Source organism: Sus scrofa, chromosome 4, assembly GCF_000003025.6.
Source record: "Sus scrofa isolate TJ Tabasco breed Duroc chromosome 4, Sscrofa11.1, whole genome shotgun sequence".
Lineage (NCBI taxonomy): Eukaryota > Metazoa > Chordata > Mammalia > Artiodactyla > Suidae > Sus > Sus scrofa.
In genome coordinates, this window is record NC_010446.5 from 18,689,993 (window position 1) to 18,926,242 (window position 236,250).

Here is a 236,250-nt window from a genome sequence, read left to right on the forward strand (position 1 = left end):
CACTGAGCCATGATGGGAACTCCATCAATTGCTTTTTCTGTAAAGTATCCTACTACACTCAGAATGAATGAATGATGAATGAATGAAAATTTGAATGCCTGTCTAGAGGAAGGCAGCTGTTGATTTTCTGGTTAAACCTCAGCTAAGACTGCAAACGTTTAATGTGATATATAGAAATGGAATAAAATAAAAAGAATCCATATATGTTGTTTTAAAATTTTTATTTGCTTCTTCAAAAGATTGGAAATAGATTAGCCAAAACATATCTGAATATACAAAGTAATCCATGTGGTTAAGGAGGACAAGCCCTGGAACATACCGCTGGACAAACTGTTCATCAAAATCGGATCTCTTTACTTCAGAATCAGTGGAAAGTCACTATTTTACATTTCAAAAGCTACTGAGAAACTAGATCTCTTTTTACAATCACCAAATTCAGAAAGGTTATATTCTGACACATATTCTTGGCTACCAGTGAAGCTAGTTACTAAGTGATCTCAGAATTAGATCAATGAAGCAAGAGGTAGTTTCTCCAATCCTGTCCTTTTATTTTTCTTTTCAGCAAGGTCATTCCTAGCGGAGCTAAGGGATACACAGCATAGTCTTCAACCCTTTGAATTCCTGTTCTGCTGGGATCTCATTTCCTTCAAATACCATCATATCCATCTTGCTGCATTTTAGTACTTGAAATCATCTGACACAGAAAAGATGCCAGAGTTCAAACTTTTTGGCCGATTTTCCTTTCAGCATGCCGTTAGAACAATAAGGAGAAATCAACTCGATGGCGTCATGGATGAAGGGGATTTTTCTTAATTTCTGGTCGATAATAACAATACTATTACCAATATCCCAGGAGACGTAGGCTGATGAAACGAGCCCCCCCAAAGGTAGCATACAAACCACATAATGACATTCTTCTTGATTAAGTCGCTTTAAGAGCTTTTGCGGTTGGTCTTCCAAGTTCTCCCGAGACCATCAGATCCCAGAGCCCCACAGTTCCATGGCTTCCAGCTCATCTTGGACCGGGGTGAATTCTGGCTGATCAGGATGGGTAGCTAGAGAGGAAGAGTGGGGGTGGGGACTTGGTAGAACCCAGGAACCAAAAATTGATAACCTCCCCTCATATGGGTCCACGAAGACATAGATTTGGTCACTAAAGTACAGAGATATCCTGCTTGGGTAGAAAGTAAGTAGTAGCTACCTTTACCCACCACGCTGCTTGCACCTTCCCAGGAAGTTCCAGATGGTTAGTGAAGAAAGAAGGAAGGGACAGATACACTCCAGAAATGTTAGGAAATTCAAATCACAGCCAACGGCTTAAATATTAGAGAAAGAAACCCTGACATGCCAGCAGAATGATGAAAGAAAAATAAATTTTAAAAACCCATCTCTTGTTAGAAGTCCATCACCAGGGACTGTAGTGAGGGGAAGTGATCAGAGAAGAAACGGAAGGAGGGTAGTCAGGGAGAAAGATGCCCAGCAATTTGTGTGGGGACAGGAAAGAGAAGGCATGTTTTAAGTAACTCTGCCTGGACTCCACATCTGCCAGTTTGGGATAATTCCTAGCAGACCATCTTAAACCTACACCCAGGCTGATATGTAGCAGTCAGTTTCTATGACAATTGACACATGTGACTGGGTTAAGTTCCAGTCTCATGGTTGTATGTGTTTGGAGCAGGACGGCAAGAGATGTGACAGTGGACAGGTAGGGAAGCAGGTGAGGCAGGGAAGCAGAGTGCCCATTGTTAGGGGCAGGGGCTGGGCGATGATGCTCAACAGGACAGTTCTGTATCTGTAGCCCATTGGCCAGGCCAATGTAATCAGAGTGGAGGAGTTCCACTTCAGTGCTGGTAATCATTGTAAGGGATCAGATCTTAATGAGAGACCGGGAGATTAGAGAGAACAGGGAGGGAAGAGATGAACAGAGAAAAACACATCAGCAAAACATTGACCAGTCCTTCTGGCAAATAAGGTTAAATTCCTTCTAAAGCAGAAAATTTCAATTCACTGACTAATAAGTTCATGGCCCCCCAAGCAGTCTCTGAACCTCTCTCTTGATGTTTAGAAAATGTCCCATTACACAACCCTCCAGCATGCAGACTGCAGATGTTTTTAGGAAGCATAATCATTTCAGAATCTCAATCCAGTAGTTAGTAAGAGGCAAGGACAGCACGGTCACTTTTGTTTCTTAAAATGATCCTCGGCCACCTAAAATGCATGCGGTGGGCAGGATGTCACCCAACAGAATCTCCAGGACCCTCCTAATTATGGAGAAAGTTCAAAGTTTGAGGCTTCCCCAAAACAAGAGGAAAAAATTTTAGGATGTCACAGCCACACCATGGAAGTAACACAGAATGAGAGGCCCCCCAAAATGTTCACACATGCCCTCCAATGATCAAATATGAGGTCCGAGGCCAAATCTGTGAGGATGGCCCTTTGGAAGCAAGGAAGACTTAGCTATGGTCTTATTTTTGTCGCTGTTATCTTTTCATATTTACTTTATTTTTTAACTTTTTAAAAAATTATAGTTGATTTACAATGTTGGGCCAGTTTCTGCTGTACAGCGAAGTGACCCAGTCATACACTCATATACATTCTTTTTTTTCATACTATCCTCCATCACGTTCTATCCCAAAAGATTGGACACAGTTCCCTGCGCTGTACAGTAGGACCTCATTGCTTATAATAGTAATAGTTTGCATCTACCAAACCCATAATTCCCCATAGAAGTTGTCTTATTTTAAATTTCGTCCCGGGGATAACCTCTATATCAATTTGCACTTTATAGACGATGCCTCTGGACAATTTAAGGTAGTCAGCAGTTCAAGCTGTGCTTCCTGCCCGTAGCAGGTCTATTTTTCATAGCCCCCGCACCATGACAGCACTAAGCATAGTAAAACGTTGCTCAAAGCCCACCATAAGGCTGACACTTACCTCCCACGCCGTAGGCCGAACATGAAGAGGGGTCGCAGTATCCAGGCTGGCCAGAAGGACCTTGTGGTCCAGGCACTCCCAAGTGACCCGGTGGACCCCTTGGTCCAGGAGAGCCAGGGGGTCCAGGGCTTCCTGGCCGACTCTCCCCAGAAGGTCCTAAGAAGTACCCACAAATGAAAACAATCGGTCTTTTACCACTACTGGGTGAGTTTTGAGACTACCAAGAAGTAACCTAGTACAAGAAGCCACCTTACACATCTGGACAGTGGGGTGATCTACCTTTCTCTACTCACTGAGTTCTAGTCCTCAACTGGATTTCCTGGACAGAGGATCATATGGCAATCACACGTTCCCCTGGAGGTCAATGCTTTAATCAGCTCAGGAACCCGGAAAGTGAAATATATTCATTCCCATCACCTCTTGGAGAGTAAAGGGAAAGGAGCATAGCACTGCCAACCTTGCTTTCTTTATGGAACTTCTCTCTCCCAGTGCAGGCTCCTTCTGAATCCAATGTATGGGCATAAGCACATACATATACAGGATACACACATGACACACACACAATCCAATGTACGAACATGCGCACACACACGTGTGTGAGCACACTTATGAACATGTTTGATCTTACCCTCATAACCTATACTGGTTTATGGCCCCAGATAATTGAAAGAAATTAGTCTAAGTCTGAAAGTAATTCTCTTGGAGGAGAAAAATGAAAAGTCTGAAATGGGACCCAATAAACGCATCCAAAATTTCTTTAGGCTAGCTGACATGAATTAAGAACTCTGTGAAAATGACAAAGGAATTAAAATTCTTGTGAAATTAAGAAGAATGTCAGGCTGGGTTTCTTTCATTCTTTTTTTTTTTTTTTTTTTTTTTTGGTTTCTATGTTTTGTTTTGCTTTAGGCCTGGATTCCAACAGTGGCCAACTAGAACCAAAGTGAAAATTAGGAACAAGTTATCACCTTACATTTGAAAAGTGTTGTGGCTCTCGGATGCATCCAGTTCCACTCAAGCAACATTCATCAACCACTCATTCTGCATAAGGCGAGGTGCTAGATCAGTTCCTCATACAATCTCTAATGACAATAGCATTTATACTCATGAATCTCTTGCATTAGGAATCTCTCCTACAAAAGTACTTCCCATAATCATCATTAGGTTGGAAAGCCACACCAGGCTATTGGACGTATGCAGTTGGCACTCCACACATTTGATTCAATATGGCTAAGACTGGCGTTGTAAATACCCAAGAGGATTGCAAACTCCTAATTCTACTAAATGGGTATGATCATCTGGAGGCTATTCTAAAAGCACAGAGTAAAACATACACCTCAAAACTTACACAAAACTCATTCAGAAACTGATGGTGGCAGAAACTATCCATGGGGTCATCAACATACCATCAAATATCCATGTGTTGCTCTAGATTCTGAGCCACCCTTACAGTTCAGCTGGGGCTGTGTGACTCGTTCCAGCCAGGGAAATATGAGTAGAAATGACGTCTTTCATCCTGCATCCAGGAAGTTGATGTGCCTCCTTTATCTTTCTCCTCAAGGTCTTTAATTCCAAAGTGGGGGGAAAGTCACCTCCACACATCAAACTTTCACTAAGTGTTAATCCACTAAGCATTTGGGGTTGATTTGTGGCCACAGCTTACCCTGGCCCAGCATAACTCATGCAACCAATAAAATCCTAGAACATCCTGTAACTTTGGGGGCTTGTGTATTGGGAGGCTGGTTACCAACAAACTGGCCTCCCAATGAAACACATGGAAAACACAGACATCCAGCTGGACACAAGGATGTAATATGACTATTTCCTTCACCTGCAATGTCAGGTGATTATAAAGATTGAGGATCTCCATCTCGAAGTTTCCTATTAGGTAGGAAGAGTTACCTGCTGGCCCAGGGGGGCCTCTTGGACCTTGAGTTCCAATGCCTGGATTTCCTTTTTCTCCCTTCACACCAGTTAAACCTGTTTAAAGAAAAAAGAAACGGCACATCTAGGTAGTTTGTTTTTCTGGGTTTCAAAAGGACCGCTCGATGAAGACGATGATGAGGGTTGGTTTGGGCTGATGGTTACCACGGGACTTTTAAATTGAATCCTGACACCGGTGACTTATGCACAGCCACATACAGAAGGCTGGCTCTGTAACTGAGCATGTCGTCTGCATTTGTAATACTGCAAGTTTATCATCCTCCTTCCCACTGAAGTGCCTCAGCCTGCCAGGAGCTGGCCTGTGTCTTTGCACACACCAGGCTATTGGACGTATGCGGTTGGCACTCCACACGTAACACAATAGAGATCACAAGTGGACATGTCTAACATTTTCCTTTGGGTCCACCCTGTCGTGTATCTGCAAAAAGCATGAATTATAATTAGGCAGCAAAGTTCGAAAGAGCGCGAGTTTCCATTAAAAACTTGGAAGCTTCAAGGAAGCCTGTGTTTGATTTGGCTGATTCAGCCCCATAAAAATCTAAACCTATTCATGTTTCTTTTCCATTGAACGAACTTCTTATTCCAAATAATTTACGGTGCTATTTAACAAGCTATACATTTTCACAGGCAGAAAAACAAAGAAACATATATTTTGACACCTCGTCATCCAAACAGGTCCCATCACAAGATTGCTGGACAGATAAGAGCATGCTCTACGGAGACCCAACCAGTCAGTCTGAGAATTGCATCAGACTGGGGTCTGGGTGACCCTGGCTCACTACACAGAAAGTCTCAGGTATCTGGTTTTCATGTGCAACAATACTTTGGAATAACAGAAGGCAGAACTGCGTATCTTCGTAATTACAGAGGAATTATGTGTCAACTGGCAAAGGCTTCAAGGGAATATAAAGAAAGGAAAATAATCAACTTGATAGGCAGCAGGCATGCAAATGATCTAAAGTGTTTAAAATTACAAATGACTTTTCTCACCTTCTAAATGACACAATAAGCAGGGACTCCAGTCTAGAAAACAATTACTTTTAACATCTTGGTTTGTAACGTCCAGAAAAAAAGATGTTGATGTATTATTTGCTCTGGGAATAGTTTTTTCTACACTGCACGTAGAATGACTGTTCTTTGATTTGAAGTTTTGATGTCTGCCGTGTTCTTTGTGACCATCTCTTGAGGTCAAGGTATACCTGTTATCATTTAATTTTTATTTATTTATTTATTTATTTTATAGCTGCACCTGCGGCATATGGATGTTCTCAGGCCAAGGAGTGAATCCAAGCTGCGGCTATGGCAACACTGGGTCCTTTAACCTACTGTGCTGGCCTGGGGATTCACTGCAGTTGGATTCTTGACTTACTGTGCCACAGAGGGAACTCCAACCTGTTATCTTTTTAAAAAGCCCTTTTTCCTTGTTAGCAGTTCTCAAGACTGCTCCACCCACTGCTACGCATCTCTAACACCCATGCCTATTGCACGTGGCATTGGTGGTATTTTCTGAGCTCACAAAAGACCAGTGCTGCAGGGAGAGGGCAGAGCATCAACCACCCAGCCTTCGACCTCCTGTTCCAAGCCTGACTCTTCTCCTAGGAATAGATAGGAGGAGAGTGATTTCTCTAGAGTAAAAATACAATCATATCTGAGTCTAAAAAGCACATAATTTAGATGAGTCAGCATCCAGTGCTCAATTGATAAATCAAGTTGTTCAGACAGAAAATCAAATTGTTCAGACACACACACCCTGAGTGTGTCTACTGGGTGTTACCTAATTAATTACTAGTTTAGCTACTAGCTTAGCTAATTGAGTAATAAATGGAGTATTTTTTTTTTTTTTTTTGGGCCACATCTGGGGCATGCAGAAGTTCCCCAAGCCAGGGATCAAACCCAAGCCACAGCAGTGACCTGAGCCACACCAGTGACAACACTGGATCCTGAACTCACTAGGCCACCAGGGAACTCCAGAGTGAGTACTTTTTAAAATTGGAGGTAGATGTTCCCTCACTTGCAAAAGATCGTGCCCTAACATGAGTGTGTCTAGGAATTTAGCAGAAACCACCTCTTCTGTGAGAATTGGAGTCACTTTCCCCAAAGGGAACTGCTAATTTTTAAAGAATTAGAACACAAGAAAACACTCGAATGACTAATACCAGACTGCATGATTAACTGTTTGGTGACTCAGAGACCTCCTGTGACCCTACGGTACTCAAGGATCAGCATCAATAATGGCTTCTGGGAGTTCCCATTGTGGCTCAGTGGTTAAAGAACCTGACTAGCATCCATGAGGATGCAGGTCTGATCCTTGGTCTCACTCAGTGGGTTAAGGATCTGGCGTTGCCATGAGCTGTGGCATAGGTCACAGACGTGTCTCAGATCTGGTGTTGCTGTGGCTGTGGCGTAGGCTGGCATCTGTAGCTCTGATTTGACCCCTAGCCTGGGAACCTCCATATGCCATGGGTGCGGGCCTCCCCCGCCCCCCCAAAAAAAGAAAAACATGGTTTCTCAGGGATCCTCCATGAGAAGATGTAAATGAGGCTGAACAGGACATCCAGGAAAGTATTCTTGGGAATAACCCCCTGATAAGTGTCCCTTGCTCTATCCCTTGCTTATTCACAAAAAAAGCTAAAGGTGGGGAAGATGGGGGAGGAGAACATCTGGTTGTTTCAACTTTCTTGTTATGGAGAGAAAAACAAGTGGCATTTGATATTATCTGTAATACAGGTCAAGGTGAGAGAGGAAGATCTTTGCAATAATACTCCAACTCCTCAAGATGCCAAAAAAAAAGAAAGAAAGAAAAATCCAAGAATATAGTTTTATATCAACAGAGAATTTTAGATTTTATTGTCCTTGAAGTTTGAAATGTTCCAACTACATGTAGGCTAATATATTAATATATGTCTGTGTCTTCACTTAGGTTTCTCAGACTAAAGAAAGGAATACTTCTGTCCATGACAACTGAATTTGGTTAAAAATCTTTTTTGGAATGAAAAAATATATGTCAAAAATCAATATTTAAATACTTAAAATGAGGACAGAAATGGAAGACTAAGCTTAGAGAGCTTAGACCTCTAAAAATAGAACTGGATATACTTTTTTTGGGGTCATTCCCAGGCTAGGGGTTGAATTAGAGCTATAACTGCCAGCCTATACCACAGAGACAGCAACGTGGGGTCCAAGCCACATCTGCAACCTCTACCACAGCCCACGGCAATGCCAGATCCTTAACCCCCTGAGTGAGGCCAGGGATCGAATGCCCATCCTCATGGATACTAGTCAGGTTTGTTACTGCTAAGCCACTGCAGGAACTCTGGAAGATACTTTTGATAAACTCTGTAGGCCATAATTAAAAGGAGGGAAATCAAATGTCCTAAAATTTCAGCCTGTGACTGTTCATGAGATGACAGTAGAATCTAGGCATAGTCATTCTTTAAGGACACAATGTAGTCATTGCCCCAAAATAAGGGCTCCCTCATTTATCTCTTTTGTGGGGCCACCTAGTGCTGAGATGGGATCATCAGAGCTACGCGCTGGCATTCTTCCCATAAAGGCATGGGGACCCCTGAGTTCACAGGGCATCCCCTCCTGAAATAACCTTCTTACCTTGGCTCTCTCCATAAATACTCCTCATTCTTACAGACTCAACTCAAAGCTTCTCAACAACTATAGCATGCAAAAGCACAACAAATCCAAGGATTATCTATTTCAATTATGGCTATATCCCCAACATTTCTATGGTGCCTTCCACAGAGTATCTGACTAACAAATATTGATTAAATGGATGAATGAATGAATGATTTGCTTCCATATTATCTGTGCCTCCTTTGGTCTCACTGCATTGCTTGTGCTCCTATTTATCTGGCCTGGAACTATAAGCCTGTTGACTTCAAGGATCATGCCTATTTATTGCTCTAATGTCAGATCCAAGCATAGCCTCACACATAGTAGGTGGTCCAGTAAACACTGGAAGAGCAACTGAATGACTAGATGTCTACACCAACATGCAGCTGATGGTTAAAAGCAAGCATGACCTCTGAAGAATCAACAAACAAAATTCCTTAAGCTGGAGCTCTGCTTTTACTTTCACATGCCTGGCTTTCGTGAACACTGGCTTTTTCCCTAACAAGTTCCTTATGTGACATTATCAACTGCTAGTGCCTCTTGGAGATGAATATCATGCACTCCAATTAAACTGAAATTTCTTCTATTTTTAAAAATAGCTGATATAAATGAAGATCTAACTTACCAAAAATATAATTTAGCTAAGATTTAAGATGTCCTTAGTTTTCTGTAGAGTTACCAAAACTAGATAAAAGTCTTTTCTATTATTTATTCATTCTTTCTTTCTTTTTTTAAAAAAAAGGGAATATTTAAGATCTACTCTTTTAGATCTTGCTCTCATTAAAATTTTACTCATTTCTTTCTTATTAAAAGCTTTTAAAATAGGAGTTCCAGCTGTGGCTCAGTGGGCTAAGAATCCGACCAGTTTTGGTACCAGTACCACACTGTCTTGATTGCTATAGCTTTGTAATATTGTCTGAAGTCTGGGAGAGTTATGCCACTGGCTTGGTTTTTTCCCTCAGGATTTCTTTGGCAATTCTGGGTCTCTTATGGTTCCATATAAATTTTTGGATTGTTTGTTCTAGTTCTGTGAAAAATGTCATGGGTAATTGGATACAGATCGCATAAAATCTGTGGACTGCTTTGGGAAGTATGGCCATTTTAACCATATTAATTCCAATGGAACAGAATAGAGAGCCCAGAAATAAACTGAGACACCTACAGTCAATTAATCTTTGACAAAGGAGGCAAGAAGATAAAATGGGAAAAAGACAGTCTCTTCAGCAAGTAATGCTGGGAAAACTGGACAGCTGCATGTAAATCAATGAAACTAGAACATACCCTCACACAGTGCTCAAAAACAAACTCAAAATGGCTTAAAGACTTAAGCATAAGACAAGACACCATCAAACTCCTAGAGGAGCACACAGGCAAAACATTCTTTGACATCAGCTTTACAAAGGTTTTCTTAGGTCTGTTTCCCAAGGCAATAGAAATAAAAACAAAAATAAACCAACAGGATCTAATCAAACTTACAAGCTTTGGCACAGCAAAGGAAACAATTAAAAAAAAAAAGACAATCTAGGGAATGGGAGAAAATAGTTGCAAGTGATGCAACCGACAAGGGCTTAATCTCCAAAATACACAAATAACTCATACAACTTAACAGCAAGAAAACAAACAAACCAACTGAAAAATGGGTAGAAGAACTAAATAGACATTTCTACAAAGAAGACATACAGATGGCCAACAGGCACATGAAAAAAAACGCTCAACATCACTACTTATTGGAGAAATGCAAATCAAAACTACTGTGAGGTATCATCTCACACTGGTCAGAATGTCTATCATTAATAAGACTACAAATAACAAATGCTAGAGAGGAGGTGTGGAGAAAAGGGAACCCTCCTACAACTGTTGGTGGGAATGTAAACTAGTACAACCACTATGGACAACAGTATGAAGGTTTTTCAGAAAACTAAATATAGAACCATCATATGATCCAGCAACCTCACTCCTGGGCATACATTTGAACAAAACTTTCATTCAAAAAGACATAAACACCCCTATGTTCACTGTAGCACTATTCACAATAGCCAAGGTATGGAAAAAACCTAAATGTTCATTGACAGGTGAATGGATTAAGAAGATGTGTGGCATATACACAATGGAATACTACTGAGCCATAAAAAAGACCAAAATAATGCCATTTGCAGCTACATGGATGGAACTAGAGATTCTCATACTAAGTGAAGTAAGTTAGAAAGACAAATACCATATGCTATCGCATATATGTGGAATCTAAATTATGGCACAGATAGACCTATCTACAGAACAGAAACAGACTTCCAGACATGGAGAGCAGACTTGTGGTTGCCAAGGGGGAGGGGAAGGGAGTGGGATGGGCTGGGAGTTTGGGTTAGTAGATGCAAACTATTACATTTAGAATGGATAAGCAATGAGGTCCCGCTGTATAGCACAGGGAACTATATCCAATTATTGTGATAGAACATGATGGAAGATAATATGAGAAAGAGTATATATATATGACTGGGTCACTTTGCTGTACAGCAGAAATTGACAGAACATGGTAAATCAACTATAATGAAAAATTTAAAATAGAATCTGATTAGTATCCATGAGGATGTGGGTTTGATCCTTGGCCTCGATCTGTGGGTTAAGGATCCGGCGTTGCCATGAGCTGTGGTGTAGGCCACAGATGTGGCTTGGATCCTGCATTGCTGTGGTGTAGGCTGACAGCTGTAGCTCCAATTCGACCCCTAGCCTGGGAACCTCCATATGCTGCAGGTGCGGCCCTAAAAAGACAAAAATTTACATAAATAAAAGAGGGTTGTGGTACAGAGAGGTGAAGTCACTTGTCCTTAGCTAGTAAGTCACAGAGCCAAGATTTCAATACAGGCAGGGTGGTGACAAGGCCCTAACCAACACACTCTGCCTGCCTCTCCACCCCAAGCTGGACCTAGCAGCTGCCTGCTCTTGTTGGCTATAGCCATGGCTTCCTGAATTGCCTGCCCAATTCGTCTGCACATTTTCTCCAGCCCCACACTCAGGTATCAGCCCCTGTGGTTATCACATTTCCTCAGCTTACTTCCTTTGGTTTGCACACTTGCCCTCTACTCTAAGCAAGACTTAGGTTTGATTTTAGAGGATTTATCCTGTTCACACTGATGACTTGTCCAGGGTCTAGCCCTTGGTTATGGGCTTCCTATTTTCTTTGGCCTGTTGGCCTCTGAATAGGGAGATTTTACTCATTTCTATGGTCCCCTGACCACACAAAGCACTCAGGATGGAGTCTGATGCTACTCCTTTGGGCACAGTTACTCCCTCTTGATCCCAGACATTCTGAAGAAGTCCTAGGATTTATGCCCAGGCAGATATGCAAGGCCTGGGTAATGCTTTCATTGTAATTCTACCAAAAAGCCACAGAAAATGTGAGACAAGGCTTCAGCTGTGTTATTATATTGTCTGTTGCCTGGGAAATGCTGGCAAAGAATTCCAAGAATAGTCTGTTTTTCATTCAGCTTAAGTTTGAATGCCCGCTAGGTATAGGGTACTGGATTGGGTACCTCGCTACAAGACGTCAGATTAACTGGACTCAATCCACCAAGTATTGTTTGCCCTTTCCAGGCTCTGCTCTTTTTACATGTTTGGCCTGTAGGATTAATAACAGCATGTGGAACTCCCATGTTTTGTGTTATGGGGGCCAAGTTTGGAAAATATAGTGTATATATATATATTTTTTTTAAAACCGCCCTGCAGCATACGGAGTTCCCAGGCCAGGGATCAGATCCAAGCTGCAGCTATGACCTATGCCACAGCTACAGCACCACCAGATCCTTTTAACCTACTGTACCAGGCCAGGGATCAAACCTGCCTGTGTCCTACCACTGCAGAGACACTGCTGATCTTGTTGTGCCACAGCGGGAACTCCTAGTGTGGTTTTAAATGTAAAAATGTCGAAAAGAATTTGCCAATACTTGCTAAGAGATACTCTCTCTATTGCCTTTTTCATAAAACAACTGGCCATCTAGGATGCATCTACAATTTAGGGCTCAGCTGGGGAAAGATAAACCATGCTAGAAAGGTAAACCTAGGTGGAGAGAATTTAACACAGGGACTTGGTTACATGCTGGTGGAAGGACTGGGAAGCCAAATAGAGATGACAAAGCACCCCACACATTAGCAACAGTGGGAAGCAACTATCACCCCTAGGTGTGCAGGGACAAGGAGAAGAAATGGTGTGACTGGGGCCCAGTGCCAGACTTTTGTAGGATCTAGGACAAGAGGGACAGAGGGTCCAGTGCAAGCAGAAGCCACACTGGCACTCTAGCCACCGCTGGAGTCGCAGAGGAGGCAGGGGTGGGAGTTGAGAGGAGACACAGCCTGACTTTTCTCCTCTTCAAACCCTCTGCTCCTCAATGCCTCGCATTGGCTGAAGCTGTGCAGGAACAGAGGGAGCCTGGAAACACAGCAACATACAGCGAAAGTTATTGGTCCTTAGCTTGTCCTCGGTTTGCACAGAGCAAACCGAAAGCAACCCCCCTAGTCTAGAGCCAAGATCAAGTGCGAGAATTCAGTCCAAAGCATCCTTCCTGCCTGTTCAGGTCACCATGCAGTAGGGAAAACAGCCAAGTACACAAGTGGCTATAATGCAGTGTGAAATTAGCTACAACAAAATACGAGGGGGTAGAATTGAGGCATCCGTGGGGAATCTCAGGAGGCTTTCCAATAGAGCTGACCCTTGGAGATAAGTCTTGAAGAGCAGGCATTAGCCGAGAAAAGAAGAGGCAGATGGAAATGCACGTGAAAAGACGTGCTGATGAAAGCGAACAGCGCATGCCTCAGGAGCTAGACGTGGTTTGGAATGTCTCTGATAGCTATGGGCTGGGGGGAGGGAGAATAAGAGGCCATTTGGACCAGGTCAAGACAAACCTTGTGAATCAGACTGAGTTTAGATATGGGCCTTCACAGGCAAACAGTTGTTGTTGTTGTTTTTTGTTTTGTTTTGTTTTGTTTTTTGTTTTGTTTTTTCTTTTATTAAAAAGGGCTGTACCCAAGGCATATAGAGGTTCCCAGGTTCCCAGGCTAGGGGTTGAATCAGAGCTACAGCTGCCAGCCTATGCTACAGCCACAGCAACGCAGGATCTGAGCCGTGTCTTTGACCTACACCACAGCTCACAGCAACACCGGATGGTTAACCCGCTGAGCGAGGCCAGGGACTGAACCTGCAACCTCATGGTTCCTAGTTGGATTCATTTCCACTGGGCCATGACAGGAACTCCTATGTGCAAACAGTTCCAATCTACCTAGTTTTTTGCGTATAATGTCATAATCCTTTTCTTAAAGAGAAACTCAAACTGTTTAAGGTTCGGGATCCACAAAACCTGAATCTGCTTCTGCTGGGTGCTACAAAGTAATACGATTAGCTCAGGTGGACCAGAATCCTGTAGAGCTCAACTCCACCAATAAACACTGTGCTAGACCCACAGAAAAGTCAGAGGAAAACCCGTTGAATCATTAAGTGGGGCTACCCAGAAGCCAAAGAAACCCACTAGCCAGATCAAGAGCCACACAAGAAGATACTTTATACGTCAGGGTTTTCTATCACTGAGAGACAAGGTAATAGAGGCAGGAGGTCTTTGGTCTTTTGACCACAGACATTTAAACTAGACATGTGGAGTTCCCGTCGTGGCTCAGTGGTTAACGAATCCGACTAGGAACCATGAGGTTGTGGGTTCGATCCCTGGCCTCGCTCAGTGGGTTAAGGATCTGGTGTTGCTGTGGGCTGCCATGAAGATCGCAGACGTGGCTCGGATCTGGCGTTGCTGTGGCTGTGGTGTAGGCCAGCAGCTATAGCTCCGATTTGACCCCTAGCCTGGGAACTTCATGTGCTGCGGGTACAGCCCTAAAAAGCAAAAATAAATATATAAATACATTAGACACAATTACATCTGGATGGGTGGGGGCTGGGGAGGAAGTGCAGCAGGGAGGAGGGAGTAAAGGAGGGAGAACTGAAGTTGTAAAGGGAGAAGGGAGGAGAGAGGAAAGCAAATGATGAGAAATACAGCTCATCAATGCACACCAACCCCATCTCGTTGTTTGCAGTTGACTGTTCACAACTGTAGGCATGTGGCAAAAAAGGAACAGGGGTTAAATAGGGCACCACGAAGCCTGGTGTTTTTTTCTACCTGGTTTTGCCACTGATATTATGACCTTATGGGTACATAACAAGAATATCAGATCAAATGCCAGTCTATCACTTTCAACTCCAATAGTTTGATTGCTCCTCTTTAAACACCATTATGTTATTTCCTGCATTGACTGTTGGAAAAACTACAAATGATACAAAGTTAGCAGAAAAATGAGCCAATTGCTATAGCTTTAAAAATGAGCATTGTAGGTTCATCATGAATATTCAACCAGTCAATGATATTTAAATTAGAGCTTGGTCTGGTCTTCATTTTTTACAGAACTGCAAAGGGATGAAACGTTCTCCACTCTCAGGAAAGAAAAGAGCGGTGTGAAGGCATTGGGACAAGGCCAGGGTCTGCAGAGTTTAAAGCGAACTCTATGATGGGCAACAGCCCTTCGTAAAAAGCACGAAGAATCGCTATTAAGATAAATACATCTTATATCTAGGATCCTCTCCATGTTTTTCCAAGCTAGAGAAGAAGTTCAAAAAAGTCAAATTACTTTGCTATATTCATGTGGTACTTTAAGGTCAAAATTAAATCTAGAACCAATGAAAATATAAAAGTTTAATGAATTTATTTTTTTCTGTGTAAGTTTTCACCCAGCTACAGAAAGGCATTTTGGTATATTAATTTACTATAATGTATTTGTTGCTTTAAAAGCCATGTCAAAAAATTCACTGAAAATGGTTTATCATAGCTAATATAAACAGCATTAGTTTCTTTGTTGTTGTTGTTGTTGTTTCAGCACCCAGGGTTTCCTGCCAGGGATCGAACCCATGCCACAGCAGTGACCCAAATTGCAGCAGTAACACTGCTGGATCCTCAACCTGCTGAGCCACAGAGGAACTTCTAAACAGCTTTAGTTTTTTGGGGTTTTTTTGTTTGTTTGTTTTGCTTTGTTTTTCTGTCTTTTTGCCTTTTCTAGGGCTGCTCCCGTGGCATATGGAGGTTCCCAGGCTAGAGGTCTAATCGGAGCTGTAGCCACCAGCCTACCCCAGAGCCACAGTAATGCCAGATCCAAGCCATGCCTGCAACCTACACCACGGCTCACGGCAACGCTGGATCTTTAATCCACTGAGCAAGGCCAGGGATTGAATCTGAAACTTCATGGTTCCTAGTCGGACTCGTTAACCACTGTGCCATGATGGGAACTCCAGAAACAGCTTTAGTTTTATCATGTAAACAACTACATGTTATACTGCCATTTCACTTGTTTATATTCAAGGCTAGAAATTTGGAAAATGTTAGACATTTAAAAGAAAGGGAGTGGGGGAGGGGGAACTGGATGAAGGCGGTCAAAAGGTACAAACTTCCAGTTTTAAGATAAATGAGTACTAGGGATGGAATGTACAACATGATAAATATAATTAATATTGCTGTACATTATTATGAAGATTGTCAAGAATAAATCCTAAGAGAACAAAAAATTTTTTTCTGTTTCCTTCATTTTATATCTATTCACAATAATGGATGTTCACTAAATTTATGGTACTACAGACAATAAATGCTGGAGAGGATGTAGAGAAAAGGGAACCCTTCTACACTCTTGGTAGGAATGTAAATTTGTACAACCACTATGGAGGCCAGTATGGATGTTCCTTAAAAAACTAAATATAGAACTACCATATGATCTAGCAATCCTGCTCCAGGGCATATATCCAGAGAAATTCTAATTTGAAAAGACACATGCATCCTACTGCTCATTGCAGCACTGTTTATAAGACATGTGAAGCAACTTAAATGTCCATTGATGAATGAACAAAGAAGATGTGGTACATGTATGCAGTGGAACACTATTCAGCCATAAAAAGGGAATAATGCTATTTACTGCAACATGGATGGACCTAGAGATTATAATACTGAGTGAAGTAAGTCAGATAAAGACAAATATCATATCACTTTACATGTGGAATCTAATAAAAATGATACAAGATAACTTATTTAAACAATAGAAACAAACTCACAGATTTCAAAACCAGTCTTATAGCTACCACAGGTGGGAGGAGGGGAGAATGGCGAGGGTAGGAATAACATATACACACTACTGCATAAAATAGATGGTTAATGAGAACCTACAGTACAGTACAGAAAAATCTACTCAATAGTTTGTAACAACCTATATGGAAAAAAAATAGATATATTTAAATGTATGAATGATTCACTTTGTTGTATACCTGAAACTAATACATTGTAAATCAACTATGCTCCAATAAAATTAAATTAAGGGAGTTTCCACTATGACACAGTAGGTTAATAACCTGGCTTGTCTCTGTGGTGGTGCCTGTTTGATCCTTGGCCTGGCACAGTGGGTTGGTTAAAGGATCCAGTGTTGCCACAGCTGCAGTGTAGGTTGCAGCTGTGGCTTAGATTCAGTCCCTGGCCCAGGAACTTCCACATGCTGTGGGTACAGCAGGAAAAAAAATTAAATTAAAAAATAAGCTTATTGTGTCAATCATTTCATAAGTCAAATCATTATGCTGCACATCTTAAATTTATACAGAGCCATATGCCAATTATAGCTCAATAAAACTCAAGAAAGAAGAAGGAAAAATAGTTTTAAAAAAGGTATAAGAAAGGGAATCCCTCTCTTTCTCTCCATATTTACACATACAATATAGCCAGAAGGACATTTTATCTTTTGACCACAGACGTCTAAATTAGACCCACTTAAATCTGGGCACTGAAATGTTCAAGGCCTTTGCTATTTTTTAGGCATTTCCTACCCAGTATAACCAAAATTTCTATTTAAAAATTTCACCCTGCTTTTCTGGCTAAAATTACATGATGATGACTTGAAGAAAATGCTGACATTGTTGACTTGGCAGTAATTGGCTATTAACAGGATGTCTTTGGATTGATGTCCTATAACCACACAGGCTTCTGCTTTTATCATGGCTCTAGGGTTCAATGAGGAATAGCAGCCAAAAAGCTGGCCAAGTGGTAATTAAAGCCATAAATCACTTATGATTCATGAAATAACTATTGGATGTCAGGTATGATGAGGAAGAAAAGGAAAAGACCGATTTAATTTGGTTTGTAAGGGAGCATGTGACCTCATTGGTGAAATGGATTAACAAAAGTGAAATCGATAAAGGACAATTTGAGAAAGTATATTCTACCTGGGTGCTAAATGATATATCTCACACAGTAACGAGGTAGGGATCGGCCACCCATTCATTTGTCAAAGATTTGTTCAGGCTCCTTGTGGAGGGATGTAGAGAGGAAAGGAACTCACAGTCCAGCGGGAAGACAGTCAAGTGCTTCCACAATTACAAGATAATGGGAAACTGCTGTGATGGAGGCATGCACTTGGGGACAGAGGAGCACAAATGAGGGAGATCTTTATTCAGCCTAGTTCAGTTGGAACAATGCAGGGTAGCAACAACAAACACACTGACCAAACAGACAAACCGTGGTGAGGGATGAGTGGCCTCTGGCAGAGGTGCTTCGTGAGAAGAACTTCAAAATTTGAGTCTCAGTGAACCAGAGGAAGAAAGAGTGTTCTGGGTACTTGAAAGAACATGTGAAAATCTATGAAAAGCTGTAAGAACAAGGCATGACAGGAGTCGGCATTGAGTATGGAAAGGAAAAGGTGTGTAGGAAGGTGATAAAATAGTGGTCTGACTCCTTCACTACAGTACAACTGAAAGATGCATCCATTCTCTTGCTACGGGCTCATGTATCTCCTTACCCCTTGGATTTGGGGTTGGCCATGTGACTTGCTTTGATCAATGGGATGTCAGTGGCAATGACATGAACAGAGGCTTGAAACATGATTGGGCGGACAGGTTGCGCTGTTTTATTTCTGCCATTGTCACAGGGAGAACATATTCTAGGGGAGCTATTACCCCTCCAGCCAGGCCCCTGCAGAACAGAGCTGCCCCAGCCTCCCATAGACATATGGTGAGAAATAATAACTATTGTTGCATGCTACTGAGATTTTTGTAATTTTTTATGCAGCAAAAGCTGACTAATACAGAGAATCTTGAGCAGTTCACTTTAGCTAGAACAAAGCATACATACTTGAAATGAACTTGATTGGGAACTAGGAACCAGGACCACACAAAGATATCTTACTGAGATGGCATTAATGTTGAGCAGTATTTCTAATATATATATAATAGATTAATTATAATATAATATACAATTATATAATTATATTATGTTATATTATTATATAATATAATTATATTTATTATAATAAATACAATTATGTAATATTATATTAATATATTATATCTAATATCTTATATCTAATATAATATATTATATCTAATATAATATCCCTCACCCCAGACAAGGACTGAAATCCAATGCGAAGAATCTGCTACAATTTACTACACAGACCTCCAATTAAGGATTTAAAAAAAAAAATGTCAACTACAGAAACAACTATATCAGCTTTCACGGCAAAAAGAAAAAAAATATCAGTTACGGTTTTTGTTATAATAATCATATTACAACAGTGCAAAGAGTGGGGACATACTTTGATGATAATTTTAACTTGTCATCAACTTTTTCAAATGATTCCTTGTGTTTGTTTGGAAAATGACTACAATTAATTCCAGAAATAGGAACACCAAAAAAAGTCTACAAAAACTCTTTTTCAATAGGTGCTACTCTTTCAGGGTGCTTAAATCTACATCTTATATTTCCCTCTAAACAGCTACATCTGGCATTTGAATAATTTAAATGAGTAGGAGAGAAAAACACTCATTTAAGTGGCAAGAACAGGTAGACACAGCTAAGCCAACCCTTCACCAGTGTCCTAGAAGTCAGACTGCTTGGAAATCATTCTTACGGATGAAAACATCACCCTGGCTACATTGCAAGGGCAGAAAACCTTGATTTAATTTAGAGGACTGTGACTAAATACATATTCACAAATTCTGTGATACTCCTCCTTTGAAAATATACAGCTTAGTTCCCCTCTATTTGTACATAGATAGGGCTTAGTGACTCCCTTGTAATAGAGAGAATATGCTGGAAGCAAAAGCTTAACTTCTGGGACTAGTTACAAAAGGCACTGTGGACCCCTCCCTGCTCTTTCTGGGATCACTGGCTCTGAGGAAAGCAGCCACCATGTTGTTGTGTTAAATGTTCTGAAAACATTCAAGCACCCCAATGGAGAAATCCACCCCTCTCATGCAAACGTAAGCAGAACAGTCAGAGAAGGCATGAGATTCTGCCAATCTTTCTTGATTGGGAGTAAGCTGGCCATCTTGGAAGCAGATCTGCTGGCCCCAGTCAAGCTTTCAGATAAGTGTGGCCATGAGTGACATCTTGACTACAACCTCATGAGAGACCCTGAGCCGGAAGCACCCAGCTAAATCACTCCTGAATCCCAGACCCATAAAATCCATGATTATATGTGTTTTGTTGTTTTAAGCTCTAAGTTTTAGAGCAATTTGTTTATAGTAATAGAGCAACACTTAGAGCTTCTTTCTGCAGCCATGATGAATGCAAAGGGTGACTTTGTAACAGGGCAAAAAAACCCTACAAAATAAAAGAGGGTACAAAGAGAAAAAGAGAAGGCTCATTCATTGTCAGTGCCCTAAAGTCACTATATATTAGCAAAACACCACCCATCAAACTTTCAGAGAAAGTTTGCACAATGTCCTTGTTGCAAAGGACATTCCAATTGGACTTTACCAGATAATTAATGTGTGAGAAAAGAGAAAACGCTACCCTTATTTCTCTGGAGTTTATCTCTCAGAGATGGTAGACAGAGGAAGAAGGCGAACATGTATTTCAGCAGATTTTTTTATCAGCAATGAAAAGACAATGTCTCATGCCACTGTGTATCAACTACCATATATCACAGGGAAGACTTGTAAATATTTAAGGGGCAACCAGTAAATTCTTACAAGAGCTCTACCCTCCTTCATCAAGTTGATCTGTCCCATAAAGATAATTTTTCCAGGAATGAACCAGGAGACAGGGACATTAACAAGTTTCACAGGAGTTCCTGTCATGGCTAAGCGGAAACGAATCTGACTAGCATCCATGAAGATGCAGGTTCAATCCCTGGCCTCGCTCAGTGGGTTAAGGATATGGCATTGCTGTGAGCTGTGGCATAGGTCACAGACATGGCTTGGATCTGATGTTGCTGTGGCTGTGGTGTAGGGCAGCAGCTACAGCTCTGATTCGACCTCTAGCCTGGGAACCTCCATATGCCATGGGTGTGGCCCTAAAAAGACCAAAAAAAAAAAAAAAGTTTCACAGATGTTTACCACTGAGGCATTCCTGGCTTACAACTACTATGCTTCATTTCTGAATGTGTGACCAAAGTCTTTCTGCCAAATATATTTTCTGTGCCAAGAGCTCTTTTATTTCATTTTTATCTAAATTTGATTTTTTTAAATTAAAGTATAGTTGATTTATTTTAATTTAAAAAATTTTTTTAAATTAAAGTAATAGTTGATTTACCAAGAGCTCTTTTCAGCCACAGGACTATTGAACAAGAGAACCCAACTTCCCTCCCCCAGCTTTGAATCCCTCAGGGACCCAGCTTTCTCTCTGGACTTCTCAGCCCTGCGGATTCACAGTGAACTGTGACAAGGGCATGAGGGACTCAGTCTTGGCTTTAGTGTGTATGCAGCATCTCCCGCCCTGACTGTACCATTGACTGTGATAACCAGGTTTGCTTGGGGGAGTTCCATTCTGTTTCATCTTCTCATCCTTCTCCCCGCCCCCTTTTCTCATCTTTTGACACAAAATCTATCTTTTTCAAGTTAATGCCTAGAACCTTAGGACTAATTAAAATTGATCCTTAAATCTTATCTTTCTTTACATTCAATAATTAGAAATTCGGTCTTCTGCGGCAGAGAAAGCTCAAGGGGACACATGTTCTAACTTCAAAACTCACTCAGTGATTTTTATCCTCAATGAACAATAACAAATGAATCTGTGGGGCCAACAGAAGGGGGGAACTGCCCTAGCATCGAGCTCTTAAACAAAAATGTGAATTTTTCTCTTGATTAAAGATGACATTCCAATGTTATTCCAATATTAATATTTTTAATCCTCCACAATAACATTGGAGTGACTAGAGCTCTTCCATCCAAAAGATTTCATCCCACAGAATAGAGATAAAGCACTAATAAAATTTATAGAAACCAATGAATTCTAGCAGGGCAAGTCTTTGCAATGATACCTCCCAATCACTACCAGTAAGTTTTTTTCAGGTGCTGGAATAGGGAAAGACCTTGCCCCCATCTTGCAGGAACAAAGACATATAATTAAAAATCAAGAGATGTGTTGTCCAAGGAACATGTGCCAGAAAAAGTAGGAGAAGGTAATTTACATTTATTTGCATAATGCCAATGATGTATTTGCTGTCTTAGTAGAGCTTCACTGTGAACACCATAGAGGAAAATGCAGAGACAAGGAACTGGTAAAGCTCAACTCTATCAGCCTGAATTTGGAATTGTTGCATTTTAATAATTTTTAAATATAAATACATTCTGACCTCATTATGTTTTCAGCAGAGTTATGCCAAAAATTTACATATTGGAATAAATTACTTGAGTATAAATTACTCCCCATTTTCTTCTTTATATTACACAATAGATGATTCTAGTTTATTTTTTAAATTATGTGTGAAGGTAGGTTGTATTTTTTTCTTTTAAGTTCAGTTTAGAATAATAAAGAGATATTAAAAATTATTTGTTATAAAAAGGTGACAATATGTTTGATAGGGTTGAAAATCACAGCTTTAAAGGTTTCAAATCTTTTCCCACCTCAGGACCTTTGCACATGCTGTTGCTGTCTCTGCCAATGCTCTCTTTGACTCTCTTATTCATATGCCAACTTCAAAACTTTCAGTTCTCAGCTAAAACATCACTGACTCAACAAAGTCAGAGTCCCCTCTTCTATCCTCATAGAGCGTCCAGCATTTTTTCATAATATGTATAACAACTGACATTAAACATATTTTGTTTGTTTGTTTGTTTAACTCTGTCTCTATGGTAGGCACATAAAAGGCAAAAACTGTATCCCCTGTTTACTACTATGTTAACACCCAGCACCATGTCTGATGTGTTTTAAATGCTCGGGAAGTGCTGGTAGATGAATGAATGAAGATCCAGAAAGATTAAGTTGTAAGATCAAGCAGCCAAGATTACATAGCCAGTAAGTGGCAATGCCAGGATCCAAACCCATAAGTGATTGATGCTCCAAACGACATTCTTCCCAGCCCATCATGCTCCTTTCAGCTAAACAGCATTGCACAGTGAGGCGAAAATGGTTTCTCTTCTAAAATATCAGAAGTAGGGAGTTCCCTGATGGTACAATGGGTTAAAGACCTGGCATTGTCACTGCTGTGGCTCAGGTCATTGCTGTGGCGTGGGTTCAATCCCTGGCCTGAGAATTTCTGTGTGCTATGGTTGTGGCTAAGAAGAAAAAATATATATCAGAGGTAAAACAACATTGAATTACTTGGTTTCAGGTTTCTCCTCTAAGGCGAGATATGATAACTTCTATAGGTACATTCCAAATTGCCAGAGCCATAACCAATTTCCCAACAGGTAATTCTTCTACTGGACCCACGCTAAAATCTAGAACTGTCAAGTGCCAAAATGACCAACCGTAAAAAATATTTTTATCATGTTTATATTTACTCCAAACAGATGCCCTGACTTCACCTCAAAGCTCGTCACCTGCCAGATCACAGATACCCTAGGCCTATCCAAACACAACTGTACAGAGTGTGTAAGAAGCTTGCAAATGGTATAACTACGACCCACTAAGAACTGGTCAGTCTAGCAGATCACATGCTATGGACTGTGGATATTAGGGGAAATAATGAAACAGCCAGACCCTGCAAGGCCTCTCCTCTGTAAAACCCAAGCAATGGATTCAAAGGTGACAACAGGGCAGAAAGGAGGAAGCACAGCCATTCTGGAATCGTATACATCTGGGTTTGAATTCTGGCCCCCTGTTGTTCAGCTGCAATGGCCTTTGTGACAATTGACCATCTCACTGGGCTTCAGTCTCCTCACCTGAAAATGAGGCTAACACCGATCTCATAAATTCTTATGGGCATTAATAACGTACTAATCAAGTGATCGTTTTAAGTCACTGCATAATAAATGATAGCACCATTTCTTATCAAAGGCCACAGGGTTGTCTTCCTTTAAATTCTGACTGCATTTACTTTCTACATAACTTGCTTGGCATTTGCCATCTCGCAACCTGTACATTCAATAATGTGCCATACTGTTTCCTTATCCAAACCACATCTTCTATTTTATCCAAATGTGAGTGTGTGCATGGGACCCAGCACAATACTGGCAGATGCATTTGGTGCCTAACAAATGAAAGCCATAAATAGTCATATTATCTCACATGCTGCCCAGCCAAAAGCCTTACATCAACCTTGCATTTCATAAATGTTTGTTGATTTGTTGTACAGAATAAACCAGATATGAATTCCAGCTGTTATGGATACACAATCTAAACATGAAAATCTTTAGCTGGGTGGCTCCTCTTGATCCACTATTTTTTGCAGAATCATGGAAACTGAAGGAGTTTTATGAAGACTGAAATCAGGAAATTTCCTAAGTCTTTTCAGATAAATAAAAGAATTGAATTCTGTGAACTATACACCAAAGAACTGAGTGCTTGACTGGGTTCACATATGGTTCAAGATATCAGTGTAGGTAGTGAACATTTAAATACATGAAATAAGGAAGTAGACAGATTAGTCATCTGGAAATGATAGGTAGAAATCAGGATTAGAAATTGAGTTGTTATCAAGAAGATTTAATTAGAATCACACAAGGCTATGATTGGAGAGTGAGTTAAGGTCGGAATGGTCATGACTCAATCATCACAGTTCAGGGAAAAAAAGAGGAAACTCAGAGATAATCCAACCCATTTCCTGATTTTTTTTTGTTTTCTAATGGCCACACTCATGGCATATAGAATTTCCTGGGCTAGGGATTGAAACCAAGCAGTGGCTGCAACAACGTTGGGCCTGGGGTCGAACCCACACCTCTGCCCTGAACCAAGCCACTGGAGTCTGGTTCTTTTTTTTTTTTTCTTTTCAATTCTTTTTTTTTTTTTTTTTTTTTTTTGTTGTTGTTGTTGTTGCTATTTCTTGGGCCGCTCCCTCGGCATATGGAGGTTCCCAAGGCTAGGGGTCGAATCGGAGCTGCAGCCGCCAGCTTACGCCAGAGCCACAGCAACGCGGGATCCGAGCCGCGTCTGCAACCTACACCACAGCTCACGGCAACGCCGGATCGTTAACCCACTGAGCAAGGGCAGGGATCGAACCCGCAACCTCATGGTTCCTAGTCGGATTCGTTAACCACTGCGCCACGACGGGAACTCCTGGAGTCTGGTTCTTAACCCACAGTGCCAGAGCGGGAACTCCCATCTTCTGAATTTTGAAAGCCCATACTTAGAGCCACTTACTTGGAGATAGTGCGGAACAGAATAGGGAGAAGCAGCCAAACCGTAGCCCATGAAGGAGCAGCTGTTCTCTGACGCAAGTTAACAGGGAGGAGCAAAAGCAGGGGAGAAACTGGACGGCAAAACATTTTGCTTTAATTCTGGGTGCCAAGAATCAGCCAGGTTTCAGTGGGAGTTTAAGCTTTAGATGAACAATGTGAGCTGCAGAATCCCTTTGAAGCCTTAAATTCTGAGGATTCTTTATATTCTACAATCTGTGTGAGAAGACAGCTAAAAGATGGTCCCTCATGATCTATGAAACATACTTTATTTAAGTTAAAGGAGACAACAGGTTACTGAGAGTGAGGAAGACCATCAGGTGGAGTGAAGATGCAGTCTTCTCTTAGGTAACAAGGGAAGTCATGAACTGTCATCTACTTCCCCTAGTGAATGTGGACGGAATATCTGCAATATTTTTCTGTTCTTTAAAAATGCATAGTCTAGAGTTCCCATTGTGGCTTAGTGGCAATGAACCCAACTAGACCCTGGCCTCACTCAGGGGGATCCAGCATTGCTATGAGCTGTGGCGTAGGCTGGTGGCTGCAGCTCTGAGTTGACCCCTAGCCTGGGAACCTCCATAGGCTGCGAGTGGGGCCCTGAAATGAAAAAAAAAAATGCATGTTCTTTGGCTATTTCGATGATAAGGATGTGGTTAATCAGAGATCTTGAATTAGAACAGTGTAGCAAACAACAGCAAAGGTAAGTGTTATTTCTACTTGTCTCAGTTACCTAAGTTTGTACACAGGCACAGGCACTCTCTATCATGATGTAAAGTGTATTTCTTCTTGTGTATTATGTGTTAAGAAGTTTGAAAAAAATTTGAAAAATTATAATAGAGAAAATAGATGGAGCACTTCTGGAGAAACACCAACCAAAATCCATGGAGTCGTGAGCTTTTTATGAAGACTCAGCAGAAAATGAGATTGTACTTACATGCTCTGCCAGTCTCAACACCTGTATTTCTTTTCATCTTGCTTTTACAGCTTATTATTTGTCTAAGGACACTGCTGAGGAATAATACTTATTTTTACTCATTATAATAGGGTGTCCTTTTAAAATTGTATTCTAGGAGTTCCCACTGTGGCACAGCGGAAATGAACCTGACTGGTACCTATGAGGATGCGAGTTTGATCCCTGGCCTCACTCAGTGAGTTAAGGATCTGCCACTGTTGTGAGCTGTGGTGTAGGTTGCAGATGCGGCTCGGATCCCATGTTGCTGTGGCTATGGCACAGGCCAGTGGCTACAGCTCTGATGCAACTCCTAGCCTGGCAACTTCCATATGCCTTGGGTGCAGCCCTAGAAAGCAAAAAAAATAAATAAATAAAAATAAAATTGTATTCTAGAGCATAGTGACAATCATATTTTATACAAAAAATACCCCACCCAAACATGATCTCTGGTTTTTATTTCCAGCCCTGACATTGGCTGACTTCAAGCCTCTTTGGGCCTCCATATCTTCATATGCTTCTTTTTATATATACAGAAAATGAAAGGGTCAGGAGAAAAGATGGCTGAAATTTCTTCAATTTTAAAATGCTATTGTTTTGGAGTTCTCCCGTGGTACAATTGGTTAAGGATCTGGCATTGTCACTTCAGGGACAGAGGTTTGCTCCCTGGCCCAGGAACTTCCATGTGCTGCAGGTGCAGCCAAAAAAACAATTTTTTGAAGGCTATTGTTTTGATTTAATAGAAAGACAGACATTTTTTCTGTCTCAATCTTTCCTGGGTATTTGGACCACAAGGCTAAGATCAAAAGATGAATCACTTTGCTGTACACCTGAAACTAATACAACTTTGGAAGTCAACGATACTTCAGTTAAAAAAAAAAAAATTTTTTGTTTTTTTTGTCGGTCGCTCCTGCGGCATATATAAGTTCCCAGGCCAGGGATCAAAAGCCACAGCTGCAGCAATGCTGGGCCCTTAACCCATGTGCCGGGCTGGGAATCAAACTGGTGCCCCCCGCAGCGACAAGCTGGATCATTAACCCACTGTGCCACAGCAGGAACTCCCCCCACATTTTTACAAATTATTGTTCACCTTGCAACACACATCCCAGTGATAAGAGAATCGAAATATTTTTCTGGGAATGTAAAGTCCCCTGGATATTGGCCTATACACCCCAACCTTAAACACCAAAGCACACCCCCCAACTGATGATCAACCCAAATCACCTTTCCTCATACTCAAAGGGCACTTCTCCCTTTGTCTTACTGTCAGCCTCCCTGTGTTTGTAAAATATAGGCTTTTGCTTGTCTCCTATACTCCTTAGGGATAAATACATATATGTCAGAAAATTCTACCATGGAAATTCATATTTCAAGGGTTGTCTGGACAACTGTTTGAGAACCCCTGGCTGATTTACCTCTGATCTAAGCATTCAAGTGTTCTTTCAGAGCAGGAAAGACTTGGTCTGGCAAGAACAAGGACAGGACTTCCAAAAAGAACAGACAACTTGTGACTTGCCGAAAGTGACTCAGGCGTTGGCTCTGTGCTGCCTGAGTCACAGTTGATCCATCACCAACACCACTGGAGGGTGTCCTGCTGACAGAGGTGGCCACCTTTCTGGCTGCCAGATCGTTGGTACACTGTGGGGAAATTATGTCCTTCTCTACATGGGCTGACTTAGTGCCCTGGCACAGGAAAAATCTCCAGAAAGGAAAATCAGAACTGGGTTGCAAGCAAAGTGACAATTATTTAGTGAGGACCTTTTATGTGCAAAGCAATTCAGATCCGATGCCTGCTTTCTGCAGTCATGCTATTCATTAACACAGGATGATGCTAAATGGGCAGGAGAGACAGTCACTGCATCAGGTATTCAAGGAGTGAAGACACCTGTGGGTCTGGGACAATCAACAAAAACTTCATTCATGAGACAGGGGTTAAGATAAGCCTTGGACCAAGAGGAAGATACACATGCAATGGGGAAAAGGCAGGCCATTTCTAAAGGGGAAAGAACAAAGTGTCCAGAAGTGCAGAAGCAGAAATACACATGGCCTGTGGCGTGGATCAAGAAGGAACATGAAATATTATCTTTGTAATTTGCACTTTACATTCCAAGTTTGATCAAGGGAATATCTTACCCATCTCACCAAAGTAATATGACTCACAGAGCAGACAGGTAAGAGTTAGCTTTTCTCCTGATCTATATTCCATAAAATCATGTCCTAGAAAATACTTTTTATCTCTCAGTTATCTCTTTTCCTATCACCTTCTTTGAGGTTAATATGTAACCCCACGTTCCCACATCTGGAGTGGGAGATCTTGGCCAATTACAGAATTGGGTGAAATTTAATCAAAGGAATCCATTATTGTATTATACAATACTGCCAAGACCTATGAAGGATAGAAGAAAAGGCTAAGCAGGCTCTCTACTTGAAAGAAACTTTAGTAGGGAAGATAAAACCTTGGTCCATGGAACTATTAAATAAAATACTGCCTCATGTCAAAGGAAGATGAGCCACAACCAGTATTTCACAAAGTTTAGGGTTGCCATGGTCTATATAGGCATATGTGAATCATAAGTTGACATGACTCATGAATTATCTCAAAGCTGCAACAGGACTTGCCCAGTATGGGCACTGCACACAAAAAAAGCACCAGACCACAAAACTGTAATTCAGAAAGACACATGTACCCCTATGTTCATAGCAGCACTACTCACAATAGCCAAGACATAGAAGTAACCTAAATGTGCATTAACGGATGAACGGGTTAAGAAGATGTGGTACATATATACAATGGTACATTACTCAGCCATAAAAAAAGAAAAAACAATGCCACTTGTAGCAACATGGGTGCAACTAGAGATTCTCATACTAAGTGAGGCAATTCAGCAAGACAAATACCGTATGATATCACTTATATGTGGAATCTAAATTATGGCACAAATGAACCTATCTACAAAACAGAAACAGACTCAGACACATAAGACAGACTTGGGGTTGCCAAGGTAGGAGGAGGAAATGGAATGGACAGGGAGCTTGAGGTTAATAGATGCAAACTATTACACTATTACATTTAGAATGGATAAGCAATGAGGTCCTACTATATAGCAAAGGGAACTATGTCCAGTCTCTTGAGATAAACCATGATGGAAGATAATATAAGAAAGGGACTATATATATATTATATATATGTATGTATGCCTGACTCACTTTGCTGTACAGTAGAAATTGGCACAACATTGTAAATCAACTATACTTCAATAAATTTTTTTTCCTTTTTGTCTTTTTGCCTTTCCTTGGGCCATTCCCACGGCATGTGGAGGTTCCCAGGCTAGGGGTTGAATTGGAGCTATAGCCGCTGGCCTACACCACAGCTCATGGCAACACCGGATCCTTAATCCACTGAGCAAGGACAGAGATCGAACCCTCAACCTCATGGTTCCTAGTCGGATTCGTTAACCACTGTGCCATGACAGGAACTCAATAAAATTAAAAAAAAAAAAATTTTTTTAAAAACACCAGACCTAGGAAGTGAGCTCTCTACTTCCCATGACATATGTGGACAAAGAATGACAACCGCTGCCATATCAGCAAAGGATTTTGCAGCCAAAAAGCCGTCAGCCACTGGAGCTGTCCCCAAGAATATACCCTGAGGAGATTTAGTATGGGAAAGAACAGAATACCGGCCCTGTACATACCTATCAAAGGAATATTTCAACGAGCCAGGACTCTTGCATCTTCCCAAATACAGCAAAGTGCTAAATTCATTTAGTTGAGATGTCTGGGTTTCTTTAATTAACAGTAATCTTTTGATGTTCCAACGACCTGGTTTTGATGCAAAGCTCATATATATCCTGGTTTTTCCCTTGCCTATTCAGAGCAGTACTTCCGAGCTCCCTGAGAGTCTGTCTTCTAGGTTTAAGTCCCAACAAAACATAATTCTCAGCTTTTAGGTTGTGCATTTCTTTTCATTATGCACATATATGTGATGCTGCATCTGTCCAAAGGAGGGGTGTCACTTTCTAATTCTGCCTGGATGGGGCATATTTTCTTAATTCATCCATCTAGAGCAGATATCTCATTAGCTCAAAAGCCTCTTAGGGGTGCACTGGGGGTTCTGATCCTTCTTTAGCATGCAAGCAGACATGGCTCTTAATAAAAACTTTGTGGGTTACCCAATTTTCTCAATATTCAGGATAAATAAATTGGAAGCTGAATAGATGGGGTAGAATTAATTTAGGTCCATTGTTTGGAACTTTATCATTGTGTAAGCACCACCCTTACACTCTGCTTTGGTGCATTCAGTGAGAGGAGTGGTCCAACTTACCTCGTTCTCCTGGGGTCCCTGGCACACCTGCATTTCCTGGGAAGCCTGGGCTACCTGGTGGTCCTTGTTCACCAGGGGCTCCAGGCGAGCCCGGTCTCCCAGGCTCCCCAGGAGGCCCTTGGATGGTCCGGATTGATGAGGAGTGGCTGGGAATCTGGTTGAGGATGGCTGTGTACCTCGCCATGTGACCTGAGACATGAAAGGACAAAGCAGTCAATGAAGTGTTGCACTGAGAAGGGGAGGATTGGAGGTATTATTTGTCAAGGCTCTGAGCAATTATTTGAGACACTCACCAAGGGAAGAGGCACATCCCTCTGAAATAAGTTGATTTCCAACTTGAAAGATTTTTTTCTTTTCTTTTCTTTTTTTTTTTTTTTTTGCATTTTACTTTGGATGATATTAACAGCTGGGTTATAGTCAAGTTGCAACTCATGTGTTTGGAATTCCATAGCTCACGTCAGCATCTCAGTAAACATCACTGAGCAAAAGTCATAAATTTTTATCTTCACCCCCAACATTTATTTGACTCCGAAACCCTCACCCAGCTGCCCTCTTTCTCCAGTAATTTCCACCCAAGTGATTTGTCTTTTTTCCAACCCACAAAGCCTGCTCCACCCTCTTGCTCACAAATCCCCAGGCAAGTGCCCTGTTTCAACTCATCTCTTCATTGCCAAGCCTGTTTTTTTTTCCTGCAGAAACCTTTACTTGGGTCTCAACTGCAGAAACTCCCACTAGGTTTATTATTTTTTAAATCTGGCTCTCTCTTCCATAATCCCTTAACTCGATTGTGCCTGGAAGAATATATTTAAATAACTAGAAGTATAGACTGATAAAATATTTGATGCCATAATGCCCCATTTTCCCAGCATCCTCGAGATATTTTCCCAGTGAATTTTCTAGATGACTAGTATTTATTCCTTTTTAAACATTCAGACCTAAATAAAGAATAGTAACCATTTTAGAGGGATAATTTCTAAGATATATCCGATGCATTCCATTTTTTTTTTTAAATAGGTCTGCATCCATAGCATATGGAAGTTTCCAGGCCAGGGGTTGAATTGGAGCCGTAGCTGCCGGCCTACACCACAGCCACAGTGATGCCAGATCCAAGCTAGCTGTGTCTGCAACCTACACCACAGCTCATGGCAATGCAGGATCCTCAACCCACTGAGTAGGGCCAGGGATCAAACCCACGTCCTCATGGATACTAGTCAGATTCTTACTCTGCTGAGCCACAGTGGCAACTCCTATTCAGTGCATTCCTAAGCAGAGGACCATGACTGTCACTGGGAGTGGCTTCTTGATGACTCAAGAGCCATTGCCAGGCACGTTCATGAACGTTTGGGTGGGATAAGACATTTGCACATCTGCTTTTCCAACTTCCTCCTTGGATAGGGGGCCATCCTTTATCACTTTCTCTAGCTGTCATCGCTTGGGCTTCACACAGTTTCCCATACAATGGGGTAATGCGCCTGATCCGCTCAGAACGAAAAGCCAGATAAACAGAGCATGTGAGGAATTATATGCTAAATCATAAATCAGGTTCTGAGGTGCAGCCTAAGGAATGACCTCAGAAGCCCAGAGAAACGTGAAGTGGTGAGTGGCAAGCCAGACGAGGTGCCAGAAATCCAGCTTCCAGGTAGCTTGGGTTTAACTCATGAAGATACATGCCGTCTCTACTAGTTCTTTCTCTCATGATGCTATCGACATTGGCATTGGCAGGGCCTCTCCCTTTCACACACCTGTTTCAGCTCTTCTCTAACCCCTGCTGGTTTCCATTTCCTAGAAGCTGTTCACAAGAGTCTGGAGAATTCCTGACAGGAAAGACTGGGTTTTAAACTCTCAATTTTTAGGGCATGTTTCAAAGCATCACATATTTATATAAATTTTTTATTCTGCAATGGAATAAGACAGCAACAACTGTGAACTCTTCCTGAGATTATGGTCAGGGAGTCCTGCTAGGATTTAATTCTTAGGTTTTCTTAAAATAATTACCCAACCATTTACATGGGACACTTGAAAGGACAAAGCCACAAAATAATCCAAGACATAGGTTAGCTTTGGATGTCTTCTACTTCATGCTCAAGCTCCCTTTTATAATTAACCATGTTTTCAGAGATCCTATTTTGGGAAGAAACTTAAGTAGTTTCATTTAACTGGTAAATTCTCTCTTTCCCACACACTAGTCTGGGCAATATAATATAAAATGATATAAAGCGAAAATATAGGAAGGAATACTACTGCATCTGAAGAGAGTAGCTTTTGGAGTTCCCGTTGTGGCTCAGCGGTAGCGAACCCTACTAGTATCCATGAGGATGCTGGTTCAATCCCTGGCCCTGCTCAGCCCATTAAGGATCCCAGATGATGCTCAGATCCCGAGTTGCTATGGCTGTGGTGTAGGCCGGCAGCTACAGCTCAGATTCAATCCCTAGCCTATGAACTTCCATATGCCCCTGGTGTAGCCCTAAAAAAGACCAAAAAAAAAAAAAAAAAAGAAAGAAAAAAAAAACCCAAAAAACAAAAAACCCACGAAGCTAGTAGCTTTGTACTCAGTTTTGCCTAAGATTTCTGTCTTCATGAAAACTCTCCCAAGCCCTCTGAAGAGCGTCACTCCATGCTCTTCAGGGTGAGAGCTGGGCTTTTCTACTATAGACGGAATTTTGGACCCAGCCAATGAAGTCTTCTTAGACACTGAGAAGACTCCCAAACTTCTTGGGTTAAAAAAATGCATAACCTCAAAGTTGTTAAGGCAGCCACACAAGTAATGTCAGCCCTGGAGAGAGAGGATGCTCTGACAATGCAAGCTTGACAGCAGAGCTGGATTTGAGATAAATATTTCACCTCTACGTGGCCTCGGATCTTTACGGAACTAAACAGATTATTGGCAGAGAGAAGGGCCCACCATTGTAGCCCTCCGGTTAGATTACTGAGACAAAATATAAACTCAGTGGACAGGGAGAAACATACAAAATACATGAGTACGTAAGCAATGAGCATGAATCGGTAACTGCAATAACGGGCGGGGGGTAAATTCAAGTTAAAATGAAGAAATGGGACAGGCGTGATGTAAGGTGTGTGTGTTCCAGTGTAATTTGTGGAATGAAGCCCAAGTATCATATCAAAGGTCACAGAAAGCCTGTCCCTATGTATGCACGTGTGTTTGTGTGTCTGTATGTTTGGGTGTCAGTCTTAAATGGAAGGGCCCAAGGCTAACCGAAAGACATGGAGGAGAAAGAGGTATGGATTCAAACACAGTGATTTGAAAGTAGCTTCTGATGCCTTTGTTTGGCAGCTTTCAAGTGCTGAGGACTTGAAGCAAAAAAACAAAAAACAAAAAACAAACCAAAAAAAAAAACAACAAAAAAGGAAAAACATAAAAACCTATCTATTTGGAGAGATGAAGAAATGGAAGATTTGATCCTTGAGCAGTCAAGTTCAATCTCCATGGGCAAACAGAGAGGTTTAGGACAAACAACAGAGAGGAATTTGGCCTCTGTACCATGGATGAAGAACTCTAAGGTAATCTGTGATGATCTCTCAGGTAGTTAGTGATGGCCTCTTGTAGACCTTATGTGTCTGTACCAGGACAAAGCTTAGTCTTTACACTTATGCAAAAGGCAAATCCACAATTGGACAAGCAACAGAAAACACCTGTAACCATAATGCACTTACTTTGGATGAGCTGTTCGCACACCTGACGTGCCACCGCTCTCACCATGGCTTGAGACTGTAGGTCACCCTGGATGAGAAAAAAGCAGACTCCTGACTCTCAGCCACGAGCCCAGCCAATGGCAGGACTTCCAGCATGGCGGTCGAACTCTACTCATTGGTGGCACCTGGGCTTCTTGGCTCCCAGCAACAGGCAGGATCAACCACCATGGTGCATTAAGGAAAAGGTGTCAGCAACCTCACACTTAACAGTGCAAGGTTCCTGAGAGCCTTTTATTAAACTAAAAAGCTCAAGTAAGCATTTCCAGTCTCAAATTCTAAAAGATTTAAGTTTTGAAACAAATCCATATGTATTTAATGCCTTATTTATCCCTCTTTGGAGCTTATAAAATGCAGCACTTTCTCAGGCAGTGGTTCATTTAATGCTAATTACAACTCAGATGAAAGATGTTAAAGCCATTTCATAGATGAACACATTGGCCAAGATTTCACAGGGGTCACTGGATGAGCCCCAGATCAACGCTATATCTACTAGAGCCAATTGCAGAATGATATTAGCGGTGGTGCTGTTTTTCAACGAAGAGAGATGGCCCTTCAAATGAATTAAGTTGCATAGTCAGTTCTGTGATTCCATGCTGCCATTCTCTTCCTGGATGCCAATACTGGAAACGTGTGAGCCTCAATCTACCGCTTGGCCTTTTGCACAGAGCTTTTACTTTTCTGAAGCCTTTTCACATCCATTATATAATTTCTTCATCAAATCCACTTTGTGATTTAGATGAGTTTGATTCTCTCTCTTTTATCCTGAAAGCAATGGGCCTAAGGTCATCTAGCTGGATTGTAGCAGATCTGCAGCTAGAAGCCAGCCCTCCTGACTTCTAGCCTACGGGGTGGTTTCCACTTGAAAATGTACTCACAGTAAGTGAGGTGAGGAGTGGGGGAGGGAGGACTGGAATAGAGCAATGAGTAATTATGACAGTAAATGATCAACCGTCCAGAGAATACTTACTCTTTCTCCTCTCTCTCCCTTTGCTCCAGGGGCACCCTGTAAAATTTGAAATGGTCAAGTTACTTGTGACAGAGCACTCAGTCAACCATCCGGATAACCCATCTTAGCTTACTGCATTAAGATGCTTTTCTTAGCTTTCATAATTCTGCATCAAAAACAGATACGCAACAACAAGAATAAACAGAGAGCGGCCGGCAATCCCACCAGGCAGAGATAACTCTTAAATATTTCACTCCTCCGGACTTTGAATGCACAGACACAGTCAGGCTTGGAAACAAAATTGGGATCATGCAGCAACACTGCTGCCGCTGTAACACTGCTTTTGCAACACTGCTGCCCTGAATAAATCATGCCCATCTTTTCACACTAAACACCACTCTGAATTGTATTCTGCTGATGCCGCATGATTTATTTCACAAATCTCTGCGGGAGACATAAGTGGTTTTCATTTTTGAAAGAGAATCTTTCACAAGAAGGAAAAGCTCTTCCAACCTAAGAGTTCAAGTAAAAGATGAAATTTGTGAAACCCCACAGCCTCACCCTGTTCTCCAGCCAACATAATAGTATACGGTTCTTTCCCTGGATCCTCCTTGATAACCTGAGCTCATGTTAACATGGATTCTCAGCTAGATTATTTTGTTTTGTGGCTTAGCTACTCTTTGACCCAGAAGAAACTTTACCATAATGGTAAACACTTTTATTGAAAAAACAATGGCGTTCTTAGTGTTTCTGCAATGAAATTACATGTATAATGAAAAACATGTGTCTTTAGAAGAAAGTCATCTTTCTGTTTCAACTCCAAAACAGTGTAACAGGCTTATTAAACAATGCTTTTATAGTCTCTACCAAAGGGACAGTGAGTCCCATTTATAGATGGAATTTGCCATGTTGTCAGGCTGTTTCCAATTGTTACTATAATCTCACCCAAATTCAAAATTCTGGGTTCACCCCATGATGTGCAGGTAAACTGGCTTTCTGGAAAAATAAAATGCCCTGACCTGCAATGTTCACTGCTTTTAGTGGTGTAAATACTTGTACTATAGTCGATTGAAATGTGCTGTCACTGAAGATGAAGTTTCAAAGGGAAAAGAAATGTACTCTCTTGAGCAGTCAGAAGCCAGCCCACCAGTGATTCTGTCTTTTCTCCTTCCTTTTCTTGCCTCTTGCATGCCTGTTCAACACACACACACACACACACACACACACTTTTTGCATTGAAATTTTTCCTACGTCCATCCCTTCTATTCCATCATCCAGGTACTTATCCTAACCATCTCACAATCTCACACCAGGGCATGTGCAACTTGCTTCTAATGGCCTCTTTAACTAAAGACTCTCTTCCAGTTAATCGACACAACCACTAGTCTCATCTTCCTCACGCAGCACCAGCAAACAAGTAAGAAACCTCAGTGACTCTTGATTGATGGCAGCTCTTCCTCTATTCATAATCACACATTGATAGACACCCATGTGACAAAGCCCTCAAATTCAGTCTTGTTATTTAACCTCAATTTCCCTGTCTCCTGCTCATCAAAATTACAGCTTTTCATTCCCAGAGACCTGGTCTACTCAGTGTATACAAACACTGGAAATGTGAGAAAAGTAGCAAGCATGTATCTTTTTTTTTTCTCTCTCTTTTTTTTTTTTTTTTGTCTTTTTGCTATTTCTTTGGGCCGCTCCCGCGGCATATGGAGGTTCCCAGGCTAGGGGTCGAATCGGAGCTGTAGCCACCGGCCTACGCCAGAGCCACAGCTATGCGGGATCCGAGCCACGTCTGCAACCTACACCACAGCTCACGGCAACGCCGGATCGTTAACCCACTGAGCAGGGGCAGGGACCGAACCCGCAACCTCGTGGTTCCTAGTCGGATTCGTTAACCACTGCGCCATGATGGGAACTCCAACAAGCATGTATCTTAAACATTAAGTATCGACAGTAGGAATATTCTAATGCAGTACTTAGTTCAAGTATCAGCTATTTCACACCAAGTTTTTACTATCATGCATATTTAATGACAAGTCAATGCATGGATTTCTGGGTAGATGGTGAGATCTCCATTGAGGACCATAACTTACTTTACATTTCCAAAACTACTTCGCCTGTTTTTTGCATAAAAGAGTCATTCAAACATTCAACTTAAATCCAATATTTAAGTAAAATATTTACTCGCAATCTAGGACTAGTACCTATTTCCTCTGACCTAGAGTTTCTTTTTGTTTTACTAATAAAGAGAAGAAAATATTAACAGACTTCACCTAGACGTATAAATCCACTCTTTAGTGTGATGTAAGATAATTTTCCAATGTTGCGAAGGAGATTAATAATCAACAGTCAAGAGAACTTTATTTGAAAAAACACACACAAGGATAGGATCTGACTGTTAGGTATATGGGTGTTCAGTCTGAATTCTTTCAATTTTGTGGGCATTTGAAAACTTTCATACGAATATTTGGCGAAAAAAATATAAGGCACAGGATCTGCAAGCTACTTAAAGCCTCTGAGTTTCTTTCTTTTTTTTTTTTTTTGTCTTTTTTTTTTTGTCTTTTTTTTGTTGTTGTTGTTGCTGTTTCTTGGGCCGTTCCCGCGGCATATGGAGGTTCCCAGGCTAGGGGTTGAATCAGAGCTGTAGCCACCAGCCTACGCCAGAGCCACAGCAACTCGGGATCCGAGCCGCGTCTGCAACCTACACCACAGCTCACGGCAACGCCGGATCGTTAACCCACTGAGCAAGGGCAGGGATCGAACCCGCAACCTCATGGTTCCTAGTCGGATTCGTTAACCACTGCGCCACGACGGGAACTCCTGAGTTTCTTTTTAAGATGAGGCCATTGAAAAGTCCTTGGCGTCCCTTGCAATGTTAGCATCCCATGATATAGTCATTATTTGGAACGAGGTAGCACATAGGATAGAAACTGATGAAAAATACCAAAGCTGGGCTTGCAGGGAAGACTCTCAACCTCTACAAAGAAAGCAGAACCTCACCGTCTGAGAACTCTTGGCATAAGGGCTCCACAAAACAGTCTGTGTCCTGCCTGTGGACTGCTGTACCCCAGTTCCCAGGACTATGTTGGGACATGGCAGGTGCTCAATATATGTGTTAACTGAATGAATGAATGGCTGAATGACACTTCAAGTGTGGGTGACAAGCCAATTTGTGCTTTAACAACCTTGATTGGAAAAAAGAAAAAAAAATGCTTAGGACAGAACTCAGGCACTGGGTTTCAAGATTGTTAGAGTTGATTCTGTTAAAAGATACCCCATTTTCATTATAAAAACTTTTTGCAAAAGTAAGATATTCAAGGCATCCCTAACCCCCTAATTATTTGGGGAAATAAATGTACTAGCTGTGTCCTTTGCTCTCATTTCTTAAGCGCCCTGAATGGCCAAGTTCCTAAAGATGTAGTCATTTCGGCTGGTAGAATTAGTTGGAGAAAAGAGCTACTTACAGTATCACAAAATAAATCCTTAATGGAACCAGCTTTGCAAGTATTTGACACAAAACAAAAAACCAAAATCAGCAAAAATAAGTACTCCACATTTTTAATATATTAAGAAACTGTAAATATTAGTAGTTTCGTACTCAAACTGCTTTTACCATGTCCTCAGCACTGTGCTCAGTATATTATCTCATTTAATCCTCATAACGTTTAACTCATTTAACCCTTATCATACTTAACTCATTTTATCCTTGCAAGATAAACTCATTTATTCTTTATAACAACCTTATGAGATATTACTTCCATTTTACGTATAAGGAGTGATGCCTTAAGAGGATAAATAACTTGCTCAAGGGTTTACAATAAGAGAACAGAAAAGCTGGGATCAGAACCCAATCAGCTAGGCTCCAGAATGCATGTTTTCTCCCCAGGTCACTTCACTGCTGCCATGGAGGAGAGCATGCTTGACAAATTTTCTGGCCAGAATCTTCTATTGCAGGGAAGATAATCTTTTTCCAAATTAAATAATAATTTAAGAAGCAAACATCCATCTCTCCCTAACTCTAGTAATTCAGAATTAGATTTTAACTTGAGCCATTTCTTAAAATCCATTTTATCTTGAATTTTTTTTTTTTTTTTTTTTTTTTTTTTTTTTTTTTACTTTTTAGGGCCACACCTGAGGTATATGGAAGTTCCGAGGCTAGGGGTCAAATCAGAGCTGCAGCTGCCAGCCTACGCCATGGCCTCAGCAATATGGGATCTGAGCCCCATCTGTGACCTACACCACAACTCAAACCAACGCCGGATCCCTAACTCACTGAGCGAGGCCAGGGATTGAACCTGCATCCTCATGGATACTAGTCGGGTTCATATCCACTGAGCCACAATGGGAACTCCCATCTTGAATATTTTTATTTCTGAACCAACATCTTCTTTTCCATTTCCGTCGCTAGCTACCATTTATTAAGTTGGCTTGTTTGAAATGTTTGTAACTTAGAAAAAGAAATAGTATAAACCCAAGGGATAAGGTAAATAAATGGACAGAATCACCTATCAGCACCTGGCATATAGGAATAGATGTGTTTTTTCAGGGCTGAAATTCCTCAAACTTAAGCTCATGATGCTTGTTACTAAGCAGGCGCAGGACACAGCTGGGTGGTCTCAGAGAAAGATCCATTTAGCGAAATATCTGTATGGCAAAAGTTTTTATTCCAACTTCTCTGACATCCTTCCTTTGATTTTGCAAGGGATAACAAAAACAAACTAAAAATTCCTGAATGAGTGAAGGTCTATAACTCCACCAAAGTATGCTAGGAGGGAAAACACCCATTCCCTGTAGGCGTAGGCAAGAAAACCAGCACATTTTCCTTTAATTTCAGGAACACTTGAAATGAAAAGAAAAGAAAATACAGTAGCAACATTCATAGATTCACAGAATTTTAGCTCTGAAAGGAAGAAGCATGATCTCATGGTCCAAATCTCACACATGAAAGACGTCTGCCAACCAAAATCCAAACATCCCTAGTACAGCTCTAAACGTCTTCCATGTCTGACCCCCAATCTGTTAAGAATGATCTACTCATACTTACCGAATGCCTAATTAGAATGTAGTTATATCTTCGTTCTTTCTTCTTCTATCTTTTAAAATTTCTTTTTACTGCCACACCTGTGGCATACAGAAGTTCCCAGGCCAGGGGTTGAATCAGAGCTGCACCTGCCAGCCTACAGCACAGCCACAGCAACACCAGATCTGAGCCACATCTACCACCTACGCCACAGTTTTCAGCAACGCCAGATCCTTAACCTATGGAGTGAGGCCTGGGATTGAACCCACATCCTCATGGATACTGGTCAGGTTCTTCCCACCGAGTCACAACAGGAACTCCCACTCTTTCTTGTAACAAATACTTCTTATGTACCCTCTCTGAGACTGCGCTGGGGCCTAGGAATAAGTATGTAAGTCTGATAAAATATCTGCCCTCAAGAAACTTTCCTTTTCGTGGAGAGACGGACATGGACAGTTGAAATGCAACATCTCAGCCCAAGGAGGGGAGGGTGGCCTCAAAGGAAATGTGCAGTTTTAGAGAGAAGAGCCGGCATTTCTCTAGGTGGAGAAAGGCGGAAGTAACCCAGACAAATGGAAGAGCAGCCCCAAAGGCAAAAAAAAAAAAAAAGTGTGAAACAGTATGGCATATACAGGGAAGTTTAAATAATTTGGGGTGATTCATCTCCAAGCAAAGGGATTATGTGAGATGAAATCAGGGGCAAAGGAATGGCTCATCATGAAGAACCACGCATACCTGGATGAATATTGGGGACCTAAGTTCTGGTGACAAGAATCCAGTGAGGAGATTCAATTCAAGCCAGGAAATGACACAACAGAAAGATCTGTGCTAGAAAGATTTTCTGACACCTGGAGAATGGACCAAAGCTACAGCAGAGGCAAGGGGGCCAGTTAGAGCTTCTCATGACAATCTGGGTAAGAAATCAAGAGGCCTTGAAGTAAAACTGTGGCAGTGGTGATAAAGCAAGAGAGAGAGTTGAAAAATATTCAAATGTCCAACAGACCTGGTTGTCCTGTGTTTGTGTCATGTCTTATGACAGTCACATCTAAATGATGGCATCTTCCTGTCTTTGTGTGAGGAAATCACATCCATCTTTGAAAGATCCCATTAAAACACAGCCTCTTGGTGCAGAGAAAAGGGGACCCTTCTACACTGTTGGTGGAAATGTAAATTGGTGCAGCCACTAGGGAAAACAGAATGGCGGTTCCTCAAAAAACTAAAAATAGAGTTGCCATTTGATCCAGCATTCTCACTCCTGGGCATATATTCAGAAAAGACAAAAAGTCTAATTCAAAAAGATATATGCACCCTTATGTTCATAGTGGCACTATTTACAACAGCCAAGACATGGAAGCAACTTAAACATCCTTTGGCAGATGAATGAATAAAGAAGATGTGATACATATATACAATGGAATACTACGTAGTTATACAAATTTAAATCATGCCATTTGCAGCAACATGGATGGACCTAGAGGTTATCATATTAAGTGAAGTAAGTCAGACAGAAAAAGACAAATATCATATGATATCACTTATATGTGGAATCTAAAATGAACTTATCTATGAAACAGAAACAGACTCACAACATAGACAACAGACAAGTGGTTCCCAAGGAGGGGGTTGGGGAGGGATGGACTGGGAGTTTGGGATTAGCAGATGCAAACCATTATATATAGGATGGATAACCAACAAGGTCCTACTGTAGAGCACAGGGAAATCTAGTCGATATCCTGTGATAAAATATAATGGAAAAGAATATGAAAAAGAATGTGCATACACACACACACATACATGACTGAATTACTTTGCTGAACAGCAGAAATTAGCATAACATTGTAAATTGACTATAATATAGTAAATTTTAAAAAATCAACCACCTCTTTCAGAAACAGTTCCCCTCACAGGGTTTTCTGCCTCTGTCTCTCTGTCTCTCTCTGTCTGTCTCCTCAATGGAATTTTCATAGTAACTTACTTGTCTTTCCCCTAGGGCATTTCTCACTTTCTGCTTTGTATTTTATATATATATATATATATATATATATATATATATAAAATAAAATTATATTAAATAATATATATTATATACATAATCATCCCCTCTAGATTTATATAATATATAAAATCATTCCCTCTAGATTTTCCAGGATTGTGGAAAGGTATCTTGGTCACCTTTTGTACCCTTCAGGACCCCTTTCCTCATGTCTTTTGTACCTATTGTCACTACTCAGTAAATATTTTAAAATGAATTAATTAGGAAACTGACATTTTGAGAGGCAAAAAAAATCACTTGAGTGATGTGGCTCACACAGCCAGTTAAGGTCATGTGAGGGCCACATCTAGACCACATGTGATGTCTAACGCCACACTCTTTAAACGATGTAGCCCTGGCTCTATCTACCTACATGGATTTCAAGCCAGACGCACGGTCCCTTCTTCTATGTCCTTGATCACCATCTGCTCTCCTGCAGCGAAGGCACCATGTTTTAGCTTATGCTTAAGCTTCAGATGGGAATTATGACCACAAGAGCAGCAATGTACATTCTGCCCGGGGAAGTCGGCAGCCGAAGGCAGGGTGCATGAAAGCAAGCATTTTCCTGGCACCGACGATAGGAAACACACTGCTATTTTCAGTGGGGCAGTGTGTCTTTCTTGGTCTCCTTCCCTCCTGCTTTCCTAGACAGACATCCATGGGCAATCAATCAAGGCTGTAACACCGTGACACGGAGTCTGCTTTACAGTCACACCCATCTGGCAGTCAGCAGGCATATGGCTGCTCATGGCCCAAAATGCAGGGGAGAGTCTAGGCCAGACAGTTCAGAGAACAACTGGCTTTTGAGAGGATGCCCAGTGTCTGTAGACAAAATGGTTTCTGTCTCTGATATAAAATGCCACCATCCAGGGCCTTTTTCTGTTGATTTATAATAACTGAAGATACGCTTATCGACACGTGTTTTAGTTCCAGGAAAAAAAAAAAGATGTATTGCTCTTTCATACACCCCTTATATATATTTTTTTCTTTTTAGGGCTGCACCTGCAGCATAAAGAAATTCCCAGGCTAGGGGTCAAATCAGCACTGCAGCAGCCAGCCTGCACCACAGCCACAACGACTTGAGATGCAAGCCACCTCTGCGACCTAGCTTGCAACTCACAGCAACGCCAGATTCTTAACCCACTGCGTGAGGCCAGCAATCGAAATAGATCCTCATGGATACTAGTCGAGTTCTTAACCCACTGAGCCATAACAGCAACTCCTGTATGCCCCATATTTAAAGACTGTTCTAGAGCAACAAAAGGCCAGATGGATAAGCACAATGGGTCCTACTTACCCAACATATCTCATGTCTTGCCGTATCCCTCCCGAAGCCCCCTGTCCTTTCCTGAGCATCTGCTTGACCCTGTTCCTTTTCTTTCCTTTTTTTTTTTTTAATTTTTATTTTTTGTCTTTTTGCCTTTTCTAGGGCCGCACCCATGGCATATGGAGGTTCCCAGGCTAGGGGTCTAATTGGAGCTGTAGCCACTGGCCTACACCAGAGACACAGCAACTCGGGATCCAAGCCACATCTGTGACCTACACCACAGCTCACAGCAACGCCGGATGCTTAACCCACTGAGCAAGGCCAGGGATCGAACCCACAACCTCATGGTTCCTAGTCGGATTCGTTAACCACGCGCCATGATGGGAATTCCGACCCCTTTCTTCTTTCCTATCCCATTGCATCCTCCTAAGACTAGGATCAACCCAGCTTGGGTTACTGGAACCTGCGAAAATACATTTACGTATGACCAAAGGAAACCAATTTTTTGGTTTTTTTGTTTCACCTCAGGATGCCTCAAAGCCTTTGATGTCCTAAAATTTCTCACGACTTTCTAAGAAATAGTATACACTGTCTTTGAAACTTCTTTACCCAGAAGCCCTTGCTCTCTGAGCCCTGCTAACATATTCCAGAACTCTCGTTCCCTGGAACACATTTTGGGAAGCCGACGGAAGCCTGGTAGCAGAGTTAATGGAACAAGATGTGTGAGGATAAAACAATCACTTTTTTTTTTTTTTCTGTGACCCTCACTAGCTTGCTTTTTGAAAAGAGATCTAAAAGTGTTTCATCAGTGAGGATGTAACCACATTCCAGTTGGCATAAGTGTATGGCTTTGTACAATGACTACTAAGGAGAGCAACTATTTGGGTGTGCCAATTAGGATGTGTTTGCTAAAATATGGCGGCACTTTTTATGTTCATGTGTCATGTGTGGTTGTGTACCTGCATGTGTGTCATGTGACTCACAGCCTAGAATAGAACCCTGAGGACAAAATAATTTATTTGGTTTATTTTACTTTACTATTTTATTTTGTTTTATTTTATTTGCTTTTTAGGGTCACACCTGTGGCATATAGAAGTTCCCAAGGAGTCGAATCGGAGCTGTAGCTGCTGGCCTACACCACAGCCACAGCAACATGGGATCCAAGCCACGTCTTTGACCTACACCGCAGCTTATGGCAATGCCAAACCTTAACCTACTAAGTGAGGCCAGGGATTGAACCCGTGTTCTCATGAGTTAACGCTGAGCCACAATGGGAACTCCACAAAATAATTTTATTGAAATGAGTGTTAAGAATAAAGAGAAACATGACTATTTGGGAAGCCAGGGGGAGAGAGGTTTTTTTCTGCGTGAGAATCAACATTTCTCCTATATCTTGTTCACTCTGGTGGGCATAAAAAGGCCCCCAAAGGGTTCGTGCCCTAAACCCCAGAACATGTGACTGTATCATGTGGCAAAAGGACTTTGACAACATGGTTTAGTTAGGATCTTGAAGTTACCTAAGATGACCTGGGTGGCATAAATGTAATCATATGAGTCATTAAAAGCAAAGAACCTTTTCCTGGCAGTGTTCAGAGGGAGATATGATTATGGGAAAACTGTCAGAGATGCGACTTGGCTGACTTTGAAGATGGAAGTGGGCCATGAGCCAAGGACTATGGAAAGTCTTTAGAAGCCAGTTATCCCCTAGAACTTCCGGAAAGGAGGTGCTGACACCTTGATTTTTAACCCAGTGAGACTGTTAGATAATAAACGTTTGTTGTATTTAGCCACTGAAATTGTGGTAATTTGTTATAGCAGGGATAGAAATCAGATATATTAATCTCTCCTACCTACACCCTTCATATTTCACTGTCTCATAAATCCTTAGAAGTGCCTGCCATGCATATGTACTGATACATCTCAGTTGTTTGAGTTTATGGATACAGATTTAGAACATCACAAATAATATCAGAATGCTGACTAATACCCACACCCGAAAGGAACAACTTGCAAGGTGTCAAATGTGGTTCGGAGGCTGTCATGCAACTACTTTATTTTGCAGAGAGGAAATAGGCCCAAATAGGCTCATTTGTTTCTCCTCCATCCTACCCCCACCCCTTCCCCTGATCACATTTAAACACCAACCTATGAGATTAGAAGCACAAAAATGCTAGGTAACGAGTTTCATGTACTGGGCTTTCATTTACACCACTATTGGCTTCTGTGTGAGTATGTGCTTTAATAGGAAATTCTGTCTTTTTTTGTGTGTCTTTTTGCCTTTTTTGAGCTGCTCCCGTGGCACGTGGAGATTCCCAGGCTAGGGGTCTAATCAGAGCTATAGCCACCGGCCTACGCCAGAGCCACAGCAACGCAGGATCCGAGCCGCGTCTGCGACCCACACCACAGCTCACGGCAATGCCGGATCCTTAACCCACTGAGCAAGGGCAGGGACCGAACCCGCAACCTCATGGTTCCTAGTCGGATTCGTTAACCACTGAGCCACAACAGGAACTCCAGGGAATTCTTTCTTACAGAACTTGGAAAAGAAAAATCTATTCCTATTCTCACTAATCCTGAACTTTCTCAAGCCTTGTGTTTTTCTCCCAGGTGATGGGCTTAATTAACAGACAGTACTGTACCCAAGCCCTGATAACATGGCACTGACTTTGCCAAATGCAGAACAACAAACCATGTAAATAGATATGAGCTACAGATTATTCCCTGTTGGGACCACTGTCTTTAGCCAGGATATAGGCACAGTCTGATCTTAATCTTTATCCTGGGAGAGTCCCTATTTTCCTTATGGATTCCACAGAGTCCAATAGTGAAAAAAAAACTTGACCAAAAGAGATGTTGTAAATTTTAACATGTAAATGAACCAGAGGGATGACTGAGCAACCATTCTGACTGGCTGCTGCCACATACTCACAGGTGGCCCGAGGGCACCTTGGGGTCCCATGCTTCCTGTGATCCCTGGGACTCCGGGGGCACCTGGAATGCCCTAAAAGACAGGAAAATGGGGCAAAGGTGAGGACTCACACATTCTCACAGAGAACATCCAGCTCTCAAGGAGCAGCAAACACACACAGTTGACCCCTGCATCCCCCAGCACCAAGACTTCAGGACCCACTGCTCATTCCTGTGTCTAACTACCAAAAAAGTAAGGAAGGCATTTTAGGAAAAGTCTTCACTCAATTGATTAAATGAAGCTCTTTAAAGGTCAAGCCTAACCTGCGTCTAATAAAAACTACATCAGTGCAGGTGATCTTATGGCTCAGACAGAACGATCAAGCCCCATGGATGCATCATTCTTAAAGGATGTTTTAGGAACAGCTCTGTACCAAAGGATGAGTTCTTACACAACAGCTGAGGTGGATGCCAAGGAGAAAGATCTGGCAGAAGAAAAATCTCTCAAAGGAGATGAATTGCTTTGCAGCAGAGAGTACCCCAGTAGTTCCTGGAAATACTTACAATTGGCCCTGGTGGTCCTGGAGGGCCAGAGGATCCATCCTTTCCAGGAAAGCCCTGGGGGAAGAAAAACACAGTGTGTCAACTATGCAGTTGTTTTACATGGCTTTCAGAAAAGGTGCATCTAATCCCATTTAATATTTGGGGGCCGAGTCCTGTCATTTGCTCTGGACTTCCAAGGATTCACTGCTTTTAAACTCTTCATGGGAGTTGCTCTTGGCAAAGACTTTTGTATCTGTTGGCTCTACGAAATTGTCCAGGGCGAGAATTTTCGCCGTAAGAAATGCCACTTACCAACTTAAACAGGTACTTGTTTCCAGAAAATTTTTTTATGAAACTAAGCATAACAAATGAGAAGAGTGCTCAATTCTGATCATTAATGATCAGACAAAAAGATGAATTAGTGTCTCTTAGGACCCAAGAGAGTTTGGGATAGGGAATCCCTATCACAGGAACCTACATTACAAATTAGGAGTATGACAATATTGCCTATGCTGCAGTTCTTTAGGAGTTGCCCAGGGGAGAACCTGGGGGACTGCCTACTGCAATGATAGGGTTTTGACTATGGGGCAGGTTTGCTGAATGTGTGCCCTCATGAGTACATGTTTGCTTCCCATTCCATGTTGGAAAGGTTTAAGGCAGAAAGCAAATAATGTTCTTCATAAAAATATCTTCCTATAAACACAAAGGTCCTATGGTATAACACAGGGAACTATATTCAATATCCTGTGGTAAGCCATAATGGAGAAGAATATCAAAAAGATTAAGAAGGCGTGGTGTATATATGCACAATGGAATACTACTCAGTCATAAAAAAAGAACAAAATAATGCCATTTGCAGCAACATGGATGCAACTAGAGATTCTCATACAAAGTAAAGTAAGTCAGAAAGAGAAAAACAAATACCATTTGACATCACATATGTAGAATCTAAAATATGGCACAAATGAACCTATCTATAAAATAGAAACAGACTCACAGATAATAGAGAACAGACTTGTGATTGCCAAACAGGAGTGAAGAGGGAGTAGGATGGACTGGGAGTTTGGGGTTAGTAGATGCAAACTATTACATTTATAATGGATAAGAATGAGGTTCTGCTGTATATAGCACAGGGAACTATATCCAATCTCTTGGGATAGAATATGATGGAAGACAGTATGAGAAAAAGAATGTATATATATATGTAAGACTGGGTCACTATGCTGTACAGTAGAGATTGGCCCAATACTATAAATCAACCATACTTTTAAAAAGAATATAAAAAAGTATATACAGTATAACTGAATCACTTTGCTGTACAGCAGAAATCAACACGACATTGTAAATCAACTATAGTTCAATAAAAAACATGCATAAATTATTGAATACGTGTATGTGTGGTTATTTTATGTGAATGTTAAAAAACAGAACAGCTGGAATGACTTTCTCTCAAATGGCTACAGTTCTTAATAATGGGTGCTGGTCTTCCCAATGTAGTTAAAAATGTGAGAGAGGATCTTCCATCTGATTTTTATAATAAGTTCATTTTTATAATAAGTTCAAGACATCCCCTTCTACCACATGGAGAAATGGACTTTTCATCTCGGGATTTATCCCCTCCTAGAGGAATCCAGTCTCATCTTAAACCACTGCAAACCAACATCTCCCAGCTTCTTTTGCTGCCTCTCCCAATCCCCTTCCTGAAGTTCCTGCCCCGTTTCCACCGAGCTGTCTCTTCCAATTATCTTGCTCATGAAAATCCATCTTCTTGGAGAAACCCATCCCCACTCACATTATCTCTCCTTATCTCAAGGGAACAGATAAAAGAGTAAAGATGAGGTTGGCTGAAAAGAAATTGCATGAGTTGGGAGAAAAGGTATGAAATGAAAGGTGGAGTGACGAGGGGGTAGGGTAAGGGTGTAAGAAAAGCAATGGTGAGGGAGTTCCCGTCATGGCTCAGTGGTTAACAAGCCCGACTAGGAACCATGAGAACGCGAGTTCAATTCTCTGGCCTTGCTCAGTGCGTTAAGGATCCGGCATTGCCGTGAGCTGTGGTTAGGTCGGTGGCTCTGACTTGACCCCTAGCCTAGGAACCTCCATATGCCAAGGGTGCAGGCCTTAAAAAAGAAAAGCAAAGCAATGGTGAGCAAGGCCCTTTTATCAGGCTCTCAAGCTCAAATCCTAGCCAGTCTTAAAGCCAGAAAAGGCAGAGGGATTCTAGAACTCACCAATCTTCATGATTTTCCTTTTCGGCCTGGGCGCATGGAGAGGTTACATCTCCCAGCCTCCTGTTCCAGCAATTCTGTTGGAGCCACAGGGCTGAGTGCTGGCCAGGGGCAGGGGGCCAATTCCAGTTCTGAGTCACACACATTTCCCATGGGTAATCGTCCACTCTCTTTTCCCCTTCTGTGACAACTTTAGGGGCCACATGTTTGAGTATCAAAGTTTCCCAAGATGGAAAGACCTTGGGTTCCTAAATGACTATGTGGAACAGAGACCAGACCCCCTCGCCCCACTCCTCTCCCCATCCTGTTGACTGGATTGTGACCAAGCAACAGACTTTATTTCCACTTGATTTCATTTATTCTATTTTTATTGCTTACAACCACTGAGACTGTAGGATTTTTGCCATAACAGTTATCCTACACTAATATACGAGCTAGTGGGTTTTCTCACTACTACTTCTATTCATTCACTTCAGTTATTCAGTCCAAAATATATGAAGCCAGAAAGCTGCAGTGACAGGCCCAGATACAGATTGTGAGACACACACACACACACACACACACACACACACACACACACATACACACACACACTTCCTTGGATTTGCTACCTAAACAACAAAAATTGATACTGACCTAGGTTGAAAGAAATCATTTTGTGTGTAGTTTAAATGTAGCATATCCAGGAAGAGGGCATAAAAAAATAAGAATATATAAGAGAAAAACAGAAACTTAGAACTCCTCTATCCCAACTGCCTCATTATAAGTGGAAAGAGACCTTACAATTTTAAGAAAATGAATTTAAAAAAATCCACTATTATTTCCTGGATGAAGTTCACAAAAAAAGAAAATGGACCTTGAGCATATATTCAATCATTTAAACAGGTATTTTTTTCAAATACGTCTTTTGCTTCCCACCCTAAAACTCTTCCAGCACCAGATGGGAAGCAAACACATGCTCGTGTGTGAACTGACACGTGACACGTGAACAGCACCACTGTTCAGCAGTCAAAAGTGTAGCATCGCTGCAGGAAGCCTCCCCTGACTCTTTTCCAGGGTGCATCCAGAGAGAAAAAAAAAAAAAGTCTCAAAAACAAGCAAGGGAACTTTTATTCACAGAAAGATGCAAGCCATGGCATATTTTCTTAAAAGAAAACTGCATTATTCGAAGGAAGATGTGCAGGAAATAACACACTGACTCCCCTCTGCCCATCACGTGGAAGGGGTTTTAAAAGTAAGGCTGTGTCAGTGTTCTCTGTCATGGCACTGGAAGCATGCTCTTGAGAACAGTTTTGAATTCACCTGATTTACAGACACCATGTGCATCATCTGAAGGGAAGAGGAGGAAAGGCTGCTCTGATTTAGGAGCTCAATTTGGGGAGGAGGCTGTTGCTTCCAGTGTGTCAAGGGAACAGACTAGAAGAGGTGTTTGTTCACTCTGGATCCTTCTACCTAAAGAGCACCCTTGGAAGCTGAGATTTCTTTCCTTTTTTTCCTTCCTTCCTTCCTTCTCTCCTTCCTTCCTTCCTTCCTTCTTTTTTTAGGGCCCCACCTGCAGCATATGGAAATTTCCAGGCTAGGGGTCACATGGGAGCTGCAGCTGCCAGCCTATGCCACAGCCACAGAAACACCACATCGGAGCCACATCTACAACCTATGCTGCAGTTTGCAGCAACATTGGAACCTTAACCCACTGAGCGTGGCCAGGGATCAAACCTGCATTCTCACGTACACTGTTGAGTTCTTAACCTGCTGAGCCACAATGGGAACTCCTCTTTTTTTTTTTTTTTCTTTTTTTTTTCTGAGGGTAGGAATTACATTTTATTCACTTTTCCATTCCTAATACCTTCTTAGCACACAGCTGGCACAAAATAGGTACTAATAAAATGTTAAATTTAGGGAGTTTTTGTTGTGGCACAGGGCGTTAAGAATCCGACTGCAGTGGCTTGGGTTGCTGCAGATGTGCAGGTCTGATTGCTGGCCAGGAGCAGTGGGTTAAGGATCTGGCATTGCTGCACTTGTGGCATAGGTCACAGCTTCAGCTTGGTTCAGTCCCCGGCCTGGGAACTTCCATATGCAGTGGGTGCAGCCTTAAAAAAAAAAAAAAAAAGTAAAATTTGAATAAAATTGAGGTTCCTGGAAGAAACGCTCTAATGATCATGTTGAATAAATAACTATTAACCACAGGGAATGCACGGGAGGTGGTGATATCAGAGAATGCCAAGGTCATCCCTCCTAGCTCTTAAACCCTCCACAAGCTTGAAGGAAAGGCATTGGGAGTTATCTCCCCTCAGGAGCTGAAATTTCATTTCAGGGAATATCTTAAGTATGGTCTCCTAGAAGCAGACTGAGATATTCAAACTTCTATGCCTTCTTATAACTAAAAAGATATTAGGCTTAATATAATTTTAGAAACATAATCAAAGCCCCCCTTTTCCCAAATTTCTTCCTAATCCTAGAAAATTAAAAAGTTCACATCTTTCACCATTTAGTTTTACTTTTTTTTTTTTTTTCGTCTTTTTGCCATTTCTTGGGCCGATCCTGCAGCATATGGAAGTTCCCAGGCTCCGGGTCTAATCGGAGCTGAAGCCACTGGCCTACACCAGGGTCACAGCAACGCTGGATCCGAGCCGCGTCTGCAACCTACACTGCAGCTCACGGCAATGCCGGATCATTAACCCACTGAGCAAGGGCAGGGATTGAACCCGCAACCTCATGATTCCTAGTGGGATTCGTTAACCACTGCGCCACGACGGGAACTCCCAGTTTTACTTTTTAACACATACACACACACAGTGTCTTTTTAGGGCTACATCTACGGCATATGGAGGTTCCCGGCTAGAGGTCAAACCAGAGCTGTAGGAACTAGCCTACACCACAGCCACAGCAATGCTAGATCTGAGCCACATCTGCGACCTACACCACAGCTCATGGCAACGCTGGATCCTTAACCCACTGAGCGAGGCCAGGGATTAAACCTGAGTCATCATGGACACTAGCTAGATTTGTTCCACTGAGACACAATGGGAACTCCTAAAATATATTTTTATTAAAGTATAGTTGATTTATAATGCTGTGTCCATTTCTGCTGTACAGCATAGTAACCCAGTCATACCTATATATACATACTTCTTCTCATCCATCTTCCATCATGTTCTATCCCAAGAGATTGGATATACTTTTAAACTTTGAATAACACTTTAAATTTACCTTTGAAAGATTTTTTTTTTTTTTTTTTTTTTACTTGTAAGCCTCACATGTGTCACATTATTAAGAAATATTTGCAGAACTACTTTGTGCTGGGCATTTTTTTGGGGTCACAATGATTAACAAGGCAGTTTGTTTTCAAGGAGGTTATGGTTTTGAGAAAAGTTAACAATTGAGAGAAAATGGCAACAAGCTCTGATATGACCTAGAAGGTTCCACGGAACATGCAGGAAAAGCACCTAAGCCGGGGTAGGGTGGAGGGAGGCTTTCACAGGAGAGGTGGCATTTAAGTCAAGGGTCCCGGGATGGTTGGGATACTGCATCACTCTCCCTGCTAGGGTACCACTGCGGCATCCACATTACAGCCCATCCTTGCCCACTAGTCAACTCCTAGGCAGGGTTCTGGTCCCTTTTCTCACCTCTTCATCTCCAGGTGAGGTGCAATGGCAGCAGCTTTTTATATCAAAGCAATAAGCTTGGTGAAAAGAAAAACTGTGAAAAATGTCTTCATTTTAGAAGGAAAAAATAATTGGCAAATTCTAGCTTTGTGATTCAGCTTAACTTGAAGCAACGCTCACTGAATGGTCGTCAACCCTTCATAGCTGAAACTGTTTGCACTTCCCCAAACATTTCTGGATCTATAAATTTTCCATTTCATATCAGGAAGCCAATCTCAGTAGACTGTGTTTATGGGTTAAGCACTCTCATAAAAAGAAGAAACCCTTAATTAAGTAACGAAGAGTGAATATTGGGGGATAGAAGATTAAACGATAAGCATAATATGAGAATTCACTTAAACCGACACACAGATTTTTTAAAGGGCACAAAATCTGCCACCTACAAACAGGGATGTTTTATAACATGAGCAGCTCCAGGCATGTTTCCTTTTTGAGATTCCCACCTCAAAATATTAATATAAACCCACAACCCACATTAAAAATAATTTTTGCTATAAAAACTTGAAAAGGATTTTTATAATTTGTTTATGAAAACACTTGGCTCTGAGCAACTTATTAAGTTATGGTTGGCTAAGATTTATCAGCAAAAGAAAATCTATCCCAAAATATGTTTTCAAAGTCACTGATAGTTGAATAAATACTAAATTTAATGATGACTGAAATTAGCAAAGTGTAATATTTTACAGACTTTTAACCAATTCATAATTGTCAGTTTTCTATACTTTAGAGCAAACACATACGCATTCTTCAAGCATTTCTTATAGGCACTTAAAAAGTCTATAGTTTCAAGTGCATCATCTATGGCATGTAAAAACTGAAACGATGTGCCCACAAAGTGTGTTGTGACTAAAACTGAAGTCAGCACCTAGAATTTTTACATTTCTGTAGCTATTAGGAATAGCACTCAGAGCCAGTGACTCAGTTACAAAAATCATCATCCGGGCCTTCTTTGAAGCCTGCAACAGTGGACCACAGACACTAACCATAAGATTCTAGAACCTGCCAATTGGTAAACCCTTTGACCAATAGTACACTCTCAGGTACAGGGACATCTGTAAGCAGCTGGCATCTGATGAGTTTTTGAAAGGGAACAAACTCAAGCAATGAAGAATAAAGAAACACTTGAAACTCCTGCTGCACAATTTCAACTTGGAGAGCAACATGGCTATCAGCCACAAGAAATAAGGCTGCTACTTGCAGCAAAGGATTTAGACAAACCACCAGATTACGAGGCCAAGCAACAAATAGCCACAGACTCTGTAAACACTGGCCCAGGTCAGAGATCCAAGATTAGTCCTTATGTGTGATACCATGTTGAGTCACACTGGGGAATTTTCAGTCACACACACACCATATGTATGTATATATGTATGTATGTATGTATGTATGTATGTGTGTGTGTGTGTGTGTGTGTGTGTGTGTGTGTGTGTGTATAAACATATATGTGCATTCTTTTTTTCTTTTTAGGGCTATGCCTGCAGTATATGAGAGTTCCCAGGCTCAGGGTGCAACTGGAACCGAGATGCGCCTGTGACTTATGACGCAGTTTGCGGCAACACTGGATCCTTAACCCACTGAGCAATGCCAGGAACTGAACCTGAGTCGGTTTCCTAACCCACTGAGCCACAACAGGAACTCCAATGTATATTTTTACATGTGCACACAATAAACCATTTTTAAATGTAAAAGTTTATATACATATTACATGTATAATTTAAATGTGTATGTAGAGAGATATAAACATGTTTTAGTAACCTGCAATGGTGACTTCAGTGAGTGAAAACAATAGCAACGTTCTACCCAAGAAATTACTCTGACATATAAAGAGCTTCACATATATTCAATCACCCGGTGATTCCAAAACATAGTTGATTATTAGAATCATTAAGCTTTTTAAAGCTAGACATTCCTAAGTTATACCCAAGACCTTTTGTATCTGAATCTCTGAGGTTGAAACCCAGGAATCTGTGTATTTAAAAAACAAAGCAAAACACTGAATAATAACTTGATCACTTAGGTTGTGGAACTGCTGGTTTACAAATATAAAAATATCTGGTCTGAGCCTGAAGGACAGTGTTAGACCAATATCACTTGTACCCTGTGCCCCCACAGAAGTATCTTTAAAGCCAGTAACCACAGGAAGCTGGTTACCTAAGTAACGGCTCAACTCAGATGGGCTACTATCCAAGTAAAGGTAAAAAGTAATCAAAGAAACATAGTCTTATGTGTCAACTATCAGCTTCTGTTTCTACTGCAAAATCGAGGACCTTTTGGATGAGAACTCTTCAGTAATGGAGTTCTGCTCATGAATATCGTTTTTGGAAGAGTTGCTTACTTTTACAAAATCCCACTTTAACCTTTAATAAAATTTTGTGGAAAGAAAGAGGGCAATGTTGGAACCTGAGAGATGGATTATAATCCTGGCTCCAACACTCACTAGCTGGGTGGTGTTGTTTGAGTTACTTCGGCTTTCAGAGCTTCAGATTCTTGGTCTGCATAATGCGGTAACAGTGCCTAGCATTAGTGGTTATTCTGACGATTGGAGACCATATCATTTGCAAAGCACTGCACTTAATCCATAATCAATGAGAGTGGCTGTGGCTCTTTCTACTAAAATAATTGGACAGGTCTCGAGTGCATATACTCTCATTACTGTGGTTGACTGTGAGAAGGTTTTCCTGGGGTTTTATAAAGACCTGTCTAGACTCACACCAAAAAAAAATCAAATCAAATCATTCTCTCCACTAGCTTTGTGATGGTTTTTCACATTTCCTCTTCTGAAGGAGGAGGATACCCCAGGGGATCATTATCATGAATCTTAGTATTTAACAAAATATGCCTGAGATGAATCTCTCACCATTGCTTGACATTTATGATAGGAATTAAATCCAGATCGTTGACTCAAGTTCAATTTCTCAAGTATATTTTAAGTCCAACTCACTTTGATGAAGTGGGACATTCATTACAAATATGGTCTTTGTGCACACCAAACCCACAGAAAAAGGAAACCTGTTCCAAATGTCCTTTTGCCACGGACTCCAAGAAAATTAAACAACAGCAGGCCACTGGCTTTTTCTTTAGACTTTTTTTTCACAATTCTCTAAAACCTTCTAAGGTGGCTTAATGATACCAAAGACAGGCATTGTGAAATATTGTACTATCCTGACTCGTTAGGTTTACACTGAAAACAGTCAATACGCATGTTGGCCAAAATTAAATTTTTATATAGAAATTCTTTACATGAATTAATTCCCACTCTAGCTCTATGGAGATGAATATTATTTTTTCCACTTCACAGATGAGGAAAGTGAGGCTTGGCACTTGTCAGTAACTGGCTCAGTGTCACATGGTTAGGGTTCAAGCTGAGGTCTGGCTAACTGACCAAAGCTATGATATTCACCACTGAGCCATCCTGCTTATCATAACCACACAAGTTCAGCAGAATTAATCCAGAATTTCTTAAATGGTATTTCATCTTTTATAAACGAAAAAGGAAGGCCGTGGTTATGGCATGAAGGCGAGAGTTACAGGGAGCAGTAACTTGGGGGAAAGGAAGCATTCCAAATTCAGTTTACTTGGAATTTTAAAAAGAATACCCTTGGTACAAGGGAGGAATGGCTATCTTCCAGGTGCCATAAAATATATATCTCCTTGTCATTTTTATTTCTTGTCTCTCTGAATTTTTATAAAACCATACTAAGAATTGGAAAATTAAAATAATTTTTAAAGCTTCCATTTGGAGTGCTTGACAGAAAGCTGGTGGTCTTGGATCTAAATGAGCCTCAGAACTAGCAAAGAGGTGGTTTTTCCTTTCTTTCTTTTTCAGTTCTTTCTTTCTCTTCTTATATGTTATCATCCATGTCTTGCCTGTCCTTTCTGGTTTCTTGAAGGACCACAGGGATGTCTAGGGTGGGGCTGAGAGATCTACTCTACATCAGAGGAGCCCAAAGGTCACAGGGTGGACTTTGGCCGGGGGGAAGGGGGTCACTAAGAAAAGAGGAGGAAGAGGGCAAAAGGGAGATGGGAAAATTGACAGCAGAAAAGAGAGATGAGATGAGGTTGGCTGTCAGAAGGAAAGCTGAATGATGCCTGAATGCATTCAACTGTTAAACCTGCATTTGAACTGTTGCTTTATATGCTGTGGTCCTGCCTTGTGCTCTGCTGGCTTCCCAGCAAGAAGCTGAGACTGGTTCAATGAAGAAGTCCAACGTTGGCTGGACTTGCTTATGGCCTGAGGCCCAGGGGTTTGAGCCGCCTCTACAAGTCAAAGATTCCCCTTGAGAGAAGCCAGGATAAGCTAGAAACATTAGAAAACATGTTTCCTGTTTAAAGAGGAGATGTTTAATCTTCCTTTTATTCTCTGCTAAACTCTCCCTCATTGCAGGCTAGAGAGGGGTCACATTGGCACTGGTTCCAGGTGAGAGATGCTAACCCTTCCCGAAGCTAATAGTCACAGCGATGATCTGAGCCTTGGGCTGTGCGTTCTTAGCTGTCCCAAGAAAAGACAAGACTAAAAAGAAAGAATAGCCCATGACTCCTAGAGCACCCTTCACTCCCACTCCCTGCCACTCCCCAAGGAGCTAGAAGCCCTGATTGGACATTGTCACCCATATTTATCCCAGCTTCCTGCTACTTTGCCCTGAATGGAAATGAGGCACAGCAACGTTAAGTGCTTGGAGTAAAGAAAAGACAAAATCACTCTGTCTTCCCGATGCCCTAGACAGCTAAGCCTAACTGGACAGTTTTCTGGAAGTGGCTTCTTAGGCACTGCAGCAGGAAGTCTCATCTTCCAGTATGTTTGTTCTTAGTCTGTTCTGTGCCGTGGTTGTCATTGTCATGGTCATCATCATCGTCATCATTTTCTTTCTGAACGCAACTTGGCCTTTGATGACGGCCTAAGGCAGAGCAGGAAAAACCTTATCTGTTTGTCCTTAGTACTCTTCCAGCAAACCCCACCACCCCTTCCTAACCAGAGAGACCTGGCCCCATCAAAGGCACTCCATGTCTTAGAACTGCTGCGAGCACTATGAAGCTGGTCCTGGGCCAACAACTCTACAGTCCTGCTAAGTAATTACCTCATTGTTTCAGACCTTTTGCTTTCATTAAGCCTCTAGATACTTGACTAAACAGATCAGAGCCAACTAAATAACTATTTTCCCCATCTTCCCTCTCTTCTTGACTGTCTCTGATGAAGGCTCATTGGTTTTCCTGGCCCCAGGGAAGAGTCATGCTCTTGACTCCACTTCATCCTTCATGGTGTACAAACTGCCTCCTTTAGCCATTGAAAGTCTCTCCTCCTCTGGATCCTTCCCCTTCTGGAGGTAGTAGTGGACAACTCTTTCTAGGCTGAGCAGAGTACATGGCACATAGTAGGTACTCAATTAAAAAAACTGTAATTGCAATGTATACATCTAAGGATAACCTGACCCCCTTGCTGTACAGTGGGAAAATAAAATAAAAAAAAAAAAGAAAAAAAATATGTGCTCAATATCTTACTAAATAAGGTATTAAGATACTGAAAAAACATATATGCAGTCCCTCCCTCAAGTAGGGCAACCGTGTTACACAATTCCAGGGGGCACCACTATATTTTATTTTGTGTTAATGGTGCCCCTTAGAGTTGTACGCCAGAATAGTATTGCCCTCAAATGCCTTTTCTAAAACAACTGTCACAAGATTTTTTGTTTGTTTGTTTTAACATGGCCCCATAAAAAACGAGTGTCTTCTGGAAACTAAGTTTAAAAAGTAACTCCATTCCCATCCAAGGATTTTTCACAGTAGGAATTAAAGACACTTGAAAGTTTTACCCCCAGAATGAAGATGAGAGGGAAATAAAATCCATGAACAGGAGTTCCCATTGTGGCTCAGTGATAATGAACCCAACTAGTATCCATGAGGATGCAGGTTCCATCCCTAGCCTCGCTCAGTGGGCTAAGGATCCATCGTGAGCTGTGGTGTAGGCTGCAGACATGGGTCTGATCTGGAATCCAGCAGTTACAGTTTGGATTCGATCCCTAACCTGGGAACCTCCATATGCTGCAGGTAATGGCCCTAAAATCTAAAAAATAAAATAAAATAAAATAAAATCCATGAACAGATATCTTAACATGTTATAACAGCTCTGAGACTGCTTATCCTATGGAAGAAAACATGTTTGGAACAATGGGAAAATATTTCCAAAAAGTCTGTGTTGGTATATCAGCTTTAAAAGAATTCCAAACACAGACGATCTAGACAATAACCCAATATGTTTGATCAGGGAGTTCTTTGCCAAGACTGGACTCTATGCATCAATAAATCAAGTAAATTCACTGAACCAAATCTTTAAAATTGCTGTTTTCAGAGCTTCAGGAATCACGAAAGAATCTAGGTGTGTAACCACACAGGATCTTAGCCTAAGCCCTTTGCCAAAACATATAAATACTTTGACACTCCTTCCATATGTACAAGAAACCTACTTAAATATAACTGTTAGAGAATGCTTCCTTTAGATATATTCACCTGGACACGCCTTACAGACTGAATAATTCCACTTGATGGATAGAGACTAAACCAAGATTTTAAATAAGTGAACGTTTGATGTAAAACCAAAAATCCTCCCCCAAACCCCAATGTGGAAGGAATTTAACTTCCCACACCTACATTCCTATAGAAAAAAATGATTTCCTTATTCCTGAGTCGCACAGCTACCCTGAGCTGAAGGCAGACCTTGTTTGAGTAGAGAAGTGTGTTTTCCAGCCAATCGTTCACTCGTCTAGTAGGTTAGTTGTGCCCCAAATATCTATGGACTTCAAATACGTTATCCTTCAATGGATTGGATCTAAGTGGTGACCAACAAATATAATTCAGTCTGTGCAGCTGCCCACGTGTCTACATCTGACCATTTGAGGAAGACCAGCCTCTCTTCCTTTCTGAAAATGGAGAGACTTCCTATTGCCTTCCTGTTAAAGCTCAAAACCCTTGGCCCGAAAAAGGAATAGATGATTTAAGTGAATTTGGATCTGCCTCTCTAGCTTCATCTCTTGACAGTCGTTCCACACCAAGGTGTTTGCACACGTGTGCACGTGAGCACACACACACACACACACACACAGTATGCTAATCTCCAGCCATACCGAACTATGTGCAGTAATGGAAATGCCCCACCTTCTCTTCAGCTCCACTCCTTTGTATATGGCGTTCTCTGTACTTGCAACAGGTTGCCTTTCCTCGTGTATCTGGCTAGTTTCTATCTCTCCACTGAGACTCAGCCTATATGGTGCCTCCTCTGGGAAGCTTTCCCTGACCCTCTAAATCTGGCCTTGTGCTCCCATAGGGCTTTGTAAATACTCCCATTACAGCAATTTTTTTTTTTTTTTGTCTTTTTAAGCCTGCACCCACAGTATACGGAGGTTCCCAGGCTAGGGGTTGAATCAGAGCTGTAGCTGCTAGCTTACACCACAGCCACACCAAGGCCGGATCCGAGCTGAGTCTGTGACCTACCCCACAGCTCACAGCAAGGCCAGATCTTTAACCCACTGATTGAGGCCAGAGATTGAAACTGTGTCCTCATGGATATTAGTCATATTCATTTCTGCTGAGCGACAACAGGAACTCCTATAGCCTATGTTATAGTTTCTTTCTATTTGGTCCTATTTCCTCCCAATAAGCTATAAATTCTTTGAGGACAAGAACTTCAGTCCTGGCTCAGTGAAGATATATGTTGACTAAACAAACTCTAGATGTTAACTCATCCTTCTCCTAACCATCCCTATACTTTCTTTTACTATTGTTGGCTTGAACAGGTTCAAAGAATGGATAATTAACATATAGTAAATAAATGGAGAATACTCAGATAGTCATCATAATTAAACTTTGACTCATCTGATTCTTCATTTCCTTCAGGTTGGTGCCTTGAGAATTTGAAACAATTGGAACATCTGTTAGACCAATGCACACAATTCAGTGCAAACTCTATTCAGGTTATGGGAACACCCAGAAAGAGGCGTGGCTAATTGGGGAAGGTTTGATGAAAGTGTCTAGATTTTAAGGGAAGTAACAAACATAGAAGACATCAGTGATGGGAAAGAGATGCAGGATAAGTAGCATGTAGAGAGACGGGAGGAAAAATAAAGACGAAAGAAAACACCTGGTTGGACTTCCTTGCATAGAAGTTACCAGCAGCAAAGAGGAGCTTGGTGAGAAATCTACTGGGCTAAGCTAGCAAGCAACCCTGGGCAAGATCTTACCCTCTGGCCTGGTGATCCATCACGTCCTGGGGAACCAACACTTCCCGGGATGCCCTAGAGAGAGCAAAGACAGGAAAGAGTCAGAGTCATGGAAATCGGTTACCCTCCCACCCGGCTTCCCTGACATAGAGCAATTTCTCCAAACGAACCCGACAGCATAAAGGTGAGAATTCAGAACCCAGAAGTCATTCACAGGAAAGGAAAACTGTCCCCCACCAGGGCTCACAGTAGGGGACATCAGTAGGACCCTCAGAGAAGGCTTAACGTCAATAAATACAGGCTAATGGTCCTCAATACAGAAATCACTCATTGCCAAGGTCACAGCTGACTTTAGAAGCTATGGTCTTCTTTTCTCCTGGCAAAGCTCTAGAGCTGAGAGCAATGGACTCAAAAAATAGAAATAATACCTGTGGGCCAGGAAGTCCGGTCTCTCCTTTCTCTCCCTTTTCCCCTGGCATTCCCTGAACATCCGAAAGGACAAAAGGGGTTAAGTTCACATAAGTAAATCCTTAGTCTTTTCTTTCTCTCCACTGGCTCTCCTAATGTTTTCAACATTATTTTCACACTAGCATCCAAATGCAGCATATTTCACTTCTCACATATGCTACACCACTTATGTAAGCATTCCTACAGAGCAGAATGTTTATATAGCAGAATAGTTTAAACACAGAATATACAGTTGGATATGGTGAAGCTCATACTGTAAATATTTTAAGATTATTTATAATTGAGATTTTAAAGCTAATACCTTTATTTATTTATTTATTTTGTTTGGGCTAGAACTTTTTAAGAATGGAAGAGCAAACATCATACCTGACAGCTAACAAGATTTCAACAAATATTTAGTAGTAGTAATTATATGAACTGGCATGTTAATGCTTTTTTAGAGGTGAAAATAACCAGAAAGGAAGACTTCTCAGCTAGGGAGACACCATCTTATGCATAGAAAGATCACTAAAAATGGTGCTTAAAAGCATCATGTTTCAAATACCTACTATAGAGATTGGTTTTATTCCTTAAATCTAGATCCCTCTAGTAAGAGTAATGAAAATCAGTGAGTGGCATTAAATTTGTCTTCAACGGTACAAACAGCTTATGCAAAGAAATATGGCTGTCTACAGACTATCTCTATACAGCTGTGTCTGAAGAGCACACTGTCTATAGTCTAAAACTCATACTCAGAGTGCCACATTTTGATGCTTGTTGAGATAAAGATCATTAGTAAATGGCATTCATGAACCTATTTCCATTATCACGACAAATACAAAATGAATAACTTAAATTTGTATAACATTGTTCCTTTCTAGATTTTATCACACCCACAAAGGACTTAGTCTAATGACAAAAAGAGCCATACATGTCAAGCCCTGATTTCTTTCTTTTTTTAAAGTTTTGGGTGCGCCTGCAGCATGTGGACGTTTCCAGGCCAGGGACTGAACCTGTGCCACAGCAACGACCTGTGCCACTGCAGTGACAACACCAGATCCTTAACCCACTGTGCCACAGAGAACCCCCCACCCCGCCTTCTTCCCTATAGACAAATTATTTGTGGATATACCTAATCCCTAGAAACATATCTGTTTGTAAAAGACCCCCTTCATTGAACAAAAAGCTGGCTAATGAATGAACTCTCAGTTATTACTTTCATTTCTTATTTTTAGGGGTTGGAAGAGGCTCAGGATCATTTTTAAGGCGACAGAAGACAAAAGTTCATTCTATACAACTCATGGAGACATGATACCAATAAAACCCATCGGAATGTTTACACACAACTCACAGGCATTCCTTGAATGGACAGACCACTTGGTCCTTGGGGTCCAGGGGGACCCTGATGTCCTGGAGGGCCTGTTTCACCCCGAGGGCCATCTGGTCCCTGGAAGGCAAGAGAGGAAAGTCATCCCAGAGGCACATTAACCCCTCTAGTGCTCAGAAGTATCTGCTACTCAGATATTTCTGCTTAGGGGATTTATAATTTATTTCATTAAATAATTTTTCCTAAGACATACAACACTCATAGGATAATAAGACACCGAGCCTCAGATGATTCACCTTCCAGGCAAAGTGTCATGAGTAAGCTGCACAAGTAAACACACAGGAGTTGCTGCAACTTCATTTATTTATTTTTGCTTCCATAAATACGAACACTGTGCCAACTGTGTGAGTAACCAGACCCCCCACACTCCATAACAAATCCAACAGATAGACGTGATAAAGACCACCCTCTTGGTCTGTGAAGCTTCACATCATCCAGCCAAACGACGTTTTCTCCACCTTCACCACTGTGAACGCTCTATCTCTGGGCCCCTGCTCTGCATTTATTGAGAAGGGTGCACCTCCCCTCTCATTTCTTCCTCGTCACAAACCTGCCATCACGTACACCTCTTCAATGTCCGCTGAATCCCCTGCCTTCGTCTCAACATTATCTGATTGCTTTTCTTCTCAGGATCAGACATTCCTTTCACTTGCAACAATTCTTTATAGTTTGGAATTGGTCATCATTTGGCTAAAACCACACCACCTCTACAATCTTACACCCTGAAAAACCTACTTCTCCTCAGCCTCGTCTTCTTCCCCTGCTCTCATTCTGTGACTCCACTAAAAGCTATGATTTTATAAGACTTCTAACACCTGAGAATCATTTTAAATGTGAGATTGATGAATCCATTACTGGGGATAAGTAACACAGAAGAAAAGCCAAACGGTGTAAAGCAGGGGAAAGACGGGTGCAGCCAAAGACCTGTTGAGTTCAAGGTGTGTGAGGATAATGATGGAGGGGGATGTCTAGTTGTTCAGGAGTCAAGATCGTTCTGAGCTGGAGTGGATTTTGGAGGAGGTGAAGATGTATTTGTGGGATGTGTTGATAGAGGGAACGAGGAAATGGATAAAGATGAGATGACAACCAGGTAGAAGGGAGAGAAAGAAAAGCCTGGGAAAGAATCTGAAATAGAAAAGACTGAGAATCAGGAGAAAGAGGATGGACTGGTGGGGTGGTAGAGGAAAGGCCCGAAGAGGAAGAAATTTCAAATAGACAGCTATCCAGTTATGCCAAAAGCTGTAGAAACCTCAAGATAAGAACTAAACTACAGACTATGGATTTGGCAACAAGGAAGACTGGTGACTTTAATGAGAGCCATTTTGTTGGATTCCTAGGGAAACAGAGATTATGTGTGTTAAGAGTGATTTGGATTTGTATGTTAATGAAATTATGTATTCCTTTCTTGCTTGCTTATCTCACCACTTGGCAGAGTGTTTCATTTGTTTGTTTGTTTTTTGGCTGTGCCTGTGGCATGCGGAAGTTCCCAGGCTAAGGATCAAACCTGTGCCACAGCAGACACAGCAGTGACAATGCTGGATCCTTAACCTTCACCAGGGAACTCGCAGAAGAGTGTTTTTGAGGTTTACCCATTTTGTTACTTGTTTCAGTGGTAAGTCCCTTTTGGTTGTTGAGGAGTATTCCATTGCATGGATATACAAAAAATTGTTCATTCGCCTGTTGATGATGGATGTTCAAACTATTTTCAGTTTTTTGCTATTGTGAATAAAGCTGCTATGAAAGTTTATGCAAATCTCAGAACAACTATTTTGGAGGCATGGGTGCAGAAGCATGAATGAAAACTATTCTTATAAGAAACATGGTGTAAGAGGAAAGAAAGGTAGGTAGGTTTTTAATATGATGGAAGAGACATGGAGGTGATTTATAAATATTACTTATTACTTATAATAGTTTAATAATATATCATTTGCACATTTTTTTTTTCTGTCTTTTGGTCGTTTTAGGGCTGCACCCACGGCATATGGAGGTTCCCAGGGCGAAGGGTTGAATCAGAGCTGTAGCTGCCAGCCTACGCCACAGCCTCAGAAACGCGGGATCCAGGCAGCGTCTGCGACCTACACCACAGCTCATGGCAATGCTGGATCCTTAACCCACTGAGCAAGGCCAGGGATCACACCTGCATCCTCATGGATACTAGTTGGGTTCGTTAACCCCTGAGCTATGACACGGGAACTCCTCATTTGCACATTATCAAGGAATTGAGGTGAAGGACAGGAAGTAGGTGGTTCCATTTTATTCTGTAAAGCATGAGACATAAACAACTAGGAGAGGCCAGAGATAGGGCTGCTTTGAGCTTCTCGATTCATATGATCTATTTGCTGCAACTGAAATATGAAGCCACAAAATTTAAAATATTATATATTGAGGCTTTCCACATGGAAGTTATAATTTATCTGTCCAAACACTGTCCACGTTGGTGACCATGTGAGCATCCTTTGTCCAAGAGGAATTTTTCCTTGCATCCGTGATTCATCAAAATTATTGTACAGGAATAACCACCTCAGCAGTGGTCCTGTGGGAATGGATTATGAGAGGAAAGGGGTAAATCTTGAGGTTCTCAAACACCTATGAATCTAATATGAATTTAAGATCAGAACCATCATCCAGCAAGAAAGGCAGGAAAACGATGGGATCACGGTCTTCAAGGGGTTGGGAAGAGGGAGCCAGAATCTGCGGGCGCTCATGGGCACTGCACTTGGGTGAAACCAAGAAAGACCCGGGGGTGTCTCATTGTGTCTTCAAACCACTGGCCTCTTTCGTAGCACATCAGAGATAGAGTCAAGTACGATACAGCCAGTCTCTGCCTGAGAAATGTGTCACAGTCTCAAAAAAAAAGGAGCTATCCAATGGTCTGAGTTTTGGGTTGGGTGGTACCCGATTAATTATCTTCAGCCTTCTTTCATTTACTTCTTTGTCCCCCGCCCCCCAGTCTCTCCTACCTTGCTTCCCTTATTTCCAATTTTCTCCTAAAAAAAAAAAAGTTGCAATGTTCTCTTCTCCATGAATAAATACTGTGCAAATGTAACATGTAACCATATCGAAGCAGTACGTCAAGCAAGATGGATGGAGAGACGACGGGGAGCAACGTGGCGGAAGTGGGACAGGGAGTCAAGTTATAAAGGGCCTTGAATGCCATGCTAAGGAGGGTGATTTGTATTCTCAAGATAATTGCACTTGACGGCAGGGTTTAAGAATATGCTATGATCCAGTATAGCTTTAAAGAAATAAATCTGGAGGAAGATGTGAATCAAAAAATCAAGCCACTGGAGCCAGGAGACCAATTAGAAGATTTGCCAAAAGCCAGATAAAGGATAGTGAAGCCTGAACTCAATTAGTGGCTGGGCTCTGGCCATCCCTTGGGGTGTCTTTGTGCAAAGCAGAAAAACATGTGCCTTGACATGGATTGGAACAACTTGGTCCTCTTAATTGGGGCCTTTGTTCAGTGTACAACCTGAACTACTACACTTGGTGGCTTTGGGCAGTGAGAATGGAAAATAGAGCTGTGTTTGATTGCACATGGTGGGAAGGGAGAAGGAGGAGTCTAAACCTGAGAAATTACCTGGAGGACTGTTACCTAGTTTTGATTCAGCACTCCCCCATGATACTTTTTTTTTTTTTTTGCTTTTTAGGGTCTCACCCTCAGCATATGGAGGTTTCCAGGCTAGGGGTCAAATGGGAGCTATAGCTGCCGGCCTATGCCACAGCCACAGCAACGCAGGATCCAGGATCCGAGCCTCATCTGTGACCTATACCACAGTTCATGGCAACAATGGATCCTTAACCCACTGGGCGAGGCCAGGGATCAAACCTGCATCCTCATGGGTGCTAGTCAGATTCGTTAACCACTGAGCCACGAGGGGAACTCTGTCCCATGATACATCTTTGTTGCAGACATGGCAAAAGAAGAATGTATAAGAGCAAGAACTACTTCACTTGGAACAGTTCTGACATTCTATTTCTGACCCAAGAATCCTTTCTTTTGACTAAGTAATTTTTTGATGAAAACTCACAAGCTTGTGAGAATAATGGAAAAGACTTCGACGTAATATTCATAAAAGTACAAGGAACTTTCGATTGCAAAGGGCAAATATTACCTAACTCTGAAATCATGTTCTAGTTAGTGATGTCATAGCACCTTACCTTTGGGCCGGGTTCACCTCGTTGCCCCTTTGGTCCTCGGAGTCCTGGACCACCCTGGCAAACAGATGTTAAGTATTAGCACACAGACAAATCCGAAAGCAACATGTTTCATTAATTTTCCTCAGTAATATGGATTATGTAACTCTTATTTTGTATAAAAGCCAACACATTGTGTAATGGTACGTGTTCATCACAATCCTTGACTGGAAATCTGTCCCCCAGACTCACCTCTCCCTGCTGATGATTTCATAGTTTAAGCAAACTTTCTATGCCAACTCCCTTTAAATTAAAAAAAAAAAAAACCCTACAGGATCTTTTGAGTGTGTAAGACTCCCACTATTAATGGAGGCAAATAATAAAAATGGACTGTTAATCTCAAATTGTGTATTCCTATACCTGGATTTAAGATTAAATTATTTAAGTAAATTGTAAAAAGCATATAAAAATGGGAACAATTTAATTTTATTTACACCGCAAAAAGCTAATTCGATTAGTGCTTCTGAAACTTCAGTTATTTGCATTTCCCCTCAAGATTTCTGTCACAGTAATGCATCACCTGCACTATTATTTCATAACATTTTCTTTATATATGTACATACATAATAAATATGTCTATATGCGTGTATATGTATCTTAGCAAACATTGTTTGTATATGTGTGTATTCACATATGCATATACACTCCTCATGTTTTAATTGACTCACTATTTCACTTAAATAAATGTATTTTAAAAGTAAATATTACAGCACAAATGAACCTTTCCCCAGAAAAGAAACTCATGGATTTGGAGAACTTGTGGTTGCCAGAGGGGAGGGGGAGGGAATGGGATGGACTGGGAGTCTGTGGTTAATAGATGCAAACCATTGCATTTGTCGTGGATAAGCAATGAGATCCTGCTGTACAGCAAAGGGAACTATATCTAGTCACTTGCGATGGGACGTGATGGAGGATAATGTGAGAAAAAGAATACATATATGTGTGTGACTGGGTCACTTTGCTGTACAGTAGAAATTGACAGGATACTGTAGACCAAATATAATGGAAAAAATGAAAATTATTTAAAATTTTAAAAAGTAAATACTATAGTACTAGAGATGGAAAAATACATTACTTACTAGGAATGTAAGGTAAACCTAAAAATATACTATAAATGAGGTTAGTAAATTTAGCTAGATTTTGTTCCTAGTGACATCTGTGAGCAACAGGTTTGCTCTTGGTTAAAAAGGGACATGTGTAGGTATCAGAAGGGTTATATGGGCACCAGACAGAATACTTTTTTCACCTGAGCCGAAGGATGAACAGATCATTGAAAATGGAATAGATTTCTCACTATGCGATTCCAGTTTATTTCCTGCAATGTCCCTGACTGCTGAACATCCTTTTGTGTGCCATCAGCAAAACACCTGCATCACTGGGAAAAAGGCTGGCTTAGGTGGTCTATAAGGTTTCTTCCAGTTTGTTTTAACAAGTCAAATTCACTTCCCTCCCCAATTTCCACTGATTTCTTATCTTCCAGACTTTAAAAATACAATTATAAAAAGGCATTTTATGTATGTAGACATGTATCTATAGAAAATATCATCTATAATATTTGTGGGGTATAAGTTGATGTATACAGATTGCATTTACGATATCCTACTTTTTATATATCGGGTTTTTAAATTTAATATGTTTTAGAGATTTTTCTATGACAAAACATATGGATCTGTGTGGATGTAACTTAGTTGCATAGTTGTCTGAATCCTGAATTCAGGATTGATAATTTATTAACTATTAATATTAGTAAATATTAATAAATTTAAAATAATGGTATCATTATTTAATTTAAATTATTTAATTTAATAATTAATTTAATTGAACAATACATTTAAATATAATTTAAATAATATTAATAAATATTAATATAAATATTACTTCAGGATCCTGGATTAATAATTTATTTACACATTCTTGTGTTTTTGAAAATGCGGGAGTTTTCCCCATAATTTTTTGCTGTCTAAACAAAAATACAGTTAACATCCTTATACATCCCCTAAATATAAACTTTAATATTTAGGTACAAATGTTAATATTTAAGATATCAACACGTAGAATTTTAAATAAAATTTAATAGATAGGCAGATATATTGTCAAACGGTGCTCCAAAAAAGTGTCAGTTGATTCAACCGATAAAAGTTTAAGAGGGTCCCTATTTGACTTGATATTGTCAAGCCTTACATTTTTATAAACCTGATTGGTAAAAACACCACCTTACCCCTATTCTAATTTTTATTTCCCTTAAAAGTACTGTGATTGAGCATCTCTACATACAACATTTGTCCATTTGAACTTTATCTCAATATAACTACCAATTTATAAACCTCACTCACTTTGCTATAGGGTGACAAGTCTTTTTCTCTTTAATGTGCAGCAATTCTTCATATATTTGGATACTACTTCTTTAACTGTAATAGATGATGCAAATATTTTCCCCCAGTGTGGTAGGCACTGTTGCTTGGCTGTCAAAGAGTCTTTCCTGACTCCTTTCTCCACTTTATTTTTCCTACTTAAATAGACAGAGATTTGCTTTTCCAGTTCCTTTGCAACCAGGAATAGGCAATGTTAACCGGTTTGGGCCCATCTGATCAAGAAGCCACAAGCCTGGGGAAAGCAAATTTGAAGCTGGAACAAGCCTGGGTCCTTGCTAATGCTGTTAAACAACCACATCTGCCTTAGGACCATCTACTTCTATGTCTTTTGTTGAGCAAACAGTGAATGTCCAAATATCCCAATAGTTTATACTATTGTTTTAGTCAAATTTTCTGTTTCTTGCAACAAGCCCAATGCAACCCAATTAACATACCCATTTTGACAGACCTCTTTAATTTTGTTTGTTCATCTTGGAGTTCCCATTGTGGCTCAGCAGGTTACAAGCCCACCTAGTATTCATGAGGAAGCGGGTTCGATACCTGGCTTCACTCAGTGGGTTAAGGATCTGGTGTTGCCATGAGCTGTGGTGTAGGTCGCAGATGTGGCTCAGATCTTGCATTGCTGTGGCTGTTGTAGGCCAGCAGCTGCAGCTCCAGTTCGACTCCTGGCCTGAGAACTTTCATATGCTGCAGGTACAGCCCTAAAAAGGAAAAAAAAAAAAAGAAAAAAATTTGATGGCTCATCTTAAAAATTGGTTTGTAACTGAGGGTTTTGAAGGTTTGTCCAAATGTGGCTATTTGGATCACAAATATTCATGCCCAAGGTACTATGCCTAAAATCCAGAAACCTTTTTATACTTCAAACTTATTTTTCACCTTATCCCTAACCCTTACCATGGACCAGATGACAAGAATTCCATACATGCTTGTGGATGTAAATTTCCCACCCTTTTAATAAGAAAGGGTTAGTTTAGGCAAACGGAATATGGCTCTTTTACCCATGCCTTCCTACAGCTCTTGTAGAGTTTTATTGGCACATAATACCACTGTGTAAATTATGAATGAGAAAATAATCACAGCTATGTTAAATCATCAGACAAGGTTTATTACATATTGTCTGGGATATGATTTCCTTCTTTTTATTGGCTACGGCCACAGCATGAGGAAGTTCCCAGGTCAGGGATTGAACCTGCACCAGAGCTGTAACCAGAGCCACAGCAGTGACAATGCCAGATCCCTAACCTGTTAAGCTATTGGGAAACTCCTGTGATACTATTTCTTAGTCTATTATACTTTAAATATTTGAAAAATGTCAATAGTTTTTTTTTTTTTCCCCTATTTTGCCTAGTTTTTCTCTCCAAGTCAAGGCTCAACCCTTCTCTTTCACTTCTCTGCAGCTTTTTAAAAAATTTTTTTCTCATTACAGAGTTTGATGTGTAGGTCATAGGTAAATATTTTATAACTTATTCCAGCAGCACTGTAGATGAGAAAACTTGAAAACCCTCCAGCTGAAAAAGCTTATTAACGTTGTTTAAAGTAACATGAACATTATGCTAATTAAGAACTGAATCCTTAAGTACCAGGAACGAAGAAGAAAGAGCAAACCAGAGTGGTGGGCGTGTGCACTGAGGCTGCCCTGGGGGAGAATGGGGGAGATGGGGAGTTTGCAACAAAGCATGTATTCTGTAGCCCACACAAGGCAGCAAAATGAGAACTCGGTCCTATGACAGGTGGGGGAACAGTAAAATATGAAACATCCTTTAAAGCGGAGGAACTTGAAAGACAGGAGACCCACTAGCAAGCGGAGGATCAGGATGCTGTTTCTGCTTTAGCTAAGGGAGGAATAGAAAGCATCTCCACTAAGAAATACTACTCGGAAGCGGATTCTCATATAATCTAGGGACCAGAATTTATGGGCCGTGGAGGTCAAACAAAACTCCAAAGTCAAACTTCTAAGGTGCTATATCCAGGAGCTTAGCAGAAGCAGACATATATTCTCTGGGAAAAATACAGCTCAAACACGAACTCAAAATATTCCCAGAAATAAAGTTTCAAGCAATGCAAAATCAAATATACACCAAAAATAATCACAAAATACCTGTGGAAATAAGACAGCATGAGTAAAATTAGCAACAAAACAAAGGGCAGAATCAGAACCACATACACTGCAGATATTGAAAGGATCAGATAAAGAATGTGAACCAGGAGTTCCTGTCGTGGCACAGCAGAAACGAATTCGACTAGTAACCATGAGGTTGCGGGTTTGATCCTTGGCCTTGCTCAGTGATTTAAGGATCTGATGTTACCCTGAGCTGTGGTGTAGGTCTCAGACACGGCTCCAATCTGGCGTTACTGTGGCTGTGGCTGTGGCTGGCAGCTATAGCTCCAATTGGACAACTAGCCTGGGAACCTCCATTTGCTATGGAAGTGGCCCTAAAAAGCAAAAAAAAAAAAAAAAAAAAAAAAAAAAAAGAATGTGAACCACACTGGATATATTTAAAGAAACAATAGTTGGAAAGTGTTACAAAAAAAGAGACTATACAAATGACCAGAAAGTGCATAACTTCTAAATATACTAAATATAATAATCAAAGTCAGAAACACAACGGGTAGGTTAAATAGCATATTAAACATGGCTAAACATGGACTACACCAGAAAATAATCTTGAAGACACTACACAGAATAAAGCCTGGAGACACAGTAGAAAATAAATAAGAGGTTAAGAAGACAGAGTAAAATTAGAAATTATCATGAACATCTAGTCAGAATCTCAGAAAAACAGAGAGGCAATATTCAAAGAGATAATCACTAAGAAAACTCTAAATGTAATGAGAAACACTAGTTTTTAAATCCATGAATCTCCAAATTTTCCAAGACAGCAAAACAAAAACAACATAAAAATCCACACTAGAACATACAATAGTGAAACTTGAAGTAACTAAAGACAAAGGAATCTTGAAAGAAACCAAGGGAGAAAATATTTCACACAGAAGAATAGCGATACGACTGACAGTTTCTTTTTCTTTTTTTGTCTGTTTTAAGGCTGCACTCGCAGCACATGGAGGTTCCCAGGCTAGGGGTCTAATTGGACCTACACCCCAGCTCATGGCAATGCGGGATCCTTAACCCACTGAGCAAGGCCAGGGATCGAACTCTCAACCTCATGGTTCCTAGTTGGAACCATGACGTTAACCATTGAGCCACGACGGGGAACTCCTTGACTGGCAGTATCTACGGCAACAGTGAAAGTTACAAAACAGTGTAACCACTCCTACAAAGTACTCAGAGAAAATAACTGTTAATCTAGAACTATACTCCCACTTTATTAGTTTGGACAGTTGTCTGACTGATTTAATTGAGAGCAATATTGAAATTTTAAGCAAGGTAGGAGGTTTCTTATTCTCTTTATTAAAACCTGACCTGGAGTTCTCCCATGGCACAGCAGGTTAAGGATCGGCATTGTCACTGCAGTGGCTTAGGTTGTTGCTGTGGCACAAGTTTGATCCCTAGTCATGGGAATTTCCACATGCTGCTGGTGTGGCCAAAGACAAACAAACAAACAAACAAACAAATCCCTGAGCTGATCCAGTGTAGCAGAGGAGTTTTCCCATGTAAGACAGTGTGATACCTCAGCGGCTTGCATCTTATTGCTGTGCACAAGGCCACTGCTTATCAAAGTGAATTCACTACTGTATGTTCCCTTTCTAGTCTGTTGAGAAGGATGAACATGATTAAGGAGGGCATCTGGTTTTCATTTAAGAACAAAATCCAGTGAGTTCCCGTTGTGGCTGCGTGGTTAATGAATCCGACTAGGAACCATGAGGTTGTGGGTTGGATCCCTGGTCTTGCTCAGTGGGTTAAGGATCCAGCATTGCCGTGAGCTGGGGTGTAGGTTGCAGACACGGCTCAGATCCCGCATTGCTGTGGCTCTGGCATAGGCCAGCGGCTGCAGCTCCAATTAGACCCCTAGCCTGGGAACCTCCACATGCCTCGGGTGTGGCCCTAAAAAGACAAAACAAACAAACAAACAAACAAGAACAACATCCAGGATAATTGCATATACCTTCTCTCTCACTGGCTGGAACTTAAAATGTCATATTTACTTGCATAGATGTAAAGAAATCAAGTCTCTAGCTGAATGGCCATGCACTTGGCTAAAACTCAGGGGAGTCTACTATTAAAAAGAAGCAGTGGCAATGAATTTGGAGGGGGCAATTATCGATCTCTGTAACAACAATCAAAATTATCTTTTCATAACATGGGAGATAAAAGCATTTTCAGGTGGACAAAAACTGAAAATTTACTATCAACAATCTCTCATTAAAGGAACATCTGGAGGATGTGCTTTAGGAAAAATAAAAATGATACCCTGGAGTTCCCGTCGTGGCTCAGTGGTTAACGAATCCAACTGGGAACCATGAGGTGGTGGGTTCGATCCCTGGCCTCGCTCAGTGGGTTAAGCATCCAGTGTTGCCGTGAGCTGTGGTGTAGGTCGCAGACACGGCTCAGATCCTGAGTTGTTGTGGCTCTGGCGCAGGCCAGTGGCTACAGCTCCGATTAGACCCCTAGGCTGGGAACTTCCATATGCCTCGGGTGCAGCCCTAGAAAAAGACAAAAAAAAAAAAAAGATAGCGAATGATATTGTGAGCAAGTAAACAGCAAATATGTAGGCAAGTCTTAACATACATTAATTAATAAAAAGTAATAATGATAAAATGACTAATTTGTGATGTTAAAAAAGTACTAAAATTTAAACAACTTATAAATTATAAAAGGACAGTCCAAGAGAAAATAATTCCAAGAATTTCATGTTGGTTGAAATAAGCATAAAAATCTTCTTTTCAGACTCTGTCAAGCTAAATATGTCTATTAAAAGTTTAGGTTAACTATTAAAAGGATAAACATAAAGAGTAAAATTTCCAAATTAGTGGAGGGGAGTAAAAGGAAATGCAAATAAAAGCAAAAAGCTGAAGAGTCCAAAGGAATAAATAAAACCTCAATCAACCAACACACACAGACACACAGAAGCAAAAGCTGAGGTGACAGATACAGGAATATAAACCTGAATAGGTGAATTGCCACATATAATAGAGAGGACTAAACTCTAAAAAAGACTGTAAAACCAGATTAAAAACAAAATCCTGGCATATGCTCTTTAAAGAGACACATCTATAATATAAAGACACAGAAAGGTTGAAACTAAAAGGATGATGAAAATATACACCAGGAAAATAATCCATAAGAGAGATGCTGACATAGCAAATCACTAGGAAAATAACCATTCTAAATTTTTTGTACGTTATAATACAATTTTGGTATAATACAGAATTACAAACAGAACTGGATAAAAGAGGAGGCGAAAGATAAAGAATTAATGCAGGCAAAGGAGATTCTAAAACACAATTTAGAACTTGATTTACAGAACATTTATATTTGGAATTTTGAACTCCACGATTAGAGACTATTCAGCTAAAGCATACATGGAACATCTGTAAAACTTGACAAAAGGCCACACAACAGATGTTAGAGAATCAACAAATGTCAAAGAATTGGTACTATGCAGACTCTCTTCTGTGATAAAATACCATAAATGAATACATTGATAAGAAAAAGATAAAAATTGCATACACGATTAGAAATTTAAAAAAACACTGCTAAGTAAATCATGGCTGAAAGAAGGGATAAAGACAAATATAAAGGATGATGGCTCACGGTAATATTAAATTTGACTTTAGAATTAAAATTTCCAGACAATATAAATTGCCTCAAACAACAAGCAAGCAAGAGATCTGGAAAAGATGTTTTCGAACCATATCATTAATAAAGGATTAGTGTCTAAAATACATAAAACCACTTACAAATCAGGGAGAAAAAACTGTACAACAAAAACTCAGCAACGTTTATAAACAGGTATTTATATAGCAAGAAATCCAAATGGTTCAGAGACAAATGAAAAATAGCCCAACCTCACTAGCAGGGAGAGAAAGTCCTATTTTAAAGAACAATGACATAGATTTTTACAGGCATCAGATAAGCGAAAGCTCTCACATTTGGCAACATCAACAGCCCTGGTGAGATTCAGGGCAACCTGACCTTTCGTACAGAGTGTGGGGGAGAAGCTATTGCAACAATCACCTTGAAGAGCCATTTGGGTTTTTCTCCATGAAGTTGAAAATGCACCTTCCTTATTCTCCAACAAGTCTGATTCTAAGTGTTCCTGCAAGAAGCACTTAACTCCAGCTTGCAAAGAGACATACAAAGGACGGTCACTGTAAGGATTCCATGGTAGGGGAATACTCCACAGTGATGGGTCGATAAACCCTAGTTTGTATCTTGGAATACCTTTCAGAAGGTGCAACGCATAAACTAAACAATGTGCATTAACCTTGATCAAGTTCAAAGCCATACTTTTGGGTAAAGAAAGCAAGTTGTACAGAGTTGAAAATAAATCTGTTTTTAATTCCCAGCTGAAATACAACTCCTTACGTCTGATTAAAGAGTGAGAAGGTACAAAATACGTCCATACATATTATCGTGTGTATTCTTCACAATACCCATTAAAGGGAGGAGTGCCGTGTAGACATGAGGAAGTGGAGGTTCCTTCATAGTGGTTCCCTAGCTTACCTAGTCTTATGACTTAAATGGAATGCTTTTACTCTTCATTCCACATTTGCTTCTTTGGGATAGAGATTCTTTGTTTAAGAAAAAAAGAGTACTTGGGTTCTATGACCAGAGCTTGAAAGAATGTTCTATGTGCCAGAGATAAAGGAGACACTGCTGGGATATATTCCAGATATATTTAGCAGGTTCTCTTCCTTTTTGTTCAGTTCAGGAAGTGTGGTACTCAAGTGAAGAAAAATTATTTTGGTGGGGCCAACCTAGAGAAAACTTTGATGCTGCAAGCCAGCTTCAGTGAGTGTTCTTCCCCAGAGGATGCTGACTGGACCTGGCCGCCAATGGCAAGCACTGGTCCATGTCTGAATATTTCTCCTGTGAGGTCCAGATTTCTTTATTTGCTCATGCATCTTCTCCTTATTTTCTTTGTGTTTCTGCCTTGATATGTTTGCCATTTCCTAATCACCGACCAGCTATATCATATATAACTTCAAGGAACACTGATCGCTCAGTTAGAAGGTTAAACATAAGTATTGAGACATATTGGGAGTTCCTGTTGTGGCTCAGCAGTAACAATCCCAATTAGTATCCATAAGGATGTGGGTTCGATCCCAGGCCTTGCTCAGTGGGTTAAGGATCCGGTGTTATCGTGAGCTGTGGTATAGGTAGCAGACTCGGCTTGGATCCCGCATTGCCATGGCTGTGGCTGTGGCCGATGGCTACAGCTCTAATTCGAACCCTGGCTTGGAAACTTCCATATGCTGCAGGTGTGGCCCTGAAAAGAACAACAACAACAAAAAAAGACAGAGAGACATTATAAAAGATTCATCACGGTAATTTCAAAGATCCAGAGAGTGCCATTACATACATTTATATATATATATGTGTGTGTGTGTGTGTGTGTGTATATATGTGTATATATATATGTGTGTGTATAATATGTGTGTGTGTATATATATGTGTGTGTATATATATATATATATATTTTTTTTTTTTTTTTGTCTTTTTGCCATTTTCTTTGGCTACTCCCACAGCATATGGAGGTTCCCAGGCTAGGGGTCCAATCGGAGCTGTAGCCACCGGCCTACACCAGAGCCCCAGCAATGCGGGATCTGAGCCACGTCTGCAACCTACACCACAGCTCACCGCAACGCCAGATCCTGAACCCACTAAGCAAGGCCAGGGATTGAACCTGAAACCACATGGTTCTTAGTCGGATTCGTTAACCACTGCGCTACGACGGGAACTCCCTACATACATTTTATATTTTTAAAACTGTTTTCTTCCCTGAAGGGTGTAAGACAGGCTCAAGGTTGTATGATACATCATGGGGAATATAGCCCATACTTAACTATAAATGGAAAGTAAGCTTCAAAATTGTATAAAAAATTTAAATAACTTTAAAAGACCTATTTGCAGAGAAACTTAGACAGCTACCATCTGTGCTATTTTAAATGTTTTCTTTGAGTGGAACACGTTGTAAAATAGGATGATTTTGCAAATTAACAACAAACACCACCTTCATGTTCACGCAGAATTATGCAGTATTTGACCACATGAAAAAAGGCTGTGTTTATTTTTAACATTGATCATACATACATATATGAATCTATATATACATATAATGTTTATTTAAAAAATGTTTTCTTTCTCTCTCTCTCGTTCCCTCTCTCCCTTCTTTCCTCCTTCCTCTCTCTCTCTCTTTCTCTCTCTTCTGTTTTCTGTAGGAATTTCCAGTCAGTATGGACAACTTCACGCTCACATAGAGGATTTTCCCCAGTGATGCTGAAACCCTCCTTTCATAGATCAATGTTGATACAGAGTCGGTAGAGAGCATGTACACAAACCTTCTGAGGACAAGCACATGGCCAGTGTCTGAAACATCCGCACTGCCAATAAACCACAGGACTTCAAAGGAAAGATTCTGAACATACAGCACCAGGAGACACAGTATGGCACAGTAGTTAAGGGCATCATTTATAGGAGCCACGGATTTGAAGAGCAGCTCCTTCTAACTGTGTTCTTCAGAGAAGTGACTTGACCTCTCTGTCCTTCAGGTTACTCATGGGATTATGTGAGCAAGTGTGGTGGGCACATATTATTCAGGCAACAAGTGATAGCTATAAATATTATTAAAGAACATTTAAGCCCAAACTAGGCAAGACTTACTGGTGGGCCTGCTGGTCCCAAAGCTCCTTTATTGATTTCAGAACAGGAGCAGGAATGTGGAAGCTCTGGACAGGTCTCCTCATCTCTCTGAGAAGAAAAAGAAATAGCATAACTGTTAATAAGATGGTCTATACACTTGGCTCAGCGGGTTAAGAATCCAGTGTTATCTCTACTGTGGCTCGGGTCACTGATGTGGCATGGGAATTTCCCTGGCCTGGGAATTCTGCAGGCCAAAAAAAACCATAACAAAAAACCAAAAAAAAAAAAAAAAATGGCTTTAGGGACTTGATACAGACTTCAGGATACTTAAAACAATTCTTAGGCAATCATCAGTCTGGAAAGGCAGAGAATATTCTCTTCTGCCCACAAAATCTTTTCTTTAAAGAAACAATGAATGGGTGTCTAGTGAGACACTGATCATCATCATTATCAAAGGATGCTGATGAAACCAGGATAGGAATCCAGATGAAACAAGCAAAGCAGAAGTGGGTAGAAAAAAAAATCTGGGTACTGTTTAATTCGGTTGGAGAAGTAGGACTCTACGAACTAAAGGTCCTGAAAACTTTCTTTGGGTTACAACATTTTTCCATTTCAAAGGATCAAAGAAAACTTGTTGGAAGAGTCCATCAAAACAACTGCATCTTCACCAAAAACAGAGAAACAAAAACCAATGCTTAAACATATCATCAGTTCCCTGCAACAATCTTACCTACGGCTCACATTCTCTGGCTGGAAATAAGGGAAAAATCACAGTCTCCATCTAAAGCTTTGGGATAGGAGGTCATTTCCTCTTGGAAAACTGTGCTGCCCGGTGACATGACAAAATAGATTATGACTGTCCCGCTGAATGTATCTGAATGAGTTACCGGAATGCAGAGGAAGACAAAGCACCTGCTAAGAGCTTTTGCATGATTTGTGAATATCTCATTTGGAATAGCAGCCAAAGAGGAGTCGGTCCTGGGATAAAAAACCAGGAACTTCAAAGGGTTCATCAGTCCCTTTGGATAGAGAGACTGTGAGCTTCATTTTTTAGTACTTTGGGGGAAAAGCAAAGTTGGAGCTGAAAAGAGCACAGATGATAATTAAATGATCAAGTTGAAAATAATCTCAGTCTCTGCAATATTCACAACAGAACCCCCTACCCCACCCCCCTGCAAATTAGAGCAAAGAGCCTTTGTATGCTTTTCTCTAAAGGCTGGACAACCGTCAAAAGTTACAGGCAAAAGCCGGGCTAAGGTATCTGGCCTGATATCTTGGGCAGCAGGAGTGAAATACAAAAAGTATCCTGAAAGAGCCCCCAAATTCAGCTGACTGCAGCCCTCCTGTGACCGAGATGCCCTCAGTAAAGGTTCTGCCATTGCTGTTGATTGTGTCTCCATCCATGTCTTTCTACCATGGAATTTACCACTTTTAGTGACAGAAATAATAAGGAAAGTCCGTCCCAGGGGACATGGTGATCACATTTTGCTTGACGAAGTGTAGGATTCTGAGTGTTTCCCCTTCCCTTGCCTTGAAGCATCACAGGGTCTCTGGTTCTATTCCTCCCCAGAGTTTAATGGAAACAGTTTTGATGAAAGAAAGAGTAAGTGGCTTCCTTTTCAAGCTTAGTCACGGTGGATTTACTGCCTACAACAGAGGGGATCTGGTGTCAGATCTTACAAAAGCAAATCTTTTAGACTTGATGAGGTCTTCCTTGTGCCCACTTTCCAGGTGGAATTCTTAAGACATGACGCCTCTTTGGCCATAACAGAGGCAACATTTCAGCTCACAGGTCATAAAGATCCTTTAGATATGAATCTGTTTATATGTATACAGGTATAATCCCTATGAATTACACTTGGTATTAATAATGAGAAGAGGTTTGTTTTTCTAGCATCATTGCATAGGTTATATAGATAATGACTGATTCCCAAACTGTGTGGGAAAATGGCCTGGGGCACCACAGCAAATTCACAAGGGCACACTGGGTGTTTAAAAAAATCAAGAGAAATAGTTATATGAAGCACCCCTCCGACTTGGTATGAACGACTAGCTCAAGGTAATGCACAGTTTCAACACTAGATTTTGAAACACTATTTTTTGGTGATGTCATATATTTGCAAATCCGATGTTTCAGCAGTCGCTATGAAGGATAGCAAATACCAGGGGGAAAAAATCAATATGGAAGAAGAAGTGAGGCTGGTGATGTCAGATTAGAGTCTAAGATATGAGAAATTGTGCATTCTCAGTAGATATCCACATCCCATTATAAGTAGTTAGGGTTATTTAAAAATAAAAGAAGTATGTTATTTAAAATTTTTGATGTATATATATTACTTTTTTCTTCCTGGGTTGTTAGGATATAAAGACTTATGAAGATGTTCAGACCTAATGATCTCATACATGGCTCACAGGTGCCATGAAAAAAATTATTGTGACACTGAAGACTTTGTGAACCAGGAAGTTTGGGAACACCTGGACTCTGTGTAGACGGCACTCCATGGAGCTTGTGCAGGTCCCTCTGCGAAGGTCAGTGTGTCCTGTTGATTCCAGACACACCTCCTTAATGTTTTTCTAATTTTCATCATCACCACAATGAATTACCTCTACCTTCGTGTTTGTGAAACATTTCATTTTCTGGGAAAATTAAATATAACTTTCGAAAATTTCATGGAAGAACAGACCAAATAATAAAGGAAGTATTCTTACCAGGCCAGGAAGTTCACAGCATTTGTCTTTATTCGCCCATGAGGTGGAACAAACAATATCAAACATTTGTAACTGGAACTGCAATTTCAAGAGAGAATTGTCATTCAATAAAAAGATCTATAGACACATTGTGTTTGTAATTATAATGATTTCATAGTATATATGACATAACAGAATGCCAATACATTTATAACATAGTATTACAGTGGGTAAATAAAAAAGTTATTCCAACAATGTCAAGCTAATTTTGTTCCTCAAACACACGGTGATGTAAGGTTTTTGTCAGGAATTACTCCATCCAACCATTCAAACTCCCTTATTTATCAAAACTTCCCCCTCCCATCTTTACACCTAAAAACTTAGCACCTCTGTTGAAATCTCGCTGTCCTACCCATAACAGTTACTCCAAGTACCTCTGTAACCCCACAATGCTCCATATGTCTTTTATAGCATATCTCCCACCATATAGTATCATTATTTATATCTTCTTCTTCTTACTGGGAGCTTGTCCAAAGACATAGAACCATTTATGCATCTTTGTGCCCCTTATCATAAATGTGGCGCATAGTAGGTATGCCTGAAGGCTTATTGAATTAATACTGACTTCCATTATTCATATGTACACTTGGCAACTTTTTCTTTAGTGTATACTGCAAGCCAGATACATGTGGACCTTTAGGATATGAAAAGAAACAAAACCAGATCCTGCCTTCAAAGAATTTACAAAGAATAAGAGACAGACATATAAATACTGTTTAGAATGTGGTAGGTGTCATCACGGATCACATAGAGTATTGCTGAGAATCTGTGCTAAGTCTATTTTTGTTTAAGCCATTGATCCTGCCATAAATATTTATTCATTTTTATATTTTTTCCTTTGGCCACACCCGCAGCATGTGGAAGTCCCCAGGCCAGGGATCAAACCCACAGCACTGCAATAACCAGAGCCACAGCAGTGACCACACCAGATCCTTAATCTGCTGAGTCAGCTGCAGACTCCACATCATAAAGATTTAGACACTTATGTTGGCAACAACTTAATGTATATTCTGAAATATTTAGAGACATCTTTACAATAATACTAAGGACTCACACCAGCTTCATGACCAGTCATTTCTAATACTGTATTTCTTCCTGTTTTTTCAAATATTAAAAGTGTCATCAGGAGTTTGGGAATAACAGATGCACACTACTGAATATAAAACAGATAAACATCAAGCACCTCTTTATAGCAGAGAGAACTATAATTTTTTGTAGTAACCCATAATGGAACAGAATCTAAAAAAGAATAGACCTATCTATCTATCTACATATAACTGAATGACTTTGCTATACACCTGACACTAATGCTATGTTACAAGTCAACTATACTTCAATTTAAGAAAAAAAAAAGTGTCATCAATTATAGAGCTAGGAGAAGGATGAAATTCTTTTCAGTTTAAATCTGTAACTTGTCTTCAGCAAGTGGTGTTTTCAGCAGGAGCTAGAAACTCTTGGTGCCTTATTTTCTCTCATCCCTGTCAAGGGTCCCCTGGATGAAATGAGAATAGCCATGTAGATATTATTATTATTATTTTTCGTCTTTTTGCCATTTCTTGGGCCGCTCCCACGGCATATGGAGGTTCCCAGGCTAGGGGTCGAATCAGAGCTGTAGCCACCAGCCTATGCCAGAACCACAGCAATGTGGGATCTGAGCCACGTCTGCGACCTACCCCACAGCTCATGGCATCGCCGGATCCTTAACCCACTGAGGGAGGCCAGGGATCGAACCTGCAACCTCATGGTTCCTAGTCAGATTCGTTAACCACTGCGCCACGACAGGAACTCCAAAAAATTAGGTTTTTAAAATGAAAGCATTTTTAAAGAACATGACTGCTGATTTTCATGAACAGCAATAGCAACAAAAATATTTCAAGGAGCATAGGGTTAGGAGGCCATGGAGCTGGACTGCCTGGGTATAATCCACTCACAAGCTACGTCATTTTAAACAAATTATTTAGTGTGTCGGAGTCTCAACTTTCCTCATCCATAAAATTAGTATAATAATAGTAGCTATTAATTAGTCTAATAATAGCAGCCATAACAATAAAATGAGCTCATAAAGGGAAATATTTAGAACAGTTCCTGGAATACAGTTATAAATAATAAATACTATTTTCATGTAACATGTACAAAAGCCCTTTTATTATTGATCTTCAAAATGTAGAAGTATATAATACAGAGGCCAAAACTAGAATCAAAATGAAAGTGAGGCAGTACTGAGGGCAGAAATATAGCAGAAGTTAAGTGTCCACAATAATCAGATCGATTTAAGGCCTTGGCTGAGAAGAATCTTAGCAAATAACAATAGTAGCAATCATCTGTAGAAAAACTTACTGTGTGCCAAGCACTATCCCAGGGAATTTGCTGATATTTAATCTACAAATCACTACTATGAGGTATGATAATAGTAGTATCAACCCCCTTCTCTAAATTAGGACCTGAGATGAAAAAGCCTAAGTAATTTAAGCACATGATGAAAGCTGAATTCTGGTTAGAACTTGAACAGTACACTCATTTTCTTGTGGTTTATTTGTCAGTGAAAGAACTTGGTTCTAATGTTTAAAATGTAGATACACCAGCCTGACTTTACCGTGCTATTTGTCTGGGGATGTTTATTAAAAGATCCTATTATGACAGCATTAGATAGATTCAGTTATTCTCTAAGTCATTCATCCATTAAGAAACGTTCCACTTCTGAATAGAGCCCTCAGTGTAAGAACATTTTAGTGAATGGAAAGATTTACTTAAAACAAAGCCCTTTCACTAGTCCCAGGACACACCAGCCTTTCCTGAAATTTTTCAAACATTCACCACCCAATCACCTATAACAGTAGAATGTCTCCATACAAAACCTAACTAGACTTCTTCTACCCTATTGAGTGCTTACAAGTCCATTTTATTTATTCAAGAGACTGAATACCTACTAAGTGCTGAAAGAGACTAACACTATCATTTAAAGAATGCTTGTGGGCTGTCTTTTCTTTTTCAAGTTAGATGAAGTCAGCAGCCTTTTTTGTGCGAATACAACAAATTTATTCATAATTGTTTTGCATCCGTAATAGTTTAGATTCCTCAGCCTTTATTTAGGCGACTTCTTTTCCATGGGACATTTCTGGGGATTGATTTTGTAAAATCTGGCTTTCATTCCAGAAGCAATTACACACACATTTATACAAATTATGGAGGAAACATTACAGAGATATGTCCAAAGATCTTATATTTGAGTGTCTAAAAATGCAAGATGATGTGGCTCTAAATAAATCATACTTCAAGCAACTAAGGCAAGAGTCAGCCCCTTTTAACTTCTGCAACTTTTTTTCCTTTGTAACTAACTGAACATTATGAAAAAATATATCTGTGTGCAAAAAAAAAAAAAAAAAAAAGAAACCCTCCCACTTTCACTTTTTATAACCTCTTTCAAGGGAATACTTAGACAATTACAAATGCTCATTTTTCATTACTGGACATTTTTGTCTGGGTGGAGCACAAAAGCCAAGTCATTTGGGGTTCAAATGTTAGCATGAAAATAAGATTAAAGTATTTCCTGGCAGTTGAGTCACTGTGATCTGTGAATGGGAATTAAAATGTACCCCTGGCTCAACCTTCCGCCTGAGACCAGATTTCATTTTTTGAATTTTTCTAGTCTTTTTTTGTTTGTTTGTTTGTTTGTTTTTTGTCTTTTTGTCTTTTTAGGGCTGTGCCTACAGCATATGGAAATTTCCAGGCTAGGGGTCTAATCGGAGCTGTAGCTGTAGCCACCGGCCTACACCACAGCCACAGCAACTTGGGATCCCAGCCGTGTCTGCAACCTACACCATAGCTCACGGCAACGCCAGATCCTTAACCCACGGAGAGAGACCAGGGGTCAAACCCGCAACCTCATGGTTCCCAGTCAGATTCATTAACCATGGAGCCACAACGGGAACTCCCATTTTCTGAATTTTTCTGTCATAACATTTTCAAGCTTATAATTTGAAGTCAACCTGTACTTGAACTTACACAAATATCTAGAAGAGCTCTACACTGCCCCAAAACACAAGAGAAAGAGGCCTAGGGACCTAGACCAACTTCTGCTTTTAACTTAGGGTGTACCTTTTACTGACTTCACCTCGAAACTAAGACTTACTAAATGTTTACCACTTGTCAGCTATTGAACATGGTGTTTTTACTTGCTCTCAGTCCACTTACTGAATATATGGGAAATTATGACGGCACTAATTCAATCAGGAGCAACAGCTGTTGTACTTGGCAGTAATTAGAATGTTGAGGGGTAGACACGTTTGGGGGGAACATTTTGGTCATGTCGATTTCAAGGTTATAATTCAAATAATGGTGAGTATTTGAACTTGCCAGTGTGTAGGCAGGGCACACGGTCACTGTTACAGACCAGATTCCCTCCTCTGCCTTAGTTTCTGCCATAATCGGTCTGACCCAAATGGAGAACAGACTTGTGGTTGACAAAGGCAGGGACTGGGAGTTTGGGGTTAGTAGATACAAACTTACATTTAGAATGCATAAGCAATGAGGTCCAATGGTATAGCACAGGAAACTATATCTAGTCTCTTGGGATAGACCATGATGTAAGATAATATAAGAAAGGGAATGTATATATGTGTGTGTGTGTGTGAGAATATATATATATTCTTCTGGTCACTTTGGTGTACAGAAGAAACTGGTATAACATTGTAAATCAACTGTACCTTAATAAATTTAAAGAAAGATTTAAAAAAATCAGTATGACCCAGTGGAAGAGAGCTCAGAATGGAAAGCAGGCAACCATACTCAGTCCAAACAGAGTCTCATAACTCACTTTCTTCACTTCTGAAAGGGGGTCCATCCCTAATTTCTTCAAGTCTCAGTTTCTGCTTGTCTAAAATGAGGATAATATAAGTATCTCTTCCTAGGAGGACTGAATAAAATAATCTCAGAAAGGTACACACTGCCTAGTCTATAGAAGGCATGCAATAAATATTAGTCACTATCATCATTTTAGGGATTAAAAGTACAATTCATGTGAAAACAATCATTTTCTTGCTATTTAAAAACATTTGTTTCTATAGGATCATTAACTAGTTTACTGTTGATCCCTAGTGAAAGGTTTAACTCACTGAATAAAATTACTGATAACTCCGTAACATAACTTGTGTCAGTCTTTATTTATACAACAAAGGGCTAAACAAATGTCAACTAGATAATCATCAAAGTGTTAGATTTGAAAAGGTGGAAAAAAGATACTAAGGAACAGGACCTATGCCAGAATTTCAAAATTTTTCTAGAATCATCTCTGACCAGCATTATGTCATTGGCTATCAAAAAAAAAAAAAAAAAAAAAAAAAAGTAGAAGAAACTTAGGAGAAAGAAGATTGGAAAGGAGAAGCATAGTTACTAAATTAATTCTCACGGGTGTTTTGACAGCTAAGTTAAGCCTGCTTATTAATTTGCCCCACTTGGGATTTTTGCTGGTTGTAAAATTTTGCATTTCTGAATGTAAGTCATTTTTATTGCAGATATAAGTGATTTCAATACAGCAGTTACTGTATCCCTAAATCCATTAATCTCTCCTCTACTCAACTTTGCTTTTAATAGACCATAGTCTTTTTAGACTGAAAATTCAGAGGTTTTCCATCACCTGGCATTTTTTGGAATCACTGCTAAATTTTCCAGGGAATGCTGAACTATACACCACACATCTTTCTTATATGATAATTACTCCTCCGAGAATAACCCCAAACATGTACATTATGCATTCATTCCCTTTTGCTGGGTATTAAAGTACCTATGAATATCAAGATTATTTTCACCATCTGTGATTTCTAAATTGGAAGCTGAAGACGGCAGCTTCTCTCTTGCTTTGTATTGAAACAAGTAATAACCCAAAAGAGCAAGTGAGTTTTCAATCACATTCTTGAGATCTAATCTAATAGCATCCATTTCAACATAATCAAATTCCTCAATAAGTGGGTAGACTGAAAATCTATTTAGTAATCCTTTGTAGACTTCTGGATTCTAACAAAAGCCACAACTTTTTTCCTACTAGCCTTACAAAGAACTCTTTAATTACTGACTTCTATAAATTCCCCTTTGTCCTTTACTGGGTGGAAGTTACCATAGAGGGTGCTCTGTTTAATTGCTTTTCTTTCATGTTCAATAGGAAAGATTTATTACCGGTAGGCCTGAAATCTATGGTCATTTTTGCTTTCAGAAATAAATTCTTTAGTATTTAATTGGTCATTATTTGAGTAAAATTACTATATACAGTGCAATTTGAAACACAATTATTGTAACTGTAATGATAAAAGTGTAGTTGTAAAATAAATTCTAATTAGCATGATATATATTAGTGGACTGTTGTCAATACCATATGTGGAATATGATATATATGAAACCCTTTTGAAAAGACATGATGCCTGTGAAATCAGATTGTTATGATCATTATACAACTACAGATGTGATAAATTCATTTGAGTAATAAAAAATGATGCAATTCAAATAGACGACTTTCTGTTTAATTTCTATTGAGTATTTTTTGAGAACTTAGTCTATTCATATGAATATATTAGATACTGTGATGTAGGGTTGAAGAAGGTGATTGCAAATAAAGACCATAACATGCTTTCTATTTCAAGGGATTTATACTCCGGCTAGAGAGGTGAAATGCAGATAGATGAAAGAGCGAGAAGAAATATATATCTACAAATAATCAAGTTTTAAGCAAGTACTAGAGGTTTAGAAAAGGCGAGATGAAAAAGTGTTGTTGACATCCTTCAATAATAACAGCTGCCTTTCATTGAATGCCTACTAAATATCAGAGATTTTATGTATAAAATTAAAGAATAACAATAGCACTAAAATGATATGGGCCATAAGCTCATACACCTGGATGCGTGTTTCTCTTTCTTAGAGTGTTCATTCATCCATCTGAGCATCCCTCTACATACATCCACTTATCCATACAAGGTATTCTTAGTTTGCCATTTCTAGAGCCTTATAAATTCTGGAGTGTATGGAACATATAAAAGTATGTTCCATGAAGCAGATGGTAGTATGTTTCTTAGCCTGAAATACCACACATTAAGAGGCGATAACTTCTCAATATAATAAACATTCTTAAAAGTCTCTTACCACAACTGAAAACAAAAGAGCCTCCCATAGCTGTCATATTCTCTCTTTCCAATAAGCTAATCCACAGTTCTCCAAAGGAAAGTAGAAACAAAAGGGCTTTTAAAGATATGTCAAAGCTAGATATTAAACTAATTAGCACAGTCTATCAAGATCTGAAAGCATCAATGTTCCCCTACTGTACACAAGGATTTTATTTCCATTATTACCACAAAGAAAAATGCTATGAAATTGCAAAGTGTCCCAAAGTAAGTTCCTTTACCACTCTGGGACTGCTTTCTGGTGTATAAAGTAAACAGATTATGCTAGAGAGCAGGGGAATTAGAACTGTGTTCCCTGAAGCTCGCTTAGGGACCACCAGAGGGTGGGGACACAAGCTACCCTCTTCTGCTCAATCAACATGAGTGTGTTTTCATCATATTCATCATTTATTTGATATACTAGAAGATTTCATTTGTATTAAGTGATTTCAGCTTTGAAAGACTTTGAGCTCCACCAGGTCCTTATAAAATCCCATAGAGCTAGCTAGTTCTATAGACCTATGAAAGCATAAGACAAGAATAGCAAGTCACAATTAATTTGATTATTCTGTTGCACAGAAGAGAAATGTTGATCTGAATACTGGGGATTGCTTAAAGAATAAAATTCCTTCCAGGCTAATAGGTTCTAATTATAGAATGACTCAAATTTCACAATGTTGCTAATTAGCTGTGAATGTGTGGTGTTAAAACAAAAGCTTGTGTACACTACTCTTTTTTGTGGGTAGTGACTGAAGGGAATGTGATTTCTTTGCCAATTTGAAGTCTCCTAGTCTTATATTCCACATTGTATAATGAAAAATATACTTTAGGATGATTTTTTATTTAAATAACCATTAATGATTAAAGGATAAACTTTACATTGGCAACAGCAAAAATATAGTTTTAAAATGCCCAAATCTAACCCAATCTATCTCTTCAAAACCACTATGAGGTACCACTTGACACCAGCCAGAATGGCCATCATCAAGACAATAAATGCTGGAAAGGGTGTGGAGAAAAGGGAACCCTATTACACTGTTAGTGGGAATGTAAATTGGTGCAACCATTGTGGAAACGGTATGGAGATTCCTCAGAAAACTAAAAATAGAATTCCCATTTGATCCAGCAATCCCACTTCTGGGCATCTATCCAGAGAAAACCATGACTCGAAAAGATACATGTTCATTGTGTTTCATTGCAGTGTTCGTTGCAGCACTATATACAATAGTCAAGACACAGAAACAACTTAAATGTCCATCAACAGAGGAGTGGATAAAGCCAATGTGGTACATATACACAATGGAATATTGCCCAGCCATTAAAAGGAAAGAAATAAATTTGCAGCAACATGGATGGACCTAGAAATTACCATGCTAAGTGAAGTCAGTCAGATGCTGAGACACCAACATCAAATGCTATCACTTACATGTGGAATCTAAAAATAGGACACAATGAACTTCTTTGCAGAACAGATACTGACTCACAGACTTTGAAAAACTTAGGGTTTCCAAATGAGACAGGTTGGGAGGTGGGGGGATGCACTGGGAGTTTGGGTTGGAAATGCTATAAAATTTGGTTGTGATGATCATTGTACAACTATAAATGTAATCAAGTAATAAAAAAATGCTAAATAAATAAATAACCCAATCTATCTAATCCTGTATATAATAATCACGTTTTGTACAGATTTATATCTGCTTCTATAAATGAAGTTCATTTACAGTTTGATTCTCATTAACAATATTTTATGTGAATTTTCAAATATGAATATTTTTCTATTCAAAATTTAAAATGCATTTAGAAAGTATAGTAGCCTAATTCCTGGAACATCCTCCTTGTAACATAGCAGAAGCATATACCAAGAGCTTTGAATGTTCATGTTTTAATTCATTTGAAGAGGCCATTTATCTCTTTATCTATCCATTCATCAATCTATCATTCATCCATCCCTCCATCCATACATCACTTTACCAGACATCCCCCCACCCCTGAAAATAGATAATTATATTTTAAGAGGATTTTTTTTTCTTCAACAATAATACAGCTTCACTTATTTATCCACTTACTGGTGCAGAGTTTCCATTTGGTCCTCTTGATCTAACCATTCTCCCTAGGACTTCTACACCATCTGATGTGATATTAGACGATGCGTTTATTGCCTTCTCACCCACTTCCTTGCAGTCAATAACCACTTTGGCCATAGTCTTGCTGACAATAATGTGTAGCTGATAAAAGTAAAGATGTTTTAGAAGCAGGAAAAAATAGTAACCAAATTCACATAATTTCATGATTCATCACCAAAACAGTATGAAAGAGAAGAGAAGGAATTCTGTCACTAGGCATTTTGCTTAAGGAGAAATATTCTTTCTTTTCTTTTCTTTTCTTTTTTTTCTTAACTACTTCCATGATTGTCCTGCATTTAGGTACCATCTCTATTTTTATTTCGTTAATACTTTTCTTTAAAATGACTGGAAAAGGATTTACTTTTTAAAAATCTAGCCTTTCTCTAAAGCCATAACATCTTGAAATCATAGGATTGCTGTTATGTCTTTTCTGAATGCAGGTTAAACATGAAAATATTGTTTTAAACGCTGGTGGATTTACCAGGAAAAAAAAAAATCTGGAGTTCCTGTCATGGCTTGGTGGAAACAAATTTGACTAGTGGCCATGAGGTTGCAGGTTTGATCCCTGGCTTGCTCAGTGGGTTAAGGATCCGGCGTTGCCACAAGCTGTGGTGTAGGTTGCAGACATGGCTAGGATCTGACATTGCTGTGGCTGTGGCATAGGTTGGCAGCTACAGCTCTGATTGGATCCCTAGCCTGGGAACTTCCATAGGCTGCTCATGAGGCCCATTAAAACAAACAAACAAACAAAAAACTAAGGTACCACTAGTGGTTGGAAAATCTCACTTTGATAATATTTATTTAATTTAAAATGAGGAGAGGAGATCTAGGATCTAAAAGAGAAGAAAGGATGCTTTCTGGTGACTCCAGGCCCAAAGGAATGAAAGCCCTTTGGTTTAATGTATGATGTAATTTCCTTCAAACTGTAATCTCTAGAATCTGGAGATCCATGATAATATATGCAGGAGTCTACATATTCTCTGTGAGGATTTGTAAAAAAATTTGTGTTGTCATGTAGATGACAGTCAATGGACCGTATACGCTAGATGAACCTCATTGTAAGCTCTACCATGATATTTCAGGGCTTATAAATGCATTTCAATTTACAATGATGCTTGCCTCTTGCGTACTACTTGCTGTGGCAGTCTCCTTGTTTCGTGAGCTGAAAGAGTGGGAATTAATAGGCAAATAATGATTTCATATGAAGTGAAAGCCAGAAAATTTTACCAACAGCTGCATGGGAAAGGTATCATGGTAGTTCAAAGAGAAGAAGTATAGGGAATGTAAATCATGGTTATAAGAGAGTTACAACAGCTAGCACTGTTGCATGGTGAGCAGAGGTTGAATGTCAGTCTTTCATATTAAAATAGTGTTGCTTTTAATTTTATCAGTTTTATTAAACTTTATTTCATCGCTGCATAGGAAGCATAAAAGCATAAAAATTTAGATCAATATATATATATATTTTAAGGCCACATGTGCAGCATAGGGAAGTTCCCGGGCTAGGGGTCAAATCAGCTGGAGCTACAGCTGCCGGCCTAGCTGACACTGTATCCAAGCCACATCTGCAACCTACACTGCAGCTTGAGGCAACACCAGATCCTTAACCCACTGAGTGAGGCCAGGGATCGAACCTGCATCCTCATGGACACTGTGTCGGGTTCTTAACCTGCTGAGCCACAACAGTAACTCCTAGATCATTTTTTTACTGAGTGTTTTATTTAAGTCACATCATGATTAAAATAATTTAAGTCAACACTGGCGGCTCTTGAAAATTCTTTTTCCTACAAAAATGACTTAACCATTACCTAATAAGAGAAACAGTGCAAAGTAAATCCCCCAGATTACTTGCTTCACCTCTTTTATTATACGTTAGAAGGGTTTAATTTGAATGAGGTGTGTTTTTGAGCCTTAGAATACCTTTCGTTATTATAAATTTTAGACATTTTCATGTTGGATGCTAGACAACCTAACATATAATATCCATGCTTTACGAACGATTAACCTGTGGGGAGATTATGCATATGTTAAAAAAAAACAAAAAAACTTTTGCTTTGTAAAAGGAGAATTTGAGAAGTTTTTATAAACTATTGTGTTTCATTTATATAATTATTAACTTTTTGGAAGTGACCTTGGGGCCACACTGCATATCCAAAGTATAAAAAGTAAAGTTAACTGAAAATCAATGAGAAATCAAAGTGATTTTGGTTTTGGTTTTGTGGGGGGTTTTTTGTTGTTGTTTTGGTTTGGTTTGGTTTGGTTTGGTTTTTTTATGGCTGCAACTGTAGCATATGTTAGTTCCCAGGCCAGGAGTTGAATTTGAGCTACAGTTGCCAGACTACACCACAGCCACAGCAACATGGGATTCCAAGCTGCATCTGCAACCTATATGCCACAGCTCTGCAGCAATGCTGAATCCTTAACCCACTGACCAAGGCCAGGGATCAAACCCACATCCCCACAGAGACAACACTGGGTTCTTAACCCACTGAGCCACAAAGGAACTCCAAGTAAAGTATTTTTTTACTTATAAGTTTATAAGCAAATCAAATTTGATCTCTGTAAGTTGAATTTGAATCAAGATTTTCCATTAACAGATTTATTAATATAAAGTAGTTCGCTACATGATAAGCCTGCACTTTTTTTTTTTTTTTTTTTTTGACTGTTTGGCTTTGCTAACACTTAAAAATGGAAGAAGGTTTTTTTTCACACAGCTTAAAAAAACTTGAAGGGTTATAAATCTGAAACCAATTTTAAATGAATCTTATTTATAGGTTTTTGAGCTCTTCTGTTAACGTAAGTAAAGCTTAACATTTACCTAAGATTCACAAAGGAGTCTCTGGAATGAGAGTTACAAGTTCATGCCCATATCAAAGGCTAAGATGGCAATGTTCAAAAAAAAAAACCAAACTAATAAAATCTCCCATGCTTTTCATTTCCCTTGTACTATTTCTTGACTACTTTGTAATTAATTCTGCCTAACCAAAAAAAGAAAAATGTCTAGAAGTTGGTAAATAAATGACAACAATTCCAAAGAAATACTAAAGAGATTATTTTGAACCATGACCTAATAAATCACTAGCAGCTCATGTGTTTTTAAGATGCCTTGTACTTCTGGTTGCATAGTCCTATTAAACCAAAAAAAAAAAAAAATTACGCAAATTTTCCTATGCAAAAAAGGGTAATCATTTTGTTATGCAATTGTTCTTATGCAGTTATAGTATTAAAAACCCCAGAAAGCAGCAGCATGTGTAAATTTGATAGATCTGACTACACTCTATGTCAGGAGACAGAAGTCAAGGTGAAGACTGCTGTACAACAACCCTTCCCTTCCTCTGATGGGACAAGAAGGGCCTGGACAAGAGGCAAGGCTTTTTACAGCACCATCCAGCAAATGCTCTGCTCTCCTGGCAGTCTTGGCATTGCATTCCTTAACAGCCCAGAGATCAATGGCATTATTTACCAAACACAGAAGAAAGAGTAAATTTTGGAAGTCTGTCTGTCTCCTCCAGGGATCACCAAAACGAAGTTTGTCCGAGATGTGAAATGTGAAGGACCAGAGTTCTATCACAAGGGCCAGGTGAAAATATGAATACCGAAAGGCAGGTTTTACAAAATTATTTCTCAGGGTAACTTATATGATGCCAAGGATGGGTAGTTTGTAATAATATACATAAGTCTCAGGGCAATCCATTTTCATATTTAACAGGATTTGGCTGCTGGCACTTTATGTCTATTGGTGGCCAAGTAGACCAGCAACCCTTCCTGTATCACATACAATGTAGTGAATTAACAACTATCCCCTTAATAATACAGGTCCCTCTTCTACATGGAACCTGGACCACTTCTACTGTAGGGAACCCAAATTTGCCACCCCAAAATGTCTCTTTGGTATGAAAATGATTTCGACCTGAAAACAACCAAGGTCCAAAGATGCAGGAAGAAACTTTGACCTTTCTTCTAACTGCCTAAAAGAATTGAGACAGAGGGCCCGTTCCTGGAACCAAGCTATCACCAGAAATAGCTACAAAGACTATGGCCTGGATATGGTGGGGGGAAACCTAGGCAGAGCCTAAAGGGTCAAGTACATTCTGTGCCCCATGGTCTCTGCATGGCTCAACAAATATTTATTTACCAAATAGTAGCTTTTCCATCTCCATGTAAATTGCCTTCCTCCCCTTTGAAGTCCCACACCACCACCCTCAACATCCTCTTGTCTTTAGCTGAAGGTGGTATTTAAGGTGAAAGTTTCAATTACCTTGGTGAGTTACTCAGCGTTCTTGGGTCTCTCCTATGTACACGTGTTATTAAACTTGGGCTTGAGTTTCTCCCATCAGTCGGTCTCATATCAATTTCATTCTTAGACCAGCCACAAGGCCCTTGACGGACAGAGGAAAATGTCTCCCTCCTGACACTACTAATGTCTCCAGGGATCCTTGATAAAATGTACATTTTAGGGTCCTGCCCCAGAACTATCAAATCAGAATCTCTGGACATTGTCATCAAGCCTGCAGGTAATTCTTATTCCAGTGGAAATATGAGATCCAAAGCTCCATGGACTGCTTTGGTTTTGGTTTTGGTTTTACATCTCTCTGTTGCTTTTCCAACAGCAAATAGAATAGAATAAAGAATATATGTATACAAGGCCTTACCTTATGAAAGCTTCCATAGAAAATTTTCCTAATTTCAGGTCCTTCAAAAGTAACAGTTTGAAAATCCCCACTGTAGTCATAGTTGAAATATGTTAGGGTTTTCCCACCATCTATTCAAACAAAGGAAAATAAAAACGTTTTACAAAGTATGAAAATGGGTAATTTTTCTAAGCGTCAACGGCAAGACTGAAAATGATGTAACTTTGTTGTGAGGCTCTTTTTAGGACAAAGTGATGAGTAGGTAAGGACATGATCTATAGCCCTCGGGTCCCCCCAGGCTTTCAATTGGCCAGATTAACTGACCCAGCCCTGTAGAGATGAGGCTGAGGCAAGGACCCTCCATATATTCCTCCTCTGTACTTCCTCCCTTGCCTAGACTCTCATTCCTGCCCCCTTTTGGGGGATGGTCATGCGAAGTTGGAAGCAGAGGCAGACGAAAAGGAAGAATGAAGTGAATTAAGAAATGAAATTAATCTTAAGAAATAAAAAACAGACCCTTTACCTTATTAACCACTGGAGCAACCAATTTTCCCAGGACATGTAATTTACATCACCCCAAATTAGTGATACTTCAACATGTCTTTTATTATGAACAAACAAATAAACGTACTTTTGAGAATTTATGTTACCAGGAATATTTTATCGCCAAAAAAAAAAAAAGGAATATTTTTGCACTCATTCATTCCTAGGTTACAATTTAATTTTTCATCCTGCTTTCAAAAGGAGTGAGGAAGTTGTAATCATTTCAAGAGATTTCTTTGTTTTCAGGTCCTGGGTGTATATATAGAGTTAGCAATTTACACCTTATTAATCTAAAGCTTTCTCTTAGATTTAAAGGGAAAGATTTACATCTAAAGATTCCTCTTAGTTTCAATACCAGTGCAAAAGACTTTCACATTATTTAGCTGTTGATTCATTTCCACGTATTGAAAAGTCCTTTAACAAACACTAGTTGGAAATAAGCTTAAAATACTTTCCTTATCCAAATGTTTGCATTAGTATCTAACAATAGGCACCAACTTTGGGTTTCCAGCTTGACAGGAATCCTAAACTAAAAATATATTCAGAAAACTCAGAATGTTAACCAAAACCTTGCTTCTCTTAAGTGATTATCATTTGTGACATTCAAGAGAAAAGGTCAAGACATTTTCTTTATTGTTTCCTCCTCAACTTTCCAACCTCCAAACAACAGAAGGTCTCATTCTTCAGAACGCATCTCTCTTCTTTCCAGACTCACTGTCTAGATGCTCTCATCCAATATTAGGGCTTATGAATCACATACATACAACATTTAAATTTATACTTCCCTCCTAGAATTCTTTCCAAATATTCTCCTGCCACTTGATATTTTGGAGGGATATGAAAGAGGCATTGCAATATTGTGATTTCTAAGAAATACATATTTGTTATTCAAATGACCAAAACATTTCTCATATATACTTGGTCTTTGTTATGGGTCCTGGCTCACAGCTCCTAAGACCCTTGGAATTTCCTGTGGTAAGAGCCATAAATGTGCCTTTGTTATGTTAATAAGGTGGCTTTTGTAAAGCCCTGTGGGTAGCCTAAGGAAGAAGGCTGGTTGCCTAGAGAACCAATCATGTGATGAGAGGGCTAGAACTTTCAGGGTCCCTTCTCCAATGGCTAGGGAGGAGAGAGGAATTGGAGATAGAGTTCAATTGTCAATATGGCCAGTGACTTGGTCAGTCATTCCTATGCCATGAAGCCTTCATAAAAATCCGAAAGGACAAGGTTCAGAGGGCTCCTGGGGCCAGCGACTACATGGAGGTGCTGGGACAGTGGTGCACCTGCAGAGGGTATGGAAGCCCTGAGTCGCTACTCCATGCCTGCTCTAGGCCTCTCCTCCTTCTGCCTGTTCCTGAGTTGTATCCTTTTACAATAACCTGGCAATCTAGAAAGCAAAATGCTTCTCTGAGGTCTGTGAGCCACTCCAGCAAATTTGGTGAACCAGAAGAGGAAATTTGTGGGAATCTCTGACGTTGGTCAGACATCCAGGTAATGAGTTCCCATTATGGCACAATGGAATCGATAATGTCTCTGCAGCACCCGGACACAGGTTCAATCCCTAGCACAGCACATGGAGTTAAAGGATCTGGCACTGCCACAGCTGGGGCATAGGTTGCAACTGCCGCTCAGATCTGATCCCTGGCCCTGACCTGGGAACTCCATATGCCTTAGGGCATCCAAAGGAAAAAAAAAAAAAAATCCAGGTTATATCCTGAGTTGGAGGGGTTGTTGGAACCTCTAGTTTGTAGCCCCGGTAACAGGCTGAGCTTGCCACTGATGGCTGAAAAGGAGAAGGAGGGGGGCAGTCTTGTAGGAATGAACATTCAACCTGTAGAATCCGACACTACCTCTGGGCAAACAGTGTCAGATTTGAGTTGAATTCTTAGACACCCTGCTGGTGTCCAAGAATTGCTTGGTGTTGTAAGGGCAGCTTGTCCTCCACCCTCTACCTCCAACATATATGTTGGAATCAGGCCCAGGAACCCAAAAGAGGCATCTTATATTTACTATATCCAAGCACAGGAAGTGACTTCTGATCCCATCCCTCCCACTGATCCCACCCCCATTAACCCTGCTCTTTTCCCACAGTTTCCCCATTTCAGGAATTTTCTGTCTCCATCGGGCTCACTACCAAATCCCGAGCCTGGTGCCAGCACATAGTAAGAACTCCAGGAATATTTGTTGAAAGAAAATAGATAAACAAATAAATCAACTACTACATAGTTCAATGTTAGTATTCGTGAATGGCTTAAAATAAGTGAGTTACTCCACCATACACACTAAACAGGCAAGATGGCACGTCACATACATTACTCATACATGTGTGTGCAAGTGTTTTACAAATACATATACTTACTATCTAAAATGACTCCAACCAATGGGTCCGAATTTTTATTTAAAATCTCCCAAAGAGCAAAGGGCTCCTCTGGAGTATCAGGAAGAACGCGGAAGAGAAAACTGATTGTGTAGTCAGAGGGCAATCCTTCTGGATGTAAATATCTGAAAATGGAAAGAAAAAGGTATATTTTATTGTATCCCTCTTGCAGAAGTTAGTTATATGATTATAAAAGCAAACACACTTTCATTACCCAAGATGTGAAAAAGAAGAAAATAACAGATTACCATTAATCCCATTCAAAAGTGATCACTGTTTTGGTGCATTTCTCTCCGTTTTTTTTTTTTTTTTTTTTTTTTTTGTCTTTTCAGGGGTCCAATCGGAGCTGCAGCCGCTGGTCTATGCCACAGCCACAGCAATGCCAGATCTGAGCCTCGTCTGCCGACCTACACCACAGCTCATGGCAACACCAGATCCTTAACCCACTGAGCGAGGCCAGGATGGAACCCACATCCTCATGGATACTAGCTGGGTTTGTTAACCACTGAGCCACGACGGGAACTCATCCTTCCCTCCAGTCTTTAAAGGATGTGAAACCACGTACCAGACCCTAAATCTTTGTGTTTTAAAGTAAAAAGCCTTTCCTTTAGCCTCCCAGGCCTCCCTTCAGTCTCAAAAATCTGACTCAAGAGTTGATGATTAGGAAATATTGTTACAGCTAAAAACTAATTAAAACAATCTCCATTATGTTATGTCCTGCCTTGACCCGCTAACTTATTACTAATGTTTACTTTCTGGTTAGGTTATGTTGCACCGAAGTGTCTGGCTTTTCCCAAATAATCTCTTCCTTGCGTAGTTGCTTTCTTTTACTAATGGTGACTTTCCAGTTAAAGTTACATCGAACCTCGTGTTTTCTTTTGTAATTGAAACCCTCCTTAACGCCCCTTCCCTGTAAGCAGTCTTCATTCCAGAGAGAAGGGCAAGGAATGATAACCTCGAGGACAACCAGAAACCATGACCAGACCCCCTGACGCCAGCCTGGACGACTCTGAAATGATCTACGGGTGAAGAATAATACAGGTACCTTTTTTTTTTTTTTTTTTTTTTTTCCCACAATGGGAACTCCCCAATCACAGTTGTGTGTGTGTGTGTGTGTGTGTGTGTGTGTGTGTGTGTGTGTGTGTGTGTGTCTTTTTTTGCTATTTCTTGGGCCGCTCCTGCGGCATATGGAGGTTCCCAGGCCAGGGGTCCAATCAGAGCTGTAGCCACCGGCCTGCGCCAGAGCCACAGCAATGCGGGATCCGAGCCACGTCTGCAACCTGCACCACAGCTCACGGCAACGCCAGATCATCAACCCACTGAGCAAGGGCAGGGACCGAACCTGCAACCTCATGGTTCCCAGTCGGATTTGTTAACCACTGTGCCACGACGGGAACTCCAAAATTCTTTTTTTTTTTGTCTTTTTGCCATTTCTTGGGCCACTTCTGCGGCACATGGAGCTACCCAGGCTAGGAGTCGAATCGGAGCTGTAGTTGATGGTCTACACCGAGGTGGGTCTGCAACCTACACCACAGCTCACGGCAACGCCAAGATATTTAACCCACTGAGCAAGGCCAGGGATTGAACCCAAAACCTCATGGTTCCTAGTCGGATTCGTTAACCACTGAGCCACGATGGGAACTCCTAATACAGGTACCTTAATCAATAATCCTGTCTTCTGAGCCAAACCTATAAAACCCCTTGCTGTCCCCTCTCAAGTCAGGACATAATTTTGAGGCACTAGCTTGCCGTGTCCTCCTTTGCCTGGCAGGGCAATAATAAAGCCGTTCTTTCTCTTTCTCAAAACTCTGTGTCTGAGATTTAATTGGTGCCAGTGTACAGAGGCCACATTTTTGGCTACAAATATAAGTTATTTGTCCAATTTACATAATTTTGCCTTTTTCTTTGGACTGTTTACCTCACATTCCATATTTCTTTAATACTATTAAAAGCAGTATGTTTAATGTCTTCCCAACCTTCTCTTGTCGGGCTATTCCATAATTTATCTGACGGATCACTTCTTATTAAACATGTAAGCAGTTTCACGTTTTAGTATCATAAATGGTTTCTATCTGCAGTTCTTTTATAAAACTTAAGCCATGGTCACTTCCTACCCCTTGTGTACGTAGTTGTAACAGGGTAGGATAGTTACACAGGTAGTTGTGGAAGTCCTGGTAGGGGACCACAGAAAGACAGGGAAACCTAGGGAACTTTGGGAGACCACTCTAAGTTAATAATTGCTCGAGAAAGCCATCGGAACATCATGGAACGAAGCAGGCTGGCTTAACTATAAAACCATTAGCACAAAATATGCCTCAGGTCATTATATGAAAGATACAATGAGGCCCAACTTTCAAGTTCAGCAAGATCATGATCCTTAGGACCAAGGACGGGAATTTAAGGGAAGGATGACCTTCCAAAGGAGGAGCCCCTCATTATATGGAAACCTGAGATGATTCAACATGTTTTAGCATCTGCTATCATCTTTCTGCTGATGTGGCTAAGCACCAGGATGGTCCTGCTTTGACCTCATAGGGTCGATTGCTCTTACCTGATACGAAGATGTAAGCCTGACGTCTACTTAAAGAATGAGGAAGAAGGGGGACTTTCTGACTCCCCACTTTCCTTAGTTACAGACACAGTCCATCTAATCCCCAGAGCAGAGCCTCCTTGCCTGCCCACTTGGATCCCTCACAAATGTCCTATCTTAATAAATCTATTTCTTGCCTATCAGTTTGTCTCTTGCTGAATTCCTTTTGTGCTGAGGAAGTTCCCAGGCCAGGGGTCTAATCGGAGCTGTTGCTGCCGGCTTATGCCAGAGCCACAGCAATGTGGGATCTGAGCCGAGGCTTCAACCTACACTACAGCTCACGGCAGTGCTGGATCCTTAACTCACTGAGCCAGGCCAGGGATCGAACCCGCAACCTCATGGTTCCTAGTCAGATTCGTTAACCACTGAGCCACGATGGGAACTCCCTGGAGTCACATTTTTAAAAAGTCATCCTGGGGAGTCCCTAGTGGGGCACCAGGTTAAGGATCTGGTGTTGTCACTGCAGTGGTTTGGGTCGCTGCTGTGGTGCAGGTTCAATCCCTGACCTGGGGGCGTTCCACATGCCATGGGTGTGGCGAAATTATTTAATTAAAAATCATTCTGACTACAACTTGGAGCACTGACTCTAAAAAGGCAAGGGTATGGAGTTCCCGTCGTGGCTCAGTGGTTAAAGAACCTGACTAGTATCCATGAGGACACAGGTTCAATTCCTGGCCTCGTTCAGTGGGTTAAGGATCCAGCGTTGCCATGAGCTGTGGTGTAGGTTGCAGACTTGGCTCGGATCCCACGTTGCTGTGGCTCTGGCGTAGGCCGGGGGCTACAGCTCCAATTAGACCCCTAGCCTGGGAATCTCCATATGCCACAGGTGCAGCCCTAAAAAGACAAAAAAAAAAAAAAAAAAAAAAAAAAAAAAAGATGAAGGAGAAAAGAGGAGCCAGCGCTGAAACGGAAGAGCTGGTCATGTAGACAGAAACTTAAGACAGTGCGTGTCCCAGAAGCCCAGCCAGGAGAGTAAATCCAACAGGAGGACGTGATCAACTGTATCAAAACTGGTAACAGGCTGAGTGAGATAAGGGCTGGGAACCGAGGCAGAGGCAAGGGCCCTGCTGACTGGATGAACAATTTCAGTGGAAGAGTAGGAGGTTTTCCCTTTGGCAATTCTCATTTTTGGCTAGGCCTCCAGGAATGATTTTCAAATATCCCTTTTAATATTCATCACTAGGCAGCATGGAAAGAAAAAAAAACAACAACAAAAAAACCCGAAAGGTAACGTCAAGTCTGAGGTTTACCTAAAACCACATACAGTAGCGTAATAGGCTTGAATTCAACAAACAGTATTTTGGAAGAAGGTGGAAAAGCAACTTGTTTATAAATTGCATAGATGAATTTAATACTCAAATATGATCTCCCCCACTTTTTCATGCGTATGTGCACACTATATCAAAATGTGGGCATGGAAAACCTTTCCCATTAAAATGCTGAAGGTATTTTGCGAAAGGTTGACTTGGCAGGTAAAGTAGCAGATGACATCTGAGAGATGACTTCCTTAAACCAGAACTTCGAATCTGCCATCTCAAGGACCTCCGGAGTTTGCAGAACTGCTGAAAATGGCCCCAGGAATCCCAAGGAGCTTCACAGTCTGTGGAATGACTTGATAATGCCATTTTTACATAAACTATAGGGAGTTGCTCTCATGATTTCCTCAAAGATAAAAACTGCCTGAATTCATGGCCCTAGCATAAAACGGTTTCGGGGAGTGGGCTCTGGGCCTGATGGCCAGGTGCAAATCCCAGCATGGTCCTTAATAAATTAGGTGACGTCACTCAAGGCATTTAGCCTTTTTGTGCTTTAATTTCATTATGTGTAAAATTAAGATAATGAAGGACTCTACTTCACAGAGCTGTTGGGAGGGTTGAGTGAGTTACTATACATTTAACGATGCCTGGTATATGGTAGTGCTATGTAAATATTAACTGTCTTTATATTTTTCTCAAATCAACAGATATTAACGTTCAACTAACATTATGTGTGAGTCTAATGTTTTTAAATAAATCTAAACATCATCTGCTCTATCCATCATGGAAAACCTGCTGGGAATTTTCACAGCATATTTCAAGCTGACACCATTTTCACACTAAGATGTCATAAACAATAATTGGCTTTAGTATCTTGCAATGAAAACATACTTGGTTGGCTGGGAAACCAGGGCATCTTTATGAAGGTGGTAACAAGGGTACACATTGAAGGTGCCAGGCTCCATCGAAACCCCTTCCACTGATGAAAAATCCTTTTCAACCAAACCAAACAATTCCATCATCTTAAACCCTAAAGAGAGAGAGAAAGAATTATAAACAGACACTGTAGGATTTTAAACATCAAAATTAGTTTATTAAGGATTAAAAAAATCTGGACCCCAAATGGGAGTTATTTAATATATTTGTATTTGGAAAATTTGTGATACTGCATACCTGCCAGATCAATGCCGTCCTTATGCACCAGTGGGCAGGCTGGAAGACAAAACAAACAAGATAAAACCCTAATTCAGATATTTTCCAAACATATTCTTTCCTTGTTCTGAGGACAGGAAGCTGACATAATCTTTACGGAAGTCAGTTGTGGAGGAAATTCAAACCAGATGTGGCTATGGCTTTCTGTGAATTCCTGAAGATTGAAACACTGTCGCTTCTCCTCTTAAAACCAAAGGGTCACAGCTCTTTCTCCTCTGCTGGGTCCACTAAAATCTATGGTGTTCACTTGAGTGCATGTGTTAGAAGAAGTCCCACTGCTGTTGTGTTACCCTAATGAGCAGCCTTAATACATTTTTGCAAACTGTCTGCTACAGCTAAGAGAGTTGCTTTTAAACACAGCAAACTGTTCCATCTGCAATGGATGGGCAATGGGGTCCTACTGCAGAGCACAGGGAACCGTGGTATGAGTGGGTCCCTTTGCTGTACGACAGAAATTGAAGAAACATTGTAAATCAACTACCCTTTTTAAAAAATACAGAAACACAGACTCTCATCGTTTGAGGGAAAGTCTTTACCAGCCTAAAACCCTAAAACGTGAAAAGGTGAGGTTAATCTCCACATGCTCAAAACCACCCAACTCAATATCTGCCTGACAAACAGCTCTCCACGTCAAATTCTTTGTGCAGATCAGGATAGGGCTCATCACTGAACCAGTATAAATATCTCAGCCTTTAAGCAATGTAAGGGCAAATTCCAAAGCACTAACTTGCTGACGCAGTTTCGCAGACAAAAGTAATCAACTCATCTTCAATTTTCTTAAAGGCGTCGAAGTCATCCACAAAGAAGACATGCCGGGCACTGGGCTTACTGCCAATGCTAACGAGCTCCGAGTAATCAGCATCGGCCACGCCGACTGCAAAAATGCTGTAGCCTGTGGTGGAAGGGGAACATATTTCGGATGACTTCAAATTGCACCAAAAACAAATGATGCAACATAAGACACGTCCAAATGTTTAAAATATGTTTATTTAGGAGGGCCCGTGGGGGTGGATAATTCATTCTTTCACAGTTCTTCAGAATTCTGCATGCACATAATTCACCATTGGGTAGTTAACCCATCATCCCCTAAAGAAATGTTCCATTTTAAGGACGCTCAAGAGAGCCAGTGCTTGAGACAAAATAGTTACCATTTGAGTCCTATTTTTATGTTTGCATATTTTTAAGAATTATTTTAGTATTTATAGGATAAAGTGGAGTTGAAACAGAGAAACTTTAGCTCATTTCTTTTTTCAGAAGTAGAAGCTGAGACATTAATAGGCTTAGAAGCTTGAGATGGGACATAGTTCAATGCTCTGTAAATAAATATTAAACGAGTCTTTGCCACACAGATCTTATACAATGTAAACTTCACCGTTTTTTTTTTTTTTTTTTTTTTTTTTTTTGCTTTTTAGGGCTGCACTATATACGGAGGTTCCCAGGCTAGGGATCCAATTGGAGATACAGCTGATAACCTATGCCACAGACACAGCAACTCAGGATCAGAGCCATGTCTGCGACCTATACCACAGCTCACAGCAACACCAGATCCTTAACCCACTGATCGAGGCCAGGGATCAAACCTGTGTCCTCAGGGTTGCTAGTCAGATTCATAAACCCCTGAGCCACGACAGGAACTCCAAACTTCACATTTTGCATTCTCCATTTGATAGGTGAGAAGGCTGAAGCTGAAGAGTTTCTGTGATGAGGTCCCCTCCCCTCCTTAACCCGGTCCTTTTCATAGTATTGCACTTAACTGATGGAGTTTCTTATAGAGGGCATCCTGTATATAACAAAAGCATTAGGGAAAATACAGCAAAATAATAGATTTGTAACCTGGAAAGTATTTTTAAAATCACATCATCCAGTTAATATTAAGAAAGATCCAGGAGTTCCCGTCGTGGCACAGTGGTTAGTGAATCTGACTAGGAACCATGAGGTTGCGGGTTTGGTCCCTGCCCTTGCTCAGTGGGTTAAGGATCTGGCGTTGCCGTGAGCTGTGGTGTAGGTTGCAGACGCGGCTCAGATCCCACGTTGCTGTGGCTCTGGCGTAGGCTGGCAGCTACAGCTCTGATTCGACCCCTAGCCTGGGAACCTCCATATGCCTCGGGAGTGGCCCAAGAAATAGCTAAAAAGACAAAAAAAAAAAAAAAAAAAAAAAAAGAAAGAAAGATCCATATTAAGTGAAGTAAGCCAGACAGAGAAAGGCGAATATCACGTGATATCAGTTATATATGGAATCTAATACAAATTATAAAAAAAGAACTTATTTATTTATAAAACAGAAACAAACTCCGAGGTTTCAAAATTAAATTTAGGATTTCCAAAGGGGAAATCATGTTGGGGAGGGTATAAATTGGGAGGATGGAATTAACATGAACACACCACTATATATAAAATAGACAACTAACAAGGACCTGCTGTATAGTGCAGGGAAGTTTACTCAATGTTCTGTAACAACCTATGGGGGTGGCGGGAGAATGGATGTATGTGTATGTGTAACTGATCCGCCTTGCTGTAAACATGATGCTAATATTACATTGAAAATTAACTATATTCCAATAAAATTTTAAAATGAAGGAAGGAAGGAAGGAAGGAAGAAAGAAAGATAGATTGATTTAGAAGAGTTCCCTGGTGGCTCAGTAGGTTAAGGATCCTGCTTAAGTGGCACTGTCACTGCAGCTACTAAGTCTCTGCTATGGTGTGGGTTCCATCCCCCGCCCGGGAACTCCTGCATGCTGCAGATGTGGCCAAAAAGAAAAGAAAGATTTTGAAGTATTTAAGTCATGCTAATGTATTTGGTATTTAGAAAACAACCATGCAAAGAGTACTACTGGTAGCCACGATCTGTATTTAGACAACAACCATGCTTATTGTTTTGCTTATCTATGTAAAACATACCATCTAATTGCATCTCCTTGGAGATTTTGTTCACATCATCTTGTGATCTGCCATCAGTTATAACCACAATGACCTTTGGGATGCCTCTTCTGATCCCTGACTCTGCAGTAAACAAGTTATCTCGGACATGCTTAATTGCTTTTCCTGAAACAAAGGAAGGCAACAGTTCAGTTTCATTCCCTTCCATTTTTGCATTGCTAGAGATGAGAGGGCAGGAACAAAGTTCTTATACCAATGAAAAATCTTTTTCTTTTTTTTTTAAATCTGTATTACTATACTTCAAAAAGAAGTCATTTCGGTAATTAGTAATAATTAATTACTTTGGGTCTTAGCTGGGTCTTTTTTGGTCTCACCTGTTTTTGTATTTCCTCCTTTGTATGAGATATGTTTAATTGCATCAAGAAGAGTCTCTTTGGTTTTGTAAGTGTTCAGTTTAAATTCTGTCCTGGGGTCATCAGTGAACTGAACCATTGCAACCTGGAAAGAGAAGATGTGTTTGTTTTTACATATATGTAGACGTCTCCTAGGCCAGACAGTATACACTATAGCATGATTACAACCATAGTTGTTTTTGGTTTTGTTTTTGTTTTTGTTTGCTTTTTTAGGGCCGCTCCTGCAGCTTATGGAGGTTCCCAGGCTAGGGGTTCAATCAGAGCTACAGCTGCCGGCCTGCGCCACAGCCACCGGCCTGCACCACAGCCACAGCAACACAGGATCCGAGCTGTGTCTGCCACCTACACCACAGCTCAGGACAACACTGGATCCTTAACCCACTGAGTGAGGCCAGGGATGGAACCTGAAACCTCATGGTTCCTAGTCGGATTTGTTTCTGCTGTGCCACAGTGGGAACTCCATACAACCACAGTTTTAACTTCTTTCTTAATGCTGCCCACAATTTCCTTGGTTTAAAATTTCAGACAAGTTACCTACCAAATCTGACAACACATTCACTAGCATTTTTTCTCTACGTACTTTTCAGCAAGTTGTTTATTTTAAAAGTCTCTCCCTAAAGCATGATGGCTTTGTGCCATCTCATTTGACAGATGGAAAAATGGCAGCCTAGGCCTTCTACCTTGACAAAGTTCACAGAATCAAAGTTGGATTCTTTATAAGGATTTCTTTATGAAGAAAGCCTGTGAAGTAATGACGACTATTCTACCACTTTACAGATCAGGAAACTGAGGCACACAAAGTCAAGGAACAAGTAAGATTAGTAGAACAGTCACTGGCAGAACCAACAGTTGAGGCCAGGTAATTCTGCTTCAAGATCTGTGTTCTTAATCATTACAATATAAATCATCCTGATTTCACTTCCTATAATTTGCTTCTATTCCTGTGCAACTTTGGGGACATTTCAAATTTATTGGTTTCGTTTGTTTTTCAGAAGGATGATGAAGGGAGGAAACGCAATCTTCATAGTGCTTTCTTGGGATTTGTGAGCCTTCAACTGCTACCAGTTTGTCAAAGTCTATTGGAAAATGTCATTATCCTTAGGATTCTTTCTCTGATTTCTCTATTCAAAACAAATTTCTCCTCCCTGAAATGCCTGAGCATGTTCCTCTCTTATAATTCACCTGACACCCAAATTTTCTCAGACATTCTTATAAAACATATTCCCAATCTGTTCATTTCAGGCGTCTATCATCTTGGCATTGGACCATGAGAGCAGCATCTTAACAGGTCTCTCTCCATCCACTCTCACCTCTGCTAGGGTTCACACTCCACAAAACAATCAGAATGATCTTTTTAAAAAGCAGATCAGATCTTCTCTCCTTAAAACTTCTCAGTGGCTTCCCATTGCATCTAGGATAATACCCAATTCTTTCAATGGCTCAAGATAATCTGAGACTTGAGTCTTGAATAAGAGTCAAGATGATCTGGCTTTACCTTCATCTTCCACCTTATCTCTTCCCCCCTCTCCCTTGCCTCACATGCTTATCCACTATATTCCAGCCAGAAGTTTTAGCACCTGAAGCCTCAGAACTCATTCTCATCTTAGGCGCTTTGTACTTCCTATTTTCCCTGTCTGGAAATTTTACTCTCAGATCTTCTTGGCTTCATTCACATGTCAGTTGAGAAGCTACCTCTTCAAAGAAGCCTTTGTTGACCATGCTATTTAAAATAACCTCCAGGGGAGTTCCCGTCGTGGCGCAATGGTTAGAGAATCCGACTAGGAACCATGAGGTTGCGGTTCAGTCCCTGCCCTTGCTCAGTGGGTTAACGATCTGGCGTTGTCGTGAGCTGTGGTGTAGGTTGCAGACGCGGCTCAGATCCCGTGTTGCTGTGGCTCTGGCGTAGGCCAGTAGCTACAGCTCTGATTTGACCCCTAGCCTGGGAACCTCCATATGCCGCAAGAGCAGTCCAAAGAAATAGCAAAAAGACAAAAAAAAATAAATAAAAAATAAAATAAAATAAAATAAAATAACCTCCAGTAAATTTAAACCTCAGTTCAAAAGCTCACATCCCTATTTTATAAATTTATTTGTCAATTTATATCTACTTTTCACCCTCCTCCTCTCCCTACCTTTAAGAATATGAACACCGTGAAATTTGGGCCATTGTCTATCATGCCCATTATGTCAGTTCTGTACCTAACCAAATTACGTCCTCGACAAATGTTTGTTGAATGAATAAATTTGTGGGTTTTGTTCCACTTGTTCTACTGTAATCTGTGACCATGAACTCTTTCAAGATTTTAATGTCCTTGAGGGCAAGGAGAATACGGGATGGTGCTTAAAAGAGATACTCCATCCAAGCATATAGAAGAAACGTCTGCTGAGATGGCCATTCTAACCTTTCTTAGTTTGCTGAACTCAATAACTTTTAAGGATTAGCAAGACAAAAGGGGGGGGGGAATTAACAACTTCTCTAGCCCTATCAGATACCAGTAACTGCTTCCAAACCCAAGTTTGTCTATTCTCTCATTTAGGTTTGGATCCAATCAGTATAGTTCTCTACCCATAATCCCTGACAAGTAGCCATCATAATAGCTTGGAATAATTTTTTAATACACAGAATGAATTAATGATTGATCTGTTATCCTTACTTGAGTTCCATCTGCACCGATCTTGTCCAAAGCTCCAACAGTGCTATAGAGGAAGTTAGTTATCTTATTGAAATTTTCATCTCCAATACTCCAGGATCCATCCACCATAAACACCAGATCTGCTTTGGCAGCTTTACATACTGGAGACCAAAGGAGAATTTTGAGTCAGAAAAAAAGGGAAAAACAGAGTAGTCATTAAATGACCAAAACAGAAAATAGTTTCCCTCTAGAGCTCTTTCCTAAAGGAAAAGTATAAATCACATTCCAAATCCCTGTTCATGATACTTTCTGACCATCATTTCTCTCCCATACGCCAGTTTCCTAGTCATGACTAAGAAGCTTCTATCAAACATGTGGAATTAAAGAGAAAAATATCCACCTATCTCAGCCCCAAAGAATAGAAATGAGGGAAGGGGAAAATGTGGAACTAAAGTGATTTAGAGAGCAGCGTCAGCAAACACTCCAGTGCCTACTGATGAGAAGGTAATCTAAACTACTGCTCTGTGCACCCTGCCCTCTGCTTCTTGAGTTAATAACGTGAGAGACTCCGCTTCCAGGGGGAAGGCATGCCACACAGTGAAAGCAGATTAAGCTGAAACTTGAAGTGCATTTGGACTGAGGCCATGAGCTACTCTTATTTCCAGCCTTGCTCACAAATTCTATGACTGTCTGCCACCCACTGATACATACGTGTCAAAAAGCAAACACTAATGCTAGCTCAGGAACACTCTGTTATCAGTAGGTAATACTAAATCCACACTAACAAGCAAAAAAACACATTAACAAAAACCTATTCCACTGAAAGCATTTTTTAACAGTCCTGTATTACGTGCCATTTCCGGTTATCTATGCCCCACTTCCCTCTTTTTAGGGTAGATCACAGTAGCGGACTCTGTTTTACGACGAAACAAACAATTTAGTCCTTAATAATCTGAATTTTTTTTGTAGGTCATTTGCACACAAATAGTCTGTGTGGTAATGCACCTTTCTTCTTTCTTTAGGAAAAAAACTGACTTGATTTTTAGTTTATTAAGTGCAACTTTCTTCCCTTAAAGCTATTTGCAATGTAAAATAAACCATCTCCAAGTGAGTTGGTACTCCAGGGACAATAAGGAACTGGTAAGGTTGTCCTCAAGAGTCCCATGACTTATAACATTTTGCAGGGATCACAAGATCTGTCATTACGAGCTTATATATATAAAACTTTGCTGTTTCCAAGGACAGTTAAAATCTAGGCTAGGTTTTATCTTCAAAATGAGAGGAAGGAAAATCTACTTGAAACTCTACCCCAAATGAAAAATTCACTTAATACAACAAAGAAAAAAAAAAGAAAAGAAATCAAAATGCATGAAGGAATTACTTCTGGCATATGAAATTGTGTTTTTAATTTTCTTCTCTGTACTCTTTCCTATTTCTTCATGTTTGTTTGCTAAATATTCAGTATCACTTTAATAATAAAAATTTGTAGGCTTTTTCATTAAATACACTCAGGACAAATAAAACCTAAAATGAATAAGGCATTCAAGTTGCAAAAGCCCCACTGCCTAAAACCATTGTGATGAAAACGACAAGACCAATGCTTCCACATTGTCAATCCTCACTCTCATAGACCCATCCACATGGCACGTCTCCCAGGACGTTCATGAATGCAGACTGAATGATACTCATGCTCCACTATAAATAAAAATACTCTGACCTCAGTGAGTTCTATAAAGTTTGTGTCAGAAATGTCTAGTAAACTCATCAAGTAGGATTCTGTTTTAGTTCCAAGAGTGAAAATCGTCATGAATTTCTCATTACCTCTTTGTTTCCTTGACCCCTACCCTCTCCAGCATCTGATCCTTCTGACTAAGCTTCTGTCCGTTCTAGGACCTCTGGTCCTGGCCACAATGTCCATGAGACATTTGGTTCATACCAAAAAATTCTTGAAATTTGGTCCTATCCAAATGTCTATGAGCATATTTGATTTTAGGCTGGACCAAATATCAAGACTCTTTCGACAAGGACTAGATGTCTTATGGACATTTTAGTCGGGGCCAAATGATCCCCAAAATATCAAGGATCTTTTGGTATGGACCAAACCCTGCTGTAAGGTGGGAATAACTTATTTTTCATTATATCTGATATATAACTGGTACCTTTTTTTTGGCTTTTTTTTTTTTTTTTTTTTTTTTTAGGGCCGCTCCCGCAGCATATGGAGGTTCCCAGGCTAGGAGTCAAATCAAGAGCTGCAGCTGCTGGCCTACACCACAGCTACCAGCAACGTGGGATCTGAGCCATGTCTGTGACCTACACACTAGCTCACGGCAATGTCAGATCCTTAACCCACTGAGCAAGGCCAGGGATCGAACCCACATCCTCATGGATGCTAGTCAGATTTGTTTCCTCTGAGCCATAATGGAAACTCCGATATAACTGGTACTTTAAAATGCATGGAAGTCTTCTCAAACCACCTTCCAACTATGTGCTCTACCTTTATCCTTTCTTGCCCCAATCCCTCCTCCCCATTTCATCAAGGTTATCTTTCTCAAACACGGATTTCTGCAGGTTACCCTCCCTTCATAAAACTCTTCATGGTTCACCATGTCCTATAGGATAAAGCCTCCTTCTTCAGGCACACAAACCACTTCATAACTCAACTTGCACCTTTTCACTTGTGGTTCCTCAAATTCATTATGCACTTATATCATGCCATGACCTTGGGTGTTCATCTGTCCATTATTTATCTGTGAAATTCATTCTTCAAAATGTAAATCAAATTTCTCCTCCTTCTTTACAGGTAATTAACCTGCAGCAGCATTAATTATTCTCATTTTGGGGCTACCATAGTATAAGTCCCATTTTCTAACTCACATCCTTTGCTGGTAATTATCTAGGCAAGCATTTATTTCTCTTGCAAGCCTGAAATTAAGCAGAGAGCAGCAACCATAGATTGTTATTGTATTCCAAGCATAACAGTTTTGGGGATGAAGACTAGGGTTAATAAATGTTCCTTAACAGAATAAAAACATTAATAATCGCTACTGTGTTTGGAAGTTTTTTTTAGAAAATTCCTTAATGGCTCAGGTGAGAGGTGATGAGAAACTCTTACGATGAAGTAGAAAAATAAACTGGAAGAGGTATTTTCACAGGTAAGCTGGAAAACTGTTACTCTCATCCACTGAACTATAAACTACATCCTCACTCACAAACCACGTAACTTATGGTTCCTTGGTAAACATGTCCTACTCTGCTATTTTTAACGAAATGAACGTGAAGAAATCCTCAGAAAATCTACGCTGAGTATACAGGATCTATGAGATAGATTTTCACTGAATATATTTGACATATAACACTGCATAGATTTTAAACATATAGCATATTACTTTGATGCACTGATATACTGTAAATGGTTGAATATTTAGCCCCTAGATATGGTGTTAGATATCACTGCATCACTCACTAAATATGATGTAGTGATACTTAGCACCTCTATCCCATTATATAATTATAGCACAATATTGTTACCTAGATTCATTATAGTACACATTAGATCTCTATCTCTTATTTCTCACTCATTATAAGTTTATACCTCACAAGGGTTTAATAAGCATGTGTATTAAGGAGAAAATATCTTTTATTAATACCTTGGTTTTTAAGTGGACAAAAAAAACCAACAGAAATACAAAACCTGAAATCACATCATGATTATATTATTCTTTTACCTTCTTTCGCTGGTGGAATCGTTGGAGGAAAGGTAGGTGGTGGAGTAGGAAGTGATTCTATAAAGGGGAGGGAGAAATAACATCCATTAGCCATCTCATCTGTGGCAAAGAGAAAGGGGTTAAGGAGTCACAATTCTTCAGGGGAATCAATGATTTTGACAATTGTCTCTGCAAGAATTTAGTGAACTTAGTACCCACTGTAAATCAACCACGCCTGCGAAAATCAGTTCCTACCATCCCCTCAACCTCCGCCTGAAGGCTTGAAATGCCATTTTGCCACAATTCCGTTTACCCAGCGGGAGTCTATGTAATTTAAGCGTCAACTGCAAGGTGCTTCTAACGCTGATTTAAGGTAGGAACGCTGCCAGCCTTTTTCAGATTAGTCTTTGGCTGCTTTCACACATATATTAAACTATATTTCCATCCTGCCTAAGGACTGACCATCAGTCCATGTTCAATAGGACTTTCCCCCTTTTCACCCTGCATCCCTAGGACTGGTCCTCAGGAATCTGATTCACTCTCTATTCTGTTCAGGCTGGGTCTGGAAAACTTTCAGTTCTGAGAACCAAATGGAAGGACAGTGAGAAGCTACAGATGTCCAGATCTGTTCAACCTACATGACAAGGGCTGAGAAGTCTGTGTAATATGTGGAGGTGTGGTTGGGTCAAGGGTCATGGGTAGAGTTACATTAGAGCAGTGACTTCCATGCCAATTTGGGTGGCAAGGCACCAGGAAGTGATGGCATCATTGGGTAAACATCTGAATGTTATTTTTTCACATATTTTTTTTCATTCTATTTGGTGCTAAAGATGTATGAAAAATTGAGAAAAGTCTTTTTATTATCTCAGTTTAATATGAGAGAAAACCCTCAACTAATCATAGCCATTCACACAGAGGGAGACAGTAGGCACCAAATAGCTGGAAGGATTTGAGCTCAGACAGAATGTTTGCTGGGAATGTGGTAAAGGGAAGTCTTTCACTGGCAGGAAGATTGGAAGAGATGAATTTTAAGGTCTCTTCCAATTCTAAGAGCCAATAAAAGAACATTATTTGAGTAAAGTAATTCAACATTTAAAGGAATGAGGTAACTGTATATTACTGATATGGAAAAATTTTGAGATTAATCAGCATGTGAAATAAATTCCATTATATTATATATATATATAAAAGAAAACCAGGTATAATTTCTTGAAGGAGACCAAGCTGCTACAAATGAGTATTTCTGGGAAGGAAAAATGAGGGAAGAGGGAACACGACAATGCACTTTCTACCCATGGCTGCATTATTATAAATTTTAAATGACATATCATTTTTGTTCCAACATGTGCCTTATAGCAAATATATTTTTGTTCACATATGTATTTACACTACAGACATAAATTTAACAGGTGTTAACACTTTTAAAATAGACAAAAATCACTAGTTAACATTTTCACTTTTATCTTTTACAAGTAATTTTTGAAACTAAAATTTTTCAAAAGTAAAAACTTTGAGAAATTTTAATATTAAAACTAGGACTGCAAAACTTTTTTTGAAAGCACTCTGAACATGCTTCTAAAGCCAGATTTATTTTTCTTAAAGTCTGTGGAAATAGTGGGTCATCTTTAAATTATGCATTTTCTTTTATCTTTTCTTTTTTTCTTTTTAGGGCCCCACCTGCAGCATATGGACATTCCCAGGCTAGGGGTCGAATTGGAGCTGCAGCTTCTGGCCTACACCACAGCCACGGCAATGCGGGATCTGAGCCACATTGTGATCTACACTGCAGCTTGTGGCAACGCTGGATCCTTAACCCACTGAGCAAAGCCGGGATTGAACATGCTTCCTCAAGGATACTAGTTGGTTCTTAACCTGCTGAACCACAACAGGAACTCCGATTTTGCTTTTTCTTTAATGTAAAAAACTGAGGCATATCTTCAGTTCAGTCAATAAATTAAGAACCAAGTGAGTGAACGGCTGTGGCAGCCAGATCAACATGTTTGGTCAGAACATCTGGCCTAAGAATCTCTTGGATAAGAATAACCACCATGCATGGGTGACACGTGTTTATGTTCTCTATGTGGCATACAGATGGTCCCTGTCTTCCAGTATGTGAGAAGCTGTCACATGGAAGAGGGAATAGTCTTGATCTGCACTGCTTCCGAAGGCTGAACTAAAGCCAGTGTGTAGAAACTCTAGGATGACAGATGTCCCCAACAGAAGGAAAACATTTACATCAGAGCTTTCCAAACTCACCCTTGATGGGTAGTTAACAGTTGTGAGGTTGAGGTTAGGGGAAGTCAAAGCAGACCAGGGGCCCCAAACTCAAATATTTTTAGAGGTCAGGAGAGTAATGAATGTGAGACAGGACTTAGTCTAAACATTTAAGGAATAACAAACTTGAGAGCACATATACGTCTAAAAGAGACAGCAGTTACTGGGTTTCCGTAGACTAGCACCATGAGGATATGTGTGCCCTGTATCGTCAGATCTTTTGATTTTTTTTTTGCTTTTCAGGGCCACACCCATGGCATATGGAAGTTCCCAAGCTAGGGGTCCAATTGGAGCTGGAATTGTCAGCCTATGCCATAGCCATAGCAATGCCAGATCTGAGCCACATCTGCAACCTACACCATAGCTTGTGGCAACGCCAGATTCTTAGCCTACTGAGCAAAGCCAGGGATAGAACCCACATCCTCCTGGCTACTGGTTGGGTTCTTAATCCACTGAGCCACAATGGGAACTCCATGAATTTTCCAGAATACTTTAAAACTCCCCCCCCCAAAAAAAAGACCCAGAGAAAACACCATTGATTGTAAGAACTAACACCATGGCCATCGGTTTGTGACTTTCCAGAAGAAGGTCACGGTGATAACAAAAGTACTTGTTCCATAGGAGACAGGCTGAAAAGTTCCTCAGCAGGCTCTTTTCATTGGATCTTTACTGCCACCAAAGGAGGTAAGAGAGTAGGTATTTAATTTTATTAATTTTCTAGTTTCTCAGATAAGCCCTTATTGACAATTTAGTGTAACTTTTTAGGTATTTAATTTTATTGATAAGCAAAAAGTAGCTCAGAGACACTGACTTGCTCAAGCCCACAGCACTAAACAGAACCCCAATCAGACCTGTTGAACTTGAAATCTTTTTTTTTTTTTTCCCCACGCCAGGGATTGATCTCCTGCCACAGCAGTGTCAACACCAGATCCTTAAACTGTTAGGCCAGGGAACTCCAGACTCTAAATCTTATGTACTACCAGGTTCGTACTAATTTTGAAATTACATAATCCTCTATCCATAAAACAAATTCTAATGAGCAATAAAAAACTAACTACCGATATATTCTTCAACATGGATAAAGCTCAAAAATATGCTAAGTGAAATATGCCAGATGCAAAAAGCTACATCTTACATATTCCCATTGATATGGAATGTCTAGAAAAGACAAATGTAGAAGACAAGAAAGTAGACTGCCCGGACAGACTGTGGGAAAGAGGTCTCTCTGTTGAACGAGCATGAAAGATCTCTTTGGATTGATGCGAATGCTGTAACATGGGATTGCGGTGATCACTGCACAACACTTTAAATGTACTGAAAAAAAAAATCACTGAATTGTAGGAGTTCCTGTCATGGCGCAGCAGAAACAAATCTGACTAGGAACCATGAGGTTGAGGATTCAGTCCCTGAGCCTTGCTCAGTGGGTTAAGCATCCGGTGTTGCTGTGAGCCGTGATCCTGCATTGCTGTGGCTGTGGTGCAGGCTGGCAGCTACAGCTCCGATTAGATCCCTAGCCTGGGAACCTCCATATGCCGTGGGTATGGCCCTAAAAAGACAAAAGACAAACAAAAAGAAAAACACTGAGTTGTACACTTAAAATGGATCAATTTTATGGAATGTAAGTTACACCTCAAAAGCACATGTGTAATGTAAAATATTGACTATGTGAGTGTTATGAAGTAAAATCTTTGTGTTAGAAAAAAAAAAGTAGATGATTCAGTTAACTATGTCTTCACCTTCTTTGTCTGAAGGTCATATATTGATGCAGGGCAACTGAAAGACATGGGTAGTAGAACTTTCTAAACATCAGAACATGGTAGAGGGGCTACCTGGAAAGGCCATCGCCCACCACCTTTTCAGACATTAATCTTCAGGGTTTTCAAGTTTAAGTTCAAGATACTGGATCGGGGACACACAAATGCCCCCCAGAATTCACTACAATTCAAGTCATTTTAATGTTTGTGGCCTCTGGGTCAGAAATCCTTGATTCAAATCCATACCAAGAAGTTGACAGCATCCTTGCTCTTTAGAAGATGTAAAAAGTGCTTTGTTTTCATTTTATCCTTTGCCTTTCCCTTCAGTGCATCAGCTTTTCAGCCAGCTTGGAAAAAGCACCAAAGTCTCTTAAGTAGGCAAGTCTAGGGTCAGCCAGTTGGAACATCTTGGCTCTCTTCCCACCTCATGGCTGTAGGAATATGCCATTGTTTTAAGGTTGGGACCCAGTCCTTACACTTCATTTCACACTCCACATACCACAAATGTTCCTAATGGAAATAGATCACAATATAGGCCATTGTTTCAAGCACTTTGCCGTCATAAGGCCTTCTGGTCCCTTGCGACAACATAGGGAGGATGGCAAAAAGCCATAAAGATGACATCAGTGGGCCACATCCAATGAATTCTGGGACTCGATGAGACAAGCACAACTTACAGATATTCCTAGATAGCAAAGGCTAATACTATTCTAAATAGGAAAAGATTTTTCAAGCAAAACAAGATGCCTAAAATATTGTTCGTTCACGGAGACAGGGATCAGGAAAGAATACGATTGACTTACTTGTTTTTTCCATTATGCTCACACTGGGTCCCTCCATCTCCTGAAGCTTTGTGTAAACACTGATTTTATATTGTGAATCAGGCTGAAGTCCATAGAAGCAATGCCTGGTTGTCCCTCCACCTAGAGTGGATTCTTGCTTTTGTGTATCTGCAATCAAAACAAAACAAAACACACATATATGACATTTTTTTAAAAAACAGCCATCAGTAGATAATTTGCTTCTAAAATGCTTAATAGGGATGACCTATTCAGATTTCTCCAGAATGAATTAAACTTGTTTGAGGTGTTGTTATCTTTTTTTAAAAAGTTATGACAGGCACTGATTTTTTAATAATTGAAAATCACTTATATGTGCATAAAAGAGACTAAAAAGTCTCACCTTATCAGTCAACTTTCTCTAACAAACAGAGAATTGGTAATGTTTATAATTAGATGTACATATCTCAATTGATCTATTGGACAGGTAGGGAGGTGAGTATACTTATCTTTAAAACATTTCTTTTTATTTAATGTGATTTTCCAGAACACAGTCAAACAAATAAAAATCGACATAAAAAGATACAGCTTATTACCATACAAAAGGACATCCTTCTTGGCAGTGGTCTAAAGATATAAGCAGAGGGTTAGAAGCTGTAAGGTTCTAAGCAGTCTTCATGGCTGTGGGCCAAGGGGTGGGCTTCCAGAATCCCAGAAGCTTTGTCCATGTGTCCAGGTTGTGTGCAAAGCTCCCACAAATGCAAGCAAGTGCTTGAAGCAGCACTGGGACAGCCGGGGTGTCCCCAGACGGTCCGAGTCCCACCTCTCAGTCTTGACTTTTAACTGACATTCACGCCTTCTTTCAATAGCAAAGGAGACTCCGAGGGAGCTTAGAAGAGGCTTTCCAAATTCCTTGGATTCACTTTAAAGATCTTTTTTTAAAAAAAATTCTTTTAAAATCATAATTAAGGAAATAGGACATGGTGCTTAAGTGGCTTAGGACCATAAATGCCATAAAACTCAGTCTTCCAACTCCTGGTTTCAAGGTTCTTTTTGTGGTGCCAAGGAGACATGTCACACACAATCTTTTCCATATCCCACCTTCTCTGTCCTGTCTCTGCCGTGGCGGAGACACAAAGAACTTAGAAGGCCTGACGAGCTGCTGGTTATTTTCTCCATGCCCATCCCCACAGGAAAAATTGCTTTGCCTTCCTGAAAGAGTAAGTGCCCGCTCTAGGGCTTGGAGTCTGGGCAAAGCTGGATTAATTATACTAATCATTTTCTGAGCGCTTACTCTCATACCAGGTTCTTTGCCTGGTATTTAATGACCAAAATAACAGCAAAAGTAATAATGGTCGATAATCTAGTGAGCATTTACCACGTGCCAGGCCCTAGTCTAAGGATCTTATATATATGAATTCATTTGATCCCTATAATATTTATGGTTTTCCCCAACTGAAAGACAAGAAACTGGAGGCCAGACAAGTTTGTCCATACACTAAGGTGCAGAATTTAAAAGTAAATTCAGACCTTCAAAGCCCCATCTCAAAGGATGTTGCTTTCATTTCCGTTAACACAACAGAAAATAATGTGAGTTAAATATACGATTTGTTTCAAAACAAAACACTTTGAAAGCTGCTGAGTGCATATGAAATTGGCAAGCATGATAGCTAGGGAGATCAGTCCTCATGGCTAAGTGCTTTATGACTCCATTCAACGTGGGCAGCCTAACTTGGTGGCTTTCATTACAGAGGAATTTCAAATGGGTTTTCTTCATAGGCATAGTGTGCTTATTATTATAATTATCATTATTATTATCATTATTTTGTTTTTTTTAGAGGAACACCCACAGCATATGGAGGTGCCCAGGCTAGGGGTTGAATCAGAGCTGCAGCCACCAGCCTACACCACAGCCACAGCAACGCCAGATCTGAGCTGCATCTGCGACCTACACCACAGGCCATAGCAACTCCGGATCCTTAACCCGCTGAATGAGGTCCGGGATCAAACCCAAATCCTCATGGATACTAGTCAGGTTCATTAAACACTGAGCCACCATGGGAACTCCTATTATCATTTTTTTAACTACATGAATAATTGGTTAAAAAGCAAAATCGCTGCGACCATGAAAAAAGAAAAAATACACCATGCAAATTTCCCTCTAGACTGATTTTCATCTGATTTATAAATTTCATCCTTCCAGTCAAAGTTTTATGTAGCTTTATTTCTAAGAATTTAAAAATCACGGTTAAAAGCTACAGTGATTAAACCTTACACATGTAATTTTGTGCTTAAAAAGAACTCCTGTGAAATGTTATTTATAGTTTATTAATATAAATACACTGTAGAAAATATTAAAAAATACCAGTTGTTTTTTTAAGCATAAAACGTGAAAATGTCAGAGTTCCGGCTGTGGTGCAGTGGGTTAAGAATCTGACTGCAGTGGCCTGGGTTGTTGGGGAGGTTTGAGTATAATCCTCAGTGCCGCAGTGGTTCAAGGATCTGGCATTGCTGCAGCTGTGGCTCTGGTCACAGCTGAAGGTTGGATTCAGTCCATGGCACAGGAACTTCCATATGCCACAGGGCGTGTGGCCATAAAAAGAAAAAAACGAGTGAATATGTTAACTAGTGATTATTGTCTATTTTAAAAGTGTAATACCTGTTACATTTTCATCTACAGTTTAAATACATAAACGAGAACAAAAATATATTTACTATAAGGCACGTGTCAGAACAAAAATGATATGTCATTTAAAATTTTGTCTATGGGCAAATCCTGATTTTTTTAAAAATATAACTAAATTAAGGTCATTTGTTAAATGAAATTTGAAATTTATTTTTATAATTGTGGAACTCGAGAGTTTCAAAAGTGAACTTTATAATATAATCTTTAGTAATATATTTGCTTGGAATGACTTAGGTCTACCACAGTATTTTCTTTACCATATATTATACAAAACAATGAAATAAAAAAATTGTTAGAGTGTTTGTGAGATTATATATTGCCATGAAAGAAGTTTAATAGTAAGAAAATATGAGTCAACCCTGCCCTCTGCTTTGCCAATGTGAAGTTCAGGCTGGGATTCCCAGGCTCAAAACCCCATCATAGCTGCTTCTCTCTGATCATCAACCACTCTTAGGAGCCTCCTCCATCTCCTGCGAACCACGTGAAAGACAAACCTGTCCTAAATTCTTTGCATAGATTATCTTTATCTCCACAAAAGCTTCCGGGACTCTCCAGGAATCAATTCTAGTAGTGTGCTTTTCTGTCATTTCCTCTATTTCTCGTGAATACTCATACATTTTACAAGCCTTTGGCACCAGAATATAAATGGGTTTCACCGCTACAACAAAAACAACAGAAAAATCTACAAATCATTGGAAAACTGGAACAGGCACTGTAACATTTATGGGAAACAGTATCGGTTTGATCCCAATGCTAACAAAGAGGGGTTACATGAATGGAGGTATATCCATGTTGGTTTTGGCATATGTGATTCAGGCCTAATGGCTTTGCCTTAAAGAAAAACATTTAAACCGATCAGACGATGACTAATTTCCTCAACCCTTTGTGCCAAAAGCCAGGAGTTAAATTTATGTTTTGGACCAGGGGACAAAAATCTGTCGTTGTGCATTCACTCTTATGAAGCAAGGTTAAATGCATTCTCCGGGTTATTATCATACAGATTATCATGCCACCAACTTGACTCATCAAAATGTCCTATGGGGAGTTACCAAGATCCACAGGCAAAGCACATCCAGGATCCAGGATGCTCAGCTGGAATTTTATGATCTATGCTTCCACTCCCCAGGTCTTCCAAATACCCTGATCCCCAAACATAATACCACTGCCTCCCAAAGTTCTCATCTCATCTTGAGAATAAGTTTTGTTGCATACGATCTTTTTTTTTTTTTTTTTAATCTGGCTCCTCCTCAGGTAGGCTCTCCACTATGCTGCCGTTCTCTTCCCTTGTCAATGAATAGCAGAGCATTTCAATGAATTGACATTTCAATACCAAAAGACAGAAGACAAAATGAACATCCTTTGAAACTTAAAAAAATCCCACTAAAGGAGTTTCCTTTGTGGCTCAGCGGGTTAAGAACCAAACTCGTATCCATGAGGATGCAGGGTCCATCCTTGGCTTTGCTCATGGGTGAAGGATCCAGGGTGGCTGCAAGCTGTGGCATGGGTCGCAGATGTGGCTTGGAGCTGGAGTTGCTGTGGCTGTGATGGAGGCCTGTAGCTGCAGCTCCAATTTGACCCCTAGTCCAGAAACTTCCATATGCCACAAGTGCAGCCCTAAAAAGAAAACAAGAAAAGAAGAGAAATAAAAGAAAAAAAAATCCACCTAAAAAGACATGCACCCAGTTACTGGGATTTGGGAGGGATCACAGTACCGTGGCCCCCGTGGTGTGTAACTATTCTATAGCCAACACGAGGCGCCACGTCTACTCAAAAACAGCTGGACCGAGAGACAGGGCTCTTGACCATCTGAGGACCCAACAGGGGCTCTCATGGAGCTCTGTGTCATTCAAAACCAACCCAAAGTCTCTGTCCTACAATTAACCAAGAGCCTACAATTTAATTTGGAAAATGGATCACTGACTCAAAAGCATTTTTGAGTTCAGCCTCTCCCAAGACTTGATCCTTCTGGTAATCTTTCTTTTTTTCCTTCTTGGCTAGGAAAAAAAACAGTCATAATATTTACGTGGGTAGAGGACAGCTGTTGTTTTTGCCTGTCTTGCATTTAATCTCTCTTTCTTTGAATCCATGCCTCCCCCCACTTGGGTGTTTTTTTTTTGTCGTTGTTGGTTTTTTTTTAATTTGGAAAGGACTGAATAAGAATGCCCCGCCCCCACACCTCCAGATACGGGGGTGAGAGCTAACCAGGTCCCACCTGTCAGTTTATTTCATGCCCTTGAAATCAATGAGAGATTTAGGGGCATGTGACCCCAAAGCAGGCCAATATGACTCAGTTCCTGGATGTTTGTGGGAATTATTGAGAAAGAGGAGTTTTCTTTCCACTAAGACTATTAAGCTGGAAGCAAGAAGGATGTCATTCTGGATCTGACTGAAGCCAACTCACAATCTGGTTGAGAATAAAGGCAGAGGAGGGCAGAGCAGAGGGGGAGCAGGGCTTCGTCTCGATGACATTGCTTGCACACCTAGGTGTAGATGAGCCTGAAGCCAGACACTGGTGAACTTCTCAGTATATTGGCCAGTAAATTGACCCTTTTGCTTAAGTCCCATTGATTGATGTTTCTGCCATTGACAAATCAAGCAAACAAACCTGATGATGGAGCCTGACTGTTTTAGTCACAAAATCCTTGGAAATGTGTTGGTATGACCTCAAGTAAAAAGACTCGAAAGAAGAAATTTCTGAAAAACTGAAGCCCAGAGAAGTCAACCAGCAGTTGTGGTTAATGCAGAGGCAAAACTACTGACTTCATCTCAGAATAAAAAGGGCCCATGACCAGGAGTTCCCATTGTGGCTCAGGAGAAACAAACTTGACTAGTATCCATGAGGATGTGGGTTCAATCCCTGGCCTCTCTAGTGGGCTGGGGATCCGGTGTTGCCATGAGCTGTGGTGTAGGTCTCAGACGTGGCTGGGATCCCATGTTGCTGTGGCTACAGTGTAGGCCGGCAGCTGTAGCTCCAATTCGACCCCTAGCCTGAGAACTTCCATATGCTGCAAGTGGAGCCCTAAAGAAAAAAGAAAAAAAAAGTGCACATGACCAGACCATGGGGAATTTAAAACACACACACTGAAAAAATTACCTGGCAGACAGTGGGAATTTGGCAGAGCCATTCAGAAAGAAGCCAGCCAGGTATAAGGCTTTTCTCCAGTACATGGGGGAAGTGGGTTCCATTTCTCTCGTTTCTCCTCTGATTGGAGGGTGGGAGGGGAAAGGACTGAATTTTCTGCAGAGACAGCATATGTAGCCAATGGGCGATATTACAGAGTTGAAACAGGGGGAGCCCTGGGGCTCATCCAGCCAAGAAAGTAGAGGCTCTTGATCACTAGGTCTTCAAAGGCAGTGATCAAGAGGATGATTGCATTTCTCCATGAGATAAAGAAACCGAACTAATTCCTTCTCACTCCCAAGTGGAAAGACTATTCCCTGACCTAAATTATGTTAAGTTCAAATATTTAAACACGTTCCCCTCTGCTATCCCCTCAGTCACTCCCCCACCCCAGCACTCCATTTAAGGCCGTCGGTTAGAGTCTGTTGCTTAATAATATTGGCTAATAATAATAAGTTGGTTACAAATACTCAGTTGGACACCTGAGCAAATGAGATGTAAGCTCACGGGGTTCATAAATCTCTTAGTTATAAATGCTGAAAAATAAAGTGAACCACAGTTTTGTTCATTCCTGTTGAAGTGAGACTGTCAAGGCTCAGCAGAAGGGTTCTTGGGCAGCCTGAAAAGAATACGGAGGGAAATAACTTAACTGGAAGATAAGAGGGAAATGTGGACTCCTATTGTTTGCTAGTAAAGATCCTGGCTTCCGAAAGAGCTTATTGAGGTTTCAAACTACAAGATCAATGATAACAAGCACATCAATCACATCCTTGGATAAGCTATTCCAGGGCTATTTGGCAAATATGCTAAAGTAAAAAGCCTTTACATTTTAAAAAAGATTAAAAATATTTTTTAGGAGTTCCCCATCGTGGCGCAGTAGTTAATGAATCTGACTAGGAACCATGAGGTTGTGGGTCTGATCCCTGGCCTTGCTCAGTGGGTTAAGGATCTGGCGTTGCCATGAGCCGTGGTGTAGGTTGCAGATGCGGCTCAGATCCTGCATTGCTGTGGCTCTAGCGTAGGCCGGTGGCTACAGCTCCAATTAGACCCCCTACCTGGGAACCTCCATATGCCGAGGGAAGCGGCCCTAGAAAAGGCAAAAGGACAAAAATATACATATATATATATTTTATTAAGTAGAACTTAATAAAAAAAAGTATGGATTTCATTAATCCCATGATAAAGCCAGTTTTGCTATCATGTCAATCTATGTAATTAAAATTTTTCATAAAAGACAATAAATATCTATAGGGCCCTATGTCTCATCCTGTCAGCTTCTTCAGTGACAGAATAAAAAATATTCTGAGATTGTTTGGAAGTGTGATTTTTATAGTTACTTTTATCTTTTAAAGCTTAACAAATACCACTAAATGTGATAAATGTCAACCCTTCTATATTAAAGTGTGACTTAGCTAGTCTTAAAAAGATATATGAAACATAACTCAAGATTTTATAGCTGTTTCTCAAACAGTTGCACATCTTTCATCTAATTCTGCTTAAGCATCCCATAAATCATATAAATACCACCACAAAGTCCATGGGATTTGCCCTGATTTTCTTTTGTTCAATGTTTATTCCAGATTGAAGCCATGCCCATTTGCTTAGGCAATATCTGGCTAAAGGGATCTATACAGGATCACATGTAGAGAATCAAAGACTTAGTGACTTAGCACATCACAGAGACAATGCCTTGGTTGGTGTTGGCAGGAATCTCTTCTTGTCATGCTCCGCTTCTGGTCTCAGATTTTCAGCATATTTCCCAAGCTCTCAGCACTCTACTCAACTATACTTTTCCACTTTCTGGATTGGATCAAATTAAGAGTTCTGTATTCTGAATGTAATTATGCCAGGGAGGTAGCCTAATAAACTCAGTCCTATCCAGACTTGAAATAATAGCTCCTTCTGCTTTTTTAAACAGGGAAACCATAATTATTTGTCCTGAAAGAAAAAACTTTAACAATCTTGTCAGCTCCTCTGAGATCCTTCAGTGTCTCCTCTGTCTCCCCCATAGAGCAAGATGCAATTTTTCTACTGATAATGCAAATCTGATTAGAGTAATTTTCACTAGTTGATCTCATCTTCTGAATATTATCCATGCTACAACTGTGAAAAGGAGATTAACAGTCCCTGGAAACTCACTTTTGGGGAATCAGGCTTTTGGTGTTGTTCTTGATACTTTTAATGGACATAAGCAGACATTTTTAGTGTTGTAACTTTGAAACCAAATCCCAAATTGTAGATGTACTTTAAAAACTGTGATGCTGAAGAACCTACCCAAGATGGCATAGAGACATCACACCATCTCCTGAATAAGTGTTTGCTGGTCCCCCGTTACCCCCAAAAGTAAAAAGAATCACTGAGAAAAAAACATTAAACCTACATCCCCATGGGGTAAAGACCGAAGGAAGAGCATCATAAAAGAGCATCATAAGAACATACGTTATTAGTCCTGGCTATTCAGCTCTTACCACTAAGAGCAGCTCACTTCTCCTGGGTGCTTCATATATGCAAAGCACTGTCACAAATGTTCTACCTGGGTTATCTCAGCCTAATCCTCACAGAATGCCACAAGATCAGCACTATGGTTATACCCATTACCTACAGATGGGAAAATGGAGGTTTGGAGAGGCTAAACAATTGTCTTATCCAGCCATTCTGATGCCATATCCCGCACAATCCGGAAACATAAAAAACTGCCTCCTCAAGAAGAATGCTTTTGACTAACGTCCCTTGTGTGCTGCCCACAGTGATACACAGAGCTAAGAACATGAGTCCTTGACAAAAACATAGGTGATGGGTTGCACTTACCCTGGAGAGACTCTATAACTATCCTGTAGGCAGTGGCATGACGTTGTACCTGCCACCGAGCACACAAGCTGGTCATCTGGATCTGGTCTGCCTGAAGGTCGGTCACACCCAAAAACACTATAATGAAATGGAAACATAATTATGTCATATTATAGACAGTGCTACAAATGTCCCCAAGTCTGAAATTAACTTTAACATGGTAAAATTCTCGTTCAAAGTTCCGTAGTCATTGGTGAGAAATCCATCAAGTCACAATAAATTAGTGCACAAAAGAGAACTATTGCATGGTTTTAAAAAGCAGTTGCAGGACGTTCCCATTGTGGCTCAGTGGTACTGAGGTTGACTAGTATCCTTGAGGATGCAGATTTGACCCCTGGCCTTGATCAGTGAGTTAAGGATCCGGTGTTGCCATGAGCTGTGGTGTAGGTCACAGATGAGGCTTGGATCCTGAGTTGCTGTGGCTGTGGCGCAGGCCAGCAGCTGTGGTTCCGATTCGATCCATAGCCTGGGAACTTCCATGTGCCACCAGTGCAGCCCTAAAAAAGGCAATAACAACAAAAACAAACAAACAAACAAACAAAAAAACAGTTGCAAACACTGTCTGGCATTTGTAAACAAACAAACAAAAATAGATATTCTAGAAAGACCAAACGCAATGGATGGTGAAATTACGTTGATTTTAAATCTTTCCTTTTTACTTGTGTTTTTAAATATTCTGCAATTAATACATAATACCTTTATAATAAAAAAGTTAAATACAATAGGTACTTATCAACCCCTGAAAGACAGTCCTGGTTTAAATAAAAGGAAAGAGCACAGCAGCCAAAATGGAAGAAGTCTTACTCAAACGGGAGCATTCCACATAGACTGGCCTTCAAAACACGACTGAATGAGAATTAACAAATTTTTGAAAATTTAAAAAGGAAAGCTTTAACACATCTAAAATAATAAAAAGAAATACACAGGAGTTCCCGTTGTGGCTCAGTGGTTAACAAATCAGACTAGGAACCATGAGGTTGCAGGTTCGATCCCTGACCTCGCTCAGTGGGTTAAGGATCCAGAGTTGCTGTGAGCTGTGGTGTAGGTCACAGACATGGCTTGGATCCCGAATTGCTATGGCTGTGGCGTAGGCCAGCAGCTGTAGCTCCCAGTTGACCCTTAGCATGGGAACCTCCATATGACATGGCTGTGGCCCTAAAAAGACAAAAGACAAAAAAAAGAAATACACAGATTCTTATTAATCTTAGAACAAAGACTGTATATACAAAGTTGACTCATAGGGAGTTTATTTTGGGAAACGGTAAAAATATTACTTCCCCAATACAATAGGGCACTAAACATTCAACTTTTATCACTTAGATCCAAGTAGAAAAAGCAGAAAATTAACATTTACTTTCTCTAGTGACCTCTGACTTTATCAGCATCATTTTTTTCATACTGTTCCTTCTCTTTAAGCTACTTCACCAAATTCAATTAGGGAATTCCCATTTTGGCCCAGTGGAAACGAATCTGACTAGGAACCAGGAGGTTGCAGGTTCGATCCCTGGCCTCGCTCAGCAGGTTAAGGATCCAGTGCTGCCATGACCTGTGGTTTAGGTTCCAGATCTAGCCTTGCTGCAGCTGTGGCATAGGCCGGCAGCTATAGCTCCAATTCCACCCCTAGCCTGGGAACTTCCATAAGCTGCGGGTATGGCCCTAAAAAGCAAAAAAAAAAAAAAGTTTAAAAGTGGTTTTTCAAGATAGTAAAAATAATTTGGACTAACCACAAGACCTTTTTGCCTAAGGTCAATTCAACAACTTTCTAACTCTCACAAAAAAAAGGAAATAAATAATTATTTCTATAACCACATTAAATTTTAAAAACACCTTAAATTATTTGTCATTGTATGGGGTTTTATTTTGCTTGGGAGAAAGAGAGAAAACAAATAACAAATCAATCTAATTTTTACCTTGGACATAGAGTATAAAACATTCGACACGCTCAGTCTTTGAAAATACATTTGGAGGTGTTCTCGCTGTGGCACAGTGAGTTAAGAATCTGACTGCAGGGGCTCAGGTTGCTACAGAGGTGTGGGTTTGATCCCCGGCCTGGCTCAGTGAGTTAAAGGATCTGGCATTGCTGCAGCTGCAGCACAGGTCTGCTAGGATTCAAATCCTGGCCAGAGAACGTCCATATGCTATGGGTGCAGCCATACATAAATAAATCAATAAAAATATATTTGAAATACTCACCACATTTATTAAAGGAGAGAAGAGAGGGTGAAACAGAAGATAGAGGGGAACAGAGAAAGGAGGATAGAAAGAGATATAGGAAGGAGAAGAGAGACCAATAAGAAATCACAGAGACAGAAAAAGAAGCCCAGAAAGAAAAGGTGATCGCAAAGGGAAAATGAAGGTAAACTAGAGGAGAGAGAAGATAAAGGGTGGGGAAATGCACAGGGGACTCTGAGGGGTACCCAGGGAAGGATGTGGGATTACTACAATGGCACAATGCAGGGAAATGACTTGGAGGTTAAGGTAGTACCTAAAACAGTACCATTTCAACAACCAAGTATGATGGAGATCAGAACCACAGGCTAAAAGCTTCCTAGATCTGTTAAAGATGGAGACGATTTCTTTTGAGGTGAAACTGATTCCATATCGAGCCTTTAAAATCTCCATAAAAGACAGTCCATAAAAGAGAATTCAGGAAGCTTCCTCTAATGAAAGGGGAAGATAGATGGATTAGGATTTAGTTTAATATATGCCCCATTCTTGCATAAATCCTTTCACTGGATTAATTACCTGATTAATAATGAGAGTGAGAGATGGGCCAAATGCATAAGGCACAATTATTACAATAATAATAGTGGTTATTCATAGAGCAATTGCCCTATGGCAGACACCTTTCATATATTATTTCATTAATCTTCCCTGTAAATGGTTATTACTGTCTTCATTTTCGAGTTGAGAAAACTTGGGCTCCAAGAAGTTAAGTAATTTGCTCAAGTCCTCAGCTAATAAGTAGAACATTTAAGGCTTATACTTTCGATTAACCATCACTATCATTCTCAAGTGTGGGGCAGGTACTGTTGACAGCACTCAAGATACCTGCAATGATCACACAGCCAAACCATTTTTATTTGTGTCATTTATGTATTATCTCTTTTTTTTGGCTACACTCATGGCATGTGGAAGTTCCCAGGCCAGGGACTGAACCCTCGCCACAGCAGTAACCAGAGCCACAGCAGTGACAATGCTGGGTCCTTAACTCACTGAGCCACCAGGGATCTCCTTTATGTATTATCTTTAACATGTATTAAAAATATTGGTTTTCTGTTTAGAATAATTACGTGGGTTTTGAAAGCATTTAAGTGAAAAAAAAAAAGAAAACGGTAAGTCAATTTAAAGAAATATATTAAACAGATGGTGTGGAAGCATAACAAATATCAGGAATATGGAACATATGTGCTGGAGTTTGGAAAACACTGTATTATGCCATAGGTGTCTGCGAGGGGTGTATGCCAAGGAGAAGTCCCAGATGGGGTGCAGACAGCATGTAAACCCTTGAAAGATAAAGAAAGAAGTCTCTGGAGCAGTGCAAGTATCTTTTATGGATGGGGTGGGGGGATGGGCAAGGTTTGGCAAAAAGGCAAACTTCCCCTGGCTCCGCTTTGATTGGCTTTGGCAGCATCAGGCTATAGGCTGGTTGGAAATTTTCACCTAATTTGAAAAATACCAGCAAAGACTTTCCAGAAGGAAATCCCATCCACCACCATCAAGTATATTTGAACTCCAGGTTCTGACATTCCGCCTGCCAACTAGGACTCTGAACTATAGCACCTACAGCCCCTGAGTCAGGAGCACACCTTTCTTTCCATGAAACACCATCCATCCAGAAAGGGCAACGCTAAGGAAAAGAAAAGCAACAGCCACGTTGAAGCAGGGGTTGAGTTACAGGGAACACAACGCAGCAAAACCACATGTGAGGCCTGAAGTGACCAGACATTAGTCTTACGTGTTTTCACCACGCCTGTCAGAGCATCGCTGAAACCTGAGGCCTGGGAAGCAAATATTTTCACGTTGTAGTCCATTCCACTGAGGAGGTTTGTGATAAGGATGGTGTTAATATTAGCTCCCACGAAAGTCTCCAGTGTTGGGCCAGCAACTAAAGAAGAAAGTATATTTCGGTTTATAACAATATATGATGGAAATGTTCTCATATTAGGTTGTAATGATAGTTGTACAACTATAAATATAATAACATTCACCAGATTATTAAAAAGATAGTATATGGGGAGTTCCTGCCGTGGCTCAGCAGTTAGCAAACCTAGCATCCCTGAGGACACAAGTTCGATCCCTGGCCTCACTCAGTGGATCAGGAATCTGGCGTTGCCGTGAGATGTGGTGTAGATCACAGACTCGGTTCGGATGCCATGTTGCTGTGGCTGTGGTGTAGGCCTGCAGCTGCAGCTCCAATTGGACCTCTACCTGGGAACTTCCATATGCCATGGTGTGGTCATAAAAAAAAATAGTATTATGGAAAAATGAAACACTTGTGAAGTAATTGTACACATTCAACTCAGTTTCAGATTGCCCAGAAGGCAAAGAGCAGGGCTAGGGTTTGAATCTAGCTCCACTTAGCTCCAAGACCATACATACCTGAATACCAGGCTAGATCTAGCTCTCTCTTTTTTTTTTTTTTTTCTTTTTAGGGCCACACCTGTGGCATATGGAAGTTCCCAGGCTAGGGGTCGAGTCGGAGCTACAGTTACCGGCCTATGCCACAGTCACAACACTGAATCTGAGTGGTATCTGCTGCAGCTTGTGGCAACACCAGATCCTTAACTCACAGAGCGAGGCCAGGGGGCGAATCTGCATCCTGACAGAGACAATGTTGGGTCCCTAACCTGTTACGTCACAGTGGGACCTCACAGATCTCTTTTTGCGCATCTAGTGTTTTTTTTCTCAAATATAGTTCTTTCCCTAGGACTTACCCGAGGAAGTTAGTCCACCCCACAATCCACCACCCACCATGTTATGAGATCTTCACGATGGTGATACTGTGTTGCCCTAGGCTTTGGGGCATGTGCCAACCAGAAGTCATTTTCCATGACCCCTTCTCAGATACCCAGCTTTGCCCCCAGAAACCATGCAAGTGGTCATGCAGCAAATTTTATCACGGGCACCATGCTGCACCTTGCCACATGGGGGACCAGCATACGTGCTGCCATTATCAGTTCTACCCACTCATCTTGTAATTTTTAAGACCAGACAGATGTCACTCTTATTCTAAGTCCCTCAACTGGCGGGCTTCTTTGGGCTTTTACATTTTCTCCTCTGTTTCAAATCCAGTGGAATCTTAGATTGATCATTAAAAACATTTCTCACCATGTCCTATCTAAAAGTATTTACCTCTGGCCTCTTCCATATGTGCTCATTCTTTTTTCTTTCCTTCTTGGATGTTCCAGGCCAGAGATCAGATTCAAGCTGCAGTTGCCACCTATGCTACAGCTGCCACAACAATGGCTCCTTAACCCGAGATGCCAGTCTGGGGATTAAACCTGCATCCCAGGGCTCTGGAGACACCACCGATCCCACTGGGCCACAGCAGGAACTTGCATTTATGCTCATTCTTTAAGAGCTTTGAGTTAGTGACAAGTTCCTAAAATGCTTATTACTTTACTCCAGAACCCTCCTCCTAATAATATATTTACATTTTTCTGTATGTATATTATCTCAGTAGGGATTTTCCCACACCCCAAACTCTCAATGCAAATGACATCATACAGTTCTTCCACTTGACCTAGAAATGGATTCTTTGGCCTTAGCTCTTGGGCTAGCTAATTCTTTTCTCTGGAGCAAGGGGGGAGCAGGTGGCCTGCAGTGACTTCATACTTAATCACACCTGCTAGAGGCCAATAGCAACCCCCGATACCCTAAGTTGTGACAATCAAAAACATCTCTGCTGGGCAGCAAAATTATACCAACTGAGACCAACCTGCTTAAAACAAAGATATCTTCTCTCAGAAAATCTGATAAGTATTTATAGAACTGGTCCAAAGAACAAATTTAGCAAGACCATTTTGCAAATGATCATATATATGCCTCAGGCCAAAAGAAAACTTTGGCGATGGATCCCAAGGCGTCGGTCTTGAGCAGGCTAGTGTATCCACGGTATATTCTTGCTATTTCATTTTTATGTTTCCTAGAGATGTTCGTCTGGAGAAATTGGAAGTGAGGTGTTTTAACTGTATGCCCCTGGATAACAGGACACCATAGAAAAGTCTGGAAAGTGGTCTGGAGGGAAGTACAACATCTCAGATAACCAGTTGAGATTTGCAGGTTTTGAGGACCGAGAGAGACTTTTAATGACCCAAAGGATGGTTTTTAAATTTGCTGGCCAACTCGAGAAAAATGATTGGAGAACCCCGTTCTGCTGAACAACCAGAGTACTAAAAGCCCAGGTCCAGAAAACTAAGAAGACTCTTACAGTATTTATTTATTTATTTATTTTGTCTTTTTGCCATTTCTAGGGCCAGGAAGGTCCACATGTTGTGGGCATGGCCAGAAAATTCATCAGAGTCCTAAGAGGGCGGTCGTAAAAGGCTTTTCCACAAGCCTCTCGGCCACCTTGATGAGAAGACCCCTCTCTCCTCACTCCCCACTTCATAATATCCTGAATGCAAGAGAAAGACCCAAGTTGGGGAGATCTGGCCCTCGGTCCACATGCTAGTGGAGACCACATTCGACCTCACCTGCTACAGTATCATTTCCACACACCAAACGCTTCCATGAAGTTTTAACAAGAGACTTAAAAATAAATATTATAGGAGTTCCCGTTGTGGCTCAGTGGTGAACGAATCCGACTACGAACCATGAGGTTTCAGGTTCGATCCCTGGCCTTGCTCAGTGGGTTAAGGATCTGGCATTGCTGTGAGCTGTGGTGTAGGTCACAGATGCGGCTTGGATCCCACGTTGCTGTGGCTGTGGTGTAGGCTGGCAGCTGTAGCTCCGATTCAACCCCTAGCCTGGGAACCTCCATATGCCATGGGTGTGGCCCTAAAAAAAAAAAGAAAAAAAAGAAATGAGAGATTCCAACTTGTGGTTGCCAAGGGGGAGGGAGAGGGGGTGGGATAGACTGGGAGTTTGGGATTAGTAGATGCAATCTATTGCATTCGGAATGAAATCCTGCTGTATAGCACAGGCAACAATATCTAGTCACTTGTGATGGAACATGATGGAGGATAATTTGAGAAAAAGAATGTGTGTGTGTGTGTGTGTGTGTGTATGACACACACACAGATATAATATATGACTGGGTCACTTTGCTGTACAGCAGAAATTGACAGAACATTGTAAATCAACTATAATAGAAAAAATAAAAATCTTTAAAAAAAAGAAATGAGAGATTCCAAATGTTGAGAGCTTACATATCCATCGAGCCACAGAAGCTTCCTGTGGCTACGGAGTCAAGGTTTCCTCAGGCTGGCTCCCTGCCTGGGGTGTATCCAGGTCAGGTGCCTCCCAAGTATATATTCTGCTCATTAACACACCCCGTCATTTTTAAGGTGAGGTCATAACTTCAAAGCATTTTTTCTGAAAAGGGTAAGACATACTTTCTATTTCTTAAAACCAAAGATAAAAACAAAGTAAAAACAAAAATAATCTAGTTTTACAGATAATATTTTTTTTAAAAGCACGACTTACCACTGACAGGTTTGTAGACAATCCGATAGCCCTTTACAGGGGAAGATGGGGGATCCCACGTAATGCGCAATCGGTTATACCATTCTTCTGAAACCCGTAAGTTTTGGGGACCAGAGGGTGGCACTGAGCAGCAAAGAACATTAAAAAAAAAAGGGGGATTAGTGTCTTTTCCGTCTTCACAGCCTACACTGTTGTTAATAAGATCCAAGATATCTTCCCACAATGCTAAAAATATTTGCAAGTGAAAATGCACCAAAACATACAATGAGAAGCCTTTGAGAATCCGTAGTTGTGCTAAATATTAAATAATAGAAAATAAGTACTTTTGCGGTAAAACACTTTTATCTGAAGATCAACAGTTTGTTCAATGTCATTTTGGCTTCTTTTTCTTCAGTGAATTTTCAGTAAAATGAATTGAATAGCGTTTATTAGAAATTTCTGTTGACACGCCACCATGTTCCACTATCATAGGAGGTTTTTACAGCCATATCAAGGATGATTAGATAAGAGCAATGGAGGTAATTCTCAGAGGTCAGATTCTAATGATTTTTTTCTTTCATCGTCATAATGTTTATATTGTTTGAAATTTTATATCACTATAATCAATTTTTGCTGTTTTATTTTTTTTATTTTTTATTTTTTTTCCTTTTGGGAGGGGGCGCTGTGCCCACCACGTGTGGCAATTCCTGGGCCAGGGATTGAACCTGCGCCACATCAGTGACCTGAGTTGCTGCAGTGACAATGCCAGATCCTCAAACTGCTGTGCCACAAGGGAACTCCTGTATCAATTTTTTATCAAACTATTAAAGCCATTTATCTGGAGGACTTTTGTAAATTATTGTGCATATTGATGAATATTATCATTGTCACTTTGTGGCTGACAGATATTAGTTGTGTTGATGGCTGCTTAAAATGAGCACCCATAAGACCATCCAAGATTATTTCAAGACTACACTTAGAAATAATTTCAAATGTAATATTTTTATAATGAGATTTAAGTCATGTTTCTATAGTAATATACTTTAAACAGTTTTTATTTGTGTGAGTGTGTATGTGTGTTCATCATGGAACCCTTTAATGAATTTTGCTACTTTTTTTTTTTTTTTTTTTTGGTCTTTTTAGGGATATGGAGGTTCCCAGACTAGGGGGTGAATTGGGAGCTACAGTTGCCTGCCTAAGCCACAGCCACAGCAATGCCAGATCCGAGCCGCATCTGCGACCGATACCACAGCTCACAGTAACGCCGGATCCTCAACCCACTGAGCAAGGCCAGGAATCAAACCTGCATCCTCATGAATGCTAGTCAGATTTGTTTCCCCTGAGCCATGATGGGAACTCCACAAATTCTGCTAATTTTTAAAACGTAAAAGTTAAAAGCAGATCTTCAAGCCCAGGTCATTAGCTGTTAAATGGAGCCCCCTGGCCTTCCCTTCGTACCCCTCCCCTAGAGTGTCAAGTTTCAGGTAACTTGATGAAACTTCAGTGTTAAATAACCCAATCCAAAACCAACTCAATATAGTAGAATTTACTCTGTTAATAGTAAACCATTCTTGCCTGTTTTTTATTTCAAACTTAGATTTAAAAGCACAGAGTTGATGCGCCATAAGTGTTAAGTGAATGCTACTTGCTTTTTTTCTTCCATTGCTATAATTCTGTGGTTCTCAAACATTTATTTAGCAGCGAAATACCTAGTACGCTAGGAATGCTAATGTGTAGATCAAATTAGGATGCCAGCATACAGGTAAAAGTGAAGAAGAGCTTATAGAGCTCTTCTACTGCTCTGCTCTTCCCTCTCCTTCTCTCCTTCCATATAACCCCGAGGATCGAACTTTAGAAGCTCTGAGGGCTCCTCACACTCTGATCTGGGTGACCTTTAGCAAAATGTGCAGGCTGAGTGTGCGTCTGATGGGAGGCTCTCATTGCTTGGCCCCGGGGAGGCCAGGGAGAGGCCAGCACTGCCAAATGAGGACAGACTATCCATTTGCTCAACTGAGCAGAGTCAGGACTTTGGGATTTGCAGCTACAGAATTTTAATGACCTGCCTACTTGCTAGAAAAATCCATACCTAGGTGTCCAGGTACAGAATTCAGTCCATACCACCATGCCTCCCAGAATATGGGGCATGTAAAAGATGCCAGGCATGTAAAATTGTCTTAGACCAGCCAAACCAACCCGGCCCCCCAGGCAACTCCAGTCAGTAATATATGGAAACAGAAGGATCTTCCAGCAAATCTTGCCTAATTTCCTGACCCACAAAATCAAGTGATACAATAAAATGGTTGCTATTTTAAGCCACCAGGCTCTGGGGTTATCTTCATGCAAGTACAATCACAACAACAACAAAGACAACTAAGACTCTGTGGCACCTTCGCCAAGTGTTTTCATGCATACTTCTCACTTGATCATCGTGGCCAAATCACCTACAAAACACATTCTGTGCCACCTCCTCTGTGCCACACAGCACTATGGGGGATCGGCACCCAGAGGTGAACAGTACAGATGAGGTCCTGGGCACTCGAGACAGACAATGAACAAATCCACGAATAAACAAGAAAATTTCAGCTAGCAAATAGGACCATGACATGACCAGAAACAAAAACACAAAAACAACCTAGGATGATGTCAGAGAGGGTGGGTGCAACTATGTCCAGGTGTCAGAAAAGCCTGAGTGGGTGACCCTGAGCTTGGACCAAAATGACAAGAAAAAAACCAGAAAGGCAGACATCTGGGAGAGGACATTTCCTGCGGAAGGAATGCTAGTTCATAGGTTCTAAGGCAGAAACAAGCTTTAAAAGTTCAGTGACAATGCAGTTCCCTTTGTGGCGCAGTGGAAACGAACTGGACTTGTATCCATGAAGATGAGGGTTCGATCCCTGGCCTTGATCAGTGGGGTTAAGGAGCCAGCGTTGCTGTGGCTCTGACGAAGGCTGGCAGCTGCATCTCCGATTCAGTCCCTAGCCTGGAAACGTTCATATGCCGTGGGTTCGGCCATTAAAAAAAAAAAAAGTCCAGCGACAAGCAGAAAAGGAGGTAAGGCTGGAGGAATTGTCAGGAGGGGGAGGTCAAAGAGATCAGCAAGGTCCAGCTCATCTAGGGCCTTCTAGGGCTGTGCGAACAATGTTGAGTACAATGGGGAAGCGGTTGGGGAGCTTGAAACAGAGGTGTGACAGGAAATCACTTACACTTTTAAAAGTTTCCTAGGGAGTTCCCTGGTGGCCTAGTGGCTAAGGATCTGGCATCACTGCTGTGGTTCAGGTTCAGTCCCTGGCCTAAGAGCTTCGGCAAGGCATGGGCAAAGCCAAAAAATAAAAAAATAAATAAATAAATAAATAAAGGAAGTTTCGCAGGATGCTGTGAGGAGAATAAAGGGTCCAGGAGTGGAAGCAAGGAGATGCATGCACTCATTTGAGGGACAGCGTGGCTTGGATGGAGGTGGAGCAGGTAGATGAAGAGAAAGACAGTCACGTAGAATTCCTCTCAACAGGAGTTAGGAGGAATTAGATGCCAGGGGAGTAAAATGTTGTTTTTTTAAGTCTTAGATTTTAGAGACAAGAAAACAGAAGCCCAGAGTAGTTAAACAATCTGCCCAAAGTCACACAGCTTGAATATATAAAGACAGAATTCAAAGAGATTTTCTCTCTCCAAACCCCTTTTACTTTTTTCACCACCCTACCCTGGGGCTACCAGAGTGCATTAGAGTGGGTGAGCGTTTCCACTTAATTATTTGGCTAGTGACCACGGGGAGAAAGCATCACTCACAGGTTTTTCCAGGGGCGGAGACGCTGACCCCTTCTCCGTCATCGTAGATGGGTGTCACTGTGACTTTGTATTCAGTATTGGAAAGCAGATTCTTCAGGAGGAGGTCGTTCTGGTTTCCAGACACCATAACCTGCAGAGATAAGCGAAAGACCACAGTTTCAGCAAGACCCTTGTTCCCACCCGTCCACTAACACAGTAGGGCTATGGGCACTTTGAAGCATCAGAAGCAAGGAGATGTGCTTGGCGGGAGATGAGGAAAAAAAAAAAAAAAAAGAGGCATCCATGCAAAAGCTTTTCCCTCTGAAATTCCCCTCAGAATAGCCCTTAGCTTCTAATCACTAATGCAGAAGGCTTCCATTTGAAGCGCTTAAGCTCTGAGGAATAGTCTTCTCTCAACATCTTTTCAGCATTTGTAACGTAGCCAGAAGAGAGAAATAATCATCTGTTTGGAAAGCAGGTGTTTATGGCTTAGGAGTGCTCAGCCTCTAACCCAACCTGCGGATCATATTTGATTCTACTTAAGTATCCTCTTGAAAATTCAGCCTTCCTCTCTTCCCCTTTCAGAGATCATCTAACCCCACTGTTTTAGAAAAGGATGGAGGCTGGCCAAGAACAGCACAACCACGCATTAAATCCAAGATTTCCGAGTTCAAAGATAATTTACCAGTGACACTAAAAAATGTGACAGCTTTTTTATTTCTGAAAGGAGATGTCGTCCTCAATCTGAAATCACCATTCCTCTGACTCTAAAGGCTGCAAAAAAAAAAAAAAAGAACATGCATCGGCGGGGTGGACACCACTCAAGCATCGGTGCAATGTTCCTTGTGGCTCAGCAGTGCAAATCCTGGCCTCCATACAAGAATGTATGGACCAGAAAAGCCACATGTTCTCAATGCTAAAACCACAGAACTTTCTGCCTAGGCTCCAGGATTTAGATGCTGGCACATCTCTGGGCCATTTGAGAGACTTAAGCATGGCTGGAAAAAATGCTAGGATGTAAGAACCGACCCAAACCCGTTTAAGGGAGTCACAAGACTGGGACAGCTGGAGATGCTTTTGGATTCAAGAGCTGGGTAAAATGCCAGCAGGCAAAGGGTGTGCTGTCTACTTCTGGTTGAGGAAAGGAACCTATAAATCATGGAATAAGCCCTCGAAAGCCTCAAGCTGAACTTAGGAGCAGCTGTTGCTAAGATATTGCGAAGCTCTAAAAGCGGGGGTTTTTTTAATAGGAAAAAAGGAAGTCAGAATTAAGTGATTTCTCTTAGATTAATAAGATTTTGCTCCTCAGTTGAAATGACATTGAAATATATAGGGTGGTACTCCTGGGAGGTAGATTTTACAAAAGGAGCTCTGTTTTATTCTAGGATGAGTTAGATAACCCTGGCATTAAGAACATGTAATGGAAGACTCGTGGTTGCCTTGACTTGTCTTTACCCCATCCATGTAGCTTCCTTTAGGGCATCTCTTTTCAACATTACCCTCTGGAGCCCAGAGCCTGGGCATCTGTTCCAAGATGTCTGTCTAGCAAACCACCCATGGTGATGTTCCTTAAATAAGGTCATTCCTCAAACTGGGATGCACATAGCCTTGGAACCAAAAAAAAGTAGCTTATAGGGTATGAAAAGCAGTAGGACCCTGCTGGAGGGTTCATTTAGTTTGCTAGGTAGTACCTGCTGTGGTTGATAATAATAGCCCTCATTTAGGTAGCTATTATCATGTGCCAGGTGCTACTCCTCTAAGTATTCTAATACAGTAATTGACTTACTCTTTACCACAATCCTTTGAAGTAAGAAGTATCGTTACATTCATTTTACAGATGAGAAGACTGAGGCTTACACAGCTATTGAGTTAAAAAAAAAAAAAAAAAAAGCCGTATTGAAATCCTGAGTATCTGGCCTAAGCTTTTTTTAACCACTGCCCTCTATTCCACTTAACTGCACTACCTGAATCTCTTTATCCTAGTGATAGCCATTCCCTGGGATAAAATATAAACCTCCTCTTGGGTATGCAAAGTTCCTTCTACATGACTTCAGCTTGTCTGCACAAAGCAAAGTATGAACAGGCACCTACTAAAAACAGATGCTACAACTTGTAGCAAATAGTGGGGTTATTTATAAAACAATTCTATAAAAGATGCTCATGGATAAATGAATGCAAATCTAACCAGTGAAGTTCATGTGTTTAATTTTTTGAGAAATGCAACTGCATGTCTGGCTCCATTATTGCCCAAAGGTCTCCAGAGCAGTCTGGATCCTGTCCAGCAGGCTGTTTCTGCAGTAGAAAGAGAAGTCTTCCAATCTCATTTTGTTCCTGTCCTAGAAAATTCTGTTTCCTGACAGTGTTTCTCATGCTTTCTATGGTGAAGGACTAGGTCGGGTTGGTGCTGTTGTTTTAATCCCAGTTTTTGAAGAATATATATATATATATATGAAGAAAGGTGTTTCTTTTTTTAAATTAAAGTATAGTTGATTTATAAATGTTGTGCTGATTTCTGCTGTATAGCAAAGTGACTTGGTCTTACATATATATATATACATGTATATATATATATATATATATATATATATACATTATTCTACATTATTTTCCACCACGATCTATCCGAGGACATTGGATATAGCTCCCTGTGTTATACAGCAGGACCTCATTGCTTATCCATTCTAAATTTGATAGTTTGCATTTACTAACCCCAAACTCCCAGTCTGTCCCACTCTCTGCCTCCTCCCCCTTGGCAACCACAAGTCTGTTCTCTATGTTTGTGAATCTGTTCCTGTTTTGTAGATAGGTTCATTTGCACCATATTTTTGATTCCACATATAAGTGATAGCATATAGTATTTGTCTTTCTTTTTCTGACTTACTTCACTTAGTATGAGAATCTCTGGTTGCATCCGTGTTGCTGTGAATGGCATTATTTCATTCCTTTTTTATGACTGAGTAGTATTCCATTTTATATATGTACCACAACTTCTTAATCCATCCATCTGTTGATGAGTATTTAGGTTGTTTCCATGTCTTGGTTATTGTGAATAGTGCTGCAATGAAATAGGGGGTGCATGTATCTTTTTGAATTAGAGTATTGTCTGGATACATGCCCAGGAGTGAGATTGCTGCATCATATGGTAATTTGACTTAGTTTTCGGAGAAAGCTCCCTGCTGTTTTCCATAGTGGTTGTACAAATTTACATTCTCACAAACAGTGTAGGAAGGTTCCCTTTTCTCCACAGCCTCTCCAGCATTTGTAATTTGTAGACTTGTTAATGATGGCCATTCTGTGAGGTGGCACATCATTATAGTTTTGACTTGCATTTCTCTGATAATTAGCAATGTTGAGCATCTTTTCATGTGCCTATTGGCCATCTGTATGCCTTCTTTGGAGAAATGTATATTTATGTTGAAGACCAATATTTTTCATAAAATACAATAAAACAAAATTGCTAGAAAATACAATCATATTCTTGGATGTGGTAACAATGTCAGATGGATATATATATATATATATATATATATATATTTTTTTTTTTTTTTTTTTTGGCTGTGCCCATGACATGCAAAAGTTCCTGGGCCAGGGTTTGAACCCACACCATAGCAGCAACCTGAGCTGCTAAAGTGACAACAGCAAGATCTATAAACTTCTGCACCACAGGGGAATGCCTCTAAATGTTTCTAAAAGCTTAATTTTAATAGCTGAACTTATAGGAGACTGAGCCACATTTTGATTGTTTCTGCTATAGAATATTTCTTACAACTCAGAATTCAGGTCATGGTTTTGGATTTTGACATGTAGACTCTAGAAAAGTCTGGAATCCTAATTAGCCTTTTGCAAATAAAGATATGTGAGACCTCTCTCCCCTGACAACAAAATTCATGGCAATGCTACTGCCACTTCTCCAAATTTCTGAACAGACTTGAAAAGTCAATGCTTATGAAATATTTGACAGGGAGTTTTACTTTCTAAGAGTTCAAAAGCTTTTTATGGGGACTATTTGTAGATTTGATTATGCTTAGAAAATATGTAAACACTTGATTTTACCTCAGTTGGAAAAGTAAATTTAATTCCCTTTGTTTTATATTAAAGCTTGATTTCAGTTTACTATGGTGTAGCTCTCCTATTCTCCAATTTCAATACTCTATCTTTTCATTTCTGTGGGTAAATTTAATTAATTGTTATAGTTGAGGAAAATTTGGGAAGGCAGCAAGAGTCATTTCTCTTATTTGGACACATTTCCTGTCTCACTTTCATAATATGTTTGAGCCATCTGTCTTTCCCTGCTTGCATCATTGCATAAGATGTTCATTTGGTGTGTGGGACTTGATATCGATCTCCAAGTGCCTGCCCTACCCTGGTTTTATTTATTTACCTTTTTTTGGGTCATGCCCATGGCATGTGGAAGTTCCCAGGCCAAGGACTGAACCTACACCACATCAGCATCTCTCGGAGCCGCTGCAGTGACAACCCCCAATCCTTAACCCACTGCACCACAAGAGAACTCCCTACTTTGGTTTTATACTCTAAATCTAGATGCACTCACTTTTTATCTCCAATAACAATACATCACAGTTATATAGCACTGACATAAACACTAAGATATAAATTCTCAATTATTCCTCAGTTGAGTCCCTGAAAATCTGCCTATAAATTAAGCATGCACAAATTCAATTTCACTGGAATTCACTAAAGGGACTTTATAGTTAAAGAAGTCTAAAGTACTTTCTTCTGTGCAGCAAAAATGCTTGGCATGGTAAATAATCACCATCAAATTTATCAATATTTTTTCATTTTTGTTAAAGGTTTGTTTAACTTAGGCATATGTGTGTTGAAGACTTTTGATCTTTTCTTCCTTCATCTAGGTGTCCAAGGGTTTCAAAATAAACAGTGTGAAATGAAAGAAACTAGCAAAGGAAAAATTATCCAGAGACAATCCAAAGTAAATATTATTATTATTATTTTACCTTGCATATCTTACAAGTGCATGCGTGAGATTAAACTGTTGCTCATTCCAAATTAGTAGGAATAATTTAGCAAGAAGCTTAATGTATTTCTTGGAAAGAGTAAAAACAAAAACCAAAAAAAACAAAACTCTCACTCTGGGAAGTATTTAAAGGTTTCATTTTAGGAACTAAATTAAAACATGAGGACAATAACAGGGAAAATAAAGCATCCAAATTATACCTTTGGTTAACATACCTAAGCACAATTTTGATTTTTTTGAATTTTCCAATAGTGGGTCATTTAAAATCTATAGTCTGAGGGAATTTAGAGTTCAATCTATTTTAACTGTCCATTAACTTTCCAAAAGTACTCCCAGCCCAATTTCATGGAGCTTCTGATTATTCACAGTGGCTATAGCTATTGTGATATCATTGTGTTCCATGATGATTCATCCATCAGTCTGAATTAAGTACTTTCCTGAGAGAATTTTGAGCTCAAGTAATTGTTTATGCACCATATAAATAAAAAACAACTTGCCATCAAAGGTTTTATATGTAAGGAAGAGGAAGAAAGGGTAATAATGTTATTCCTGAGCAATAATGTATTTGGAGACTTCTTTCCTAAAATGCCACAAAAATAATGCAGCAGAGGGCAAGAAACGCAACTAATGAGGCCAAATAAAGCATATTCAATGACTTAAGAGAAAAAAAATTCTTTTGAATGCAAACTGGAGTTATCTGATCTGATGGAAAGCATGCCTAGGAAACAATTTTCATGAAAGGAATGGTATTATGTAAATGAAGAAAATATAGAAAGGCCATGATTAAGGGTATACCCAAGTTTTCCAAAAGTACTCATTTGAAAAGATACACTCACCCCAGTGTTCATAGCAGCATTTTCTATGATTTCCAAGATATGGAAGCAAACTAAGTATTCATCAACAGCTGAATGGATAAAGAAGATGTGGTATATATACACAGTGGAATATTACTCAGCCATAAAAAAAGAATGAAAGCTTGCCATTTGTGACAATATGGATGACTCTAGAGGGCATTATGCTATGTGAAATAAGTCAGACCGAGAAAGACAGATACTGTGTGATCTACAACAAACTAGTGAATAAAAAAAGAAGCAGAGTCACAGATACAGAGAACAAACTAGCAGTTACCGGGGGGCGGGGGGGGTGAGGAACAAACTATCGAGTGTAAAATAGGTTCAAGGATGTATTGTACAACACCAGGAATATAGGCAATATTTTGCAATAACTGTAAATGGAAAGCAACCTTTAAAAATTGTATAAAAATGTTTACTTTAAAAAATACTTTATTTCTTTTAAAAAAGAGAATGTATCAGATTTTAAATATAGAAAAACACATATAGATGAAACATTTTTAAATATAGAAAAACACATATAGATGAAACAAAGAAAATGCAACATATAAAAATCTAAATCCCTTACAGAGACACTCATGACTAAGAATACATTAGAAATCACCATGGTACAACCACTATAGAGAACAGTATGGAGGTACCTTAGAAATCTATATATAGAACTACCATATGACCCAGCAATCCCACTCTTGGGCATATATCCAGACAAAACTTCCCTTTAAAAAGACATAGGCACCTGAATGTTCATTGCAGCTCTGTTCACAATAGCCAACACATGGAAACAACCCAAATGATCATCGATAGATGACTGGATTAGGAAGATGTGGTATGTATACACAATGGAATACTACTCAGCCATAACAAAGAACAAAATAATGCCATTTGCAGCAACATGGATGGAACTAGAGACTCTCATACTGAATGAAGTAAGTCATAAAGACAAATACCATATGATTTCACTTATATCTGGAATCTAATATATGGCACAAATGAACCCTTCCACAGAAAAGAAAATCATGGACTTGGAGAATAGACTTGTGGTTTCCAAGAGGGAGGGGGAGGGAGTGGGGTGGTTGGGGAGCTTGGGTTTAAGAGATGCAAACTATTGCCTTTGGAATGGATTAGCAATGAGATCCTGCTGTGTAGCACTGGGAACTATGTCTAGTCACTTATGATGGAGCATAATAATATGAGAAAATAGAATGCATACATGTATGTGTAACTGGGTCTCCATGCTGTACAGTAGAAAAAAAATTGTATTGGGGAAATAACAATTTTAAAAAATGAACTTTATCCCCCCCAAAAAATAAGGAGGTGTAGAAATGAAAAAAAGAAAGAAAGAAATCACCATAAATCTGCTCAAAGATAGTCAAGTCAATGAAAAATATAACTATTGGTTAATGGATGGCATTTTGTTAGAAACACTTCAGCTACATGAAAAAGACTTTTGAGTTATGCTTTGCTTAAACCTTTCAATCCCAAGGTGCAAAAAAGATACACACACACACACACACACACACACACACACACACATATACACACACACCTATATATGTGTATATATAGGTATCTATATATATATATATACATATATATAAATAAAAAATATCTTGCCATCAAAGGCAAGTTATGTGTATGTATATAGGTGTGTATGTGTATGTGTGTGTATATGTGTATATATAGGTACCTACATGTGTGTATATATATATATAGGTGTGTATGTATATATGGGTGTGTACCTATATATGTGTGTATATATATACACACTCATGTTCCTATATGTATATATAAGGGTTTATATATCAAAAGTTTATATACACACACACATATACATATATTCACAGAGAGAGAGACAAGTGTATATTGGACTATTTGTGGCCCAATTTTTGTGCCCTAATAAGTTGTCAAGGTAGCAGAAGCAGCGTGGGAAAAAAGATTCAGAAATTTTATCAACTTATAGCGGTTTGTAGGTGGAACAAGTTTTGGAGACAGAAAAGTCATCAAGAAACGAGTTGTTAAGTTTGGACTAAGCAAAAACATTAGTTTTCAGAGATGGTAAGTCACCAAGAAATGAGCAGTAAAGCTTGCGTTCATTTCTGGAAACAGCCTCATTAGCCTGGTTAGTCGGGAAACTCATGGAGCTGTAGTCAGCTGTATTTATACAGACCGTTCCTACCACTTCTTCCGCAGGGTCCCCTTGAGCAGTCAGGTAGGTCACCCTGAACTGCTGCACACTGCTGTCTGAAATGTCCCATTTTACCCGCAGGCTAGAAGTGGTTTCATCATCTACAACCAGGTTTCTGATTCCTGTGCGGAAAACTGGAATAAACACAACCAAGGATTTAAAGAACTTTTCAGCCATCATATTCCAAAATGACCTACAGAGGTGACTTGTGGACATGGCAACGAGTATCATCTAAAGTATCCCTATCATGTGGACCCACATGATGCAAGAGCAGCTTGGCTTTCGGAGCCATGAAACCTTATGGCAGGAGATCAAAATGGGTTTAGGAGATGCTTTCCAGGTTTCCCTCAAAACCACCAGCTCTGTATATACACCAGTAGGGGGACGGGGGAGAAGCCCTTGGTCTAGGAATCCACCAGTGGAACCCAAATGGGACCATGATGGTGAGACCTTCATGTAGAGTTGGAGAAGTAGGTGTGAGGGGGCGGATGTGGTCAGCCTCGGCATGCAATCCAGCAGCCACCACACGTCCCACTCACCTGGTCCCCCATTTCTTGTTTGACACATCACTCAGAGCACAGATCTCCTGCCACGGCTGCCTCCATCCGCTTGGGCCCCACAGATATCATCTTTTCTCTGAGATCTGTCCGCCCTCCTTCTTTTGCATTCTCTGACACATCCCTTCTCATCTCCCAAGGTAACTGACTTGCTCTCTCATTTGTCCCATTTTTCTTCTCCCTCTTGTGCTAAATTCCTTTCATTCTGTCCATCTCCACTGACTCTTTCTTCTCTTCATTCATTTATTCATTCCTTTAGCAAACATTCATTGAGCTTTTCCTGTATGTCAGACTGTGTTCGACTTTTAAGATATGCAATGATGTAACACTTGACAAAAATAGTAAAAGTGTCACAGAGGAGAAGGAGAGTGACATTTATCATGTAAAACAGGTAAATACACCTCCTAGGCTGTAGGTACAGAATGCGATGGCTCACATTTAGGGCTAGGAGTTTAGATGTCAGAAGGATATGGGGAAAGCCTGAAACATACGGCTGAGGCCAGGAGGGGAAGCAGGCCCCCATCAGGAAGCGGCGTGGATATTATGATAGATTTGGGAGCATAAAGAAAGGCTCAGTAAAAGCTAACTAAAGAAGGAATAGACTAGTGCGTGAATGAATAAATGAATGGATAATGGAGATCCACTGAAGGGTTTTAGGTCGGGCAACCAATATCATCAAACTTGTTTTATCTCATTGACTCTGACAACGAGTTGGGGGATGTATTATAATAAAGGGGAAAGTTAAGCAGAGAGAGCAAAGAGCTGATGTAGAAAGACCAATACATCAGGCAGGGCTGTTATCCACAGAAATGCAAAGAATCCATGATATGAATAATTCTCAACAGAGAGCAATAGGAGAAGTCGCCGAGGTCAAGAGCAGGGCAGAGACTCCTGGCACTGACTATGCTAACATCCTCTGAAAGATTAGATGGGAATCCACAAACAAAGACGGGAAAGGTAGAGAGAACCACAGTGAGAGAGATTAGGAGACTAGAAGACTGATTGGCATTTACGGTTAAGAAGAGATTGAGAGGGACTGAAAGGAGTGAAATTTGAACTGGCATGCCCCCTTCCTGATGAATAACATAAATCAAATAAAACTGAGATAACATTACTTTTGTTTAAATCAAACTCTGCTTATGGCTTAAATGAGCTTCTATTTGACCTTACCGGAGGTCACAGGTCTGGTAGGTAGTACGGTTGTAGCTGGTTCTGTCCAAAAACTGTCAACTAAAAACAAACAAACAAACAAACAAAAAATTCACAACTTTAAAATTCTGCCATCGAGAGAGCTCTATACATTTGTGTACAGCATTTTATAGTTTTCAAAGAGAAAAATTCACCTCTACTATTTCATTGGTTTCTCGCAACACCCTTGAGTATGGTTGCAAGAGAGAAGAAGTGACTTTCAAGGCAGACTTTATACCTCTTCCACGGATGAAGAAACCAAAATTCAAAGAAGTTAAAAGTTGCTAATCACAGAAACCAGCCTTCATATAGACATTTGAATTATATCTATAAAATCCTGAAGCCTCCCAGTTACTTTGAAACGGGATATAACCATGGTGATTAAGGGAAATTAAACAGTGCTGTAGATTAAGTCGTAAAGGGGCTGCCAAACAGAACCACCATGAAAGACAATGAGAAGTGCGCCAAGCACATCTGGTATTTCTTGTACCACCCTGGGCAACCAGTGGATGGAGTGGCTGTGCGGGGCACCACTCAGATCCCCTCTATGGGGTCAACACATTCATCCACCAGCTCCTGGAGGACTGGCTACCAATGGCTCTGAGCACGGGAATTGCCTTGCCTGAGGATGTAGACTCTGTCAAGAGATGGCCTACCTCCAGTGACTGGGGGTGCAGGGATACAAAGGTCCAGCCCTTTTGACTCAATTTGGAACAACCCAGAAAGGTCATCCCAGGTCCAAAATTTCTAATAGAATTTGCTGAGGGCTCAGTTTTAGCTTCCCCCTATGCCCAATGCTGCCATCCTTATTTCCTTGCAGATGTAGCTCCCAAATACACACTTCAATAAGCCTTCTGGATGCAATTTTCCATTTCAGAATCTGACTCAAGGGAACCCAATCAAAGGCAATGTAATGTGTGGTTAATACCTCATATTTAAAAAATGAAGGGATGAATGAATCAGCAAGTGAATTTGGTGCAAGGTTCTTGGAACCAAGATCAACTTGGGAAATTCCAGAAACTCTTGGACATTTTTGCCCAGCATGTATTTGTTTGCTCATTTATCCATTTAAAAAATTATTTCATCCATCCATATATCCATTCAACAAATATTCATTGCACGGTTAAGCTATGTCAAGATCTGTGCTAAGTGTTGGAGATAGAATGGTGTAGAAGACAGAGAGGGTCCACGCCTTTAGATGACAATAAACTAGGAAACCAAAATGTTGCACATATGGGTTTCATTAAAGATGAAGATGTATGAAGAATTCTAGGGACAAAGCCTCTGCAGCCAGAAATAAGGCTGATGCGCAGGGAACCTGGTGGGGTGAAGAGGATGTCAGATAAATTATGGGAGCTTGGGAAGTCCACCTTGGCCCGACCAAGACTTACGTGTGGTCCCAACGGCAGTCACCACCTCACTCTCGCTTCCATCGTCCAGTACAGCCAACAAGGAAACTTCATATTCAGTGCCAGGTTCCAGGCCTTCAATAACATATGAGTCTTGATCTTCTTTTAGGACAACCTGAAAAGTATCTGTTGCTTAGTATCTGGGTTTACTTGAATAACAGAGGAGAAAGTTAAGAAAAAAATAACAAAAAGGAAAAATGTTCTCCCAAGTGTAAGACAGAAGTAACTAAGCATAAAGAACTTCAGGGTCACTGAATTCAACTTTAAAGTCCAATCAGAGACTTTTTCCTTTCATTTCCCTCAGAAAATAAATGATTAATATTGCAAAAGTGGCATTTGAAGCTTTATTAAATATCATTTATGGAAATCAAAGAATCTGAAAAGACATAGCATATATAACTAAAGCACCAGCAAAAAAATGCATTTTAATCCCAGAAAAATCACATGATTTGACACTCATAAAACCCCATGCCATGCAAAATACTAATTACGTCTGGGATTTTCGATCTATTTTAAAATGAAGACCAACTCAAATGCAGCAGTGGGCATTCACTTCCAGAGAAAATGCTCTGGATTCATTTCCAGCCTCAGACAACTCACTTCCTGAGTCTTCCCACCGTAGACTGGAATCCACATCAACTTGTGTTGCCCTTCATCAGCCGAGAGAGGATGCCAGGTGACTCTAAAACTATCTGTCATCACCTCGTCAATTTCCAAGTATTGCTGGGCTGGAACTTCCTCTGTAAGCCAAGGAAGGAGATTTTGTTAGGGAATTGAGAAGGTAAGAAAACCCTAACTCAAGCAGCTCCTCAGGGGGGGCCCGCAGGTAGAGAGGACTCTCCTGGGAATCTCTTATTTTAGGAAAACACATGGAAGCAGTGAAAGTAAAGCTGCTCAACCCAGTGTGGGATTATGTTTCTGATTCCACCATTTACCTGCCGTATAAGTTAGGAAGGCCAGGAACAAGCAGAGTTTTCACAGCCTTCCAGTAATTTCCAGAATTCTTAGATTCTCTATTTGGCTCTTTTCTTTAACTATTAAAAATAAGAGTACTGTACTCATTGTTTTCCAAAGACACTATACTCCAAGTATTTTGAAGAAATTAACAAAATGATGCCCTAGACACCTGAGAAATGTCACTTTTAGCTTTATTCACTTTCACAACTATACACTTTCTAGTAATAAGTTAAATCTTAGAGAAGAATGTTCATTTTTTAAAATATCTGGCTGCCATTGGAAATGAAATATAATTTATCAGACATCCGTGATTTTACTGCTGCTTACACTCTTCTGGGATGTACAACAGAGACCATAACATCTAATTACACCCAAAATGAGTTGTCAGTCATTGATTTTTATTATTTAAAATCAGAAAATTTAAAATGCGTTGACAAGATGTCATGAAAATTCCAACTAGGGTTAGCTCTTGGAAGATTTCGTGAAATTACTGAACTTTTTTCTGTGAACATTATTTCTCAATCCAGCTTATTTCTCATCTCTCTCCAAATAACCTTCTCATCTTCTCAATGTAGCACTAAATTTATTTCCAAGTGCAGTTAATGATAGGTCCAGAAAGCAAACAACAGAACTGTCTCCACCAAGAGGCAAAAAAAAAACAGCTATATTTATGGAGTGATGACTATAGGGTATATATAGAAAAGAAAAATAATGCATTCATGCTTTATTATTTTATTTAGTATTTTAAAAGACCTCATAATCTTGTACTAATATTGCCAGCTGCATGAAAATGCATTATTGGCTATATATTGGTAGATAAGATTAAATAGTATGAAACTGTCATTTCTGTAGGTCACAAACTGTTGGGAGGTGTAATTTTGGAAGATCAACTTAATATACACACATATGAAGGGAATAAAGGTGAAAATGTCGTGCTGATAGAACAAAAGAAATGGTTTGAGAATAGAAAGAGAACAACGCACACTTTTACTTAACTGAGACCTTTAAATTTAGATGGGCCTTTCCCTCTTTCCCTTGCTTGGCTAGAAAACAATTAATGAGTAAGCATTCTAGTCACCAAACCCTTCATTGGGAATAATAGCATAAAATAAACAAAAATTAAAATGCCAGTATCTTCAAAATCACACTTAAAGAAGCTTCTCCAGCTTCTGGTTTCCATATAGTTCCTCTTGGAAACTTTTCAAACCATACTAAGGCTTACCTGTGCTAAAAATTCCAGTTAGAGGTTCTGACTGCCCTTCATCGTAGATGGAGAAAATGGCAACAGTATATTCAGTGATGGGTGTCAAGCCCTTCAGAGGGAATGTAGTAATAGGATCGACTTCCACCTGCAGAAGACAGAAGTCAGAATAGATCCATCAGATACTCTCTAAATGCAGGAAGCAGAAATCATTTTATTCCTGTCTGCAGTTGACTTGGCTGGCAGCAGAGCTAGAAGTATGCCCAAGAGACACTGACGTATAAAACCATGCATATAGTCACATTTCTAATCTTACACCCTTAAATAGAAGACCTATCAGTTAAGTCTCAGGTCATGGTTGCAACCAATACTGGTCCCATTGTTTGAAGACATAGAAAGTGCAGTACACATAATTTGCAATGCTAATATAAATTGATGTCATGTTTACAGTCTGAGCTGCTAGGAGTAGCTGGTAAGAATTGCATTGATGAGTAACCCACAGGGGAACGTGATTACAGAGCCTGTGTTATTTTGATTGTTCAATGAGTCGACATTTTTTAAGAGGTAAGTTTCACATAGAGAGAGAAATCCATAGTCAGCCACGTCAACCTTCTTCCCATGCATGTCTTTCTACCTCAGGGCCTTGGCACATGCAATTCATTCTGTCTGGGATCCTATTTCCCTGTTTGTTTGTTTTCCAGATTAGGCTTTGCCATCTGCTAGGACTGTGATTATATTTTACCTCGTCAGAGGGGTGTTCATCTTTCCACTTATCTCAGTAGGGTGATTCTTTAACACTGCCTTTGTTTGTTTCCTCCCTCCTGCCAATCCCATCCTGAAATTATTTTATTTCCTAAGTAGGAGGTAGAGGTTATTTCCTGCATAGAGTGGCAGCCCCTTGAGGGCAGGACCTTGTTTAGCTTCTTACCACTGTATGTTGAATTACATATTTTTGAGTGAACAGAATAAAGTAAATGAAAACTGAGATGGAAGAACCTAAGATCCATTTTGTAAGCGATAAGAGAGGGCTCATCTGAACAAAGAGCTAATCCAGAAACCATATACATCTCAAAGGAATCAACTGCAAAAACCATATACATCTTGAAGGAATCAACTGTAGGTCAAAAAAAAAAAAAAAAAAAAAAACCAAAACCATTGCCAGCCCTGGGGGAAGGAGTTTCCTCTCCATGTTTTTGGAACCCTAAGCTACTCTGCTAGAGAGCAAGCCAACCCTAGCCTTCTCAACCACCCCAGACACTGGAGTGAAGTCATCTTGGAAGTTCCAAGATCCCAGATGAATACAAGAGTCACCTTAGCTGACACCACATGGAGCAGAGACAAGCTGACCCTACTGGGTCAGCCCTCATTGCATAACCATGGGTTGTTTTAAGCAAGACTGTTGGTTACATAGCAACAGTTAACTGAAAATGCATACTATCTCCTTCTGAATCTAGGCCAAAGAATATAATGGGTCATTCTTAGCATTTAATGTTTACTCCGGGGTCTGAGTGTTACCTGTATGCTTTACATGCATCAGCTGTACTTAATTCCTCACCACACCTTGTAAGGGAGCAAATTAGTACCCTTGGTTAGAAGATGGGAAAAATGAGACTCCAGAAAGTTATGGAACTTGCCCAAGGGAAAGCCAGCTAGTTCCTAAGACTTAAACACAAGTGCTTCACCCTCTAAATTCTAATACTTATAAATACTGTCTACAGTAGGGCTTCATTATTTAAACTCACAGAAAAGACAAACTCATACTTAAAATATGAGTTTAAGATAATGCTTTGAAACTGTACTTTTAAAGCTGTTGCTTTTTGTTGCTTTGAATTGTAATGACTAACATTTATCGAGCATTTACACTGTGTCACGGACCTTACATTCATTGTCTCATTTAGTCTTCCCGTCCTCCACCAAACACTAGGTAATTCCTAATGACTATTTTACAAATGAGGAACCTGAGGCCCAAAGACCTTACCTAACCTTCCTGGAACCATAAAACTATTAACTAGAATGGATAAGGTAGGTCTTGATATACTTATATATAAATATATATGTGTATGTATTTTCAACATTATGTCTTTTCATCAGATGTATATGTATATCTGTTGAAAAGATCTAGTTTATGAAAAGCATTTTATTTGATGCTGAACAGACCACACTTTATGCATTGATTATTGATTATTTAATTCATCAAATGAGAGTTTTTAGATATCATTTTTTTTACTTGCTGTCATATTATGTTTTAAGCTAAGTTCTGGAACTGATTTTATTGGTAGTAATTTTAAGATGTAGGAGAAGAATTTGAGGAAATGATAACCTGTGACTATGATCTCATTGTTATGTAACTATTTTTGAGAATAATTTTTCAAATAGTTTAGCTAAAAGCTTCACTTCAGCCTAATTCCAGGAGAGATGGAAAAAGAGTTCTTGATGAGGAATGAGGGACTTGGGATCTGCTCTGAGCTCTACTATTGAGTCCTTGCTGTCAGGAATTGGATTTATCTCTCAGAGTCTAAAAACTGTGGCCTTTCATTTGTAAAACTCAGATGGTGCACTTTAGTTCTCCAACTGATTTGCACATTTCCCCAAATCTTTTCATTGTGTACGCTCTCTGAGATGGCTTCTGTTCTCAGTTTGACAGGTCAGGCTTTGGCAGCATTTTTTTCTATAAAAACTGAACAAGATGGTCCTGTAAAAATCTTAGATGCTGGCTCAGGATAAGCACTCAACTTGTATTTGCTGCCATCATCATCACCACCACCACCATTCTCATCACCATCACCACCATCAACATCGTCATCAACACCATCATCAGCACCACCATCACTATCCCATCACCATCACCACCATAAACATCATCAACATCATCATCATCACCACCACTATTCCCATCACTGTCATCACCATCAACATCATCATCACCACCACTATTCTCATCACCATCATCACCATCAACATCATCATCATCAACACCATCATCAGCACCACCATCACTATCCCATCACCATCACCACCATCAACATCATCAACATCATCATCATCACCACCACTATTCTCATCACTGTCATCACCATCAACATCATCATCATCAACACCATCATCAGCACCACCATCACTATCCCATCACCATCACCACCATCAACATCATCATCATCACCACCACTATTCCCATCACTGTCATCACCATCAACATCATCATCATCATCACCACCATTCTCATCACCATCACCACCATCAACACCATCATCATCACCACCATTCCCATCACTGTCATCACCATCAACATCATCATCATCATCACCACCACTATTCTCATCACCATCACCACCATCAACATCATCATCATCAACACCATCATCAGCACCACCATCACTATCCCATCACCATCACCACCATCAACATCATCAACATCATCATCACCACCACTATTCCCATCACTGTCATCACCATCAACATCATCATCATCATCACCACCATTCTCATCACCATCACCACCATCAACATCACCATCATCATCACCACCATTCCCATCACTGTCATCACCATCAACATCATCATCATCATCACCACCACTATTCTCATCACCATCACCACCATCAACATCATCATCATCAACACCATCATCAGCACCACCATATACATCATCATCATCACCACCACCACTATTCCTATCACCATCACCACCATCACAATCATTATCATCAACACTATCACCACCATCAATATCATTATCACCACCATAACCACCATCTACATTTGTTTAAGTGTTCTGTGTTATTTTTCTTCTTTGGTCTCCAAAAAGTTGGGAAGAGGAATAGTGCAGAAAAGACAGAGAAGGAAGAAGAGGAAGTGAAGGAGGAAAGATAGGAAGAAGAGGAGGTGATGTAAAAAAATGTAAATTGAGTCAAAAACAAAGCATTTACAATCTATTACATGTTATGTACTAAGGAGATTTTAGTTGGGACTTTTTTTTTTCCTTTTTTAGGTCTGCAACTATGGCATGTATAAGTTTCTGGGCTTGGGGTCAAATAGGAGCTGCAGCTGCCAGCCTGCACCACAGCCAAAGCAACACCAGGTCCAAGCCGCATCTGTGTCTAGCAGCAACACCAGATCCTTAACCCACTGAGCAAGGCCAGGGATCAAACCCACATCCTCATGGATACTAGTCAGCTTTTTAACCTGATGAGCCACAATGGAAACTCCTAGTTGGGACATTTTCAAGTTCATTCCGGAATGTTTGTAGAACTTTCTAAAAGTCCAATTGTAGCATCATCTATAAGTAAAAGCTTAAATTAACAGAAGTAAAACAAAATAGGGTAGGAATTATCACCCTTAAAAATCATATGTTCCAAAACTAGGTAAAATAATATTTAACTTAGACAAGACACTTGCCCAGCAACCTTTAGTCTCAATAGTATGGTTAAGAATTAAGAATGGGAGTTCCCGTTGTGAGAGAGTGGTTAATGAACCTGACTAGGAACCATGAGGTTGAGAGTCCGATTCCTGGCCTCACTCAGTGGGTTAAGGATCAGGTGTTGCCATGAGCTGTGGTATAGGTTGAAGACGCAGCCTGGATCCTGGTGGCTACAGCTCTGATTAGACCTCTAGCCTGGGAACCTCAATATGCCACATGTGCGGTCCCAGAAAAGACAAAAAAAAAAAAAAAAAAAAGAATTAAGAATGAAGAACACACACAGCAGTCAAAATAGCAATGTTACAAAATCTACACATTACGTATTTTACTCAAATAAAATGTTCTCAGATTTTCATTCATGGTCTGTGTACTCATATTTTTTTTTATTTACTCAAATTTTAAATTCAATTCTGCCAAACATATTTTCTAATTTCCCAGCACAATATAAATTAGAAATAGTAAGTGCCAGAGGCATTTCCAAGACTGTAAAGCTCTGCAGAAAAACATGTATTTCTCAACAAATATATTAGTCTGGGATCATACTTTATAAAGGCAATAGCATAAAATGCCATGAGAGGCCAGGAGAGCTCTAATTTTTTAAATGGATGTTAACTAGACCTACTGTGATCATTTCACAATGTGTACAAGTATTGAATCACTACATTGTATATCTGAAAGTAATTTTTTATGTGAATTATACTTCAATAAAAAATATATAATTATTTTTATATATTTTTATATATTTCACATATATATGAATTTTTCATTTCATGAAATATCACTTCCAAAGTAGGGTGCTTTGTAGTGAACAAATATCTACTGGTGAATACAGTGGTTAGTTTGATTGTTCAACGAGTTGATATTTAAAAACTGGTAAGTTTTACATAAAAATAGAAATCCCTGGTCACATAATCAAGGGTGACAAGATCTGGCAACCCCTGCTTAGATTTCTATGCAGCAACAACCTTCAAGAGCTGACAGTGGCTGGACACATACAAACTTCCAATCAGGGCAGTTTCCACCCTACCCAGCATCCCTGTCACCTAGCCTATTGTCCACTGTCATTTATCCTTGGTCTTGAATTGTCTTTCTTTCAGTAGAGAATTTCTTCCATGTGCATATCTCCAAGATGGGAATATAAAATACAGCCTAAGGTAGCCTCACATTTCAAGAAAAACAGGTGAGAGTTTCTTTCTTTGCAGATGTGACAATTGCTACACTCATTGATATTATCCACATGATCTTCCTACCCAGCAGATTTTCGAGGAGTTTATTTATCACTGATAACAAAGAATGCTTTTGATTTCCTTCTTTTTACTACTCCAGACTCTCATCTTCAAAAGCAACTAGTCTAAATGATTCCAGCTTCATCAGAATTATTTGCCCGCAGGAGTTATGAAGATTTAATGAAAGATGCTGGGCAGTATTTCTGTCCTGTTAGCAGATGTGCAGTTATTGTCCACTCATTACCCAGCGTCCCCTATAATGGCACATTCTGTAAAATAATGCTTGGATTTAATTTTAGGAAAAAGTTTGTCTCTGAATAAGAAAACACTTGCTTTATTTGGTCAGAAAATAGAAATGATGTAATCCAACATATTTCCCTTTTTGTCTTAGCTTCTTGGACCAAGAAAAGGAAAAAAAAAAAAAAAAAAACCAAAACAAAACATTGCTATCTAGCCTGCTTAAATATATTTCCAAGGAAAGAATCTCTGAAGCGTATTAGTCAAGCGTATTAGTCACTGAGTGCAAAATACTCTACCTTCCTAGGTTTCAATAAGTTCTATTATTTGAAAGCAACTTCCTACACAAAACTTGAATTATTCAGTTTTTAATTTAAGCTCACTGAACTAGGGTCTTTCAGATGCCAGGATAAAAAGTAGAGCAATAACCTGGCAAACACTGACATTTCTAGCTTCTACTTCTGTGAAGATACAGACTTCCTCATCTGTATTCACTCTGGAAGGCTGTATTTTCCAAAGATAGCTGTATCAGCATCACCCTTCCCACATGCCTCCCACCATAGGTGGGCGCTTGTTCCTCCCTATCTCAAATCCATTCAGGGACTGGTGATTTCCCCTACCAACAGAGGGTGGCCAAGGTGATATTCTGTGGCTTCTGAGGCTAAGTAACAAGAGGGGACAGCTTCCACTCAGTTCCCTCTATGTCTCTTTGGATACATGTCTAGGGACTCCTGAGCCAGCATGTAAAAAGCCCCTGTCCCTTAAAGCAGCCAAACTGAAGGGATTACATGAAAAATCTACTCAGGCATATGGAGCCACTACAGCTCTGTGCTGGTCCAGTCTCCCCAGACCAGGCACCAAACATACGATACAGAAGCAGCTGTGATGACACCAGCTCCAGCCACCAACTGGTTACGATCTCGTGAGTGACTCCAAGCCAGAACTGGACATTTCAACCCCCAATTCTCGACCCACAAAAATAGCAAGAGAAAATAAATAATTAGTATGGTTTTAAGTCACTATGTTTTGGTACGATCAGGTACACAGCCATAAAAAACTAATACCCAAACATGGGAAAAATACACGTCGTATTCCACAGCTTACCTCATTGATTTCAGTCCCATCGGCGTTGTTATATACTATTCGATAGCCACTTATCCTTCTTGAGGTTGGGTCCCAGGCTAACCGAGCACTGTTAGAGCCAACATTGGAGATTCTCAGGTTTCTTGGTGGACTTAAGGGCACTTCGCAATAAATGGAATAGAAAATTTTAAAAATTTAAAATAATATACATGTAAAAAAGACAAAAAACCCCACAGCATCTTTGACTTCTGAACTACTTACATATGAAAATTTTCACCCAGATAATAATTTATACCAAGGAACATTAACAAATTAACAAAGAACAAAGTTTTTTCCATAGAGAATGAATAGTAGCAACAGATGACACATACTTAGAAATAAATAAAGTTTAGGTAAATTTTCTGTGCCTTTCTTCTCCAGTCAATGCTATTATTATAGGCTAACATAAATTAAAAAAAAAACCCAATGGATCAAAAACCAGTCACCTGAAATTAAATCTTAGCTATTGCAGTCAACTATCATATGATTCCAGGAGTTCCCATCGTGGTGCAACAGAAACGAATCCAACTAGTATCATGAGGATATGAGTTCAATCCCTGGTCCCACTCAGTGGTGGGGTATCTGGTGTTGCCATGAGCTGTGGCATAGGTCACAGATGTGGCTCAGATCCCATGTTGCTGTGGCTGTGGCATAGACCAGGAGCTGTAGCTCTGATTCGACCCCTAGCCTGGGAACTTCCATATGCTGTGGGTGCAGCCCTAAAAAGCAAAAAACAAACAACAAACAAACCCAAAAAACTATCATGTGATTCTGGTCAAGTCACTCTACTTCTCTGATCCCCAGTTTCCCATGTATAAAATGATTTCCCATCTGCCGTCTCCACATGAGATCTATTAGGCATTTCCAAAGGAATGTGTCCGAAATTGAACCACTGACTCCTGCTGCCTCTCTCAATCCTCCCTCTCAGTCTCTCTGAGCAAATGAAAACTCTATTCTTTCTTTCCATTGCTCAGGTAAACCTTGTCATTATCCAAGATTCAAGTTTCTGAACACGCCTCCCCTTCTCAGTGAGGCTTTCCACGATCACCTTATGTAAAATAATATTTTCAGCTTAATGCTATCTGTCTCCCTTCCCTGATTCATTCTTTATTGAACATTTATTGCTCTATTAGCTCTGTCTTCCAATATCCTGTAATCTTGGGGTATTATGGAATTTGGTTTAATTTTGTTCTTGTCTTTATTCCCAATATAGCAAGTTCTCAATAAATACCTCTTGAACCAATGAGTAGGAGTCTTGCTTGGATAAATCCCAGTGGCTTTGGGAGAATAGATAAAAATAAACACTTTGCTGTGGCTTTAAAAGTATTTAAAGAGGTGATGGTATTTTTTGCAGATTCCTGACTACCAATTCCGTAGTTTTTTACACTTCTTCAAGGACCCCTTTCTGAGTCAACAGATTAAAACTTGTCAATAATCTTTGAGAGTTTTCTGAGCTTTTACAGGTTTATAATAAAAACAATTAAAATGGACCATGTGTTTCTATGAGTCTGAGAGGTAACATGTTATCTCACTAAAGCCTTAGAGTAGATGGCAAGATAGATTAACCCCATTACATAGATCATGAAACTGGGTAACTTGGCCAAGGTCACAGTTAATAGAATCAGAAGAGCAGTTGCACTTTAACCCTGGAAATTCATCAACTGATTCAAGAGGCTGTCATGACAACTGTCAGCCATGGCCACAAAGCACGATGCTTCCTCACCGCAAAGGCTAATTCTTTCATTAATTCAATATGTTCTGATTATATGGTAATAAAGAACCTACAGGACTTAGTGACTCCTAATACCCAAGGGGCTAGAAAGAAAGTGTTGGAGAGAGAAAAGCAATGTCATAATTTTAAGTTCTGTACACACTTAGCTCTAAATTTGTCTGGAGTTCATTTAAACTTGGCAGTATACTGCAACCATGTCTAGTTTCCTTAATGCATAAAAGCGCCAGTCTCAGAAATAGGTAGCAGGACATCATTTTTTAGGACTTTTTTAAAAAAAATAATCAACTTCTAGTAGAGTCATGGATACTTTGTAAAAGTACAAGTATCTCCATTTTGAAAGTTTGTTTTAAACCCCTTCACTCTTACAAAAGATCTTCATAGCTCCCTACTGAAGGCTTCACTAACTGAAAGAAATCCAAAGATGTTTGCTTTTATGAAAAAAGGTTAAAAGCAAAAACAGGGAGTTCCCGTCATGGCGCAGTGGTTAACGAATCCGACTAGGAACTATGAGGTTGCGGGTTCGATCCCTGCCCTTGTTCAGTGGGTTAACAATCCAACGTTGCCATGAGCTGTGGTATAGGTCGCAGACGTGGCTCGGATCCCATGTTGCTGTGGCTCTGGCATAGACTGGCAGCTACAGCTCTGATTCGACCCCTAGCCTGGGAACCTCCATATGCCGCCGGAGCGGCCCAAGAAATGGCAAAAAGACAAAAAAAAAAAAAAAAAAAAAGAAAAAAGAAAAACAGTGTTCAACTTTTGTTTTGCAGCAAGCCATGACAGAGGCAGCAGGGAGCCCAGGTAGCAAGGGTAGTACTGCCGAGCTCCTTCCCCCAGGGAGCTACGTTCAGCATCCCAGCATCAAGCTGTCATGGCTTTGAACTGTGTCTGTGAGCATCTCTGCTTTATCTTGATTTATTTTGTGCATCTATTAGCAAAATGTGTTCTGAAGTTAATTGTTTCTTTGCTTTTTGTCATTTTGGCTTGCAAAGGTTTCATAGGAACATTCTACTTTCAAATTGTAGGGGAAACCTGTATAAGGAAATGAGGACTCTGAGTGAAAGAGATGGGGCGGTTGGGAAAAATTTTCTTTCCAACTCTACAGAGTCCCAAAATTCACTTAAGTCAAGTAATGAATTAGAGGCTTTCCGGCTTGATTTATTTCTTCGTCTGTCTTAGGCCCTCTCAGGTTTGTTGCTTGTTGTGTTAATTACACTGGTCTTCCTCTGAAGAGCAAGACGACACAGCCCCCACTAATAAAGAATGTGTGTGAGAGAAAACTTCCTTATCAGTAAATTTCTTTGCATGTTTCTCAAGTAGAATCTTCAAGACAAAAGCACTGTAGAAACTGTGCTATTTACCTCCTCCCAGACTGAGATGAGAGAGCCCGTTCTCCTGCACTTTTATTCAAAATACTATGAATAGACCCCCTATTTTTTTTGTTGTTGTCGTTGGCTGCACTCTCTGCATGTAGAAGTTTCGGGGCCAGGGATCGAACCCACAATGCAGTTTCAACCAGCACCATAGCCATGGCAATGTGAGATCCTTAAACCCACTGCGCCATCTGGGAACTTCCTAGACCCGTTTTTTTTTTTTTTTTTTTTTTGTCTTTTTGCCATTTCTTGGGCTGCTTCCTCGGCATATGGAGGTTCCCAGTTTAGGGGTCTAATCAGTCTACGCCAAAGCCACAGCAACGCAGGACCCAAGCCGCCTCTGCAACCTACACCACAGCTCACGGCAATGCCAGATCCTTAACCCACTGAGCAAGGCCAGGGACTGAACCTGCAGCCTCATGGTTCCTAGTCGGATTCGTTAACCACTGCGCCACGACGGGAACTCCTAGACCCCGATTTTTAATGGTAGTAACAAAGCATTGTTAGTTAGCCAGGGTAGCATTTTCTCTATATCATATTTTCAAATAAAATAGGTAATACATACAACTCCTAAAAATATTATGAGCTCCCTACATTTACCCAAATTGGACTTGCTAATACAATTTTTACTCAATTAAAAAATAATTATAACCCCAAATTCCCAGTCACCTTGCTGTATAGTAGAAAACTGACAGAACACTGTAAACCAGCTATAATGGAAAAAAAATCATTATAATTAAATTAAATTAATAATTATATAAGAATGTGTATATGCATGTGTGACTGGGTCACCTTGCTATATAGTAGAAAATTGACAGAACACTGTAAATCAGCTATAATGGAAAAAATTAAAATCATTAAAAATTAAAAAAATTATAACAATAATAGTCCACAATAAAAAGGACATTAAAGATGTTGTAGACAAAAATGTTAATTTTTTTTTTGTCTTTTTGCTTTTTTCTAGGGCCACTTCCTGAGGCATATGGAGGTGCCCAGGCTAGGGGTCTAATCCGAGCTGTAGCCACCAGCCTATGCCAGAGCCACAGCAACGCAGGATCCCAGCCGTGTCTGCGACCTACACCACAGCGCACGGCAACGCTGGATTCTTAACCCACTGAGCAAGGCCAGCAACCTCATGGTTCGTAGTTGGATTCATTAACCACTGTGCCATGACGAGAACTCCGAAAAAAGTGTTAATTTTGATATGAGTGGAGGGAAAAAAGAAATATTGAATAATTATGTGCTAATTGCTTTCACCTGTATTACTGTTTTTAATCTTCCATCCACCACATGCTGTAAGAACATTTTTCCTCTTTTACAGGCTCAGAAATGCTCCTTCATTTGCCCATTGTCACCCACCCAAAATGTGACTTTAGCTGGGATTCACATCTCAGCTGCTCTGATTCCAAAGCCCATATTATTTCCCCATATTCTGCTCTAGTATTTGGACTTAGTCAAAGACACGGGTAGGAGCATATAAAAGATGCCAAAGTTCAGTTCTAGAATCCTCGTGACTCATAATAAGAAGACTAGAAGAAATACAATTTTCCCCTAAATAAAACATACATTTTTTTTTTCCATTCCAATGAGTCCTTCAGAGGTTTCAACCTAAACCAGTATTTCTAATCCAGAATCCCCATATTTATTTGGGCTCTTATTACAGCCTTTCATTTGAATGACTGAACTGCTCACATGTTGTTTCTTGTCCTGTCACAGGATCGCTGGCCTCTTCTCCAAACATAGCATACACTGTGACTGTGTATTCCGTGTTGGGCAACAACCCTCTCAGCTCGATATCTGTGTGAGTCTCTCCAATTTTCATCTGCAAAGAACACACGTTATCAGATCGTTTGCCAGTGTACGCTGTTCAGGCTGATCAAAGTAGAAATGAATGAATACAGGTGAGGCTTCGTGGAATAAGAGTTCGTCTCCTCACAACACTTTCATCAAACAGGTCTCAAGTCATAATTTTTTTCATTGTCTCATGTTGTTTTATATGAGAAACAGCTGCTATGAAACCATATAAAACTGAATGTACCGTGCCTGTTCTTTCAGGATAACTCTTTACATCTGGACAAGTGGCAGCTGCAGCCAGGATAACAGTGTCAGATATTTGGTCCCCAGAAGAGCGTGGGTGGAACTGAATCACATGTTCTTTAGGAAGAGTGTAAGTTCCAGGCCAGCAGGCTGGGAGCTGGATGCCAACTGGGCATCTTTCACCACTCAGCTAATTCTCACCAGTCCTCTGACTGGATGCCCAGTTTTCACTTTAAACCCATTGGAACCAGACCAGTGTTGTGGCCCCACTTGCATTGCAAGTCCCGTCCAGGACTCAGAAGAGATCAACCCACTTTGATGCCCAAACTGGCAATTTGCTTTTTGATTTGGGGATGGCTTTTCTGACTCCTGAGGTCAGTCAAACTAGCCAACATTCTCAGTTGTGTGACAACCGAGTGACAACTCTGTGACGGTATAGTTTTATTTTGTCTTGGAAAGAAGAAAAATATCTCCATATACCATCTCCAGTCATACAACTGTCAGTGGCGCGGTCAGATTAAAAATTTTAATTTCAAAATATCTCAGTGTATATAACATAATGTAGAGAAAAATAACATAATACATACACTGAGGCACCCACCACTCGAATTTAATAAATATCAACATTTTGCCATAGTGACTTCAGAACCTATTTTTAAAAGAATTAATACAGTCAGATAAAAGAGAAATTCTTTCTCATTCTTTCTGCTCACCACCTCCAGCCTAACGTTGAAGGTGTATCTCATTGATGCATTTTTTTTGCTTCTACATACATGTGTATATATCTGTAAATAATATATAGTTCTATATGTTTAATAATATCCATACATGAACCATATCAATGTGATATTTTTACTATTTTCCCCCCTGGCAATATTGTGTTTCAAGATTTATCCATGTTGATACACAGGGATAGAGTTGACATTATTTAATCCCTCTATGGTCTTCTTCTGTATAAATATGCTGCTGTTTTCCATTCTGTTGATAAACACAGCAGTTGTTTGCAATATTTTGTTCTGACCAAGTGCCTGCATTAAAAAGTCCTTGAAGGATGTTTCCCTACAGTATATGCCTAAAGATATATATATACAGTCTATAATTCTTGAACTATATCAAATTACTCTCCAAGGCAGCTCTACCAACAGACATGCCAGTTTACATGAGTGGTTCTGTATTCCCACATGCTCATGAATATGCAGTGTTCTCAGACTTCAAAAGCTTTGCTGGAGTTCCCATTGTGGCACAGTAGAAACGAACCCAACTAATAGCCATGAGGTGGAGGGTTTGATCCCTGGCCTCTCTCAGTGGGTTAAGGATCTGGTGTTGCCGTGAGCTGTGGTGGAGTTCACAGACGCAGCTCAGCTCCTGCGTTGCTGTAGCTGAGATGTAGCCCAGAAGCTGTAGCTCTGATTCAACCCCTAGACTGGGAACCTCCATATGCCACGGGAGCGGCCCTAAAAAGCAAAAAAATAAAAACAAAAACAAAAACCTTTGTTAATCTATTACCATGTGTGAACTGGTATTCCTGTCTTTTTAATGTTTCTCTTTCTTGGTGAAGCTGAGTGTTTTTTAGCAAGGTTTTTAAGTTTCCCTTTCACCAAAATAATTCAGATCGACATGAAATCCAAATGGGTAAAAGCTGTCTAAACCTTGACAATAAAAAGAACACTTGTCACCAATATTCTGTTGGGTTTTTTAAAAAAATATTCCGTTCTTGACACCAGATTTACCATATTCTTGACCCTAAAGATTTCCTGTCACCAGGGGCAGGTTTTAGACAACATCAAAGAATCGAGGTCTAAACTTCCTCTCTTAGGCAGTCTACCTGCCTGGTTATGATACTCTCAATGGTCACAGACATTTCCTCTTTATTCCTTGAATATATACACTATAGTAATTGTTCCCTATAAATTAAAAATGTTCCCTATAAATTAAATGATTCGAAAGTCAAATATACATCACTTAAAATGGAAAAAATGCAAAAGAATTCACACTAATGAAACGTTTTATCTACTTCTCAAATTAGTAAGACAAAGTTTTCTAAGTCAATATACATAGGGTCATTTGTGAACTGTATCTAGCAATATAATAGAGAATATAAAATTTTTCTAGAGTAATGAGGTAGTACCTAGTACAAGCCTTAATAATTTGCATACTCTTTAAAAAAGGAAGTTTTTTTTATTTCTAGGAATTTATCCTAAGGAAATATATGTCAAGAATGGCCCCCAGGGGAAAAAAAAAAAGAAAAGAAATAAAAGGAGTTCCCAATCATGGCTCAGTGGTTAATGAATCCGACTAGGAACTGTGCGGTTGTGGGTTCAGTCCCTGGCCTAGCTCAATGGGTTAAGGATCCAGTGTTGCTTTGAGCTGTGGTATAGGCTACAGACGCCACCTGGATCTGGCGTGGCTGTGGCTCTGGCATAGGCCAGTGGCTACAGCTCCGATTAGACTCCTAGCCTGGGAACCTCCATATGCCGCATGTGCGGCACTAAAAAGACAAAAAAAAAAAAAAAGAGAATGGCCCCCAGGAGTTCCCTTCGTGGCTCAGCAGCTAATGAATCCAACTAGGATCCATGAGGTTGTGGGTTTGATCTCTGGCCTCACTCAGCGTGTTAAGGACCCAGTGTTGCCGTGAGCTGTGGTGTAGGTTGCAGAAAAGACTCGGATTCAGTGTTGCTGTGGCAGTGGTGTAGGCCGGCAGCCATAGCTCCAATTCAAACCCTAGCCTAGGAACTTCCATTCGCTGTGGGTGCTGCCCTAAAAAAAAGAAAAAAAAATGGTCCCCAAAGAATATTTATATAAAATTATCTAAATATCCAATAACATGAGATTAATTTAACATGACCTGGTACAAACCAACAATGGAATACTATAAATCTGTTAAAGTGACTATATAAAATACTATTTATGGTATGGAACACTATTCACAACAAACAAAAGGAAACCTATAAAACCATTCCCATTGGCTGTGTTTAAAATGTATTGAAAAAGACTGTTCACTAAATGGCAGCAATGGCTACCTCTAGGTGATGGGATTTCAAGTGACTTTTTTCATGTTGCTAATGTGACTTTTCTAAATTTTATACATAACATTTTATAGTAAAAAAAAATGATGTTAAAGAAGTCAAAGATTCTAGGATTCTGATGGGTAGCGGGCAGTTACCTCTTTTTCATCCCCAGCCAGACCTTCTGTGAGAGGCGCATAGAGGATCAGATACCCTGATGCTCCAGCCACTGGGTTCCATCTTGCCCTCAGACTGTTCTCAGTCACATCATACAGTTCAAGGTCAGAAGCAATAGGTAAAGCAACTGCAAGAAAAGATTTTTTTTTTAAAATGGTCAGCCATGTATTACTGTACTTTCTTACTTCAAGGTATCTATATGTTAGGATCTATTACATAAAAATATTTTTCAGACAATTTTTATCCTCGAATTTGTTCATATAGTCCTATAAGCCCCTTTGAGGAGAGCAAACCTTGTGAATGTTTAAAAGCAGGAATGACATGTTTCTTATATCTCAGTACAGTGATTGGCCCATTTCTCTGGGAGCCAATAAAGAACAAGGAGATTTTTCTAACCATTGTTTTATGCCCAGGACCAAGCAGAGTATCTGACATGCAGCAGCCTTTAAAAAATAGTTGTTGGGCCACTTCATAAGTGACAGAACAGGTGACTGGATGAACAAATGTGTGAATGAATAAATACTCATCAAGACATTCCGTAAGAGACAGTGAGGGAACATGACTAAGTAGCAATAGGGTTTGAGAAAAAAGAAATAATCAAGAAATAAGATTGGTCACATTGGAGAGGTAAAGAGAAAGGAATTAAGAATAAACTGCAAGGACATTTCCCACAGAACTAGGACAGATAATCCAAAAATTTACATGGAACCATAAAAGACCCAGAATTGCCAAAGAAATCCTGAGGGAGAAAAAGCAAGGCAGGAAGCACAACTCTCCCAGACTTCAGACAATACTACAAAGCCATAGTAATCAAAACAGTGTGGTTCTGGCACAAAAAAGACATACAGATCAATGGAACAGAATAGAGGGTCCATAAATAAGCCCAGAAGAAACCCAGGTGCCTATGGTCAATTTATCTTTGACATTCATGAAGCAAGAATATAAAATAAGAAAAAGAGGAGTTCCTGTCGTGGCGCAGTGGTTAATGAATCCGACTAGGAATCATGAGGTTGCAGGTTCGATCCCTGGCCTTGTTCAGTGGGTTAACGATCCGGCATTGCTGTGGCTGTGGTGTAGGCTGGCAGCAACAGCTCTGATTGGACCCCTAGCCTGGGAACCTCCATGTGCCGAGGGAGTGGCCCAAGAAACGGCAAAAAGACAAATAAATAAATAAATAAAATAAAATAAAATAAAAAAAGAGTGCTGGGAAAATTGGACAGTTGCAAGTAAATCAATGAAATTAGAACACACTTTCACATTATGCACGAAAATAAACTCAAAATGGCTTAAAGACTTCAACATAAGGCATGACACCATAAAACTTCTAGAAATGTTTTATTAGGTCAGTCTCCTAAGGAAATAGAAATAAAAACAAAACTAAACAAATGGGACCTAATCAAACTTACAAACTTTTGCACAGCAATGAAAATCATAAAAAAATGAAAAGACAACCCACGGAATGGGAGAAAATATTTGCAAATGATGCAACTGACAGAAATTGACAGGAGCTCCATCTCTAGAATATACAAACAATTCATACAACTCAGCAACAAAAAACAAAACCATGTAACTGAAAAATGGGCAGTAGATCTAAATAGATATTTCTCCAAAGAAGACATAGAGATGGCCAGTAGGCACATGAAAAGATGCTCAGCATCACTAATTATTAGAGAAATGCAAATCAAGACTATGACGAGGTACCGTCTCACACTGGTTAGAATGGCCATCATTAATAAGTTTACAAATAACAAATGCTAGAGAGGCTGTGGAGAAAAGGGAACTCTCTTACACTTTAGGTGGTAATGTAAATTGGTACAACCACTATGGAAAACAGTATGGAGCTTCCTTAGAAAACTAAAAATTGAATTACTATATGATCCAGCAATCCCATTCCTATCCCTGTATCCAGACAAAACTCTCATTCAAAAAGATACATGCATCCCTATGTAATTGCTGTACTATTCACAATAGCCAAGACACGGAAACAACCCAAATGCTCATCAACAGATGGATGGATTAAGAAGATGTGGTACATATATACAATGGAATACCACTCAGCCATAAAAAAGAATGAAATAATGCCATTTGCAGCAACATAGATTCTCCTAGTAAGTGGAGTCAGAAAAAGAAAGACAAATACCATAGGCTACCACTTATATGTGGAAACTAAAATATGGCACAGGTGAACCTATCTACAAAATAGAAACCGACTCACAGACAGAACAGACTTGTGATTGCCAAGGTGGAGTGGAGAGGGAGTAGGATGGACTGAGAGTTTGGGGTTAGTAGATGCAAACTATTACATTCAGAATGGATAGAGAGCAAGATCCTACTATAGCATGGGAACTACATCAAATCTCCTAGGATAGACCATGATGGAAAATAATATTTTTAAGTGTATGTGTGTGTGTGTGTGTGTGTGTGTGTGTGTGTACACATATATGTATGACTGAGCCACTTTTATGTACAGCAGAAATTGGCACAACATTCAAAAACAACTATACTTTAAGAATAAAAAAGCATAAAATAAGAATAAAGTGCAAGGTCCTGGCTTAAATAATGTCAATATAAACTATAATGTGAGGGAGTTCCTGTCATGGCTCATCGGGAAACGAATCTGACTAGTATTCATGAGGACGCAGGTTCAATCCCTGGCCTTGCTCAGTGGGTTAAGGATCTGGTGTTGCCATGAGCTGTGGTGTAGGTCTTAGACACGGCTTGGATCCAACATTGCTGTGGTGGTGGCTGCGGCATATATGCAGCTCCAATTGGACGCCTAGCCTGGGAATGTCCATATGCTAAGGGTGCGGCCCTAAAAAGGGAAAAAAATTGTAAAGTGAAGTTCTCAAATACGATTCCAGGCCCTGCTTGCTTTCCCAACCACAATGTCAAGATTGGCATTCTGCTTACATGTGCTGCTCCCTATCACACTTCCGTTGGCATGCCCATAGCACGTCACTGCACTCATTTGTTTGCATAACCTTGGGTTGCATTTTCTCCTTTGCTGGACTAAAATGCCTTAAGGGTAGGGATTGCCATTAAAATATTTCTACTGAGCAGAAGTATTAACATCTGGCTTACCTTGTTTTCAGGGATAAATCCAATAATGTGATGGACGTGGAACGTGCTTCTCATAATCCCTGGCACCTTGTTACTGAGGTTGTTTATATTGTTTACAATACATTACATTCAGAGGTCGAGTTTTTCGACCAACTTGGCATAGTGCCTGGCATGCAATAGGAACTCAGCTAATGTTTGAAATAACTAAATGAGTGGGGGATCAAATTTTTTGATACTATCTTTTTCCAGGATTCTGTGTGTGTGTGTGTTCATGATCTTGCTCAGGTAAGGAGTTACTAGTATTTGTCAGTTTCAATTACAGTGATATTACAATGATATTCATAACCAAAAAAACACACTGTCTCAATATTCTGCCGGGCAGGAGAGCTATAGAGCTCCTTCGCTACTTCTACTGACAAATGCAAGCCCAGTTTATTCTTTTGTCTTTTTAGGGCTGCACCCACGGCATATGGAGAGTCCCAGGCTAGGAGTGGAATCAGAGCTGTAGCCGCTGGCCCACGCCACAGCCACAGACACACCAGATTCGAGCAGTGTCTGCGACCTACACCACAGCTCATGGCAACGCCAGATCCTTAACCCATTGAGCAAGGCCAGGGATAGGACCTGCATTCTCATGGATACTAACTAGTCAGGTTCATCTCTGCTGAGCCACAACGGGAACTCCAGTTTACAATAGGTGTTCACTAAGTATTTGTTTATTAAGTGAATACATGTATTTTGCACCCTTCATCACTCTCCTAAACATACCAGAGTTTCATAACAGCCTTTCTAATATGCAGCACCTACAAACAGCAAATACAGCAGAGACCAGTATTGCATCCTGCACCCATTCTTTGCACAACTAGGCCGCCTGGGCAATGCAATGCAGAATCAGAAGTGGGTAGAATTCAATACACACGTGTGGTTTCGGTTCCCCTCAGGCCTTCACTGGCAGTGTGGGCATATATCGCGAAGACAGCTATCTGATATTCAGTTAAAGACATCAAGTTTTTCAACACAGTGGAAGATATGCTTCCGTCCACCACCACCTGTTTAAAGAAAAGTTCAAGGAAGGAGAAGATGGAATATCTCACATGCAGAATTGAAATCCTAAAGCAAAAAATATCTCTAGCAAGAACCTCTCATGAGGAGTTTCTACTGTAACTCAGCAGATGCGGCTGGATCCCATGTTGCTGTGGCTATGGTGTAGGCCAGCAGCTCTAGCTCCTATTTGACCCCTAGCCTGAAAACTTCCAGATGTCATAGGTGTGGCCCTAAAAAGCAAAAAAAAAAAAAAAGAACCTCTCAGGAAATATTTTCTTATTCGTACCGCATCCCCTTTTCCACCATCAATTCTTGGATTCTCACATGAAGTGATGCACCTTTCATGGAATATGTCCAAAAGCTCCTTATTAATTCATATCTGATGGAAACTGTGTCATTCCCAAGCTCATTGTTAATCCTAATGACATCCATTTAGCAACAGCTGACGTGTTATTTTCCCATGGAGTCTAGGGAAGCATTTAAAAGATTTATCAGTCATGAAAAAGATTCAACTATTGGAAGTACTCTGATTTTTTTTTTTTTTTGAGGGGGGCAGTCTAGATGATGTAAACTTCCAGAATCTACTTTAACACTTAAAATTATAAATCCTGTCATTATGAAGAAGAAAATTGTGAAACATGCTGAGGTCAATCAGAGGTTAGAACAATGAAAGGTCAGCACTTCAAAAAAAAAAAAAAAGAGAGAGAGAGAGAGGGAAGAAGGAAGATTTCACATTTTAACATTCCCTATGAATTGCTACGTCAAAGGTAGCAATTCCATCAAAGGTTCCATCAAATGGGAACCATCTAATCACCTGGCAATAGGTATTCTCTCTTGCGATGGCCAAGCCATGAGAAAGCCCAGCCACAGATGCTTTATTTTGGTTTCTCCATTGCTCTTATCTCCACAAATGTCCAGGAAACCTCAAACTCTGGAGGATGATATGACCACATTATTTGGAACACACAGACTTTCTTGGGATATTCTTTTTTTTTTTTTTTTTTTTTTTTTTGGTCTTTTTAGGGCCACACCCAAGGCATTTGGTGATTCCTAGGCTTGAGGTCAAATCGGAGCTATAGCTGCCAGCCTACACCACAGCCACAGCAACATAGGATCTGAGCTACTTCTGTGACCTACACCATAGCTCACGGAAATGCCAGATCCTTAACCCACTGAGCGAGGCCAGGAATCGAACCCACGGCCTCATGGATGCTAGTTTGGTTTGTTAACTGCTGAGCCACAAGAGGAACTCCCACACAGACTTTTTTTTTTTTTTTTTTTTTTGTCTTTTTGCCTTTTCTAGGGCCGCTCCCGCAGCATATGGAGGTTCCCAGGCTAGGGGTCTAATCCGAGCTGTAGCCATCGGCCTATGCCAGAGCCATAGCAACGTGGGATCCGAGCTATGTCTGCAACCTACACCACAGCTCATGGCAACACCGGATCCTTAACCCACTAAGCAAGGCCAGGGATCGAACCCACAACCTCATGGTTCATAGTTGGATTTGTTAACCACTGTGCCATGACGGGAACTCCCCACACAGACTTTCTTAGACCATAAAGTTCATGGAGTTTCCTGAATGCAGTGGGTTAAGGATCTGGCATTGTCACTGCTATGGCACAGGTTCAATCTCTGACCCAGGAATTTCCACATGCTGCTTTGGCCACCAAAAAAGAAAAAAGGCGTAAAGTTTAGACCACTCTCAGAGGAGAAAGAAAACATCAGTAGCAAAAGGTGGTTCTGGCCAGATAACTAACTACAGATTCCTCTTGCTTTAGAACTCATTGGGTTTTTTTTTTAATTACGAACATAAAAGTCAAAATCAGTTGTTAGAAATAGATACATGATCAGTTCTGAAGGTTTTTTGATGGAAGTGAGAGAGGAAGACATACATACTCTAACCTAGAGAGATGGAAGAATGATGTGGACATGTGGAAATGTATTTCTGTCAAATAATTTTAAAGGTTGGTGACAGAACAATATCCTTACATACACATTTCTATCTTGTCCTCTCTACTGTGCAAGACTTGAGAGAAAGAAAACAATGGTTTAAAAACATCGCCTCCTTATTACCTCCTCTGGTTTTCCACCCCTCGTAGGATAATACACGACTCTGTATTTTTCCACTTTTCCTGGGGCGTGAGTCCAGTTAACCATAAAGCTTCTGGCAGTGACTTCAGAAGTTAGCAGCTCTGTAGGTGGCCCAATGGCGGCAAGGGCTGAGGCTAAGTAAAGAAACACATACAATGAACTTCTTTCCCAAAGTCATCTCTTACGAACCTAGGAAACTCCACTAGTCAGAAACAACTGTTGATTTTACACTGCCTCTAGGATTTTTATCACTAGATAATTGATTCTAAAAAGTGTACATATCTTAATTTTAAAATGATGCTTTTGGAAAAACTGCACTCATAGATTGGCTGACACAAGATTTCCACAAATCTTCCATTGCTAAAAAGCACAGCAGCTGCAAAGCACAATAAAACAAAGTAGGTCTGTCCTACAGTTGTTCATTGAAACCTTCACGTATCTGTTATTTACCAATCACTGTGCTAAGTTCCGAGGAAACATACTTAAAAAAGACATAGTCCTTGACGCTAAGGAACTTTCTTAAGGACCTTACTGTAGATAGTAAAAAACAAAAACACAGCTTTAATTAAGCTTGCCTGTATCTAAAGGTACCCTTCTGAGTTTTTAGCAGTATTACCTCATTTAATGCTCAGTAGTTGCTATTATTGTTCCCCTCTTGCAGGTGGGAAAACTAAGTCCAGATTAAGTTAAATACTGTGCCCAAGTCTCACAATTAGTACCTATCAGAGCTGAAATGGGTAACCAAGCTTCTTGACACAAGACCTTTTGTTTTTAAGCAACAGAGGATACAGCCTCTATCCTGAAGACCTCAGCTTCTTAAAGCTCGACAGTTAACACTTAACACAAACGCCCCCAAAATGTCCAGTTAGAAAATGGGCAAAAGATATAAACAGACATTTCATCAAGGAGGATATGCAGATGCAAAAATAAGCACGGGAAAAGATGTTCAATTTCACTAGCCGTCAGGAAAATGAACATTAAAACCACAATGAGATAGCACTCCACACATATCGGAATGGCCAAAATGGGAGTTCCTGCTGCAGTACAGTGGGTTAAGCGTACGGTATTGTCATAGCTATGGCATAGGTCACAGATGCAGCTCAGATTCAAACCCTGGCCCAAGAACTTCCATGTGCCATGACTGTGGCCAAAAATAAGCCAAAATGAAAAATAGTAACAATAAATGTTAGTGACAATTCATAGAAACTAGATCACTCAGGTACTGTATGGCAATGTAGAATGCCACCCTGGAAAATAGTTTGACAGCCTTTTAATTAAAATCAAAGTAAACTAAACTAAGCATGCAATTACAATACGATGAAGCAATTCCACTCCTGGACATTATTCCAGAGAAATGAAAACTTAAATTTATGCAAGAACCTATACTTGAATGTTCATAGTAGCCTTTTCTGGTAACAGCCAAAAAAAAAAAAAAAAAAAAAAAATGGAAAGCACGCAGATATCTTTCAGTGTGTGAATGGTTAAATAAACTGTGGTACATCTAATCCATGGAATGCAACACTGCAATAAAAAGGAAAGAACTATTGATGCATGCATCAACTTGGATGAATCTCCAGGAAATTATCCGGAGTGAAAAAAGCCACTCCCCATAGGTTACATACTGCATAGTTCCATCTACATACCATTTCCAAAATGAAAAGTATTTAGAGATGGAGAACAGATTAGTAGTTGCCAGCAGGTAGGGAAGTGGCTGGGGGATGGAGTGAATGTGGCTATAGAAGAATATTAGAAATTGTCTTCGTGGTGACGGAAATGTCCTGTTATCTTGACTGCATCAATGCTAATGTCCTGCCTGGGATATCTTACTGTGGTTTTGTAATATGTTACCATTGAGGGAAACAGGTACAATACATATGATCTCTTTCTCCATCATGTCTTACAACTTTATGTGAACGTTCAATAACCTCAAAATCCAACATTTAATTAAAAAACCAACAGGATGGTCCAAATGCAACGGCACGGAGAAAATTATGGAGTGGTTTCAAAAGCATCCCTCCCTCACCCCACAGCACCTACCAATACATTTCCTTTTTCGACTCTGATGATGCACGTCTTAGGAGCACAAAGAACTCTGTTTAGAAAGTCGGTGTGAAAAATGATAAGAATCTTCATAACTCTTGATAGACTTTTGCATAGGGTGAATAGAGAGTGTTCTCTATCATTCATCATACCTTTGATCTCCCGGTCCTGTTCTTCCACCCTGGAGCAGACAGTCCTCGTCAGGCTTTCCACAACTGTATGCATCAAGTCAAATTCAGCAACATTGTACACGTGAGTGTTGTCTGGTTCAGAGGCAATTTCCCGCAATTCATTCTCATCTGCGTTTTTCACCCCTGGAATTGAGGACAGCAGGGTGGGTCATGAGAGTCACACCCCATCTGAAAAAAGGAGCTGCAGAGAGCCTGGCCTGCACCCATTAGTCTCCACTGCAACCACGGCATCTGGCCTTGAAGGAGGCACATCTTATGCCAGCTTGTTTTTTAAAAGTCACTTTCCAAATCATTTTTAAATGATGGGATCTTAATTTTGTTCAGTACATATTCACAGGAAGATGTCTTGATGAAACCAACTTCTGTCTTTCATAAATATTGCAGAAGCGATAGCAATTAAATCAGTATTTTACACGATTGAAACTTCAGGTTTAAATTTTTATAAAAATAGTTGACTAAAATTGAGACAGAAATTCCCTGGCCTTTGTGCAATTTTCCAGTCCATCTTAGCTGTGGATGCTAATAACACCTTTAATCTTCTCAACCAACCATCTGAATATGACAGTACTGTTTCTCCCATTTTATGGATGAGTAAACTGAGGCACCTAGAGGTTTCCTTGCTCAAGGAAACACAACCAGCAAGTGCACAGCTGGGGTTCCACTCAGGCAGCCTAGATCCAAAGTCATGTGCTTTTAACTGCTATCTCAAGCTGCCTCTCAGAAGACTGCACATGAAATGAATAAATATTTACCAGTGAAATTAAAAATAGAAAAAGGGAGGGACAAGGTTGGGTTTCAGGGCTGTGTAAGTAGATTTCTTTTTCCTACGTTTCAGCAAACAAGGAGCATTTCTTTATGAATCCCTGTCATTGCAATCATCTAAGGATGCTCAAAAGAGATGTTACAGAAGCTAGGAAGAGAGGTTACCTGGGGCAATATTAATTACTTCTTAGATGCCAGGCTGTGCCACTGAATTTATCTGCCAACCTCAAGGAGTGGGTAACAAAGCATTAGTTCTTTCTGAACTATTTGTTGAGGCGGTTATAAGGTAATAAGTACTACTGGCTTTCAGGTAATTCCCAGAGAAAAAGTCCCAATCACATCTGAATGCATTCACTTAAACTCACTCATTCATCATGTACAGACCGCAGAATGAAAAGGAAACACATAAATGAATCCTCTATTAGTTTAAGTCTTTTGCAGGAATTTTCTTTGTTGGGAAAAAGGACAGCAAAGAAAACAGAAAAATTAAATCAATCTCTCTGTTGATTCTTGCCTAAAGGACTTCTGAAATAGCTTCTAAAATGCACAGTTGGATCTGTGTCCGCAATAACAAAATAACCCAGTGCATGCTGAAACAATGAGCTTCATGTCAATAACACTTTCCATGGCATTTACTTAAAACCGACAAGTGTGGATTCTTTTAAGAATGTTCTAGAGAAAATAGCCCCAAACCTCTCTCTCACCTTTCCAAACAAAGTGGTTTACCTGCTGCAAAGAACACGGAAAAGTGAGGGAATGGTCATCATACTTGGAAGGAATTTGTTTAGTAAGAATTTGGCCTTGTTCATCTTTATGCTCCAGCACCCACCACAATGCCTGTCACCCCGCAAAGAAGGAAATTCTTCTCGAATGAAACAGTCTATAAAGCACATTTTGAGTAACAAATTTAGGGATGAGTCAGAGGAATTGCTTCTTGGGGTTTGTTATTTTTTTGGGGGGAGTGTCAGTCTCTACAAATAGAAGACCTTCCTACAGCCAAAGAAAATGTAAACAATTTAATCAAAAGCAATGTTGCATCAACTAAATATTTTGCAGTTATACCGAGTGTGTGCCATATATATCTTTTCCACAAACAGATGCCTTATACATGGTTATTTTCCAAGAAGTAATACAGCATATCCATGACTCTGTGCTTTCTTCTAAGAGCTGTACGACCTTAATTCCTTAAAAATAATAGGTTGGTGTCTCCCTATACCATCAGGAAATGGATAGCTGTAAAGTGATACTAAAGAGTTTTCTTCACTCACTAAATGCGAAGAAATATGTGTCTAACCTTGGCACTTTATGCTTTTCACAATATGTTGTGCATGTATCTCCCCTAGAGATGCTCGCACTGTAGGATTCATGACAGTTGCCATCATTGCCATTTTTAATGCAAGGCAATTAGACTCAGAATCTATGACTGGCTATGACTGGAGCCAGGGTCTCCTGGCTTTCAGTGAGGTGCACCTTGCATTACATAGAGTTTTAAGTGGTTTGTATCCTTCCCATGGTTGAAACAGGGTCATAATGAACACATACCTATGGCAAACAGTTCTACACCAGATTCACGAAGGTTTCTGGATGGTGGAATAACATCATCTTGAGACTTTCCATCTGTGATTAAGATGCCAATTTTGGACACTCCAGTCCTTGCTCCTGCTTCTGGTTTAAAGCTATTTTCAAAAATGTAGTTCAAAGCAAGACCTGGGAAAAAACAAGAAAAAATAAATACAAACAAACCATCTCTAATAAAAAGCTTTCCAGTTCTTCAAAATGTAACCACAAGAAGAGGAACTTGGAGAGTTCAAAGAGTTTTTATTAGATGTGAACATTCATCTTCATTTTTACGATGAACTTTTCTTTGACAGATCTGATGAAAAACTAAAATCCTCCAAAATAGAGGTCATAAAAAGTATTGGAATATTGCATCACTTCAGAAACAGTTTAAAAGAATGTTGGATTCAAAGTCAATAGATGTCCACAGATCTGTGTGCAAGAAAATTTAAACTTTTATAAATTTAGGATGAAGCAAGAGTACCCACATGGGATCAACTTTCCCAAATATTATTGCTACACTTTCAGTTTTGCTCATGATGATCTCAAGAACCACAGATTCTCTTTCTCTATTTTATAGGGGTAGAAGGGGCAGATATAAAGTGATCACTGAACTCTCGCCTTTTTGAGTGTGACATTTTTTCACCCCTCCAAAATAAGAAGTGCTGAATATCATTATAGAATTTGTGCTTAATAAATAGTTCTTATACTAACAAAAAGCTTGTTAGATTCTGCCTCAAACTGGCACAGCAATTCTTAGGATTTCAGTGGGCTACTTAAAATTCAATGACAGCATCTCTAGCATCTAAACTGAGCATCCACATTGTGAGCCTGTGGAAGTAAAGAGCACGTCTTAGGGTTAAAGCCTACAGTGGCCCCTTGTGTGGAGCCGTGGATAATTGTCATCTAAATATTCTTCTATTACAGTCATTCCTTGGTACCCATGGGCAGGGTTGATTCTAGGACCCCTGTGAATACCAAAATCCGTGGATGCTCAGGTCCAATTTGTAAAATGGCATAGTATTTGCACATAATGTACATGCATCCTCCCATATACTTTTTTTGTTGCTGTTGTTGGCCATGCCTTCAGGATGTAGAAGTTCCCAGGCCAAGGATCAAACCAGTGCCACAGCCATGAAAATACTGATCCTTAATCTGCTGGACCACCAGGGAACTCCTTTCCCATATACCTTGGTTTTTTTTTTTCTTTTTGGTACGGCATATGGAAGTTCCTTGCTAGGGGTTGAATCAGAGCTGCAGGTGCTGGCCTACACCACAGCCATAGCAATGCCAGATCCAAGCCACATCTGTGACCTAAGCCACAGCTGTGGCAATGCAGGATCCTTAACCCACTGTGCTGGGCCAGGAATCAAACCTGCATCCCAGCGCTCCCAAGATGCCACCGATCCCGTTGTGCCACAGCAGGAACTCCTGGGTTTTAATTCTTATTGTTGAGCTTGAGAAAAGAGCCGTCTAAGAACTTTAAATGCTATTTTGACTTTAAAATACTATGTGAAGTCTTACAAAGTGGCAAAATGAAGTGATCAAACTGTTCTTTAGCAAGATGTGTTGCTAAAAATATGGACTAAAGAAAACATACCTGTTAGGAGTTCCCGTCATGGCGCAGCGGAAATGAATCCGACTAGGAACCATCAGGTTGTGGGTTTGAGCCCTGGCCTCACTCAGTGGGTTAAGGATTCGGCCTTGCCGTGAGCTGTGGTGTAGGTTGCAGACGCGGCTCAGATCTGGCATTGCTGTGGCTGGGAACCTCCATGTGCTGCAGGTGCGGCCCTAAAAAGTCATAAAGACAAAAAAAAAGAAAGAAAGAAAAGAAAAAGAAAGCATACCTGTTAGTGTATTTCCTCCCTTGTATGGTAGATTTCGGACAGCTTCGATCACCTCATCTTTTGTGCTGAAGGCATTCAAGTGCCATTCTATTCTGGGGTCACCACTATACTGTGCAAGACCTGGTAAAAAAAAAAAAGATGAGAAAGCCCAGCCAGAAACAATGGGTTACTCAAAGATCTAGTGGATCATTCAAGAAACTAGAATGATGAAGGGCGTATCTTTGCAACATTTTTTTTCCATCCTCACTATGTACTTTCAAAATGGTTTCTGAAATTAATTTAAGGAATTAATTTCAACACCTCTGAAGGAATGTACATATTTTCGAGCCATGTAGAAGTGAAAACCCAATCGGGCACTTGGTTATTTTTTTTTAAAGTCTGTTGTTTGTAGATAAAAGATCTAGGTTTATTTCATTTTTTGAGGTAACATTGGTATATAACATTATACAAGCTTCGTGTGTACAGCATTATATTTTGACTTAAGTATACACCATAGTTTTTGGGTTCTGTTTTTATTCCCAAAGGAAGAAGTTTCCTTAATGTCTATTCAGAAGTGAAAACCATGAGATTTTACATAATGAAGTGGACATGTTGCTCAAAGATTTACAACTTTTTTGGTTTTTTTTGTTTGTTTTTTTTCTTTTCATCTCAGCCAGGATTAATTGGCAAAGATTACCTTGTACTATAAAACTATTTTCAATGGTCAATTAGTTAAATATTTCACTGGCTTCAACTGTTTCTTGTAAGTAAAAAGAAACTTCACCTGATAAAATTTTAAAACAACGGTAACTTTAAAAGTTTTATCATATTATTATTATTATGCAGAGAAGATTTTGGTTTTCCAGAAAACTGAAATGTGTTCAATACTAATTGAGTGACATTGTCACAGAAAAAAATTAGTAGGAATAAATATTTATTGACGAAAACGTGCCCTTTTGGGGACATCGCTATGGTTGAACCTGTAATTCTGAAAAACATATGGTCAAGAACTTGCAAAATTTCTTAAGAAGCTTTCTAGTGGTTTTACACTGACAGTCAACTGCTGTTAATAACAGAAGATGTACCAATTCGTGTCTTCTCGGAGCCCACATTGAAGGCTGTGACCAGGTTTTCCAAAAAAGACCGAACCAGTCTGAAGTTGAATCTTCCAATACTCCATGAGCCATCAACCAGGATTACAATATCAGCAATAGCTGGAGTTTGACAGAAAAATTTCACTTCTGCAAAGTACAGACCAAAAAAAGCATCCATGTTACTGTTGGAACTTTTAAAAGAGTGAGTATTTTCATGTCTTTCAGATCATTTGGTGTTAAGAATATAATAAAGTTCCCATTAAAGCAACTATATTTTTATAACCCTTCTTATAAATGCATTTTTTACCAGGAAAAAAAAAAATGTGGTAACAGCTGGCAGCTGAGCCAATGTTCTGGAAATAGTTAGCAAAACACTGGCAGGTTCATACCATCCTGGCAACTCAAGCCTTCTGGGTATTTTTAAAAGCAGTGTCTGTGCAAAATCATCCAGCTTTGAGTTTTAGCCTGTAGATTCTTTCCAGGAAAGGTCGCAGGGGCACCCATGTGGGAGAGTCAGCAGAGATGGGAAAATAGCCAGGCAGCAGAGAGGCGGCTCTCCTACTCTGATAAGTCCATGCTAGAGGAAGTGATAAGAGAAGAAAACATGGGCTTCCTGAATTCAAGGAAAAGTCAGGGCCATGCATTTAATCTAAGAAAGGTACACAGACCTTTGCTAAAAGAGAAGGGTTTGTGGAAGAAGAAAATTGGAAAAGAACCCAAGAATTTCCCCTAATTCAACTTCTTTTAAATATTGTATCTACATGGCAATATGATTTTATCCCTAAAAAAATCATTTAAGTAATTGGTTTTTTAATTTTTAAGTTTCTTTTTTTTTTTTTTTTTTTTTTTTTTTTTTTTTTTGGCTGAGCCCCATAGCACATGGAACTTCCTGGACTAGGGATCAAACCTGAGCCACGGCAGTGACAACACTGGATCCTGAACCCACTGAGCCACTAGAGAACTCTGCTTGATTTTTTAACTTCAGCTTCAGAATTAGGATCTAGAAAAAGACATCCAGTGGCTGGGTGGCACTACCGTAAGCTTTATCCTCAGGGGAAGTTCCAGCTCACTGTGATTATGCACAAGATGGGAAGGGCAAACAGCTCTCTTTGCAACAAAGGGCGAGGCTATCTGATGTAGGCAAGGTCTGGATCTGTGCTGAATGAGGTGAAAACTACTCATATTCACATAGAGTCAAAATACTAGAATATTCTTAATGCATTTAAGAATCCTTAAATATTGCACCGTATTGTCAGTACTTTTAGTTGCATATTTGTACTATAGTTGTGCTTCCCAAAGGATGGCTTAATCTTGCTGAATTTTCATATCAGGACTGGAGATGATGAATTGCCTGTGTGCGTGTGTGTCCATGTCAACTTCTTGAAACTGTCCAGTAAATCTCTACTTTGATTTCTAACATTAAAGTGACAATAAAACAAAATTTAAAATATAATTTATGTAGGCAGTTCCCTTCATGGCTCAGTGGTTAACAAACCCAACTAGGATCCATAAGGCTGTGGGTTCGATCCCTGGCCTCACTCAGTGGGTCAAGGATCCGGCATTGCCGTGAGCCATAAGTCACAGACGTGGCTTGGATTTGGCGTGGCTGTGGCTATGGTGTAGGCTGGCAGCTGTAGCTCTGATTTAAGCCCTAGCCTTAGAACTTTCATATGCCAAGGATGCAGCCCTAAAAAAGAAATAATTTATGTAATAAAAACCAAAATAAAGATGTGTTCATAAATAAATTGAATATATTTTTTCCTGAAGGGAAAACAGTTGAACTGCTATGGTTTAGGATAGATAATTTAATATATATCTCTGCACCCACAGGCTACAGTTCAAAGAATCTTGTTTTTTGTTTTTTTTTTTTTCCATATTCGTGGAATACCTAGATCTTTTTACCAGATTGGGGAAAAATGTATTTGCCAAGGAAATACTCAGATACTCATTATATAAGCTAAACATTACAGCTCAATCCAAAGTGTATATATTACATTTTGGGGCACCAAATCTCTCTTCTTTAATAACAAAATATGAAGCCACCACTAACTTAGGAGTCAGCCCTCTGTGCCACATTGAAATACTCTAAAACAAAACAATGCAAGAAGTCATGGGATAGAAATCAGTTTGTGTTTTGGAATTAATCAGGGAAAATTAAAGTTGTGAGAAGTTTTAAGAATCTGTTTCTGTTTTTTCGTTTGTTTGTTTTGCTTTTTAGGGCTGCACCTGTGGCATATGGAAGTTCCCAGGCTAGGGGTCCAATTGGAGCCAGAGCTGCCGGCCTACACCACGGCCACAGCAATGCCGGATCCTTAACCCACTGAGCAAGACCAGGGATCAAACCTGCATCCTCGTGGACAATAGTTGGATTCGTTTCCACTGTGCCATAATGGGAACTCCCATTTTTCTCTCAGTTTTTATGGAGAAATTTAACTGAAACAAAAAATAGTTTTCTTTTTCTTCCAAAATTTTGAGGGATATTATTTCACTTTTTAATTTAAAAAATTAATTGTTTGGGCACCTTGTTGTTTAAAAAATTAATTGTTGGGCACCTTGTTGGGCACCTCGTTAGAAAGGTTAACGGTTTCTCTCTGCTTATTTATTTATTTATTTATTTAGGCTGTGCCTGTGGCATACAGAAGTTCCCAGGTCAGAGATTGAACCCACACCACAGGAGTGACAGCACCAGATCCCTAAACTGCTGTGCCACAAGGGAACTCCTGGCAGTTTCTTTTAAAGTATACATAACGTTACCATACAAGCCAGCAATTATACTCTTGGACACTTATTCCAGAGAAGTGAAAATTTATACATTCATACAAAAAATTGTACACAAATGTTCACAGAAGTTTTTACTCATAATAGCCACAACCTGAAATTCAGTCCAATGTCCTTCAACAGGTTAATGGTCAGAGAAATTGGTACAGTTATACCACATAATACTACTATTCAGAATTAAAAAGGGAGGAGCTCCTACTGTGGCTCAGCAGGTTACAAGCCCTACTTGTATCCATGAGGATGCATGTTTAATCCCTGGCCTCACTCAGTGGGTTAAGGACCAGTGTTGCCATGAGCTGTGGTGTAGGTCACAGATGTAGCTTGGATTCTGCCTCACTCAGCAGGTTAAGGACCGGTATTGCTGTAGCTGTGGTATAGGCCAGCAGCTGAAGCTCCAATTTGACCCCTAGCCTGGAAACTTCCATATCATATGGGTGTGGTCCTAAAAAAAAAAAGAAAGAAAGAAAAAGGGAATATTGATAAATTTAGATGAATCCTCAGGGAATTATCCTGAGTAAAAAAAGCCAATTCCAAAAGGTTACCCACTTCATGATTCCATTTATATAACACCCTTTAAATTAAAAAAAAGAAGAGAGAGAAATTGACAAATTTGTGGCTATGAGAGGTTAAGGATGGGGAATAGGAAAGAGGTGGATGTGGTTATAAAAGAACAACATGGGGATTTTTGTGGTGATGGAAAAATTCAGCATCTTGACTGTAGCAAGACCAGGGATCAAACCTGCTACCTCGTGGACAAACATACACATGTGATAAAATTGTACAGCATTAACTAAACATAAGACACAAATGAAGTCAAACTGGGGAGATCTGACATTGTATCAATGTCAATATGCTGGTTGCAATATTGTATTAACATCTTGCAAAACCTTACCACAGAGGGAAACTACACAGAGGGTACACAGATCTTTATTATTGCTTCTTGTGAATCTACAATTATATCAATAAAAATCAATGTAAAAAGCATAAATAAATGGATAGGCAAGGTCCTATTGTATAGCACAGGGAACTATTTTTAATACCCTGTGATAAACCATAATGGAAAAGAACATGAAAAAGAAAATAATACATAAAAATACAAATAAATTGAGTCACTTTGCTGTACAGCAGAAATTAACGCAACCTTGTAAATCAACTATACTTGAATAAAGCAAATTTTTAAAAAGCAAAAAACGAAATAAAATTTCCCCCAATCAAAATTCCAAATAGAACCCATTCCCTCATTCATTAATTTCTATATTTACTTCTTTTTAAAATATTGTTGAGGTACAGTTGATTTACAATGTTGTGTTAATATCTTTATCTCTTCATTCATTTATTTAGCACAATTTTATGGATGCAGGGGATGCAATCGTCAAGAAAACAGAACTCCTGCTTTAGCAGAACTTATAATAAAGCATAAAAGGTGTTATACCCTAGAAAAAAAGCATAAGTAATAAAAATAATATCTAACCATATCATGTGTAAGGAAAGATATAAACCTTCAGGGTCTCTTTCCCATTGCTGGTAGGAATGTAAATTGTTGTCAGTTCTTCAGAGCATATTTTTGGCATTTCCTTCTAAAGCTGAATAGTCACCTATCCTGCTACCCAGAAGTTCTACTCCTAACTTGATACATAAGGGAAATTGTTGTACATGTACAGCAGAAAGCGAGTGGAATTTAACACTTGTTGGCACTGTTAACAACAGCAAAAGGCTGGAATTAATTCAAATGCCCATCAATAGGAGAGTGTACTGCTTACTCACATTGAAACCTTACATATGAGGAAAAAATACATATAATTTAAAACTGCAATTTTTTTGTTGGGGGGGGGGAGCTGCACCTGCAGCATGCAGAAATTCCCAGACCAGAGATTAAACCAGAGCCACAGCAGAAAGCTGAGCCACAGCAGTGACAACTTTGAGTCCTTAAATGCTAGGCTCCCAGGGAACTCCTAAAAACTGCATTTAAAAAAAAAAAATTAACATTTGAAAAAATTAATTAGTAACCCAGTCATATATATACATTCCTTTTCTTATATTATCTTCCATCATGGTTTATCCCAAGAGACTGGATATAGTTCCCACAACATAAAGAGGCAAAGCTTTGATTTGAACCAGATAATATGTCTGCAAAATCTATGCTCTTACCCACAGGCTATACCTATATTAGGATCTATACTATATCAATAAGGAACCTACATGATATCAATTTAGAAAGTGAGGAGGAGGAGAAGTCTCTAATATGAGGCAGTGTCCCCTCAGGCCTCACTTGTCCCTGCCGTGTCCACAGATAGTATGTGCCATTTACAAGCATCACCATCTAGAACTTTTTTCCCTCCCAAATGTATGCACTTAGTACTTAAGTAATCCATGTGAAAAGAGTCCTTTTCCAATAATTTTATACCAATTTTTCTATTTTCTGTCTCTTGTCATATTAGGGCCACACCCGCGGCATATGGAGGTTCCCAGGCTAGGGGTCTAATTGGAGCTACAGCTGCTGGCCTACATCAGAACCACAGCAATGCAGAATCCGAGCTGCATCTGTGACCTACACCACAGCTCAGGGCAACACCGGATCCTTAACCCACCGAGCAAGACCAGGGATTGAACCCGAAACCTATGGTTCCTAGTTGGATTCGTTTTTGCTGCGCCATGACGGGAACTCCTGATTTTACTGTGTTGCTCACATCATGAGAAAATTGTGTTGAAAATACAAGGAATTTGAATGAGTATAAATCAGTTTACTCTAAACCTATGTATATTAATTCCGTATTATATAACTAATTTCCTAGATGAAATGTATCTATTTATTTTAAAATGATTTTATTGAGTATTTACTGTATGCCATGCACTGTTCTGGACAATCAGAAATACAATTAAGTCCCTACCTTCCAGCAGCTTAAACTCTTAGTGAAAACAGACTAACAAAACAACATAATTTCAGATGTTTAAAAGTGTTTTATAAAAATAAGCAGAATGATATAAAGAATAGTGGTGGGGGCATTGGAGGTGCTACTTTAGTTAGAATGGTATGAAACTGTCAATTTAAAGTCTTCCTTTTTAGGAGTTCCCATTGCAGCTCAGTGGAAATGAATCTGACTAGTATCCATGAGGATGTGGGTTTGATCCATGGCCTCATTCAGTGGGTTAAGGATCTGGCATTGCTGAGCTGTCATGTAGATTGCAGAGGCGGCTCAGATCTAGAACTGCTGTGGCTGTGGTGTAGGCTTGCAGCTATAGTTCCCACCCCTAGCCTGGGAACTTCCATATGCCCTAGAAAAAAAAAATAATAAACTCTTCCTTTTATGTCATAGTATTCCTTTTGTTCTAATGACACTCAAAAATCTAATTATAATTAATATAGAAATATTCACAATGTATTTATGAGGAAGGATATTCACCAACATAATTACTTAAAATAGAAAAGGGAAAATTGACAGAAGCAACAGAAGGTGAACTCCTATTCATCCTTCAAAACCCAGGTTACACTTCACCTCTCCACAGTCCTCAAATGGGACCCATTACCTGCTCCTTTATATACTCTCTGCATTTTTACATGGTTTATTTACTCAGAACACTAGGCTATTATAATTTGTTTCCATTTCTGTCTCCCTGACTAGATTGAACTCTTTGAGAAGTGAGAGATTTGTATCTTATCTTTTTATTCCCTTTGGCTGAGGTCTTGGCACATAGTACATCAACAAATGTAAACTATATTGAATTGTCATGTTAAAAATAATTCTTTTTACATAATTTATACCTCCAGAAGGGCATTCAGAAATGAACCATAATGGTTCAATTAAATGTGATCTCTTTTTTTGCCTTGCCTCACTACTACCCTGGAAAAGTGGATTATAGTTATTTAGGGATCAGGAGATTGTATCTTGAGTGCTTGTCTTCCTTGATATCTTCCCAATGCCAGAGGCAACGCTAAATGAAAGGGGAATGGGTACTATTTTTACTCACATTACCTTAATACGCACTCAGAAAATTCGTGACGATTTTTGCCACAACTAGTCTGCTTCATTTAGTGGCTATGAATTATTTTTCCCAATGCCACTAGCAAATTATCCAGCTAGGCCATTCATTAACCAAGACATCTGAAGGAAAACTGTGATCAAATAATTTTTCACTTAAGTCTCCGGTGAGGTTGAGTTCAAGTTTCCAAACCAAGAGCTTGCCTCCAAGATTGGCTTCAGCCACATTCCTGAAGGGGTGTGTGTGTGTGTGTGTGTGTGTGTGTGTGTGTGTGTGTGTGTGTGTGTGTGTGTTTAAAGTTAACATCATTTTACATTTGCCAAGAGCTCAGTGGTTCTAAAAGGGTTTTTCAATACATTGGCATATTCTGATTCTCACAACATTCTTGCGGGGAGCCATAATTGTTCTCGATTTTCTTTTTTTCTTTTTTCTTTTTCTTTTTTTGTCTTTTTAGGCCTGCACTTGTGGCATATGGAAGTTCCCAGGCTAGGGGTCAAATCAGAGCTGTAGCCTCCAACCTATGCCACAGCCACAGCAACACAAGATCCAAGCCACACCTGTGACCTATACCATATCTCACAACAATGTCAGATCCTTAACCCACTGAGCGAGGCCAGGGATCGAATCTGTGTCCTCAAGGATGCTAGTCAGATTCGTTTCCACTGAGCCACGATGGGAACTCCCTGTTCTCAATTTTCAGAAAATGAAATCAAGGTTCAGAGAGACAAGTGAATAGGTCAGGCAGAGCCAGGACTGGACACAGGTTTCCATAAACGTTTGGTTGCCTTTTCTATCATATGATGCTACCAGCACCTTAGAAGATGTCCTCACATAATGCAACATGAATGGTCACTAGTTATCTGTCCTATTAGTGTTACAAGTCGTCCTTCTAGCAGAAGGGGAGTAGGGAGCTCACTTCAGTTGCATTCAGAGTTGAATGAATCAGAATGAGCGTAGTGCTCATTTAGTCCAGTCTTGATGGAGAGGTACCTTTCAAAGCATCCCTGTCAGATGATGACCCTGTCTAAAACAGGACTCCCCAACACCCTCTTCCCTTATTCTGTTTTAGTTTTCTTTGCAGAACTTCTCACTTCCTAGGAATATAGTGTGCTGGCTAATTTTAGATGTCAACTTGACCTGTCCATAGGGCATCCAGACATTTGATCAAATATTATTCTGAGTTTGTTTGGGAGGGTGTTTTGGGATGAGATTAACATTTGAATCCACAGACTGAGTAAAGCAGGTTGCCTTCCCTAATATAATTGGTCCTCATTCAATTAATTGAAGACCTGAAAAAGGGAAACTGCTCCTGCCTGACTGCTTTGATTGGAACATTGGACTCCAAACTAACACACGGACGCTTCTTGGGCCTCCAGCCTGCCAGTTCTCATAGGAAACTTATACCATCAGCTCTCCTGAATCTCCAGCTTGCTGACTGCAGTTCCTGGGACTTCTTAGGCCTCATAATTCTGGAAGCCAATTCCTTATAATAAATCTCTTTCTATATTTGCAGACATCCTATTGGTTCTGCTTCTCTGGAGAACCCTAACACATGTGGTTATTTATTTATTTATTGACTGCAGCAGCCACTTTTCATTGCTTCCTCTTTTTTTAAGATTATAAAAAGACCTCCCATTTAGTGATGGTTTTCATTCGATGTTTTGCATATGTCTTTTCCATTTAAGCCTGATATTAACCCTGTAAGTAAGGTGTTTTCTTCACTCCACTAAAAAAGAAAGGTTAACTAGAAAGGTTAAAGAACTGGCCCATCATCACACATTAAGCAGGCAGAAAAGCAGGAATTCCAATCCAGGACTGACTCCAAAGCCTGAACCATTTAGCTACTGTGCTATTCAACTCCTGTAAGAGAAGTATTTGAAAGGAAGGAAGGGAGAAAGGAAGGAAAGGAGGGATGAGGAAAGAGGGAGGGGGAGGGAAAGGGAGGGAGGGGGAGGGGAGGGAGAGGGAGAGAAGGACAGAAAGAAGAAGGGAAGGAAGGACCGAAGGATTGGTAAGCCTTGCCACAAAAGACAGCATGGAATCAAAGTCACACTTTTATGTTTGACCTGGGGTGAATAACTCCATGGCAACTTGCAAGCGTGTGAAGCCCAATCCTTGAACTACCGCCAAAGGAACATTTCAGCCATCACTCGGAGCGCTGCATCTTAACAGTAACTGACAATCCTGTAAACATCCCATTCATCACATTTCTCCTCTGCTCATAAACCGTGAGGGACTGGGAGAAGACATGGCAGCTGTCTTCAAATATTTAAAGTGCTGTCATACAGAAGGGGGATTAGGCACATTCCCTATGCCCACAAGGAGACAGATTTTAACTGAACTCTAGAAAGAACCTTCTAACCGTCATGATTTCCATAGACCACTGCCTTGGGAAATAGCGAGAGCTCTGTCAGTGAAAGCAGATGCTGGTCAACCCTCGATGGCGTGCCTGGCGAGCCTCAACCATCCTCTCGATTGGTTGAATTACATGGATCTCAAAGTCACCTTCCAACTCCAAACTTTAAGATTATTTCTTCCCTCCTCCAGCTACCAAATGAAGCCTAAACTTTTCATTGGGTTCTTCAAAGCTCTCCATAAGTCAATTCCACTTGACCTGCCCATATTTCTCACTTCTTCCCAATACAATTACTCTTCTTTCCCCCAACAGCATCCCCATCTCTGGGACTTCTGACTCAGTTTTTATCCTCCCGCTCCCCGTACCCCACCATCTCTTCCTATCTACCCTCTTCAAACTCTACCCAGCACAATGCAGGATACCTAGAGCAGGTTTTATTTCCTTTGAAAATACATGGTCCTTTTAAAATACTTTCATGTGGAGTTCCCATCGTGGCTCAGCAGTTAACAAACCCGACTAGCATCCATGAGGATGTGGGTTCAATCCCTGGCCTCGATCAGTGGGTTAAGGATTCCGCACTGCCATGAGCTGTGGTGTAGGTCGCAGACGCGGCTTGGATCCCACGTTGCTGTGGCTCTGGTGTAGGCGAGCGGCTGCAGCTCCAATTCGACCCCTAGCCTGGGAACCTCCATATGCCACGGGTGCGGCCCTAAAGAGACAAAAAGACAGTAAATAAATAAATAAATAAATTTTTAAAAATAAAATACTTTCATCGAAAATCTGTTCTAAAATTTTCTGTAAAAAACAACATGAGCAAAAAAGGAGTTCCATGGTGGCCTAGTGGTTAAGGATCTGATGTTACCACTGCTGTGGCTCAGGTCACTGCTGTGGTGTTGGTTTGACTCCTGGCCTAGGAATTTCCACGTGCCATGGATGCAGCCCCCTATTTTTTTTTAATAAAATAAATAAAATTGTATGTGTACAATTACCTGGTTATTTCCTGACTTTCATAAATTAATACTGACCCAAGAGAGGTGATTTTGCCTGACCGCTTCTCTTTGAATACAACACCTGCTCAGCTTCAGGAGCCCATGCCTTACATTCACATGTATTTTCAACTCCGTATACAGAATTACCTGATTCGCCTTTGTGTTTGCTTTAGTTGTTCGAGGTGATTTTCTGAAAACAGGCAGTAACTCAATCATCTCTGTTACTCCAATTCATCAATAACAGATCCTGACATTTTGCAATTTCCAAGGTGTAAAACACCTGCTTCACCTGAAACCATCAGCCCCACAGGTATAGAAACAAGATGTTCAAGAGAAAATTGTTAGACAAGAGAAGGAAGGTTTCAATCAGATGAGCCCGAGCATTGCTACGGAAAACAGACTCTACCAAGATCTAGCGCAGTACTCAGAGATGTAAAAAATCTGATTTAACAAAAATAGAATAAGTGTCAGAAATCCCTTAAAAATGTCTTATCGAGAGTGCTCAGAGCAGGGGTGACTTGGAGAAAACTGGAGGTTCATTGCTAGGTGAATCCCAGCCCCTTGCCCTCTGGGAAGCCTTATAATTTTATGCACAGATATAATGTACTTTGCAGGTGTTCGATGACTATTTTCTGAGTGACTGATTCTGTCTCACGCTTCTCTGAGTTCCTGAAAACATGCATTCTAATGCTTCACACTAAGGAAAAAACAGGAATCTGCTTTCTGCTTTTTTATGATAAAAACATTCTTTTCATGAAAACAGTCTTTCTTAATCTTCTCCAAGGGATCGTGAACCTCTCTCCTTGAGGTTAAAGCCAAATCCAAATACTCGACAAACAGTTTTTGACAACGTAGGATACCATGCACTCTGTACACTAGTATTTTCTCTTCTAAAAGAAGACATGAAGGAGTTCCTGTTGCAGTGCAGTAGAAGTGAATCCATCTAGTAATTATGAGGACTCTGGTTCTATCCCTTGCCTCGAGGGCCAGGGATCCTGCATTGCCGTGAGCTGTAATGTATGTTGCAGATGTGGCTCAAGTCCCACTTTGCTGTGGCCGTGGTGTAGGCTAGCAGCTACATCTCGGATTTGACCCCTAGCCTGGGTACCTCTATATGCCGCGTGGGTGCAGCTCTAAAAAGCAAAAAGAAAACAAGGAAATAAAAAATTCCAGTGCCTTCTATGTCCCAGATACATCACAAACATGACAATGTCATCCTCCCAAGCCAGCGTGCCTGTTAAAGCGATTATGCTCATTTTGCTGCTGAGGAAACCGGGCTTAGAGAGGGAGGAAGCAAGACAAGATGTCAACCCAAGGGATGGATGACGACAAAACCTGTGTGCTGGGTCCCAAGCCACACTGACCTCAAAAAGTAACAAGGGGAGTTCCCGTTGTGGCACAGTGGTTAACGAATCCGACTGGGAACCATGAGGTTGTGGGTTCGATCCCTGGCCTTGCTCAGTGGGTTGGGGATCCGGCGTTGCCATGAGCTGTGGTGTGTGTTGCAGATGAGGCTCGGATCCCGCGTTGCCGTGTCTGTGGCCTAGGCCTGCGGCTAAGGCTCCGATTCAACCCCTGGCCTGGGAACCTCCATATGCTGCAGGAGCGGCCCCAGAAAAGGCAAAAAGACAAAAAAAAAAAAAAAAGTAATAAGGAAATTGAGGGGGGAGGGTAGAAAGTTCAACATGGAAAGAAAAAGAAATATTCTGAAGAAAACATTATTGTTTATCTTACACCCTGCACTGAAAAGCCACTCATATCTTCTAATTTCTTCTCTGAGCCTGGCTCAGAGGCTCAAGGACCTACCATGAGTCTAATGCTCTGAGCTTGAGAGACCATCTCTGCAGTGGCTGTGTGCTTCTGTGAAATGTTATGGGATCATCAGAGAGCAGAAGTGAGGAGAAGCAGGGCCAAATTCCATCACCACTTCCGTTGGGTGAGCGTTTCTCAATATTTTTTTAATCAACTAATAAACTGAATTAACATTACTTAGGACAGTGGTTTTACCTAATATGCCAAAGAAAGGAAAACCAGGCAACTACTCATAGCTAGATCTCCATCATTTAGAAATAGTTTAAACAAGTCCTTTTATTTCTTCCTCCCTCTTCCCACTTTTGTCTTTTAAAATTTTATCTTTGACTTTGGTGCTTTATAGTTTCACCAGCATAAATCTAGGTGTGGCTAATTTTCCATCTGTGCTCTTCTTTCATTTGTGCTTTATGTTCTATTTGGCCCCTTTTCAAATCTACCTATCCTCTTTTTTTCATAGTCTCTCATTCGTCTCTTGTTTTGTCCATTTCTTTGACTTTAATAATATTGTTGTTTGTTTTATAGTATTTATGTAATCATTTCGTAATCGAAAATCATGGGATTCTGAGACTACCACTTTTGTGTCTTCTGACTCATGATTTTACTTGTGTGTTTCAAACTTTTGGATTGTAAATTTTTCTGGCATTGTGTGGCAATCTTTAGAATTTGAGCTGAGCATAAGTGCCTCAAATGTGATTGTGTTTTCTTCTACCAAGCAGCCTACTTATACCAGCTCTGAGCAAGTTTAATATTAATATTAATTTCTTGACTCTTAGGACCCCCAGACTATGTAAGGAGTGTAAATCTGATGCCTAATCTGTATGTGATACAGGCCCATGGTTATAAATTCTCCAGGAGACATTTTCCTACTCAGGGTACAGGTGCAGATACAGAGCTTCCAAAAATTCTCCTCCTGCTTATGAGCAGAGATTTTTTTTTAAAAAAAAATCTTTTTAGGGCTACACGCATAGCATATGGAAGTTCCCAAGCTAGGGGTCAAATCAGAGCTATGGCTGCCAGCCTCCACCATAGCCATAACAATGCAGGATCTGAGCCACATCAGCAACCTACACCACAACTCACTGCAACACCAGATCCCCAACCCACTAAGTGAGGCCAGGGATTGAACCTGAGTCCTCGTAGATACTAACAGGGTTCATTACCATTGAGCCACAATGGGAACTCCACGAGCAAGAGATTTTCTAGTTCACCGTAGTGTTACTATTGGTACACTATATCAGCTGTCTAGGTGATGAGGATAATGAGGAAGAGAAAGGAGTTCCCTGGTGGCCTAGCAGTTAAGGACTTGGCATTGTTACTGCTGTGGCTCAGGTTTGATCCCAAGCCCAGGAACTTCTTCATGTTGTGGGCATAGCCAAAAATAAAATAAAATAAATTAAGAGAAAGAGGAGAATGAAACAGAAAGAGAAGACAAAGAAGAAAAAGAGGAGGAGGAGAACAGGTATAGAGCATACTCTACAGGCCAGGCCCCTCATAGATCATTTAACGCAAGGATTCCAACCCACAATCTAATCCCAAAGTCCGGTTTATGACTGGACTCAATCTCTTCCCCCTCATCTCTAAAAGTCAAGATCGAGCCAACATTACCATACAAGATCCACCCATTCCCTTCTGCTTTAGCTTATCTTCTGACTCCTGTGTCACCTAAATTAAAACCTTCAGGAGTTCCTCTGTGGCTTGGCAGGTTAAGGATCTGGCATTGTCACTGCTGCAATGTGGGTTGCTGCTGTGGTGCAATGCTTAATTCCTGGCCAGGGGCCTTCCACTTGCTGTAGGCATGGACAAAAAACAAACAAACAAACAAACAAACAAAAAAAAACCTTGCACCAGCCCCACCCTTGTAACACTAAACTCTCAGTCCTGGGTTCAGTAAATCTAAGATTCAGAATAGCGAGTAGAAAAAGTGGTGACACTTCAAATTGATATCTTAACTGAGAACCAAGAACCGTAAAAGTATTATGGGAAGAAAGCATTTCCAGTAAGTGAAAATACATCTTGAGAACAATCATGTGCCCTGGCTGTGCTCACTCATAACTATTACATATAATCCAAAACCAAGAAGAAGGCACAGGGTACACATGTTGAGTTCCTGCTAGACTATGTGAATTTCATGAGGGTAGAATGCTGTCTGCCATGATCACCAATTATTCCCAAGGCCTAACAGTGTTCAGCACTGGCAGGTAATAACCAAAGCTCTTCTCTGTATTTATTGCTAAGTCAACAACACAAAAGATTGGTCTTCAATTGCATTAATTCATGCCAAATACATGTCTTAATATTCACAACAAATAACTATGTAGCACTTAGATACTCTATGTGTATTAACCCATTTAATGTTAATTGGGACTATTCATGCTTCAGGGAGGAAAAAACCCTACACATGGGAGCATGAGAAATAGGATCCTTTGAAGGTATATATACGAGAGTATGTCCTAGGCAATTGTTATTAGAAATACCAAATAGACAGATGTCCTCAGAAAGATAGGGAATTACTCAGTTCAGTGAGTAATTCTGTTCCAACACATGCAAAAGTTTGAAAATTCTAAAGCAAGGACTGGCAAATTTCTTCTGAAAAGGACAAAACAAAATATTTCAGTTTTTTTCAGCCATGTGCTATTCATTACATTTGTTCAATTCTGACATTGTGGGAAAGCAGGTATAGGTGATATGTACAGAAATAAGCATAGCTGTGTTCTAATAAAATCCATTTACCCATTTCGGAAAACAGAGGACTAGATTGACCCATGGGCCTCAGTCTGCCAACCCTTGGGGCAAAAGTGTTTAAAATTAATGTATTTGTTATGAATTATATAAAATATAGGGGTAGATAATTGAAGTTAAAATATTATGAAATTTGTATTGGTTGGGAAATGGTAAATATATTAATTGGTTTTAGACTTTGGTTTCATATGCATGCTAAGAATTTAATTATAATTATACAAAAATGCAAATGGATTAAATACCTTAGAAGGTAAGGTTCAGTTGAGGGGAAAATGTATTAAAAAATCTTCATCAAATCTTAATAAATAAGGCATACAGGAGGAATATGTAGCATAATGGAAAGCATAAAATAAATGGCAAATCCAAAATGTAAGCAGACTACAGACACCAATTAAAATACAGAGATCGTAAGAGATGGTCTTTAAAATCCAAGTAAATGTTCTTTGAAAGATTTACTCACCTTGAACCTGAGGACACAAATACGGTGAAAAGTTAAAGGATATAGCATCAATGCATTATGTGACTGCTAAACAAAATTAAACTGGTATCACTATATTAATATTAAACAAAACAGTCTTAAAGTCAAATATTAAAGTGCTAAGAAAAAAGAAATTGATGACAAAACAGAAAGAATTATTCACTAGGAAAATATAACAACTCTTATTCTACATGAACCTAGCCTCTGATTGAAAGCAAAACTGCCAGAGTTACAAATAGAAATGGGCAAACCTCTCAGACACAGGGATTAAAATTTTCTCAAGAACACATGCAATGGTTTAAAAAAAGGAAAAAAAAAAAAAAAAGACCATGTTTAAATAATAAAGTCTCAGTAAATTTTCAAAAAATATTCCTACCATGAGGCAATTGCTAGCCACCAACAATAAAAAATGTATTTTTAAAAATCCCTGTTTAGAATTTAAATAAGATATTTCTAAATAACTTGGGGATCAAAATAGAAAGCCTAGCAGAAATGAGAAAACAGTATGAGCTGTGTAAAAATAATACTACATATCAAAATCTATGTGATACAACTAAAGCAGCACTTGAATATTTATATCCTTAAATATGCATATAATAGAAAACAAGAAATATTGAAAATTAATGAGATAAACATTCAATTTAGGAAGTTGGAAAAATATTATAAGGAAAGCAGTAAATATTAGATGTAAAATAAGAAATAAAATGCATAAAATAATGACACCATAGATAAGACAAACAAGTTTGAAGATACACACACATTATAACTGAATAATTGAATATATAGGTGTATAGTCAGAGAAATTATACCACCTGTGCAGAAAGTGACATAAATATTTACAGTAGTTTTGCAATAGCAAAATACTGGGAATATCAAAAGTGGAAGAGTTAAATATATTGGTTTATATTTATTCAATGGAATTCTACAAAGAAGATGAATAAATCACCTCTACATAAGCCAGCACGAATAACTCAAAAAAATCTAATATTGTGTGAAAAAAGTAAAAGAACACGTATACTACGATAAAATGTATATAAATTTTAAAGTATGAATGCATAATTAAAATATGGTTTCAAAATTCACATATATAAAAAAATTCACATATATGTAGGAAAATGATAAAGACACATATTGGAATGATAAACACTGAATTCAAATACTGGTAGCCTCTTCATATGCACACTATTGTCTATGGAATAGATGGTCAATGGGGACCTGCTTTATAGCACAGGGAACTCTACTCAACATTCTGTGATAACCTATATGGGAAAGAATCTGAAAAAGAATGTATAGGTGTTATGCATGACTGAATCACTTTGTTGTACAGCAGAAATTATCACCGAAATTAGATATCAGAAATTTCTGAAGTTAACACAGAAATTATTGTACATCATCTATACTTCAATAAAGCTTTAAAATATGAAAAAAAAAATACTGGTAGCCTCTTAAAAGGAAGAAAAGGAGTATATAAGGATATATAGGGAGCACCAAGTATTATTTATATTTATTTTTTTAACTGGACAAAGTCATTTATTATTTTTATACTTTTTATACATCTGATATATTTAGCAATAAATTCTAATAATACAGTTAAGTATAAATATAAAGATATAAATTATTAGAAGAAAAAATAGGAAAATGAAACTAAGAATTTTGAATGTTGGAAAAACATGTTTTAAGAATAAATTATTGGAAAGACTGTGTCAGTTTGGTAGACTCTATCAAAAATGTAAAATCTGCATATCCTTTAACCCTGCAATGCCTTTTTCAGAAGTCTGTATTTTTTGTAACATGTGTATAATACTAAAAAATTTAAAGTGGGTCTTTAGATGAAGAAGGAGGGAAGGTAGGTAAGTCATGAAACTATGAACATATTATTAAGGAGTTCCCTGGTGGCCTGGTGATTAAGAATCCAGCATTGTCACTGCTGTGGCTTGGGTTGCTGCTGTGGCACAGGTTCCGATCACTGGCCTGGGAATTCTTGAATACCTCAGATGCAGCTAAAGAAAAAAAGGGGGGATCTGGCCTGCATCTCAAGAGCGGCGGAAAGCTACTGAAGGGGTTTTAAGGTGCTGTGGTAGGGAGAAGCATAGAGTCAGATTTGTTGTGCAAAGATGGTTCTAACTTCTGGGCAGAGAACAAATAGAGATCTTGCTAAAGAATATTGCACACTAGGAAAGAAATGGAAGCTTAGCTGAGTATTGGCAACAGACATGGAAAGAAATGAACAGGTTCGGTCAGTATTTCAATAGAAAATAAATTCACTAGAACTTAGTGATGTATTCAATATGGAAAGTAAGGGAGAGGGAAGTGTTGACAGTTATTACGTGTGAGGAAGAGAAGTGAGATGGGGCTGGGGGAGATTGTCATATTAGGTCTGTACTCTACTGATGGGACCCATGGCTAAAGGTGTATGTATGTATTTTAAAAACAACTCAACCCCCCAAATAAGCAAATTAAAAAGAAAAAAAATCTGACCTTCTTCTGGTGTAGACGGTTTATTCCCATCTCGGTCCACAACCTTGACTCTGGGTTTTGGCTCTTTCCTTTTTTCTATATCTTTAACTGGAAGAAAAGTGAAAAAAAATTACAGCAACACGTTATGTTACAAACTAAAAGAAAATATTCTGTGAGTTTTTACTAAAACCCTTGCAAGTATAAAGTTTTAAGTAGAAATAAGCTCCACGGTAGACTCTCTTTTCAGAAGACTGGAGCTGCTATTTTTTTCAAGTTTGTCATGGAGGTGTGTGAAAATCACTTACAGAGTTATTTTGGTCGTGTATTCACCAGGGGCGGATGTAACAAATAAATTCAATCCTTCAAAACTGCTATAAAATAACATGATTAGCCCCATGTCAGACATAAGGGAAGGAAGGACCAGGAGGATAAGGAGCTAAAACATATCTCTTAAAAACCAGAAAATGTTGGCACAGGGTTCAAGCCACATCTTCAGATTTCTGGACAAGGCCTAGGAGTTGGCCCCTGTCCTAGAAAGATCTTAGCCATGAGTAACCTCAGTTGGAGTTGGTCTATCTGCAATACCAGATGGAGAACCCCATAATAATTTCCTTTCAAGTTAAAAAACATTTCCCTGACGATAAATAGTAGTATTTCTGTGTTACTTTCATTACAAAATATTGAGGGACCCAGAATGGCCTTTGGTCCTTTAAAACTTCACGCTTATCTACTCCAATAGCTTTTCTTTTCATTCCACAGCAGCTTTCCTGCTATTATTTGGCACTTCAAGTTGTTTGAGTCATTGCTATAGCAATGGTATCTGCACAAAATAAAATACCCCATGAAAAGTTCTAAGCGATCCCATGGCAAGATTTTCATTTAATTATTGCAGTCACTAGATCAACTATACATTAATTTTAAAAAAGAAGAGGGAGTTCCCGTCGTGGCGCAGTGGTTAACGAATCCAACTAGGAACCATGAGGTTGCGGGTTCGGTCCCTGTCCTTGCTCAGTGGATTAACGATCCGGCATTGCCGTGAAGCTGTGGTGTAGGTCGCAGACGCGGCTTGGATCCTGCGTTGCTGTGGCTCTGGCATAGGCTGGCAGCTACAGCTCCGATTAGACCCCTAGCCTGGGAACCTCCATATGCCGCGGAAGCAGCCCAAGAAATATCAAAAAAAAAAAAAAAAAAAAAAAAGACAAATAAAAAAGAAGAGATATCAAAACCAAAAAATAAATAAATCATTGAAATCATTGGCATTCCCATCGTGGCTCAGTGATAACAAACCCAACTAGTATCCAAGAGGACTCAGGTTCGATCCCTGGCCTCGCTCAGTGGCTTAGGACCTGGTGTTGCCGTGTGCTATGGTATAGGTGTCAGACACAAGTCAGATCTGGTGTGGCTGTGGTGAGGCTGGCAGCTGCAGTTTCGATTCCACCCCAGCCTAGGAACTTCCATATGCCACAGGTGCAGCCCTAAAATAAATATATATATACATTCACATCATGGAAACTCAGCAAACTTATTGGAGGGTGGGCTCTGTAAGGTAGGCAATGATTTCCTCTGAACCATCCTTTCTGCCTTCTCTAGGATATGATTCCAATACCCCTGCCTCTGTCATCTCTTCCTCCTCCTCTTCTCTCTACTGGCTTCCACCCCTTTGCTAAAAGAGTTTGAGACTTGCCATCTGCCAAGGTTAGGTTGCTCTAGTCCTATTCCTTTCCCCAGAAAACTTCCTTGGCTTGCTGATACTTAAACTCCATGATTGAAAATAATAATAAATACAAGATGCCTTAATCCTGCTTTTTTCACTGACCTAATTTTCTAAATCCATTCGGACTTCTTCATAAGGCTTGATCACTTTGGGACACCCCCCCACTTCTTTAAATTCTTCTCTCTTTTCAGTTTGTACAATAGCGTTATCCTAGGTTTTCTCATATTCCTCTGACCCTCCTTTACATTCTCACTCTTTGGCTCATTTTTCTGCCTCCATTCCTGAAACATGATCATAAACTACATTTGCCTTGCATCTCTGTACACCCTGCCTATAATTTTATCATCCGACAATTTCAATTCTCAGCCTTCCATGAATAATTTCCAAATCTACATCTTCAGCCCCATCCATGCAAAGGCCATGGCCTCAAATTGCTTACATTCTGTAAAAGAAAATAAGTCTGCAACTTTCATGTGAGGAAAGTTGTGCTAAAGGTAGAAACAGATCAGGCAAAAAATAATTGCAGAGGTGAAAACTCTGGGACATTTCCCTTGGAAGCTGACACTGGAGATACACTTTGAAAGATGAGCAAGATTTTGCCGGCAGAGATTAGCAAAACATCATTCCAAAAAGAAACATGTGTCTGAGTTCTCGTTGTGGCTCAGCAGTAACGAACCCAACTAGTGTATCCATGAGGACCTGGGTTCGATCTTTGGCCTTGCTGAGTGGATTAAGGATCCAGAGTTGCTGTGAGCTGCGATGTAGGTGGCAGATGTGGCTTGGATCTGGTGTTGCTGTGGCTGTGGCCATGGCGTAGGACCAGCAGCTATAGCTCTGATTCAACTTCGGAAGTTAGCCTGGGAACTTCATATGCCATGGGCGCAGCCCAAAAAAGACTAAGAAAAGAAAAATGTGACCAAAAATAAAGTTTGCCACAACAGGGCCAAAATTCATTCTACAGATGAATGAGAAAAAAATAACAGTACTTTGACCTGGGCCACTGGGTCACATACAAGATATAACACATATGTCACACCATGCTGCTGTCCCTCTCATGCAGGAGGCAAAATAAATTAAAAAACAGACTGTCAAGAGCAAAGTGGTATTAATCATAACAACAATTTCCCCTACTATGTGCACATGCTACCCCTACTATGTGCTGAAGTGAGTTAATCCACACAATGATAGGCAAAAATCTCTACCCCCCCCCTTTGCAGATGAGGAAAGTGAGCCTGGAGGTGGTTGAGTTGCTTGGCCAAATACACACACCAGATGTGGAATCACAACAGTTCAGACTTGTCTTTCTGTCTTCAAAATCCAAAGACTGTTGCTCATGTTTCCCTGTGTATCAGAAACTGACTTATGAAGATTCAAATCCCTGCACTAACTGCAAACCTACATCCACAGCATTTGTCTAGATCAACATTTTCCTAGATCCAAACATGAATGTTTTCCGGGGAGGGGAGCCTAGGCTTTAGCCCCATTTCACATGGAACAGAAACATAGCAAAAAGCAAAATGGAAAAGGAAACCATCCAAAGTTATTTTAATTTCATTCTTATAAACTGTTACTTGAGAAGAACTAATCCTTCTACCTCATCAGCAAAAATAACACACCTAAAAAATATATATGCTTACACATAATTTATCTAATGATCCAGTTAAAAATGTTTCACTAAGATTATTTCAACAGGGCTCAGCGAGCTGAAAACAAATGTATTTCCTTTTAAATGTTTTGAGTAAATGGCTATCAGCCAAGCTTTTAAGGCTACCTGTGTTTCTTATGCTGCTAGTCAGTGAAATATTTGCAGTAATCAGTTGCACAAAACCTTAAGACCTAAATGAAATGAACTGTTTCTCCTTGTCCCTTTTACAGACTCTCACAAACTTTAAGAAAATTATTTCCCTTACTCATGCAGGAATATTGGCAGCCAGAACCTGAATAAAATGAGTGCCAATAAAATGAGACAGACGGCTGATTTATATTGAAAATAACATGAAACCCTTTCCCAGAGCTTCCAGACACTTTGAATCTCAAAAGAATGTAACATTTAAAACATCTGTATGTCCTGCTGACAGGTGGATTTACCAAATGTCTTTGTTCAGATGTTTTAAGAGGTAGCAGGTTAACAAAGTTGAGTGGGTTTTTTTTTGTTTTAATTTAGGAAAAATCACAAAATATGTCTCATAAAACATTACTTAGAAGAGAAAGAAAAAAAAAAAGGAGAGAATAAAAATCCAGGTACAGGAGTTTCTGCTGTGGCTCAGTGGGTTAAGAACACAATGTTGTTTCTGTGAGGATGCAAGTTTGATCTCTGGCTTCACTCAGTGGGTTAAGGATTTGATTTTGCCACAGGCTACAGTATAGGTCACACATGTGGCTTGGATCTGGTGTTGCCATGGTTGTGGCGTAGGCCAGCAGTTACAGCTCCAATTTGACTCCTAGCCTGAGAACTTCCATATGCTGACGTTGCGGCCTTAAAATTTAAAAAAAAAAAAAAAAAAAAAAAAAAAAATCCAGATAGAACATTGTTCCACAGAGAGTTCTAGAACCCACAGCCTCTTCAATTTATGGACTAACCTGAATGGCTAGCTTTTTAAAAGTTATTGTTATTTGAAATGATGTTCAGGATAGCCTTCAAAATAATATGGGAGAGGTGGGCGTGGGGGTATAAATGAAACAAGACAGACAGGCCGTAAGTGGTTAATTGTTGAAGTGAGGGGTGGACATTTAGGGGTTCATTTTGTGATTCTGCTTATTTTTTAAGTTTTGTTTAAAATTGTCCTTCATAATGAGTTGTTTTTTTATTTGTTTGTTTGTTTGTTTTTTAAGAGTCTGTCTTAACCGTGAAGTACCACAGGAAGTTAACCAGGGCAGGCCTCTTGTGTTTGCACTCACAATACACAAAGCTCTGCCCTTCACATTTGAAAGGTCACCTCCAGGAAGAGGAAGTTGCTGTAGTCTCTGGTCACTAGAATATAAGGTCCATGGAAGTAGGGACTTGTCACATTCTCAGTGCCTAGAACAGGGCCTAGCATTTAGTAGCCATGTAATGTATGTTTGTTTAAAAGGAAGAAGAAGAATAATGAATGAATGAATGAATGAATGAATGAATACCTCCTTTAAGGCCAAAGAATCAGGGCCTATGTGGTCAGCTTTTAAATTCAACATAAGGAAAAGCTTTCTAATGGAACAACTAACTAGTTGAGAACTGGCTCAAATAGGACTACTACCCCAATCCATTCTCTTCCTAGACTATTACTGAGGCAAGAGAAGGTCTTGAAAGTATTTATTGAGCACCTACTATGTGCTGGGTAGATGAGATGTCTGGATGAGGCTCGGAGGACAGCGTCAGGGAGAGCATTTGAAAACTAAAGCTTGGAGGGTAAGTCGAAAGGGCAGTGAAATGGTAAAGGAAGGGACAGAAGGATGTTTGCCATAGAAGGAACTCATAGAAGATTATACCAAATATCTTTTAAGATCTTTTCAAATCTGAACCATTCAGGATTTTCACCTGTGATATTTACCATAGACTCAAACTCAGAGCTGGGACAGGGTTCCGTGCCAGCGCTTTAAGACCTGTAAATATGGGGCTGCATCTGCAGGGCATGGCAACCTGGAGCCTGGCCACCACAGTCCCTGTGCTCCACGGGGACTTGAGGGCTTCCTCTTCTCCACTGTGCCTGGTGGATGTTTGCCTTGCAGGCTGAGGGGGAGCTCAAAGAGACCCAGATTCTTAAAAGAAAAATTTCCTCAAGCTACAGCTAACAAAGTCACTGACATTTCAGGAGGCTGTGGGCAATGTATGAAATTCCAATCAAACTGGAAGAATTTATGGATAACTGTTCAACAGCACCAGATGGTAAATGAAGCACTAAAAGAAGAAATCAAAGGCATGCACAGATTGCAGATATTTGCCTCTGTCCCCAAACACTGACCATGGCCAGGCTACGAAGAGACTGCAGCTAAAAGCATGGATGAATTTGACTGACACCATTCTTTCCTATGCATTTGACCAAATCTATTAACTATTTTGATCATAGACATTTCCAAACAACAATCATAGAAGAATATGTTATCTCTTTAGATATTAATTAAAGGCAACAGATAACCAAAAAAAAGAAGAACCCTGCAAATACGTACTTCTGAATTGACCTTGGGCTGGCTTGCTTTCTTTGTCTTTATGGTATGCAATAATTTGAACTGTGTAATTCTGGTCTGGCATAAGACCTTGGATAATTGCTTTAGTTGCAGTGTTCTGAAGATTCAACTGATTGGTTTTTCCACCTATAATAAAACAGAAAGATAAATCAGTTCTAAGACATACTGTCTACATTAAGAAATTTTATTAACCAGCAAATAGGATTTTAGAAGGTAAAGATACTGAAAAATATGTATAATGGCGAGTATTATAGAACACTTAATTTAGTTTATCTTTCAGTTTCAGTTATATTCTTTGCCTTGGACAACTTAAGCAGTTGTCTAAATTAGATAAAAACATATCCACAAAAATCTTTCATCACTATTGCTTTGATGCAATAGGGAAAGCCACCGTACAAAATTGAGACAGTAAGCTTTCAACATCAGATACACTCTTCAAGGAAAGAATGTCACTTAGAAGTGAAGGAAGAGATATGGGTAGACAATGTACTTATCTACATTAGACTTTTCCCTATGGCCTCTCTGCAGCGACTCAAAGCACCCTTGAAGCATTAGCAATTTAATTGTCTTAAATTTGAGATATCTTAAATGCTGGCTCAAGACGTTAAAGGAACTGCTCATTGCATGGCTACTTAAAAGTTAGCTTGGTTCTTCTGATACTGACTCACAGACTTTGCAAAACGTATGGTTTCCAAATGAGACAGGTTGGGGGTGGGGGGATGCACTGAGGGTCTGGGATGGAGATGCTATAAAATTGGGTTGTGATGACTATTGTATAATTATAAATGTAATAAAATTCACTGAGTAATAAAACAATAAATAAATTTTTAAAAGTTAGTGTGGTTCTTGAAAAGATTTTAATCACCCATTCTCTCTCCATCAAATTAGACTGACATCTAAGGCGTTTCTGAAAATGCTGATTAAATACTCAACTTGTATGCAAAATTCCAATATACCTTTCTTCTCTAATTTCTGGCAGTGATAACCATGCTTGATAAAAGGAAAATTAAAATTTCTGCCCCTCTAGCAATAATACCAAAAAGGGTCTGAAATTTGCTGAATTGAGCATAACACAGAATACAAGATATTTTAGTCATATTCTAATATTTTAATATCATATTTTAATCATAGTAAAATTAATTACTATCTGAAATACGATGTTCCTATCATCCATGACATTTGCTACTGGAATGCAGAACTGAGGCTTCTCTTTACAAAACCCATCTTAAATGCGTTTATGTCCAGGACGTTAACTCTGGTTTCAGAAACTTCTTCTGTTGCTTGAAACTCACCTACTACAAAGTCCACCAAATAAACCTTTTATAATGTGTTTCACTGAAAAAAGAAACTCCTTAGAAAAACTCTATGTATTAGACTCCCTCACTGAGAGGCATAGGGTATATTATTTCAAAGGCTTTGAGAATCCTGTAATATAAAAAAGCTTTAAACACTGTCTAAAACAGCACTACTCAAATTTATTTGATGATCAAAGCATTTGATTGTATAATAGCTATTAGCATCCTGCCAAATACCATGAAAAACAATTTTGGAAAGACTGGTATAAACAATACTCGGACCATGTCTTGCAGTGTTAACACATCAACAAACATCCCGTGTCTATATTTACTTATTACTCCTTTTATTTACTCTGTTTCTTTCATGTTTGATCAAGTAGATACCAAAGCGTCAAGGCTAAGTTTTATTGGGAGTTCTCTGATGGCCTAGTGGGTTGAGGCTCCTGCATTCGTCACTGCTGAGGCTCTGGTTGCTGCTGTGTGGCGTAGGCTCGATCCTTGGCCCAGGAATTTCCACATACTGTCTGTGTAGCCAAAAACAAAACAAAACAAACAAAACCCAAGAGAGAATCTGAAATAAACCTGAAATGAGAATTGCAACTCTCCTTTACGGGGTGGGGGGAGACTGTTTTATGGGCTTGTGCCACTGCAGTAAGTCATTGACTCACTTAGGAAAATAAACACAGTTTTCATGAAGAAATCATCTGCTTTCATCCTCAATTTTTATTTGTCATTGGAGGTATTCTAGCCAGAGCTGGAGGTCTACTTTAGGGGGCGCTATAGCAGAGGACACTGAAGGATGAGGCTGAGTTTTGGTTCAAAGGCCACCGAAGCCACCTTTTTTTTTTTTTTTTTTTTTTTTTTTTCCTTTTTTTCCTTCCTTCCTTCCTTCCAGATCCCACAGCAACTTGGAATCTGAGCTGATCTGTAACCTATGCTGCACTTTTGGTAATACTGGATCCTTAACCCATGGAGCAAGGCCAGGGATCAACCCCGCATTCTCGCACACATATGTTGGGGTTCTTAATCTGCTAAACCACAGCAGGAACTTCACAAGTCATTTCTAAGATTCTGATTTCTTAATGACCCATGCTTGGAGTACTGAATGGTTTCGTATTATCAGACAATAACCCAGCAAAGTTAAAACGCTGATGATCTGGAGAGAAACTAATACCTTTCAAGACATAGGAAATTCTCATAGGTATCACAAACCAGTAACTAAGGTTTTGACTTTCAGCATCCTAATAATGTTCAGGAATCTCTAAACTTAAATTTCCACTGGTGACTTATCTTAGAAAACAAACTGTATTTTTAAAAGTTGAAGATATGTCAAAATTGGGCAATGTTCCAAAATGAAAACACCGAACCAGTCTCGAGAGCAAAATATTGCTTTTCACAAGTAAGTCGCTTCTATAGGCCATCATGGAGAAAGTCTGGTGTCATTGAGCCAGAAGTCATTCTAAGGAGCTTGTGCATAATATTTATTAATAAAAGAAGGTTCCTTTCTAGTGACCAAGCAAGAAGCAAGGTGTTTCATTTGCTTGTTTTGTTTGAGATTTTAAATCCACTCTTGAGTAAGATGTCTCCATTTAGAAACAATGAAGCCTCAGTCCACCTCATTAAATGAGGTGGAAAAAGTTTCCAACAGAAAGGAGACCAGCTCCATAGAATCATCTTTATCATCAATAAAGAGAAAAAAATTCTATTTATAAAAATACATATATCATACAAATAGGCTATTACGAAGTACTTGTATGTGAAAATGGATTTTACAGGAAGAAATGAGACATGGGAAAGATACCACACAGCATCTTTATAACAATCCTAGGTAAGATTTCCTGAGTACTTACAATTTGCCAGTCATTGTTTTAAGTGCTTTATGTTGATTAATTCTTTTAGTCCTCACAACCAGTTCTTCCCAAATTAATATGCATAGGAATCACTGAATTTTTAAAATTCAGATTCTGATTCAGTAAGCAAAGTGTGGGGCCCAAGATTCAACATTAGCTCTGAGGCCACTGCTGCCAGTTCCCAGAAACATTTTGAGTCTCAAGCCCCACAGTAACTCTATAAGATAGGTACTAATATTATTTGCACATTTTACAGAAGTGGAAACTGAGGCATTGAGAGATTAAATAACTTGCTCAAATGAATGACATTACTGATAAGTCCCAGAACCAGGTTTTGAACTCAAGCAATACAGCTGTTGACCCCATCTTCATCTCCATGACACCCACATAGCCGCAGCCATTCCTTCACATGCTCTATATTGTTTTAGTTGATTATATTTGGAAAATAAAAACATAAATGAGAAGAAGAAAAAAAAAAAACAACCAAAATGTAATTTTTTAAAATTTTACCTACTTTTACCTTCATGATCAATAAATTTGTGTAACTTTTGCTTTTCCTACTTTGTCCATTTATTTTCACAAGGTTTACTGAGAGCTTTTAAAGTAGAATTTCTAAATAATACTCTATAAATTAATTAATCATAATTTACTCAGCTGGTCACAACTCTTAGAGGTACATTTGTTGTTGTTGTCTTTTTCTTTTTTGTCTTTTTAGGGCCATACCTGCGGCATATGGAGGTTCCCAGGTTAGGGGTCCAATCAGAACTGTAGCCACTGGCCTACACCAGAGCCACAGCAACTCGGGATCTAAGCCTCATCTGGGACATACACCACAGCTCACGGGAACGCTGGACCCTTAACACACTGAGCGAGGCCAGCGATTGAACCCACATCTTCATGATGATGCTAGTCAAGTTCCCTAGCCACTGAGCCACAAGGGGAACTCTGAGGTACTTTTTAAGTGTCAGTAAACAAAGAGTATTCATCTTAGGTTGGAACCAAGATAGTGACGATTTTGTTTTTTTCTTTTTCTTTTTTGGCCACCCCGAGGCATATGGAATTCCCCAGCCAGGGATCAGATCTGAGCCTCAGTTGTAACCTGAGCCAAAGCTGTGGCAATGCCGGATCCTTAATGCACTGTGCAGGGCTGGGGATCAAACCCGGGTCCCAGCACTACCAAGAACACCACCGATCCCATTGCACCACAGTGGCAACTCCAGTAGTGAGGATTTTTAGTCTGAAATTTTCACCTGAGAAGAATTATGGTGAGCCCAATAGCTATTCTTTAGTTTTGGAGGAATATTATTTACGTGAATAGAGGGTAAGATTTCAAGCTCAAAAAATTAAATAAAACAAAATCTTTCAAATGATTTTAAAAGCAACATTAGGCACAATACATTTTTAGTTACCTCTGTGAGAAAAGTTGCTCTAAATACCATGAAAAATACAGTTGATTATTTTTACCTGCAGCTGGAGTCACAAGAAGTTTGTATCCACCAAATTTCCCTCTTGGAGCCTTCCATGAAATCTGGATACTATCATGAGATAATACATTGTATCTTAACCTTGTTGGTGGAGCCACTGAAAAAGAAAAACAAAAGTTGTTTAAATGTTGAAACTTTTAAGCTTCCATTTGTTAAACTGAAAAGCCAAAGTAATGTAATCAAAATATGCAAGACTTCATGTTCTTTCTACAACTCCATCAACAGATTGATCAGTTTACAAAACAATACCTACCCAGGAGCATTAGTTTCTTACTCCAGAGATGAGCATTTGCCAAACAGTATTGAGTTTATGACAAAGAATTATGATTTAGGATTAGAATTTAATATCCTAGACTAGTTTGATAATTGAAGCCAACCTTGTAACATATTTTTACTATGTTACAAGGATGGGTTTTTCTATTTGGAACACGGTGAGCTAATCTACTCTTCTGGGATCTGTTTTATGCCTTTCGGTTTTTCACTTCATTAATTCGGTATTTTTCATGATATGGTAATTTAAGGCTATTACAAACATATCATAAGTAATAAGATCTTCATTTAAAAACACTTGAGAAAGAGGTTGTAAAGGACCAAAGTAGAAAATGCTAATAATAAAAGACAACTGCTTTATAAAATTGGATTTATTCTTCAAGTGTAACTGATCATGCCTTTCAGAAAAATACATAGCTGATGGTCATGAGTCATCCCAGGACAATCAGCTTTCCTGACAGTTCACAAAATAGGTAGGTATATATTACTTTTGTGTAAGTCATTCAAACTTCAAAACATATTTTTGGAATTCTGTGTTAATGCCCTAGAATTTCAAAAGAAATACTTTCATAAGATTTTTAGTGTATAACACACACATTAGTTTGTCAAACAAAAACAAAAACAAAAAAATATACCTAACGCACAACAGAAGAATTAGCACTTATTACCCACGTTTCACCTGGCCTTTCTTCCTCACTTTAAGAAATAGAGTCTAGGGGAAGGAAATAAACATTCCTCTTACTAAGTATGTAGCATAATATGGGCTTTGAACATTAGTTGGATTCCCAGTTCTGTCACTTCTTAGATGAATAAGTGATCGTTTCTTCCAAAGCCTTACTTTTAGAGAAAGGGGTAGCAATACTTTCTGCACAGCATAATGACAACGTTAAAGAGAATAATGGATGTGGTACATTATAATAGATGACTAATAAAATTATAATAGGTGGCAAATAAATCTGTCCCCTCCCCCCCTTCCTTCCTCTAATGGATGATCTCAAAAGCTCATTCAATACAAAAACACATTACTATCCCAAATATATATATGAAGCAAGGAGAAGCTAAGAGGTTCATCCCATCTCTGACCCCAAACAATGTGCTCTGTTTCTTTGGGAGAAGCTTCATATTAAAAAGTCACCCTTCATTGAGCTAGAAGAATAAGTAATTTACTCCTCTAGGAATTCTCCAAGCACTGAAATCAGCAAGCACAAAAGGATACATTCTTACCAGTAGTATTCCCTTTCTTCTTGCCCTTTACTACCTCTTAGTAGAAATGTTAGTCATGCAACACAAAAACACTCCCGTCCCATCCTCAATCGGACATAAATGAAAAAGTCGACATTCTCTGGCTTATGGGAACATATAGATTTATCGTAAGAAAAATTATTATTTTGCTTTTCAGGGCCCCACCCACGGCATATGGAGGTTCCCAGGTTAGGGGTCGAATCAGAGCAACAGCTGCCAGCTTACATCACAGCCACAGCAACACAGGGTCCGAGCCACATCTTCAACATTCTCCACAGTTTATGGCAATGCCAGATCCCTAACCCACTGAGTGGGGCCAGGGATCGAAGCGGCAACCTCATGGTTCCTAGTCGGATTCATTTCCACTGAGCCACAATGGGAATTCCCAGAAAAATTATTTTGAACAAAAAGAGGAAGGTGGCTAAATCTAACATTTAGGTGAACAGAGAAATTATTCCTATTTTGCTTTGTCTGAAACCTGGGGGGAAAAAAATCTGTTCATAGATAGGTTCTTATTACTTCCATTGGAATTAAAATCAGATTTCAAAGTGTTAAATAAGAATTCAAAATAAGAATGTCAAAATATCCAGTTCCTGAGCTGAATCTTGCCAGTGGGCTGTTAGACATCACTGGCCAAGCTTATTGCAAAGATTTGCATGAATGCACTGGTGACAGGAAGCAGGCAAGCCCCCAGAAGCATCAGGAGGAAAAATGCAAAGAAGCAGCTTGGAGGTTTCAACCTGGGTAGTTTCAAGAGGGCCAGCTGATTCTGTCTATACCCCAAAGGTCTTGACATCATTAATGCGGTCAAAGAAGTTAGCAACATTCAAGATTCTTAGGTTAAATATTAGAAATCTGGAGTTCCCGTCATGGCATAGTGGTTAATGAATCCGACTAGGAACCATGAGGTTGCAGGTTCGATCCCGGGCCTTGATCAGTGGGTTAAGGATCCTGTGTGGCCGTAAGCTGTGGTGTAGGCTGCAGATGTGGCTTGGATCCCGTGTTGCTGTGGCTGTGGTGTAGGCTGTTGGCTACAGCTCCGATTAGACCCTTAGCCTGGGAACCTACACATGCCTCGGGAGCGGCCCTAGGAATGGCAAAAAGACCAAAAAAAAAAAAAAAAAAAAGATTAGACATCTTTGTAGCATTTTCTACCCAGGCTATTTTTCTTTAAATATGGTCTGAGTTTAAAGCCCACAAAATCTTTTCAGTCAATAGCTAACCTTCTGAACCTCCAGGAGGAAGTAATGAAGATAACATTGACCATGCCACAGACCATGCTCAGACAATACGGAGGGTGCTCCAGAACCCAGGGTGGCATTGGCTTCCATTGGGCTACTCAAGGAAATAAAGTGTGAGAAAAAGGCAACAACCAAGTTCACCAACATTCAACTTTTTCTAAAAAAGCAATTTACAGGAGTTCCCATCGTGGCTCAGCGGTAACCAAACCCGACTTGCATCCATCAGGACGCATGTTCAATCCCTGGCCTCGCTCAGTGGGTTAAGGATCTGGCATTGCCATGAGCCGTGGTGTAGGTAGCTGATGTGGCTCGCATCCTACGTTGCTGTGGCTGTGGTGTAGTCTGGCAGCTATAGCTCTAATTGGACCCCGAGCCTGGGAACCTCCATATGCCATGGGTTCTGCCCTAAAAAGACAAAAAAAAAAAAAAAAAAAAAAAAAAGAAAAAGAAAGCAATTTACAAATGGTTTGATGACTGACTATAGTCCTATTACAACTACTAGCTAAAAAACGATAACATCGTTTTCTTTTCTTAATGGACTCCATCTAATACCTATGTGTGCAAAAATAGTCTCACAATCACTAAAAGAAAATCTTGGTTAGACACAAAGTTTATATTTCCTTTAGGTTTTTGCCCTTAGGGGGAAAATGTTGAGAAGAAGATATGTTAGTTAAGAAACAAAGAGGCTCAAGGTCCCAGCTTTGAACTTCAAAGTTAACTCCTTTTTCCCTGTATGGAAGGCACTGGGACTTGTGCCAAAGCAAAGGCAGCAAGCTTGACAGACCTGCTGTCAGTGCAGCAGAGAAATCCTTGTTCTGATCCCACGGAACACAAACGTGCGTATGTTAAGTACCGGGCCCATGACTTTTCGTTTCCCAAGCACAAAGGGTGCGCTTCAATACAAATACTTAACTTCCAGTAATAAGTGTAAATGCCTGCAGGAACTTGACTCAAAAGTTAATGTGTCAGTTAAAATCTTATCCTTTTTCAAAAGATCAAAATCAAGCGTAAAGTTTGATTTCTGGCACAGCCCATGAGTGCAGAACGAGCCAACAAACTCATCTTTTGTATGGTGCAATCAGGCTTCCTATTTGGGACAGAGCCAGTTACATTTGTGAATATATATCAATTTCATCCCAAAGGGGGACTGAGAAGGAAGACCCAGGAGGGTCCATTTGCTCTTTTTTTTTCCTTATTATTATTTTTTTAATATTTGATTTATTCCTTTACAGCAGGGTTATGCTGCTGGACAACCTATCCAGCAGCATATGTAAAGTACAAGGGTATTTTTATTTTGTTGTGCTATATTTTTTGAGAGGGGAGATTTTCTTTACACTCAAAGAATTTCACTGCAATTATTCCCATAGAAATCAGATCTCATGGGCAGAAAAGAATCTTTCTGTCATTCTAGCAAAGCCCCACTGTTATGAGATACTTGGGAAATTTTACTTCATAATATGACTCTTTACTAAAGGACTAATTTGTTTTTCCTCTCCTTTTTGGGGGGTGGGGTAGGGTGGTAGGGTGCACTCACAGCATATGGAAGTTCCCAGGCCGGGGAGCAAATTCAAGCGGCTGCTGCAACCTATGCCACAGCTGCAGCAATGCTTAACTCACTACACCAGGCCAGGGATAGAACCATGCCGCTGCAGAGACCCAAGCTACGGCAGAGGCAACACCGACTCCTTAACCCACCATACCATGGCGGGAACTCCTGCTTCCCTCCTTCGTTTCTTTCTTTTCACTTCGACTCAACTCAACTGACCTCTTGCTGTTTGGACAAGTGACAACCTATCCAGAGGTTTATTTCTAGTGAAATAGTCTCATTAATTTCTTGAACACTACTTTTCACAAAAGAACACTGCAATGAAGACCTTCTGTTCTATCCTACTCGTGATGACTTCCCTTCCTCCTCTTTGAACGGCACCTTGGTTTTCTTCCAAGGAACAGCACTCCCTCTCCACAGCACGGAGCCTTGGCTGGACTTTCCATCAGCCATTCTCCCTTGGCTAAGAGGGGTGAAAATGACTCAAACCAGTCAGGCAGACTCTTCCAAGAATCTGAAACTTGTGTCCAGCGATGGAAGAATGGAAAACAGCTCCGATCATTTCATTCCAAAGACATGCCCTAAAAAAGGGGTCACTAGTTCCTAGAAACTATATCCAGCGTGTTCCCAGATTCCTATACCTTTTAAAGCTAATTATTTAACTTTTACTATAATTATATGAACTAGTTCATTATCTACCAGTAAATAGTTTTTGCTAATAAAATTGGCCAGAGAAAGTTTTTTTTTATTTGCAGCCAAGAATCTCTGACTGACAGCAGTATGGGGAGTGAGTGTTTCCACCTCAAAACATAGTTTAAGGTGTTATGTCAATAGAATAATCTATTGTATTTATTAAGCAGAAGACTTTCAATCATCAGAGAAGTATTGCATTATTTTTCCAAGTGATCTGAAAAAACCACAAACAAATAACAAATGACCTTAGCTTTTCATCTCAGTCATCTTCCAATTAAGTGCATTGCCAAAAAACCCCACAAGCGAGTAACAAAGGATATTAGCTTTTTATCTCAGTCATTTTTCAATTAAATGTATTGCCCCCAAAACCACAAACAAATAACAAAAGACCTTAGCTTTTTATCTCTGTAATTTTTCACTTAAATGCATTGCCTGAGTATTATATAAAAAGGAGAAATTAAAATGTGAGGGAAATTTACTGTGGGATGTTCTAGAGCCTTCTTTTTTATCTTGCTTAGAATTTAAAATGTCATAAGTTCACGGCCCATTACAAAGGTGGCGAAAACATGGGAGTTCTCGTAGTGGTGCAGCAGAAATTAATCCAACTAGGAACCATGAGGTTGCAGGTTCGATCCCTGGCCTCTCTCAGGAGGTTAAGGATCAGGCATTGCCATGAGCTGTGGTGCAGGCCACAGACGTGGCTTGGATCCTGCGTTGCTGTGGCTCTGGGGTAGGCAGGCAGCTACAGCTTTGATTAGACCCCTAACCTGGGAACCTCCATATGCCTCGGGTGCAGCCATAGAAAGTGGAAAAAAAAAAAAAAAGAATTACATGGAGAGACTAAGAGGTAAAGTGCATTCAGTTGATTAGCAGTTTAGGAGGAGAAAGTGAATTTCCTGTATGCCTTTTAATACTGACGGTATGGTTTTCTATTATTGCTGTAACAAATTATCACAAAGCAAGTGCTGAAAACAACAGAAATGTATCATCCTACAGTTCTGGGAAGTCAGAAGTCTGGAATGGGTTTCATTGTGTTAAAATCAAGGTGTTGGAGGTTTGAGGGGAGAATTCATTTCCTTGCCTTTCCCAGCTTCTAGAGGGTTCCCACTTTCCTTGACTCTGGGCCCTCTTCCCTCTTTGAAACAAGCAATGGCTGGTCCAGTCTTTCTCACTGGCTTCTCTGTCTCCCTCTTCTGTAATTTAAGGCCTCTGAGACTGGAAGCACATTAGGCCCACTGAATTATCTAATCCAGAAAAATTCCTTATTTTAAGGTCAGCTGATTTTAGCAACCTTAATTCCATTGACATCTTAATTCCCCCTTGTCATGTAATATAACATATTTTACAGGTTCTGAGGATTTGGTGCAAACCTCTTTGCAGGCGTATTTTTCTGCCTACCACACTGACCTTTTTTTTTTTTTTTTTTTTCCCAATGTGTTCATAAACATGACTTTCAAGATGTCTATAAGAATGTAAAGTTTGAGAGTAATTCGTGTCAGCTAATAAATCAACATTCCTGTGTTAGCAAAATGCTGAACATCAAATATGTTCACATGTGGCTTGGCAGATTCGTGTCAGAAGTGGCCAACCCACAGGGACTCACTGCAGTGTCTGCTTTAAGTGTAGAAAAATCAGTCAAATGAAGCAAGTCACATTTTATTCTTTGCTCAGAATAAATCATGTAAATGAAAAGTATCATAGGAAGTTCCTGTCATGGCACAGTAGAAATGAATCTGATTAGTATCCATGAGGATGTGGGTTCGATCCCTGGCCTCGCTCAGGGGTCAGGGATTCTGGCATTGCCATGAGCTGTGGTGTAGGTCACAGACGAGGCTCGAATCTCAAGTTGCTGTGGCTGTGGTGTAGGCCAGCAGCTACAGCTCCAGTTGGACCCCAGCCTGGGAACTTCCATTTGCGAAAGGTGTGGCCCTAAAAGGCAAAAAAAGAAAGAAAAAAAAGAAAGAAAGAAAAGTATCATGGTAAAAATAAGATTTGGTTTCTCAAAGTTCTCTCATACCTTCCTAAAAGGCAAAGCCAATACCATCTTAAGCCTTTTCTTACTGGCTTTTCTCTAGCTTGTGCCCTGAAAGGTCACAAATTTCTTCCTAAAAGGTTCTCCAGCCTTCTCTTCAGACCAGTAAATTCCCCTGACCCTCCTTCTAACTGCTTTTGTGATTCTTTTGATGAGCATTTTTCTTCTTTTAATCTCTTCATTATTCATGTCTGCCAGGGTTTTATCCTCACTTCTCTCCATTGTGCCATCCCTTTCTACCACGAAGACTTCGAGGTCTCATAAGCGAATTCTCAAGCAAAATAAAATTCAAATATAATCTCCTGCCCTTAGCCCTTTCTCCGAAGGTCCAGACCACCAACTACCTACCATACTTCTCCTCCTGGATGTCCCCCAAGCCCTGCAAGCTCCACACATGTGTCGAAGACTAAACTTATTATCTTCAGCTTCAAGTACCTGCTTCACCCTTTATTCTTTTTTTTAAATCTCTCTAGATACCTTTTTTACAATTATAGTTGATTTACAATGTTCTATCAATTTCTGCTGTACAGCAAAGTGACCCAGTCATACATACATATCCACATTCTTTTCCTCAGATTATCTTCTGCTATGTTCTATCACAAATGATGGGAGACGGTTCCCTGGGCTGCACAACGGGATCTCGTGGCTTATCCCTTCTAAACATAATAGTTTGCATCTAGCAACCCCAAACTCCCAGTCCATTCCACTTCACTCTTTATTAATTTTTTTCAAGAAACATCTGCTACAACTGAAGCGTTGTTCTGCACAGAGATACAGCACTAAGGCCGGAACCACTGCCTTGAACAAACTTGGGTAAATAAGCAATTACAGAACAAAGACAGAGAAACAATAATAACACAGGGGTTGCAATTGAAAACCCCATCCACTCAGTTCTCCAGCCAAAAAAAAAAAAGCCTTGGAGTTATCTTTGATACGTCCCTCTCTCCAGCTTCTTCAATATCGAATCAGTAAACATATCCTATCTCTTCTATCTCTGAAGTCCTTCTTTAATTCATTCTCTTCTCTCTGGTCGGACAGCCCACATCAGGCCCTCAACACCTAGGTCCTGGGAAACTTAATATAATCTCCTAATAATCTCTTACTTTTATTTTATTCATTTATTTATTCATTCTTGCATTCATTTATTTTTTGTCTTTTTGAGGATCGCACCCACGGCATATGGAGGTTCCCAGGCTAGGGGTTTCATCGGAGCTTTAGCCACCGGCCTACACCACAGCCACAGCAACACCAGATCCGAGCCACCTCTGCAACCTGCACCATAGCTCACAGCAACACCAGATCCTTAAGCCATTGAGCACAGCCAGGGATCGAACCCACAACCTCATGGTTCCTAGTCAGAGTCATTTCCGCTGCACCAGAACGGGAACTCCTAATCTCTTACTTCTAGTTCTTCCTATTCCCCAAACCCCGATGGACTCGTCTGTGACTCAGATATCAGTATTGGCAATATTGCTGTCAGGGTTTAAAATCTTTCATCATCTGGCTTCGATCTTCCCATAGCTGTCTTTTGCCATGCCTGCTCCCCCGCAACTCACACTGCATGTTCTCTGCAAACACTTCTATCCCCCTAGTGGAGAGTCAGAGGCTGGAAGGCAACGAGTAAAGTTTGATTCAGCTTGGTATCCTAAACCTGACACACACAGTCTGTTTCCCATAAAGGTTAAGACAGAATTTGGCCAACAATATATGTCTGGCAAACAGCATCCTGAAAGAACTCTGAAAGATCAGCTACTACATTGAAGAACCACTTCTGAATTAAGCTGGACTGAGATGGCAACTCAAAAGGGCCTCAGGAGGTGCCTACCCTTCTCTCCTAAGGACCTGTGTCTGGTATCCCATGGTTAGAGGGTGAGTTATCCAGGATTCCCATGATCACATCTCTAACTGGCACAGCTGAGAGCATTCTTTCTTTCCTGAATGTAAAGAAGGTAAGGAGAGTTTATCTGCCCAACTGACCCTTATGTGTGGCAGAAAGTTGTTAGAGATATGGTCATTAATGCCAAGTGTTTTAGCACTATTTGAGTACGCAAAGAGTCAAGTTCCATTCCTTTCCAAACAAGTGGGCTCGGCTTTGAAGAAGCACGGTGTGATGGTTCTTGCATCTAATTTTTCTACAAGCTTAAATTCCAAGCCTTAGATATTAATACGCCTTAAACATGATCACATTTAGATATCCTTGCTCAGCTGATGAATGACTATTCCAGCACCAACGTGGCCATTTCTGCAGGATTATCATAGGTATCTAGTAAGTTCACTTTGCATATTTACAAATGTCGTGCACTTATTTCAGAGGTTAGCATGCTTTTTCTGCAAAGTGCCAGATAATAAATATTCTAAGCTTTGTGGGCTATTCAGGGTCTATCACAACTACTCAACTGTGCCACGGCAGTGTGAAAGAAGCCAAAGACAATTTGTAAGCAAGTCAGCAAGGCTGTGTTCCAATAAAACTTTATTTCCAAAAGCAGGCAGTGGACCAGACTGGGCTCAATGGTGGTAGTTTGCTGACCTCTGACATACTTTATAAGAATTACGGGAAATCAAAGATAAAAGTGCCACTCCCGGTAATACAAATAGTTGACTTCAAAAACTAAGTTAAATTAAAACAAAGCTAGAAATCATTAGAAATGCTTTACACATACCAGCAGCATACCAGGAGCCTCTGTCAGGCCCTTGGTAACCTTAGACTATGTATGCAGTTTTTAAAGAAAGGAACAAAAATAAGGACCAAGGATAAAGTGGCAGAAATATTTTGCAGACACCCTTTTTAAGAAACAAGGCATTGGAGTTCCCATCACGGCGCAGCAGAAACAAATCTGACTAGGAATCATGAGATTGTGGGTTCAATCCCTGGCCTCACTCAGTGGGTTAAGGATCCATTGTTGCCATGACTTGTGGTGTAGGTTGCCGACACGGCTCAGATCTGGTGTTGCTGTGGCCAGCAGCTGCAGCTCCCATTAGATCCCTAGCCTGGAAACCTCCATATGCCTCAGGTAAGGCCCTAAAAAGCAAAGAGAAAAAAAAAAGAAACAAGGCATGATTAGGATACATACACACACATCTTATAGTTCCTTATTAACAAAACTGATTTTGCAAATTTGACTTTATTGATTAAATTTGCATGGATTTTTTTTTCAGAAGCATATTAAAAACCAGCTGTTTAACCAATTGCCACAAAATGAATATGCTCAGTCACTGGTGAGGTCATAACCCTCATCAAAGTTGTGGCACATTTCTACAAAGTAAACAGTTGGTAAAACTGAGTAAAAGCCAGCATATGACCCTGCCTAAACACAGCTGAACCACTGAAGCACTATTAGGGTACATAAAAAATAATAATAATAATAATCAGAACCAAGGTGGCTAGACTCCCAGACCCCAAGGATTTTCTTAAAGTTTTCCATTACCTTGACCCTGGACAATGGTGCAAAAGTAAGTAACTGCCAAAAAAGCTGGAAACAGCCAGTACTGCATCTTGCATTGAAAAATCTTCATTTTCTTTCCTGCTTTTCACATGGGACGTAAGAGCAGTCCTAGAAACAGAGAGCACAGGGATATTTTGAGAAGACTGAACATAAAGTATATGCACTCCTCAGGGACAGGCAAACAAGCCAACATGCATTAGTATTGCCAAGAATTCATTCATTCCTTAGGTCATTGTATATTTCACTCTAAAACAAACTGATAAAATAAAGATTTTTGAGAAGCTGTAAATGGAGAGCATGACTGGAAACATTTGGGTGAGAATTTCAAAAGGTACTTTGTGACTCTTTGGAAAGGCATAAATTGCACAGCTTCCCAAATGGATACATTACGATAGTTTACCTGAAATGAGCATTATAATCAGATAATTACAACTTCCCTGCCTGTCTTAAGTATAGATATATAGGATCTTTCTTCTGGTGCTCAAGGATCATTTGAAAAAAACTTCGTGCTATTATGAAATCACTACTCAGCCTTCACTTTACTGGGCTGAAGTGCCCTTCATCTTTCCTTGTCATTTTTTTCCTCCATATGCATGAATCGAAAGCTCTTCCAATATCCTCCTCTTCATTAGAATATCAGTGAAAGCAAAGCTACAAGAGAAAGGGAGAGAAATGAAAAAGAAGGGAGGAGGGGGGGAGGGAGGAAAGAGAGAGGGGGGAAGATAGATGAAAATTTGCTATTAATTTAAAGGGTTAGTCTACAAATAGTTGACTACAATTCTATTACAAGCCACTACAGAGGATAAATTCTAAGGCCTTGACTCAGAGATTAAGACAGCTCAAAAGTTTTCTTCTACCAGGGTATTTTTTGAAGCAGTTCTGATTATAGTATTGATTTACAGATGAGGAAAAGGAGGCACAAAGTTTCCCCGGGGTCACATAGCTAGTGAGTTCAAGATCCAGGATTTCAGCCCACACAGACAATCAGACACGGTAGAAGTATCTTAGAAAAATGTTTCTAGAGTATCATGCTTCATACCACATTCTTTTCATTTCAAAATATCTTTTCTTGCTCTGATTACAAAACGAATGCATTTAATCAAAGAAAATTAGAAAATACAAGAAAGGGTGTTCCCGTCATGGATCAGCTGTAGTGAACACAACTAGTATCCATGAAGAGGAGGGTTCGATCCCTGGCCTAAATCAGTGCGTTAAGGATCTGGCATTGCCGTGAGCTGTGGTGTAGGTCACAGACTTGGCTTGGATCCCCAGGTGTCCTGGCAGTGGCGTAAGCTGGTAGCTGCAGCTCTCATTTGACCCCTGGCCTGCCATATGCCGAGTGTGGCCCTAAACAGAGAAAGACAGAAAAAGAAAGAGAGAGAGAGAGAAAGAGAGAAAGAAAGAGAGAGAGAGAAAGAGAGAAAGAGAGAGAGAGAGAAAGAAAGAGAGAGAGAAAGAGAGAAAGAAAGAGAGAGAAAGAGCTAGAGAGAAAAAGAGAGGAAGAAAGAGAGAGAAAGAGAGAGAGAGAAAGAGAGAAAGAAAGAAAGAAGGAAGGAAGGAAGGAAGAAACTAAGAAACTAGGAAAGAAGATAGAAGAAAGCACAGCAAAGTGTAGGGCCACACCCAGGCCAAATGGAAGTTCCCAGGCTAGGGGTTGAATCGGAGCTACAGCTGCCGGCCTACACCACAGCCACAGCAATGCCAAATCTGAGCCGTGTCTGCAACCTACACCACAGGTCACGGCAATGCTGGATCCTTAATCCACTGATCAAGGCCAGGGATCGAATCCGCATCCTCATGGATACTAGTCAGATTCGTTTCTACTGTGCCCCGACGGGAACTCCCTATGATACTTTTCCACTGAGCCACAGTGGGACCTCTGTGTGAATATTTTCTAATGACAGTAAATAACCTGTTACAATATGTATAGCGATATCACAATTCATTCATTATCTAGTTGTATTTGGAAATTTAGATTGTTTTAAATTTCTCTAACATACATAACAGTGCAGTGACCATCCTTATTCACATCTCTGAAAACATGACTATTGATCTCCTTTGGCTAAATTCCCAATTGTGGATCTATTGGGTAAAACAACAAGTGTGTTTGAAAAGTTTTTGAAATATAAGTACCTGGTGCCTTACACTGATTTCCACTTCCACCAGCATCTTATATAAAAATCACATCATTTCCATCACTACACATCACAATATATCCTGAGTTCATAAGTAAAATATGATTATCACAATACCATCTTTATTTTCTTCATAACCAGTAAAATATAACATTCTGTGTTTGTTAGCTATTTATATTTTTAATAAAATACCATTTTCTCATTGATTTGTAAAAACTCTTTATATATTATTAATTTTAACATATATTACGGTATTTTTCAAGTTTATTTTTTGTCTTTTAAGTCATCTGATTTGATCTCTCTCTCTCTCTCTCTCTTTTTTTTTTTTTTATAGTTGCACCTGCAGCATAGGGAAGTTCCCAGGCTAGGGGTTAAATCGGAGTTGCAGCTGCTAGCCTGTGCCACAGCCACAGCAATGCCAGATCCTTTAACTCACTGAGCAAGGCCAGGGATCAAATTCACATCCTCAGGGATACTAGTCGGGTTCTTAACCCACTAAGCCACAGTGGGAGCTCCTGATTTTACCTTTTTGTGATAGTTTCTGATTCAGTGCCATGGGTAAAATAGTTCTTTTCACCTCAAAGTATATTTCTGGTTATCTTAATTTCTTAGTTCCAGTTGTGAATGGGATCTGTGATTTTTATCTATTTTATAGTAGGCCACCATTCTGAACTCCACTCACTCTATATTTTTCAATTTAATCTCTTGCATTTTCCAGGTTAAGAATCACATCATGTGCAACCATTGCGTGTGTATTTCTGTGTGTGGTGTTTAATTACATAGGCCAGTAGTTTTAAAACCATTGTTTCACAAGGACTGCCTCAAACATTTCATCACTTGGTATATTGCTAATAGTTAGATTCAGATATATTGTCTCCTTCTGTTAAAAAAAAACTTGGAGTTCCCGTCGTGGCGCAGTGGTTAACGAATCCGACTAGGAACCATGAGGTTGCGGGTTCGGTCCCTGCCCTTGCTCAGTGGGTTAACGATCCGGCGTTGCTGTGAGCTGTGGTGTAGGTTGCAGACTCGGCTTGGATCCCGCGTTGCTGTGGCTTTGGCGTGGCTCTGGCGTAGGCCGGTGGCTACAGCTCCGATTCAACCCATAGCCTGGGAATCTCCATATGCCGCGGGAGCGGTCCAAGAAATAGCAACAACAAAAAGGCAAAAAAAAAATAAAAAATAAAAAATAAATTAAAAAAAACTTGACTTTTTTCTGGGTATCTTTTTTTCAATCAGGAATGGATGCTAAATCTTGCTTCTGTGATTTTTCATCTATTGAGGTGCTCATATTTTTCATCATTACTTCTTAGTGTAATTAATTATTTTGATAATGTATAATATTAATCTATCCTTGAAAAACAGAAATAAATCCTACTTGGAAATTATTGGGGTTTTTTTAAATTTAATATATAATGGTTTTGGTTTTCATCCAAGCAATTTTCAAATAGATGACAAAGTCATATTTCTTTAAAGAAGTTTCCAGGAGTTCCCAATGTGGCACAGTGGGTTAAGAATCTGACTGCAGCAGCTCAGGTTGCTGCAGAGGTATGGGTTCAATCTCTGGCTCAGGGAATGTGTTAAAAAGTAAAAAAGGAACCAGCATTTAATCCCTGGCTTGGGAACTTCCATAAACCACGGGTGTGGCCATTAAAAAATAAAATAAAATAAAATTAAGAAATAAAAAAGATTCAGTAACATTTAAGCTATTGATTGCTTATGTTTTTAAATAACACCAAAGACAGCAAAAACTCCTTTTCTCTAACTCCTAAGGGACTAATCAAATGCAATCCTTTTATTGTTAAATTCTAACGATTTTTCAAAATGGTTTAAACTTTAAAACACCTATAATTTTCTTTTTTATAGATATAGCTGGTGGCCAAAAATTAAAACAAATCAATTCATTACCCACTTGCAAATTAAAAATGAGTAGACTTGATGGCAGGACTCAAAAACTGGATATTAATTCTTCTTGAGAAATAAGGGTGAGAGTATTGTTCTAGGTTATGTTTATCCCCAAATAGAAGAGTGTGGTTTAAAAACTATTACAGTGCTCTTTTATGCCACATTAAATGTATCTAGTTTTTTTTTGTTTTGTCTTTTGTTGTTGTTGTTGTTGCTATTTCTTGGGCCGCTCCCGCGGCATATGGAGGTTCCCAGGCTAGGGGTTGAATCGGAGCCATAGCCACCGGCCTATGCCAGAGCCACAGCAACGCGGGATCCGAGCCACGTCTGCAACCTACACCACAGCTCACGGCAACGCCGGATCATTAACCCACTGAGCAAGAGCAGGGACCGAACCCGCAACCTCATGGTTCCTAGTCGGATTCGTTAACCACTGCGCCACGACGGGAACTCCTGTATCTAGTATTTTCATACGATTACCACTTAAAGATCCAGATAAAATCCCTACTGTAGTTTTCGGCTATATCTAGTAGAAGATGAATTCTCTCTTAGTTTACAAAGCCTGGGGAGAGACTCTGACCCCTGCATGTTTTTGTGTTTTGTTTTGTTGTTTTCCTTTTTTTTTTTTTTTTGGCGGGCACCTATGGCATGTGGAAGTTTGCAGGCCAGTGATCAAACCCGTGTCACAGCAGGGGTCCAACCTGCTGCAGTGTCAACACCAGATCCTTAACCTGCTGCTCCACAAGGGAACTCCCCTTGCATGTTTTTTGAAGTAATCCATATTGCTTATTTAATCCAAGTATTCCTAGAATTGCTATCATGCTACTTTTTCCCAATTCTAGCTGGTGTTCTTTTGAGGGACGCTCTATTGGTCCATTCTTTGAAACAACGTATATAATCTAGTGAGGCACATGTCAGTCAAGCTTAGGTTGGAGCCAGTCTTGAGAAATACTTTTTAAACAATCCTATTTCCATCTTTTCAGTCTGAAGAGATTAATGGGAAAACTGCACTGAGTCGGTATTGGGTCCTCCTATTCTCAGATTCTGCGAATAAAATGGGTAGGAGGATGAGTACAGCCTTCAGGTGGTAGCTATAGATGCTAAGACCTCTGATGACCTATTTCAGTGAGCTTCCTAATGTTAGAATCTGGACCTGGTGCCTTGCTACCAATACCACCCAGGGCCCTGAGCTTCAGCTGATCATCATTGGGTGAGGAAGGGTCAAGGCCACTGCAGATCTGAGTCAAGACTAAGCTCATGATTTCTTTTTTTTTTTTTTTTTTCTTTGTAAAATCAGTTACCCCGCTTTCTTGGCTTCCTCTAACTCCCCCAAGGCCATTCGTTGTTCTTGCTCCTTCATGATCTGGTCCAGGGTCAGGTGGCCATTCCTCTCTTCATCCAGGGAATACTGGAGATAGTAGGATATGACTTCCTGTTGGGAATCTTTTGTTGCACAAAGGGCTTTTAGGCTTCCTTTCCAGTGGAATATTTGGGAAATGGTCATCAGTTCTTGAAATTCAAAACATGGTTGTCCCCATGTTTAACTAATTCTCAATTATCTGATGTGGATGCTGGGGTCGTCGCATTTAGATGCATCTGATGCAGGCAGCGGTTTCCTGAACACTTCTCATAATGCATTCCTTAGAGATCCTTCAGAAACACAGCTCACCCAAGGAGTTGACTGGGACCCTTTAGCGGCATCCCATCAGACCTTAGGTCTACTTAAGTGGCAACGGTATCTCCCTTGGGAGGGTCACAAAACCCACAAAGGAAGGTCTAGGAGATGGCATGGACTTGTAGACCCCCATAGCATCACCTGGAAATGCAGCTCTTTGCTGCTGCTTGCTTTTCCAAAGTTTCTGTAAAATTGACACAACATTCAAGTCTCTGGGGATTGGAGCCACGTCTCTGTGAGGCAAGACCTGAGCAATGATGTGTCTGAGGGAATCCAAGGCTCTGTCCATCTGCAGTGGAAGCCTCTTGCAGAGAGTGCTCCCAGGCCTGAATTCTTGCAGTCCCAGACTGAGTCTGTGCAGCTCACTGGCGCACTGGATTACCAAAGAATCCCTTTAACATCTGCCAATCAGACATTTTCCAGAGTCTAAAGGGTCCTCAGGGAACCCTTCTCCCAGCCTAATTTATCTTTGTTGTATCTGCACATTATTTTTTTTAATATCATGTCAACATCATACAGCTGATTTTTTGGATTTATGCTAACAACCAAAATCGACTAAGAGTATTCTTTTCTTAAAACGCTTGGTGTCAAGATTATTCTAGCTTCGTTAAAAAACGTTGGAAAGCTTTCCATATTTTCACTGTTTTGTAATAGTTTAAGTAGCATGAGAATGATCTACTTTATGAAAGTCTATAAATGATTTGACTGAGAAAATCATATGGGCATTTTTCCTTTTCGATGCTAATTCCTACACAACTTTAAATATATGCTTTGTTTTATGTGTAGATCTACTTAGCTTTTATACTTCTTGGTTCTAGTTTGGATATATTCCCGTAAAGTTATCTTTTAATTTTTATTTTCAAATTTATTAGCAGAGTTGTATGATCTCTTAACACAACTTTTCTTGTTATAGATCCATTATCAGTATTAAATTGATGTGTTTCTAAATTTTTCCTTTCTCACCAAAATAGATAAGCTATATATTTGTCCAGTTTATAATTTTTTTTTCCTTTTTGGCTGCCCCACAGCGTATGGAGCTTCCAGGCCAGGGATCAGATCAGAGCCACAGTTGTGACCTAAACCACAGGGGTGGCAATGCCAGATCCTTAACCCACTATGCCCAGCCAGGGATCAAACCTTCATCCCAGAGACGCCACCGATCCCATTGTGCCATAGCAGGAACTCCTAGATTGTAATTTTTTTATAAGATTTTTTACTTTTCAATATTAATTTTTATATATAATTTATTTAGTTCTCTACTTATCTTTGCTTTTCTGCTCTTATTATTACATTTTTGTTGTTATTTTTGTTTATTTAGTCCTTAAGGTACTATTCTTTATTTAAGGCTATACATTTTTCATTGAATATGCTTTGGCAGCATCACACAAGCTTTAATTTCTTTCTTTCTTTCTTTTTTTGTCTTTTGTCATTTAAGGGCAGCACCTGCGGCATATGGAGGTTCCCAGGCTAGGGGTCTAATCGGAGCTGTTACTGCCGGCCTATGCCAGAGCCACAGCAATGCAGGATCCAAGCCACGTCTTTGACCTACAACACAGCTCACAGCAACGCCGGATCTTTAACACACTGAGTGAGGCCAGGGATCGAACTCACAACCTCATGGTTCCTAGTCTGATTCGTTTCCAATGCTCCATGACGGGAACGCCTTTAATTTCTTTTTTTAACCTGAGTTATTTCAATTAAAGAAGCAAAGCATAATTCTATGAACCTTCAAAAAAATATGATTCATGCACTTAAACTTCTGATATTCTGATTTTATTCCAGAGTAACACAGTATATCCAGGGGAATAAATTAATTATATTCCTACAAGCAATCATTCATAAAAAAAGTTTTGACAACCACTTTTTTATAATATCCAATGACAGTCTAGTATGCAACTCTTTTGTGTTGTCAATTAAAGGAAGATCCACATGCTTTGATAATCATATAAATAATAAAGTTAAGATCTTATAATAAAAATTAAAGAATTTACTCATTTGTATTTAGACATCCAAAAAAATACCTCCCCCAACCAGCCTACCGTATTTCCAAAATGCTAATTACTAAAGAATATTTTCTTAAATTAAGACATTCACCGGAGTTCCATCATGGCTCAGTGGTTAAGGAATCCAACTAGGAACCATGAGGTTGCAGGTTCGATCCCTGGACTTGCTCAGTGGGTTAAGGATCCAGTGTTGCCGTGAGCTGTAGTGTAGGTCACAAACGCCACTTGTATCCCGCGTTATTGTGGCTCTGGTGTAGGCCAGCAGCAACAGCTCCGATTCAACCCCTAGCCTGGGAACCTCCATATGCCGCGGGAGCGGCCCCGGAAAAGGCAAAACAAAACAAAACAAAACAAACAAACAAAAAGACACTCACATACTGGAAGCCCCTGAAATTTCCAATGGAATAGGCAATACATTTAGTGACTACTTTATATATAACATATATGGCCTTTTAAACTGGATTAATTTATTACTAATTTGTTACAGATTAGTAAACCAACTATTTGTCAGAGCACAGAGGAAATAGGAAAAATGGTGAGTGACTTTAGATGAAATACAGGCAGAAAGGCTTTGAGGGATCTCTAGAACCCTGATTTGACCAAGGCAAGGAGAATGAAATTAGGTGGGTTATGGAAAGGGATGTTAACTCTTTCCTAGACAGAAGGCTCCAGTAGAGGGACTTGAAAAGATGCAGAAGTAGGTGCCAGCGCATCACAACGAGGACCATGACACCCAAGGAAAAGTACAGCAGTAGGATCACTCTCTCAATTCCAAACATTCTTTCTAAGATTTTGTAACCCAAACATCATAACCACAGGTTTCAACCAGAACAAGGCAGAGAGAAAAAGACGTTAAGGAAACAATTTGTCTTTTTGGCAGGCCCTTTAAGGTCAGGGACTTTTATCAGATACCACATGGTACTATGTTAACATGGGAGAGAAAGTCCTTTTACAAGCCCCAGTCCAGTTGTCTTTCTCTTTTCTCATCAAAGCACTGCAGTGCCTGCGTCCATGGTTTCTGAAGCAATACTGAACATGCCACATTAGAAGTTAATCTGCATTTCATATAATTTAAATAAATTAGTGCTATCCTAGTCTTGCATCTTTTTTTTCGAAAACTGAGTATTATTTATACGCAAAAAAGTTGTAGCCATAGCTTATCTTTAAATTCTTCCTTTTTTGTTGTTTATTTTAAATTAGGATGAGTAATACCATATTGGGAGAAGTGGAATTTTAGTTTTCCCAAGGTTTTTTTTGCCAAGTCTCATTTTTGGACAGTAAAATAGGGGGAAGAAAAAAAATCCCCATTCCTATTAAAAGATATTTTAACATTTACCAAAATGCCAAAGCTTAACTTGTTGAAACTTTGCCTAAAAGTCTGCACGCACACACACACATACACACAAACCTCTGCCTTAATTTTATTTTTTTTACTTTTTTTTTTTTTTTGGTTGAAAATCATCATGTTAGAAATGGCTATTAAGCTCTAAATTCAGAAGATATAACCCAATTTAGGGAAAGTTGGTAATGTTTAACACAAGTTTTCTCAAAACACTATCATGATTTTGTAATCAGAAACTTAAAACTATCCCCATTAGGACTAATTGGCCCTTCCTCCACTTCATATGTTTGTTTTATCTAATCTCATTTATATAATTAAATTTAACAAGGAGTAAGGCCTTTGCACAAGCCAGTTTTATCAAAATTCTTTTAAATATTTATCCTAAAGTTTTTGTAAACTACTCATATAAACACACACATAGACTTAACCCACATATATATCCAAACCTTGGATGATGTGTTATTCAATCATTGCTGACATACAAAAACCCATAAACTTAAAATTGTTGCTAGCCATCTGGCATAGCAGGCCATGAGAGAGACTGCTATTTGTAGTATCAGAATTTTCATTCCAGCAATCACTATTGAGAGTCATACTATAAAACCAAAGCTCTCTATTCTAAGGAAGAAGCAAAATTTCATACTATGCGATCCTTGCTTTCAGTCAGCTTACTTACAATTTTAGAAAAAAAAAAAAAAAGACTGCAATCAAATATATTGCAAAGCTAAATGAAATAATTATGAAATAAAACAAAGAGGTAGTAGACAGTAGAGGTATGAACAGAAAACTAAGAGTTAGGAAGACAGATCTACCAGTAATTTGCTAGGGTCTTGACTAACTAGTTTAACCACTCTGACTTGGTTCCTTTTCTTTTTTGTTTACCCCACCCGCCCCGTCTCCTTCTCCTTCTGCAGTATATGGAAGTTCCCAGGCTAGGGATCTCAAATTGAGGCCTAGACCACAGTCACAGCAACGCCAGATCCCAGCCACATCTGCAACCTACACTGTAGCTTGCAGCAACACCAGATCCGTAACCCACTGAGTGAGGCCAAGAATCAAACTTGCATTTTCATGGACAGTAGGTTGGGTTCTTAACCCACTGAGGCACAAGGGGAAGTACTGACTTGGTTTCTTTATCAGTAAAATGTGCAACTTAATACCCACCTTACAGGATGATCATGATAATGTAAGGATAATGTAATGTACTTAGGAACACAGGCAGCTCTCAAAAAGTTCTAGCTAGTAGTATGTTGGCAACAGGTTAAAAGAACACAAAGGAAAATGGAGCGATAATCAATGAATTTGCTACTTGGGTAGACATTAAAAAGGAGGAAGGGACTCAAGAAGTCTTTATCCTGGAGTTCCCATTGTGGCTCAGCAAGTTATGAATTTGACTAGTATCCATGAAGATGTGGGTTCAATCCCTTTCCTCCCTCAGTGGGTTAAGAATCCTGCATTGCCCTGAGCTGTGGTGCAGGTTGAAGATGCAACCTGGATCCCACATTGCTGTGGCTTAGGCCAGCAGCTTCAGCTCTGAGTCATCCCCTAGCCAGAGAACTTCCATATGCCGCAGGTGCAGCCCTAAAATAGCATTAATATAGTGAAAACTAACAAAGCCAAGATTTGCTTTTTTATGGTTTTGTGGGTTTTTTGGCCATGCTGGCTATATGCAGAAACTCTGGGGCTAGGGATTGAATCTGTATCAAAATTGCAACCCGAGCCAAAGCAGTGACAACGCCAGATTCTTAACCCACTGTACCACCAGGAAACTCCAAATGTTGCTTCTTTAAAACATTAATAAAATTGAAAAAATCTTCAGAAAGAGTGATTATTCTCCACTGGATTACAACTGTCCATTATTCCATTGGAACTCTCCAACTAACTTCAAATTAACTACTTTTACTTTCTGTGTCTTGGGTCTTATAAGACATCTAGAGGGGCACTTTAGCTTATAATCTAAAAGGTTCAAAGGGCATAACAGTCAATCAATAAATACTGATTGTTTTAATGATCAATGATTGAATGACCAGGCCTGATGTGTAGAGTTCACAGCAGATGCCCTGCACAATTTGCAGCTGGCCTAGGGTGAGTAAGCTTGAAAGGAGCAGACACTCTCTCCAACTTGTAGGCAAAACTGTTGTCCAGAGGAAAAGAGCTGTTTTCTCCTCTGAATGTCATAGGATTGCCCAGAGGGACCTTTTTCTAATTCACAGAAAGACCCTATATAGGATCACAGCAGCCCAGTGAATGGCTCAAATGCAAGGGATGTGACTGCAAAATAGCCTCAGAAATGTAGCTGCTCAAACAGTCTTAGACACACTAGGTTGCTGTAAGTCATACAAGATAGAAGGCACAGCCATCCCCAAAGTATGGCAAACTGGAGTGACAGCTCCTTGACTTAGGAATGTCACCTGGCTTTTTTTTTTTTTTTTTTTTTTTTTTTTTTTTTAGGACTGACATAACTTCTTGGTCAAAGAAATGGGAGTTTCTGGGGTTCCTGCTGTGGCACAATATGATTAGCACAGGTTCAATCGCTGGCTTGGCACAGTGGGTTAAGGGTCTGGCATTGTTGCAGGTGCAGCTTAGGTCACAATTTCACCTGGGATCAACTCTATATGCCATGGGGTGGCAGAAGGAAGGAAGGAAGGAAGGAAGATAGGAAGAAAGAAAGAAAGAAAGAAAGAAAGAAAGAAAGAAAGAAAGAAAGAAAGAAAGAAAGAAAGAGAGAGAGAGAAAGGAAGGGAGAGAAAGAAAAAATAGAGGAAGAAAGAATGAAAAGAAGTAGGAGGTGCTTGTAACTAAACTCTATATCTACCAGCAGCATAAAGGGTAGCTGCACCTCTAAGTGCAGACATCTCATCCTTTAGGAAGGCTTTCCTGATCTTCTAAGTTTGGGTCAGATGCTCCTCCTATGGTTCTTACAGGAGTAATTGTTATTTTTCATTCTATACCCACAGTAGAATATCATTTTTCAATATAAATTTAGTGTGCTCCTCTTTGCAAAAGCAGACACAAAATCATCCAGGAACAGACCTTTATCCAATAAGATTCCCTGAGTACCTCTAGATAGAGACATATTCTATGAGACTTGGATAAACTCAGCAAAGCCTGGCCTCCATCTGGACCAATTTCTATAAACAACTCAGGTTATTTCTGGGAGTAAAAAGACCAAACACTGCCCAGCACAATTAAAAGTCAGGGACCTTTGCCAGGTGAGCTCCAACAAAGGTCCATTGGCAGAAAAGTTCATCAAGAACATTGATTTTTAAAAAATCACCTTGAAGAAAGAGGGACTCTAGATCCTAAGCCCTGACTTACATAGATACTCCATTCTCAGAATTTCCCACAGCCATTTCTAGCTACAATCTCCTCAAAAAATGGAGCAAAGAGAGAAGAGGAAAAGTGGGAAGAAGAAAAAAATATGGAAAGAAGGAAAAAGAAGCAGGAGACAAGAGTACCTAGTTTTGTCTTTCAGGCTCTGCATTAAGTCATTTTAGGCCTTAAAGCAACACTATAGTGAGTTCCCGTTGTGACTCAGTGGTTTAGGAACCCAACTAGTATCCATGAGGATGTGGGTTCAATCCCTGGCCTTGATTAGTGGGCTAAGGATCTGGTGTGTCTGCGAGCTGTGAAGTAGGTCACAGGTCAGATGCGGTGTTGCTATGGCTGTGGTGTAGGCTGGCTGCTGCAGCTCCAATTTGACCCCTGGCCTGGGAGCTTCCATATGCCACAGGTGGGCCCTAAAAAGAAGAAGAAGAAGAAAACCTATAGGGTAGCTATTGTTATCCTTGTTTTTCAGATGAGAAAATCAAAGCTCAGGGCAGTTAAGGGATATATCCAGGTATCCAGGGCACAGAACAAGCACGTTTAGATTTCACCTGTATCTCTGCCTTCCATCCTCTGTTCCAGCTCCCAGATTTGTAGGGCCTCCCTTGACTTCCTCCATTTCTGGTCACACACCCCTCCCCACCACCCCCAACCCCACCAAAGAAGCTGATGGAGAAAGCCTGGCATGGGGTCTGGGTTCAAATCTCATGCAGACTTTTCTTAAGCAAGTCACCGTCACTTGCTGGCTTTGTGACCCTGAAGCTCAGTGATCTGAGCTCTAAAAGAAGGCTATTTACTTCTGAAAGTAACTGGGGGAGTTCCCATCGTGGCTCAGTGGTTAGTGAACCCAACTAGCATCCATGAGGATATAGGTTCAATCCCTGGCCTCACTCAGTGGGTTAGGGATCCATCGTTGCCGTGAGCTGTGGCATAGGTCACAGATGTAGCTTGGATCCCACGTGGCTGTGGCTGTGGCTCTGGCACAGACCAGAGGCTACCGCTCTGATTGGACCCTTAGCCTGGGAACCTCCATATGCCATGAGTGCGGCCCTAAAAAGACAAAAAGACCAAAAAACAACCAACCAACCAAACAAACAAAAAAGCGAACCCAACTAGCATCCATGAAAGTAATTGGGAGACTTAAACATGTTACTGAAAGCAAAAAGGGCAGGTACCCAAAAGGGACTGGAAACATATGCCAGCACTTCCTGTACCATATTGCAATCCTCCCGCGAGAATAGGAGGAGGCTTGGTCTTCACAGGGCTTATTCTACACAGAAGAGGAATCGGAGCCCTGGCTTCCAGTTAGTTATAGAAGAAACAAGAGGAGAGTGTGTGCCTGATGTCAAGCACTATTGGGGCAAATCTGTGCAGGAGGAAGTTTGGCTTCTTGTCTCCCCTCCCTCACCCCTCCCTGGTCCCTCTGTTCCCCCGGGGTCATTTACCATTTGTTCTCTACACACTGTCATAAGATAATTTGTTGCTTAAACACCACCACCTCAGCCAGCAGCGATTCAGGCGGGAATGAAAGGAAATGGGGTTGCACTCTGACAGGCCAGGAAAACAGCAGTCATTTGACTGAGTTTGGATAAAAATGTCAGCAAATGTGGCTCTGAAGTCACATAACTGCAAAGACCGTCAGCTTAAAACAGGCAACAGATGACACTAAGAAGTATTTGAGTCAAAGGGAATGCACCCCAAGAAACCTTTGAGGGGGGCGCTGGGGCTTGTCCCCATGCTCCTGAAATGCTACCAATTTGTTCAACCCATTCCCTAAGGCCAGCCCCGGCTGATTGCAAAAACCAAGACATGCGTGAAAGGCCCCTAGAGTTCTCTGAAATCCACAGCTGGACTGTTAGCAGCAGGCTAAGTGCCAAAGGACTCCTCCCATCAAGCCTAGAGTCTGGGACCTGCCCAAAACTGCTCCAGGAATTCTGATGGGTTCCAAGGAATCCTAACCAGGGAATAACTGAGAGGCCTCACCAGTGTGGTTCTTTTCCTTTCAAAGGGACCCCCAGGAGGTCAGGGATGCAGTGGAGGTTCAGGTCTATCCTGGCTCAGGGCTCCCTAGGCAGAAGGAGGCGATGCCCAGGGCTTGGTGAGATTGTAGATTGTACATAATGGATAAACCTTGCAAACATTTTGCTGAGTGAAAGAAGCCAGTCACAAAGGACCACACACATATTTTAGGCTTCCATTTATATGAAATGTCAGGGAAAGCAGATTAGTGGTTGCCAAGGGTGTTGTGAGGGGGTGTGGTGGTGGGGAAGAGATGGGGAGTTACTGCTAGTAGGTACAGAATTTTTTTTTTTTCCCGAGTGGTAAAAATGTTCTAAACTTGATTGTGGTGATGATTGAACAACTCTGTGAATATGCTAAAAACTGCTGAATTGCACATGTGTGTGTATATGAATTATATCTCAATAAAGCTATTTTTAAAAAATATACTATTTTAGGAGTCCCTGCTGTGGTGCAAGGGGATCAACGGCATCTTGGGAATGCTGGGATGCAGATTCAGTCCCCTGCCTGGCACAGTGGGTTAAGGATTCAGAGGTGCCACAGCTGAGGCTTAGGTTGCAACTATGGCTTGGATCTGATCCCTAGCCTGGGAACTCCATATGCCACAGGGCAGCCAGAGAAGAATATGTGTGTGTGTGTGTGTGTGTGTTTACTATCTTAAAGTCTATTTTATAGTAACCATGCCCTTGGGACCAGGTTCAAAGGAAATCCATCTAAGTTGCTCTTTTGAAACAAACATACAAACACCATCCACGCATTCATTCATCCACTCCTTTTACATTTACCAATGGGTTCTCCACAGGCAGAACTGGACCACCCTGTCAGAAACATAACACCTGTTCTCCTCACTGGATCCAGCTTAAGCCTATCTGCTGTATGTGGGCAGGGCCTCTCTCTCACATGTTGCAAGTAGGAAGTGCCCTCTCTGACCCTCTGAAGCTGAGGGGCCCCAGAGTTTCAGGGAAAACCCTTTCTCGTTTCTGCTCCCCACAGAGCCACCTAGGTCTTATTCACATATTTGTTTCTGCCCCTTCCCACCCTCTTCTGCTGCTGTGGGCAGTGGACTCTCCGAAATTCCCAGAAGGGAATCCAAAACTTCCAAAGCTAGTGAGGCTCTCAGCTGTAGCTCCAGAAGCAGTTGGGGGGTGGGGGAGATCCAGGTCCTTGTGAAAGCTGCACAAAGCTCCATTTGAACCTTAGGGCCATTTGTCCTAAGGACAAGCCCAAAGCTTAAGCAGAACGGACCCGGGAGGCTCAACCCTGAACTTGGCACATCACAGGGTGTTCTTCACACAGAGGACCCGAGAACCCAGCTCCAAAATCCGAGTGCCTGTGCCCTGGACTTGCAGGCAGTGTTCAGACCTCTGCTTAGGACTAAGGCCACTCCAGTGGCCCAGTGCCGGCTGCTTTTGGCTGGCCCCTAATCCAGTCTTGCCTGTGTGTGGTGCACGCTAAAGCCCAGCTCCACCAGATGTATCTCCGTCCATGCGCTGCGAACTAGGGAGGTCAGAGCAGCCAGCAGTCCAGAGAGATAAAAGGAGGGGAGGAGGGGAGAGGTGGAAAAGCCAGAGTGGAGAAGACCCTCCAATATCACAGCGTGGTGGTGCATCATAAAGCTGAAACCTCCTGCATCCAGACACCAAAGCAAAACTGCGCTAAGCATTCAGACTTCCTGGTGCAGAGATGTTTAAGAGCTACTACTAATGCCAACATCCTGCATTGATGCGCTCGATGTGCTCCCTCTTGTTTGCATCTGGCACCTGGCCCCTAGAGCCAATCACTCACTGGGGGCTGGGTGAGTTTTGTCCTCTGTGAGCTCCATCGACTGTTCTCCCGAGCAACCCCGTGCTTTCTATTTGTATACATCCCTCCAAAACAAACCCTAAAGCCCCCCCCCCTTTCACCAGAATGGTCACTTTTATGAAGCCCCTTCTACTTGAAAATGCTGGAGTCTTTACTGTCTCGAAGCCAAACCTGCTCCTTCCCGCCGCGCGCTCACAGCACTTAAGCACAGAGGGAAAAGCTCCTGAGAGCAACACAAGGCATCTTCACACAGTGCCTGCAATCTCCCTGTCCAGTGACCCCCTGCGAGGAGGCATCTGGGTGCACTACCCCATCCCACCTCAGTGGTTCGGGGCCATCACCGGCGGGCGCGAGGAGAGGTGGTCTCTTAATTGCACTGCGTCTGCAGGTGGCTCGCCCTCTCCACTTTCCCTTCCTCAACAATAAACTTTTCAAAGCCGAACGAAGGAAGAGCAGAGAAAGACTGGAACTGACCTGTTCAGAGCAAAGTTTCAGCCCAGGTAGGGGACCTCTGGGTGCCTAAGGAAGATCCAAGATCCGCCGCGAACAGGTTCGTGGTGGCGCACAGCTCTCGCGCGCTTCCCGCCCCTCGCCCCCTTTTAATTGGCCCCTATCCCTCCCCTTCTCCCCTACTCTCCCCTGCTCCCAGCCCTGGCCACTCAAAGCCGCCTCCTCTTCTCCAGTGCTTCCCTTCTGCCCAGAATCAGATAAGAGGAAAGGAAAGCCCGCCGGCGGCCAATTATAAAGCGGAAGGTGGCCGCGGGGGCGGGGGTTGGGGTGATGGGAGGCAGGCCTACGTCCCTAAAGCGTCCCCCCCCACACACACACTTTCCCTCCTCCTCTTCTCCCCAACCCTGGCCCCACAAAAGATGCTGCGAGGAGCCAGCCCAGCGCCGTTCGAGCGCCAGCCCAGACCTGGCGGCCGCCCCAGGTGCGCGCCGCAGCGGGCTAGGAAAGAGCAGCTTCTGCCCCTCCACTCTCGCCAAGGCTAGCGAGGGGCTTGTTGCTGAACCAGAAGACCCTGCGATTGCTTTACCAGATCTGGAGCCCTTCCTTACGCAGGTGCGAGTGTACCCACTTCCCTATTCCCAAATACCAGCCTGGTCAAGGACCCTGCGCTCGGGAGCCACACTCGCTGGAAAGAAGTAGTACCTTTTCTCCCCTCCTCTCCTTTCCTTTTCCCGATCAAGGGTAATAAAACGCCAAAGCAGCGATGTTCAAACTTTAATGTGCAGGAGAATCACAAGTGTTGAAAAAGACATTTCTGTATGCTTTAAAGGACGCATGTTGGCTGTGTCCAGGGGTTGGACTTCCCAAAGTGCATATGCTCACTCGTAGAGATCCTGTTTCAACAGGTCTGGGCTTAGCCCAGGGAATCTGCATTTATCAAACACCCTGGTGGTCCTGGTCTGTGGAGGCCACCCTCCGCCAGGCTCTACCACGAGGCGCGCCAGAGCCCTGCGCTAGGTCTCCAGGGATTCGGCCCTGCGCGGTCATCCGCTGGGCTCCTTGGAAAGTCATCATTACTCATTTTTTAACCTTGAGAACGACCGCCCTCTCCTTCCCGCGGCGTCTTTACAATCCAGCTTGTTGTGTGCGCACAAATGTTGGCGAGGGAGGTACAACAACTGAGAATTATCAAGAAGCCACTTTTTTGAAAAAATACTCTCTTGTCTTGGAAAACTGACAAGCAGGTGTTTCATTCCCACTGAAGGCTGATGATGGCGAGGAGAGACAGGGCAAGTGGAACTCTTAAAGGGTCCTCAAACGTGCTTCCACCATGCCCAACTGAGAATACAGAAAAAGGGGCCGTGACCCACCCACTCCCTTTCAAGGGAGTCCTTCGGATATTCCAACCTTCCCAAGCCACCTCCTCTGCTTTCCCCAAATTTTCTGATATTTGAATCCGCTAATACCGTGCTCTGAACTTCCCCGCTCGTCCTACAGTTGGAGTGCAAAGGGCCCTCTCCAGCCCCTACCGCCACCC

The 236,250-nt window shown here is 40.2% G+C and overlaps 1 protein-coding gene and 1 pseudogene across 4 annotated transcripts; both read right to left on the reverse strand.

Moving 5' to 3' along the window:
* On the reverse strand, positions 205 to 235,119 carry COL14A1 (collagen type XIV alpha 1 chain). Of its 4 annotated transcripts, none has more exons than XM_013996512.2 (48): positions 234,738 to 235,119; positions 218,040 to 218,165; positions 207,571 to 207,687; positions 202,944 to 203,087; positions 197,108 to 197,194; positions 179,491 to 179,646; positions 178,427 to 178,546; positions 176,565 to 176,729; positions 174,222 to 174,383; positions 172,012 to 172,163; positions 169,816 to 169,945; positions 165,818 to 165,963; positions 162,310 to 162,439; positions 157,498 to 157,637; positions 150,535 to 150,661; positions 148,956 to 149,095; positions 148,338 to 148,470; positions 146,929 to 146,988; positions 145,184 to 145,335; positions 137,194 to 137,323; positions 133,435 to 133,557; positions 129,743 to 129,892; positions 125,746 to 125,862; positions 117,155 to 117,301; positions 112,345 to 112,401; positions 108,641 to 108,780; positions 105,948 to 106,071; positions 105,595 to 105,738; positions 103,424 to 103,588; positions 102,658 to 102,696; positions 102,376 to 102,514; positions 97,621 to 97,763; positions 94,740 to 94,849; positions 90,031 to 90,189; positions 80,784 to 80,861; positions 78,096 to 78,182; positions 66,903 to 66,956; positions 62,706 to 62,801; positions 61,336 to 61,389; positions 60,929 to 60,982; positions 46,832 to 46,885; positions 46,290 to 46,361; positions 35,060 to 35,095; positions 34,054 to 34,120; positions 30,382 to 30,570; positions 4,834 to 4,911; positions 2,935 to 3,090; positions 205 to 1,055 (listed from the first exon to the last, which is right to left on the reverse strand). In XM_013996512.2, exons 2-48 carry the CDS (start codon positions 218,125 to 218,127, stop codon positions 976 to 978), a joined length of 5,391 nt encoding a protein of 1,796 aa, XP_013851966.1. In that variant the 5' UTR covers positions 218,128 to 218,165; positions 234,738 to 235,119; the 3' UTR covers positions 205 to 975. The 4 variants fall into 4 exon arrangements, with proteins under 4 accessions (XP_013851966.1, XP_005662937.1, XP_020946209.1 ...); XM_005662880.3 differs by having other exon boundaries at positions 145,193 to 145,335; positions 234,738 to 235,006; XM_021090550.1 differs by having other exon boundaries at positions 205 to 1,873; positions 145,193 to 145,335; positions 234,738 to 235,006.
* On the reverse strand, positions 222,520 to 224,839 carry LOC110260420 (annotated as a pseudogene).

Coding starts and splice junctions, on each gene's coding strand:
- COL14A1 (XM_013996512.2), bottom strand. CDS start 218,127: ATGAAGATTTTTCAATGCAAGATGCAGTACTGGCTGTTTCCAGCTTTT. Junction 197,195..202,943: donor AGCCCAAGGTCAATTCAGAA/GTACGTATTTGC, acceptor CTTTTCTTCCAG/TTAAAGATATAGAAAAAAGG. Junction 137,324..145,183: donor CGGAAGAAGTGGTAGGAACG/GTCTGTATAAAT, acceptor TTATCTCTGCAG/GTTATGGTGTCTGGAAACCA.